Source organism: Nipponia nippon, unplaced genomic scaffold, assembly GCF_047370975.1.
Source record: "Nipponia nippon isolate SJK-2023a ecotype South Korea unplaced genomic scaffold, ASM4737097v1 scaffold_2, whole genome shotgun sequence".
In the NCBI taxonomy this organism is placed as follows: domain Eukaryota; kingdom Metazoa; phylum Chordata; class Aves; order Pelecaniformes; family Threskiornithidae; genus Nipponia; species Nipponia nippon.
Genome location: NW_028262336.1, coordinates 31,689,261 through 31,977,618, shown reverse-complemented (window position 1 = coordinate 31,977,618; position 288,358 = coordinate 31,689,261). Strand labels below are relative to the sequence as shown.

At 41.4% G+C, this 288,358-nt stretch overlaps 6 protein-coding genes across 25 annotated transcripts; 2 read left to right on the top strand and 4 right to left on the bottom strand.

Moving 5' to 3' along the window:
* The first annotated feature begins 62,293 nt into the window (after positions 1 to 62,293).
* CLDN14 (claudin 14) lies at positions 62,294 to 63,697 on the top strand. Its single transcript, XM_009473516.2, has one exon. It carries the CDS (start codon positions 62,294 to 62,296, stop codon positions 63,002 to 63,004), a length of 711 nt encoding a protein of 236 aa, XP_009471791.1. The 3' UTR covers positions 63,005 to 63,697.
* Positions 63,698 to 88,171: 24,474 nt separating this feature from the next.
* On the bottom strand, positions 88,172 to 108,416 carry CHAF1B (chromatin assembly factor 1 subunit B). Of its 2 annotated transcripts, none has more exons than XM_087758872.1 (14): positions 108,355 to 108,416; positions 107,377 to 107,507; positions 103,400 to 103,532; positions 102,547 to 102,664; positions 100,891 to 100,994; positions 98,551 to 98,647; positions 96,767 to 96,851; positions 95,662 to 95,755; positions 94,963 to 95,032; positions 94,788 to 94,879; positions 93,185 to 93,347; positions 91,608 to 92,030; positions 90,023 to 90,114; positions 88,172 to 89,513 (listed from the first exon to the last, which is right to left on the bottom strand). In XM_087758872.1, exons 2-14 carry the CDS (start codon positions 107,500 to 107,502, stop codon positions 89,392 to 89,394), a joined length of 1,719 nt encoding a protein of 572 aa, XP_087614998.1. In that variant the 5' UTR covers positions 107,503 to 107,507; positions 108,355 to 108,416; the 3' UTR covers positions 88,172 to 89,391. The 2 variants fall into 2 exon arrangements, with proteins under 2 accessions (XP_087614998.1, XP_087614999.1); XM_087758873.1 differs by lacking the exon at positions 108,355 to 108,416 and adding an exon at positions 108,214 to 108,335.
* A 1,340-nt stretch (positions 108,417 to 109,756) lies between these two features.
* Positions 109,757 to 140,639, bottom strand: MORC3 (MORC family CW-type zinc finger 3). Of its 2 annotated transcripts, XM_087758585.1 has the most exons (18): positions 140,118 to 140,634; positions 136,478 to 136,661; positions 134,939 to 135,011; positions 131,089 to 131,221; positions 129,749 to 129,961; positions 129,326 to 129,475; positions 127,153 to 127,300; positions 125,780 to 125,911; positions 125,397 to 125,516; positions 124,858 to 124,955; positions 120,467 to 120,571; positions 120,234 to 120,356; positions 120,031 to 120,105; positions 119,156 to 119,198; positions 117,647 to 117,837; positions 116,226 to 117,057; positions 115,602 to 115,765; positions 109,757 to 112,415 (listed from the first exon to the last, which is right to left on the bottom strand). In XM_087758585.1, exons 2-18 carry the CDS (start codon positions 136,547 to 136,549, stop codon positions 112,262 to 112,264), a joined length of 2,826 nt encoding a protein of 941 aa, XP_087614711.1. In that variant the 5' UTR covers positions 136,550 to 136,661; positions 140,118 to 140,634; the 3' UTR covers positions 109,757 to 112,261. The 2 variants fall into 2 exon arrangements, with proteins under 2 accessions (XP_087614711.1, XP_087614712.1); XM_087758586.1 differs by lacking the exon at positions 136,478 to 136,661 and having other exon boundaries at positions 140,118 to 140,639.
* A 1,954-nt stretch (positions 140,640 to 142,593) lies between these two features.
* DOP1B (DOP1 leucine zipper like protein B) lies at positions 142,594 to 205,693 on the bottom strand. Of its 13 annotated transcripts, none has more exons than XM_087758573.1 (37): positions 205,570 to 205,693; positions 195,140 to 195,314; positions 185,128 to 185,309; positions 184,850 to 185,020; positions 182,254 to 182,443; positions 181,312 to 181,410; positions 180,491 to 180,614; positions 179,669 to 179,769; positions 179,100 to 179,214; positions 176,381 to 176,501; positions 175,762 to 175,881; positions 175,055 to 175,160; positions 174,379 to 174,570; positions 172,828 to 173,521; positions 171,048 to 171,319; positions 170,030 to 170,182; positions 168,894 to 168,994; positions 168,020 to 168,210; positions 164,645 to 166,259; positions 163,908 to 164,019; positions 163,098 to 163,286; positions 162,302 to 162,427; positions 161,541 to 161,675; positions 159,988 to 160,043; positions 159,042 to 159,146; positions 158,889 to 158,955; positions 157,389 to 157,530; positions 156,900 to 156,982; positions 156,561 to 156,670; positions 150,427 to 150,573; positions 149,946 to 150,007; positions 148,891 to 149,019; positions 148,253 to 148,389; positions 147,855 to 147,910; positions 147,211 to 147,360; positions 146,599 to 146,728; positions 142,594 to 145,913 (listed from the first exon to the last, which is right to left on the bottom strand). In XM_087758573.1, exons 2-37 carry the CDS (start codon positions 195,275 to 195,277, stop codon positions 145,656 to 145,658), a joined length of 6,879 nt encoding a protein of 2,292 aa, XP_087614699.1. In that variant the 5' UTR covers positions 195,278 to 195,314; positions 205,570 to 205,693; the 3' UTR covers positions 142,594 to 145,655. The 13 variants fall into 13 exon arrangements, 12 of the variants coding, with proteins under 12 accessions (XP_087614699.1, XP_087614698.1, XP_087614705.1 ...); XM_087758572.1 differs by lacking the exon at positions 205,570 to 205,693 and adding an exon at positions 198,165 to 199,224; XM_087758579.1 differs by lacking the exon at positions 205,570 to 205,693 and adding an exon at positions 198,165 to 199,224 and having other exon boundaries at positions 164,645 to 166,256.
* Positions 195,203 to 212,680, bottom strand: LOC104020135 (carbonyl reductase [NADPH] 1). Of its 5 annotated transcripts, none has more exons than XM_087758593.1 (5): positions 212,545 to 212,680; positions 211,165 to 211,484; positions 207,673 to 207,780; positions 205,570 to 205,862; positions 195,203 to 195,314 (listed from the first exon to the last, which is right to left on the bottom strand). In XM_087758593.1, the coding sequence occupies exons 2-5, from the start codon at positions 211,448 to 211,450 to the stop codon at positions 195,246 to 195,248; spliced, it is 756 nt and encodes a 251-aa protein (XP_087614719.1). In that variant the 5' UTR covers positions 211,451 to 211,484; positions 212,545 to 212,680; the 3' UTR covers positions 195,203 to 195,245. The 5 variants fall into 5 exon arrangements, with proteins under 5 accessions (XP_087614719.1, XP_009471787.2, XP_087614716.1 ...); XM_009473512.2 differs by lacking the exon at positions 195,203 to 195,314 and adding an exon at positions 200,211 to 200,549 and having other exon boundaries at positions 212,529 to 212,662; XM_087758590.1 differs by lacking the exon at positions 195,203 to 195,314 and adding an exon at positions 200,215 to 200,549.
* Positions 212,656 to 225,171, top strand: SETD4 (SET domain containing 4). Of its 2 annotated transcripts, XM_087758589.1 has the most exons (12): positions 212,656 to 212,766; positions 213,319 to 213,421; positions 213,695 to 213,790; positions 215,650 to 215,687; positions 217,202 to 217,290; positions 217,936 to 218,080; positions 218,183 to 218,365; positions 219,166 to 219,340; positions 220,025 to 220,106; positions 220,466 to 220,546; positions 221,574 to 221,697; positions 222,575 to 225,171. In XM_087758589.1, the coding sequence occupies exons 2-12, from the start codon at positions 213,352 to 213,354 to the stop codon at positions 222,707 to 222,709; spliced, it is 1,218 nt and encodes a 405-aa protein (XP_087614715.1). In that variant the 5' UTR covers positions 212,656 to 212,766; positions 213,319 to 213,351; the 3' UTR covers positions 222,710 to 225,171. The 2 variants fall into 2 exon arrangements, with proteins under 2 accessions (XP_087614715.1, XP_087614714.1); XM_087758588.1 differs by having other exon boundaries at positions 217,936 to 218,365.
* Positions 225,172 to 288,358: the final 63,187 nt, after the last annotated feature.

Genomic DNA, 288,358 nt, shown 5'->3' with positions numbered 1-288,358 from the left:
GGCTGGAGGGGCAGATCCAAGCCCTGCACAGTCCACTTCTAGTCCATGAAAACTGAAAAACTGAACGTCAAGCAGGGCAAAAGTTACTTAGAAAGTTTCTTGTGAGGAACAGCAGTGAGGGATGTGTTACAGTTCAAATAATACAATTATTCCCTTTCTTCTTTCATTCTACTATTTATTAATCTTTTCTTTCTGCAGTCCCACAGGCTGCTTCTCCTCTTGTGTAGGAAATGAGAGTCAGGAAGGGCGCCACTGAATTTAGTGATTCGTCTGGACTCCATGCAGTAAATGCTGTGTTTGATAATTTCCCATTCAATGAATTTCTGTGCAGGAGAAAGTAATAATCTCTTTCGTCTTCTGAAAAAGTACTTGAATTAATCATTCATTTATCTTAATTGTTTTTTTTTTAAATCTTTCCAGAAAAGTGGTTACTTACAAAAATATTTCTTTTGCTTCTTATCTGTGATCATTAGTTACATTTAATGCAACAACTAATCCCACATGCCTGATAATTTACATTCAGTCAAGTTGCCTTTACAGTCACAAGAAAGATTTCTGTTGAGTCCAGTGAGAAAAGGCATTGGGCCTCTAATCTACTGGCAGAGACCCTGGCCAAATTGCTGCACCTTCTGCAAAGGCCAGAAACAAAGTGAAAGAGATGGGACATAAAGACAAAGAGGGAGAGCAAGCAAGCGAGGGAAGGAGGGATGGAAAGAAGTTTCCAGCACCGTTTCCATGGAAGTCAATGGCAACACTTGCACTGGCTCTGTCTGCAGGAACATGCCTTTAAGCAACTGAGCTGAGCCCTGCCTTGGTGTAGGATCAAGCCTCACAGAGCCCCATCCAAATCTCCCATCCTATTCTGCGCTAAGCCTGATCTGACAGCAGGTGAGATCCCAGTGTTAGCAGTCCACTTCCCCTGCCCTTTCTATCTCCATGGTGAATGACTCACAAGTCCTCCCAGCGGTCTTTGCAAGTAGAAGAAATAAATGCACAGGGTTATTTTCTTAAAGGAATAATTTTAAAATAACAGGTACTTAAAACAAATCAAAGGCTACAGCTGTGCATAAAGCTGCTACTTGTAAGCTTTTTCATTCACTGTCTAAGCGAATCTAACTATGCAGAGCTGTTAAAACGTTTTCCTCTTTTGCCTTGTGCAAAGAAGAATATTGGGTGGGATTACAGTTTTAAATCAAACTGGGCTTTTTCACAATTGTGAAATGGGAAGAAGGAAGAAGAGATGTGAGAAAAAGGAAAAAAAAAGCCAGAATCATTGACCTTGTACTAAACTGCTCAAATCACATTCACTCAGAATAATTTCACAGAGTTGCCCGTGGGTGGTCTTGCTTCCAAAGACACAGCGAGATCTCTGTCTGATGCATTTTACTGTATTAAGCTTGGGGAAATGAAATATATCTGGAGGTGGGAAGTTGCTTTGCTTTCTTTGCTTGCAGTCATATCCACTGGGCTTTAGGAGCGCTTGGGACCAGCACTTGGGAGTTTTCAGTCTTAAACTGTGAAGGGAAAGGCCCACCACTAATGCCAGGGGGTTAACTTCATGATTTCACACATTAGGCCAGTCTCCATAAAAGAAAATTCCCTTGCATGGGGGGCTATGTGAGCTTGCATGTTGCGAGTCTTTTACAGGAGGGTTGGGTTGCATATCTTGCACATAATTCAAGAAGAAACAAAATCTAACTGGTGTAGGTATGCAATTTCTGCTGCCTAAGGCCTATTGAAGTGCAAAACTGGAACACGGAAATCCCCAGGGGAACTTGCACACTAATCTATGGTCCCCACTCATATCGTAAGTACTGCTGTTTTCCTTCTCGCCAGCGACCTGTTTCTGAAATGAAAAACAGCATTTTGGAAAGCAAGCGTCACTGTCTCAGGTGTAAAGCTTTGCATATGGTAACCACATATTTCAGGATCAGCTCTTCTACAAACACACATGTAAAATGTTTTGACAGAAAAAAAGGATAGAATCATAGAATCATAAAATCATGAAGGTTGGAAAAGACCCTTAAGATCATCAAGTGCAACCGTTAACCTAACACTGCCAAGTCCACCACTAAACCATGTCCCTAAGCGCCATGTCTACCCGTCTTTTAAATACTTAATATGCTATTCACTTATTAGAAATGTAGATAGCTATGTCTCTAGTACACTTGATTCCAGATATGCAAAACAGTCACTTTCAAAACAACAGGTAGCAGGATGAGCCACAGCCCTGTTGTAATAGATTTATCACAGACTTATGGGTACATCACCTCCCTTTTGCCCGCTTACACTCCCGATCTCCAAGTGCAAGTGCATTAACATTTTAAAACAAGAAAAAACTATGTGAGCTTGTCTGGAGTGATGTCACCCTTCATGAGCCTAATTTCCCAAGAACAAGAAGGGCAAGCGATGGTCAGTTTGGAAAAGCCAATGGATTTTACGTTGAGTGCTGCCTGGGCCAGAAGTCAGTGCTCATTCATCATACCGTAAGTTTCTCTCTTCAACAGGCTGAGGAAACAAACCATAGTGATGTCAAATCAAAAGGATCCGATTTACATTACCAGAAAATTTCTGGCATATTTTGCACAAAAATCTGTGGTGACTTTGGTTCAGTAGCTTTTCACATCTTGCAAGCACTTCAGATACCAAAAATCCTCAGTTAGCAGAGCTCTAAAAAGAAGAGAAAGAGGAAGTTTTCCTCTCTTACATACTTTTGAGCAACTGAACAGGTCAGACTGCAAACCAACACCAATGTGTGTGGGAACAGCTCTGTGCTCTCACAAATCTTTCTCAAAGAAAAGAAGTATTTTTTCTTCCCATGGAAGTTCATTAAAAAGAAAGTCAAAAGCTATTGGTCTCCAGTAAACTACATCTTTGGGTTATGTGTTTACATGAACAGGCTGCCCCTTTTTGCAATACCCTCTTTCTCACTTTCTCCTTTTGTTACCTTGATTTTTCTTGCCCACTGTTTGGTCATCCCTGTTTGCTATAACACCAGTCTCTCACTGCTCCTGGTCTTGGGGCACAGGGCAGCACTATGAGGGTGAGGTGGATGACCTCTGTGCTTTCCAGACCAGCAGCGGTCTGCAAGACGTCCTAATGCACCAGACGCCAGCAGACCCTCTCTCCTGCCGCAGCACAGCCTTCTCACGCTGGCAAGTGAAATAGGGTTGAGACTGAGAAACACTGAAAGAGGTGTCCTTCTGACATCTTTTCCAGCCTTGTGTTTGACCAGCTGGCCAAAATGATAATTCAAAAGCGAGAAGTTACTGCAGTGCTGCCTACAGAGGTTAGGATACACTTCAGTCCATTGTTTCATTTCCCAGTACGGTGAAGCAAATGCGTATATGGTGTCATGGCTCCTACTCTGAAGGAAAGGTGAGGAAGAAGAGAGGCTGTTCCAAACCCAGATGGAGAGGTTTGATGTTAAACTCTCAGCCTGTTCAGATTTTCAGCATTGCACTGCCTCTTCATGGTGAAAAATTTCACATTTAAACCAGGAACCTTTTATCCAGAGAGCTAATTTCTTTTGTTTGAAATGCCCAGGAAGCCTCATGGCCCAGCATTTTCACAGGGTTCCCTCCAAGTTTTCACTTTGGTCTTAAGAAGATTTCACCTATAAGTGCTTTCCCTTACTGATAGATCCAAACAAGGCTCCCCACTTTCTATGAAGATTAATTTAGATTTTCTATTGCAGAGGCATCCACCCCCCGGCCACGTGATTCCCCTCCTTTTGAAAACTATGTAAAGCCTGTAAAGAGGCAGCTGTGTTTCAAGCTCTTTGAACAGTGTCTCTTATAGAAGAGGAGAATAGATAAGCCGTCTTGCAAACACTGTTAGTAGAGACCAGTAATCAGTGTAGAAGAAGTCTGCACTGGGAATGAATGTATCAATTTACCTCAGGCTGTGCACTACAGAGATGGGCTTTGCCCTAGATTGGGTACATTTTAAGCTTGGCCTATAACTAAAATAAAAACCACTTTGTTATGACATGGGTTGGTTTCTAAATTGCAGATTTTCCCCTTTGTATGAAAAGGCACGGCGATGACACTCTAAACCTGCCTCTTTGGAGGTTTGCATCATGAATACACACATTATGAACATGAGCACTCATTGCTTATATATGTGTGTGTGTATAAATCTATCTATCTACCTATCTAGAAATAAATGAAACAAAATGCAATTCAAAACTGCCCTTCTCCCCATGCACATAATCTGGCTATAAAAGAATTGTTAAAAATCACACATCGTACGATACATAGATTTCTTAATTTGCATGTTTCCTATCAGCACTAAGAAAGGGATTCCTGGAAGCTGTAAAGCATCGTTATTTGTATTACACCAATGTTTGCATGTGTTTGTGGGTTTTTTTTTGTTTTTTTTTTACTCCAGTGCTAGTCAGGTTAAACCCTTAACTCTGTTATATATAAAGGTAAAAGCAGAAGATTGAAAAGTGCTCTCTGCTAATCAAACTCTGTGCAGACTGAGGTGAGATGAGCACTCTGAGAAAGTCAGCTGAAAAAATTAAATCCCTGTGATTCCTGCAGAATTAGTGTTTCACCACCGTCTGGGAACAAAGTCAAGTTGCCTGTAGTTGACTTTCAGAAAAAAATATTTCACATGCTGGGAGAAGATAAACACACCCAGTTCTGGGAGTGCGTGGTGAGACACTGAGATGGGGGAAAAACTCCATGTGCTTCTTGTTCCATAAAAGGACGGAAAGCTGAAATACGGCGTAGAAACCTTCAGAAAATAATGGAGATCTTGGCTACTAAAAGATCAGTGTTTCAAAGCAAATAGCCTGAGACTATTCAGTGAAGCCACTTCAGTTGAAGATCTCTGGGACTTCAGTATGGAGGAGGCTTTAAACTTCTTTAAATCAAAGGTATGAAAAAGTGGCCCAAGTCTTTATTCTAGTGAAAGGGAAAATGTTCATAAGGAAGATCTTCAGACCAAATGGATAAATAAAAAACTTGCTTTACAAAATGAGAGTAGATGCAAATGGCTGCAAGGATGGAGAGTAAAGAGCAGGAAAAAAAGCTGAGAACTGTGTTCTAAGTAGGAAAGTGTAGGTATAAAGTGGGAATTTCCAAGAGTCAAGCTGAGGTAAATTTTTTGGGAAAAAAAAGCAAGTAGCAAAAGATTAATCCAGAATATCTGTGAGAGAGACCATGCCAGACATTTTAAACTCTTTGATAACTGATTTTCTAGACAAAGGAAATCTATTGTATCTACTCTGTCTGGCCTTTGTAAGGTATCAAGTATGCTGACACATGGGAAATCTTTAGAGAATAGAAAAGAGGGGGATGAATTCAACTATTGAAAGGAAGTAAAGAACTACCTGCCAGAGAGGCAAAAGGAGATTGCAATGAAAGCAAGTATCAAGGCAGACGGAAAGTACTAGGATAATTCTTCAAAGGTGGATCTAACGTTCATGCAGATAACTATCTCACAGAAAGTATGAACTTCACCAAAAAGTCGGTATGCATTGCCAATACGCAGGAGGGGCAGAATATTCAAGAAGAAAAGGAGCAATAAAGCTGTATTAGTAGTGGAGAGCAAAACATCCTGTATTTTGGGAGTGGTAAGTGCTAAAGGTTCTTTTTATTGAATACTGACAGAAAAAAAAGAAGATACTGCTGCTGAGCAATAGAGAGAGAAAATATTTTATTTTAATATTAACCAAATGGCAGAGTTTTGTAACAAAATTACACTCATGGTATATTGAATATCTAAAGCATCTTCTATGAAATAGGCAAGCTGCTGGGCAAGATTTGACATATTTAGTTTCACAGCACTCCTGAGAGCTAAGGAAAATATCCCCAACTTACACAGCAGGACCTGAGGGATGTTCAGCAAGTTCAGGTTCTACCAGTGCAAACACCCAAGGCCTGTACGTGCTGCCTGTGTGATGTAGACTAGATTGGTGCTTCAGATTTAAGAGCTATTAACAGCCAGGAGAAGAGCACTGTCTCTCATTTAGACATGCAATTGTCCGTGACTGCCACTGTCACTCCTATGGGGAACTGGGATAAGACTGTTCTAGAGGAAAAGAGACTTTTCTTTGATTTCCCCCCTCCCCCCAGGTGTATGCTTTGGAAAGGCAGTATGAAACTACTGAAGGAGATACTCCCCCACTGGAATAGCAAAGCTGAGCAGGTCTCCCATATCATATGAGAAGGAGCCACTGCAGTTGTGGGGTGAAGAGAGACCCAGTGCTCAGGAAGGCCCCCGCCTCCAATAAATCTGTGCTTGCAATTCTGTAACATTTCAGTAGATGTGGACATGGCTTAGTGATTCGAATGGTTTAGCAGATTTAGGATCCTTCTGGATCGAATTAGAACTGGGACCATCTCATCCCCATAACGAGGAACCCAATGAATTCTATAGAAATAAACATAGATAGTTTGAGACAGGCATGGCTGGGGTTATAGAAGATCCTTTCCTATTCCATGTTCCAGGAGAGGAGAAAGATCTCTCATCTAAGCAATCTCTGTTTTTCAGTCATGCAGATGATGTTTTGCTTTCCACCACAAATGCCTCTCTACTTCAGTGATACAGCCTGGTGTGGAATCCTTCAGGAGTGAAAAATACATTCTGTAAATGGTATTTTTAGAGAGTCTGAAGCAGTCTTCGCTCTCAGTACTTGCCACATGCCAGAAAAATAATGAATTGCAACAGAAGAGCAGACCTATGTGCAACTCTGGCAACGGAGTACAGGAAGGATCATCAAGGTCTCTCAGAATCCATCCTTCTCTGCTTCTGTTAAGTTAAAATTAAATTTACCACCGGTTTAAAGAGAAGTATTCAGGCTACTGCTTTTGCTTCTGACAAACGTGACTTTTCCTCTGTGTGTTAGACCTGATTCCAATGTCTTATTCTAGACTGGGAAAGAGTTTCATGGCAGATAGCCTCAATTTCTCGCAGGCTTAGACTATGGAGCCCTACCAATCCATAATAGTGTTCCAGCTATGCTGATTAGTGCATTAATAACATGCCTTGATAGGGACTACTTGGATTCATGCCAGAGTAATTACTCTTATGTATAAACTTCAGTGTGATTAAAAGATTACACATTTATTTTAAATAATCATTTGAGAGCACTCTTTGTAATGGTTATACTCAGCACAAGGATCATTTGTATTTATGTTGCTGAAAACAGTATCTTAAAAGGGCCAGCACTTCATTTAAACACCTCATTACAATAACAGCAATAATGAAGCCTCCAAACTGCTTTCTCACTTTCTCTTTCTCTCTTTCATCATTTCCACCACCAAATAAAATAGAATGGGACAACTAGGAAGATAACTAAGCTGACCTGGCATACAAGTTCTAGCAGAAAATACACAATATACGAGGTTGCAACAGTGGCCCTGAAGAAAACAATGTTATAGCTTTTTCCAGAAATGTCCCCGTGCCATATCCACATTAAGCTCTCAGCTTTCCACACCTGGTCTGGAAAGGTTCAAAAAACATGCAAAAAAGCCATAATTTACTGAAATACAACAAAATTGTAAAAGTGAATGATCCATAGATTTATTGCAAGACAAGAAATACTGAAAACAATTCGCATGCTTGTCAATTCAACTGAAAAGGGAGGTGTTTTTGATAAACCTGATATTTACCCCCTTCACATTGCATCCTTTAAGGCAGAGCTCCAAAACAGCTGAAAACATAGATTTTCTTCCAGGAGTCAAGTAACTTGAAATAAACAAAAATGGAAGGTACTAGCAACCACAAATAATTAAAAAGTGCTTTGGAAATATGCTGATAAGAAATGTTGCTAGTGAAATAAAGGAGGAGTTGAACAAGAATAGAACAGCATAGACATGGATGGCAAATATATTTGCGAATGACATCCCACTGATAAAAGTCTGTGGAGACAGTGGCTGTTTTTGTCCCACCAAAGGATAAACATCTACCACCACAAACTGAGCGTCCTACTTTGGTTACTTGAAATGAATACCACAGCACACCAGAATGGCTCCTGGACATTTTCTAGTTAGTTTTGAAAGTGTGATCTTCCAGCTCAACCTGAAACATCCTTCCTTCTAACATAGGTGATCAGCTGCAGTTATAGGGCCAAAACATTGAAACACACACACACAAAAATCTTACTTTCTTTGTTGCAAATATTTGTTTAAGATTTTTTAAAAAAACAATGAAGAAATCATTGAGGATGCTTTAAGAATTTTTGTTGTCTTCAAAATACCTGGAAGGGCTTTTGAATTGTAGACTAGATACTTTCAAGATCTTCCTTGTATGCTTGTGCTTCAAGTCACCTTTAATATCACATGATGACTATCTACAACTTCAAAATCCAAGGCCTTTGCAAGTTACTTCTATATTTCATTTGCTTAATGTGTTTTTGTCAAGTGTTGTTGCTAAAGAGTAATCAAAAAGTGAAACTAAAGCAATTTTCAGATTATTGCTCATTCCGACCAGAATTGGCTTTATGAGTTAAATCCTTAGGCCTTTGATGTTATTCTGTATGCCTTCTGGAATTGCTAGAGGAGCATAATGTAATTAGGTAGAAGATTGTTTCATTTAGATTGAAAATTTCATTGCTCCAGAAGAGCACTAGTCAAACAATGTACTTTAATACTCAAATAATGAAAAAAATCACCCGTAGCATTACTATTACTTAAGCATGTCAACTAGACTCACTGGAAAAAACAACTCTAAGCTAAAGATATACCAACCTGCTTTTTCTTATTATTGTTGTACACAGTGATACACTAAGAGCTTAAACAGAAAACAGCTTAGCATGGTAGAATTAAATGACACAGTAAATTTATTTCCATAAAAACTATATTTGCTAATCACTTGTGATTCTTAAAATGTTTTTTAAAAAGTGCAGTCACGCATATTATCATGTGTATTTTGAAGCAGCAATTGGAATCAAATAGCAGAGTCTATCACCACAGAGAGTGCAGTGTAAGAGAACTCAGAAGTATGGAGCTTTTGTTCAATAAAAGTTGTACCACAATTTCACGAGAAGCAAGGTTAGGCTCTGTAAAAAACATCCCTTGGATTTGTCCCATGATCCCGCCATTTCTAAATCACTATTTTCTCGAGGTTACACTAGCTACATCACATGGCTTGTTAAAGTCCCCTCCCCTGCACTCTTCCCACTGAATCCAGTTACGATTTTTCAACTTGTCTTCAAAGAGCTTCGTTGTTCAGATCCTTGATACTCCAGATGTGACCCCCTTACTGTTTCTCCCCTCTGCCCAGGGCCCTGCTGTTGACTACCTGCAATGTGCATCTCACAAGAGGTCTACATATATGCTAATGTTACTTCAGAGGCATCTAGTAGCAGTTGGGAACAGCTTTGCAAGATCACTATCCCCCAGCCACTGTGATAAATAAACCTACATGAAATCTGATTAATTGGCAATAAGCTATGTATTAGAAGAGGCAAGGAGCACTTAACTCAAAACAAGCATGCCCGACAAAGACAAAATTTATTTGGGTTGCAAAATGCATTTGTTTGATCACCCCATGACTACTGCTTGCATGTTAAATGCTATCTTCCCCATGCGCCTTTTCTGGCTTTCTCTTTTTCCTAATTGAACTTAAGCTAGGGACACTTTATTCTCCTTTGTTTTGCACTACTGCTAGTAGAATCATAGAATAGTTTGGGTTGGAAGGGACCTTTAAAGATCACCTAGTCCACCCCCCCTGCAATGTGCAGGGACATCTTCAACTAGATCAGGTTGCTCAGAGCCCCATCCAACCTAACCTTGAATGTTTCCAGGGATGGGGCATCTACAACATCTCTGGGCAACCCATTCCAGTGTTTCACTACCCTCATTGTAAAACTTCTATCTTTGAAGAGAAACTCATTGCTACCAACATTGCTGCAGATAAAGGAAAACAGACTACACATAGTCATCTTTTTGCACTGATCAGTCAGGCCACCAAATTCTGGGTGTGAAAAATAATTCCCCATTTTCCTTTCTTTCTCCACCCCCTACCCTTTCAGCACAGTGAATTTGGTCATTTCTGAGTGCAGGAATCCAATGCCACAATAAAAACCAATAAAACAACTGAATCATAAAAGTATGGATATTAGACACATTGACTGGGAAGGAAATTTCATGGAAGCAAATGCAAATAAAATTCTAATTTAATTTCTTAAGGCTAGTTCAGCAACACATATTCGATTGCTGCTCTAGATATACCCAGCAGGAAAGGAAATATGTCCAGCACTCCTTTGAATTGTCTTGAGGGGTTTTGGTCAGAAATGGGAGATAAGTAGCCAAAGCTGCTATCGACTCTGCATCAAAATATTAAACTAAAAGAAAAGAATTAGTGGATATATGCATAAATGGTCAAATGACTTCTTAGGAAAGAGTCAACACGGGTTTTATAGTGAGAAGTCATGTCCTTGCAGATTTCTTAGAACTACCTGAGACAACAAATGTGGACAAAGGAGATACAGTTGCTATAGACTGCCTGGATTTTCAAAAGGTTTTCAACAAGATTTTTCCCCAGGTATTCTTAGGGCAAATCAAATTGCCATGGGACTGGAGGAGAGGTCGTGATGTTTACATTACTGATGTAAAGGCAAGGAACACAGGAAAAAAAAAATAATCTTTTTTTTCGGAGGAGGAAAGTCAAGCATGGAGTTCCTCTGATTTCTGAGATAGGGCCTGTGTTCTTCACAAATCAGCTGAAAGAGGGGATGAAGAGTAAGGTGACAAAGTTGGCATCAAAGCTAAATTATTCAGGATATTAACAACCTAAGCCAATTACAGAGCTTCAGAAGGACCTCACTATGTTGAGTAACTGGGCAATAAAACAGCAGATTAAATTTGATGCAGAGAAATGTAAAGTAATACTCTTAGGAAAAAAAGCCATGCAAGTTTTGCATACAAAATGATAGTTTTCAGACTATCTACTACTATGCAGGGAGAAGATTTCCGAGCTCTGATAGACAGTCAGCTCAGTGCTCAGTAGTGGTTAAAAAGCAAGTAATATAGGAAAGGAATATCATGACAGAATACCATGTCTCTAGATACACCCACAATGCACCTGCATCTTAATTACAGGGGTAGTGTTGATTTCTAGTCTCTATTTCTAGGCAGATATTTCAGAACTAGAGATGGCTTGGAGAAGGTCAAGATGATATGGGAGAGTCTCCACATGAGGAGTGACCATAATCTGGTTTCAATGAGCGAGGAGTGGAGAGTAGGGGCGAAAATAAAAGAGTTAACTTTACACAAACCATATATAAAATTCCAGGTGATGTGGAGATAGTGAATATGGAACATTATTGACTACCACTGTAATACAAGAAAAAAGGGTAAAACCAGTCAGGGTTATAATCACATGACCTGCAGACAAGCTGTGAAACATGCTGCCATGTGGCTTTGCGGGAGCTCGCAAAATAACATGGTTTCAGAGATCTATTAGACAAATTCCTAGGAAGGGAAGTTCATCAAACACAACACTGGTGCTACCTCTGACTCAAAAAGTCTCTGAGCTGGAGACTTCCTCAGGCTGTGAGAATGGCCCAGGTACACGTCCCTCTGGGATTACCCTCCTGCGCTACACCTTCTGGCCATTGACAGAGGATGGAAATCAGGCTAGACAGATCTCCGGCCTGCAGTGGCTCTTATGTGCACATAGACAGGTTTCCTTGTAAGAAGGTACATATATTTGATAAACAAACATGAGTCCTCCAGGTTGCAAAGACACTTGGTCAAATCTGTAAGAGAAGATTCTGATTTCTGGAAGGGAATTGTTTTTCTCTTCAGCTCAGGCTTCATCTATAGGAATGTTTTTCACATTGCTTATAAATTTGTTAACTAAATGGACAGCCATTTACACCGTGCAACTTCAGATAACAGGAATTTATCCATTATACTGAATATTAGAATGATGATCTAGTTAAAGTTAAAAATTAAGGCTTAAGTCAGACATGGTAGGAAGAAAAAAAAGGTATTAAATTTTCATGGAAATGTAACTCAGTAAATAATGTCACATTATTTCAAATTGACATACAGAATACGTGCAGATGTGTGTATATGCACTATGTATTTATAAAGTTAACAAATTTACATGTGTGAATGACAAGAAAATAATTTAAAGCAAAACAAATAAGAATGGATTAAAACTTGCCTCTAACTTCGTTATGATCTGGGAGTTACCATTAGATAAGGGAGAAATACCTGAAAATACGTGAATTGCCATCCTTGTATTTTGAAGCAACATTTTTTTTTAAATATCCATTGACCTGACACTGGTGGTTCTCAAAAGAGGTACAGGGTGCCATGAGGCATTCTATATCTCATCAAAACTGTTTTTCTAGGGGAATTATTGTTAAAAGATGATTTAGGAGAAGAAAGCTTCTCCCTTTCCTTCAGAACGAAGATTATAAATTCTGTTGCAATATAGATGTGTCTGAATGCAATTCAAAATAGTTGTAATACATGCTTACTACAGAAGCAGAGCCAGCCCCTTGGTTTAGTGGAGAGCAACTACTTCAGGCTGCCTCCCCTGCTCCCCCGTCCTTTTCTATGAGTGCGTTGAAGATGAGGTATTACATTTGATGAAATCCAGGACTGCAGATCAATACACCATGGAATCAAGATATGCTCTGGAAAATGTAGTTCCTGCATCTTTAATATTCTCCATTTCCTTTTATCCTAACCTTCACACTCCCAGGAGCTTAATAGCTCTTAGTCAGCTTGGTGGTTCCAGTGCCCCTCTTCTTCCTGCTGGCAGACACATGCCTTCCGGCTCGAAATGCCGATGCACGTCAGACAATCTAATTTATAATCTTAAATCTTCTGGAAAGGGCTGCAGAGGCCAGGCCATACAGGGCTTTCCAAATTAATTCTGAAAGTAAAACAGTATATATAACAGGCGGGTAACTTTATCTAGATTTCAGAGATTTAGTTACATGAAAGTGAGAATATAAAAACGCTTTCGCATGTAGCAGAATACTGTTGAACACATTTGGAAAGGATCAAGTCAAGACTACCTAAATCATTCAATAAAATCTGCTACATAAAACATCTAATAAATTGTAATGGCAAGGACTTGTGCAGAGAGGCTGAAATTCCAGCTATGCGCTGAAAATAAAAGTTTGGTCACATAGTCACTCTCTTTTCTTTTCTTTGCTGACTTTACTAGCCATTGGGCTGGAAGTGTCCGGTTTCACTGGAACACCACAGAAAATGTTTGGCACTGGTCTCAAAGGAGAAATGATTTGGTATGCTGTGATTTGCTTTATGATTTTGGGGATACTTTATTAATCCCTGAAGTTTCAAATCTCTTAAGACCATGATTAAATAAAAAAAAAGTCCCTTGGTGCAAAGGCAACTCCTATCATTAAAAAAACCCGATCATAAAACTCCTGTGACAAAGCAATAAGGATTTCATAGTAAATTAGAGTTATATAATGATAGTATCTCACATGAAAATAAAACTTACTGATTCAGTTAAGCACTCTGTAAGTAAAACTGGAATGCTGCTAATACAGTAAGATTTTTGTAATCATGTTAGTAAGAATGATAGCCTTATGTTCTGTATCCTGTTCCTTAAATTCAGTACCTATAGGATACAGTGCAAGAAAAAAAACCCACAGAATACATACAAGGAATCTGGAAGCATCTGTTTCTGTTACTCTTTGTTCTACCCAATAGGTACATTGATTAAATTGGATTTATCTGCATTTTTGCTGCTGAACTGCCTTAAAGACATAACAACCGAGACCAGGAAGCTATTCAACATAGGCAATAGCATGTATTATGTATTGTCTAAACCAAGCTCTCTTAGAGACAGGATATAAAATACTTGTTATTGGTTTCTAGTTGCCATGATCCAGGAATTAAGTTCAGTTTGGGTGTTTTTTAGAAATTGGACATGTTTTCTCTTAGTAATCCTTTTTTTTTTTTTAAAGTAACATTGCCCAATATGTTCTCCTCATTTTAAATGTAACTTGTGATGGGCCCATAATTTTAGCTACTAATTTAAAGTAGTTTCAATGAGCACTGCAGAAGTTAGCATGGAGGGACCTGGAGAAATCGTTGATATATCAGCATAGCCTAAGCAGGAGGAAAGGTTTCCTCAGAAACAGCTTCCTCTTCATTACCTTCTAGACTCTTTTTGTCTATGCTTTTTAATTTTAATGTAGATGATGGCCTTGTGCTGCATTTGAACCTGTTAATTTTTTGCTTATTAATGGCTAATGAACTTAGTGAGGCAACAAGTCTGCATGGTCCATGCAAAAGGTGGCGCACAAGTTGAGTTCACATGGTACGAGCTGTGTGGCTGCAGTGCTAACCATTTCTTTTCTCTGCAGCTTCCCTCCCTCGAGGCCAGGCCAGTGACCTAATTTGAAAATAGGCATCAGATTGTGGCTGTGCAGTGGGAGAAACTATACAGTGTAAAAGGACTACGTGCCAGGTCTCCAGCTTGCTCTTTGCACTAGCTCTTCCAAATAAGATGAGAATGGTATGAAGGTATGACCACAATTCAGTGAAGTTTCAAGTAAAACCAGCTGCCCAATATGGAGGGGAATACAAAACACACATTTAAAAAAAACCCAAACCAAAACAGGTGGCATCACTACTGCAGCACAAAAGCTAAGGAGCTGAAAGCTACAAACCTGTTCTTTTTGGGTTGTTTTTGCAGTAAGACTGTGACTTCCATGAGCCAATATTTGACATAGTTTTCAGCTCACTAATGTCTGCTTCTCTTTTGATAGGGGCTCAATTCCAAGCACTCTGATATTACTGAAAATACTTAGATCGACTGTAATGGGGATTTGATTGGAACCAGAGGTAACAGATAACAAGTAGGGGATCAGGAGAGCGCTTTAATGTAGTAGGAGTACCTGAGCAGAGGGGAACAAAACAAAAAACACCAAGTGATAATAAATTATCACAGGGTCAGAATACCAATCTAATGACATCTGGTTAATATAGTCTAACTAAAGAGGACAGTAATAGACAAAGTCTTCCCTTGAGTTGTAAAAAATGCATGTGATGAAGAGAATTGTACCAAAAAAATGTGCATCACGGGTAACAAAAGTTGAGTCATAATTACCCGGAGGCAACTGCACATGCAAATCCCACATATTTCCAATACACAGATGATCTTATGCTTATTACTTGAAATATTCTTTACAACTCTAATTGTGAAGTATTTCCCAAGCCTGATCCCACCCTCTTGGACTAGAAACAGCAGCATAATTTACTAACAGCACAGGATAGGAAGGGTGCAACCTAAAAAGTATCAGCAATTTAAAACTTTCTCCACTGAAGCAGAACAGACAGAAAACAGCAACATCCCAGATCCCAGTGTCCAAGAAATGCTGCAGTGAGACATACACATGGCTATCGTCCAGGGAGGTCAGCTTTCTCCTTCCAACACTGGTGGCCATGCAGCAGGACACAACCGACCATCAGGAAGGAAAAAGTGCTTATGGTACAAAGTCTGGATGGGAGTCTGACATTCTTGAAAGAGCAATAGTGAGGAGAAGGAAGGAGAAAGAAGGTGTAATAGAGTGGGGAAAGGGATGAGTGACATCCAATGTGTGGGGTAGCAAACCTTTTTAAGAAGCCAAGACATACCAGACATGAGTCGCAAAAAGGAGAGAGGAGGAAGAAAAATGTGCTTGACTCAAAGACCACCATTTGTGGAGACTCTTGCAATAAACCCTGACCGACTATTCTCTCTCCTAGGACAAGCCTTCAGGTTCTGGCACCTCATTCTCATGACAAATATTCCAGCAAGAGCAGGAAAAGACACAACCTGAGTATGGTTTAACAGCAACTGGTAGGCAATAAAATAGGAAATAGTACATACATGAGATATTTTTTTTATGGTCTTAGTTTTCGTAACTTTGCAGTCTTCCTTGAATGTCTTATTACTGGTCAAAGCCTATTCCCATACCTTTGTCCTATTATTATTATTATTATTATTATTATTATTATTATTATTATTATTATTATTATTTATTACAAAAAAACAACAACAAGAAGAAAGGTTTTTCTTCAGTACATGTTTCAGAAGTACCTTCTAGTTTTCCTACATTTGGCACAATACAGCATGTTGCTTACAAGAAACCTCACGACTCCCAGCCAAGTTTTGAAATATATAATCAGTTGCAAATGTTTTGGGGTGGTTGACTGATGAATGCAGTAACTTTACCATTTATCCCATTTTTTACCATTAGCAAATCTTAGATATTTTCAGGACAGCAGCACCTTCCCTTTTTTAGGATTAAAAAAACCCAAAAACTTTTGAAAATTATCAAAACAGCTGTTTAACACATTGATTGGTCTGCTCCTTGTAATAATAAATACAGTAGTAGTATTACAGTGATGAACTTTCGTAAGAAGTGACGTAATAGGATAATTTTTACTGTAATAAAACACAGTGTCAAAATAAAGTTACCTGCCATTCTTTATACTTTATAAAAATCACTTTCTTTCCTGTATTCTCGTTTCAGCTTCTTCCCCTCACAATGATACACTTCATCGTTTCAGGAAAAAATCAGCGACTCGCAGAACAGTCCCTATGCTGCCCTGGGCCAGAAAGCTTTTCATTCATTCACCTTCTTTTCAGTTCCAAACTTGTTTATCGTTTAGAGTTGCTCATTTTTTTTTCCATTCAGGATGTCACCTGTGATTTACATGAATAATAAAAACATTCAGAGGCGCATTAGTGGGACTTGCACATTTTGGAAGGTATATAAAGCCTTGTATTTCAGGACATAAGCCAAGGTCTAAGTAATAAGGAGCTGTTATTGCATCAACAGCTTGAGCTAGGATATTTTGCAGCTCCTTCATACTGTTGGCCCCTGACCACTCTCAGAATGAGTATGGACAAAGAGGACCACTTGAACCGACCAACACAGAAATTCCACAAGAGGTTATTCACACAGTTACAATTTATTTAGGGGGGGGGGTGTGTGGTGTGCGCGCGCGCGTGCAGGGGTGTGTGTGTGTGTGTGTGTGTGTGTGTTCAAGAATTTCTTCCTAGGCTTGCCAGTGAGGAGTGAAAACCAAAATGGCTCTGAAGAACAAATACATATTGTCGCATCAATGTCTCTGGAGAGTGTGTTGTGAGACCGCTTCCATGTCGGGGAAAAAAACCCTGGCAGAACACCTGCAGGAATCATTTATTGGGGACCTACTCCTCCAGTTAGTAAAATTATCTCACCTTACTTTGAGGACTGGAAGTCAGAGATTTTTCTCCTCCCTTCCTATTTCAACACCAAATACATCTTTCTCATCTTGCAACATTTAAAATACAATTGAACCACTTCAGGTTCTGAACATGTTCACAATGTATTAACCTGTATTTTCAGAATTATTAAACACTGCAGTAATAAAGCAAAACCAAAACCATCCCTCAGGCAAATAATTTCAATTTTCTGTTCCCTCATGTCCCCAGATAACAATGTGAGTGATCTAAAATACAACTACCTAAGCATTTTTTCATTTGTATCCCAATCGACTTTGAAACTGGCATTGGCAGTACACAGCCTTAGTCCACAGCATGACACGTCAGTGCGCCAGCAGTCTGAAGACTGGGTTCCACTTTTGGCGTTGATGCTGACCTGCTGAAAAAATGGGGAGAAATCACTGTGCCTCACTATGTTTCTGTACCTTGTCCCATCCTTTGTCTTATATTTAGACTGAAGACTCTTTGAGGCAAAGGCTGTCTCTTTGAGAAATTACAGACACAGGGTAGGAACAGCGACCTTGGTCTGTTTGGGTTTTCGGGTACTGCCACAAGTCAAAAATAGAAAGTATCTATTTCTGAGCCCAGATGAATTTTGCAACAAGTTGCTGTAAACAGATTCCATCATCCTCCTGACTTCTGCTCTTTAGCATTCCCAAATTTTATACCTCAAAATAGGAGCTCAAACCCAGCTAATACGGGCTGTCAAAACTTCATTTATTTCACTGGCACCATGACAGTTCACACCAGCTGAACATCTGCTTTGCACATTCGAGCTTCCACCCTGTAGATGGTGTTCCGTAACTTGTATAGCCAAGATAGGATTTTCAAAGTCATGCATCTCAACCAGGACAAGGAAAACCCCAGAAACAATGTGATTACACTTACCACACTCTCTTTCCCTGCAAATGTGCTGAAACTCGATGCTTTTAGCCAACAAATCTTACAGTGACTTTTGTAACTAGCTCTGAAAGGTGTAGAAGGAAATGGCTTGTGCTTTTAATTTTTAAATACAGATTAGTACACACCTATCTAGGTTTTTTGCTACTCTTAAGAAAAAGAAAAAAAAAGTATTTCTTTAGTTGGGAAATAAAAACCTTCAGAGGCTTCAAATTCTTCATTTCCTACCCAGAATTGAAAAAGCTGCACTTGCTTACTGATGTAACAGAGAACACACATTAATATAAGTGCTAGGTCTCAACTGTTATACAGATTTCAAATTTTGAATATGAAGTACTGAAAGTGTATAGCAAACTCTTCAAGAAATCCCATGACTGCAAGCAACACTAAAATATTTGTTGAGTAAATTAGAACAAGTAAGTGTTAAATAATTGCAAATTGCTAATAGGCATTCAGGAACTAGGAAAACTAATAAACTGAATAAATTTTTAATCGAGTTTTATTTGGTTGTTTCTAATAAAGAACTAAGAAATCAGTACTCCTGTTGAGTACAGCACTGCATGACCTGTAGCATTCAAAATCTTTTACCACCCACACTGCATTGCAAATGTTTAGGGAAAAAACGGGTTTCAGTAGTTTGGTTGCCTAAATAAATGCAGTTTGGGGGAAGTGGTTGTGGGGGAAGAGCTGATGAAAAGCCCATCCCAGGGAGCCCCCTGCAAGAAAACGGCAAATTGGCACACCATCCAAGTCTATACCAAGACTCTGTGTGCATTATAAAGGCTGTAGAAAAAATATTTACTGCTATGCTTTGAGGATATATTATAATAATGATCTCTCTCCCCACAGACTGAAATATATGTGGACAGCATTAGCGATAAAGGCTACAGTAATAAGGCAAATATGAGTACACTTTTTTGGGTGAGTGCCACTACTGCAGGATGTCACTGGCATCCCAGAGAGTATCTGTTGGTCTGTGTGGTCTCGTCTCCGCTCTTTCAGATACTCTTCCTGCTGCTGCATGATTTTACAGATACTCCCTTTTCCCCTTCCTCCAGCCTTTGCCTGTCTGCCTCAGGCACATCCAATGACTCTTCCTTCCAGCTGTATCTCTGGAGCCTCCCCATTTCCAACACCATGCACTGTGCTCAGTAGCTGCTTCTGGAGCCTTGCCTTCACTCCTTCATGTACGGCTCAGATCTCCACGGGAGAGCAGTTAAAATGACCATCCATTACTGCAAAATCCCTGGACACCATCTGGGAAACCAAACTTTCCATCTGCTCTCTCACATGGAGAAGATGCTTTGTAGTGGAGATGGTTGAATTTTCTTCAACTGACAAAAACCAAAAGCCAAGTCCTAAACATTTTTATTAAAACCAGAAGCATGTTCAGGTCCTGGTATTTCACGACTACACAAAACATATTTCCACAGGAAATTAATTTTTTTCAAAGTTTCCAGCACCCCTCTCCCTTAAATCAGCCCTGAACTTCTTTAGCAGCCACACGAACTCTCTGATAACTTCACTGTGCCGTCACTGTGGAAAAGGCAGATGGAAAAAAATTCTGACCAACACAAAGAGGAAAGGATGCCTCTCTACCAGGGGTGTCCAGCAGTGGTTGTCTGCTTAATCCCCTTCTGTGCCTCTGGAAACCTTCCCCCTGCTCACCGCAGAGCCAAATAGAGGCTCTACAGCCATCCTGCTTTGCTTGGAGCTACAGCAAAGAGTGGGTAAAGACAGCCAAGACTCTGTGCCTCTCCAAATGATGGCTATCAAGCCCTTGCAATTTTCTCAAGTCAAAATAATTTTTTACCAACCCTTCTCAGTGGGTGCAATGGGATCTTTACTGAAGCTTTTACGAGCATGGCAAAGCTGGGCTTGCAAAGGAACTAGCAGTCAGGAGTGTTATGTGTAGCAGTGGTTCTCCACCTCTTTTTACAGCCTAAAACTCACTTGAAAGAGTTGGAAACACTCTGAGCCTCACCGAGCTCAACTTTTTTCCATTCTCTGCCATCTCTCTCGGTTTCCATTGCCCTGCTTTGCCTTCCACTTCTTCAGCAAAAGCTGGTTTTCATGCAGGGATAACTCACAGGACCAGCACGGATCCAGGCTCCAACTCTCACCTACAGTTTATCCTGTCTTACCCATTTGAAATTACAGTTGCTTTAAAAAAGGCTTTTTTTTTTTTTTTCCCCCATGGCTTAGATCATTATAACTAATGTTTGTAACTTCTATTTGGAAAGTTAGGTCCAGGCTTTGATCTTCTTTAAGCATATAACTTAGACAAAGTTGTTCTATTGAACTGAAAGAGACTTACATTCCTGAAGTCAAGCATACGCACAAGCGTTTTAAGAATTATGGCTTCAACCTAAGTCAATCCTAAACCTTACATGAATTTTGGATATTAAAAAGAAAAATGTTTTTAAACCCAAGTCTCTAAGGAAAGAAATAAATACTTATATATGTCCACTATATTATGAAAACTACTGTACTTGAATAAGACAGTCATGAATGTTTTTTAGATTTAAGAAAATAATTTTGAAATAAAATATATCCATACATACATGATTAATGTGGCTTCTCTGTTCTCTTCTGCTCAAATTATTTATATTCCTAGTGAGAGGGGAAAAATTCTTTCCAGCTAAAGAAGCAGCCTCTTTTATGAATAAAAATGAGCTTTCTTTTTTTTTTTTTTAACAGAAAAGTGGAAAAAGGGTCTCCTTTCAGTTTGATTTTCTGACATCAGAATAATATGGTGCAATTCTGAATATGATCTTCTCTTCTCTTTATCATGTCAAATTTTCATAACAGGCTTCAGCAACACTTAGATACTTCAACGAGGCATTTGGTAAAGTACACACAATAAGTAGGCAGTCATGGCCCAAAGAGCCTGTAAGGAGAAGACAGGGAAGGAGATAACACAGACGGAAACAATAAACTAGCACAATTCAAATAGTAAACAGCAGTCATCCCACACCCATTTTTTGCCATCATAACAGAATGATTTCCTAGCATACACATTTATCACAAAGACTCCTACAGATAGCTGTGTTCAGCAAGATCCCAAAGATTCAAATCAAGAAAACTCTAAGAGGCCAGACACTTAATGAGCAAAGAAAGAATACTGGATAGAAGTGTAATCCACATGTCAAGTAGCCACATTGCAAAGCAGACATTAGCCAGGAAAGAAATGTTGGAACAAAAGGTTTCTGTAGGATCAGGTTACTGAAAAGTGGAGAGCTCTTGAGACAACCCAGCAATTTGGGCAAGTTCCAGAAAGTGAGGAAGGCTTCCTCCTGTATGGTTCCCTTCCTCACCAGCTCGATACAGGGTCCACTCCTTCAGATTATGGAAGCTTTTCCACTTAAAGCAGTGTCTGAAGCCATTGGTGATGTCCTCATTCTTTTCTTAGGACAGACTATAATATCTGAAGCTGGTATGGGTCTCTTGTATTTACTTATGAAGTTTGCTAAAGGGTCCTGAGGAGGATTTTGGGGCTTGCAGTATTTTTTTTGGGGGGGTCTCCAGGCAAAGTTTCTATTTCGTGCTTGTAGCTGTAAAAGATTGGGCTCTGTGATCCCAGGGGTCCAGTCCAGGTGCCTTTCCACTAGCCAGTCCTCAGAGCTGTTACCAACAGATCAAAGGCTACTGATTGCTGCAATTACATCTTTCTTCACTTTGCCAAAGGATGGAGGTCAAATAGGAAAGACCAGAGTTTGCAAAACTAGACTAGTATAGAACAAACATGGGTGTAGGAGCCTTCAACCAATGTGAACAGCCCAGAGCTGAGACAACATGGTCAAACTGGAAATTGTATAGAGGCAGAAAAGGAAGAAGATAGAGGAGTGTAGATTCAAAGGTGAATAACAAGGACAGCAGGAAGAGAAAACAGTCTTTTTCCTACAGATGCAGCTCCTGGTGTGCAACTTCTGACAGCACACAGGCAGGATTATGTTTTGAAACAGCAGTTTTCTGAATGTCTCCCCAAAGTGGGCTTTTCCCGCTGCCTCCTCCATGCTGAAGATGTTTGGTGACAAATAAAATACCGACAGGTTATCAGACACAAGGACACTGCGTATCTAAAAGGTCCATTTGTAAAAGCAGCATAATGAAACTCTCCAGTAAAAATAAACTATTAAAAAAGCCCTGCTTAAATACTGCCCAGTGGAGACAAAGATAAGTTTGGATTATGTGTTGCTCTCACCTCCCCCCTGCCCAAAATGCACCAAAGGTGAGACGACCTCTGTTCCCCACTGTCTCCCAGCAGCTGAGGAGACAGGGAGCGGTGGTGCCTCCCTGCTGGGGGCAATGCCCCGAGGCGGCTCTTGGTTTCCAGGAGGCTGCCTTGCAGGGGCTGAAACAACATGGACATGGTCAGAGAAGCCAAAGGATAGGGGAGAGACGTGCCTTGACGTTTAGGAATTGAACAAATAGTATATTTTTCAGAAATGAAGGTCAGCTATTCATGGCCTTGCAGCTAACTATGACTCCTTCTTCTCCCACCCCCACCTGCAGAGCCAGAGGTTTAAAAGCAGTTTCAAATCATAACAGATTCTTCAGGAATTTTTTAAAAATCACTCTCGGGGTAGCTATCCAAGTGTCTTATTTGCCAAATCATCTCAGGAAAAGCCCAATAAAGCCCAGTTTGTTTCCCAGGATTTGTTCTTAAATCATAAAAAAGAGTGCAAATTATTTGCTTCAGTATTGTAGATGTCAGTACTGATCCCATTCAAGGTAACAGGAAACTCTCTTTCAATTTAACCTCGCTGAGCCACTTGGCCACGATTCTTTACTACAGGTACACAAGTGAGTCAGTCATAAGTTACGGTGAACAGCGAATCAAATTGTATCATTTTCCATTGGTGAGTAATAGACGGGAAATGTGAAATGTCATTACAGGGCTGGTTAACCATCTGGTAAAAGCTCCTGTATGAACAGTGCAGATGAACTACATTGAAATATTAAGGAAACATCAACTGAAGCTATTTAGCCCCTCCAGAGACCTATAGCTCACGCATGGTGGGCAGGTAATAATGTCCAATTATTCTGGAAACAACTAAACAAGTCACTGTAAAATTATCTCATTTGCACTAGATCCAACATTAAGTATTTTTTAAAATATTCATCATTCATTCCAGGTAACAAAACAAAACAACTAATCAATCTCTGAGGAACTACCCATAAATCAAAAAGCCATACTGAGAAGCTGGCAATTTTTCATTATTCGAGAAGTAATATTTTAAAGCTGACAAGCTGACAGGGTGGTCCAGGTCGGTGACGTTATCACATCTGTGATGAACAACCAAACTTTACACAATTACAGTAGTAATTGTTAGAGTTACTTTAACAACTTATCACAGAACTTCTGGAAAAACAAAAGATTTTTTTTTTTTAAATCTACACTGTCTTTACTTAGCAGACAAGTTATTAAAATCAAGTCTTGGCCAAATTAAAGGCATTTTGTTATTACCAGACAGAGAAAAAGATTTGGTTTTGCAGCCCCTTGTGGCAATTAACCACAGCCTTTCACAAAAGACTCATCTTCTGAGCAGAAGTGTATATTCAGCCTCTATTTATTTCAGCACAAGTTGACGTGAAAAGGTTAGAAATACTTCAGTGAATGGCAAATCAGGTAGTAAATTTGAGGCTATCGTGCTCACAAGTGGTGCACATTGATTGATCACCTGATGGTGGTGATAGCACATAAAAATAAAGTTGTCCATCGCTTTACATCCCTGTCTGCTGAGGATGTAGTTCAAGACTCTGTCAATGTCACCTAACTGCCTACTGAAACAGGTAAAACCAGGGTCAGTAGAGCTTCTAGTGAGTCACGTTGGTTGCTCATCTTACCTCTTAAGCCACTCCTAACTGCTGCCATAACTTAAGGTATGAGCGAGAAAATCCTGAAAGTCCTTTAAACACATGGCCCAATTCTGCACAGTCTGTGGGTGATTGGTTACATATGCATGAGCAAGATTTGGAAGAGAGCAGGCAGGGCAAAGAGCACAGAGCCTAAAAGCCTGGTTTAGCAGAGCAATGGTATTCAAACATATGAGTCTTCTGGTAGACATGCAATTTATCGCCTTTTTTTTTTTTTTCAAACTCAGAGCAATACCAGTTGCATATACAGATGGTTTGGGAATGGCTTCTGTTTTGGATAGTTCCGTTTAGGAGAAAACTTCATCCAGGCTTGTGCTGCAGCATAGTTTGCTGTTTAGGGACTCACGCACAGCAGAGCAAGGAATTGCAGAAAGGAGACTTTGAACGTGGACCCTGAGGACATACAGCATCATACATATGCAGGAGCATTCCACAAGACAAGCTGGGAGCGGGCATGAGGTATCTCCATAGAGCACATATTATCCAGGGTATAGTAATAATGTGTTTACGAAACACCCTTTGCACTTTCTTGGCAAATGGCTTGACTACAGTTAAGCATGGGATGGGGAGGCCACAGAAGTTTTGGGTGATATGAAGTGAAGGACTGAATGTCTGAACTACCTGCTGTTTTACCCAGTTTGCTTAGTTCATAAACCAAGGAATTTCACATGTATAAGAGCTCAAGATGATGTCTAGTCACACTGGCAGAAAGACTTGACTGACTGATTTGTCCAAAATCTTCTGTACCCAGTGCCATTCTTAGATTTGACTCTTAACTAGCTCAAATATTTGCTAACAAAAATTGGGGACAGGGCAAGGAGTGTTACTTCTGTTTACATTCAGACGCAGAAAAAAACGCAGCAAAATGCTGCTTTTGCTTCTGGTCTTTTTTTTTTTTGCCCCAGTTCTTTTCACTTTAGCAAGTTTACCATAAGATACAAGTGCCTACTTCCCTCATTTTTGTCCACTTTCTTCCCCTGCTTCTCTCCCCCATCATCTTTTCTCATCCATTAAAATACAAAGGATTCATATATTTTTACAGGTTATCTCTTTCTTTTAAAATTTTGGTGATACAAGAACACCAGAGGTTTTAGAAATCAACTTGCTATGTATTCAGATGTGGCCACTTGGTCAACACAGCCTCTAGTTTTGGATGTTTTTCCTCTCTATCCAAGCCTTTAAGCTTTGTTTACATGCTGAAATCCTGTTGTGCTTCTCAGGTACCAGTGGCAAAGCAGAAGTCATTAGGCGCTAATACATTATCAATTGTCAAAAGAGACAACTTGCAAACTCACACACTCAAACTTCAGTTCTGGTTCCTTCAATCGTCAGCAAATTCTAAGAACACAGCACAACTCTATATGTACTTTAGAGACAGCTTTTAAATTGCAAAATGCTGCGAAGGCACACAGCTCCATAACCAAGAGCTTTGTACTGCTGAATCTGAGGACCTCTCAGAAATATTCTCCAAATGATTTTTGTTAAACTCTCAAACTGCAAATCTAAGGGTACATCTACATTACCAAGCATGTGGCCTGATAAGAGTGGATTTATAGAGTGAAAAAATGGTGTTGAGTATCAGATGTGCAGATGATACATGTTTCAAGGGAATTTACTTCAGGCTAGTTTCAGTCTGGGCCTGTGGACTGAATATGTAGAAATAATTGGAGAGCATTAAGAGCAACACTGGAACACATTGTCTGGTTTCATTTAATCCAAAAGGAAACCAGTTTGTGTACTCAGAGACTGCTCTGTGCTGTGAGCCAAAGGGTGGTAAGTGGCAATGATCAGGATATCACTAATGTAGCTGCACCTTAATTGTCAGTCTGATCTACCAGGAAGGTTCAAATTCACATTTCCTAAGACAATTGTCGTGGTTTAACCCCAGCTGGCAACTAAGCACCACCCAGCCACTCGGTCACTGCCCCCCGGTGGGATGGGGGAGAGAATCGGAAGAGTAAAAGCAAGAAAACTCGTGGGCTGAGATAAAGACAGTTTAATAGGCAAAGCAAAAGCCGTGCATGCAAGAAAAGCAAAGCAAAGCAAGGAATTCATTCACTACTTCCCATCGGCAGGCAGGTGTTCAGCCATCCCCAGGAAAGCAGGGCTCCATCACACGTAACTGTTACTTGGGAAGACAAACGCCATCACTCTGAATGTCCCCCCCTTCCTTCTTCTTCCCCCAGCTTATATATTGAGCATGATGTCATATGGTATGGAATAGCCCTTTGGCCAGTCTGGGTCAGCTGTCCTGGCTGTGCCCCCTCCCAGCTTCTTGTGCACTGGGCAGAGCATGGGAAGCTGAAAAGTTCTTGACTGGTGTAAGCACTGCTCAGCAATAACCAAAACATCAGTGTGTTATCAACATTATTCTCATACTAAATCCAAACCACAGCACTATACCAGCTACTAAGAAGAAAATAGCTCTATCCCAGCTGAAACCAGGACACAATTATTAGCAAATTTAATTGGAATAGTTACATTTATGGTCCTAAAGAAATCTCAGTGATAACAGAACTTGTCTCTGAATTGCCAAACCTTTCCTGTCCCATTCTATGAATACTTTGATCAAAAATAAACTGGAAATTCCAGTGTGTCCTTGGAAAATTCCTGTATATATCAAACCTAATGACTGAGGACTAGGGAGAGAATTTGAGCCAAGTCATGGTTCATAACTTGATTTTGAGCCTGTTCCCGTAACACCACCCTGCCTCACGCCAGTTTGATTTAGAGATAGGCTTTGTGCCCAGCATCTAATTTTGTATATAATTATGGATTTAATGTTTGTAACATGGTCTTTATAAAAGGAGGAACCCTCTGAGGAACCTTCAGACTACGTCAACAGTTTGAATAGCTGCTTAGGTTGAGACTCAAGCGCTTAAAAAAGGACGGAAAAAGTGAAGATAATAGATTAATACAGCTCAAGCACGCTCACGCACCTTATCTGCTGCAGTACTGGCCCTTGATCGGTGCAGGAGGCTGTCCTCTATGCAGACGTGTGCACAATGTTTAGATGTGGAAGTGGCGGACTGAGATTAGGATCACAATAAAACAGGCTTGATTTCAGCCTGTAACGTGAGGATTATTTGCTATACCTCAGAGATGTGTTTTCTTTTTGTGACTCCTCCTCCATTGGCATATGGATTGCTGAAAAGCAGGAATTAGACCCTGCTAGTCAGCGGGACTGATTCTGCAGCTACTTTTGCACCCTTGCTTCCTTCATCCTCAGGGATCTTTAGCCATGCTGTGTAGGCTTGTCCTCATTAACAAACCGATAGGACTGGCAAGTTTCTGTACAAGATCCACAGAAAATGAACAAGTAACTATCAATTTTAGACACAGCGATGCAATGATTATAACATTACACCTTCACATGTGCTGGCACTACATTTCAAAATTATTATTCAGAAAGTAAATCAGATACTCTTGGTTTTACTTTTCAAATAACACACAAGGACATAAAATTGTTAAAAAAAATATGTAAAATCTTCACCTACAGATTTCTTCATAGTTTTGATATCCTGAGGCAACTCCTATTGATATAAAAGCTATTTTGCTAATACCTAGTAGTCAGTTTGTCACTTCTTGTGGAAGGGGGAAATCAGTGGCTTAGTTATCACACGAATAAATATGCACCACAGTCTGTAAACCCATGTTGCATCTCAGGACTCATAATTGTTGCTATTAGCAAACTGTTCAGTTTCGCTGCAAATGATATTCCTCCATATGCTTTGAAATGCCATTTTTTAAGAAATTATGTTCTATAGCAAAGCCAGCATTCAGATATTCTCATCCAAGCCAACTTTTAAGATGGATGCTCTGTTCCTATTAGGAAAAGAAAATGGATTTTTCTTTAAAATGAAACATTTTTGGTAAAGTCCTTCACTTCAGGCTGTTGCTATGACAAAAAAAATGGACCTCTTTCACACGAGGTCTTTTAGAGAAAATTGTTGGTGCACTGTACAAGCACAGGGAAACAGGCCATGCACCTGAGAACAGATTTTGAACTGAGCCACGTAAGCTGCTTCTCAGCTGCAGGACTTGGGATTGCTCCTAACTTCTGAGTCCAGGGAGCTCCTTGGCTAGGCTTTTACACCACCCAGAATCAGGTGAGACCAAGGTATACGTCAGCCTGCCCCACACCCCACTTCTAGGAGAAGAAAACCTGGCTATGTAAGCCAAAGGAGAGTCGTGGTGCAGTGCAGCCAGGTCACTGGATTAAGTAGGGTGTCAGGCACTCCGTGATGGCACACAGTCTAAATACAATAAGAAAACCATTTTAGGAGTTGTACCTAATAGGAACGTGAAAACTGGATGGGGAGATGTCCATGTACAGCTCTAACTTTTCCCTGAGGAAAAAGAGGCTATGGAGAAGAAGTGCAGGAAGGTAAAACGAGAATATCAAACAATATTTACCTCCCAGAGCAGGAAATGCTTGAAGCGTACAAGATTGAGCACAAGGGCTCACGTTGGGCAAATTAAGTCAGTGAGATGCTCGGTGCCAGTAGTCTTCTGAATGAAAAGCCACTGCCTTGTGCTGCTCGCCTGGTTTCTGATCATCCTCCTGACAACTGCACACTCTCCCAGATGCGGTGCAGCTACCGTCCATGTTCCCCAGCAGCTGCCTCGCAGGAGCCTCTGCAGGACTGAGTGTTGCTGAAGCCCAGCAGCTGCCTTGCCCCACTCCCTTCTGATGCTGTTTCCAGCCCCCAAACCACAAGGAACCACTTTACACAAACTGCAAGAAAGGAGAAGACAGTACTGCAAAGACAGCGCTCCTTATGCTGCATGGGTAAGGGCAGAAGAAGAGATTGCAGAATCAGAGCAACTTTGGCACTTCGTAGGTGGAAAAGGACCTCTACCACTCACTCCCTTTGTGAAAATGCTAATTGAAGAGTTTTGCTTTCACAAGATTTCGTGTTCTCCTTATTCATCTCTGTTACTAATAAATAAATAAATGTCATGGGGAAACGTAGGTGAGGTTTTCTTCTTCTTACTTTGAAACCTAGAGGAGCCCAACCTTTTTCCTTTTAAAAGTTTATTCAAAGCATCTGACCAGCTCAACTACTTGACTGCTGTCACCCATATGACTGTGACAATGCAGCATGGCCAAGGACAGATGTGGTCACAGGCCACTAACGGCATGTTATAAAAATCCATTTTTGCAACAAAATATGTCTGGTAGCAGAATGTTCAGAGCTTATTACATATATGTGGAATATAAGGGCTTAAGCAATGCCCCAAAGGAGTTCTATGAAAGATTAAGTACTGTTTGGTGAGGAAGACGAGGAAGTCTGCAAGAAACCAGGTGTGTGAAAGGACATACAAAGATCACACATTAGCTGGTATGATAGAAAAATGGTTTCATTCACCCAGCTAGCAGAATGACATTTTTTCCTTTTGTTTTCCCTGTCACAAGACCCTTTTCTTTTGCCTAAAAGTAGCTGTGTATTAATAACTTGATCAAACGCAGGTCAGAGGTGACATTAAGAACTTATTTGCAAGTAATGCTTGGAGCTAGTAGAAAAACCAAAAGGATTTGGAAGGAGTCAATCAACAGACATCTGTGAAGATTATTTGGCTATTTTAAAGCGAGAGACATGTCTCAGAGTGAATGCAGCTCTTTCCATTCCTCGTTAACTGAAGATTCAAATGTACGTGCTACAAACCTCACTGAGCTTGCCTGCTTTATAACTGGATGCAGCATTTAAAAAACCCAAACAAAACACACACATCCCTCCCATTTTTGTGTATGCACGTGTGAGAGATCAGCGTTCTTCACCTGGGATTCCTGTAAACAAATATTTTTCAAATCTTCTTGAACTAACTGAAGTGGTGGTTGACAAGAGCAGATTAAAACAGGGTGCTGCACAAGGCTTGTCAAACATGTCCTTTCTAAGATAGTGCAATATGGTAGTTTCAAGAAGCATTTCAGGGGGAGCATAGGAGGAGATTAGCCATGATGCATCAGCTGTCCATTTTAAAGTAAATGACTCCAAATTAGAGGGTAGAAAAGCCTGGGGGAAATAAAAATCTCTTAGCTCCTTACAGGGAGTTAGATCCTGGATGGACATCTGAAAACATGAGTAGAGAGCTCATGGGTAAGATCTGCTCCATTTCTCACTTGTTCCCTGCTGATGGCATTCAAAATGTTGTATGTCTCTCCCATAAACAGTTACTTCAGAGATTTTTAAGAGCAGCTGTTTCCATGTGCACGTGCCTTCTCCCTTCCCAAATTCCACAGGTGCAGACAGCACAATGGTGCAGACAGCACTCAACTGGAGCTCCTTGGCTAAGGTACAAACCTACCAGGTGAGGAGGAATAGCTCTCTCCCAGCCATTGTCCTCAGGCAACATATCCCACTGCAAACCACTTGGCTTCAGCTGATTTCCACTTTCCTGGGCTACCATTAAGATTCAAAACTAATAAACTGAATGTATGATGGGAGAGTACTGCTTTCACGCAATGTCCAAGCTCCTCCAGGAGAACACTTCCTCTAGCAAGTCCTCCAGTCAAAGATGCAGGCTGAAAAGTTTCAAATAAAGTTTCTTCAAACCCAGAATCCACATATTTATGCTTCAGCCATTAGAATCATAGAATCGTTTAGGTTGGAAAAGACCCTTAAGATCATCGAGTCCAACCGTTAACCTAGCACCACCAAGTCCACCACTAAACCATGTCCCTAAGTGCTACATCTACCCGTCTTTAAAATATCTCCAGGGATGGAGACTCAACCACTTCCCTGGACAGCCTGTTCCAGTGCCTGACTACCCTTTCGGTGAAGAAGTTTTTCCTAATATCCAACCTAAACTTCCCCTGGCACAGCTTCAGGCCGTTTCCTCTCGTCCTATCCCTTGTTACTTGAGAGAAGAGACCGACCCCCACCTTGCTACAACCTCCTTTCAGGAGGTTCCTCCTTCAGAGAGCCTCCTCTTCTCCAGCTCCCTTAGCTGCTCCTCATAAGACTTGTGCTCTAGACCCTTCACCAGCTTTGTTGCCCTTCTTTGGACATGCTCCAGCACTCAATGTCTTTCTTGTAGTGAGGGGCCCAAAACTGAACACAGATGCAGCCTCACCCATGCTGAGCACAGGGCAACGATCACTTCCCTAGTCCTGCTGGCCACACTATTTCTGATACAAGCCAGGATGCTACTGGCCGCCTTGGCCACCTGGGCACACTGCTGGCTCATATTCAGCTGGCTGTCAACCAACACTCCCAGGTCCTTTTCTGCCAGGCAGTTCTCCAGCCACTTCTCCCCAAGCCTGCAGCGTTGCATGGGGTTGTTGTGACCCAAGTGCAGGACCCGGCACTCAGCTTTGTTGAACCTCATACAGTTGGCCTCAGCCCATCGATCCAGGCTGTCCAGGTCCCTCTGTAGAGCCTTCCTACCATCCAGCAGATCAACACTCCCAGCCAGCTTGGTGTCATCTGCAAACTTACTGGGGGTGCACTTGATCCTCTCATCCAGATCATTGATAAAGATACTAAACAGGACTGGACCCAGTACTGAGCCCTGGGGAGCACCACTCATGACCGGCTGCCAACTGGATTTAACTCTGTTCACCACAACTCTTTGGGCCCAGCCATCCAGCCAGTTTTTTACCCAGCAAAGAGTATACTCGTCCAAGCCATGAGCAGCCAGTTTCTCCAGGAGAATGCTGTGGGAAACAGTGTCAAAGGCTTTACTAAGGTCCAGGTAGACAACATCCACAGCCTTTCCCTCATCCGCTAAGTGGATCACCTTTGTCATAGAAGGAGATCAGGTTAGTCAAGCAGGACCTCCCTTTCATAAACCCATGCTGACTGGGCCTAATCCCCTGGTTGTCCTGTACATGCTGTGTGATGGCACTCAGGATGATCTGCTCCATAACCTTCCCCAGCACCGAGGTGATCCTCTGCCCTCCAGTAGTTTTCCTGAGCAGCCCCATCACAGGCTAACTTGGCACTCCATAGGGCTGTGAAATTCCTCTGTTCTCCATTTTAACCTCCATTTTTGGCAATAGCTGGAATTGCTTTTCAGAAGCACAAAATTTCATTTTGGCAGCAATCCAAGGGCAATTAATGAGAAGTCAGCTGAGCTTGGGTCTCAATGCTATCACCCCTTACCAGGGTTTAGTGAGTCTGAGCAGATAATTTGCCTTGGGTCACAAAAGCATTAGTCCTTTCACACAGTGAAAAATACTATTATGCTTTCTCCTGCTTGACTTTGTCCATTCTTGACCTTACTAACAATTATGATTTATTGCTATAATTATTCATAACTATTCCAATATCTGCTGTTTCACAGACACTGTAAGTCAACATCTGTAGCTTATATATCTCATAGGATTCCCCTACATGAAAATCCCCCCAAAGGAAAATCATGTCACAGAAACACTAGGAACAAGAAATAGTATTGTATTAATTGTACAGCCATATGACTGTGCATTTCTGTGGCTAGTAACACACATGTACAAAGGGTATCAGAGTTCAAAAAATGAACACATATCAGTCTTATGATGGGCAGAAGAAGGTTTCTATGCCTCTTGGAAGGAAAAAGTTTTAATGAGATATGTTACGGAATTATTCTTTCCTAATGTCCTATATGTTTCAGAGTACAGCAAATTGTATATTTCTAGAAATAGTTGGTCATATGCCTCTGCTGTTTACTGAAACAGAAAGCTTTTCAATCCAAATTTAGAGACATAAAAAAAAAAAAAAAAGACTGTTACATCATCTGGTCCATCCTCTGCCAACCCAAAACTGTTCCCCAAGTTTGCTAGTGGTTTGTCCGCTGCACTGCTCAGTGAGTCAGGCAGTGGGACCTAGTGCATCACCTTGGGGAGACTCTTGCACAGTTCAGTAAGACTAGTCAGCTAAGAAATTTTTCCTAATATTGTTTTATGTAATGATGAGATCAATAGGGCAGATATCTGGCTTGCCCTAGTAAGAGCTGTTGCTGGGTTCCCTGCTGCATTTCAGTTTTAATTTATGTCCTCTAATCCGCTTTACATTAAACAGCGCTGTGCTTCCCTTAAAAAAAGTCATGCTAGCGCTGTACGTCCATCACAGAATAAATAAAATAGACAAATACTCAAATACCTGACCTACTTGTTCAGGCTTTGTGAAGGCTCTGCCAAACTTACAGTTTAAATGTATATCAAACATCTGAAGGAGGCATTCTCTCTTGCCTCATCACCTACAATGGTTTGTTCCAGATTTTTTTCTTAAATACTAAACCTCAGGAATATTAATATTCTTTGCAAGAGACAGTCCCTTGAAATAGTATAACAAGGAGATTTTTATAGATCTGCCAAGACTTGATGATATAGTGGCAGTGGGATTTTTTTATTTTTTAAAAATAAATCAAGAGTGAAATGTCTGCGATTGAGATAGGCCCAGAACATGGGATCAGGAAAGCTCCAACAGCTGTGAGCACGGACAGAGAGGCTGGGTGACTCTGAACCCACATCTGGATTCAATGTTGGGCTGGTTCCTCTCTTTGGAATGATTTGCACCAAACGCATCAGGCTGAAACATCCATGACCTTTCCAGGGAGGCAAGGATAGGGAGCTTAATGGCTAATGCAAAGATCTGCCTTTTGCAGACTTGGCACTTCCTAAAGGCTCTTCACTGGTGACAGCATTCACAAAACAGAGTGAAAATTGATAGCCTCGTATTCAAGAAGAATATCGGATAAGTCATTTAATAAATGCTTCATGGTGATGCAGCCTGGTGGTAAACAAACAAGTTTCCCATTCAGATACTGATGTCTGCAGCGTCCCCAAGACAATTTAACGTTTCAACGCCATTTTCTTTAGGAAGGGGGTGTGCAACTATGAGACTCAACCAGCCAAAGGCATCACCAAGTCTTTACGCATCCATCTGACAGCCCCGACTGCTTATTCCGAAAGGCGCAAATGCAACAGCTGCCCAAGATTTTTCCTTGAAAACCGGAGGAGCTTGGTGGCAGGAGAGCTCAGCTCTGGGGCATCGCCCAGCCGCCCGGGAGGGCTGCGCCCTCCCAGCCCAGCCCCGGCGCCGGCCCCGGTCCCGGCTCCGGCCCCGGCCCCGGGGCACCCGGGGGCGCTCCGGGGCGTGGGCAGGGACCCGGGCGGCCGGCGGCCTCTGCGGCAGGAGCTGGGGTACCTGAACCGGCAGAGCACACTGACATCTAGTGGGTACTTGGGAAAGTACTTGGTTGTCTTCTGTGCTTGCAACAATTAAAAAAAAAAGAAAAAAAAGTACAAGGAAGCGTTTTACAGGCCACTCATTTTCAGCCATGAGGCAGATGTCTGAAAAGGGCTCTTGAAGATACTTGGCTTTACTGCTCCCACTCCGCAATGCATTGCTGTCTGACAAGAGAGCATCCATCCCCAACTTCACATGGTTTTGAGGCCAGATGAAATTCTCATTGTGTTTCCCTCCTTGACGGTTTGCTTTTCAAGCCCCAACAAGCAGAAGTTGCAAGGTATTCCATATGGGAAGGGAAAGTGTAATTTTCATTTTTTTTTAGGAGATAAAGTGTTTTCCAAGATGGGAAATATTAACCATGTCTACAAGGAACCATAGCTCCTACGAGCCTTCTATCACTTTTTGGGTTGGGAGCTGTTATGTTCACTAAAGTCCAATCCTACAACACAGGCCATTTTGTCTTCTCCCATTGAATTAGGGGTTAGAAGATAGGAAAACCTTTATTCCTCAAGGACATTCATCACTACGCCCATGGTGTTTCATAAGTGCTGATGTGGGATTGATCTTCATCACAGCTTTCCGAAGAAGCAGCTCCCAAAGAGAGGAAGATTGCCCTACACCACCAAAATATTTTGCAGCCTTTCTTCTCCTCCCACTTCATCCCCATCACGTCCAGCTCGCAGAATGCCAAGACAAATGGAGGGTCTGGAGAAGAATATTTATACTTGCCCAAGGTATACTGTTTCTGAAACAGCTCTGGTACTAGCAGACCCTCTTCCTTGCTCCAGCTCTATTTCGGCCACAGTTCCCACCTACTTTCCAGGTGCAGTCGACAAGTCCCCTTTTGGGTCTGAGAGGGAAAAGACAACTCCAAAGGCTATAGCCAACCCAACATACCTTCCTGCAAAGCGAAGTAGCTGCCTGCAGAGGAATGTAGCAAAAGAAAGGGGAAAGGAAAAACAGAGGTAAAATACTTTCAGTTACATACTCCTAATATGACCTTCTTCCTTAGTTTAGCTATGTCTTTCCAAGTTCATGTTACAAAAAAACAGGGGCTCTGGTGTTGGGTTTGAGGGGGAGTGGGATAGGAAAACAGATTACCCATCCTGGTCTGACACTGAAGGCTGAACTCTCATGCTGTAAAGCATACTGCTGTAGGTAAAAAAGGGAGTTAATGATGTATAGTAGACTGAAGGGACCCCATATTAGCCAGTCATGCCCAGCTGCACTGTTGTCTCCATCTCAGTGACCACCACGACAAACCTCACAGGCTCCTTGTCTCTAGGAGACTGTAAATAGTCAGCTGAACTTGATGCTCCCATTCCAGCTTTGCATCCTCCACCAAATGGTTAGGCACGCTCTGTTTTCTGACACCTCTCCTCCCATGACAAATTTAGACAGCTTGGGTCATGTACTACCAGCTGGTTACTGACACAAGACTCCTCCTAAGCAAAAGATCTGTCTACAGAATTTATAAATGGGAAGATGTGTTTCTAATTTCTGCTTTCAAGGTCTCCTTGAACACTGTCGTCTGGTAGTTATTGGGCTTGTCCTCCGCAGCATCTCCCAGTGATCCATGTCAGACGATATGAGAGAGTCCTGTAGGAAACCAGCTGATGCAGAGAGCGGCTCAGCTCTTCACTTAGCACACAGAAGGACAGCCCTACTGGGGGAGCATGTCACTCACTGCCTGTGGCTTCCCAGCAGCGGGTATACCGTTTCCCTTCGCGACACAGTACGTCTCAGCTCTAATCAAGTGTGTGATGGTATTATCCTTTAGCACTTGTGGCCCACCAGGGATTATCACCACAAGCTCCTGTGCTGATCTTTCTGAAGCGTGTAGGGGCAAGTTGCCGGGATGTCAGAGAGCTGTACAGAGAGCGTAAGTCACTGCGGTGGAAAACAGGCACTTCTTGTCTTTCCTATTAAATGCGCGGATGAGAGAGAATGAGTAAAAAAGCTTGCTTGTCGTGTTTTTCTAAGCAAGGCATATAGAGCTGATTATTTGTAGAATGAAATATGTAAGCTTAACCTATGTATCTGTCAGGATTTTTTAATCTACCAGGGTTTAAAAAAACTTCAGCTCCTGCACCAATTTTGTTTATAAGAGCAGTGTGTTTATTTAGTGCTGTTCCAAATGAACATTTCCCCCACCCCAAGTTATTAACAAATGGAAACAAAGTTGGGGCAACATCGTGTTTTTAGAAGCTATGAGACTTCATGGAGGGAGGAGGGGAGAGTGATTTTAGGATGTTTTATTTTCACCTAAGAAAAAACAGAGTCTATTCTAGCCTGCTGTGAACACAGAGGGCTGTTTTAACTGTTTGGCAATGTTCCTGTTGTTTGTAACTAAATAGCACTAACAGATGAAATCTTTTGATACCTTACTGATGCTTCTGAACAGCTTCCCTTCCATGACTGCAGCAGTTGACATCAAAAGTTTACACAGAATTTTAGGTCCAGCAGTGAAAAGTTCAGACTTTTTAAAGAAGGAAAGAAAAAAAACACACTGTCCTCCACATCAACATGAAAATCAGGCCAAAGATGCACAGATGTGCAAAGTTTCATTTTGCAGTAATTGTCACATAATATTTACATTATTTCTGTACAAGCTTCAGTTTTTGGAGCACATTTTCTTGGTCACTTCACATTGTATGTTGCCAAAAGTCCATGGAGCCTTTCTAGCTTTTGGATGTGTGCACACAGTTCTGACTAGCAGAAACTGTTTGAAAGGAGCCAGAAAACTGATTCACACACTCCTCCTGAATATATATTGAATACATCTTTGCCAAGCACTAACCTAAACAGAGCCAGCCTGTAATAAAACCCAAGAACTTATTAATTCACAGAGAGCAGAAGCAGGTGCTATGAGTCTGCTACTTCTGCAGTTTTGGTTTGTGCTTCTCTTGTGATAGTTTTTCCTACTCTCATTTAACTGTTAGGGTAAAACTTACCTTTCCAATACACAGTGATGAAGTGAGCTGTAATTAGCAAGGGAACTCAAGAACTGAGGATATTAAATTCACACTCTTGAGCCACAAAATACTGCCTACCTTTCTACAGTTATTACAGAAGCCAGCGAAGGGGAATAGGGTCATCTATCTTATTAAGATCCAGTGGCCTAGATTTTTGCTTGAGGGAAGTGCTGATGCAGTAACCTGAACCCCATCCCATTATTTTCCTAGCTCTCTGCCAGTGCCATCTATTCAATATAACATCTTGGTGGTGCATATCGCTCAGCTTACTGCTTGCATTCATGCAGCAATGCACCTCAGAGCAGTGGTGGCACAGCGAGACATGCACGAACCCTTCTCCATTAGGAGAAGTTTCCATTTTTCCTGCCCAGATGAAATTCCACTCGCAGGTGTGAGATGTTTATTTGTGAGAGAGGGCTAGAGGGGAGTAATGTATACTGTATAAAAGGTCAGGCAAAAAGTCTCATATAAGAAGCAAGCAGGATGAGGGAGGATTTAGGTACAGGATGAAAACTGTAAAACTGGCTTTAATATTGCTATTAGCTTCCATGGGAGGGAGAGAATATGTTAACAATTTTATATTAGAGGCAAACACAATAAAAAAGTAAGCCTCTGAGAGATCACCATGTCTCTCCTCTCTACTCAGACTATATTTCTTTTTTAAGTAATAGCTGAACTTCCTTCACGTACAGAAAATCGGTACACAATGGCATCTCAGTTCCTGGGTCGTATAAATAATTACATGATTGAAATAGCAAATGTTATTGATAAGGCTGCATTTGTCTATTACAGTCATTGTCTGTTAGATCATTGTTCAGTATAAACCCGTGACCTGGGTGTTACTTCTCCCATGTAGTAACACAGAGCAATTGGGATCGTGTTTGAAATACACACTGAAGTTTTGTTCCCCTGAGGGTTATGCCATCACTTCACTTATGCACTACTTCCTCTACATTCATTTTGCATTTATCAGCCAACTTCAACCAGAATGGAGAGAGCAGAAGCTTCTGAGATACTAGGTTCCTAAGCATTTTTTGAATATAAGCAGCTAGACAGAGAAAACTTTCCTTATGAATACTTCCAATGTAAGAAAAGCAGCAGCAGAACTGCATTTACAAAACAGCACAGAGACACCACAGGGATGCTCACTGCTCCACAGGAAACAAGTTTTTTGGGCCCACTTCTTACTAAAATACAAGTACTTGCGGCTCACCCTGTTACAGGCCAAGTGTCCTCTGTAACGTGAGGGCTGAGACTGTCCTGTGGGACAGGGGGTCTTGAGACGTGCAGAAATCCAGCTTCACAGGAGCCCACCTAGAGCCGTACAGGATATTCAAAGGGAGATGGGTGCTGAATGTAGGTGCCAACTCATATGCCAGTTACTCAAAAACCCCTCAGCTTCCTAAGAAACAAAAGTACCACAGGTTACTACTTACAAAAAAACCCTGCCAAACAACCCACTAAATTTTCTTGTACTTAACCTGTTTAATTGCCTCAAAAGAGGTCAGCCTTTGGGCACAGCACAAAAAAAATCTTTTCTGTTTCAGATTCTTCTGGGAAGAACAAAAAGCAAGCATTACCCAGCATAAAAGGACCTGAGAACCAATACCATATGCACATGAGCTTTCACTGCAACTACAAAGCAGCTTGGCTATGCTCAGTTAAGGCAGCCACAGCTGGAAGACTGGGGAACTTCAAAACTCCTACTTTGATTGGAGCCCTTACAAGGAGAAGTAGGTAAATGGTATAATTTTTTCACACGGTCTACACTCTCCTTCCACTAACCCTCCTTCCCCCAAATACAGAAAGACTTAAGTCTCAACCTGCTTCTCCCCACTCTCTTCTGCATTTAAATTCCCAGTGAGGCAGAGCTGGAGACTCTCCCTTCTCCATCTTAGCAACCCAAACAGGTGAGGACACCTCTCTTTACCTGCTCGTAGCCTTGACTCTAAACTTTTGAAGGTTGCAAGGTCTGTAACAAAGTTAATAACATTTGAACTTCATTTCTGGTGCCTCCCATGCTGCATCTAATCTTCCTGCAATATTATCATCTATTGAAATTCTTGGTGTGGGCTAAAAACACCTGCTGTAAAACTTGAGGTTTTCTGTTTGGTATCAGATTTTCAAGATTGTGTTAAATTCTGTAGAAACAGAACATTTGTTCATCAGCACACTTACTCAAGCACACACGTAAAATCAATGTATGTGGTAAGAAATGTAAGTGGCTAAAGTTATTTACAAAGATAATGCTAATGAAAGTATTTAACTGGCTATCGTTACATATCTGGATAAAGGGTGCAAGAGGAAAAAGACTTGAACCAGTTAGATCCTGCACAGAAGACTCTAATTCCTCTCCCTGTTAGTCTCAGAAGAAAGTAAGGGGAAATAAAACCAAACCCACTATTTCTGTTCATCCCCCAGAATATAACACATCATGGACTTGACTGAGAGCTATTATTCCCTACCCCTCCTTTTGCAGGCAGTAGGTGCTCTCATAAATCCCTGTGTTTGACTCATGAGGTAAAGACAGCTTTTCAGCCTTCATTCCATATTGCTTGACTTTTACAGCTTTAAAAATTATGTCAATATTGCCTTTGCAGTATAATATTTTTGTAGTTCTCCTTGGGTCTATTCTAAGTTTGCTTAAAGATAAAAGAGACGATAATTAATTTGTGTGAAAGAAAAGGCAGATCCTTAAATCCTTTCCTGTTGGAAAGCAAACTGAAGTGTGTGCTTAGTAGTGGTGGTAGTTAAGGGGTTTCTCATATTCCTCCCTCTCCCAAGAGGAAGAAGGTGATTTGTAAAAGCCCTTATTATATAGGAGGATCCACTTACAGTGTTTGAGGACATGAATTCAATCCCAGGCTGTGAGTTTTAGCATTCTTGTAAAGATTCCCTTATTAGCACTACTTATCAGCACCATGTTGCTAGAATAAGCTGTATATGAAGAACTGGCTCAAAGCCTCCATTTGCAATACTCGACAACCAAGAAAGTATTGCTATTTATTAGTCACACAAAACCCAGAATGATGTTAAATATTATTCAGCTGGAACATTATCCTTTTGCTACCCATTAAGTTAGATAGAGGGGCAGGCCTCACAGCAAATTGCCCAGCGCTCTTTCCCATGGCTTGTTTTTGGATGCCATACAAATGCCAGTCGTTGAGAAGCACAGCTTTCCAAAATTGTTCTGAACAAGCAAATTAGATGCTGAAGACAACAGTACCTTTCCTGTTCAGCAAGAACGGACTACATGAAAAAGCTGCTGCTGGAACCTCACTTGACACAGATGCCTTCTATTACCCACTACTGGTGTGTGTCCAGCAGACTCCAGCTTGTGCTATCGTTCTTAGACATACGCAGTGGTGTGCTGTGCCTATTGCAGCCTGAAGCATGGCATTTTTGTTTTGTTGACAGTGAGGTATTTCTTACAACTGTGATAATATTTTCTGGTCATTGCATTCAAAGTGATGTTCATTATGAAGCAACAGGATTTGCACCTTTTTTCACCAGGTGAGATTCTGCCCATCCTTGCAGTGAGTAGCATTTTTATGGGAGAATTCACCATATGCTGCTGTTTCACTTAGTTTGTAAGTGAACTTTGGTTTAGCGTACCAGCTCTGCACTGTCTTTAAAGAAAAGCTCTGCAGTTGTTAGCTTTGTGATGTAGTTGTCCTTTGGGGGAGCTCTTTCAAAAAGCAAGGGGTCATGTCTTCTGCTTCAGTCTCTTGAGGTAAACGTTGGGCAGATCTGCACAGACCTAACTTGGTATTTGGGCTGAATTTCCTACAACAGAATTGCTCGTAACCTATCTGTAACCATTTCTAGTCACAAAATGAAGTTTACAGCTTATATGAAACAAGCTGTAGAAAGAAAATACTCAGGTTCTGTGCCACCGGCTGCCCTCCTTGTTCCCCTTCCACAATCATCTCATCCCCCCGAGAAAGTTAAACAGGTCACAGAGTCACTACAAGAAAGATACTATGATTTTCCACCAGCCAGGAACTGAATGTGGGTCAACTGCTTGTAAGGCAGCTCTGCTCACCTCTGTAATATCAATGTACACTCCCTGATGGGAAACCAACTGAGAATGTCCCAGCTTTTGCTACGTTACCTTACTAGTTTCAGTTTGCTATTTGTATAGTGAAGTATTGGTCAGTAACGATAAATATGGTAGAAGAAATTTTGTCTGCTCCTCGTTGAATTAAAATGAGTTTTTCGAATGGACTGCAAAAGATGGGTTTAGGACAAATGTGGAACATAACAACATGCAGTGTATGAAACGTAGGCCAGTTCAATCAGTCACAGGGCTTACATTAAAAAGTAAAACTCTGCTTTCTTGGGTGGGTGCCTTTGACTATTCACATGAGTAAGACAAGATGATTCGACTCTCAAAACAAATGAACACTTTTTAGAAGATTCTTGAAAGGTTTTTTGAACAAGTTGTTAAGAAAGGTACAGTGTAAAATCAGAAGACAACAGTTACACAGCAGGAGAAATACGCTGGGTTTGATCTTTTCTACCACACCAGCCTTATCTAAGAGAGATTAGCACTTACTATTTCTTCCTTGACATTTTGCAGGATGGTAAAACCCTATTTTTTCAGGTTCATACAAGTGCCTAATCAGAACGCCTTTCTGATAGAACCCCAGAAACGTATCCTGTTGATTTTGAAGTCTGTACTCTACATTTCTCTCTACTCAGTTGAGCCATGGCAATAGTGATACTTTTGTCTCTGTTGGTTTTCAAGACGTTTCAAATTCAGCATGTTATATGAGGAAAAGACCCTGGGAGAGAGGCAAAGAGAGATGTGGGAGTCATGGGGAACAACTACAAAAAGGAACTGGGGGAGAGAGAGAACATCTTTGCAGGCCAAATGTGTTTCACACATCTTGAGCTCTTGCCTTCCATCCCCTGTGTCGCTGCACATCTCCCTTCCCCACCTCTCTGCTTCAGGAACTTCATCCTCTTTCCTTGTGGGAAGGGTTCTGTATGTCCTATCACATTCCCTTTTCACTCCCATACAGTAGCTTTCATTATTCCTTATCCCAGCACTGTTTGCTTCATATCTGAGTTCTACAATCCTCACCTACAAGGAGCTTTATTTTCTTTTCATCACTTCTTCTCAATACGAGGAGTTGTGTGCCTCTATGTGTTCATCCACAACTCCTTCAGTCGAATCTCCAGATAATTGAAAAGGAAAAAAGAGCTTGTATTTAAGGAAAACAAGACTAGAATTTGCTGTGTGTACTGGAGTTTTTATGGAGTATTTTCTGCTTAAATATACAGTGAGAGGCACACTGTGAATATTTCTGCTGAATCCTGTGGTACAGACTATTATGGAAAGGATGTAGCTCCTACAGTACTTAACTGTTTTGGAAAAAGTTATCCCCTGTCTTCTGGGATACTTTCACACACAACGGACTTTTTGTTTTGTTTTGTTTTGTTTTTTTCTCAGCATGAAGCAGAGAAGCCAAGTAAACTACTGAACCCTCCACAGTGGGGCTGTGAGTCAGCTCCAGGGAGAATCTAATCAACAACCTGTCATCTTGCCTGAGCTTTAGGAGGATGGGGGAGGTTTCAATTACTTTATCTCTTCTCAGAGAAAGTGCCTGTCACCTGGTTTCTGATACCAAGTACATCATGGGGAGATGGGATACTAAGTTCTTCCTTTTAATTAAACCACATTCCTTTTTGAAGTTGAGCCCAGCAATTAGGAACACCTCTTCCCTACACATAAGATCTGTGCACTTTAGACTCTCAGAGTCCTTGTGTGTATAAAATTTTCAGAAATGTACGAGAGGTGTAAGAGCTCAAGCAACAGCAAAGTAAAAAGATAAAGGCTCCTAAATCTCTTCTGGCGCTTTGGAAAACACTAACTGCTGTTCCTACTGATCATAGTGAGAGGAAGAAGGAAGAAAGATGGACTGTGAGCCATGCCTGGGCCATTTCAAGATTTTACAGCTGAAAGACAAGATCCTTGAAGCCGGTTGTTTAACTGGACCGGGAGTCCAGAGGGAGCGCAGAGCACTGGTGTGAAGTGCTTTCTTTGGCATGTCTGACTCAGGAGACAAGTCTCATGAACTAGTTACAGGTTCTGAATGCCTTTTTGTGGTTAACTCCAGCTTGAGAACGTATTGCTTGCAATAGTCTAACTTGAAGGTGATGAAAGCATAGCTTGCTCAGCCAAGTTCCACATCCAAATGTGAGGGGCACAATTTCCTGGCTAGTTTCAGATGAAATTAGGTGTTCCTGTTGTTATTTTGGTTTCCTGAAACAGAAAGAGCAATGGGAATCTTAGGTCCACATCCATCTTAGCTGCAGGAGGGCCAGTCCTTCCAACAGAGATGAAATCACAGTTCCTGCAGACCTGTTGGTTTCTTGCTTTTTGCTACACCCAATTGCTTTCTCCCAGTAGTTCTCCAGAAGAGACGTCCTTGTATCTGTTTTTCAACTTTCTTCAGACTGCAGACAGCTAGGAAAAGTGTTGCCAGGGCATGGGAAAGAGGGGGGATTAAGGCTGCTGGGATAGTGGTGGCCCATAACTCATGGGGTCTTGTTCTCCTGGCTCATGGTTTGACACAGCCAACAAACAGGAGGAGGGTGATGAGACTTCGAAGAATTTCACAGCTAAAGGTCTGAGAGAAAATCAGGAGGCATGGAAACTACTTTGCCTGAGTTTATTTATTGTGAGACCTCTGAGATGGCATATATGGTCAGCCCCTGGTGTCAGATTGCCCCATTCTGGAAAAGGCACCTGTTTCTCTGGGCCAGGTCACTCCCACCAGCTGGCTTTCTTCTAGTGCCAGTGTAGACCTCTTGCTTGCTGCTGAGGTCCTGCCAGGTCCTATAGGCTGCATGTCATGGATCCTTGATAATTCAGCACATTTCAGCAGCTTTTCAAATTGTTGATTGCAGATTTTTATTGGCCGTTTTTCTCTGAAATGGTTTTCGACACTTATGGAAACAGTCATCACTCAGACAATTGACAGTCACTGCAAGGCACTACTGATGGATTTGAAATCTGGCCTATTTCTGGCATTTCAGAGTACTTTGTGAGGCCTTTTGCTCAGACCATACTAAATATGGAATATCTTATCATCAACACACTGATATCCTACAGCTGAGCTCTTGTGGTAGAGATTCAAATGATATCCCTCTCTAGGTTCAGAAGACCTCCCATGTTGAAAAGACAGGTAATGTAGAGTAAATGTAAATGAGTAGGGTGATTAGTATGTGTTTGCATTGTGTGTATTAGAAGAGAATGCAATTTGAAAGTGTTAGTTCTAGTATTATTAACTTGGTTATTTTTGATTCTGAGCTCTTGCTGGAAAGACGTGTATTGGATGTGTCATGAGAGTAGTTTGTTTTTTTTTTTTTTTTTAATGTCTGTAAAATTTGCAAATGCTGCATGCACCCTTATTTACTTTGCAATTATCCTGAAAGAGCAGTTCCTGCTCTCTTGGCCCATTTTCCAATTACTGTAATTCTCTTTTGGTAGGCTTCCCAGATAGCGAAAGATGCAGCCGCACAGTCTCAAAATGCAATGGGTAGCCACTGTCACAGCACAAAGCCTTGCTTTCCTCATATTCACTCGCTTTGCTGATATTTGAGACCACATCATGGAGCCTGTCCTGAAGACTTGCTACTAGGGTGTGACTACGGAGATTTGGGCTTAAATTCATGCCCTCAGGAGGGATCTCAGCTCTGTCTGGAGAAGTTTCCTTCGCAGGAAACGGGAAATGTGGGAACTGCTCCAAAGCACTCCTCCCGATCTGCTGTGTGACCAAAATCCCCATACCCCCATTTTGTATGACATGGGTCATACTATCTACCTTCTGTAAGTCTCTTTGAGAATGGGGATCAGCTGTAGGCAGGTAGTGAGTAAATATTATTGTGTTCACTGAGGTGAACACAGAAAGACTCCCTTACAGCATATGTGCCTCAGTTCTCCTTGGGCTGGGGGTGCAGGTACGTACCCCTGTGTTCACACACCCCATGTGCCCAGCCTGACTTATACAGCCTTTCCTTTTCACCGCAGAGCTGGGAGCCTCCCAGACACGTTATCTAGCATCCATTTAGTATGCTGTATTCCACACGGCGGCTGTCGAAATCTATTTCTGCTCACCTGACAATATAATTTTAAAAATGAATAAGACGATTGAAGATTTTATATTCCCAAACAAACAATGGTAAAAGCTTTTACAGACCTATTGCCACTTGCCCGAGGACCTGGAAGTGAGCTACAAATTGCATGTCACTCAGTGAGCCATTAGAGATCCTGCGTGCACCCTCCTGTGGGCGAGAGCTCTCCCGTGCTGACGAGGGATTTGCAACCGGCTCGCCCTAGCCGGGGGTCCCAGCTAGGAGGCAAAACTGAGTCTTGGCCGACCCCGGGTTTGCTGAGCTGTTTGCTCTTGGAGAGTCAGTGGAAATTTTTCTTATCTGCTCATAGAGGGAAAGAAAGAAAGGCCCTAGTGTAGTGGCCTCTCCTGTAGTACCCAGAAAGTGCCTGATGCCCCCGACTCCCATCGATTTCAGCAGGCACTCAACAAATTACAGGTGATGTGGTGCTTGCTACGTTGCAAGCCTTGCTTATATTTTGGTCTCTTCATCCTCAAGTGCATATTCATTTTGTTTAGCTGGTTAAAAAATAGTGCTATTTTGTTGATCTATTCTGATTTATACCAGCAGTAAGTATAACACTTTCTGTGTATGAGTCTCTTTGGGTTTGCGTCATGAAGGCAGCCAGTGGTAAGGAGAAGTTTGTTTTACTCTCTCACAGATGTGCCTCTTTCTGCAGTTCCTCCCTGAGAAGGAGCTCCATGGTAATGAAAATCTACTCAAGCAACATCCTTCTTGAGTTTTTGCTTTTAAAAATATTTTCAGTATATTTTTTTCCCAAAAAGTGATTTCAGCATCTGGTACTCCCAGGACCAAAGTGGATTGCTCTACAGCTGAAATAGAGCAGTATAATAACAGAGGTTTGAAGTTCAGATTGCTTTTATGGTGTGCCCAGAAGCAAGCCTTGCAACTGTAATTATTGTCAGATAATTTTTCATTTTATTGATTTAACTTTTTCCCCATATCACTGATTGTCAATAAGGACCTTTTTTCCCCGGGACCATTGAGTGTAAGGCAAAATAACTTACAGTCTAGTAAAACAGTAATAATTGAATGGTGATATACACAGATGTGGCTGGTGAGGTTTCAGGGTTATTTTCTCAGTGGAAGTTACACAATTCCAGAAGTCTGAATTTGTCATTTACTTTTTGTTTCAGGAGTTGCACTATTCAGTCTAAGAATATGTAGTTTTTACAAACAGAATCTAATAGAAATAACATACGTCTTTTTTTAAAACAATGTTTGGTAATAAACCCAGACCTCCAGTATTTTAAAGATATATGTAAAGCCTTGGTGCCAGCTACTCAAAAATCATTTAGAGACCAGCAACACAGGATCAGATTCTGCTGCTGTTCCTCAGCACAAGTTGTTTTTTGCTTCAACTCAAGTCTTTTGAGGCTAATTTGCAATCAGATAAAACTCAGTGTGAGAAAGAGCAGCAGAGCTGGACCCTGAGTCACCTGGCGCTGAGCAAAAATTGAAAAATACCAGAGGCACCTGAAATTTTCACTGAAGACTGGTGGTCACCAGCAAATAATTATTATTATTATAGTGGTAACAGTGAGTCTTGGCTTCAGTGGCCTTTTACTACTTTGAGTAAACAGTTACTTGCCAGGTTATTATTATCTTGGCACTTGATACAAAAAACCCTGTAGTTTTCCATGTTTCTTAAAGCTGAGTATACATTTATTGAATGAAAGCATTTATTAAACATATGGGGACAGATTCTCAACAGGCATTAAATAACTTACCTCCATTTGCCAAGAGCTCTTTCTTGGTATGTTTTATTATGCTGAGAACTGCAGGTTGCATAGGTGGAAAATGGTGGAAAATGGAAATAGGTGGAAATGCAGCTTCACTATGAGAGGCCAAACCATTTTGTATCTCCTGATATCATGTAGATCTAAACTTGGTGGTTTTGGATTGTCCTCACAGTTGCATCCATATTACAAGGTCATGAGCAGCACAGAGATGTTAAATAGGGAATGACTATCCTAGTATAGGAAGGAAGTGGCATACAATGAAACTAGGCTATAACAGGTTCAAAGCATTAAGAAAAAAAAGACTGCTTTACCCTCTGCCACAGGACACTTGATATTAAACGCTTGCATGGGTTCAGAAAGTAATTGGACAAAATAATGAAAGCAAAAGGCATTAAGGTGAAACACTAAGATAACATTTCAGGGTCAAGAAACCTGTGATCGTCAGCTTGCACGGACAGTATTCTGGAAAAGCAATGCTATATGCTTTTCCTATTTTCACTCTCTTTCCTAAACCTCAGCTATTGGCACTGTTGGGACAGACTACAGGAGTGGATGGATCTTTGATCTAGCTCAATACAATTTTTTATATTCCTATGTAAAACACATTTTTTCAGCCAAAGAATGAGAAAAACTTGCACAAAGAGACTGCTGTATATTGAGATACACACTTAAGCTATAAACAGAATCTAAACCATAACCTAAATCTCCCAAATTAGACGTCTTCAGACATAGGATTTGGTGTGATCCCATCACCAGACATATTGATGGCACACAGAACTAATAGGTGTAGGGATATCCTGACTTCAGAATTCAGGCTGCTTAAAATTAGATGGGATGTTTGCAGTATCTGGTAAAACTTTGTCCGTTCCACAGATAATCTCTTTTGATCTTCAGGAGAATGGGGCAAAACCTGAAGCCATCCTCAGCTTTCCTTACCCTGGCTCAACTTCCACCAAGTAGGACTTTTGCTGACATAAAAGCATTTAGACTTTTTCCAGCAATGATAAATACCAGTAGACAGACCATCCTCCTGGCTGAATATAGGGTGCTATTAAGGGTCAAAACTAAGATGTTGCAATGAAAGAGTCCTAACTGTGTGGCAGGGGTTCAGAGGCATGAGTTAACATGCACTGCTGGTTGCTGGCATACCTTCCTCAGCCCAGGTAGACATCACCAAACAAAAAGGGCTGAAGACTGATGGTACTTAACGCTACCTTGTATTAAAATAATCTGCTAGCCCAAATTATGTCTTTCGTTTGTTCCTTTCTGAGTCTTTCATCAGCTGAGGTCAGCTGGCATTCATCCTACCGATCATGTCCTCCGAAAGCTTATTGTTGTCAACAGTGATGACAGAATAATTTGACACCACCCAGAATTAAAATCTTGGCCCAGGACTCATTCAAGTGAATGGTAACTTCAGAGGGTGCTGAATTCAGGACTGACAGTTTTCTACCTTTGTTTATTTGTCCCATTTGTGTAGTGAAAGAAACGCAGGTAGGTAAGTCAGAAAACATCTAGGGACAGATTCAGATGTTAGTCACAGCAAGGTCATGCAGATGTCACCAAGAGGGCCTGTAAGCTTTTATTACCTCCTTTCTCTTTTGCAATAACTACTTTTTAAAATGATTCACCAGCTGTACAGCCCACCGCACTGCACTGCTTTATCTATCAGCATCCAATGAACTACTGCTACTGGGCAATCCTGGAGGATGATTATTCCATAGCATATATTAAGCCCCAGGAAAAGGAAGGTAACTTTGTGTGTGTGGAAACAGGCTTATATCCGTATCCTTAATAAAGCTTTAAAGCAGTTGTGGAGAGCCAGAGAGTTCTCATGGAGAATCTAATACGTAATGTAAAGAAAACTTGACCCTTTTACCGTACCTTGCACCCTGGGACCGAGCAGCTGCTGTGATCTTCACAGGATGCATGATATTCCAGCGATACGTGGTAGAATGGAGGACAAATAAAACAGAAAGGGTAGGGATTAGATAGTTTATGTCTAAAAAGCATTAAACAGCCCTTGATAACTCCTGGGAACTATTTATTGATTCCTTCTACGCACTGCACATTCCCATTAAGTGATTTAATTTCCTTATTTCTCCTAATCACATCACTTGGTCTAGAAGTCTTTTGCTCTCTAAAACCTCGGGGTACACAGATAAGTTCACTTTCTCATGTGGCTATACTTTTTATTACATGTGAAAAGTTGATACAGTAAAAGTAACTCCTTGGAGCCAGCAGGTCTGGAGCTTTCATCATTACAAATTGCTGCATGAAGGAAGCACCGGAGGGTTAATTGTTGTGTTAGTCTCAGTCAGACTAACATGTGTCTTTTTCCATCTCTGTAATGGGCACTGATAAAGTCCTCAGAAGATGTGGCTGCCTCTGAAAAGTGTATTGCCACCTCGGAAATAGTAGTAAGAGACCAGTAATAATAATACTAATAACGACAGTGATGCTGTAATGGTCAAATCCTTGAGTCACTGTAATAGCTGACACTGCAAATAACCTCTACCATAGAAAAACATGCTCCACACTGGGGCACGCTGCTCAGAAACAATGCCTTCATTTTGTGGGGTGGGGAGAGACTGGAGAAAGAGAGAAGGGTTACTGCTTTGGGTTTTTTTTTCCTTTAAAAATAAAGGAAGAAGTGGAAGGTCTTAAAATCTTCTAGTTTGGCAAAAAGGAAAAAAAAGCATGCCTTACTTTAGCTGACTCTCACTTGTCATCCCAGGGCCATGCAGTGCTTTTATTGCCCTTGCCTTAAGGAGCTGCCAATGCCCCTGGCTTCTCACTAGCCAGCCTGGTGGCACCTGGAGCACGGGGATGTTTCTCTTCCTTCCCTGGGAGCGGGTGGAGAGTCACCTCCGCTGCCTACCGAAGCACAGAGAGCTGCACAGGAGAGCGGGGAGGGCACTGCTGCTCCCAGGGACAGGAGGATCCCGGCCCCCGCACGCTCCCCTTGCAGACCTTCCAGCCCGCTCGAGGCAGGGCTTGCTGTGGGCTGCAGCTCACCCAGACCAGCTGCTGGCACTGCTCACCTCTGAGCCGCGGAAAAAATCTGCAGCTACACTGGAACAAGAAAGAAATGAAAACAGATATAGAACATCAGGTCTATTTCTGTTGGCTCTAGCTGCTGGGCACAGTATATCAGCAGCCTCTACTTCCCGAAAGGTCCCTCCTTTGCAGATATTTACAGAGGCATCTGTAGCAGTCAACCGGACGGCACCTAAACGAATGAAAAATAAACCTACAAAATGGTATTTCCCATTCTTTGGAACACAGTAAAAGTGTCTCCTGTTTCTTTCAGCACCTAAACTAGATACATTCATCAGTTCAGGAAAAGACTCTGGCACATGGTTTAGGGAGACATGTATTCAAAGGAAACAAATGTGCATCACGCAGTACTTTCCAAATTAAATACCCCCATCACTGTACATATTTTTGAAAACCAGGCTACCAGCAGCGTGAATCATCTTCTCCTGGATGATGCTGAGGAAGACCTTTGCTTCCACAAGGTTTTGTGCTCTTTGTAGCACAAATGATTTGCCCTTGTTTAAAAAGATATTGGTTTTCCACTGCAACTCTTAGTCATATTTGTATAGGTGACTTCCTTTCTGGGGTTAACAGATCTGCTCTAAGTGTAGAGCCATGTGTCATTTAAGGTTAGTAATAAAACAGTTCATCACAGACAGGCGTAGTGTGTCCAGTCCCTTCTTGCTGCAAAGGGAAGAGGACGATGTACTATGTGAGAAGCAGGTGCCTACTGGCACTGCACCGCACCGCGCTGTGGTTCATCCGCGTTGGACTGAGGGATGCTGCCCTTCCTTCACTTTCAGATTTCACATTCAGCTGATGAGGGGTAAAAAGCCATCTGAGTGTGGAGAGCCAGCATTAACCTTCAGACACCGCTTAATTCTGTTTAAGGGGGTTTAAACATTGTATGGGTCTGCTAAGCACCCTCACAAGGGGAGAATTTTCCTCACAAGGGGAGAAAGACCAGCTGATAAAAGAGCTCCCACCATCTGCTCACCCCCAGAAAACCAGCCAGCAGTGGGCACAGAAACAAATTCTTAACGTGAGATGCAAAACAATCTGGATACAAACCGAGAATGACCTGTGTTTTGTTTTAAATGAACACAGTTTCTCTTACATATTATGCTACTTTATGATTCCGTATAGACAGAAAGGATTAATTTCCCACTCATGTTCAGGGCATATGCACGCTAGCAGCCATTAGATGTAATTCATCACCTGTTTAAATCCCACATGCATCGATAGGAAAATTAAATTCAATTTCCTTTCAAGTTTAAATATCTCTAAAGATATTCCCCAATCCAGGAAAGCACTTAAGCAAGTGCTTCACCTTAGGCATGTGAGTGGTTCTAGTGATGTCAAGTGCTTTCCTGGACAGGGCTGTGATCCATAGCAGATGTACACCTGCACCGTAGAACGAACACCCAGCAAATGCAGAAAAGTTAAGGCACCAGGGTACTAGAAACACACTTGATTATTTTTGAGGTCCTGTGATTTTGCTCCTGTCTGCGAGATTTTCAGTTGGAAAAAAAAAAACAACCAACAAAACCAGGGAAATTAGCTACAGAAAGGCAACGTTTCAAAAGCACGTAGTTCTCTTAGTCTCTTGGGGAAAATTTTACACAATCCTAGTTTCAAAATAATGTTAAGGTTGCAAAATTGAGCAATCATAAAAGTCAGGAAATTTAAAAAGTTAGTACGTGTCTTTCAATGTTAGCTCAGCAATGGCAAATATATGTAGTGGGAGAAGTTTATACTTGTAATTTCTGTGTTAAATATAACCTTTAAAGTATTCTTGTTGACCATTAATAAGCAACATAAACGATTTTGGGTATTTAATGTCTGTAAGAGGCATCTTAATCTTAAGAATTTCCTGGCCTTGGAATTCAGAGGGCTTGGTTTTGAAATATAAAATGTCACTGTTGTGTTGTTATTTTGGCTCTTTTCTCACTTATGGGTGAAAGTCATCATTGAGAAAGAAAGGGAATTTCACCTGTATTGTGACGCAATCTATTGTGACTATTCTGACGACATCAGAATAGTTTTGTGATATTTATGAAAGGCTATGATTTATATAGTTAGGGAACTGACTTAATTTTGGTTGTTTTTTTTGAGAAGTAAGAACTTCTGTGGTAAAGAGACTGCAGTGCTTCCCCCTTGCTGGCAAGAGCACTAAACCTCCCATAACAAATGTGCTCTACCTGAATTAATAATACGGAGCTGTTCCGCAAAATGTTTAAAATACAGAATGATCTTTCCAGGCCAGATGTATGACTTTCTCAAATCTATGTGTCGTGGTTTAACTTACCGTGAAAGCCTAAATGCAGTGTGATGGTAGTGTTTAGATAAGACAGATGTAGAGCGCAGCACAGGCTTGGTATTGCAGAAACGCTGATCCTTATAAATGAGCTGTATTGCTCTCTGGGATTTTCCTGGCTGAGTCTTTCAAAACCCAGGCTAGATTAAATCATCACAGCTGGGGAGAAAATATCAAGAGTTAAATAACTACTTTATGTGAGCTGTAAGAGTGTGAAAGTTTTAAGAAGTTAAATAATTACAGCACTCTCTAAGAGCTACAGGAAAGACAAATGAGTTTGTGGCTGATGGTCTTATTTATTCTGATATCGTCCTGAAAGTCAAATGAAAGTGTCGAAGATGCAGGGATAATTTCACACATGACCAAAGGCATAGCTAACAAAGTAAATACAGGTCACAGTGTGGCGGTGAGGAGTCCACACACGCTCAGCTCAAAGGAAAGATGACACTTTGAACTCAGTGCTTCCACTGTTTTTTATGTTACATTTAGTGCCCCAGGTATCGTGCAGTAAGTCACAAGCATCTTGAGCTCTCTGTTACTCAGCTGTCAGCTTGTTCATTAATGGAACTAAGCCAACCTGGGAATAAAATATGTCCCCTATGAAGGTATGCAAGTGTGAGGACCTAAATCTCCACGAGTGCGTCACAATGCCAAACGCAAACACCTAAGAGGGAAGAAGATCTTGGTATCGGGTTTGATTCCAGTGTATCGTCCCCTCATGGGATGAACTCTGGGGGAGCTGCTCTCTATTTACACCAACATGAGCGAGTTCAAACCTGTTCTCAGCTATGTCTTCAGTGCACCCAAATGTTGTGTAAGCAAGGATGGGGACATTTGGATGTTGATCTGGGGCTGCTGAATGTCTGTCCAGAAGTGCACTTGCAGCAGCATTGCCAGCCACAGCCTTAGGGTCTGCCAAACCTGGGCAAGGGGCACCATGTGCATGTGAATGCCCTAGGCAGCACAGGTGCCACCGGTCCCTTGTGCTGGCCATCTATTCAGGCTAGCTGCAGTTTGTGCAACATACACATATAGCGCATATAGGATGCGCTGCTCAGAGATTGCCCGTACTTCTATCTGGGAGTCTTCCCAGCAGAAAGAAACATGGGAACCAAAAAAGGCAAACGAATAAGAAATGTGAGTGGACTGCAAATGCCCATGCGGCTGTGGGCAGTTGGGATGAAAGCTTACTGGGCCAAGATGGGAGCAGAAGGGAGAGGCGAAGTCCTCCTGAGTCCGTGTGCATGGAAATCATGGGGAGACGTCCCGCTGACTCCAGGCAGATTAGCTCAGATCCAGCAAATGGCCTTCCCCTTCCCCCTTCTCCTTTCACTTTGTGGCTGCTGACTGAAGTATGGCAGCCCAGATCTTATTTCAGGTTTTGCGATGGTGCATATTTTCTTCCTTAGATCTTTCAATGAGAGAGCACCGGCCTCTCCGTGTGGGACTGCTAACGCCCCCGGGACTGAGCCTGGAGGTGGGGGGTCAGGAGGGAAGGGTTGGCTGTGCTGCCAGCCATCACCTCTGGAAAGCCATCGGCACTCCTGGGAATGAGAGGAAGATACAGACACCTAGCAGGTTACGCTACTGGCAACCTGGTAAATTTGTTTTCAGTCTTTAACAAAGTAATAGTTCAACTATTCGGAAGGAGTTTCTGAAACCACCTGCATCATAGGATAACACTGACCAAGAGCAATAAACACAAAGATTTTATGAGACGGTCAGTACCAGTCTGAGTAGCACTATCCCTTTCTGAGATCACTCTGTGTAATGGCTGAAGGGGCAAAGACAGCATAAAGTGCAATATATCACAGAGCCTTGCAACGAAGATGAAATTAAATTGGGCTGAAAACTATTTTAAGCACTATTAAGTAATGTAAATAGCACGAAAGCGGGGGGCAGAAGGGGAAGAGGGAGAGAGCCCAGGTGGGACATGGATAATAAAACAGGTATGATAACTCTCAATAGGTATTTGTAGGGCATACACACTAACGAGGTAATTTGTTTAGGCTCATTCAAGGAAATATGGCTGAGAGAAAGAGTTAGAGAATTTAGTTTGGCTCTCTCTAGTTTCTGAACTGCAAAGTGTAGCAGACTGTAGAGCAGTCTGCCACAGGAAATGTTAGAAACTGCTAGGCTTGAGTCATTTAAAAACTGACTGGGCAAAATCACCCAAGAACAATCTGGAGGGAAATGCTTGTGCAACTGGCAGGCTGTGCAAACACAATGGTCTCAGGTCATAGATTATAATAACTCAGATACAACAGGTAGCCAGCAAGCTGCACTCATGCAAATGGGGGGACAGAGCTCAAACCCTCTGTCTCCCAAGCTCTCAGAAGCCAAGTACTGTGTCGGTGTAAATTGGTGTAGCTCCATTCCCTTCACTGAGAGACGGTGCATGGATTTATGCTAGCTGAGAGCTGGGCCCAAAGGCTTCTGACCTTCAGTCTAAAATAGCTCCATCATCTCATGGTATTCCCGGGTAATAAATACTCTGATTTAGTTGTTAGGCTTTCGTAATCTGACTGGGCAGCGATTAATTTACCAGCTCGCACTTGCGGACAGGAATCCTCCAGGGCACAGAGCCCCCCGTAAGTTCTGCGTCATTCTGGCTGCAACCCTTTCTGCAGATGTGGTGGCCTTTTAATCTGAGGGCCCGATAAAAGGCCAGCCTACGCACAGACTTCCCCTGGTTCCAGCAGATCGTGTTCCAAAAATGGATATGGTTGTTTCCAACACAAGGCTACGGGGAGACTTTCTGATGTTGATTTGGCTACTTTTATTCTGGAAGAAAAGGGTCCACAAAGACACCAGGACACAGAGTTTCGGTTCCCACGTCTCCTTATTTTGCATAAATTTGTTTGCATACCAATACCACGCATAAATACTGAGATAAACTCTTATCTTGCCTTTTAACTTACATTAAAATGGTATACTAAGTGTAGATCAATGGCTTTGTGGTCTCACTGTAAAACATCAGTGTTTCAAACACTGATGAATTTACCCTCAGTTGAAATGATTTCCATTTTGCATGTGGAAAAGAAAAGCCAAAATGGTTAGAAATGTCACCCAGTGTTTAATGTTTGGCAAGTAGAACCAGGGACCTGATTTTCATAGTACTGAGTATTTCATACCACATTACCTTGTCCCGTCTCCCACTGAATTTCTTAATTGTTATGCTTGTCATGTTCGGTAACCCCTGGAAACGAAACCTGGCACCTGTGATTTGGCTGACGCTCCTCAGGAGCTTTGGGAATAATGTGGATAAAACATCCCCGCCAGCAGCCTTGGTCATCTCACTTCCCTGAATACAACCCATTCCTCCAGCCCGAACGAGGGATGGCCTCTAAAGCAAAAAGGGCTGTTTTATCATGTACATATACAGTACTTCATAATGTTTGTGTGTTTGCGGACAGATCCAAATTAAGTTTACCCAGACAGGTACTAATAACTCCAGCAGAGTTTCTTCCAAAGCCACAGTCAACATGTAAGAAAAGAGCCCATTATTTCTAGCATGTTAAGCTGACTCATCTAGCAGTGTCCCACAGGCAAACAAACACCTCCTAGATTCAGTAAACCAATTTCAGTGAAAGGATTGACTTTCTGAAAAGAAATGAAGGTTTATAGTGTATATTTGCTACAATGCTCTTTTAAGACATTAATACTATAAATAAAGGGCAGAATTAAGTAGCCACATTGCATGTAGAGTACACTTTATAAATGTGCCATTCATCATATCCTCCTCTATGTTATACTATACAGAGGAGCCCCTACCACATCGTGGATGTTTATTATCATTCAAAACTAATAACCTTGGCTACATTCAGTAAAAAATGAGATCATGTGAGCTGCAAGTGGTCTAAGCACAAGAGCTTTTGTTCACGTGCCAGCCAAATAGTTATATGCATATATCCCTCTGTCTGAACACATCAATCATTTTAATATAATCACAGTTTAACTCTCGGATAATTTTGTGCTTTCATTCTTTTTTCCGTACCACGGATTTTATGGGTCAACATTGAGATCCAGTTATAGATGTGACAAATGATTTTAAGTTTTCCACTTCTTAGAGCTTAAATCTGACTACCATAGAGTAGAGTTGAGCATTTGAGGGTTTCTCAAAATAAGCATCCAAAACTCAAGCTGCTTGAAATCACAGGACTCTTTTGAAAGGTGTAGTCCAGATGAACACTTTCAGAAATATCTACATGTATGAGTTTGGAAATACATACATATACATATGCATGTACATATATACCATTTCTGGTTAGTGTCGCTTCATCCCTTAACCCTGTTGCCTGTTCACGCCATGCAAACTGCTTCGTGTTGCAGTCCTTGCCCCTGAGGCCTGGGATCAGGCACTGCCTGGAGCACCTTGACGAGGAGACCTGCTCCTCCCAGCTGCCCCTATTGACCCCAAAAAGCAGGTAGCAGCCCTTGAGAGTGATTCATCCCAGTGATGATCTAAACCTCTCTCTGAAGGTACCTACCTCAGCCACTGGCTATCTGGAGGACTGAGGTGACAAGACTCCAAAATTTGGGGAGTAAAATTATGTGGGATCAAAATGTGGACCTGATCCTTTTTTCTTTGTGGGCTTTCTAGTCTTTCCAGGTCTATTGACTTCTACATAATTTCAGGGTAAAGATGAATCTTTTGATTTGTATCTCTAGAAAAAACCCAAATAACAGACCTCCCAAAGTTAAATACTTCTGTGATAGAAAAAAATGTGGGGTCCGTTCAAGAGTCTTTCAGAGTGAGATAATTTTAATGTAGAGATAATGTATGACTGGTCTCAGGCAGGAACAAGCCATGAAATGAATGGCAGTACTGCTGGCGGCTGACAGCACCCATAGCCAAGAGAGACACCCAAAAGCTGTGCAGGCAGATCGCCCTGGTGCTCGTGAGAAGGATCTCATCCATGCAGAAGGAAACAATGAGGCAGCACAAGGCCAGTTACAACCCAGTAGTGCCACACAGGCAAAGTCCTGGAGGCTTTGTGGATCTGAGGAGGGGTTAAGGCTCCTCCTGCACATCTGGCGGAGCAGCAGCTGCGCGGCAGTGATCAATGTCAGAGTTTGCCGCAAAGACTTGTTTCACAGAGAGGGGGTGGGAGTAGGTGTAGGATCAGGGTTGGTTACAATGTGCCTTTCAAACTTTTATTGATTTCCTAATCTCTTCTTAAAAAAAAAAAAATAAGAGCGGGGGGCAGGGGGGGGAGAAGAAGAATTTTGCTGTGAGCCTGGCGGGCCTTATTTCCCTTCAGATCTACCCACGCACACCCAAATACAAGCAGGCATCTCCTCTTACTGAGTGCAAAGTGCCTGCCAATTTTTTTTCCCTAAAAACATTTCAGCAGGACTTAGCAATGAAAGGGCCTGGGGAGGGGAAATGGTCGAACTCACAGTGTCAGAGCGGGTAACCTCACTTGCCACCCAGCAAACATACTACCTGAGCATGCCTTAAAGCTCTGATCCAGCTGGCACTTAAACATGGACCCAACCTTAATCATTCAGGCTGTGTGAGGTTAAGCAAGCATGTAAAATGAGTGTATACTTAAGAGCCTGGCTCAGCTGAGGTCCACGACAGGGAGTACTTCAGGCCTGACTCTCCACTGGTCTGCAGCTGGTAAGGATATTGGTAGACATTACCACATCGCGCCACTTTGTGCTGCCCATGCAGAGGCTGAAAAGGCCAGATTTTTGGTGTTTTTCAGAGAATTGGTGCAAAATTTGAGGGGCTGAAGTGAAAACATAAGTTGGTAAGGGTGCACAGAGAAATACTGAAATTACTGAATCAAAATTCAGTGGTAGAACTGTCTTACAGACCAGGAGACAACAGACACCACAGCCATAGTCTGCACGAGAAGAAGCAATTCACAGGTCTGGAGAAAGTGCTTGGAAAGAGCAGAAACAAAGGGATAAGATCGATACGGGTAGGGAAATAGTAAAATGAGAAAGAATGAAAGAGACAGCAGTAAAACATGCATCTGTCATTTAATCCTGGGTAAATACCTAGATTAGTGTCATCAGTTTCTGCTGTTTATTTGGAGCTTACTTTGGAGCCACATCTCCCAAGTCTAATGCAGCTGTGATACAGCCCAGCGGAAAGCACAACCAAGGATTCATCCCAGCTATGGCCATTCCTGTACAACAGAGGTATTAAACAAAACTAAAGTTTGTATGGAAAAGTTGTCTTCCCAATCCTTGTGCTCATAAAAATAAAGCTGGCATGAGCAAAGAAATTCAGAACTTTCACAGTTTCTCTTCACAAATTTTCACATAATTTTACAATCACTTGGTGCTTAGATGGGCTTTGAAGGTCATGAAGGCTAAGCATGCACGCTGTGCTGCTCCTTTCTTGGTCCAGCTATGGGGCCTTGACATTGGGACCCATCAATCTGTGTATGCCAGCAAAGTAACAGCACTCATCAAGCCAGGTCTGCTGCACAGGTTCAGTTCAGCCGGCTCAAAGTTTCTTGCCAGTACAGGCCAAACTGCACCAAGAGGTTGAAGACAAAATGATTTATCTGAGATGATGGACTTGGACAAGAGCCTGGGAGGTTGCTGGAGCTGCTGCTGGAGGGGGTGCAAACAGGCACCACCGCAGCTAAAAGGGGCTTCCCCTGAAAGAAGCACCTTGCATCTCACGTACTGTGCAGCAGCCGAGATGTGGGTGTCTGGCTGAGCAAGCCAAAGGCAGAGACGAGCCATTTCAGCAGCATGCTGGGTTTGAGAAAGCCGTCTCTCCCTTCTCTGGCAGCTGTGCACTGGGCAGTAATGCTACTGGCTCCCCTTAGAAGTAAGCAGCCATTTTACCAACCTTCATCATTTTTTACCCCGGACAGCTGCTGTCTTTGCTGCCCCACAACGGCTGGCTCTGGATTCCTTACTTTCTAAAAAAATATTAACAAACACAGTCCATGCAGAAAAAATGGCTTGCTTTCATTCTTGTGTTTAACTAGGTCAGTCCATGAGAAACATCTAGCCAGCAGCTCACCTGATCTCGCTGTGGTGGTCATGTTCCTCACCTAGCCCGTTAGGAACAAAGCTGTAAGGTGAGACATTTTAACAAGGCCGTTGATGTTCTTGGAGATAAATGTGTTAAGTTACTGCTGGTTTCGCCACTTGCAAGCAGAGAGGGAAAGGCTGGTCCACAGTGGTTGAAGTGTTACTGAGCACCAGGGGCAGCTGGCATCTGCTGAGAAGGGCACATGGAAAACATGACGCCAAGCAAGCGGGGCTAATTAACACTGGTTTCTTAAATTAGAAGGCTCTTAATGGCTAATGTTTAAAAACAAGACCTTAATGACATCTAAAAATAGCTGCTGCCAAACTCCGGAGTATTCTGACCTCCATTAAATTGGGAGTCCATTTCCCGTGACTGGTGGTGTAAATCACATTTCCCTTTTATATCCTGTTCTCCCTGGGATTAGCTGCAAAGCCTGATGCCTGACCTTGAAAGCCTATTTGCAAACATACAAGAGTAATGTAGAGCACTCTTCTGAATGGTGTGCAATATATGGATATAATGTGTGGGCTGAGTAATTGGATAGAGTATAATCTCAAGTTCCACTTATCTGCACAGGGAAAAATACCAAGGGAATGGGGGACTATCAGACCAGGCAGAAAGCAGGGATGTGAAAGGTGGTGCTGGGTTTAGGGCTTGGGAGACCTGAGCTCCATTTCCAGTTGGGTCGCAGATTTCCTGCGCGACCTGGGTAGGTCCCTCATCCTCCTGCTCTGCCCCAACGCCATGTCTAGATCTCCCCGATCCTGGATATTACCAGGATAATTTCTCTAACGTGCGTGGCATGCTTAGATACAACAACGATATGCCTCACAGGCAACAAACAGTAATGTAAAAAGGGAAAATACTGTTTAATTTTCCTTATGCTTAATATATGAGCCAAACTCAAATAATCTGGAAGGCAAACACATTGAGGACTTCTAGAGCTCTTACCCAGCATGTGGTGGGAATAGAACTCAAATGTTCAGTACTGCTGGAGATGATAGATAACTATCTGCCTACTTTTGCTGTGCTCCTCTGTGCTGTGCTTGGCCCTAACCTGTGTCCTGTCACATCACAATACTCTGTGATAGCTGGTACAAAGAGAGAAACCTTGATCTTCCCCAGCAGAATGGAGAGAGAACCCATGCCACCTGCCTAGAACAATGATTTCTGATATAAACCCCTCTGCATTTGTCTTACAATTTGCAAATTAGGCAAATTACTTCAACAACCCCATAAACCCAGTTACCTTCATTTAAACATTATGTACAGAGTATCTGAAAGGCCAGAAAGCCCTAATATTAGGAAAATGCCTTCCTACAACTAGCCACACTAAAGCAAAGCCAGTCTTTGGTTTTTCTCTTCCCTTCCAGTCAGAGGGCTGGGAACTTCTCTGCAGATCCTGTCCAACATCGCATTCCTCCCCATCCTATGTCTGTGCACAGCGGACACACTCCAAAAAAAAGAAAAGGAACATGTGTAAGTACAAGATTCTCAGCCTGCATTGTTGCCCTGCCTGGCCCATATAATCCCTGTACTTTTCAATTTTTTCCTTTCTTTTGGCACAACGTCTAAGGCAGATTCTGGTTGTTTTGGGCAGAGATGCCCCATCTTGCTGTTATGCAGAGATCGGTGCATGCTGCAATGTGGTCTGGAGACAAATATCAGCACTGATGCACACCTCAAGCACTCCTGCCTCATTAGTGAGATAAGGGGAATGTAAACCAGCTTTCACTTTTCTGCCTCTGCGTTATTTTGTTGTTCTAATGGTCTTCATTAGTTTGGCCAGATGGTTTTCCTTCCTTTGCCTGCTAAGGCCCAGTCCTGCAAACACTTATGCTTTCTTCTACGAACATGCGTTCAGCACATGCATGGGTCTTTGCAGAATTGGAGCCTAAATTTGTTTCTGTTTCTGAATTCCAAGTTGGATTTTGATGCAACAGTTATTTTATATATTAAAATATCAGGTTTCTGCCCACACACAAAATCCATGATGTATAACAGACCTTGCAAGGCAGCCATTGGAAAAGACCACTTACTCTGCGATTTATACAGAAAGAAGAGTTACTATTTCTTGTTTTTCAGCTAGAATTTATACGCAACCAAACTGTGAAGGTGTTGCTCCTCAGAAGCTCCATGATGTACATCTGGTTTCACATGCTGTCATTTTGCCCACAACCTAAAATCATACGCTGAAATTCCACAGAGGCTAATGAAAATTATTCCCCTTTGAGTTGCTTTATTAAAACTCAACCTCAAGAAATACTGGCAAGTCAGGAAAGCGACTTTAATCCAATACTTGTTATCCTCTTCCACAGGTTTTAAATCACTCTCTTTGCTCCCTACTTTGAGCAAATACACCCTTATTGTTTTCCTAGTCCTGCTATGACCTTCTGGCAATGTTTTCATCGTGTAAAGCAACCTGCAGTTCCCTACTTTATAAATCTCATTCATTCCAAGTGTTAACACTAGCTAATTCTCTGCTTTAGAAAGGAAATCATGTTTGTTTTTTTGAATAGTCTGCTGGGAAGAGGAATATTTGCATTTAAAATATTTTTTTCCATTTCATAAATTGTCTTGAGTTTTCTTCCCAGCGGGCAACAGAAGACTGTTTATATAAGTGAAGAGGGAAGCTTACTTTCCCATTACTTCCACAAAAGTACGATTAACAGCGATAACTATGCTAATTATTGCACTAACTTTACTTGGAATGCACCTTACTGGCTGGAGAGGTAATGCATTTGGGTAATAATTAACTCCTTTTTTCCTCAATTACCTTTTATTAGGAGAGCAGAAGGTGTCAAAGTAAAACAGCTGCATATCTTCCAAAAAAAGCTCGTGTTTTCCAAAGGAATTCAAGCGGAGGTGCTTTATTAAGAGAACTAGGCAGGACAAACATTAACATGGCAAGCTCGGCTGTTCAGTTACTTGGCTTCTCTCTAAGCCTGCTTGGCCTAATTGGGACATTAATTGCTACTATTCTGCCACACTGGTGGCGAACGGCACATGTAGGCACCAATATTATAACAGCTGTAGCCTATATGAAAGGGCTTTGGATGGAGTGCGTCTGGCACAGCACCGGCATCTACCAGTGCCAAGTCCACCGCTCCCAGCTGGCGCTGCCCCGTGACCTCCAAGCCGCCCGTGCCATGATGGTGATTTCCTGCGTCCTTTCTGCGCTGGCATGCGTGATTGCTGTCATCGGTATGAAGTGCACACAGTGTGCCAAGGGGACTTCTGCCAAAGCCTCCATCGCAGTCTCCGGGGGGATCGTTTTCATCCTGGCCGGTCTCGTTTGCCTGGTACCTGTTTCTTGGACCACTAACGATGTAGTTACAGATTTCTACAACCCTATGCTTCCCAGCGGGATGAAGTACGAGATAGGTCAAGCTCTTTACCTTGGCTTTGTCTCCGCATCTTTGACGATCCTCGGCGGTGCTCTGCTATGCACATCAAGCCAGTGCTGTGGGAACAAGACACCTTACCAGACGCAGCCCAGCAGCGTAAGAAGGACTGCTCCCTCCTATAGACCACCAACTGTCTACAAGGGAAACCATGCTTCTTCTCTGACATCTGCTTCCCATAGCGGCTACAGATTAAATGACTATGTGTGAGTTCCCTAAGATTTGCCTGCGGGACACAGCTGCTTTATAATTTCTGTGCATGGCATAAAACAAAGCTAAGATGACTTTTAATTTATAAGGGTTACGGTACAAAGTTTACCATTGTTCCTTTCTTCCTTTCCTTTCTTTCTGGAGAAAGAAAGAATGTGATCACAAAACTGCTTGCTGAAAAACCTGGAAAATAAACACAAAGGAGGCTGTGATATTCCAGAGACAGCACATACCTGCCTACTTTCAATTGGAGTTTTGCAGGCAGGCAGCTCAAGGGCAGTTTTCCTAAAAGTAATGGTTTGGTTTGTAGTTTCTGCTCCGTGACGAGCACTAAAGTGGAACTGGCCACAACTTGTTATTTGAACAGTGTTCCAACAAAAGACGCCGTTTTGCCTAAAATGGAGAACTTCATGGTGAGAGACAGTGATTTTCAGCAGTGATTGCCTGCAAAGTTTCTCCTTTCCATAACGCATGAATGTTTCGTTATGACATAGGTATTAGTTTTGCTTTGACTTAACTTTTTGTTTGTTTTTTTTATAGTCCCTTGAAATACGGATTTCAATAGCATTATGACAGATGTATTTGACAGTATGTTATAGCCAATATTTTAAATTATATTACAATGTTTTAACCCTTTAAAAATAAAATTTTAGCACATTTTTGAAACAAAATGATGCATCATAATGGAAACAAACCATTTCAGTGGATCAGAACTGGGTTTTTAGAAATGTCAGTAAGAGAAAAAAACTAGACATTTGAAGTTAAATTTTTATTTAAAAAATTAAAAAGAAAAAATAAGTGACAGAATGGGCATTTAGCTATTTAGCAGATTTAGCCTTCTGTACAATCTATTCATTATATAGATCAGAAAAACAATTTCTATAATTCTATCCCCAAATACCATGTGATGAAAAGTACTCATTTCTGAGGCTCAGTCCTGGTGTTTTTTGCCTGTGGTTAGTAAGAATATTTCCAGCTATATACTCCATGTGGCATTTGGGGAACTTCCATTCTGCCAGGGTTCGGTGCACAAGGCAACCTCCGTGCCAGCAGAAGTTACACTCATGGACTGTAACCATTGCCTGTCAGGAGGAGTATAAAATCAAGACATTTACTTCTAAAAACCTTGCAAAATGCAGTCATTCCGCAGTGTGTTCAAACAATTAAAAAACAAGCTAATGAACAAAGAACCCCAGCTCTCTCCATTTCACGTTACAATGAAGGCCAGTGCAACATGTACTATGGTATAAAGCCATCACAAAAAATAAAAGCACTAGATTCCTGTTAACCCCAGAAAGCTATACGTCTCTCCTGAGCAACATATGGACCAACACACAACATTTAATAGGGATAAAAAAAAATGCTTCCAAACTGTGAGGCAACTTCATTCGCTTTACTTAACTCAGTAAAAAGCCTGTCTCCATTACGTTATCACCTGGTAGCACCTCCAGAGCTGGGACCTTTCAATATTTCCCCTGGTTACACTGCGAACCTTCCTTTCCATGGCTGATCACCTGGACATTTTTTCATTCGATTTGAATTGTGACAGAGTGCTTTTCAGCTCTGATGCAAGTTATCAACATAATTGTTTTTAAAAAGCAAAATGGCATTTCTAAACAATTTTCTGAGACCAACAATAACAAAAAGGATCTGGGATTGGGCTTTAGTGATTGATCAGTAACAACGGATTATAAACTTGTGTTTTATTAACTGTAGCTATTATGTACGATGTGAAAAAAAATTGTATAGAAACTTCATTGATGCTGCAAACATCTTAATAACAGAGTCTGAGATGCAAGGAATGGACAGAAACTGCTTTGACAATGGCTTCTTAGAGAAGATGGAGTCAAACTGTTCATAGCTCATTACAGATTTTCTGGGATGCCTTTTTAGGATGAAAGGTAGCCTAATGAAGGTGGTCAATTAGGTAGGGTTTTCTCTGTGTTTACATTACGATAGATCTAGCCAAGTGATTACAATATCAACTTTGAACAAGGGCTTTGGACAGCCATGAATACTGGAATACAAGTCCAAGTGCAGGAAATGGGCTTGTGTCTCATTAGGTAGTATGTTTGCTATATACTGATAAATTAATTCCCTTGCCAAGACGTTTGTGCGGTGGGAATATTTATGTGTAGTGCTATTCTTACTGCACAAATTCCCAGCCAAGTAGGATACGTGACAGTAGTAAGAACAGTTTATAAAGTCCTGGCAAAAATACCTGGAAGTGCTCTGATGTCAATAAAGAAAGTGAAATGGTTTGTTTTGCAGGGGGCTGTGAACCAGTGGATCTTGTTCCATGCTAAAACTGACATAAATTTCTGCTTCTTTTTTTTTTTTAAAGCTGCCATTTGAAACAAAAAGTCATATCCATTCTAGCAGCGTTAGAGGTCTGGCTGCAACTACCCCAGGCCGATGTACATGATGATAACCCGAGCTTCTCCCCTGCTCCCCTGCTGTCATGCAGATGGGAACCCAGATCTCGCTCTCCGCTTGCGTGGAGCCTGCCCTGGCAGTTGTGCACACCCCATGCAATGAGGCATTGCTCTGAGACCTTAGCCAAGGAGCGAATCCCCACCACTCCTCCTTTGCTGAGTTATCCCTTGGTCATCAGTGGCATCGATAAGTGACAGGGTGTTAAGGAAAGGGGATGAGTTTCCTGGGCCAGCAAGGTGCTGTTGATGGGAACGTGCTCTTCGGGCAGCTATAACCCAGCAGCAGGGGAACAGGGCAGGGCAACGGACTAGGGCTGCCACATGGTTGATTCTGCCCCTGTGCATCAGCTGGGTTTTTGCAGAGTCCTGTGGAGGCAGATTTTTTTATTATTTATTTTTTTAGATAAGCACAGCCTGCTTTTTGTCTCCAGCTCACTAGAGCTGAAATGCCATCCTGCCCTCCTGGTGGAGGCACTGCAGGGGGCTCTGATGAGCAGCACCAATGGATGAGGGGATCCAGGGTAGGCAGAAATTCCTTTTAGCAGTGCAGGCATTGTTCGTGCGTGTATTTGTGGTTAGATCGTGTTTCAATCAACTTTAGTGTGATGTTCCTGGAGGAGCAGGGGTGGGAGGCTTGGTAGGGAGGCGTAGGTGGAGGATGGGATTTGGCAGCAAGAGGATCTTGTGGTTAGCTCTGCAACATCAGGGACAGAGTGGGGACTCCACTGCAGGATCAGGTAAAGGTGGAGGCATCTGAGGGAGGGATGGAGTCTGGCAGCTTCTGAGGCTACAATGAGCTCTTTCAAAGATGCATCTAACCAGGACCATCATGTGGGGATGGGACAAGGTCAAGAATGCTGCTTCCCACCTTGGCATCCTCCCTCAGGGCTGGTGGACTATCCATTCTCTGGTCACTTTGGATTTTGCCATCTAAAATATGGCAGGCCTTGATATTATCTCACAGAATATGCCAAATGTGTAACTCTGACTCAGAGCATCACAACCAACCAAATACAAATCAAAAGAAATGAAGAGAAGAAAACATTTTAATTACCTCTAATACTGCTGCTAGAAAGTGGCTAATAGACCAAAGGAAGAAAATGTGCCATTCTGTTATCACTGAGCCTGTGGGATTAAAATAATTAACTCCCTGGCAAAACAGTATCCCACCAACTTCATCTCCAGGAAAGGAACCTGACCAACTGGATGTGAGAAGAGACTAATCTAATGACACGAAGGCTAGGTTGGAGGTGGGCACAGAGGTAGACCAAGGCCTTCCTCAGGTGCAAGGCAAAAGGGTAGAAAAAGTGATCTGCCTTTTGGCTTGAAGTACAAGAATACATCAATTTTAGGCCCCGAAGAAACTATTATGTTCAAGCCTGCCGTTCTGCACAGCAGAAGTCAAAACACTGTGGTGCTGTAGGAATACATAATCCATCAGTGAGTTTCAATGCAGCTCAGACTGGAAGTCATCAGCTAGATTTAAATTTGGTAGATTACGCGTAGAATACAGCAAGAGTGATCATGTCCCTGCAGACCCGAACCACAGGTTACAACTATGGCTTATGCTGAGCTTCCAGCATGATCCATGAGTTGATGTAGCAATTCACTGCCACTGAAGTGGTCAGATCCCATTTCCCACCCCCCCGCCACTTTGCAGTTTGGTTCTCTCTGGGGAACAGTTTAACTCCTCAAAAAGGCAGAAAACAAATACATCAAAGGATGCGATCATTTTCTGGCACTGAAGTTAGCTAACCTATCTAGTGGAAAGGTGTGAGGACAGCCACAAAAGGGATGCCTGGGAGGGCAGGAGCAGTGGGAAAGGAGGAGTAAGGACTGGAGCAAGTGAGCATGGATTTCCCCTTTTGGCAGCAGGGAGTTGGTCGGTCAGCAGAAGGCCACAGATGCCCTGAAAATCAGCACCCGAAATGCACCATGTTCTTCACTGTCACAAAACCAGACAGAGCCACTGGGCAGACAAGCTCTCTGGGTCATGAACTGGTTGGTATTTTTGTTCTGTTTTTTCCACAATGCCTAGCGCAAGTACTGGAGTGAGGTAACTGATAAGCCACAACAAAACTTAACTCATTTCTTAAAGAAATGTGTCTGAGTTAATTAATGAGATGAGGAAATGAACTAAATTCAGTAATTAGAAGTTCTACTGATCTGAGACAAGAGTTATCAGACCATTCCTACAATTAGCTGGTAATTAAGGTTTTTCACATCAGTGTATTAAGATTAATTGAAATTCTGTGTCCACCTGTAAATATCTACTACTAATTTACTGTTTACTTTGCCGTATATCCCACAAGATGGTTTGTGTATGTAAGAAAGATAGGCAAGGATAAGATGTTTCATGAGCTTAAAGAAGAGCTGAAAGCTTACGTTTATTTTTCTCCCTAGCTGACCTACTAAAATACATTATCTCTTCCTTGCATACCTTGTTTTGCTGTGCAGCATAAAAGAAATATATGTTCTTTTTTTACTTGTTTTCTTAAGAAATTAATATAGCTTAGCCCACATGTTGTAATTATCCACATTTCCTATTCTTACCACTAAATGGGCACCTGGTCATGTTAATTCGTATCCTTTCTTGTTCTTCCGCCCATGACATCAGAAGAGATGTCTGAACCTAGTGAGGCTTGATCCTGACCAAGCACAAATCAGAGAAGCTCAGCTGAAGTCATGTTATCCCTCTTTCTCCTCCTCTCCCTCCCTTCCAGGCAGTAGATCTAGATGAGGTGTCCCCCTTCACTGAGAAACCTGCCAGTTTGTAAAACAATTTTCTGTAAACTCAGACATCTGAATGGGCTTAAAATGCTCCACAGAGAAGAACAGCAAGATATACTGACCTCCCTCTTTTTTTCTTTGAAGAAGGCTTCCTGGGGGAAAAGGTTGCTAATTTTATTTTATGCTTTAACCGTGCGGAAAATCCATTCATTTCATTAGCTCACACCTAAAATATCTTTTGTAAGCAAACTATTAGAAATTAGAGTGAATAAAAAGAGTGAATCAATGTGCAGATTTGATCTCTTAAGAGCATATGTATATACTTCATATATGTGTGTGGATATACAAAATGGTGAAATTCTGGCTCCATTGACTTTAGTGAGGTCAGAATTTCACCCATAAGCTTATTATTATTGTCAATACTTCCAAGTCTATTATAGAGCTTTTAACTGAAAGGCCTCCAGAGCAAAGAGACTCAAAGTCATGGGAGTTTTGCCCCTGTAAGAGAGACAACAAGGGAAGACTTGCAATGGCCATTTCACAAAGTGTTTCATATTGAACAGAGCAGTTGTATCTGGTGGCATGTATGAGTGAGTCCTCCCTTCCACTCCAGTCAAGGACAATCAATTTTATTTTTAAAATGTCATAATCACTGGTATTGATCAACGCTCCCTAATGGGGGTGCTCTCGAATCCATACTGGCTTGGGCTATCACTGCTTCCCTAGCAATTCAGGCTCAATTAGGCTGCCTTGCTAATGCATGTCAGCTTCATTTAATTGCTCTCAGGCCCACAGTGTGAGAAAAGGGCAAGCTGACAGAGTAATCCCACACTTCCACTTTGCAGTGAGCTGCCTATTTGTTTTATTTGTTCACATTTTAAAAGGCTAAGCACTTGTTATATGGAAAACACAGGAGAGCAAAAGTCAAGAAGTATTAATAAGCCTTGGAAAACAGAGTTAGAACTCAATTGCTTGTGCAAAGAATTGCTGATGTTTTCAGTACTTTGAAAAGAAGGTGAATTTTGTAGCTGGTGAGGCTACTGAGTAGCATTTGTCTTGGGGAAACCTCAGTAAAAACTGGGTGGAAGCAAGTGTCTTCTAACAGCTATATCCTAGGAAAACCAGCCTGTTTATTCGTTGGTTAGCTGATGATAAAGTGGCAGAAGCAACCTCTAAAAGGAAGCTGGTAATGAGCTGGGGATCATAAGGTTATGGTTTCTTCCACAATATTTAACATTAATGTTAACAAACATTAATAAATTAGGAGACGGAGGAAGAGAGGGATGGCAGCGAGCCAGCAGAAGGGAAATAGCCATTAAACACCTAAGATCTCCAGTCTGTGGAAGAAGTACGTGTGTAGCTCGCATTTCCCACAGCAGAGAAGTTGTGAGCTGGAACAAAGAAATCACCTGTGAGTATGAAAGTGCCTGGCTGCAGACAGAAGCTCTCAGCCCTTTGCATCTAGATCTGAAACTAAATACCAGAGGAAGAAAAATGCAGGTATGAGAGAAGTGAGGGAAAAGACCTCTGGGGGTGTCCCTAGAGCACAGTGTCCCCTTTATAGTTGGGCTACATGTCCCTGGCCACCTTCCCACCTCCTGGTTAAAGATTAGGTTTGCTGAAGGAGTAAAGATGTTAGGGTAATGCTTGGAAGGTGAACTGGACTCATTGCCGTGGGTCCTGGATTGTCAGCTCCAAAACCCGCTGTATATCTTGGGAATCAGACTCACACCCAACCATAAGAGGCAGGCTAAGGTTGCATTTTATTTTTGTTTCTTTCTAATTTCATTATTGCAAGCAGTGAATGCTGCTGATCAAGTGTCTGCCTGATATTTCGGGGAGGGGAGACAAGGTGCATCCAACAGATTTTGGGCGCCTTAATTCCTTGGAGCCAGTGGCTCTGCCTGACGGCGTAGTCTGTCTGGAGGGACCTGTGCTTCAACAGCGGGCTGGAGTAAACTGCAGGATTCGGCCAAGCTGATGTTGTCTTTCTGCTGCTAGCTAGGGGCTTTGGAGAAAGCATTGTCCTCAACGTCACACCCGTAATCCTGTCTCCTGGAAGAGGTAAGTGGCAGCACCTCATCTCCACAGCTCTGCAGTATCACTGTGTTTACCTGTAGAGCTGTGCCCTGTGTCGTGTCTGACAGGACTATAGTAGGAGAGCATTAAAAAGACAATATGAAAATAAACTCACTCCAGTACCGGGGATGACATGGTTTCTTGTCTCTGTCTTTCTGGTTTCCATTTCCTAGACATGACAGGCCTCTCTCTTGTTCCCTGTTTCCTCTGCTCCAGACTTTCCAGGTTGCTTAGCTTATGAGTTTATTTCCCTTCTAGTTTTAAACTTGCTGAGGGCAGTGCACATGACTCAGTTTATAGCAAAGAAAACTGAAACCACCCAAGACAGGCAGGGAAAAAGAAAGATGTGGGCTTCAGTCTGAGATTTTAGTTTAACTGGGCTGAAAAAATTCCAATACTCCTACAAAGACATACAATTACTGGTGCATGAAGACTATCAGATGGTAAAAGTGCTTGGAGAGGCCACCTAGAAGTGCTCTATGGTTCCTTACTGTTGTCTTTGAATGAAACATTATCTGATCACTACACAAGGTAATAGATTTATCTGATACAGCTAGCTCTCACTTGTATTCCTTTTCTAAAACTTATTTTATTAGAGCTATCTTGTATAGCATTTTTATAGAAGACAAGAACAATTCTGTTTATTTGTTTGTACATTTTAACTGTGATGTTCTTGCTCAGCCAGCCTGGTGATCTGGCAAGCATTTTAAGCCCAATTCTGCAATATTATGGCTGACAGAATTTTGGCCAGAGCCAAACAGAAAATACCAAAACTATTAATTTTTGCTTTTTACGCCCAGTTGTTCTGGTTTTTAATTACCTAACATCTGTTGTTTTCATCTGCTTTTTATTCTTGTTTTAACTGTCAATAACTCAGCATTTTTTGGTATTCTTTTCACATTGAACACTTAACTAAAAAAAGCTCCCACAAATATTCAAAAAATTCTCCAAAGCTGTTTTATGGTTTTACTTAAAGTTCTTTTATATACATATGTATATATTCATTTATTTGTATGTATGTATTTTACCAGCTTTAGTTTTCACATTTGAAATGACTGAAGCCCTATTATGCCTATGGATGCTTTACAAAATTTCCTTAAATTGATCACTGTGTACTCTTATATACCAGTTTATGAAATCTATATGCTATAGGTATGGACTACAAAGTATTTTTGTGTTAGAGGTTACTAAAGATAGGCCTCTTTAGATGTTTAGATGTAGAAAATGCAAACTCAGATGCTGCACCCACCCCACCCCACCCCCGATTGTCTTCACCCATGCTTGTTTTGAGTATTTGAGTTTTAAAAGTTACATTACACAGCTATTTCAATATAACGAAGCAAAAAGAAAGTTCATAACTGCAGTAACATGATCACTGATGTCTACGGGCCACATGCCAGAAACACTAAGGCCAGTAATGCACAATTTAAACTTAACTACAATTGGTTATTAACACAATAAATATACACACATGCACCTGGTGAAATTCTTCACAAATTAGGAGTGGTGCTGAAAATGCCGTCCACTTGTAGAAACACTCTATTTTACACTAAGAACAGCATGGTCTGGAGCAGGGAAGAAGTGTCACACAATTCATTATGCGTGACCAAATTAGCGAACCTTTGAACATCAGCTGTTGGTGGGTACAGAGGGAAATCTGCTCCCGTTCAGAGTCAGAAGACACCTCATCCTGCCTGCAAGGCCCCCGGCTAGAGAGAGCGCTCCCCTCGCACCCCCTCCAGCCGCAGGCGGGTGCCGTACGGCGAGGACAGCCGCCTGAAGCCAGTGGCCCTTTCCTCACGCAGAGCTTCAACAAAGGAGTGATGTGATAAGGACTCCGACTCCAATGCGTGGCCAAACAAGGGATGCTCACATCTTGTAGAAACATCAAGAACTGACTGGGTGAGATGCTCTGAGTATTGGCGAACTTCCACCCTCTGTGAAAGCCAGACGTGGCAAAACGTTGAGAATTAAGCCAGACCTAAGCGTATTGAAAAGCCTTTTCCTAAATGAACACCATCTTCACCACTATGCCTGCAAACTACAGTATGTTCTTGGAGGGTCTCGGCAGCACAAGGGAAAGGTACCGGCTGCTCGCTGCAATGGGACTGGTGCCACACAAGCCAGAGTCATCTCCTCGGTCCTTGCCTCAGTAATGAAACCCCAAAAGACAATGAGCCTGTTCTTTAGGCTTGCTGGGTCTTAAAAGGAATCATTCCAAATGAAAAACAAAAGCTCAGTATGCTTCTGGCAGGGTATGTGTGGTGCTTTCTATTTTTCTTACAGTAATTGTCAGTGATGTGGTGCACTATGTTTTGTAAAGTGCATTCCTGGTTATTTGAATGATTGTTTTTTAATGTGCATTTATAACAGCAGGCTTTCTGGGCACCTGTAAGTTGGGTATTATCTTTTTTTTGCTGTACTTTCTCACAAATCTGTCATGTGTGAAAGGAGATGTAACAAGTCATTTTGTACCATGGCTGTAAAATCTTCAGGATCTTCTTTAGAAACCTTGTCCCTCACTATCACAATCAATGTAAAAGTGATTTGGCACAAAAGCACAGTTATTATTATAATTTATTGCATTCCTGTTGGAAGATCACGGATTTAAGTTTTTTTCTAAATTTTTTAATGTTTGTATAATTCTCAATTATTTACACAAGCATAGCAACTATTTTAAAGTTTTGTTGTTTTTTTTTTTTTTAATAAAGGAAGATCAAGAAGTAAAGTAAGGTGAGGCTTTCCTTACAAGAATGTACAGAGAAAATGTTTGCAAAAGAAAAAACTAGCCAGAAAGAAATCTTTCTTAAAATGAAAATGTTTGCTGCAATCAGATAATGAATATCTGGACTAGTCTTCTGATAAGACTAGCAAGGGCAATCAAATGGATATTAAAATGGAGCATGGTCACTTAATGAAAGGCATAACGGGACATTGCTCCCTTGGACAAAGGGAGCTGGACTCAATAAACCAGAAGAGTCCTTCCCATTTTCTTATCTGACAAAGTTTTAAATACAAAACTTGAGGGAATATAAAAAAATCTTTCCAAATAGGGAAGAAAAGGTCTTAGTCTTTTTTAGGGAATGGATAGTGTCAGGAGTGGTTTGACAGAAGGGCACGGATAGCGAGAAGAATTGATGGCCACGCTAAATGAGCAACAGGGATTAGGACCTGTAGATGGAAATTTGTCTGCCAAAAACCAAAGGTGGGCTGAGCATAGAAGACTAATTTTAGGAAGTACTGGCTAGACTTGTTTCCACACATCACAGTGTGGAGTGAGTTTGCTAGATGTTTCTTCTTATTCTAATTGCAACAAATATGAAAGCTGCTAGTCAGTACACAATTTCTGTTCATCATACACTATGCCTAGTGGAAATTAAAGATAGAGGAAGAGAAAAACAATTAAACTGCTCAAAACTGGGAAAACAAAATAAAAAACCTGAAAGAACTGGTCAGAGACATCATTCTAAATATCCTTTACAAAGATGTAGCATCATGACAACATACAAACCATACAGTCCTCTAGTTCTAATCTGAGTAGAGCAGCTCAGACATTTTCTTGTAACCAGCGCTGACTAGTTGACATCACATTTGCATCTGACTACCGTAAGTAAGCTGAAATGCTTACTTAGCGTAGATAGGACGGGACACAAACACAGCATACATTTGCACAGCAAGAAATTGAACAAAGTAAATTGCACAGGAGTTGAGAGGTATTTGGCAGGTTATTGGTCAAGGACATTACCACAGTTTTGCTGAGGATTTGGTCTGATCTAGTTAATAACAGAAAAATGGGACCACACAAGAACAAAAGTTAAAAGAAATATTCAGACAGGTTATGGAAACTTCCACTTACTTAGCCAGCATGGCTGAAATCGACTACGAAGAACCTGAGTACAGAAAGAAGAGACTAAAAAGTAGTTGTTGGAACATAACCTCAAGTTCCTTTCCTTTTTTTCAGACCTGTGTGATGTAAAATCCACGTTCTTACCCCAAATCTGTGTTTGTGAAAGAAGCATCACCATTCTTTGCCTTGCTGCAGTCAAGGCTATTTCACAAAAAAGACCACTTTATAATCTTCTTTGTATACAGTTAATCTGAACAGTTGACTTTCTCTGAGAAGTTGAAAGAACACTGTCATTACAAGCATGTGTAGAAGGGAAGTACTGTAATGATTTGTGTAAACCTTTAACTGCAGAAATACTTTCTCATTCTCTTTGCAGATTCATTGCTCAAAGGTAATATTACCAACACTGAAGCAATCTCCAAGACAACAAGAGCTCTCACTTGTATTGGCCACTAATCAAGAACATTTGTTTAAGTTGCTTAAATTTATTCAGATTGTTTGAAAGTTTTAACAGTTAAGGTTTATTTTAACACTGTCAGCTTCCTATCATTAATATGTACACAGAACACAGAAAATAACCTTAGTTCAATATTTTGTTTACAGAATCAGTTATACTATAAAGATCAGATAAAGCTATATCAAATTTGGGTTACATCTTGTACGCAAAGTTAGATCATCTTAAATCCCCTCGCTCTGGGAAGGAAGTTGAAGAGGAAGAACATGGAAATCAGGACAGTTTAGTAAAATATGTTCCTTTCACTGAGCACTGTCAGCTCAGTGAGTCAGCTTTACAATTGTTACTGTTTCCTATAGTTTTATGGACTTGGTATTTGCTTCCTCTACAATAAGTGAAAATCATCATTTTGCAGCTATAGTTATTGCCAGCAGCAGAAAAGTAGGAGTGAGGAAAAGGTATTTCCATCCCCAGTCACACCAAAGTGTTAATTTAGTGACTTGAACATGTAACAAACACTGTGCTTCCAGATCCACATTCACACGTAACTCTTGGCGCCGTTACCTGACAGATGCCCCACCAGAAATGCCGTTCACCTTACCTGTGCGGTGAAGCTCTTCGCAGTTCTCAAGCCATCCAGCCTCTGGAGTCTGGGCAGCATCCAGCCACAGGCCCTCATTTGGGATCTCGTGGCACGTTACTGTGATGTGGAGACTGTGTCCAGTAGCACACCCAAAGCGCTGGAGTACGCAGCACAACCACCGGTCTCTGGACTCCAGCGATGACACCTCAGGTTCCTCCCGCAGCTTAAACTCATCCTATCCCAGAATCTCAAAGCAGTCAGGAGTCTTCTGGCTTTTAGTTTGCTACCTCATTGCAGAAGTTACATGGCAGACACAAGCAAGCTGACCCATAAAACCAGAAATGGGCTTTGAACAGAACTTCTGAATGTCTCATTGCTTCAAAGGCCCAAACGGGACAATATTGGTCACACTTCATGGACACAAGATGTTTCACATAAGCCCTTTCTTCCCGTGGAGGTCTTAGGGTCTCTAGGCATATAGCTCAGGCTTTCTCTCAACATGGCCAGTCCTTTAGCAACTTCTGTTGACCCAATCTGCTGCAAGGTCTGCTTCTCTCTCCCCAGTCCTGTCTAAAGTTTCCTCTATTCCTTCTGCAAGACATTCTGAAGATGTGTTTTGGCCACCTGTGTTCTTTTTTTTTCTCCTTAGTGAGCTTCATCATTTCCTGAGAGGAAGGGAAAAAAACTGTTCCATTCAGTCCCAGGCAACATCTCAGCAAACTGTTTGTCAAAGTTCAGTTGCTACAGTTAGTTAACCATTCTCCAACCACCTCTGGTCTGGCGGCTGCATTGTAAGCAAGATGAATATGTGTTGGCTGAGGTTCATGATACAGATATGTTCATAATAAAAAGTATATTATAAATACTGAATACCAGCCTATACGTTGTACAGTTAGATTTCCCAAACCTTTATGCCTAGACTGTGTCTGAAGTAAACCACTCACTCTGCCTAAGTAAGTAACTAAATTTTAACCTTTAGAGTCGCTGGGATATTATAGGGTCATCTGACACACTGTTCAGAGATGAAGAATGGCGCTCATGTTTCTGCATCTTTCAGACACTAACTGATGGTGTCACTACCTACTAAACAGAGAATTAAAAAAGCCCTATTAATTTTACCATGCAAACTTATCACCAGGCAATGCAAGGGAAATGGCAAACATGGTTCACCGAAGACAAGGAGAAGAGAATAGATGTAAAGTCAGTTTTGCAACTGGTTCCCTCCTGACTTCTCTAGCTCCTCTGCACATTTCTTCACTGATTTGGTGGGCTGGATGTAACTGCTCATTGAAAAAAGATCTGTGCTGTTTGTACAGCTTTTTAACATTCTGGCTGCAAACTGATTTCACATACTAACTATTATTATTTTTGATCCATCTTTAGCAATCAGACATCACCAGGGTTAATACTAGTATTTGTTCCTTTATTTCTGGTTGACACCCATATATCAAATTGTCAATGCTGAAAATGTATGACCTAGATGAAATCATGTGGTTGACTCCATGCTTGCAGGAAGTTGCTACTGCATTTTAAAATATTATGGAATAACAGACAATTCTAAGAAAAACATACTACAAAGCTCCACCTTCATTCTGTATCTTGATTCTTCCATTCCCTAGAAAATTTGTCTTCCCATGGAATGGTTCATTATTGTTATCACATCAGTAATTAGATAATAAACTCTTTAAAGACAAAAACTTATGATTTATTGGCTTTTGTGAATTGATATTTTATTCCTCACCAATGAAGCACCCATTCTACATCCACACACAGTAACTTTCCTTTTCCCATCATCAACAGCCAGCAAGCATTTTGCACATACTGACGGTGCTTTTGGGCAGAAAACATTATTCAAAAAGTTCTGGATTAATCAGCACTGCATTTTAACAGAGTGCAAACTAGCATTGACCAGTTGAAGATTTAATTCAGTTGCTGAAGAGTGAATTAGACAGATTTTAGCTTTTCTTTAAGAAAGCCTAAGCAGCTACGACGTTTCTGAAAGAAGCCTGGATAAAAGGTTTCTTACACGCTTTTTACAAATATCCTCTCTTCTGATGGTTCAAGACATCGAAGACGGCCGAGTTAATAATCATAACTTTTTTACACCATGGGTAGCTTTCTCTCTCTCTTTTTTTTTAATAGAGAAAGATCTGCGAAATACAGAACACAGCTTAAAATTCTTGGTAATATGTCTTAACTTTACTGTTACCACAGCCTTATATCTGGATTTGTGTGTGGGCTTTGAAACACTTCTATTTATCAAGGGACCTAAAACTTTACCAAACTTGTTCAGCCCATCTCTCTGACAATTATAACTACTATTATAATGGATAGACAAGGAATTAAAAATCTTGCTGATTGGGTCCGATAGAGTAGAAACAAAGTCATGAGCTCCTGTGATAAGAACTGAAAAGTGATCTTAGACTAGAAAAGCTCCTAAGAAACCCTGTTGAATGGGTTGTCACATCAGCAGCAAATAACTCCAGTGTCCTACTCAACAAGAGGTTTAGCATCTAAGCCCTGATGTCTATTGCATTGTATTAATAAATGCCTAATGGCTGCTACAATTGTACACGTCTGCGCTATCAGCATTTAACTCATTACCCCCAGGAAATCCTACAAGATACTTGGAATATGGAAGTTGTTATCCTGTCCTGTGGTATATACAGGGATATTTATGTGACCCACACCACTGGCAGTTTTACAAGCACTGATGGATTTAGCCTCAGAGCACCCTCAGGAGGGATGCACGGATTGTTGTCCCTGCTTTTTTATGACGTGTCCCAGCTCGATGCCATCTACAGCGAGCCTATCTTCCATGTCCAAAGGAAAGGAATATTTCAGCAGAGGATGAGCTGAATTATCTGCTACATCTGATTTAAACTTCAAGATATTCAATGGCAGCCAACTCCAACGCATGTTTCATCTGAATGCATGTGGAAAAAGCCACCTACAGCTCCCTGTAGGTTAATCGCAGAGTCCCAAAGGATGCAGCCAATAGCTCCTTTCCCATTTAAATGCAGTCTGAATTGGGTATTAACTACCTGCTGTGTTTGGCAGATCTCTTATTCCTAAAATAAATAACTGTATGAAAAGTCATAAACTCTATATTGGACTTTTTCATTAAAAAAAAAAATCAAAGTAATGTCAGGATTTTAGCAGCCTCACTTATTGCAGTAAATCTGGCTTCCACAGCTGTTCATCTTGTACAGTGTGCTTCAGCCAAGTGTAGCTGCAGTCCAACATTTCCTTCTTAAGGTATCCCTTACCCAGAGCAAAGCCAAGTGAATTTTGGACAGGACTAGCATGCTAGAAATTATGAATGTGCTCTTATTAGAGCAGGTTGCATGTTTTACATTAAATATTCATTCAAATAACAATCCAGCAAAATGTTTGTCAAGATGATAGTTACTTTGGCTAAAAGAACACATTTTTTCTCCAGTCTCCACCAAAACTTGCCCATATTTATCACATCAAGAATCTAAGGACATTAATGAAGATCTTGCTTAAACTCGGCTGAGCTCCTTCACTGGTGCCAGATCCTGTTCTCCTGTTTTATAGCTGTACCATTTCAGAAATTGCTTGGTTCTCACTAGGGACAATCCTTTTACAGGCTTCACTGCAGCTCATAAAAGGGAAAAAAGAAAAAAAAAAAAAGAAAAAAAGAGGAAAGTAGCATTTTCTCCTCCTGCCTGTTAAAAACCTGCCTGTGTTGAGCTGAGGCCCACAGAGCACCTCATAAAGCGGTTTGATTTCAGTGTCATGGTTTTCTGGGCAGAACTAAGTTCACCTCCACGCATCCCTGCTGCCATCTCCCCACTGTTACCACTACTGGCTCAGTGTGCCTTTCTCCATCCCCCTTTCTTCAGTAACCAGCCCTTTGTGCTGGTATACTCTCTCGGGCATGCCTCCATGCACGTAAGGACCTCTCTTTCCCAGCCCACATGTGTCTTCTGCTTTTTTTCCCAATCTTCCTCTGAAGCCTCTGCCATAAGCCTTCCTACATTGCCCTCATTCATGCTGGGGACTGTAAAGGCACTTGTGTTTGGCAGTGATTTGGTGGACCATCTGAAGCAGGCCCTGACCCTGCAGTAGGCTACGCGGGGTGGCAGAGGTCTACCCCTGAAGTCAGGGATGTAAACATGGGCCATGTATACAACAGGTATCATGTATATCAAGTCAAATCATGAAAGAAAGGTTTCCTCTAAAAACCAGAGAACTTCAGTATTCTAGTAGAATTACATACCTTATTCTGAATCAAAACCAGAGCTAGTAAATTGGTTAAATTAATAAAGTTAAAGATTAGCAATATTGCCATCATGTGGCTACTTTGAGTAAATGGTCAGGCATGATCCTGAATTTATTAAGCACCAGAAAGCAGACTGCATCTGAATTCTGCTGTTAAAACTAAGAGGCAATATTTAAAGTTGTTTGTTACTGTTATAGACTATAATTATCCCTTTGTTAAAGTAATGATTTATATAGCAAGAATGTATGTACAATAGATAAGGCTGTATTACCCCTTCCACTGTGACCCTTATCCTTATGGATTTATAGCTCATATTTAAAAATTCACTCCAAAATTAATCTTGAGTTATCCAACCAGAAACTATGTAAGTGAAAATCACCTCTTACTGCAGAAAGGAAGAAGGAAGAAAAAAGGACAAGTAGTCTGTTTAGATGCTCTTCATATTTGAAATGGCTTGTAAGTAAAATTTTAGTGTTCAAACCCCTGAATTATTTTATCTTATGACTACTATAATAATTTGTTATTTTCAGTAATTTTATTATATTTTCTCTCTCTTTCCCCACATTCTCTGCAGTATCACAAGTTCTTCTACACTGACTAAAAAATGTAAAAGGAAAGGAACTTCCACAGCCTACGTCAGAAGAGTTGGATTTTGCTTTGTTAGCCAGTTAGAAAAATAAAAGTCTTTATATTACATCTACCAAAAATGAGGTCAAATCCTGTCACATGATAAGATATCTCAGCTCCTGGCAGGAATTAATATAACCAACATGACTTAGATTTGCAAATTTTGTAGAAATTGAAAGCATGAATACACTGGACAATACTCCTAGGTTGTTGCAAGCTTCCAATGCCATTTTGAAAATTGCTTCCCTATTTCTGGGAAACCGGTGACTGAAATAGAAACAAGTGCGTTTACTACCAGCACCTACTCCAGCAACTAATACATACCACTCATTTGCAAGGTACTCCAATTTTCTTGGTTGAAGAATGCTATCTAGGTACAAAGTGCAATTGTTTTATACACATGCTTTCCCACTACAGAGGATTCACCATTCCAAGAGGTATATTGCCATGGCCAATAACTCATCTCTGTTACTGTACTGCCTAAATTACACACGTTGTATCTAGACAAAATATTGCAGCAGAAGACTGTTTTGTGTTATTACTGCATATGCAAGCAAGAAACACTGATTTAGCTTGTTGCTGGCTCCAGACATTGCCTCCTTGTAATAATCGATCATACAGCAGAGATGCAGCGTTTTCATGGGGTGAAAGCTCAAATTTAGAATACTGGAGCACACAGCCAACATATTATCTCTCTTCTACTTGCAGAGTAAACCCATACCTTCTTTCCTGCCCCGCTATTTATTTGTAAGTATATCCAGCTGGTGCAACCCCACTGCTGCCAGGAAAAGGGAAAACAAAAACTTCCACAAGGCTCCTGCAGCTCCCAGTATGCAGGAGGCAGCACTCAGTGATTTAGCTCAAACTACCACTTTAAACTAGTTCAATTAAACAGGCTAAGATCACACAGATAGCCATAGCCATTCCCATTTCAATCTGGCCTATTTCCATTTCCCTTAGCAAACAACATTTAAGAATTCCTTATTTCAGCTTTGCTGAAATCAAAACAAAAATGCCTGCCCAGCTTATTTATTTACTTTTGCTGGCTAAATACACAGGAGAAGTTTATACTGAGACAAAATCTGACATTATTTATTGTCATCATTGTTGTGCCTAAGAATCACATCATGCAAGGGAAGGATCTACAGAAGAATGTCAGAGAAATAAAGCCCTTCAAAATTAAGCTTTCTTGGCTAATGTAACTTATAGCAAGAAAAACATTTTAAATGGAAAATATTAAAGGACACCCATACAGGCAAGAATATGTATGCGTGCATATGTGTACTTGATGCACAGAATGAACCTAACGTCGCTGCAGACAGCCAGTTTTAAATAACTGCATCACAAAGAAACTCCAAACACGAAGACTTTGGGGAGTTATGACAAACACCAATCAGTCCGTACAGAAAAGATACCAACAGCTCCCCTGTTAAAAGACAAAAACAGGTTCTTCTCCTTTCAAGAGCACCAGGATCAGGTTTTCACAGTCCCTGGACAAGCCCCGATTTATGACCAGTTTCCAGACAGAAAGAAATCTGTGAACCTTTTTAATTATTCATGCTCTAAGAGGCAAACCCTCTCGGGTTGCAGGCCAAGAGGCCTCAGGGCCGTGGCTTTCTGGGGTTTTCAGTTGAGGGAATAAGCAGCCGGATTCTCAGCAATATCACTTGGCTGCAAGTGGCTGTCAGGCTCAAGAAAAACAGCAGCGTACGCTGGTTTGGCAGACATGAAAGGGAACCGGCAGGGGAAAAACTTAACTGCTCCCCATTTGCACATTCCAGCTCTTCTGCTGGTGTTTGAGCACCTGCAGCCCCAGCACCGGAGCAGTCAGGCAGCAGGGCAGGCAGGGGCAGGCAGGGGCAGGCAGGGGCAGGCCACGCCAGCAGGAGGCTCAAGGGGTTGCAGAAAGATCCTTAGACGGCATGGAAGACCTTCTCGTGCATGGAAGAGGGATGAAGGAGAGCAGAAAGAGAAGCAGCAGAGAAAAGGCCACTCGGTAAAGGCCTGAGCAGCCAGGTCAGGGCAACCTTAGCACCTACGAGCCGTCTCTCTGCAAGAAGCAGCTCTGCCAGCTCCCCAAACAAACAGCATTGAGAAAATGGCAGTGCCCCAAAAACCCTGCACGTGAGGAAGAACAGACCTGCTGTGTGGGGCTCTGGGCTAGTCAGGGAGAATGATAATTGGTACCAAATGTGGAGATTTTGCTTCAGAGCTTATTGGCCGTGGAAGTGCTGCCAAGGAGGGGCTGAGAGATCTCCTGAGCAGGCTTGTCTGGAACACGGCGGGGAGAAGGCAAAAGTACCTGGTGAATGTAGTACTGTCTTGCACCTTGAATGCTCTTTGCCTGGCAGACTTTTCTCAGTACCAAAATTCCTGTCAGTCTCTCCGTTAAGGCTGCCAGGACCTTTAGCTGGTTGCTCCCACAGACAGAGGTTCTGCTTGATGTGTGTGCAGCCAGTCTTTCATGCTCCTGCAACCTAGGGGTATGTGTCACCTCAACCCAGGACGCTGGCTAATCAAAGGTCAATTGCTTGGAGTCTGCAGTGCCAGCTCCTGCTGGAAAAGCCTTCAGACTTGCCTGATGTGCTGCTGCTAAGTGGAGTAGGAGAGGCTGTGCTCTGTTCCACAGCTGGCAACATGGAGGAGACCTCTTGATTGAAGTCTGCCTGTTGTGTTTTCCTACTGAAAGAACTCTTTCCTGTAGAAGCCTATTCTCAAGATTTCTTCTTCACCCGGTGGAAAGGAACAAAAAATAATCACTTTTTAGGAAAAAAAAAGATATAAAGATGATGATAAATGCCTTTAGATGTAAGTCTGGAGTAGAGGTGAGTTTCTGCTTAGTTTTGGGGAATGCTGTCACCTGCTGGCAGGAGACTGCAAAACTAAATTTTGGGGCAGGAAAAGAACCTTCCCATTCCAGAGGGAAAAAGAAAAAGCAAGAATATGACTATAACCAAACCTGGAAAACTAGGTGCTCTTGGTTAAAAGGATCATCACTGGGCTGAGAGTCCTGCACAGGAACTCCCAACGATACCGAACGTCCTCCCTGCCACCTACCACTAATCAGGCTTTCTGCACTCTCGGCTTCCCATCCAATTTTTCGCAAATGCCCGTTTCTTCTCCTTTAGTTGCCAACCCTCAAATATGTCTCTGCATCCCAGCTCAAAAAACTTTATCCACACCAGTGACTTTTCCTCTCCCAGCCGTCTCCATTTCCTCCTACACCCTTCTTCTTCTTTTCAACAACTGAAGCCCTTTCCCACCTCTCATGAAGCAAAGAGAAAATCAGGAGGTACCACTGGGCAGGAGCACTGTCTCACACCTGCCTGACTGTGATTTCCTTTTTGGACTCAGAGTGCACAGGGAACACTTACAGATTTGGGGCTGCTACATGTCTTTCTGCCTGTTGTTCTAAGAGCTTTGTCCTCATCCCAGGGAAATGGAGAGGGATGAGAGTCCAGCTGGTAGCCTCAGTGCCGTGTGGGTATTTCCACTTTGTCCAAACAGGAGCTTAAACTTTGGAGAAGGTACTTGATGGTGTTCCTCATCTGTCAAACAAGATTTAAAGTAGCACTTCTCCTGTATTTGCCCAGACATATTTGTATGTTCACAAAAATCATTATATGATCAGAAGCAGAAGGGAGATTCTGTTTGTGAGATATTCATTGATCTATGAGGTGAGTTAGAAGTGGACTGGTAAAATAACCACTGTTTCCATATAATTCTTCATATTAAAAAGCTGTACCTTCTGTTTGTAGGAGCTTTTAGATACTGACAAAACAATACTGCTCAACACATCAGTCCACAGCCTCTACTTATCATAGAATTGTTTGGGTTGGGAGGGACCTCTAAAGACCATCTAGTCCAACCCCACCATGAACTCTTAGTGCTTCTGAAAATCTGGCCCTTGTATGCTGTGCTTGGGAATGACCTCTCTCCAGTTTCATATGTGCTTGTAATACTGATTTGTCTACTTAAATTCCACGATGAAATTTGCTATTGCCACGTAGCAATGATCTAGAGCCTTTGAACTGCAACAGAAAAATCATTTATAGTAGCATGAAGAAAAGAGCTGTGTGAAAAGTAGATAGGTTTCATATACCAAATCCTGTTATCATGTAACTCCAGTCTGCCTCTTCTTCATCATCCTGCAACTGCTATAGCAGAAAACACACACACACAATACAGTTACTTGATAAGCCTGTTTTCCTTTATAAGAAATGAAGTTTACGTAAACATAGAGAATGTGCATACACAATACAGAGATTCTGTTTTGAATCCATAGGCAAATATCAACTAAATTCTGACAAAAACACAGTGGTTAAATAATTACAAGGTGTATTAATATAGGTAGTTGGATAGAAGAAAAATTAAATCTAGCATCAATAGCACAGGAGCATGATGTCTAGCTGTCTAAAAATTAGCCACTATTACACACCAGAAAGTCTTTCCAGGAGCAAGACAACCATAAATCCTCCCCCATCTAAAAAGCTGAAAAATCTATTTGAAACCCCTAGTGCAATTAGCTGTGTATCCCTATGAAAGAAGGCCTCACTAGTTCAGTGGCTCACAGAAGTATTTCCTTTTTAAGGTGGTATGTCCACATATGTTTTTGTTGAGGAGCAAGAGATCCTCATGATTTTAACTAGCAATGAACTCATCAATGGAAAAGGCAGCTCCTTGACTGGGCAGCACTAGCCTGACACGCGGTGGAAGCAGCAAGAAGCGTCTTTCCAGGCAGGAATAAAAAATGACAAATAAGTGAGGAGTTGTACATCTTTTTGCTCTTGCACACAGAAGACGTTTCATGTGTGAGGATTGCTTCCATATTGCCCTTGCACTTGTCACCCTCCACGGCCACTCTCTCCCAGGCTTTGCGTGACCTGCCCTCGTCTTTTTAATTTCCTTTTAAGGGGCTGGAAGACAACATGGCAGTGCAAGCTTTTAAAACAGATTAGGACAGATAATATGGTATTGTTATATGGACACACGATTAACTGGTTTGTGACTTACGGGTGGGCCATGCAAACATTTTTCTCTTCTTTTTTGCCAGCTCCCCCCCCCCGAGCGGTACGTGCTCGCACTGGTGGTGGCGGCAGCAGTTCCTGGATGTTGAAATACTTTGCGTACCTGTAGCAATCTGTGTATCACAACCTGGGAACTCATGGCAAGACACTCAAAAGCTGGCTGAAGCTGGAGCTATACCAAGCAGATGGCCCACATACCTTCCAGCTCCCTCCCACTCCCTCTTCAAAGAGCTGTTCAACAGAAATGATGCTTAAGACGTTCTTGGGAAGTTCGGGGCTGCACACGGCGTTTCAGGTTCATCATTTTGCATCTCCCAACAGAGAAAGGCTGTCATGGTATGGACTTACTTTCCTTAGTCAATTACAAAATGTCATTCCTAAGAAGACAAACTCCATCTTCTTAGGAGGAAAATTGTATAAACAATAAAACCAATTTATTTGGTGATAACATACATGTGCTGTATAGATTCACCTACAACTTGTTTTTAAAAAGGAAACTGTGTTTTCTTTCCCCTTCCTGCTGCGGGTCGCATTTTTCCCCATAGCCCTGGAAGGAGGAATGCTGTCAGAAGAGTGACATCCAGCGGTCGCTCTGCACTTGGATTTTACACAGGAGTCTCATGGTTTGCGCTTCTGCAGCCCGGGCTTCTTCAGCCCTCCGCTGAACTTAGGAAAAAAGCCACAGGGTTTAAGGTAACGAACGAACCATTTTTCTGACATGCAAAAATGATTAGACATACATACAGACACGTATATTTAAATAAGAGAGTATGCAGAATTGGGACATAAAGATGACCTCTTAAAAGATCTACTATCAGAGAAGTAAGTACACGTAAGATGCGCACAAAAACCAGTCTGAAAAAGGGGAAGGATCACTTGCCTGTACCTTGAACTCTCTGAGATACATAGTCCACATAGATACTTACACTATCAGACAACGCAGAAGACTTTATCTGTGCAGCAGCCATAACAGATGTGTTCACTCCCCGCCTTTCATTGCGCTTCATGCACCCGTGCAAAATCCATCTGATTCTGAAGATGGGAAGAACCGGCACATGAAGACCACATACCACAGTGCCTGCCCATGACGGGCAAGTAACCTTTCCATCTTCTGTGTTAAATCACTTGCTCATTCAAACCATGCCAAACTGGAAACGGCAGCATTCACAGGATCACAGAATGGGTGAGGGTGGACAGGACCTCTGGAGGTCACCTGGTCCACCCCGCCCCAAGCAAGCAGTCCCCTCTGTCAGCCTGGGGAAATGACTTGGTGCGACTGTGCTCTTTTTTGGGGTTCTCAGGGGACTGGCCTGGGGGACACTGACATACACTGGTACCAAACGTGTTGATGCACCCAGGCTTTGAACGTCGCAAACGAAGTTTCACAGTTCCCTGAGTATAACAGCAACTTATGCCTCTTACAGAAGTTACTTCTACGAGTTCGGCTCCCTCTTCTTACTGCTGTGAGGTCAAAAGATGCAGATAGGGCATTTTTCCATAATGCTATCTCATCAAGATAGTACAAGCAGGATAATAGTCCTTAGAGTGGGCAAGATCCTTATGGAAGGCACTGAGCAAAATGTGACCCAAGAAGATGACACCTACACCATGTTCACAGCTGGAATACGAACTCAGGGTACATTTGAAAGACAAACACTTCAGCTGGCCAGTTAAAAAATAACATTTAAGTCAAACCTGGACTATAGAGCACCCTTGAAAGAATTATGTCTATGCAATACATCACCGTACAAAGCAGTAAAGAAAGAACAGAAATGGCACTGGGCATGTTCTGCCTTGGAGCAGAGTCTAGTGCATGACTGAGAACAAAACATAACCCACTTTCTATAAACAGTGTGAGAATAGTTTTCAATGTCTTACGTATGTTATGTGGGGATGGCCCCTTGGAGCCTGAAACACGGATCACAAAACCCAGGAATCTACAGTTCTGACTGTCACAGTGTTAAAGATAGAAATTTATTATATGAACGATGGCATCCATTTATAGAAAAAGGTTAAAATCCAAGTGCCGTATAAATTTGACAACGAAGTAGTAAGTAACAGAATAAACAGAGAAGTAGGAAATCATAGTGGCAAGAGACAACTAGAACTAAGGGAAAGAAAAAAATCCTATTAGGGAAGACGAAATACCAGGTAGAACACTCTGACAGATATCCCGATGGGGAAATAACCTCCACATGGAAGCAGTCAAAGCCACGCTAAGCTTACAGCTCCGATTAGATTGCAAGGCAGAGCGAAAATAAGCTAAGCAACCATATAAACAAATGTGGATGTCACCTGAACAGTTATGGTATGAAATAAAGATGAATACTCTGGCAATTAATTGCATCTGAAGACTGAAGACCACAGAGACTGGGTATGCCAGTAACCCTAAAATAATATACCTAACCCACTAGTTTTCAACAGAAAGAGTACTTTACATTGAAATACACTGTAAAAAAAGAAACAAACAAAAAACCACAGACTTAAAAATAGCTATCAGGATAGCTTTGCAATTATTATTCAGAAGTGCAAGTTTGAATTCAAAGGATCCTTTGCAGTGCACAAAACGAAACACTGCAGTACTGTACTAAGTGGGTCACTGTCCCAGAGAGATGAAACACCAGTGTTCTCATAACTCAAACTGGACAAAACATAAAATAGCAAGTCCAGCCATGCATGTTAGTTACAGATATCTGCTTTAGCTATCAATTCAGATGGCTCTACAAACTTTAATTGAGATATCTCTATAAACTTTTGGGGGAAAAACAGTTTTAGATGTGGCTTTGCTTGGTAATTAAGTCCTTATATTCCTCACTAGAGGAAAACCCAAGTTTGGGTAAGCCTAATGAAGCTCCGTTCTCATCTCAGTGGTTGAAAGCAAGGATACAGTTAGCTTCCTACAACTCTTTGCTTACTAATTTCTGTTGAAATTGAATTGTAGGCAACGTACTTCACTTGCTTGAAACACTGACATAGGTATTTGTTAATATTTCCTCCTTATGATATTTTTATGAATCACTTCCGAAATATTTGTATTTCTGCTTTTCTGAAGTATTAGTCCACCTTCTTAGAAACTGACAAAAACCAAATACTAAGTAAATTACACACCTCAAAAACAACCAAATCCAGGGAAGAATGAAAGTCAAAGAGCTTTAATTTGAATTGCAGCTTTCCCCTCCGGTGTGTTGTGGAACTTCAAATGACAGACAAAGAGGCTAAATCATAAGAGAAAATTCTGTTTAAAACTTCTACATGCTATTATCAGCTAGAATGACTATTCACATTTTAAGGATTATCTTACTTTTTAAAAACAAGCACATGTTGTTAAAGAAAATGAAGTGGACAAGCTCAGAATACTGTGGCTGAGCATTCTGCTTCTGGAGGCTAAGTCTGCACACCATGGAAAATCGAGTGTAGTGATTTTCAAATATTTTGGTCTCGTTGTTTTCAATCTGCGTGTCTTAGTTCAATTATATAGCAAGTATTAAATGCTAAAAAGAAAGTAACTTTTAGAAGTTTAATATACACTGGATTTATATTATACTTTATTGGCTATGGGATTTAAGATTTGGAAAAATGAAAAGGAGGAAGCTTCTAATGTATACGCTCAAATCCTGCTGCCTCAGGAAAATCTCATGTCTGCATTTTTTTTTAAATACAGAAAGTAAACAATTAAGAACTACTTCTGCTGTTTAATGCTTCTAACAGGTCTTCAGAGGGTTTCTTCCTTTTGCTTTCTTGTTTCTTGCAGTTACAAGTTCTGATTTCTGTTTCAATCATATCAGTCATATTGTATGCTGCTGCATTCAGAGCATGTGAACCTCGGCTTCCATTCCACATCTACTGGAGAATTATTTTGCACATTGCTAAACATATAAGCCAAGATGTTTGAATGAAACTGGTGGTGTGTTTTTTTTTTTTTTTTTTTTTTTGTCTTAAACCACATCAAATCATTATGATTAAGTCCTTAGAAATTCTATTCTTTTGCCAGACAAGTTGCTGAAAGACATAATACTTTATAAACATCAACTTAGGGACTTTGATGGAGACTCTTAGGTTACTGTATGGCTTTTCAATACCCTGATTTCCTTATGTTGTGGCATTTCTTGAAGAATGCTGTCTTCAAGAAGTAGAAATGCACTTAGAATTCATTTCCCAACTATTTCCTCTTCTGCAAAGCTACATTCCTGAAACCTATGTCTTCTACTGCCAGCTTCTTTCTTCACAGCACTACGTTAAATATGCATATGGTACTTGAATCACGAATTGAGGCTTTAACATATGCAAAAAGAAATGCACTCTCAGATATGGCTGCATCGCCTTCAGACTGTGAAGAGTCTACTAAAAGCTTAGCCTTTATTTGTTTGAATTGCAGCTGATTTGATCTTCAGTAGATGTAGAAAGAGACACTTCCTCAGTTCTAGGACGTTTCGATGCTGGGGGATTTTGAAGACTGTCATCAGATGGTAATGGCCTCTCTGAAACATGCAGATAGGAAAATCATTTAAGCTAAGTAAATCCAGATTAAGAAAGTAAATTGGTTTGCTGAATTCACAAACAATTCAGCACTCACAAAAAAAACCAACCCAACCCTAGTTTGAGTGTCCAGCATCTTGAACAATGAGGTGCTGAAAGTACAAGGGTCTTTAAAACTCACCTGTAGGACCTGGAAGACATTACATCCAAGTGAATTTACTCTTCTTGGTTTCACTGTCAGCTACTGTGCCCATTACTATAAAAACTGTAGTGACATATTGTCACATAAGCAGCTGCCCAAGAGCAACTGCAGCAAGAACACATTTCATTTTGTCAAAAGCACCTTTCAAACACACCAAGACAATGAAGAAGCTTTAGAATCTGCAACTAGGTTTAGGTTTGCGCTCGATCGTGCTTGTGTTACAAGCTTATAGCTTATAACAGAAGTCTATCATGGAAAAAACTGACTGGCAAAAGACTTTGCTGGATATTAACGGCCACAAAAGCTTACCATGTTCTTGTTCTGAGGAAGGAGGTATAGGGACTGTATCCGTACATGCAGAGGTTGGCGTATCTGGCTTCAGTGGAATCAAGTTTACTCTCCTTTAAAAGAGCAGAAACAGTTCAATTGCTTTAAAGCCATCATTTCCACAAATACTTTATTTAAAGATTGATTTCAGATAGAATCAGTTAAATTTAAAAGTAGTTTAGAAATATTTTACTACGTGTTTTTTCTTCTTGTTATATATTGAACAGAGCTTTTTAGAAGTACTTCAAATACCACTAGTGATCTTTTCCACTAGAAAGTATTTTTGCATATGTTATATGTGGCACAATGCTTGATATTCACCTTCAGAGCACAGTATCTTGGTCAAATATTTTAAGATTAAGACTGGCTGCAAAGGCAAGGATTTTATTCTGTTTCTTGGTACCTGGTAAGGCTTCCGGTTCCACTGGAAGAGCTTACTATTCCCTAGCCCTGTCCATGTTAACACTTCAGATTCATAAAACTCTAGGGAATTCTTTTGCCCACTGAGGTCCACTAACAATTACTGTAAATCTATTTTCTTCTGCTAAATCTCTTCTGGATGGCACTTAAAAATTAAGCACAAAAGCAGCAAAGGATTGAACCATAAAAAAACCAGTCTTACAAGTAGCACCATGCATGCTACTACAAGATGACACTCATGGCATAATCAGTTAATATGATTAAATATAATTTCTCTCTCTCAAAAATAAAAAGATTAATTAGCTCCATCAGTCACCTCACCCTCCAAGCAAAAGTCACTTTCAACTACCTACAACCCTTTGACTTGTTAGTTCCAGTACAGATGAACACTGGTGTGTAGAAAGCCATCATCTCCAAGATTTTTCTTTGCAGTTGTTGATGAAATCCACTATCCGCTTTCTCATTCACCACTTCCTCCCTAGCCACCTGCTAATGAAAACATTCCCTTGAGAAGTTATAATAATCTCCTTTAACTATAAAATAGCCTTGTTTTGCTGACAAGGTCTAGATCTCTAACTGCATGGCTGTCTCCTTACTGTTGCACACCAGCTCAGGATCTTATATTGCAGGTTATTTGACAATCAATACATGGATTACAGGCAATTTCTAAAAACCTAGATCCTCACCTTAGAAAATAACCTCAATCAATGCATTAAGTCCCACACCCATGACTGTGCACACTGAGGGCCTGTCTAGACTTGCACTCTTTACTTCTTGAAATATTCCTTGTCAGAAGAGTCTTTAAATAGCTCTTGCCAGCTGAAAGCTTCAGGTACCATCTTTGTACAGAAAATGGGACCTGAAGACAGACACCTGTTGCTGCCATTGGACAAGGCGTAACGGTCAGGTTAACTTTGCTACTGCCTCACGTTTCAGACAAATATAAAAGCTGTACATTTAGGATTCAGGAGACATTTTGACCTTTCAGTTGCAGTACAACTGGAACAAAAAGTTCCATGTCAAGACAGCTACCACCAAGACACAGGGCTGGAAATTTATGTCTGAACCTCAACCCTTTAAGTGTAGCACAAGCACAGCTTGTCTTGGCCTTCGTGTTTATGACTGGAAATGGCAATATAAATCTCACCTTGGCGTCTTGCTCCATGCTTGTAAAGTGTTGAGAGTAATCCTCCTGGGCTGGTTTACTTTAGAGCTCTGGCTAGCTGGCTGGCTGATTTTCCTCTCGTCTGAGGATGAGACTGGAACATTTTTTATGCCAACAGGTGTGGAAGGAAAGTCCTTACTGGCAGCTGTGGGTGTTCTAGGTTGGAGGGTGGGAGTGCTGGGATCAGTGGCCCTGCTGTGAGGAGTCCCCTCTGTCAGCCTAGAGCCAGGGGAAATGACTTTGTGCGACTGGCTCTTCTTCACTTTCTTCTCTGTTGCACCAGAAGTCCTGACATTTATCTGTGGCTTCTCCTTCAGTGGTATTCCCAGTTCCTCCTTCTCAAAGGTAACAAATGAACAGTATCCATCCGTGGAAGAAATAGCAAGAAAGGCTCCATCGCTGGACCTATTTGTGATTTTTTTTTTTTCCATTAAGAGGAAAGGTCAGAACTTTTCTTCAACCCACACCCCCCCATCTATAACACACGCTGTACCTGTTTTTTCCTCCTCCCTTCCCCAAGTACATGTATATGTTTAAATAAAACTGGTCAAGTGAAAGACATCCAATCCAAATGAACAAAAGATTTTCAATTCTGGCCTTCGCATCTGATTTAATCTCTCTGGTGTTGTCTGTGATCACCTGCAATATGCTGCTGCCAAGACCTGCATGCACTTGAGCTGGCACAAAGTATGGTTCAATTGCAGGTACCCAAATCTTCAGCCACAGTTCCTGAAACATTGCTGAACTCCCCTCATTGAGACCAGCAGAGCAGTTCAAGCTCTTTGGCTGTGCTCCTTCTGCTAAGTATAGGCAATGTTCAGAATCACCGTGGTGCTCACCTGAACGGGCCCTCCGTGCTCATTTCACCAAGTAATGCCTATCACTGATTAAAACCACTTGATTTTCTACTTTCTTCCACTCCCCTCCTCCTGGCACACAATGGTTTTCACAGTGTCTGACCATCAACTGTAACTTCTGAAAAAGAGGCCTCCATGCGGTCCTCAGCTTAGGTATACTGGCTAGAAAGGCATGAGAGAAGCCTTGTCTGGCAGAGGGGTGTATCCTGATTTCAAGACTTGGGTTCAAGTTGCAGCTCCAGTTCTGACTCCCTACATCAAGTCAGATAAATTACTTCATCCCATACATAAAGAATCACTAAGCAGAATTGCGCAGATAAAGCAGAATTTAGCTAGGATACAACACCTGAACTCAGAGAGATTACTTTCAAAACCTCCGAATAACTTCATTATTAGTAGTTACACTGCCTCTACAGTGAGTACTTTTCATGGGCACCAAGTACATTAGCTTTCATAAAAACTTTCATCTACTTGTCCTCAGGGTGCTTGCACCTTGTTTCCCAATCGATAAAAGAACCATAATTCTCCAGTTTACAGGGAAAAAAAGAGGTGGCTTGCTGTTCAGACACTGCGATGACAGTGACCACATGTGTGTCATAAACAAAACATAAAAATAAAGCAAGACAGAAGACATGCAGAACTTCAACATGTAAAAAGAACATTTCCATCAGAACAAATCTTAACAATATAACAATTACCTACCATGAAATGTCACTCAGGGTGTGATAATGTATGTTAGAAACATAACCAAAGGGGAAGGACTGCTCAGTATCATAAAAAAGAACAGAATCTTCTGAAGCAACAGCAAACACCAATCGATAGGGCAGATTAAATAGAGCAGGAGTTGATTTCTGACTGATTTCATCTAGAATACAAAGAAATGAATATATTGAGAATTCTTTCTTGTATTCATTGCAAGGTAGTAACTGCACTAGCTTAGTCATGAATCTAAATAAAGATTTCATTATTAATCAGGATCAAGATAAAGACAGCAGTTCCATAAAATGTAAAGTTTTATGTCAAGCACTAACATTTCTGTTGCCTGAAGTTTGCCCTCTATTGTCGTAGCTTAAGACAGAGAAACTGGCAGAAGTTTGGTCTATCTGGATTGCTATTATTTTGTTTTGTAAAGTTTGGCATATATTTTCCAGCTGAAATTTTTCAGCACATTTATATGCACTTTAGCATAGAAGTCCAAACAAACACGCCTTAGGATATAGTGCAAATCAAGGTCATGACACATTTATACCACCACACTATATTCTGTATGACTCAGTCAGAACAATGGATTTAGCTCTGTTTGTGTTATCTCAGGTTCAGCTCCTAGCTAGTCTTATCATTGCAACATTAGTTCTTTGTAAGGGCAGATTATTCTAGCTGCTTTCAGAAATTCCTAGTATACAGAACTCCCATTTAGCTCTACAATGATTATGGAAACCATGCGCTGACACAGACAGGCCATTAACATAATGTAAAGTACTCACATCTACAGATTTCTAGACCACCACAGATTTTCACTTTTATGGGTGTATGTTGAAGAAACTAAACCCTCTGTTTAGAGGAGCTGCAGAGACCAACAGCAGATACCCATCTCCTTACTTTGCAACACACCATTACAATGGATCTAAAGATTATGATGAAAATACAGAACACAACAACAGCTGATCTCCAAATCCTGTAAGGAATACTACAAATTGACCCCCTAAAGAAAGGAGCAAAGCTCTGCGTTTTCACCAGAGTAAGACCGGTCTTGTTAAAATAGAAACACTTCTGGACCCACTGGGCTCACAGTAAGGCTGGATTTCAATCTCCAGGTAGGTTCTCATGCAACTTCATACAATCCTCAGAACTCCTGTTCTGGCCAGTAACACCAGCACTGCTTCAGGTTTAGCTTCCTTGAATAAAGAGCAAATGGTTGTTGCAAACTACACCAACTCTCTGGTGCTTCTGTGATGTGGGTAGTTGAGACTAATAGAAAATATTTCACTGGGTCACTTCTTTAGTGCTAAGCCAAGTTATTTACTTTTACTCACACAAAATGGTTAAAAGTTAAAGAAAAATATTAAACAGTGTTTCTGTAGTCTAAGAGGCCAAGTAAGAACATTTAGCGACTATATCAAAAGCTACTCACAAGGTACTTAAGGTGAATTCAGGGTCTTAGAATCAGGAAACAGCTTCTAAGATGTGGTACAACACTATCTTAACAGAATGTTAAAAGGCTAGGGCACAAAAAAAAAGTAAAGAGCCACACTGGCCTTTTCACATATTTGCTGTAAAATCATACTCCCAGAAGGATTTACAGTACCTTTATTAAATGCACGTCTCAACTCAAAGTAGACCGGGCAGCAGCGAACAGCAAGAGTTGCCTTTCCAGGACATGGCAGGTGACCCACGGGCCTTTTATAAAGAATCAGTATTTCAGAAAACAGCTTTTTTTTTTTTTTTTAATAAAAAGATGTTTTGATCTTCTTAAACTCTACCTTTTAAGATTGTTTCTGGAGAAAACATATGTGGTGTTTGTTACATTTTCTCCTGATTCAACACATCCAGCTGCAAAAATAAAGGTTAAAACATTACTCATCAACTCAAAAAGGTACAGAGTACACACTTCATGTCCATAAACATTCTACTTCTCAGGAATTAGGCTTGTCAGTTGGCAAGAGCTGTGCAACCTGAACACAACTTAAAAAGGCATCCCAAATATTTATTTAGTGCTGGTTTTGTTTCCCTTGTATACTTCCCCCTCAAAGCTTCTTTTTGATGTTGCCAGACATCTATAAAAGCAGTGCTTATATGGGCAAACTGATCCCCTCCTTGCAATGTTATTTTTACTATGATTGCACAATGTTCTTAAGAAAGGATACAAACAAAGAGAGACCAGTCAAAAGAAAACACTCATTATTCTTCATTTCTATTTTAACAGAGCTGTATTGTTGCAATTCACATGTTTCTGTTAAGGAAAATGCCACAAATACAATTTTTGTCACAGGATAAAGTTGATGTTCTGGACTGCTAATGGACGAGTACTGTGGAGTCTCTGTTTTCTTCAATAGGAAGAATGAGGAATGGCATAATTAAGATAAACAAGCATCCCCTAGCAGTTTGAAAGCAATCTTGATGCACACTCAAACTAGAGCATAATAGATACAATGTAAGTTATAGCACACGTTCTCACATACCTGGAGTGAGTAAATAGGAGCCATCAGGAGTAAAACTGAGCCTGCGGAAAAATGACTTCATGCTGTCATCATGAAACATCCGATAGCTCCTAGCCTGTAACATTGAAAATATGATTGTGTAAAGTGCCATGAACGTGTCAGCTGGAATTCAAGTGAGAAAAACCATCCAGTTGTACAATCCAACCTGATGAAACTTTTTAAATAAAAGATAAATGTTTTAAAAACCATGGCTCTTTCAAACTCACTTTCTGCTGTGCTATAAATTCTTCACAGCTAAGAAAAATAGTCCTTGATCCCTCTTCAGCTACTAATCAAAACACTCCAAAAGCAGTCACGTTAGACCAGTAATTAAAAAATAGTAATAACCTGGAGAACAACATTATTTAACAGTCAACATAAAAGCCTGTTCCTTAGGCATTTAATTTTAACTCTAGTATTAGAGGTTTAAAGAGAACTTCTATAATGGCAAAACGCCCCCTCTCAGGCCTGTTCTTTAGTCTCTATAAAACTGTTACAAATGTTTTCACAAAAAAAGAAAAGGAAGAGAAGGAATTAAAAAGGTTATAGCCAGCTCGGAGGTGTTATTTTACTATCACTTAGAACTGTTTGGGGGGAAAAAAAGCTCTTTGTTCTCCCTCTTAGGGTTAGAGAGAATTTCCTAAATTTTCACTAATTCATGTTTTTCCTGAAAAGCAGACTACCTTCCTGAAAATTTCAGGCTGCTGACTTTAAGATATTATTGCTATGTATTATCCATTAATAAACTTACAGCTACTGACAGACATGTTTGAAGTTTTTCCTATTAAGAAGTCACTATGCACACTATTTTTTTCCACACTATTTTTAACATTTACAAAGACATTGTGTTACTACTTCAATCAGCTGAACTTGCAAGTGTTCTTTCTTAGTAATTTCTGTAATGTTCAAGGAAACCTGAAGCGGTCTCTATTTATGAAATGCAAAGGTGAGATAGAGACAAAAGTATCTGATATATGGATTACTTGAATGGAAAAATATTTGCCCCTTTGGTTTCATAGAATAGAACAACTCATATAAAATAGCATCCAGTGCATTCTCCAGTACCATTAGAGGCAGAACAATGTACCTCTCCTTCAGCTCCTGATCCAGACGGCATCTTGGTAACATTGAATGCTACACGCTTGGTTTGTGTGTTGTATACCCGCAGGACCCTACACAGCGGAAAGCACAGTTAGCTACGAACAGCTTCCTTTCACCCCATGTTTCACACAGCATTACAGCACCTCACTTCCCGGTCAGGACTACCAAATATAAATGACAATCACACATTAATTATAACTCTGTTCATGAGACACCACTGGGTGGACATGTTTTGATGGCTAAATAACCAATGAATCACTGACAATTATTTGACTCAATTAGGTTTGTGAAGTACCAGCATATGCATTCGTGAAGAAATGAGGGAATTAGTGGACAGTGAACGTCCATGCCATTCCTGCCTGTGCTGCAGTAGCCATTATGTTCCTGCGGTGCAGGAACTCACCTCAAAGACAATTAGCTACATCTCTATGCTTTAGTTTCCTTAGGAATAAATGAAAACTGGAGTATGTCTCTGTACAGAACTTTGGAACTCCCCTGACTTCATCTCACTAAAACAGCAGGTAGCCTAAGCAAACCCAACTGCTCGTCCCACCACCCCCTCCTTTCTGTCAGCTCTGACCCTCACCGAGTTACGTTGGTTTGTTAGGCTGGCAGAAAACCAATGTAACACAAAAACCAGACAGCTTTCTGCTGATTTAATGTGCTGAAACAGCTCCACAAAGAGGCCTGGACAGAGCTAGGAAGAGAAAATAGAAGGCGAGGCTGTGGCAGAAAGCTTGAGAGTTGTGGAGCTACTGGCTCTGGATGTCACACAACTAAGCTGGTCTGCCAAAAGGGGGAAGAGGTCTCCCCACCCTGGGCTGGTGAGTGCCCATTCCTGGCAACTGGTCTGGCTCCTGTTAGACTCCTGTTGAGCCAATGCTATTCACTAACCATGCAGAAAAGTTTCTGAAACCTGAGGGGGTGGGAGGTTTCCCCTCTTCAGATTAGTTCATGCCCTCGCTTGCGACTTCACTCCAAGAAAAATTTGTGCATCATTCTATTACTTGCGTTTCACTGCTGTTCATTTTAATAAAGGCACACAAATCTCATATAACTGATTATCAGAAGGCAGAGGCTCATAATGAACTAGTCACTATTAACTTACCATTTTTCTGAGCCTATTGCAAATCTTAAATCAAAACTACTTTTCCACTATTACAGCAATTTTCTTTGCAGCGGGTGCCAGATGACATGCATTTATTAGCCAGCTGCAAACCCTTCAGAGCAGCACACATGGCCTAAACAGCTTAAGCTCAACTCAAAGTTCTGACAAGGGCCAAGTTTATGAAGTGTGTGTTTTGCTTTCCCAATGACATCACTTACAAAACTGTTGGCAATGGAGGGAGCAAGAGGGCAAAAGAAAGATATCAATGGAAAAACATTTCAAATGATTTCTTAACCTGTTTATATCTTTCTGTAAAATGACAAGGATGAACTTATTAGCTCATTAACAACCAGAGAATGCAGCACTCTCTTAAGATGTATTGGGTATCTCTAATGACCAATAGCATGAAAATTTATTTCCTGAAGAAAAATTTCTACACAAGTTTATGTAAGCTCATTTGCTGCTTAGAGGGGACACTCAGACTTCAGGAATAATTTACCACAGGCAAAAGATTAACTAAGGCATCATTTTAATTTCACATCCACCTTCTTACAGAACAGTCTGAATAAAATTAAAAGTCACATTTATCCCATATGCTTGCTTTTAATTCATCCTCAACTAAGAAAGAACACTAAGGCAAAACACTTAGACCAACAGCTCACCTATCACAACTCAGAGTTGCAATGTACTGGCCTAGAGGATCCCAGGTTATTCCTTGGACATAACTCTTGTGTTCATTTAATATTGAAACCTTCTGTCCTGAAATTACAAACAGTTTCCAGATTCTAAATTCAAATGTGTTTCAAAACATTTCTTCATTTCAGAAATAAAACAAGACAAAACGTTTCAAAATCATTTTTTAAACACACAAACTGTTAACTTGATGGTACCTGATAAGAATATTGGTAATAGCTGCGTTATTTCTAGAATCTTCACAAGTACAGTAAATTGTGACATACCAATTTAAGGCTTGTTCCCTACAAACTAACTCAGATAAGCAGCTTGGCTTAGGCATTAAACATGCAAGATGAGTATATTTCAAAACCAGAAGTATTTAAAAATCTTTGTGATTTAGAAAAAATTTTTTAGGCAAGTCTAGCTGTTCAACAGCTAACTGAATTTGCCTGAATACCGAGCCAGAAATTCCAACTTTCAGCTGGGGCTAGATAGCCAAGGTCTCCTACCTAAGGCTGTACAAACTCACCTACTCTGCTGAGCAGGCAATAAAAAAAAAATATACTACACACATGCTGACTGATGCTTACACGTGGGCAGCTTTCAGAAACAATCCTACAGCAGTGCTAACTCACATTCTTGCACAGCTTACTCTATCATGAAGATATCTTGAAGACATCAGCTCCCTGACCCCACTGATGTTCCACAGTTGAATAATTCAGATCCAAACCATTGTGATGAGGTAAAGTTACAGATAATGTCATTAAATACTTCGTTTTGAATACTAGGGACAGAGGTTTTTCTTCTATTAGTATAGTGTTGCTTTGTTGCAAAGAAATACTGTAACCTGACAAATTTCAAAGACAATAGCTCTTCAAAAAGATGACACAAACAGGGTTGAGGCCATGCTGCCTAATACCAAAAGTCCTTCTGTTGCAGTATTCTGTCTCAGACAGCGACCAAGAACAGATACCGGAGTATAAGAACAGAGGAAACACGTAATGGTATTTCTACAGGATACCCTGTAAGTTGCCAACAGCTTGTACCTCAAGGACTTATTAAGCCAGTGATGTTCTCTTTGTACTAAACAGCCTGATGGATTTTTACTATTAATTTTCTTTTAGCCTTTTTTTTTTTTTTAAAAAAAAACATGCAATCTTTTAACCTGGGTATTACTGGAAGCTATCCTTGAAACTCTTTCCTTCAATGTACCTACAACTTCAATCACAAAGCCTACATTTTCCAGTAATGGCTTCTTACTTCCAACTTACTAGCTGTCTCTCTGCCTAGAAGACACAAAATGCCCTCTGTAGCATTAATTGCATGCTAAAAGAAAACAGTGAGATGGAAGACATTACAGATAAGTAACATATCAGCTTAAGGGGCCATCCAGCTTTTTTTAGTAATAAGTCTAATAGATATGTCCCTTTACAGTTGTTGCAAGCAGTCCAAGATGCAAGAGACATTTGGTCACAATGCCCCTACATTAATGCTCTGAGCACACACACTCTTAATTGAACATTTATGTATTTATGTATTAAAGACTTTTGGAAAGGAGTATATGTGACAGTTCAGATGGGAGAGACATTAAGCACCCAAACCAAGAACACAAAAAATGTCAGCAGCAGAACATTCGTATTTTCATGCATGCACTGAAAAATTAACCTGGATTCTACTTAATTTTTCTTAATTAGACACTAAATACTAGAAATATGAGATAAAAGGTTAACTACAGAGAAAGTTAAGTATTTCCACACTAAATTAAAAGTAATGATTACACTTCTAATAAGAAGACATTAAGACATCGTAAAGCAACCTAACCTAGCTGGTTCCTACCAGAACTTCTATAGATGGGCCTTTCTTGGAAAATACAAGCAATCCCACTGCGGTGGGATGAGCATGAATAGAAGTGTTTTGCTGAATGGAACCTAAAAAAGAAGTCACATCTTGCAAAACAGAGCCTGCATCCTATACCCGCTTCCCATTTTTTACCTAGGTAGTTAGTACCTGATACCAGTCAAGTTTTGTTTGTTGGGGTGCGGGGTGGAGTAAGCAATATACAAGCTGCTTGCGTAGGAGTTTTGGGGGAAAAAACATTGGGTGAAGTCTACTTCCTGAATACTCCAAGGTGAAGAGATTACTTACCCTCAGGCCAGCAAAATTTACACGTATCTTTACATGCTGGGCTATCTGCCTCATAATCCCAGAAGTCTAGCAATTAAGTGGATGGTTCTCTCACAAAAAAAAGATGCTTTCAACTCCTTTGGTAAATACCATGAGACACTTGCATCAGGACTGGAGCCACAAGTGATAAATGTAGCATTTACCTTTATTGACATCCCACATTATAGCTGTGTTATCTACAGAAGCAGATGCCATGTAATTTCCATCTGAGGTCCAACAAATATCATACACATCTTCTAAGTGGCCTCTAGAAGCCAGAAGAGAAGAAACCAATTATTAATTTAAAAATTAACAGCTACATGTGAAAATGAGTTTTGTACATTTTTAGGTTAAAAGAAAAATCAGAGGCAAATAAAGTATCATTGAAGTGAAATGAACGATACAAGTTTCAGCTTTTAAAAATCTTCCATATTCAGAAGGCAGTAGAACATTTTAAAATAGCACATCCTACTTCTACTCAAAGGAAGCCTCCCTTTTCAACAGTTTTTTTCATAGACAATGAAAACACTGCTTTTGAAGTAATTTACTCATTTGTACCTAGAGTTCTGCAAATGAAAGTTTCTAGGATTTGTACAAACAGAAAAGAAAACACTACACCAAAGTAATTAGGAAGTGTCACTATTCAGGAAAACCTTCCTGCATATTTATGGGTTTCATAAAAGCAGTAAACAAACATGCATACTCAGCAGAACCACATGAAAGAGAGAATTAAGGTTGATTTAGATACAGTTGAACAAACATTGCAAGATATTCACAACCACCTAGAAGGGCCATCAAAAACAGTTTGTATTGCTTGTGGTTTGAAGACTTATCATACAGTGTGGTAACTTAAATAATAAATATTTGCAACACCAAGTTTAGGGAAGGGGGATTAGGTTTGTTTGTTTGCTTGCTTTAAGAAATTAAATCTCATGTTCCTAAAGGATCACGCTGATGCTTCATTCAATCCCACTAGCACTTTTGAAACTGTTCTCACATAAACCTCTGCAGTTGCAAGGAATGTATCAGTTACGGATAGCAGAGTTATTTGTTTTTCGTAAAAATGTGTAAATTCTTAATGATTTTATCAGTATAGACAGATAGAGACCAAAACTTTTAACAGATACTACATAGAAAGCAGGGCAGAGTTATACATATTGCTCATCCAAAACGCATTTCAGAGTCCTTAACCACTAATTCCTTTCAGTCTTCAGCTGAGAGTGAGAGCAGAACACTGTTGTAGTCCAACTGCCAGCAGTGGTTTGATCCCTTAGCCACTATCAGCTAATACTTACTTAGTCCTAGCAGGCACAGTGTGTGTATTATATTAACCATTGTACACTTGAAACAAACGCTGTATAATACAGTAGGTTTTCAACTATTAAAATGAACAAGTTGAAAAGGATTGGTTGAGCCTCACAGCTATCATCTGGCAAAATTGCATGAATCATGTAATATACTGATGCTTTTTGCTTTAAAAATGATCAAAATTTCCACTATAAAGCCAGTAAATAAAAGTTCACATTTACTTTATATATTTCTGTGCTAAGCTTTAAGTGACTGCAAATCTCGGGAACCAATTTCAGAGCACATCAGTTATGTCACAAAAATGCCAAATCTTCTGCCTGGACAGAAGTGGTAGGTTGGCACTGTATAAAAAAAATGTTAAAAGACAATAAAAGGATGAATATTAAAGCAAGCAAATTTTAGACAGCATTGAAGTTCAACATACACTGAATAGAAGACTGTACCAGATGATAAAAGCCACTGGGGAAACAGAAACACTGAACAGAAAACACACTCAGAAAATATTAAGCTACCTTAACGTTTTAACAACTGTCCAGTTCTCCTTGTTGAGCTGAGCTTCATCTTCATCCTGAAAAACTAATGGTTCCAATTCTTTGCTATCATTCAGCTTCCACAATAAAATAACAGCATCTGTAGAAGAAATCATATGAAGCTTCTTCCTTTGCCACTCGCTGTTTTGTTAACGCATTACATTTAGTTCAACATTACAATCTTCTCACATAAGACACGTGAAAAACAGTTCTTTTGTGGTGGTGAAGAGTAGGTGCTAGACTGCTTTAGCTTCCAGTGTGAACTACTGATTTTAATCAATAATTTTTTAATTATTAATTATCTAATTAAAAAAGATTAAGACTTCCAGGTATCAGATGAGAGTTAAGTGTTTAGCTTTCAATCTGCTTTTGATTAGAGCTGGCTACGGTTGTACACTTTTGAAAAAATCTTCCACTAAGACAGACAACACTCAGCTCTGTCTCAGAGAGCACACACCTATCTAACGCTGTCCTCACTGTGACTGAAGAAAAACCACGTGGCCCTGCACAGCCAAGCCTAAATTTACAAACTCTGTACTAGCTTCCCAGTATGACACTAGGTAATCCATTCAACCTCTCCATCTTGGAAATGGGGATAGTAATTACTTTGTAGCTGGAAAACAGCCTCTCAGACACACAGCCAGTGAGAGGTTGTTACTTAGGAACTGCATGACATGCATTTACTAATTATAATCGAAGGCCATAACTGAGTCTAAAGTGCTAGAGGGGTACGAACAAGTTCCTGTATCGGGTTTGTTTTTTTTTTTTCCCTTTCACTCACCAGATGTATAAACATAGATTCTTTATATTAGCTTCATTACGCATTATTACTCACCATCTCCTCCAGATGCTAGGATCTCACCACTTGGAGAGAAGCGCACAACATTTACTGCTTTGGTATGGCGGGCGAGGTTGGACAAGAATTCCACAATTGCTTTTCCATCTGGTCCTTTTTCCACTTTCCATATCTAGTTACAAAAGCATTACAGATAGTTTTCAGGAACAAGATGTAAAATATACGCACCACTTCAGCAATCCACAATTTACTCCTTGGGCTGTCATTCTGAACTTCTTATCTGAAGCTATCAGAGCTAACACTGCAGTGGCACCACAAATTTTCCCTCTTCGAGCTACAGCTGTGTACTGGGTTTATGTGGCACGGTTTTGGTAGCTGAGGCAGGGGGGAAGTCTTCAGGGGTGGCTTCTGTGAGAAGATACTAAGAGCTGCCCCCGTGTTGGACACAGCCAGCTCCAGCCAGCTCCGAGACCGTCCCACCGCTGGTGCCTCTGTGATAACATCTTTAAGAAAGGGTAAAAACCACTGCACAGCAGCTGTGAGAGAAGAGTAAGAAAAATGTGAGAAAGCACTGCAGACACCAAGGTCGGTGAAGAAGGAGGGCAGGAGGTGCTGCAGGTGCTGGAGCAGAGATTCCCCTGCAGCCCGTGGTGAAGACCATGGTGAGGCAGGCCATGCCCCTGCAGCCTATGGAGGTTAACAGTGGAGCAGATCTCCACCTGCACCCCGCGGAGGACCCCACACTGGAGCAGGTGGATGTGCCCTGAAGGAAGCTGCAGCCCACAGAGAGCAGTGCTGGAACAGGCTCCTGGAAGGAGCTGTGGCCTGTGAAGAGGAGCCCACGCAGGAGCAGGTTTTCTGGTAGGAACGGTGACCCTGGGGGAGACCCACGCTGGAACACTCCATTCCTGAAGGACTGTACCCCATGGAAAGGGCGCATGCTGGAGCAGTTCGTGACGAACTGCAGCCCGTGGGAAGGACCCATGTTGCAGAAGTTCGTGAAAGACTATCCCATGGGAGAGACCCCACGCTGGAGCAGGGGAAGAGTGTGAGGAGTTCTCCCCCTGAGGAGGAAGGAGCAGCAAAGCTAACGTGTGATGAACTGACTGCAACCCCCATTCCCCCTTCCCCTGTGCCACTGCAGGGGGAGGAGGTAGAGAAATCAGGAGTGAAGCTGAGCCTGGGAAGAAGGGAGTGGTAGGGGGAAGTTGTTTTTAGTTTTGTTCTTACTTCTCACTATCCTACTCTGTTGTTATTTGGCAATAAATTAGATTAATTTCCCTAAATTGAGTCTGTTTTGCCCATGACAGTAATTAGTCCTTGTCCCTGTCCTTATCTCGACCCATGAGCTTTTCCATTGTATTTTCTCCCCCATCCTGTTGAGGAGGGGGAGTGATAAGAGTGGCTTGGCGGGCACCTGGTGGCCAGCCAAGGTAAACCCACCACAAGTTGTAATTATATTGCAGTACTTTCTTAGTCTGATTAAATATAATATATTAATTAAAAAAACCCCAAACAAAACAACCAAACACATGACATCATTCTCTCTTCATTCATTGACAACCTCTAGCTTCAAGGGGATTCGATAAATACAATGATTCAATAGTATGGAATTACAATATCTTGTTAACAAATCCGCCAACCACAAGCACTAACAGTCCGAAAACAAACCCGATTACTACAGGAGAAAAAACCACATTAGCTCTCTTTAGAAGTCTGAGCAAGTTGACGAGTTTTGCAATACACCCTGAAGGACAATGGATTTACCAATTTCAAACACATAATTTGAGCAAGAATTATAATAATTCCAGTTCCCCATTGATTGTAACCACAGCATTAAGACAGTTGCATGATCTGGACGCTTTTCCAGCAAGGCTGGCTTAAGGAATTCCTGATCCCACTTGTTCTCAATTTTGCAGGGCATAGTGATGCCACTCCTACTGCTCTGCTTGTGAGCCAATTCAGCCACGAGAGCAACACTGTTATGTCCCTATACTGTGGGACTACGGCCACAGATACCTAAATCCCATTACATGTTTCAAATAATCTGCTCTTGGATGCAATTCAGCTCAGAAAAAAAACTAAACCAAAAAACTCCAACAACCAGGCCGTAATAGGAATATATCAAACAATGAAGCAGCCTGAATAAAGACCTCTGTAATTTTGCCAGCTTTCCCTCCTCATGCAATAGCCCCCTGAAAGAAGACATAGCAGCAGTATCTTTTATGTCAAAGAACACCGAAAACTGACTTGAATATATATTCAGTAACCTATATATACAGCCAAAAATCCCTGAAATGCATACACTGTCAGGTAAGAATTCAATTTGCCAGTGTCAAAGCGAAAAGTTTTGGCTGCAGTTACTGGAGTAAACCCCTCATTTTTAATGACATTTATCCCATTTATCATCTCCAAAAGAAAGAGGCATTCCAGTCATGCACATATCATAGCAGTTACCATTCATAATAATTTGCTAATAAATACATTAACAAATACTGGCATACTTCACAAAATACTGCATTGAGGATCCTGAGGAACAAATCTGGATCCAGTCCAGGCGTTCCAAATCTTAAGTATAGGTCTGATCTCGATAACTCAAAATCCTCTGCTCAAACAGAGCATTTCCCTATTCAGAAGAAAATGCAGCAGTAATACAAAAGAAAACCTTATTCTTCATCTGTGCCTATTCCACATGTGATGAGACCTTAAGACGATATTTTTTATTTCTTTTTCAAATATATCACATCATGGAAGCCTGACAGAACATGAGCAGTCCCGAAAGGTAATTAAAATGTAAAATTATCATGCAAAGACAGATAAATAGATAAGACAGATACATATACACATAGCAGAAAACCTACATGATTTTTTTGCATTGGAGCTTATTACTAAGGAGCACAGGGAGGGTCCCGGGTTGGAACCCTTCTTTATTGCAGGATGGATCTGAGGAACTGTCTCAAATTGAAAGGTTAGTAATAGATATTTTAGTAAACAAACAAACCCAATTTTTTTACAGGTTATCACCAGGCCCAGATACCAAAGTGACCTACAGGAACTCAAACGCGACATGAACAGCCCAGCAGTGATGGGTAACCTACTCTTTCATTCTCAGCTCCAAAAAACAGGGGATGCAAGTGTGTCAGTTTTTTTATAAGTGCTCTAATGGTGACCCAAAAAACTCTGACCATTATGTCTACCTTCCATAGAGAGAAGCTGTTAAAAGAAAAATAAATAAAAAAATTGAGTCAATATATTTATCTGCAAAGGAAATTGTGCCTCGCTTGTCCACCAACTTTATTTAAAGAGTTGACTAACATGCAGGTAAAAAGAATGTGGTTCACCCAGTGCACTCAGTTTCCCCAGGCTTTCCAACCAGGGCTAAGGCTTTTAGAGAAACCAAGAGATCACTGAATGTTGGGGACATTCCTCATGTGTGTTAAGAATCTGGAAGACAGTAAACAATTGCCTGATTTTGCAAGGCTGAATCTTACAGACACATCTTTTGGGGCTTGTACTACTCAGCATTTTCATAAGTGATTCTCAAAAGGCTGAAAAAACGATTAACAAAGTTTGCTAACACCAACACAAAATTACTTAGGAGAGGTGCATGTGAAGCTGAGCGAACAGGGCTGCAGAAAGATTGCATGCTACTGAGTGACTGTTTATAAAATGGCAGGTAAAATTCAGCTTTGATGAACATAGAGAAATTAAAACCAGTTGTTTCTCATTAACCCACAAGATTGTGCCTTAAATCAGCACTTACAACTCAGGAATATCACCCAGCAGTCACTGCAGGTAATTTTCTAAAAATAACAGTTCACCACTCAGCAGCAGAACTCAAGGACAGTATGCAAGGGGAACAGTCATTCTGGATATTGCTGTACAATCTCACGCTCTTTCCCTAAACCATCCACCACCAGTGTCATGTACCAGCCAATAATCTCGTACCTTGGATAAGAAGCCATTTCAGCCACTGCACGTGCCACAAACCCAAAACAAACAGGTCTGAAACTTACACGAACGGCTGTGTCCACACCTGCTGAGGCCAGTCGATTGATCTTCCCATCAGCTCCATGTTGGAAGTCCAAGCTATAAACAGGCTCCTTATTATGCCACGCTATTTCACAAGTGATGACCTTCATATTTGCTACAAAAAACAGAGCAAATACTGGATAAATTCTTGTTTCTTATGACTAAGGCAACCAAAGTTTGCACAGATTTTGCAAGGACTGCAGACAGATCCCATAACAATTTCACTGCAGACACTGACAGAAGGATGGTTTAAGGAAGAACATTTTTAAGTACTACGATTTATTATGGCTAAAGTTACTGCCTTGGCGCTGCATGAGAAGGGTAATAAAGCCACATCTCTCGGTGGAATTAAATGTTGTGACAGAAGCGCAGGGCAGGGTTACAAGACAATCCCGAGGGCAGGCACCGCAGCTTTTCCCTTTCAGCCCCCGGAGCGTGCCCACATTCCCCTGGCTGCCCTGGCCCTGCCCAACCCCGGCGCCTGACGGGGGTGAGCCCTCGCCGAGCAGCGCCCGACCGGCACGACGCGCATCCAGCCAGCCCTCGGGCTAACAACTACCTCTGCACCAGCAGCGAAGCGCCAAGAAGCCAAAACAAAGGAAAGGCACGAAGGCCCCGCCGGGGGCCGGAGGAAGGCAGCAGCGCCGCGAGGCAGAGCCGCCCCCCCCCGGGCGGCACCGCTAGCAGAGGCCGCTCCCCCAAGCCCCGGAGGCCCCGCAGCCGGGGACTGGCAATGCCCGGCGCCTCGAAGGGATCAGCCACACGAAACCCAGCGCGCTCGCTGGCGGAGGCTCGCTCCCTAACTCCCCGCCACTTCGTACCCCGGCTTCCCGCCCACAGAAAGCCGGGCTCCCGCTGCGGCTCCTCTCCCCGCAGCACGGCGGGGCAGCCGGCGGCCCCAACCGCCACTAACGGCCGGGGGGGGCCCCGCGCGCGGGGTCGGGCGCGCCCCCAGCCCCTACCTGCGGCGCCGCGCGGCCCGGCCGGCCTCCCGCGCGGGCGCGCCTTTCCCGCCCCGGCCCGCCCTCGCCCCGCGCCTGCGCGCGGCCTGCCCGCCGCCGGCTGAGGAGGCGCCCGGCGATGCGGCAGCGCCCCCTGGCGGAGGGGCTCCCCGGGAGCCGCCGCAGGCAGCGCGGCCCCAGCCCAGCTTGCTTCCCTTTAAAAAAACACACACACACAAAAACAACAAACCAAACCAAACCTAAAAAAGCCCAAAGCTCTCCCACTCGCCAAAAGAAAAAAAAAAAAAAAGGCATTGCTGTATTTGAGATGTTTTGACATTTAGACTGGTCAAAGGGCAAACCGACCCCCAAATTTCCCCTTCCTTTCAAACACAGACCTTTCCATTCAAAATAATAATAAAAAAATTACATCCTTTGAAAGTGGCATCTCCTTTTCCTTCTTCCCACACCGCCTATGGCTATGCTGCTTCTCACCTTCTTCCTGCTACCGACAGCGAAAAGAACCACTGGCCGTGCGGTTGAAGCCAAAACCTGTACTCGGAAGACCTCACCAGTCATTACACTGCCTAACACAGCAGGGGAGAAAGCACAAGAGAACAAATGAAGATTTATTGTATACAGATCAGATTTTTTTATTTCTTAAAAAGAAAGAGGACTTCTAACTACAGGGCAACGAGGATTTCCATGCAAGAATGACCAGGCTTAGAAAGCCAGGACAGCGCAAGTCCTTCTGCTTGACTTGAAATTTCACTCGCACAGCAGAAAGCATGGAAGTACACCCACCTGTTAAACCCAGGAACTTCCTCTAAAATCAGTTATCACATACCCTGGATTATAACAGCACTGCTTTTTCCATAGCCAGAACATTTCCATACCGGTGCAACCCCTTCCACGATACCTTGCACACTGTGGTCTCCGTATTCGTTGTCTGTATCGGGCGACCCGGTACTGGTCTGCCTCAGCCACAAAAACATCTGAAAGAACGTGAGCCTCTCATGGTGGGGAACTGATCAGCCAGCCTAAGGGTAAAATTTCACAAGGAGAGCTGAGCTGATCCAAGAGCTTACTGTCACCTGAAGAGGCAGGTGGTCCCACCTCCCTACTCTTACCTTCGCATTCCTGTCACTTCTGCCCCAGTACCACAAAGACGACAACTCCCTAACAAGGCCTTGAAAAACAGTTTTGTCCCAAATTCTACAGTCTTGTAATTGGGCAACAGAATTCCCCGTACAAAACTGACCATCTGAAGAAGCACAGCCAGCCAGCTGGTCTGGGGCTCAGTTAAGGTGCCTGCCTGGTCCGAGGGCATGCTTGGTGTGCCCAAGTCGTCTGCTCAAAACCAGACTGAGCCAGCTTTCTCATAACACTTAATACTTAACATAAGCCAGAAACATTAGCCATTCTGCATAGTATTTATTTATAAACAAAAACATTGCATTTGATCACATACAAGTTTTGATCCTGCAAACTCAGATTTATATAGTACTTTTTATTTTTTACAAAAAAATACATTTTAACAAGTAAATAAAAACCATTTCCATTAGTCCACTGTGTAAATGTACAGTGTAAATTTGCCATTTTTAATATAGACATATGCTATATTTTGCCAGTTGTCTATAAGAAATTCAACTACCGAGTCTGATGAAACATAATAAATAATGATTAAGAAATGGAAAACTACACACCGATAAATGGAAAATATAAACTTTTTAAAAGTCATACAAATAGTTATATTACAGCCACCTCTTCAAAAATTGAACATTCAGTTTATCCATTATAAAGTACAACAGTATTGCATTACCCTTATTGGCATATTAGAACAGGTAGCATCTTAAAATTGAAATACTGTCCATCGAAAGAAACCGACTGAACTACAACTGAAAGGAACATAATCTGATTAAATCAGGGCAGTAGCAGTGCAAAAGCCAAAAATGTTGGCTTTATAAAAAGACACTTCCTAGGAATGAACATATTGCGTGCTATTTCATGATTTAAATTTTTTTTTTCCATTTTTTAAAAGCAAGAACTATTTTTCCTGGTCACTGTTTGGATAAGAAATACCACCACAGAGTAAAAGGTGGATTTGCTGTCTTTGCCACCTTTCTTCTCATTCCTGATGACTTCAAAAGAAAAACATGCAATTGGCTGAGAATACTGTCACCATTGTAACAGCGATTTCTCTTGGTACCATTTCTTCCAGGAAGTTTTTGCATGAGCATTAGAGCATAGAACTAGTGGCTTAAGAGTCACTGTAAAACATTTAAAAAAAAAGGGGGGGGGGAGGGGGGGAAGAGGGACTCCCCTATCTTGCCTATAATAAAAGATGTCTTAACTTTAAGATAGCATAAACAAGTCATAGTTGAACATTTTCAGCTTTAGCTCACTCTGTAGTTGTTAACACCACAGGTAAGGAAACATGCCTCCTTTTCACAGTACTTCCATTCAACTGGTTAATCCAGGATTTAGTAGTCTGAGCCATTTGTACTTCGCATGGTACATTCTGACAGGAAGGTAAATTTCAGGGGCGAATTTCAGCACCCTCACATCTCAGCCTGAAAGACTCCAAGGCAGACTATATGTTTAATACCGCAACAATTTGGTTTTTTGAGATAATACATGTAAGCATTTGTACACATGACAGAACCTCTACGCCAATCCTGTTCAGCACTGGACTTCTCTAAAAAAAGGCCTTCAGGTCTCAAGAAGCGGCATGCGATGCAGAGTAGAGGTCGGTCGGGAATCTTACCCTAGCTTTGGATATGCCACCCCAACTTCTCTCCACTGGTCCACCAGGATGCTTCCCATTCCACCAGCTGCCTTTGACTTGGAAAAAAAGTAGGCAAGAGTTGTGTGTGAAATCTATCCATTGAAGCCGTGCACTGGTACACACCTAGCACTTGTGAACCAGCACTGCTGTGTTCAAATGGGAACTAGAGGGTAGAACTGAAGATCCCTCTGACTGCGCTCAAATACAGACAGGTTCTCAGATGGAGGAAAGAACAAGCAAGTAGCAAGAGAAGGACACGAACAGGCATGTGGTTTCCATCACTGAAAAGGCTGAAATGTCCTAGCCCATGGAGCTGTTTACGCTGCAAAACTATGTACAGATAATGTTCTTTAGTGACATCAAAAAATCCAAAAGGGAGTCAAAGATCATCAGTTTTCAGGATAAAACGCTTAAAGATTTTTTCTTATTTTGGTAGTAAAACACAAGTATTACCCATATGGCCAGAATTTTCATCTACTAGTTAAATTTCTATCTTACATTTCTATCCCAGTAATGCAACATACAACATTGCTGATAGCAATGAAACAATAGTGTAGTATACTAACAAATCTACTAAGGTTTGTTCTGAGAAGGAAATCAAGGAAGGCTTTTTTGCATTTTTAATATATTACACTACTTAGATTTTAGAAGAGAAAATAATTGCAAGCAATGAAACAATAGTGTAGTATACAACAACACTACCAAGGTTTGTTCTGAGAAGGAAATCAAGGAAGGCTCTTTTTTGCATTTTTAATATATTCCATTACTTAGATTTCAGAAGAGGAAATGATTACAAGTATTAATGCTTATATAAGATCAAAAGTCAACAAATAAGCTTTTGTAGAAAAGTATTAAGATCGCTAACCATAAAAATATTTGCAAATTTAATTACAAATACATTTTAAAAGCAAAATCCTTAATTAAGTACATCAGGGTTGGTCAATATCGACAGAGTTCCTTTAAGAGGAAGCAAAGATAACTCCCACTGCATCTGTGGGAACATTTAAACGCGTAGAGTATATACACTTATTGATCAAACTATGTCAAACATATAAAGTGAAGAAGCAGTATATACAATTTTGAACCTACACAAAGGTTATAATGGAAGATCAAGTAAGAGTCTGCTAAAATGTTAAGATATTAAGTACTACTGATTTCATGCATTTGTTCTACAACTTGTCCTAAAATTTCGTCTACTACATCAATATCATAATTTACTTGCTGCAAGTCTAGATCAGGCATGATTGTAGCCAGAAGTTGTCCAACATTCACTCGAAGAGAGCGTAGTTTCAGGCTGTGAAGAAATAATTAGGTACGGTTAGATGCAGATGAAGTTTTATGTTCAAATACACAGTACTATATTTAACAAAGCTAGACTAATACTCCATACTGGAAAGGCTCTATACATGACTCCCATAAACCAACAAAAAAATGAGATGCAGTTAAAGCTGCATTAAGATAATTTCAAAATCTGCCAGTTTGTCAAAGCTAGGACTCTCGAGTTTTAATTTTGAAGGTGTATATTCCCTTAGTTTCAAACAAATACTAAGGGCTAAACTAAATTCTGCCTTTCCCAAAACAGATTGGAAATATTTCTGAATGCTTTTATTTAAGTTAGCAAATAAGCACTGGCACAATCCTTTATCCCACAACACCTTTTTATTTCTCAAAACGATATTAAACCCCAGCATTTTTATACATTTAGAAGCACAAACTACTACCACCTATGGGAACAAAAGAAGAGAAAAAGAAGAGAGAAGGCGGCAAGAAAGCACATATTTTAAAGCCTTTGGACAAAGTAAAGAGGAAATAAGGTAAGAGTTATAGCACAGGGAAAATGCTATGCCTCCTCTTTTTGCTTTCTTTCCTGGATCCCCTTGCTCTGTCCTCTTCCTGATCAAAATGCTTCCAAATCACCCATCCCTTCTCTTGAGCATTTCCTTCTACCATCAGTTCCTTTATCATCTCCAGCAGTCAGTCTTCACAGTGCCATCATATCCCAATAGGACTTGTGGTGGAAGCTACTTACAAGTCCTGCATGTATTTGCTAATTCTTTTAGGAAGCACAAGTCAGATGCTGTAAGAAGAAAATGAAATGCTGGCAGATAAAGGGGAGACTTAACCACAGAAAAAAATTAGATTGAAAGGGGTCTCTGGAAATCATCCAGTCCATTCTCCCCTCCCCTCCCTCCCCCTCCAACGCACATTCACAGCAGGGCTAACTCAGATCAGGTTGCTTAGGACTTTCTTGTGTTTTGAAAATCTCCAAAGATGGAGATTCCACAATCTCCTTGGGTCCCTTTTTCAGGGTTTGACTATCCTCACTGTGAACACTTTTTTCTTTAATATTTAAACAGAATTGCCCTTGTTGCAGCTTGTGTCTATTGCCTCTCATCCTATCACGTTGTGCAGCAGAAGAGAGCAATAGGATTTCAAGGTAATCCATTCTTTGTAAGGCTATTTCCCTCAGCTTCCCCTTCTATATCAGATGCTCCAGGCCCCTAGCCGTCTTGGTGGCCCTTCAGTAGACTTGCTCCAATATGTCAGTGTCATTCATATACCAGGAAGCCCAAAACTGGACACAATACTCCATGTTCGGTCTCACAATGCCCAACGCTAGGGAAGACTCAATTCCCTTAAACTGCTGGCTGAACTCTTGCCAATATAGCCCAGTAGGCACTGGGTGCTCCCACCACAAGAGTGCTTTGCTGACTCACATTCAACTTTTAGTCCACCAGCATGACAGGCCATCTTCTTCCAAGCTGCTTTCCTATGAGTAGTCTCCAGCTTGTTCAACTGCATAGGGTATTTCCAACACAGGTACAGAACTTCGCAGTTGGCTTTGTTGAATTTCCAGGAGGTTTCTTTCAGCCCATTTTTCCAATTTGTCAAGGTCCCTCAGCAGCAGCCCTACCCTCCAGAGTACCAATGGTTCCCTCCAATTTGATGTCATCATGAATTTACTGAGTTAATTTTTTTCCGTCATCTAGGCCGCTAATGAATGCATTAATCATTACCGGCCTTGATACTGATCCATGAGCTCAGCAGTCTGGCCCATTTTATGACCTACCTTCTAGTCTACCTGTCCAAACCGTACCTCACAAACTTCACTATCATGATATTATGGCAGTCCACGTTGAAAGCTTTGCTAAAAATGAAGGTCCGCAGAGCTGGTCTTCTCATTGTAAAAGGCAATGAGGCTGCAAAGGCAAAATTTGCCTTCAGTAAATCCATGCTGGTTGTTCCTAATCACCTTGACTATCATGGGGATGCAGGTGGCTTCCAGGTAGATTTGCTCCATGGTCTTCCCAGGGACTGAGCCTACACTGACCAGCCTGTAGTTCTGCCTGTCCTAAATATGGGCATGACAACTGCCTTCTTCCAGGCATCACGAGTGTCGACTGCCACAATGTTTTGGAGATATCATGGCAAGGCCAACTCTCCGTCAATTGGCCAGCTCCCTCTGATGCATCTCATCTGGTCCCATGGACTTGTATATGTTGAATTTGCTTAAATGGTCCCTTAATTCAGTCACCTTTTATTACAGGTAATGTTTCACTCTCTAAGATCACCACTTGGCTCAGGGACAGCCACAGGGCAGACCTTACCAGTAAAAAACAAGGTAAAGAAGATACTGGGTACCTCAGTACTTTGTGCCTCATGCAGCTCATGTCCTTTGCTACTAAGCACCTGCCCCACTGAGCAGCAGGCCCACATTTTTCTTGGTTCTCCTGTTATTGCTACTGTGCCTACAGAAGCCCTTCTGGTTGCCCTTCACAGGCCCTGCCAGTTTTAACTCCAGCTGAGCTCTGGCTTTCAATTCCATCCTACATGCCCAGGCAGTGTGCCTATGTTCCTGCTGGACCACTCATCCCTGCTTCCATCTGGTATGTGTACTTTTGTGTGTTTGCTATTTCTATCAACCGAGAGCTGCAAGCTCTCTATTTGTTAGTTTCAACCCTCATTTAGTTCAAAGATACACTCTGGCCACAACCTAGTTCCATAGGATTGGTCTGCAGCAAGACGTTCTTACAGAAAAGGTAAGTTTCAAAACCAAACCCAAACTCTTTTCAGTAGAATACTATTGATCCAAGAAAGAAAAACAGAATATAAAATTGAAGTTCATCTACACAGATTAAGTTAATGGTCACCCTCTTTCCTGCCTCCTTTCTCTCTCCTTGTTCTGCAAGTCGTGCCTAGAAATTATACAACATTTTTGATATTTTAAGAAGTGTCAATATGGCATTCTATTGTGCAATGGCCAACCCTGCTCACACAAATACCTAAATCATAAAAAAAATCAATCACTTGATAAAAAAATGTTACTGAGTTAGGAGTCACAAGAGGCAGTAGAAAAGAATTCCAAGCATCACATTTTATTATATGATTATTAGACATGACCTTCATCGAGATGTTTTGGATACAATCAGCCAGCCAAAATCTTGCTTGAACTATAGTCTAGAAAGAGCAAAATTGATACCTTTCTCCATCAGAAAAATTTACAGAGTCTTCTACATTACTGGTAGTAGAATCATTTGCACATGCTACTGCTTGTGGAATTGAAGCTTTTAACTGTGCAATTTCTGCTTTGAGTTCTTCACATTGACAGGCAATTTGATTTTTCTCCACTTCTAGTAGTTCATTCTGGCAAGTAAATAAAAATAATTTTATATATCAAAGAAAATTGTGGTGGATTAAAATAAAGACAACTTATACAAATTTAAATAATTTAACTGTTGACAGCTTTTAATTAACTTTTCAGTAAGATTAAGATATGACAGCCTAGACAAACTGCTTTAAAATAGCCAGCTGTCAGCTGAACCACTGTATGTGTGCTCCCTCTAAGCCTGCTCAGTCTCTCTTGTCTTGCAGTCAGAGCCACTGCAGTCTCTCTGTCTCTCTCAAGTTTGCTTATTTCTATCTATGGAAGCAAAACCCCAGAAGCTCCTAGGCTAATTTAGTATTTCTTCCCTCTTTTAGGTGGCTTGATTAGTTAGTGGACTGAACTATACAACACATTTTGTAATAGAACTGGTACGAAACACCCATTAAAAAAATAATTTAATTGTTAACTTGAAGGATATCACTGTTTTAACAAACATACCTCACTTTTGTATCTGTCTCTCTCAATGCTGCACTTGTCCAGTTGCCTGAAAACATCATCTAGTTGCACAGCAATTTCATCTACCTCGCTCTTATTTTCACCATCAGCACACTTGCTGCATTCAGTTTTTAAGTTCTGCAGGGTACTGCACTGTTCCTTTAGTTTTGCTATTTCTTCTAAGGCCTGTTCATAGAGAATGGTCACTTCTGCCAAACTTCTTTCATGAACGTTTTCTTCTTCAAATGAAGAAATTGTCTCAGTTGACTGATGGCACATTTCTTTTTTTACATATTTATTATTCATTTCTAAAATCCTCTGTTCCAGTGTTTCTACTTGTTTGGTTAATACTTCACATTTGTTTTGGTACATTTCTTTTTCTTTGTGTAATAATTGCAGCTGATTTTTCAGTTCATTTCCAAGATGTACAGATGTCTCAGAAACACCATTAACATTGTGCTGTTTAGTTTCCACCTCTGCCCTGGGAACTTGAATATCGGTGTCATTTTCCACCTCTTCCTTTTTAACAACTAAGCTTGGGTGCTCTGTCTGTGTTGCTGAGGTCAACTGTTCACTTTTTGATTCTGAAGTGGCTGCACTGCAAGGTTCTCCGACATCACAGTTTTCTTTCTGCTTCTCCTCTTGATCCAAATTAATACATTCAGTTTTTACTACAGGAACATCAGAATCTGCTGAAGGCTTCGGAGTACTGCTCTCCTCTAAAATGATGACGTCTTCATCATCATCATCATCATGGTTGTTGAATGTTTTGTCATTTAATCGAGGTGTCTTTAAAGACACAGGTGTCACGCAACTAGGTGTCTTCCGTTTAAGACTGAGAAGCAAAATATTAAAGTGATTATTGTATTGCTCAAATACTGCAAAGTCATTTGTTTCAAACAATGTTTAGTGTTTCCATAAGCACTATTAAAAACCACCACTCAATAATTAGAAAGGGATGTCTCCCTGCATCGTATTTTAAGATGTGTAGCCAGAGTAAATACCTCTCCTGTAAAAACAAGTGGTTGACATCCACACACTAAATTATTACCTTCACACATTATTTTGAAACAGACTCAGTATTTGCAGGAACACCACCCCCTGCACCCGTTCCTTAACCAACAGAGGTTAAAGAAAACATACTGTGGAGTGTGGTTAACACAATACAGTCTTTTCCTAAACAGACAAACCACTAAGCAATTTTCCTTGCCAGTGCACAGTATTTTTTGCTGCGTTCCCTTTTGTACTTCACAAGGTTTCTAGGTACTTTTAATCAACCTGCTGTTTCCTATACTCCCAGAAGCGACATATGAATGTTGGCAGCTATCACCTGAAGATGGGACTACATCTAACACCATCATTTTCATTAATAAGTTATTAATTTTAGAAATAAATAGGAATCTATTTTGTACAGGTTCACCAACCTGTTATCAGAATCAGAATGAGGTGAAGATACTGATCTATTTAAAATAAGCAGAGGTCTTTTGACAGAAGCATTTGATGTTTCTGGTAAAAGTGATCTTGGAACAGCTTCCTTTCCACTCACAGCTGAGAATGTTTTGAAGTCTTTACTTGAGGAAACAGGTGTTGTTTTTAAAAACATTTCATTATTGATCTGTAAGATAGTATTAGTTAAGAATGAAAAGAAACAGACATTAGTAGATTCTTCAGAATGTGTTTAAGCAACTCTCCTATCTGCCAACACCTAAAATTCTGACCGACATTTCTCATGTACGCTCCAAGGATCTCCTTGAACCTGGGCTCAGTATTTTGCAATAAGAAAGGTTAACTAGACTCCACATTGCAAACTCCAGTTTTCTTAACTTAATGATCATACAACCCCTCCCCCCAAACTCTACTGACGCATGTGAAGTGTTTCCTTCATGTTGGTTTAAGACATAAAACATATTAGAAAGCAGCAAGTTCTATATCGTAATTACAGACTTCCGGCAGATTTCTCAGAGGACTTTGAATGCTGTACACCAGCTGCCATGCTCCTCTCTGTGCACAGATTTATTGCTGTCAGAAAGCAGCTTTCTGATCTTACAAGCCTTTCTCTAGATACAGCTATTTTAAAATACCGTGTAGAATCTCAGGCAAGAGCTTTTCCCAAGCTGTATCTGTCTGAAGTCTGACCATCATACACAAAGTATGGGACAGCCATCTCTGTTAAAGCTGCTCATAATTAATTCGGTTTGTCTAAAATGAACAATACTTTACTTTAAGAAATTACTTTTGTACTTGGATAAAAATAATGGCAGAAAAAGTAATACAATGAAGTATACAGGTCAAAATAGCACATGCAAAATCTCTTCTCCAGAAATGGAGTGATCTTAGCTTAACACTTTACTTTGAAAGCAACTTCAGCTAAGTCACACTTCAGAAAGTTGATTCTGAGTTACAACCTATACATGCTCATCATTCAACCATGTTGATTTGCATCTACATTCAATTTGAATTTGAGTGCCTCCTTGCAAAAGTACAGCTACTACAAGTCAGTCCATCCCCACCCCTCCACCCCAGTTTTAAGGGCATCTTTACTTTCATATCCTCATCACATCTCTCTACAACAAATCCACTTTCAATAATTAGATACCATGCCATAAAAACAGGTATGAGTGACCGACATATTTTCTAGTACTATTTTGTGAGAGGGCTTTGTCCCTCTCAAACCCTTTCTTAAGTACTACATAGAAAGCAATGGTGTATTTTCCATTATCGGACAGCAAAGACAGGGGATTTTTGGTTTACTAATAGTGAGCATACCCTGTACAGCCATCAAAACATAACAGAATGTTGAATCAGTCAGTTGGCCACTAGCTAAAGCAAACTCTAACTCAAAGTCTAGCCTATTCAATCAAACTGCATAGTATTGTTGCCAGCAAGAACAACTCTGCTACCAAAGTCAGTTTCCTATCAACTTCAAGAGTTACCTGGTGGCTGTACTCTAGTCGCTTCTTCAGTTTTTCCTTGTCTCTGCACACCAGCAAGGAAAAAGAAAATTAAGAGCTTAGATTCAAAATGTTAATTCATTATAAAACCAAACTAACCTCAAAATCTAAAAGCAAACATAATACTCCTTATCTCAGCTAGACATGATGAAGTTCTAATGAACATATTCTGGTTTATTGAATGAAAATTTTCTGCATGAACTTAGAAACTTAACTTCAAACAAGCTCTCTCTCAGATTCAGATGTATTTTAAAAAATTGAAAAAACCCACAAAACTCACATTTCTAGAATGCTAGCCAGTGTTAGTTAAAATTACCCAAGTAATTTTTTTTCCCCATACACCTTAGCTAAGAATCTTCTTATTGTTAAATAAATGTATTGAAGTATTCAGCTGTTTCAACATGGACCTTGAAAATAATAGTTACCTAGACAACGTCTCCTAACAGCCCAGCAGCTTGCTTCGCTAACATCCTAAACTATCCTCATACTGCTTACTATTATGAAACAATGCCCCTCTGAGACCTCTACTTGAACGCCAATTGCTACATTGCTCTCCTTAGTAGTTCTTACATGAGAGAGGCCCCTTTCATTATGACTTTCCTAATTTTGATTTAGGAAGGCAAACAGGTATTAAGTCAGAGAGAAATTTGAATGTAATGCCAACATGCTAATACCAGAGAACAGTGCTATTCATCTATTCACGGCTACAATCAAGACTTGAATTCAGGGCACAATTTTCTGGCTAGATATATTCCCAGAAGAGTTACAATTATACCACAGGTGAGAGAAAAGGGCATTTAGTTTTCACATTCATTTTCTAGTGTTGAGATACTTGTAAGAAAGTCTCTAGTACTCACTTTTTCTTGTAAGTTTTCTCATATGTAGGGTGTATTAATTCATCATCTTCTGGTTCTTCTGGTACACTACAATTCCTGAGTTAAGGAGGCGGGGAGGGAGGCAGAAAAAAAGTGACAGATAGAGTTTAACATCCATGCTTGTAACAGGTGATAAAATAAGAACTAAAAGCAGTATTTAGATATTCATCAAAATCTAATTTTACCGGAATTGTGGGTCAGGGTTCAGTGTGCAGTACCACTTGTCTGGCAAGTGCTCTATTCCATCTGGCAGCTTCCGCCATTTCAGACATGCATCACATTGTACCCATGTCTGATCAGGCTGTTTTCTGTAATGGAAAAAATATCAGAACTTTTACATGAGAAGTTCATTTTCGTGCCTATGTGTAAACCAGTAATAACAGTATGTAAAATTCTTCTATTTAGAAGTGGTACTCACTGTATCTCCTCAACTGGCAGAGCTAATGGATATTCTTCATTTTTCTTTGTTTTCATTTCATTCCAGTAATCATTAAGCTTTTCTCCTAATGCTGCTATTGTAAGTCTAAAAAGAAAAGTTTTTAAAAGACCATCTTAAATAATCAAATTCTAGCACTGAAAGAGCCTTTATAAGCTATAGTGAAAGAATAAATGCACGAGCCAGTCTAATATTTCTATTAGTACAACAGTAAGCTTTTTGCTTTTAGAAAACTCTAGAAATTAGGAATTGTGTGAAGTCATGTTTGTCTGCAAAAAGACTACTGGAAATGTGAACTGGAGCACAGACAAAGACTGAAATCAAGAGCACTCAATTCAGAAGCGCCGTGAATGTACAGTGCAAACCCTGAAGCCACCTCACCAGTTCAACCTCAATCATAGAAGAAACAAGTACAAAACCACCTCTGTCAATCCAGTACGTAGCTGTGTATTTGGCTGATGTTTCTGTACATCCGCTAACTGCAGGTTCATGACTACTCTAAGTTGACGTACAACAATACTACATGGAGACTGCAGATGTATGATCACTTTAATGTAGAATAAAGTCTACATGCTGTTAAAAGGAGCAGGCCTGTCCTACCCTAGAGGTTAATTTTTAGCTGGATTAGTTTCCTGATCAGGGCTCATCCTGCGGCTCAATGACTGCTAGAGCTGGCACACACAGGAGGGAGTGGTGCGGGAGAAGAACAACAAGCCCCACCGGTGAGGTAGAGGTAAGACTGTCATCTCATCAGCATGCTGAATTTACACCAGAGTAAAGTGGCTGGGTAACCAAAGCCTGAGAGTCAGTCCCTCCCTGCCTGGCTTATTCCAACATCTACACCACCCCGTCCCTTCAACTAACACAAATGTTTGTGCAGTGAACTAGTCTGACCTCGAGATTTTTGATCTAGGTCACCTCTGAACCGCAGTCATTAATTTCTGTGCCAAAAAAAAGGAAGTACCACAAAGGCAGAAATGAGCAGCAATGCATGGATGGGATCACACCTCTCTTCTGGAGAGGGAAGAAGGGCAGGTCAGCTTACACTGATCATGCAATTACAGCATCAGTTTTATGTTTCTGGTTTGGGCTGGAAAGTTACCTTTTGGAAACCTGAAGCACTCTTTGCAGAAAAACCTTCCTAAAAGATCTTTCCAGTGTAGTATCTCTATGCCCATGTTACAAGTGTTTTTTAAAAAAGAAACAAGTAAAAAGCATTCAATGCTCACTGTGCCAGCCTGTGGGAACAGTGCAAACCTTGGTCACCACAAATGACTATCCTATGGCATTCCTAATTCCTCCCCCTCTGCCAAGGGAACTGTTAGTGCCACCGCACAGGAAATGGCTCAGAGAACATCTGTTTTGAAAAAACTAACACAAGAGCTATTTTCCAGTTAGACTGATTCCCTGATCGACTTTACCATGTGTTCTCGTTAATGGCTCTGCTAGCACAATGGTGGTAGAAACACAGGAACTGCTTAAAGCTGGCAGTATCACTGCAAAGAGCAGCACAAACTGTGGGTACCATTTAAAGACACAGACAGATTGAACTGTAGTGGCTGTAGCAGCTATCAGGCTTGCTACTCCTCCTCCAGAGGGCTGCTGTTTCAACAGCAAGAATGACCAGATTTATCTTGCTATAGTCCCTCAACTGCTGCAATTAACAGCTCCGTTTACGACAGCACTCTGGTGTGGTTTCTGGGTTATCTTTATATGCAGAGCTGAGTATAAATCAGCAATTCAGGAAAGGTGTTGTGGACAGTTCAGGTTGCCAGTGAAAGCTGAACCACAACTGGCTGAAGGGCAAAACATACAGCTTGAAAAAGGTAATGACTTCTCCCAAAGTTTACCCCACCTATGTTTGCAAGTCAATACCCTGAATTTCTAAGTACACTTTGAAAGCAAGTGTTAGGGCACATAGAAGGAAAGTGCCTGCTCCTTTAAGGGCATATAGTCAAAGGAGACATAAACAAGAACATACAGAGACAAACCTGACTGACAAGGGAGGTAGTGATAAGAACAAACCTGGCCAGTCACACTAACTGGTAAGGATAGGTGAAGTGTGAGAATGTTTATTTTTTCAGTTGGGAGGATGAGGAAAGGGAAGGAGACAAACACAGAGGCATAGCACCTGACCAATTAGCATTAACAAAGACAACCAGAAACAAACCTGGTCATTCACAATTATTGACAGGCTATCAAGAAACTGCAGGCAAACAGGGATTTTGCAACTGATAAGGATGCAAATCTGAGGGTCCAGGACCTTTGGAGGGGGTCAGCTGAACTACGCCAACTGATGAGGCAACGGGCATGGGGAAGGGGCAACAGGGAGGAACAAGGAGGCGGGTAGATAGAAAAGGGTATAAAAGGAGCTGGTTGCATGTAAACCAGGCTCAGTCAGTACTGTTGTCTGGCTGAGCCCTGTGCCTGATCACTGGAGTCTGTCCTATCTTCTTATTTAATGTTCTCTTAACTCTCTACATAATCTCATTCTCTATCCCATGTGTACGTGTATGGCAAGGACTAAGTGCCAGCTACTGGTGAGAGCTCTTTGTATGTGAGTGGATTTGGTGCCAGCTCCTGGAGTCAAGACCGGGTGTGTGGTGTCAGCTACTGGAGGTCTCAGCTGCCACCCACTGAGAGAGGAACGGTGTGTCCCCCAAAAACCAGCTCCTGGGGTGGACCAGATTGAGTGAGGGGCTCGGCGCTGGCAGCTGGAGCAGGACTGTGGGTCACAGCCCCGCATGCCTGCTGCTGGTGGGGGGACAAGTGTCTGCATCTTCCCCAGTCCCAGTGTCCTGGTGTGCACGGAGTGTACATGTGTATTTGCTAGCAAACCCCAAACCGGACTCAGCAGTGAACAGGAGGCCCCAAGTCTGGGCAGAGGCATCAGGCAGGCAAGGGGTTGTGCTGGTATACCCAGGGGAACTCGTGAATATGGAGTGTCTGTGGTACAAGTGTGAGTGCACGCGTTTGCTAGTGAACATCAAACTGCACTAGCCAGGGCGTAGGGGACCTGTGAAGCAGGCAAGAGGGCCTGGGATCCAGGCAGGGGTACCAGGAGGACAGAGGGGCCATGCCAGTACTCAGAGGATCCACAAATGTGCGTGTGCTTGTGAACCCAGCGTGTCGTGTGTGCCTTCACTTTTGAGCTTCTATCTCTACCACGCGAGGAGCAGGAAGGGGACTTGGCTGTTCATGTTTTATGAGAGTCCTGTATGTAGGTGCATCTTGTCTGTGGCAATCTGTGTAACCAGCCATGCATGTGTAAGTCTGGGACACGTGCTCAGCTTTGCTACTGGTTGAACCTGCAAACAGGAATGTGGCAGTCATGTCCCTCAGCCTGGGCTCCAGTGGCTGGGCAGGAGGGAGTCCTGGGACACAACTGCTGGAGGAGGTGGCCGCTCCTAATACCCCTTAACATGAAGCAGCACAGAAAACAGAAAATAGCCTTGTCAACATGAAAGGAAAGAAAGTAATACAGAGCAGAACAATTCTCAAGGTTTGTATTCAGGAAATTTTCTGTGGACAGTCTTTACACCTCAGCCTGAAAACTGTTTAGGTAACTCATCCTCTCTAGTCCTTCCTCCCCACATGCCTCCTTCCGCAATGCCAGCACAACTGATTCACAGCAGAGCAGTGTAAACAGACTAGGAAATTCACCTGGCTTAAAAACAATTATCATCTCTGAAAATTTTAAGCCAGACTAGATTCCCAATCTGGTTCACAGTTTAAATAGAGGAACTATCACACTAGATACTGACTGATGGGATGGGTGCAGGTATGTGAAAAAGTGGCAACCCCGAGTTAGAAATAAAAACTAAAACAAAGCAATGTCCCAAATCACTGCTGCCTTCAGGATGTCAGGTATTTTAAATGCTCTATCAGGTAGCAGAGGATCTGAGGGCATTCAAGTCCACTCTTAAGAAAGAAATTGAAAAGAATGGCTCAAAAATACCCAACAAAGCTTTTCCAAAAAAAAGACCAAACAAAAATTATGAAAAAAGTTAAATAGTGTGGGATTAATGTATCGCAATTTTAGTCATGTGCCATACAAATATCCACATCTCAGTGAATTATTCTGTGCTTATTTTATAACCAGTGAGGGACAGAATTGCAACCAACCACTCTTAGGGCACTTGCTTTAAAATGATGTGTATGATACTCTAGACTTCACTGACTGCACAACAAATGCAGTATGACCAGTGTAGATGTCAACTTCCCACCCCTACTGTTCAGAACAATCATGCAGTTTAATGATGGAACATAAGCTTTTATTCTTACTACTTAGAAAAGAAGCTGCCTTTATCATCAAGTATTTCACAGTGAACAACACTATTCAATAGAAAGTCTAGATAAAAACATACATTTACCTGTATTCATTTGTGTAGTCAAAATCTTGTTTGTTATGAGTTGGTTTTAGGAAGTTGCATTCGATAATCCCAACCACACCAACACCCATGTTGTTTGCCTGTAAGAAATTAAGATCTATCAGGAAAAACAACATATATTCTATGCTAATATTGCAAGAGTTTGCCAGAGGTAATTGTAAGCTATATATACTAAGTAAAAACAATTTTCTGGCTTACGACTCTTCTGCAAAAAGAAACTCTCAACACAAGCCCCCTATATAAAAAAAAAAAACAACCACCTGTTCCACCCCTCTTTGTGTCCTGAAAGATATGCTCAGGCTTATATTTTGTATATCAAGCTTAGTTTCAAAAACAAACATTAAAACAACTGCATACAATTTAATACAATTTTTAACTGCTGCACAAACTAAAAAAAGGTGGTTTTATAAACGGTACGTCAATATCCTAGTTTCCATCTGTATTTTTTTTTTTTAAATCAGCGTTTGAGTGAAAATGATTTCTAAAGGTGTTAAAATATTTTTTGAGTTTTAATTTCTTACCTTTAACTGACATCCAACTCTTTCATAAGCTTTGATGAGTCTGTTTTTATGGTACATCATTATTCCATAATGATCTTTGTTTCTGCAGTTAAATCCAAAAGTAATTCTTACTGTTTTAGCCTTTTACCAAATATTAAGGAAAAATCTGGTTAATCTCACGTAACACAAAAATACAGTTACTCTGAGCGTTCATTCTAAACTGGGTCCTGGAACTTTCTTTCTTTATATTGAGATAATTCCTTCAGCGTGTCTTCACCAAAAAAACAAACAAACAAACAAAAAATCATATAACTGCAACATACCCAGCAGAATCCAGACAGCTTACATAAAAAGTCACATCATCAAATTCAGCGTGCAATGATGTAAATATTAGCAAAGGATACATTCAAAAATTTTGGCCTATATATATCGTGTTCAATGAAGGCAAGGCTTTTGGAAACCAGCTGTGTTTTCACTTTTTGTCCTCGCAGAATGATCTGCATCGTTGGCTTCAGATACAAAATACTGCAATAAGCCTACAAAACAGATAGCAACTCCTGTTATAAAAAAACCCCAAAACCTCAAGATATTCATATTTTACAATATACATTATGCTTAGGAAGATAAGCTCAAGTTTTAATTAAATTTTATGAAATGTGTTTTTTTCCAACTTGAATCCAGAAAAATGGGAAATGCAAGTGTGCATAATAAGCATACATATATGACAAATTAAATGAATAGCAATTGAAGGACAACTTTTATGAATATGACAAGTTAATCAGGTGTCTGAAGATGCAGTTTTACCACTAAAAGATCTCTCAATTAAACACACAAGCCTCTCTTTTCTTATCCCCTACTGAGAGCTTAAAAATTCTACTACAAACTTTAAAATAACAAACAAAAGCAAGTGTGTTAACTTTGTTCCAAATGACTGCATATTATCATAGCTTGGTAACAGCTATGCAATCTTCTTATAAATATGTCTATCTATGAACTTTAATTTGCATATCATTTATCATAATATTCACAACTTCTAATAATTGAAGTGGATATAGGACTTCAGTGAGTCTTAGAATAATTGAAGGTTTTAGTTCAACTGGAATAATACTTCTGAATATTATCCACAAGAAGTGCCCAAACACCTAGCAATTCCAGATGCACTTTCTTACAAAGAGAAGCTTTCAAAGCTTATGAATCAATAGTGGAGACAACGGCCGTATGAATTAGCCTACAGAAAAGCCTTGTCCCTGTCTGCATGCACGTATTCAAACAATGGAGCTGCTTCCCGATTCCTCTACCTCTTTTTGAAACCTAGAAATGACACTTTGCCAACCGAAACCTATCTGTTTTAAAAGATCCGCATGGGCATAGCATCAGTACTATACGCATGTACACCTGCACTACAATGGAATGTTTACTCTGCTGACAACCACACACACCCCTATTTAATTTCTGAAGCTACTGATTGCATTTCCTTCTTGCTCCTTAGTGAATAATGATGATTACATTTAACAGCAAAAGTTATTTGCCAGACTACATAAACCCAAGTAATTTTCTTCTAAATAAACAGTAAATGTTTACACAAGTTCACAAATACATTCCACCTTCAGTTTTCAAAGTTTATGTTGACATATTGCCCTAACATTTAAATTCTGACATTTGTCCTCCCCCCCATCAACACTTCTGTAGTATAGTACATTATATTAAAACAAAAACATACAACCTCCAGCTTCCAAAAAAACCCAAACAAATGAATTTTTTAAAATGTTATACATACTCGCAGTGAGTAGTCACTTTCTGGAACAATCTGGTCCAGCCTCTCTTGTTTTTTATATCCTCTTTTGCCTGTTTCATCTAAGTCTTCTGGAATTCTGATGTCATATTTATCCTTGTCAAAGTCAAACTCTGTTTTTTCATTTTTATCTCTAAGAAATAAGATTAAAAAAAATATACTAATTATGGGGAAAAAAGGCAACACAAGATAAGATATTGTGGTGCACCCAGCAGGTATCACAAAGATGCAAAAGAAAGGGAATTCCTTTGAGCCACGGTAATTTTCTTCACAGATTTGCTAAAATTCACGTAACCAAAGTTCACCAGTTCCTTTCTGACATCTAAGGAATACAAGAGAAGTGATAGCAAGTGAGCTATTCATGAATTCTAACTTAATTCTAAACAGGTCACACTTCAAAAATAAAAGCAATCAGTATCAGCTTTAAATTCTGGATGGACCAAGACACACATTCCTTCTAAATGCAAGATTTCTGAACACTACAATTGTCTCCCTAAGTTTTTTAATGCTGCAAAAAATGACACTCACTGCAGCTTTCCAACTCAATAATTATCACAATTTCTTATTGCACCACTCACCAGATGCATATGCTATATTTAGTTGCAGATGTATACATGCAGTATACTGGCAGTACCTTTGCACAACATTGAGATATATCACAGCTGGCACAAATATTCCAGAAATAACATCTTTTAATACTGAAACAGCCGTTTGTTTGTTTTTTTTAAGTAGACTTGATTACAACATATTAGAAACAACATTAACCCCGCCCAAGTGTTCCTTCCCACAACTTCCCAAAATTCAGAACGTGAAAGTTATCCTGCCGAGTCAGCTGAGTTCACTGTATTTTCTTTTGCTCAAGCAATAAGTGATGCACACTCCTAAAAATGTTCATACCTAAAAAGAAATGAAAGCCTACCTGAGCAATGCAAATTAGTTTCTGAAGCGTAAAGGAGGTGAAGTTTTTCTTATGAAGCAGGTGCCAAGGGGAAACAACCAGAATTAGTAATACATTTGTTATCTCCAGCTTTCTTGTATTAAAATCTCCTAAGCAAAAAGTGATTCAGGGCTCTAATACTCGCAAGAAATTAATGAAATAAAAACCCCCCAAACTTTTCACCTGCTATAATTGACTGAGATGATCCTTGTCCTGTAACATTTAATCTATACTCATCCAGGTGTGGTTTCCTGCCCCTCTCCCCCCCGCCCCCTTTTTCTGATGGGCAACAATACAGATAAGAAACTGAAAAACAAGCTAGTTTCTTGCCAAATCCACAGGACTGAAACAGTTCAAAATTGCTTCCTATGGATACCTTGTTATTTCAAGTATTTAAAACTACAGTAAGCTAAACACTTAAGAACATAGTATAAGACAACATCTTCCCAACCAACTGGTGCCATCACAGTTAAAGGCATGTTAAAGCTTTTTGGGACAGACCATCAGACAGGTTCCCTGCTAATAAGGCAGCAGCAAAGATGGGAAGGAAAGGGAAAGAAGATGGGAAGTGATGACACCCAGCTGCCACTGCTACAGCAACAGCTGTTTCAAAAAAAAAAAAAAAAAAAAAAAAAGCAAAAAAAAAAAGCATCAAGCAAGTCAAAGCTAGAATAGAAAAGGCTGGAAATCTGTACTGCCATGAACAATCCCAGACAGGCATTAAGATAAATACACACAACTGTATTTATACACTTGGATTTCTATTTATTTTATGATAAACAGTTAAGACGTTTAGAAAGGTCTACATCCCTCTAGAAGGATACTCCTGACTCCAAACTTAAAAAGCCAGTAATACTTGCCTGTACATACAAATATTTTCTGTTTGAATTTTTGCATTCATAATTTCATAGGTCTGAAAGAACAGATTTATAAGTTATCTATTTCAGTTTTCCTTCTGGCAAAAGCAACAGTACCTTATCGAAGGAAAATATTAAGTCCTTTACATTCTCCTTCCTTTTGCTTCGTTACTTGAGATATTAGCAACAGTTCTCATGCAACATTACAGCCCTTGAATCATGCAACTTTGAGTCTACTTGCCCAGTTACAGCTACCTGCACACAGTCTTTTGGAATTATTTACAAGAAAACCCTTGTATGTTTGCATACACTGAAAGATAACATAAACTAAATGAGAGATATAAGAGACTGGACTTCATCTTACCTTCTAAGATTCCAAATGATAATTCTTGTTCCTTTTTTCCCTATTATAGCATCTAGCTCTGCCAGTAATTTCTCCTCAGTAGAAAATAAAGAATGTGTTAAGATGGCCTTCAGGCTGTTTTTGGATTCTGTTGGATCACTTATCTGCCGTAAGCATTATGTTAAGGAGAGTAACTTCGAATGAAGTAAGCTTTCAGAAGATGAGGAAACTTCTGCAACAGTATCCTGTACTCACTTCACAGGTATCTCATTCCACATCTCAGAGCTCCTACAAATTTAAAGCCTTTAACAAATTATAGCCTTCCTTGCATCTTACAATTTACTGAGGGTATCTATAAGAATAGACAAGGAGATTACTGATATTATCATCCAAATTTTGCATGTACCCACAACTTTTCATTCAGAAATTCTTGAAAGGATATGTTGGTTGTTGAACGTCACTATAGGAACCATGACATGTTCTGCTTTTGTGACTTCAAGGAAAGTCTGAGATAACAGGCCCACACTCATGGTATCTCCATTCTTGGTGAAGACTATTGCATCTTTTCCCAGGCGCATGGACCCCGATTTAAACCCATTTCCATACAGTCCCACTGGAACACGACCATTCATTACAGATTTCTCACTGAAGCCGAAGCTGAAACACATGAAAACATTAGAAGAGTGTAAAAAGCCCTATAAAACTTGAAAACCAAAAAGATGAATGCAAGACTTCCCAAATTAGACTCAAACACAAAGAGTTAGTCTCTTGTTTTATAGATCAGGGACTACTGTACAATTAAACAATGTACAGCTAAGCAAATCCTGAAAGTTACCCGTATAACATTGCTAAAACCACACTGCAAGAATTCAGGAAAATTTACTTTCATCTTTAAGTACGGAAAAGAAATAACATCTGTCTGGAATTATGTAATAAACATTCTTACGGGATTCCAATAGTTATCCTGTTGCTTCACAATAAATACTAAGAAAAGCCCCTAAAGCTTTATTTTCCCCCCTCCACTTGCTTGAAAATGTGTGATCTACAAGTTTTCCATTAGTAACTACACATTACATTTAAAATAAAACAGGTAACTGTACGTGGAATTTAGCAAGCAGCTATTAATTATGGTATCTAACAGAAAAAGAAAAATAACAGTTTGAATTCAAGCTTGCTCAAGTTTAAACCCAGAGATTTATCTGCAGGCAGAGCAATATTTCAAGCTAAAAGAGCAACTGAACAGCAACCTCTTTGCTAACCGTCGAAACAAAAGTTGAAGAAAGATGAGTTCAAACCCTACAGAGTATTTAAAGATAAACAGACAAACCACATCAATATAATTACCATTCCCTTAAGTTTTCCACACTACCTTCTATTTTCAGTACTCCAAAGGGTTTGAACCGAATCTCTCTTTTTCTCTTGCTTGCAAATGTAAACTAAAGCAATCTTGAATAAAAAAAGAAAATTAAATTCTCCTTAGCTCCACTAAAGGGCACTACAGAGAGTTCACACAGCACAACCACTGCACGGAAAGTTAAATGGGAAGGTTGACAGAAAGGATAAAAGGAAATTATGAGATAAAAATACACCTACAAAGTTGTGTGAAAGTTTTGCTAGCATCTGTCTATTCTAGAGTCTCACTTGGATAATTGCTCATCTTCAGAAAAGTTAAGTTTATGAACAAAATTAGTCAATTACCTATGAGAAAAAGGAATAAGCTGAGTAATAACAGAACTAGAAGCTGGAATTTTTACAAGAAAAAAATTGCAAAAGAGGTTATCCACCTTAGCATTTTGTGCAGCTTCTCTGAGTTCATACCATTTCCGTTATCAGTGAACGTCAAGCATATATTGTCATTTATCACGGTTTTGTCTATCCATATCTGTTTAGCGCTCACATCTGGATCATAAGCATTATCTGAAGAGAAAGAAAGCAAACAAGGGTGGGATACTAAAAAGCAAAAATTAAACAGTTTAAGTGTGAACATATTTTAAAGTGTTTAATTCCAGTGAAGATGTCAGATAGCAACTCTTCCAAAGTTACTTAAATTCACATGCAGCACGCAACAGAGCTTTATTTAGCAGGAATACATATCTAATCAATCTGCCAAATGTTAGTCTTGCAATACTGCCAAACAGCTATGTGGAATAGCTGTCCCCAACTTTATTACGATGCTACGCTTGCACATATATTTATTTGGTGAATATGGCAGCTTAACGTAGTTCCCTAATGACCCTGAAGAGTCACATGCTAAACTAAGAGCTCTAAAATTGCCATCATTTTTCAGTTCCACAGTTAGGTATGTGATATAGTTGCAGAAAATTTGTGCTGGCACAGATATAAATTTCTCAGCTAAGACACTGAATATTAGTCAACCTTTACACAGAAGCAAGAAGCCATAGTTTTTAATAAAGTAAATGTTATGCTAAAACCTATATCTCCTGAAACACTGTCTTCTTTATAGATGATAACAATAAATCAAAACATTACAATGAAACAGCTGCATCAAAACCTGGCAAACCTTGCCTGAAAACTACACAAAATTTCCCAGCTATTACAGATGACAGTAATATATAGGCAAAAATGTAGGTGAAGATGAGTGGCTCAAACACGAGAATAGAAAATGAAACTAAGACAACTTTCTACTTTTGTTTCCTGCCTCCCAAGCAGCTGTTGCAATATGTACTTTCTTCCAGCCATACAAACACCTCTTGTGACTGGCTCTCAGGAGGCTAGGTTATTGTTCGCAATGCAGACAATAGCGCATCACTAATATAGACATGGCTGCAACATCTTACCTGCTGCGGGCCTGGGAAATCAGATTTCAAATACTATCACAACTTCAGATAATCAAATTTGAGATGCTAAAAAAAGCAAGCAAAAAACCTGAAGCCCAACTCCCCACATCCCAGGTAGTTCTGTGACATCCAGAATTTTGACTCCACAGGTGCAGGAGATTTACATGAAAAAATTATTGCTGCTCTACTACCATATCACTTCCATATTAACAGAGCTGAGTGTCACAAATATGTATTTTGCTAGGGCAAGGCGTTCAAACCTAAGAAGGTATGACTTTCACAAAAGGGAGGTACAAAATGCTTTAGACTAAACTTACTATTTACAGGATTTGAAAGAGCTTGCAGCGTTGCTATCGCAAGTGAAACAGAAACCATCGCTCTGCAAACATTTCTTGGCAGCAAAGCTAGTTTAAATCTCATCTGCCCTAACATCACTTTCTTGCATCTCTTTTCCCGCCCCTTCCCCAGCACTGTGCTGCTCATGGAATTTGTGAGGGGGGAAGCACAGGGAGGAAGAGGGGTGGAATGTGATGGCACAGCAGAAGGCAGTGCCCCTGCCCCACTGCCTGTTTTGCAGGTTCAGCTGAGGGCCATAAATAAACAGCTCAAGCCAACACTGCAACCTATAAAAAGGAATCACAGCTTGGTAACTTGCTTTCTATAGGCATAAAGTACAAATTGCATCCACAGTGAAAAAGTTCATAAAATATATTTCAGCATCAACAAAAGAGGACATTTCAAGTACAACTGAAAGTTTGAAAGTATTCTTCTAAGACCATAATTTGTGTAAGTCTTCTGATTCGCTAGCTCACCAACTCTCTCTAGATGTCCCATTTACCCTCTTCCAAGTATCACCATTAGTTCACCTAAATTTAATCTGACTGGGGACTAATGGGAGAAGCTGGCAATATAACCATCAAAAAGTTGACAGGGGGGACTGGAGCTTAAAAGGCAAATTTTAGCATACAGACCATTAACGTTTTAGGTAAGTTCGCATAAACTAAAATTCAGGCCTCCAGAATATAACCCTATTTATATTATTTGATATTTGGCATATGGTATAGCCTTACATAGCATGCAAAAGACAGATTACAAAACTTATTTAAATCAACATGACTAACTCAAAGCCTTTACAACCAATATGTTGCTGCTATGCTTTTGAAACTTTGTTAAAGCAACACATATGACAAACCAGAGGCAAAGGAAGAAGACAAGTTTGCATGCCTTGCACAGCACATCTACTGTCATTCCAGCCAGGTATGGCATGGGGTGATAAAACAGCTGAAATGACTTAACATACTGTTACCCTCAAAACAGCCAGCCTTTCCCGCAGTCATGTGGTTCTGGTTTCCTCCTTTGTGACAGCTCTGGCCTTATCTAGCTGAAAAATTCCTATTTTCGCTTGTTAGGTTAATTTTCTGGATTAGCAACAGCAAAACTTCTCCACAGGAAGCGAAGGAATGTGTGACCAGAAACCTTGCTCCCTTTGGCAGCAGCAAACTGCTAGATAAACTTGGCAAGTCTTTCCAAACCACACCTTTATTTTGAGGAACCACTTCAAGAAAGTCTGCTAATCATTCCCTAACTTGGGAAACAAGCAACTCTGAAGATACCCGGTTAACAGCTATTCAAAAATCAAAGGCAGACGATCAACAGGAGCTAATAAATTACACAGATATACAAGCCCCAGCTAAGAGCAGATGACAGAGACAATAACAAAGAGCAGAACTTTTAGGATGCTAATGGATGGACCATTAAAAGGAACCACTCAACTATAACCCTGAAGATGTTCAGCCAGAAACTTGATAACCCAAAAGAAGAAAATGAGGGTGTTTGAGGGGTATTGTGACAATGTGCAAAAATTACTATTGGATGTTTTCAGGAAGCATCAAAGAAAGAAAGGTCAAAGTCGATGGGAGAAGAATGGTATAATGGGGGCGGGGAATAACACAGGCTGATTGTGTGCAAGCTGGCTGCTGGTCAGTAGGCTTGTATGGTTGGACCCTGTGCCACTCTGTTGTACATTCTTACTAAACACTATTTCTAACGATTGCCTGTGTGAGTGTGCTCTCTATTCTCAATGTGTCTCTGTACGCATTTGTTCTGCTAGCAAACTTTAAGTTGGACAAGCCAACAAGTTGGAAGAAACCAGAAATTGCTGAGATCCAAGGTCTAAGCCAGAGACTGGTAAAAAGTCCACAGGTACTGAAGGGACTGCCAGGTCTTGGCAAAACACCCAGAAACGTGGGTAAGCACATGTGATAAGTGAGTGAAAGTACACATATGTGCCACTAATGAACTTTAAACCTGGTTAGTCAGGAAGCAGCAATAGGATAAGGCCATTTGTGCTGTTCACGTTTCCAGCATTGCTTGTGTTTATGTGGGTTCTTGCAAAGTTACTGTCCTCCTGTCTGTGCTAATCTGTCTGTGGCCAGCTGTGTCTGTACAGGATGCAAGCGTGCACGGACATCTTCGAAATGTGCACTCAGCCTTACTATTCTTTGGGCCTGGGAACAGCAAAAAGCAGTAGGCTTGCATTTGGTGGACTAGAAGAGAAGGAATTCACTTGGTCCCACGGTCTTCTGTATTTGGCAATCCTTAATAAATTCAGTAAAAAGAAACTGGAAAATCCTACGATGCCTCTGCAACTGATGTGAGGTAGTACGTATGCTGTTACAAAAGAAAAAAGTCAATCTGACTGTACAAAAAAAAGATGTTGTAAGATTCTGAATGGTAACAACAGGATCAACTACTTCCCCTACCTGAAGGCAGAAAGTTTTACAACAAGAAAAAAGTATTACAATCAAGTACTCAGGCAAACTATTGATCCACATACCTATAAGTTCTGCAATTGCACTGAAAGGCCAGGTGTGACTGGTAGAGTTGGTATGCAAGAACTTTGGACAAAGCTGAAATAAACCACAAACAATGGCATTAGTTTGCACTCTTCAATGATACCAAGCCAGAAAACAGTACGTTAAAGTAACACTAAATGAAGCTGTTTTGTACAACACTACAAAAAGGCTGTAATTTAATTTACTTTTAGATATTGGCATACTAACACCTTTTAAAGGGAACATTAATACAGCATTAAGCACAGTATCATACTATATTCTGAGCATGGGTTATATTGTCATCCTATCAAACTCTCTTTATCTTTATAAAAACTATTGCCATATACTGACGCTAGAGGTTACAGAAAACATCAAAGCCTTAGTCCAAATCTAGTAACAGAAGCACGTGATCTCAAATGTTAAAAATGTACATCTTAAACCATGAGTATTAAACTTAATCCGAAAAGTGACTGGCACCTAATATACTCAGTGGCTTACTGTCCGATGTCATTGCTCCTTTTGCCCATATTGATCAAAATCACCTGTCAGATTCTCTCAACTAGTGGCTTGTGCTTTTAGCAGTTTGATCTCATACATTTTATCCTCACTTATGATAAGATGTAACCAGAGGAACGTAGCCACTACTAGGATTAGATGAGAATATACAAATAAAGTACCTATTTATGGGATGTATCTTGTAGATGTCAGTGACAAAAGTATTCTCAAGTAATTTATGAAAGCCTGGGTTCATATATATTCACCTAGATCGAAAGACTAGGAAAACCAGAACTAAATATCCATATGACTTAAGGATTTGTCAATGCAATGTTTGGAGAAATTTAACTGCTGGAACTGATACAGTTGCATTTGCATTACCATTGAGAATATCCGTAATTATACTTTTACAAGGCCTTTAACATAAACCTATTGCACATATATGCTTGAGCCTCACTGGCATAGTTATGCTGATGGCATGAAAAGCAGTATCTAGGAATACAAAACGCTAGAAATAGTCCTTGTACAGTGCAGTTACATCAAAAAACATAATATAATCTACATTATAACATATATAAAATCAGAAAAATATTTAAAAATAGGGTGTACATATCCATACTTCATAAATTGTACAGAACTACTACACTGACAAGCACTTTTATATAGTTAGTAAAGTCTAAATAAAAGCAAGCAACCACTTCAAGTCTCTAAATTCATTTATCAGCAAAAAGGAATAATGCTACAAGCAAGTCCCAGAGACACGAGCCAGGTACCAGAGCAGGATTAAGGCAGCAGCAGCAGCCCTAGTTCAGATCAACATAAATTGCCAAGAAATCTCATCTTGATTCTAAGGTCATAAGAGCACAGGACACACTTTCAGACTACAACTTAATCCCTGCATTTCTCCATCGAGCTAGAGTACAAGTATGAATAGACATCACATTCTTCATTGCCATCTGTGCATTAGAACTCCAGTTTTATAAAATCTTGTAAATTGAGTCAGGCTAAGTCACTGTGTCCCTTTCAAATTTCTAACAGATACTTACAAATAATTCAGAATCCAAGAAGAAAATTACATCAAGCCTATTAATGGAAACCTCACATATTCCATGGCACATGGTTAAAAGAATCTTTTGATTTCTTCCTCTGCTATGCAGTAAGATCTCTGTATCAATCTCTTCAGTTCAGCCTTTCACAGTGCTGGCAGCATTTGTTCCTTTGCTTTCTGAGCTTCATGATCAAAATACACAAGAAACAACTGGTTTTTTTTTCCACCCAAAATCCCTCCTTGTCAAAACATAAACACTAACATCCAAACAACAAAAACCCCACCACACAGATGCACATTCAAGCATTCAGCATCTGCTCAACTCACTGCTAAAATATTTCTCTGCTGCTAGGCAGTGAAAAACTCCAACTATACAACCCAGGTAGACTGGGACCTCTGGAGTTACTACTGGCATTGTAACCGCAGCAATATGGACTTGGCAAAAAGTCCTGACTAGTTTTGATAAAGGCATGAATTCACAGTTGTGAACCTCCCCTGTCACCAGACAGTGCTGATGAAGGAAGGAACCTCAGCATCACCAACACTGACATAATCACAGATAAACGTCCTTTTTTCTGTGAAGGAAAGCGTACATGCGCATGGCAAGAAAATCTCTTCAAGCGTCGCCTGTGTAACGCAATGCTTCTGGATCCCTCATTTCACTGCTGCATACTAGTGATTAACTTTGAAAAGAACAGCCGTTTAAAGAAACAGCATCTTCTACAAAGAAACACAAGAATTATGCTGATCTTCTCTGGATTGCTGTTTCAAGTGGTAAGGTTTTGAGAAAGGCTGGAAGGTGGTACAGCAAACTGGGAACTTGTGAACAGGTACATGAAATGAGAAGATATGGGTTGGGACATGGGAACTGTAAGAAATTGATTCTTGGCTCTGATATCTCCCCCAGCAAAAGGCAAGCAAGTATCCCACAGCGTAGCTCATGGGAAAGTCTACCTCAGGGCAGACAGCACCATTTGCTCATGTAAGGCATTGAAACAAGGGCACGCAACAAAACCAGATTAAAAAAATGGAGAACAGTGGTTTAGGGCCATTACCTTCGCAGTTTGCTTCAGAGCATACTGAGCTGTCAGCAGCAACTCATCATTTCCCAATGAGTTAATCAGGAAATATTTAAGCCCATTTTGTCCCCTAACACTTCACTTCATCAAACCACCACTTTAATTAGCTCATGAATACTTGAAGTTCAATAAATACAGCAAAAACTTTTAGCTATGTTAGCATGACCGTAGCTGAGGCGATGCAGTTGCTTTCTTCGCTGGGCCTAATATATTTTGTTATTTGTGTGGGTTTTGGTTAGTTCCACTTTTTCTTCTGTGATCAAGTGCAGTCAAATCCCTTTTGGAGATACAACTAAACCTCCCCCTTCTTCAAACTGCACATACAGTTCACGTTATAAAAAGACTCAGCTGCACTAAGAGGAGCATCTCCTACTATTATAACCAGCAAATATTTAAGCATAAAGCAGCTTCTCTCTCAAAAATGACAGACAGCTTTGGGAATTTTAACTTCCAAGAAAACTGGAACTCTTCCATCCCTTGCAGAGCATAAGGCATGCACAAATCAAATTACCACTGAACAATCTGTCTTGTCTTATAAAGTATTTTGCAGCTTTTTGGGGAACAACCCCACTGCCATTTTCCCCTTCTTGCTTTTATCCCACCTGACTGCTTGTTTCTTTCCCGATATGTTGTCCTTTCTTCCTCCCTCCCAGTTATGCCAGTCCACTTACACGACTGTGTAATGAACTGCATCAGGGAGCTGATCCAAAGTAAAAACAATTTTTAAATCTTATTTTTAACCTGGATCATTTCCCTGATCTGTCTCATCATGCAACTGAGCAAAAAATTTACCAGAGCAACAGGAGATAAATGCCAGTGTGGGAATGAGTTACCAGGCCTGCTCACACTGCCTGTGTTGTTTATATATGCTTCTGAAACTAATGGAAATATTTTGGTGAAACCCAACATATTTCCAAAGAACAGCTGTTGACAGAAGAGACTGTGACCATCAGCTCTCTATTATTCTCTAGAAAATAGAGCCTTTTACACTGTAGGACACAACCTGTTAAAAAACTGTATCAGCTGCTTCACTTCTTTAGCAAAAACCTACAAAAATCACAGCTTTAACTGGAAATAGACGGAATGTAAACTTTCAGTTATGACTACTGACAAATGAAACCAAACAGCATCCTAAAAATAATTAAGAAAGTTACCAACTGCACCTTTAGCTTAGATTTCTCATCTGTATCTGTAAGAGTTCAGCTTGCCAAAGTGATTTCAACTTGAGAACAGTTTTAAACTCTGCAGTCTGACTAAAAATTTATTAAAAACAAAGGGAGACCTCCCTCCTCTTTTTTTTTTCTTTTTAAAGAAAAACATTGTGTTATCTAAAGAAGAAGGAGAACACTTCTCTAATAAAATGTCAGACAAACTGTGGATTTCAAACACTTACACAAATTGAAGACCTGAAATGAAAGTGTAATTCTTGAACTTCAAGTAGGTGACATTTATAGATAACCTCTACAATCATGGCAATTTATATTAAGGTAATTTAAGCAGTGCTGAGACTATACTAATGTACGTTTTTCACTCAAATGTTTTGACAAGTTACTTACTGTAATGATCCAGCTTCTTTCCACTATTCTATAAGTAAGAGTTACAAACACCTGGTTCATAACCTAAGTGTCACTTATAGGCATAGACAGCTGAACTCAGAAAGGCTTTAAAAAACATCCCGTTTCATCAATGATGTATCAAACAACTGAAAAAGTAGCTTTAACTTAGTTTAATTTATTAGCACAAATAAGGAAATGACCAAGTGGCACGAAAGGACGGCGACGAGCAATGCGGTGACTGAAAAGCCCAATACAGCGGTGGATTTAACTGCGTGCACGTTCATCACCCTTGTTAAAATTTAATTAGGCCTCTTGCAAAAAGTAGTTAAGATGTTAAGTTACAAGCTTCCAATTAGAGGTCACCACGTTCACAACTAACTACATCCCTACAACAGACTGTGAAACTCCCCCCCCCCCCCGATAACCGACCCATCCCACCCGCAGGCTGCCCCCTCCCCTCCCGCCCGGCCCGAGCCGACTTTGCCGCGCCCAGGGGGCTGACAGGGCCCCTCGGCCCACCACCCGCCCCGCCCCGCAGCCGGCGGCCGCGGACCCCCGGGGGCTCCCGCTCTCCCCCAGCGCCGGTTTGCTCGTCAGTAAAGCGACCGAACCGCAGGGCGCCGGGTAAGGACACTGCTGGGGACGGCGTCAGGCGAGAGAGAAGTCCGAGGCGAGGAGGGGGGTGATGGTTTATTTTAGGCGAAGGGCTCCGCAGCCCGCCCTTCCCAGCACTTGGACGGCAACTTTTTACCCCCGGAGAGGCGAGGCGTCGCCCCCAGCCCGGGCAGGCTCCGCGCCCCGCTTTCACTGAGGGGAAGCAACGGCAGCTCCCCCCTCCCCAGAGCGCCCTGCCCCTCAGCCCCGCGGGCCTGGCACAGGCTCCTCCGCTCCCCGCGGCTGCCAGGCAGCGCCGCCCCCCGTAGCGGGGACCACCGAGGGAGGAGGGGGAACCGTCCCCTCGGGAGCCCTCTCCCGCCGCCCCGCGGGGACCGGCGCCACTCACCGCGCTGAGGCGGATGCCGCCCTGTGTTTTCGCCGCCATCTTTTGTGCCGCAGCGAGAGCCGGGGCGGGAAGAGTCGGGGGAGGCGCTGGGGAGCGCCCGGGGCCCCCACTTCCGCCTCGCCCCCTGCTCGCAGGCTTCCGGCGCCAAGCGGGCCCGCTCCCGGGGAGAGGCGGGCCTCGCCGCCCCGGCGGGTCCGGGAGGGCGGAGGCTCCTCCGCGAGGCGATGCTGGGAGCGGCGGGGATGAGCGGCGCGGCCCGGGGGCGGGTAAACGCTGCGGCCGCCCCTCTGGGCAGAGCTGCCGTCGGCAGGGGCCGTGGCCGCCGCTCTGCGCTCCCTCCGCTGGCGGCGGGGGTGGGCTGCCGCCCCGCTGACGGGAGCGCAGCTGCAACGCCGCTTCTCCGGCGGCGACACCGTTTAAATGAGTAATTGACAGGCAGTAACGTGGAAGAGCTCGGTCCCGGGGGCCTGGCCGCCCGCGGCCCCCGCAGCCGGGCCGCGGTCCCACGGCTGCCCCTCTCCGCTGCCCCCGGTCTTCGCCGACGGCGGCGTCGGGTCGGGTTTACAACGGCCGTTTTCACCGCAGCAGTCACACCGCTGGGGGCGGGAGAAGGAGCCCACCCGGTACAAGTAACGGGCGTCGCGACGGGAAGGTTTAGCACTACCTGTATTCCATAGAGCTGCAGACAAGCGACGCCGCCTTCTTCTGCAAGAGGGGTAGAGGCCAGAATTCGTGTTTCAGACGCTGTTTACTCGCAGAACTGAATTCCTCAGGTGTTTCATTACAATCACTGTGGTCCAGCTATTGACATGTGTTTTGAGCTGTGCATGGTTACTTACCTTAAGTCCGGATTATCAGTTTTCTTCCTGGAGGACTTTAAAAACCCAGCTGCTTTACTCGCATTTATAGCTGGAAAGCTCCCTGGTCTTGTTGTCTGTCCAATTTTTCATTCCGTAATCTCAAATTTCTACAGCTGGAGGGGAGCTGTGATTTTGGCGGTGGATGGAAAATAATCCAAAACACCCAGAGATGTAGGCACACATTGCAAGAGAAACTAAAAGCCTGAGATAATTCATGGTGACTGAAACCTTAGAGGCCACTTACCCTTCAGTTGAGGAGCAGCCTTCAAAAGACCTTGAGGGAAATGCTTTCCCCTGCTATCTTCAACAAAAGCCTTTTTTTTTTTTTTTTTTTTTTTCCCCTTTTTCCTCTTCTAGGTGGGGCCTCACAACCCTGCCCACCACCATCAGTGAGACTAATGACAGTATTGGGGCTGCAAGGAATGCATTGTGCCTGCATGGATGCCTCTGCTCAGGGAATTATCACAGAAAACATACCTCAGCCTCTATCTGGAAGCGTCATCAGTTTTGATCAATCATTTTTCTCCATCTGCCTGCTCCCTCCATTCCTTTGATCTGTTTGCAGAAATGGGATCTAACAACCCGATCTGCTGAGCAATCGCTGCTACCCTTAGCCTCACTTGAAGCTCTGGGGACTGATCACCAGGAGACAACGAGTATTTAAGTAGGGGAGCTGCATTGGCACAGTAATTGCAAAAAATGGAGGCTTGCTGTTACTGCAAAACCTAAATGGCCAGCTCTGCTGTTCTCGAAGCAGACACTCGAGGGACATTCAGTGCCTTAATATTACTAGCTGCTATGCTACGGTATTTCCCAGCATACATACTGCATGTATTGGTGATTTTCACCATATGCAGTGTAATCAAACATCAATCTAAATGATTCTATGATTAGCAGCTTCTGAGGTGCAAGGTAGATCACACATTATAAAAGATGTACAGATTACAGAGAAAGGATGAAATCTGAAAAGCAGCTTTCACAAAGTCATTGAAACCATACTTCTCTGGCCTTAGATTTTCAAGCTCAGTTGCATGGAAGAGTTTTCTTCCTTCCAAATGAAAAGGCAGTACTTTCAGGGCATTTGTTTTGAACATGTAAAAGCGTACAGACTGAAGTTTGGAAAGCTGTGGCGCACGGAGAAAGCATTTTACAACAGCAGTCACTAATTTCCTGGGGACAGGCGCTCCCTCCGTGCCGGGGGTCAGTGCCTGTTGGTCAGTCAATGATCCCCTGATGCTGCAGCAGCAGCTTCCTCCATCTGCTCCACGCAGTTCTTCCAAACACACAAATCCAGAAAACTTGTCCCAAGACTGCAGGACTGGGATCCCAGGGTGGCAAGTTCAGGAATGGAAAAGATAGGGACGTACGAGCTGGAGCAGCAGGGGCTTGTGATGAGGGGATTAGGGAGGCAGTGGTGCAGTCTTTCCCTAGGCAAGTGTAGGGGCTAGCACATAGCCACTGCTGCTGGGATCCAAAAACTGAAGTCTAGAGAGTTCTGTACAGAGCTCTCGTCCATTGAAATTGAATTTGAGAGCTTTTACAGAATCAGATAAAAATTAAAGTTGGTGAGTCAGCAGTAGTCTGAAAAATGAGAACTGCATTTGAAAAGGTATTTCAAATTAACATTTAATATTATTAGAAGAATTACATTCAAATACAGTATCGAATACACTTAACCATTACTTAATGCTCTGTATTTCAAGTTCTGCTGTTCTTTGGCCATTACCTTGATTGCACCTACTATTTTTTTCCTTCATGAAACTGTTTTGAATATTTAAATACTTCTCCCTCCGTGTATCATGCACTGTGGCTATGTTGTCTCAAAGCTGACGTATTCAAAAGAGAAAGCCAAGCTTAGTTATTCTGAAAACAAGCAAAGAACTACACAGCAAAGCAAAAACATTTTCTCTTCTGTTCTAGGATAAAGTTTTTCAGATTCATCTACAGTTAAGTTATACTGCTTTGGCAGTACTAGTGTTAGAGCAGTACAACCCTCCTCCTTCACGTGGATTTAACAGCAGTAGTGTAAGAATTAAAATGGCTACAGTTAGCCCCATATAGAAAAGGAATAAAGTTACACTGGTAGAGATACCTTTAGGCCAATGTAACTGTTTGCCTCCACCACCCAAGTAGGACTTTTTTACTTAGAGCTGTTTCCTCTTTATTCACACCCTATTTATAATGATGTAAGATCTACATAAGATACTAGGATACTAGATTTTAAAGACCTTTTTCTTCTTAGGAATTAGATTCTGCAAGTCACAAATATCTGAGGCCATTTAAAGCAGCCATCTGCTTTACAAAGGTAAACATATGTACGAAGGCAGGAGTTAGAAGCAAGTGGTATTTTTGTAGAAGGTAAGATCATCTTAGAAGTTAGAGAGTTATACAGACCTAAGTCACAGATTCTGTTTTTAAAGTTCACCACCACAGCTGGGGGGGGAAGTGAGTGATGTCCGATCCCCTGCACATCTGAAGTACAGGCAGACAGAACAGGACATTCCCTTTCAAGGGGAAGGATGACAAACCCCTCAATCTAAGTAACTGGTTCACCACCTTCAGTTAGAGAAGAAAGTACATGAAGACACAGGTTTATAGCTTATGGGAGACTGTAAAACAAAAGGTTTGGTGGCAAAAAGCTGTCTTAGATTTTAATAGCCCATTTGACAGCATCTCATCAGGATTTTAAGGGAAATACCCAAGTATGGAATGCAACAACCAGAAAGCTGAAAGTGAAACTACCAAATCATCCTGAGTATTAACAATATTCTCTTTAAAAACCATTGAAGATATGTAAGTAATGAACACAAACATTTAAAAAATATCCTGCTCCAATTTTCAAGTAATGCTTTAAAAGGATAACTTTTCACTTGTGCTCATTCCAATAGCATTAGAGATCATTAATAAATTATATTAATACAAATAATTCACATTCTTAGTGACAACACAATATTACACTTCAGTCTATCACTTTCCTTAACTGTAAAAATGCACATAAGCTATTTAAGTTTAGCATAAGCCTATTACAGTATTATCTTCATAGACTATTACAGTATTATCATAGTAAAGCATGTTGTTCAGTGTTTCATTATTTTAGTTTATAATCCAAAGATGAAAACTTCATATATCTGTAGGTAAAAAACACTGCAGAATAGCCTTCCATGTTTCTTGTGTGAGTTTTGAGAAAAATAAATCCCTGACCTCACAACCTAGTGACATGAAACCATACATTTTCTATGTCCTTTTTTAATTAGCAAAACCAAGAATGAAGTCCAATACCCAGCACATTTACCTCAGTTGTTCCAAGTAACACAAGTAGCACGTACCAGTCTGCAGGTATATCTTACAAAACCGATTTCCAACACTTTTGCCTCCAGAGAAAAAAAAAAGAGCAGACAAAGTTTTTCACAATGAAAAATATGACAAACTTCCCCTCCAAAACAAATCAGCATTGCAAATTCTGTCAGATAATCCACTAAATATGAAAATCCAATGGAGTCCACCTCCTCATTTAAAAAAACATTCTACTAAGCCTTTTGTTGTACATGTTGCTGCGATGGTGCTTATCTGCTGGCCGTCAGAAGCATCCTTCAGGCATGCAGCTGCGCTTTTGGTGGTAGAACTAATCCCTCTCTCCCAGGTCCAGGTCAGTGGTAGAACTGCAGTTCCAAAATAAGCTGCACCTTGAACGTTACTGTAGTCGTGGCATTGTGATGATCTCCCTACCTCTTTTAACACCTAGGATCAGCCAAATACATTCTTTTGTATAAAAAGTGTTCTTTAAAAAAAGGATTTTCTTTTCATGTTAATTAGGCTGTTGGTGTACAGCAATTTATATTTTTACAGAATTATCTTCATTTAGTTGCATTTCAGAAGTTTCAAAGTGACCTTAGTCACCGAAAGAACAAAGTTTGTTAATTTAAAAAATTGAATTAGATTATTTTTAGTCCATTAATTAAAATAAAAACCCCTCAGGTAATGTAAATTACAAAATGTTACTGCATAGGTTTGTCTTTTATGCATGTGTTTGTCTTTTATTTAGGAATCACTAATCCTGAAGAATGCTATTATAGCACAGAGTTGAAATTACAAACATGGTCAGTCTGCAGTTATTTGCATAATGCTAAGACTTATAAAATACATCTGTTTGAAATTTAGGTGATTTGTTTAGAAGTTGGTAAGTTTTAGGACAAGTTAAAGAAAGGAGAAGTAGAAGCAGGCTTTAACCTCAGGAAATGGCTTATCTGCAAACTGATTGTACACTGACATGCAATATTAGCTTTTTCTTAAATTTATTTGCCGAACACAGTTCCAAAAGCAGTTTAAAATACTTACTGGAGAAGTTACTGGATAAATGGTACAGTTGCTACTTTTACCAAGTCAAAAGTATTCTTCCTTGATTTACAAAGTCTCTTTAATCCTTCACATTGAAAACAAGAATACAGTAACTATGGTAAATTACCACTAAACTGTACTTTTTTTTCCCCCACAGGAACTGAAGAATCCTGGTTTTTAACACCAACTCAGAAGCCTGGATTATTGAAGAGCACTCCACAGCAGAAGGAAGAAAACCCAAAATGTAGTTTCAAAACTGGGGAAAAAAGAAGATAAGAATTACAGTAAAGTTTTCCCTTTTTTCGCTATTTATTCACCATGAGCCAAGTGTCCGACGTGCGGCTTAACTTTCCATGTTTTCAAGGAAGTCACATTCAACACTCTCTTCAAGCTGTTGCAAGATCTTTATGCCATTACTGCCAGCATAGCCCACAGAGAGAGATGCAGAAGCATGTGAATCCTGGGACTCACTCCCACTTGTTGTAAATGCGCAACACAGAGTCTTGAAGAAGGGCATAAGCTGGGTGATGCTAGATATAGAGCGGAAGTTCAAAAGAGGAAATTTGTGCTTCTTGGAAATTCCCTCAGTGTTGTTTGTTTCCTGTAAGCAAACAAACCGAGATTTACTAAAGGTTTTGCATTAAGACACAATGTTGTTATGGCTTGTCTGAACCCTGTACTATACACTTTTTTCATACCAAGAGATCCCCAGCCTACAACTGTATCACAGTATAAATTGTATAGATGGTATACCGACTTACTTCTATATTTAGGTTTGAGGTTCCGTTAAATGAAAGCCTCACAAGTTCAGAAGATGCAAATTTGGACTAGCCTTCCAAATCAGATATCAACCAACAACAGAATACAGAGATATCTTTGAGAAATACTAATGCCCCTACTTCCTTTTCTGGAAGAATTAATGTGAAACCTTAATAGTAATTTAAAAGGCTATTATGGTAGACTTTTTTGACAAAGTACAGCATACTCTTTTTTGTAAGTACTGGTCCCATCTGAGACAAATTGTTTCCACTGGGTGGTTGTGGGCAGATTTAAGGGAACAATAGGAAAACTGCCTGTTGTTTGCTCACACTCGAAAGCAATCTGACATCTTCAAGATACATATATGGAAGCAGGCAGATCATTTTTAAAAGCCTCATGAATTTTATTAGAATATCTAAAAACCTCTTGCCTAACTTAAAATCTTGTCACTTGTTTAGAAAAGTAAGTTAATGGATAAAGAAAAAAGAAGAAACGAAAAAGCGTCAAGTGAATCATTCTTTCTTTACCCCATATTTAATCTTCAGCAGGTCCATGATTCTAACAATGTGTGGTCTGCATTCTTGATGATTTTCTACCAGATAAGAGGTCACAGTAGATGACTCTGTGTCCACCTCTGGGACAAATGCCCATTTGTACCTGAAACAAATGGATTACTTGATAAGAAGACAGGCAGGAAAAATTCCTTGTTTGGATCATAGATAGTTCACTAGAGCACTGGTTTGTTTGCAGAAAGAGCTGTCATAACTATAATTTTATGCTATTACCAGAGCCAAACTTAATGACCAAGGATGTTACTATCATGTCAGTATTTAAATGCAACTGGCTCCAAAAAATTCCCAAGTGTGTGCAAAGGGAAAACAAAGAACAGCCTCCGTCTTTCCCTTCTTCCAATTTTTCCAAGTTAGAGAACCTCCTAATGAGCATGGTGAAATCCTCCTACAAGACCGAATTGTTTTTCCAAATACCCCAAATTACATTTGTCAGAGTATCAACATCTGCACTTGTAAAAAGAACTGATAGCAAACTTAAGTCTAGAAGAAAATAGATCTGGAATTACTTTAAAGGATAAGAATGGTAACAACCTGGAGAACAGGTAAGTAATTAGAGGACTGACTTACATTTGAAATAACTGCATCCTGTCAGGTGGAAATGAAAGTGCTGTGTCCAAAAACTTACAAGCTGATAAGTACAAGGACAGCTCATTCTGCTGTATGTCAGATCCACTGCCGTCACCTGAGACTTTCTGTTTGCTTATTTTGCTGTTGCTCCTGTGTTAGTTACAATTAAGAAATGTACCATTAAAACAGAAGTCCACTAAATGTTTTTCATTCAGCAAAAGAGAAATGTACACATTTACACAAATGAGCACTTGCACCTGTGCACAACAAAAACTATTTTTATCCTGTGTGAGCACTGTGATTAATACAAAAGGCTGTTGAAAGAAAAAGTAATCTAAGATATTCAGAAAAAATGTCAACATGTTAAAATATTCAAATGCTGACTTAGCATCTCTTCTATTTTTGTATGCAACTAATAAGTGGTACTTATGTTTTTTGAACATATCACTATTTTAGCTGCTGAAAAAAAATCCTAAACAATGACTCATCAGTACCAGAAATCCACAAGTGCAATAACAAAAAATCCTGTTGTCTCCTCCCTATCCCAGATAATGAAATAAATAAGTAAAAATTTGCAGATACAGAACAAGCACAATCATTACCAGCTTTCACGAGTTCTCTATGAGACAAATGGTAATTCTTACTTTGATGGTTCATCTTCCTCAGTTAAATCTTCTTCCAGCTGTAGAAATGTCTGAATCTTTAAAGAAATAAATTATTTATGGGGATGCTGAAACGTTCATACAACTCAATCACAAAAAAGATACGCTTCACATAGTATAAGGAACCACAGACTCTTAGTTTACTCTTAGGACTTGCAACAAATTAACAAATCATGCAAGAGATTACATTAGCAACAACAACAAAATTAATCAAAAAGGTATTTCCTAATGACAATGTTAATTTTTTTTCCAAATTGTCAGACTAATGTAAAACTATGAAAACATTTCCTTTTTCAAATGGAATGTATTTGGGAGGAAGAAAAAGGTGAAATGGGAAAAAACAGACACCAATTAGTTTCAAATAACTACTTATTCCTTACCAATTCAGTTACCATAATTGGCCACAAAGAGGTTAGATGCTGAGGCGAAATCCTTAACAAAAGAACTCTGAAGAAGAGAAACATCTGTGCAGCAACTATAGAAGTCTGCCCAACTCGGAGGTTTTCAGTCAGTCGTTCTGAAATAAATATTTAAAAAAACAAAACAACAACAACAAAAAAAAGAGTGGTGTGTTGTTTTGGGAAATAAAAAAGTAGAAGGTGGCAAAACAAAATTTGTGCTTTATCATCAGTTTTGGCTTGAGTCCCTTGCACTCTATTAACAAAACTGTGATTCAGAAAGAGTCTGAAGACATGGTGGTTTTATATCGGACAAAATTTAGTCAAAACTTGATGTTTAAGGAGAACAACAGCAGCCCAAGAGTGGCTGGAAGATTGCCACAAAATAATCATGTTTCCAGTTATATTTCCAGACGAAAGGCTTCGGAACCCAGATTCTTGTCTCCCACTTAATGAGATTATTTATTTGTTACAATTCAGAGATTCACAGCATCATAGGTTTTGTTAAAAACTTTTAAAAAATGGAAGTACGTGTTGGAAAACAGGTGACATTCCTTTCTTACACAATTTATGTACATGTTACAGCTGAAAAAAAAGGCAGGTGCAATAACAAATCTTACCTTGTATTAAGGGAAGATACAGATGATACTGATCAATCTCTCCACTAAAGACAGCGAAAGCTTGCCGCTTTAACAACATTGCTTTTTGCTCAAAACTTGGGTACAGTTTTAAGGCGCTGCTCTGCATATCTATAACAGAGGTAAGAATTATCTACCATATAAAGACTTCTTGTGTTTTGAGCTGAAAATAATTCCTATGTCCTGAAATCTTTTAAAAAGAAAAACTCTCTTTAGGTCTACTAATTGGAATAATAAATTGGTGTTGATCCAGCTCTGCTCACGCTAGCAGGAAAATTACACGAAACAAGCACTGCAGCTCCAATGAGGCTGTCCAGTATTTTAAATCCCTGTTTCTGCCCTTATGTGCCTGAATCTTCCCCTCTTTTCAGTCTCCTAAATCCATAGATGAGTAATCTCAGAGCTTTAAGACTTACTGAGGAAAAAGCAGAATAGTTTAAAAATATATATTATTTTAAAAAAGTGCACTATGAATAGTCTCTCACTGTAACCCTTCAAATATTCTTTTAAAAGATCTGAAAAAGAGACTAAAGCTGCTTTTTCTTTTGAAGCTCCATGCAAATTTAAGGGGTTCTATCCCACCCTTTCCCCCACTTTCTTCTACACTCTCCTCAAGCCTGAATTAGAGGTCAAAGCACGTTGCTCAAAGGTTTGCCGTACTGGTGCCCCACATTCCTACAGCTCGATGCCAGTATACAGACACCTGCAAAGTTAGCCAAAGTCTCCTTGCTTTCTAACAGGGAACAGCTGCAAAAGGTCACAATTCAGCAGCTTAAAATGATGGCAAAATGTGAATGCAGGGTCCAACATTAGCATTTCTAGAACAAAAATAATTATGGGGTGTTTTAGACATTACCAAAATACAGAATTAACAGCACAGCTTTTAGATGTGAATAAATTTGGCAACATACTCAATTATGCAGATGCATTGTCTGCATTTTATTGATACATTAGTATATTAAAAATGTACCCAATAGCTCAAATGCAAATAGATTTCAAATTAATGTAGAAATAAGTTATCAGTAGCTGATACTTACTCATCAAATCTTTAAACATAGTTTTCTCGTGTGTTAGAAGATGATCAATAATGGATCTCCAGCTGAGTAAGATATAGAAGGAATTAGATAACCAGAGACAGCTTTGGTATGGATTCATCTCAGAAAAGATTTTCGTCAAACATTTCATACAAGGAAACAGTTTCCAAATGATATTCAACCTGCAGATTCCTATCTGGTTTAACACATACTGCATTCTAGGTCCTCCAGCTCTACTGGATGCAGTTCCCTAATCACTAAGGGGTGTATCAGCATGAGACAAGTTTATTCTTCTGCAGTATGATGAAAACTTCAGTGCTTATAATGCATTTAGTAGAATTAGTTGTTAAGACCCATTTTTAACATTACATTCTGTAAGAAAGTACTAAACAGAATTTTCTTTCCAATATTAGCCATTCTCCTTTAAAGCCTTTCTTTGCAAATTCAGAATAAAATCTGGGAGCGCTACAATCTCACGTCTTACTGAGTGCATGAAGTGTCCATCTGGAAAAAAGCTGGATCCATATACAACTCGACAACTTCTTTTTTCCAGGCTCTCTTGGTATAGGCGTATCCACTCAATGAACTGAGCAACTGAGCACCAGCACGAAAACTAGGAATGTTGTAGGCACTGGGGGAAGAGAACAATAATGATAAATATATCTATGTTTTGAAGTTAAGTTTATGTAACCAGAAAATAAACTCCAGGACTCCCCAGAACTTCTAACCAAATACTCTCAGTAATAGGCTATGTCTACATTAGCTCGTAACTCAGAGCAGCAGGAGATCAGTACATCAAACCAGTTTGTGCAGAAGCTCCTCACATTTCTAGTGTACTGGGTTTGGGGAGATATTTTCAGATTAGACGTATTGCAGCACAGTACAGCCTGTCTCCACTACAAGTGTGGGTCAAAACTTCCCCGAAAAAAAGTTCGCAATAAGCTTTGCATCCTTGTCAGCAGACCCCTTTAGAAGGTACCACAGTAGGCTTCATCTGTCACCCAGATAACACCTATGTGTCAGTTCTCATGTCAACATCACCTGTATAAAAATCTCACATGTAAGCCTTTTTCTCCTTGTGCTGTCCTATGCACCATCCCACTCCAAATTTGGACACCATGCTCTGCAAGGCACAGTAGGGAAGGAGTGTGGGGCTCAAGTCGAAGCTGGTAGGAGCAAGGTGGTGGGACCCTGCATGAACTGATGCTTGTCCTCTGGCACCTCAGTTTCACTGAGGACACAGATGCTGAACAGTGTCCTGCTACGAATCCTTGCTACAGTCACTGCTTTGCCTATGGCTGAACAAAGGTTTCAGGTTGGGGAGGTGGTGCTTGGACTGACAGGAACACGACTTTTGGTTGAGAAGGGATGCTGTCAAGGTCTTCTGTTGTGAGCTTGCACCACACCTTCACAGAAAGCTTCGGCAGCCCCTGTGTTTTCAAGGTAGGGGTGGGGAGGCTACTGCCTTTTTATGGAGCCCTGTAACCAAACTCCTGCCAATCTGGGGAGGACAGAGGCATGAAGACAGTCTTGGAGGTTACAGTCCAGCTGCTGAGCAGCATATATTGGTGACATGAAAATCATACAGCCCATCTATGGGCCTGATGGGGGCTCCACATTCTTACCCAGTGACCATCTCGTTATGGTTATGGCTACACAGATCTCAAGGACTGCTGGCCTTGCCAGGCCGACACTGGAGAACCATCAAGGGACATCTCTAGGCATCTCAGCAACAGGACTCTGATGCCCATGTCTTTTGAACCATCAGTCTCGGACCAAAGGGCATGGTAGTATCTTCTTTGCAAGAAAAAAAAGCTGGCTGACTCCTGGTGTTTAGATCTCCATTCACATTGCAGAAGTCATCATTTATCTCCTGCACCAGTTCGCAAGGACATCCTGACAGCAGTGGTATCCATGCCAATTTTGACTGTGCCATTTCCACACATGGGACAGAGGTTGAACGAGTATTTGGCTTGCAGCCACTGGCTCGCAGCAGGCCAAGCACGGCAGCATGATGCCAGCATTCCCAGGAACAGTTTCAGTGGTGGCTATATGCAGGGTTTTCCATATCTGCTGCAAATGGTGAGAGCACTGGGTGCATGTGCACGATGGTATATGCCCCGGTCAACAAGAGTGACATATACTCCATACATCAAGAATCTGACTGACTTGGTTAGGGGTGAAGTAGGCAGAAAAGATTGTAATAGATACAATGGAAAAAGCACAAATATAATGAATAGAAAAGAACAGCTTCCCAAAATTTCTCTGCACCATTTTTAATCCATCCCCCTTGAGAGGGAGCATGGAAATGTCTTCAAACCCTGCTGCACCCTGAGGCTTGCTGGCTTTAATGCTCACTTCCCAGTGACACTCAACGCATCACCCCTTTTAGGCCTGCCTGGGTATATCTTCCCTGACCCTCTATACCCTTTTTTGCTCTTTACTGTATACTGGCTAGTGGTTTTCACTGTGACCTAAATAACACTCAAGACAATCCCCACTCCCTTCCTCGACCCGCGAGCTGTGGCTGATGCTCTCCCACACCTCAGTATAGATTGGTCTGCTCAGAAAAACGTACTAGGTGAAAGGTAGCAGTCAGGAGGAGGGGAAGCTTGATACCCGCTACAGCAGGAGCAGCTGCAACTCAGAAAAATGGAACTGGGGGCAAGCAGAGAAGGGAAGGAGAGGGTTGCTTCCTGCCACTTAGCAGAGAACTGCTAGAAAAAGGAGGAATTGCTTTCTAAGAGATCTGTGAATAGCACTGGGAGAAAGAGGGGGAGAGATGCATTAGGAAGGCTGAGGAAGCAGGACCAGCTGATAAAGCCCTGGAAGATAGAAGAAAATCCATACAGCAAGGAAACATTCTCCTCTCCCTCCTCCTGTCCCTGTGGGAAAAGGGTTATACTGTTCAGCTGACAGAGGATATCATCCATCTCTCCCACACCTATGCTTTTGGCTGAAAAACTAGGCAGAGTATAGGGAGATATTGCACTCTTTCTACTTCATGATGCGTCCTGTGACCTGCCCAGTGCTCTGCTGCCCTATCCCGCAGCCTCTTTCCATTACCTAACATACACAGAAAGGGGAGCTTTAAGTAAAGGCCAAAAACCCAGATGGGAGGAACACCTACAGCTAAACAGAAACAGCTGTCACAAAGCTCAAGCAACAAAAGGTTTCAGTTCCTGGGGAAATACAGCTTGTACCTTATTAGAATGGAAACAGAGGAGAGGACAAACACAACCATGTATGTTCCCTGTGGGCCAACAGGGTTTATACAGAGACAAAATTAACAGAATTTAGCCAAGAAGGCCTAACTAGCACAATGCTGGTGGGAACAGAGAGGACAAGAGAGGGCCTTATAGTCTCCATGCCTCTTACCACACCTCACCCTTCTAACCTGACTTGCATACATGGATGGGGGCTCTGCTGTCCTCCTGGGCATCAGCCATGAGAGGGTCGGCAGCAGGCAGACCTGCTTCTTCCAGCAAGTGGCCAGCAACCACCACTGCCAGGGAAGATAGTTCACTGGTCCTCCTGTTGGCGCTGTCCTTCTCCCACCTCTTCAGAGCCTCCTGCTCCCAGGCTTTTACCAGTTTGCTATCACGTCAGCTGTGTCAGTCATGCTCAGCATCCTGCAGATGCCTTTCCACTTCAGCCTCTGTCATCGTCCTCCCTCTGCAGCGCTGTCTTGGCCTCTGGGTGCTTAAAGATAACCCCATGGGGTGCATACTGCCTCCTGCCTACAGCAGCATGGAAACAAGGTGGAGGGACATCTGCCACAACTCCCTCCTTGGAGGACTCTGTGGAGGAGAGAAGAGCAAACCCATCAGTCACCGAGTGCCTGAGAAGATACATGATTGTTTCTTGCATTCCTCCTCCTAGCCTCCGGTTTTCTTCAAACAGCCAAGGTTAAGGCTTTTGAGCACAGAGAGGGCTTCCTGTCAGTGTGTGCTCTCAATGTGCTCCATGCCACGCTCCTGCCTGCCCAGACTGAGGAATGACGTAGGCCTGTTTGCTTGAGCGTCACACATAACAGTATGGGCTGTCCCTCCACCTGCAATCAATACTCAGAATGCCCCAACAGAAGTTTGCTGGATAAGGTTAGGACATGCTATGGGTTCAGAGCTCTGTAAGCAGCAGCAACACGTAAGTAGATGTGACAGTGTCCCTTTTACCCCTACAACCATGGGAGAGGCATGGCCCCAGCTGAGTGCCTGCAGCAGGCTGTCTGCCACAACCAGGACAGGGGCAGTACTATGCCTTGTGCCCTATGGAGTCAAAGCCTCGCAGGTGAGACTGCACTACTGCTGCCCACTGCCAGTCCCTGGGCGAGGGTGGGACAGCCAGTGATATTTTTTGCTTATTCGTATGCAAAGCAAATTGAATATCACCACAAAACTCCATGGCTCCTCAGTTAGAGACTGCTTCATGCTCTGAATGAATGCTGCCAGCACCAGGCCATCAGCCTGCAGCTGCCTGGTGGGGGAAGGAAAGGCACTGGCACTGCTTTCTTATTGCAGAAGCCCAGAGGGGGCTGAGTTACCCCCAGGTGCTGTGCACACAGCTGACTCCCTGCCTGGCCCGAGGCAGGCCCATGGGCAGAACCCACAGATTCTGACACAGGTGACTGATACCTGGAAGATTTATCTCACATCTCATGGTCCCAGGGCAACTTCTTCTAAAGACAAAGTAACCCTTGCAGTCAGAGCAATGATTTATACAGCTACACTGCTGCTCTGAACCAAATACCTTAATTTCCACCAAAAATGAAGGCATTAATTAATTCACTCACAAAGTCACCATTAAAATGAGCATGGAAAATCTGTACACATACCTGGGTTTTAACCAACAGCTCTCCTGAAGCCAGCTGTGGTATGGAAAGGAGTCTGCAGATGAAAAGGGTCCATGGATGTGCTCCTGCCAGATCGTCCTGTAGGGTTCAGGGACAGCATGCATCTGTCTAGATACTGCTGCGTGGTGACCCTCAGACTTGAGCTGAAACGGGCTGCAGGCTTGGCGGTGAGCAAGTACTTGAAGATTTCTTCTAGCTTTCTGCAGTGGGCACATGTCTGCTGTGCTGTTCCTTATCTCCAATTGCTGTCCTGGTCTTCATCCAGACTACCAACAAACTTTTGACCGCTTCACAGGAAAGACTCAGCAGTGACATTTTTCCCTTTTTGCCTTTCTTCCCCCCCAGGCAGAAAAGGTAGGTGTCAGATTGGCAGAAATTGAAAAGCAATGATAGTAAAGGACAATAAAAGCAATAATGTTCAGCAATGCAGAAAAGCAACAGGGCAGATAAAGTAGGAAGGGGTGACATGTCAGAAGGAACACAGAAGGGTAAGGAAGAAGCAGCAGAAAGACAGGTATCAGTTGCAGTGAAGAGCTGAGGGCCCACAGTGGACAGCATGTAGTAGTGCAGGATAACTTGGCTCACAAGAACAGCTTCAGGATGTCCCAAGTTTGACAGCCTCCTACTGGCACATCTGGTATGTATGTGCGAGATCTCCTCATGACAGTGCAGTCCGGAATTAGCGAGCCCTGTTGGGTTACTTTTGTACAGGAGCTTCTATTAGTTTCCTCCAAAAGGAATTTAGTTCATGCACTGAAACTGCTTGGAGTACTGAATCAGCTTTTCATGAATGGAGGCAAATCAAGACATTCACTTCAAAACTACACTACTGCTCTAATCAAATCGCTAATGTAAACATAGCCACCAAGTATTATCCTGAATTATGATCATCCATTACAGGAAAAAGAATGGTCTGGAAGAACACTCTAAAAGCACAAAACCACAATTTAATGCAAAACATGGCAATGTCCCTAATGCTGCAAATATTTGGTACAGCAGGGTTGACAGACTACTCTTAGATGTCTATGCTGAGAAGGGATGTAGCATTATTAACATAAACTTACTGGGTATGTAAGATAATCCTCCCAAAAGGGAAGTTTTATATTACCCTACTATGGAGGATGGCTCATCATTCAAGCTGTAAGATCACCAGAAAACTAAGGCACAGAGAACTTAGAACAGTTGACAGGCTCAGTGACTCTACAGCTGAGTACCTCTGCAAAATAATTGTTACAAAAACTTACTGGCCCAAATACCTATTAGTTATGCTCATTACCTCTTCCAGTTGGGAGGCGTGTGTGTGTGAACAGCAGGAAGAGTGTGGTGAAAAGTATTTCCAGAGGTTTATTTTAACTAACTGTGCCTCACTCCCTAGGTCTTCCACAGTGAATGGAGAGAGCAGCTCTTTTGGGGTGTGATTCAGGACAGCGGTGTCTGAGCACAGGAGCTTTACAGGGCTAAGGCTCATAAAGAAAGTTGCCCCTTCCTTGGGGAAAATTTCACTTGTTAATGAGAATAATGAGACTTCTTTCTAGAGCAAAAGATCAACTGTATGGTACGGAAAGGGGAGAACATACTTCTCTGTCATATACAGTTGGCGACTAAATCAGAGAATTATTTATATGAGATTTTGTATCTCAGGTCTCCAACTCTTACAATTCCCCTGGACTATTAAGCACTCCTGAGAAGAAGGAAAAGCAAAAGTCGTACAGTGTGGTCAAAAAATCAGATGTAAGAAAAATCACATGTGCAGAGAGAGAAGTCACCTGTGGTTGCGTAGGTAAGGAAATACATAATAAAGCAAACGTGAAATCAATGGCACAGCTTTCTCCTTCTCGTCGCTCCGGTAAACCATGTCCAAAAGAGAAGCAAGAACCTTAAAAATGAGAAGAATGTCTCTTTAAACCTTTAGCTGGTATTTCTGACAAAAAGGGAAAGCATGCCATATTTCGGGCTAGAATGTGTATGCACATGGGATGGCTCAGTAAAGATTTAAGCTCCCATTTAATCTACCAGGAAAACCTAATGTATTCCTCTGCTCAATAATATCAATAAACCACCACCCCACAGATGAAAGCAGCAACTACAAAACTGTTCCTACTTACTTCTGCAAGGAGAGAAAGAGCTTGGACACTGTATATCGAAGGAGCAGAGGCAGAAACCATTGAAGACGGTGCCACTGATGTATCTAAAAGAGGCAAAATAATTTAGTTTTCCCTTCAGACAAGACATGTTTAAATTTTGCTGTTTGCTAATTTTCTTCCCAAACAGAACTGTTATTTGCATATTGGTATTACAGTGAAATGCTTCTGGGTGTGTTGCCACAATGACATACCCCATGCCCCATGCTGTTCTGTCGCATGTATTGCATGCACCTGCAATAAGTTTTCCTCTGTATTATACACAATCTGCAGATGTTTACTAAACCCGCTTAGGTTGACATTGTTATTGGAGGGTAATGCATGTTTTTGGTTTTACTTTTTGTCTGTCTTACACCCTTCTCATGCGAACTACACATAATCAACCACCTTGTACTCTTCACTAACTTAAGCAGAAGAGAAAAAGCAGTGGAAAGTCAGACAAAACCACATTACCGTTCACATCTTCAATGTTGAAGTCATCTGGTAAAATCTGAGGCTGAGCTTTCACTTCTAAGTTCCGGCTCAGCCAGCTAGTCTGTTCCAGAGAAGAACCAGCAACAGTCCCTACAGCCTCCAAGATTTTTTGGGTTACCTCCTATAACATAACCAGACAATGTGGCATCAGATGAAAGCTATCATCACTTGGCCAATCCAGGAAAGTCCTCTTTATATGGAACATGTCAGGAAGATCAGAAGTAGGCACTTTTATCTCTTAGAAACATACATACTTCTCTGATTTAACTATCTGTGCTCTCAAGATAACTAACTATTGCTCACTTCAAATAAGAACAGGCAAGAAAACGAGAAGCAGCAAAAACTTTAAGTTAGCTTATCATGGAGGTTTTAGTCATGATTTTCCATGCAAGCCATTACCATTAACATGCTATCAATTTGGCATCAGTCCTGCCATACTTTGCACATTAACTGTCATCTGTCAAAGACATGATCTGAATTGTTCATCCCCTCAGAAATGGCATACCAATGCCTTTATTTTTTTGAACACTGTTCCTTTTTAGTCCTTTTAAATTTGGAGAGCATTAAGTGAGGCAGAGCATTAAGTGAGGCAGGGTTTTATTTTATGGCAATCCATCTGTTCATATTTCAGTCTTTCTATTAGAGGTAAGCAAGACATAGCATCAAGCTATGTGCATAGTCACACTTCAGCATATTTAATTCCCAGTGAAATGAAAAGCTGGTCACTCTAAGGAACCCAAATCCCAAGTATCCAAAGCAAAGCAGAGGTCACTTGTGAACAGGCTATAAGAGGCTATAAGATGGTAAGATGGCAAAACTGTCTTTTTATCATCGTTGTCATTTTGCTGGCCAGTCTCTGAAGCAGAAGTGGAGACTTAATTTCTCTGTTGGCGCACTAAAGTAACCCTAACACTGTCTCATCTCATAGGTAGCATTATGTTGGCTCAGAGCCAAAACCACTCATGTGGGTAGTGCTTAAACTATTCTTGTGAAATCACAATCTGTATAGGAAGAGAATCCTGCTCTAGTCCACCCCTTCTTTACATAAAGGGTGAGCTGACAGTCATTTACATTGCCAAACACAGCTATGAGCCTCAAGGATAATTACGCTACTAATTTTCCTAGATAGTGTTGAGATTTTAATAGTTACGCATATGGTATGAACTCATGACATCACACTTGTGTTATGATTTAAATTCTAAGAAAAATCATAAAATTACCCAAGGAAAACAGCTTTGAAAAGTCCATTGTTACCACTGCGATTTCATGCATTTTTGACAAAATTTTGTTAGAGACATTCTATGCATCATGTATCTCATATTTGAGTCTCCCATCTTTACCAGACCTAAACCACAATGTGTGGATGCACATTCACACATTCTAAAAGCATAGGTGAATTCAGATCTGACCATCTCCACTTTTACTTAGATGTACAGTGCCAGATTTATGAACTAAAAGGTATATATGTATACACTGTACCTGCAAGTCTTTTTGGTCTTTTTTGTTTTCTAGAGTAGGTGTCCTAGTCACAAAGTCATTCAGAGTACTGTGGGAAAATCAATTCACTCTGAGTTAGTAATTGGACAGGTCTACTCAATGCATCTATAAGCCGCCTTCTCTCTTACACAGTACCTGAGAAGAAGAAAGTGTCCAGGAGGAGCCAAGTTCAACTGCACAGACTCTTTGAGAAGTCCTAATAAGGACTGGAAGTTCTCCTGCAAGGCTGAGACAGGCAGTCTGCCAAAAAAAACAATACCAAAACACACCCAAGTCCGAAGTTAGAGATCAGGAAAAAACAAAAAACAACATACATGGGTAACTTGGTGGCCTAAAAGCTTCCATCAAGATCAGTCCTTTATATCCTGCCCCTTCCTAACTGATCCAACAACACAGTTTAAATATCCAGCAGCACAGGCAATATGTATACAGCAGTAAATCCTAGCAGCACGTGCAGTATGCCAGCCAGCACTGTAAGAGGACTGGGTCTTCAAGGGGAAGAAAAGGAATAAAGTTTAGCTAACCACTCCACTGCATGCCAGCTTACTTTATATCCATCGCTTATTGCATAGAGTATATTGTACAGTCTGATATATCCCAAGACTTCCATATAAGAAAAGCCAAGTATGTGACGAAGAGTTTTGATGAAAGGAATATTTCCAATCAACTGCCTGACCCACTACAGGTCCAGCACAGACTGCAGCCATAGCAGTTTTATTGAATTTTGTTGAATATTAATGAAGTTCTCTCTCCATTCATCTGGCAACACAGAACAGATAAGGAGAAAGACAATAAGAAATTATTTAAGTATCTTGCTAATGAGATGCGTGAAGTATGTTGCTCTGTTAGTATGAAATGAGGCTTTCAGACTGGCATTATCAACAGAACAATGGAACATAATGTCATAGCCCAGTTATTTTGTGTCTGTTACTTAACAATAAAGTGGCAATAACCATTTCCTACATAAAGGTGTTCTGTGACATTGTGACACGAAGATCAAAGTAAAGCAAAAGATAGTGATGCTGGCTGTTATCCTAACTAGAGTCAAACAGAAAATTCTCTTTTATAACGGCTGAATTACCTTTGAATGAAAGCATAACTGAACTGTAGCACTGGAATATCTACAAGAGAAGATTTCTGAAAAATAAAAGCAAAACTGCAGTTATTTGCCATCAGAAAAAGAAGAAGGTGCAAGCTGTTGAATACTTGTGTTCAATGGTAGACACACCCTTCTTAGAAGCCACTTGTACTCCAACAGTTGACCAACTATGATAAAACTATCTATATAGCAGTACGAGGGAAATCAGAGCTTTAATAGAGGACCCTAGTTCAGAAGCAGTCCCATTACTTTGGAATATCTGCTACAGTTTATTCAGAGCTGTAGAAGCTCCTACAATGGTGTGCATGGTAGCAAAACTGGTTTCCTTAAAAGCCTATTGGAAGATAGCAGACTCAATGTGAAGTATTTTTAACTGTTCAGATAATGGTAGAAAGCTAGAAATGCATCACTGAGTTGTATATCTGCAGCAGCTTTACAAAAATTGTCATCATCTTCAGTACTGGAGGACTCCACACCTTTCCATTACCAGCATCTCTAGCAAAATATTCTGAAGAACTTGCGTTCATAGAATAGTATCATAGAATGCTTTGGGATGGAAGGGACCTTTAAAGGTCATCTAGTCCAACCCCCCTGCAATGGGCAGGGATATCTTCAACTAGACCAGGTTGCTCAGAGCCCCATCCAGCCTGTCCTTGAATGTTTCCAAGGATGGGGCATCTACCACCTCGCTGGGCAACCTGTTTCAGTGTTTCACCACCCACGTCGTGAAAAACTTTTTCCTTGTTTTCATTCTAAATCTACCCTCCTTTGGTTTAAAACCATTACCCCTTGCCCTGTCGCAGCAGGCCTTGCTAAAAAGACTATCCCCATCTTTCTTGTAAGTCTCCTTTAAGTATTGAAAGGCTGCAATAAGGTCTCCCCAGAGTCTTTTCTTCTCCAGGCTTAACAGCCCCAGCCCTTTCAGCCTTTCCTCATAGCAGAGGTGTTCCATCCCTCTGATCATTTTTGTGGCCCTCCTCTGGACCCACTCCAACAGGTCCATGTCTTTCCTGTGCTGAGGGCTCCAGAGCAGGAGGCAGCACAGGAAGGGTCTCACCAGAGCAGAGTAGAGGGGCAGAATCACCTCCCTCCACCTGCTGGCCACGCTTCTTTTGATGCAGCCCAGGATACGGTTGGCTTTCTGGGCTGCGAGAGCACGCTGCTGGCTCATGTCCAGCTTTTCATCTACCAGTACCCCCAAGTCCTTCCTGGCAGGGCTGCTCTCAATCCCTTCATCCCCCAGCCTGTATTGATACTGGGGATTGCCCCGACCCATGTGCAGGACCTTGCACGTGGCCTTGTTGAACCTCATGAGGTTCCAACATCGATGGATCAAAACACAGAAATTCACATTCTAAAAACATAACTTATTCAGGAGCAAGAGAGAATCACACATTTAAAAAAAAAAAACAAAACCCCCCCCAAAAAACCCCAAAAAACCCCAACAAACTTTCCTTCTAACAATATTTAGAAGACACATTGGAATAGATCCATAATAGAACATATTAAGAAAATGGAATTATCTTCACGGTTACCTCTTCGCCCTTGATTTGTGATGGTTTCTTGACTACCTCTTTGATTAGATGTAATATAGTGTCAATTTTCAACGTGTTAAGTGCACATATTAAGTCCACAAGAATAAGCTGAGATGCACTAGCCACTGGAAGAATCTGAAAAAAACAAACCAAAACAGAAGACACACCCCTCAGATCACTGTACTAGGCAAAACATGCAGTTGAAAAAACAGCTTTTTGTGCAATTATTCAAATATCAATACTTACACAAAACATAAATTAGACAAGTTAAACCAAGCATGCAACAATTTGTCATATACAGATCTTCTCCCAACACCTTCATGAAAACAGCTTCATTATGCTCAAATGAAAGCAGAAAAGAAAGAGGTGTTCTACTCAGAATAAATGCTTAGTTCCAGAGAATACTACAACTCTAACCTTTCTCTGGAAATGGAGCTGATCCAAGGTCTTTAAAATTTAATTGGCAAGTTGCAATCCTAAGATTACAATCCAGTATTGAATAAAAAATGGCTATTACTATCAGACTTAAACTGCCACACTGTCCTTTTCATTTGATTACTCATTTAGGTTTAACTGTAGTCCTGATGCTTTGTGGAATTACTTATAAATAAGAGCATTTCAGATTTTTCAGTGGCTTGACATTGTCAAATATAAAAAAAACCCAAAGAATCTATAAACAAGCCCAGACTTTAGAAATGATCATATAAATGTAACATTTGCCTTTACACTGAGAAACTAAGGGTGTCTTTATTTAGTTTCACCTTGATTTTACTTTGATTCCTATGAGGTTTCTTGCTATTCCATACTGCTGCAATTGCTGCCATCAACTGGATTCCAAGTTGTGCTGTCAATGGATTCAAGAAGTCCAGTATTTTAGTTCTTAATGTCTATAGAGGGGGAAAAAAAAAAAAGTCTGCTAAACTTTGCAAGGCAAAGGCTATCTCATAGTCTGTAAAACATTCTTCCTTTTCCCAAGATGTTCAGAAAATACATAACAACAAAAGAATCTCTTTATATACTTGGCAGTCAGACTAGTTTTGATTATTTATTTATGAGTTAGTGTATCCTTCTTACAGATGGAAGGCACATTTGTTGGAAAACAGATTGCAAAATAGAAAAAATAACTTCTTGTGTTATATTCTCTCTTCTCCTACAGATATTTTCCACTGCTATGATTAACCAATATCCACAGAAGAAGGGAAAAGTCTAGTATTTTTACTCCTTCGGGTACATGTTCTACTGTCTGCGGAAGGTGCAGACAATTCAGAGGCAGTTGGCTCTACAGCAGCTATTAACAGGAGCTCACAGAAAAAGCAAAACATTAAACAGATTAGGTAAGGGTGCCGATGGGCAAAAAGAACAGGGAAAAAAAAATCTACTTTTGTAGGTAGGTACTGTGCAAGTCTGAAGCTCATGAAAGTTCTTCAGAAATTCTTTGTGGCCCAGTATCATTCTGGGAATGACAAAACTGTTCCTATGAACTCTATGTAAAATACACTGTTGAGGGAGGGGATGACAAGGATGATGAGATACACAGCAGTTTAAAAGAGCTCCTACTTTGGTTGCTTTAAAGTAGACTGAAGAAGAGCCTTTAGTTGTTCCAAAGAAGTCAGTTGGTCTTTTTTGAGAGTCTTCCCTCTTTATAATGCTCCAAAGAAGGGACATGGTATTAATAATGCGAGGCAATTCTTCCAAAATGGCATTCCTAGCATTTCTCAGGTTTGCAGGTTCAGCTAAACATGATGACTAGAAAAAAACAAAAATATTAATATTAAAATACATTATATTATGCACCACAGAGTGACTGCTCTTATTCTGTAATTAGAAGAATTATAGTCAACTTTTGTAATGACAACTTTAAAAATAATTCAACCATTCTATTTCTGAAATACACTGCTGCTATTAGAGTCTACTGAATTTGCTGTTCATTATTGTGGCACAGAGAGAATTGATTTGCCTAGGAAATTGTTAGGATAATATCCTCTTCTGACAAATGTTATAGGAATAAAAATTATAGAGAACACATCAGCATGTTATCAACTCAAAAGAAAATAGAAAACTTTGTTAATGACAGAGCAACTGTAGACAAGCTACACAGGACTAATATTTGCGTGACGAAGATCATCATGAAGATCTTCTGCTTAAAATTAACTTTCCTGTTTTCAAATAAAAAAATAAAGTTCAGTCCCCCTCCCTTGTACTTTTACTTAGTTCACTTCTTTTGGTGTGCTATGAGGCTTCTCTAAGGTTATCTTCTCATATGAGTGCCGCTTTACTACTTATATTCACCTCTGAATGAAAAGGGGATGCATACTTTGACGAACTGGTGTTGAGGTGTCAAGTGAGTGGTAGGCATTAAGCACTTACCTTTTTAGTTTGGTAAGGGTGATCCAGAAGGCAGAAGTGACCAATGGTTGTCAGACCTTCCAAAAGGGTTAGTGGGTAATCAGGTGTAACATTTTCTCTTTTAGAAGTTAAGCTTTGTAGGGCAAAAAAAAAAAAAGAAAAAAAAAAGTTAACAGGCCAAGTGGTATTCCCTTGATTAAAAATTCCAGTAGAAATCTGTTTCTGTTCAATGGTTAAAAGAATACTGGAATGACCAGACAGGACTATCAAATCAAAACATTCACAGACTATGCTTGGACAACCCTGTTTCCTTGTCTAGATCTTTTAGAATATTATTCCCCACCTGACCATAAATCTTTCACATCTAATTATTTTTCCCTAGTCCTTTCACTTACTGCCTGTTCTGAACAGTGTCACTGTATTTTTCTTCTCCAGGGTGTCTCTCCCCACTTAGTCCCCCAAAATCTTTAGTTTTTTTCAAAACTGGGAACTTCTTGTTACTCGGATGGCAGGGAGAAGGGCACAGGAAGTATCACAGCTGCTGGTCATTCTTGCAACAAGGCTTACTGCAGTTGCAACAATACTACCTCCACCACACCTGGGCTCAAGGGACAGATGCCTGCATGTGCAGCAGGGTTTGAGGATCAAACTCTGGGAGCCACAATGCTAAACCAGTAAATTACTATGCACTACACTCTAGTATGAGTAACTTAAAAAAGATTCAGCACAACAAATCCCACACTGCAGACTCTTCTTACCTTGCAGATGTTTTTGCAGATGTCTTCACAGCTTCATTTTCATACTGTTTGACAAGCTCATCCAGGTTTTTACATATCTGTACAACAAATGGTGCCACAGTCCAGCCTAAAGACTTCCCAAAATAAGGCAGGGAACATGTGACTAAGCCTACCCAAGTGGGATGCATCCCATAGCCATACTCTGGTTGCAAACCTCTAACCACAGCAGAGACGAATAATCCTTGTGAAGTTATTGGGTGTGGATAGACATATTGCATTGCACCAATAGCCTGCTGGAAATTAAGAGCCTGCTGCCATTCCTTAGAGAGGTCTGGCTGATTCTCCTGCTCCTCATGAGTCTGTCCAAGATGGTGCTCCAAGACAATCAATACCTGCAAGAGCTTCAGCAACTCAATCTGGAGTGGGTGTTCGCTCCAGATTTGATCATGCCCAAAATTGATTAGGCTCTCTTCAAAGAGTTCTTCTTCAGGAACCTTATTAACTCCACCTGCCATAAGCAGTTCATACCGTTTCTGACTTGTATACATAGATGCAGACAGAGAAAGAAGAACAAACTCCTGAATTTTGCATCTCCCTAGCAAATTGCGTATGAACTCTATGTTCTTATTCTCTGGTGCCTTTGCCATGGTAGCTAGCTGGGTCATCATTCTAATCAGGACTTCCACACTTTTTACCTGAACATCTCTGTTGCCAAGCACATCTCTGTGTGTGACCTTCAAGTAGCATGGATAATACGAGCGCAGGAAACTGAGACAGAGGTAAGTAAGCAATTCTATTAGAAGAGAATGGGGACACATGGTTGGGGACTGCGTCTGAAGCTTGCCATAAAAACTCTGCCCTACAAGAGCTTCCTGATGGCGAGCTAAGAGATTGTAAATAAGATTTAAATGTGCTGTGGAGCTGGTATCCATGCTTGTACTAGCTACAGCTTCAATAAATTCTTTAGGGTTTGTTTTAAGCACTGCCTCCAGAACAGAAAAAGCATACAATACCCTCTTAGAATCATAAGGCTGCAAATATAGCAGCATGTGTTTGAACAGAGCCTCAATCATCTCCTGTTTTTCCTTCTGCTGCTTGAGCAACCTAGAATGGGTAATTTCCTGGAGCTCCAAGTCCACCTCTTCATCACTTGACAGAGACTCTGATGCTTGAGTCCTCTCAGAGTCAGCACGCACAAGGTTTAGCGCTACACTCGATTTGGAGCTTTCAGGAAGGAACTCATTGAGAGAACTCACATGGTTTGTGGTCTCTTTGCCATCGGTTGCAGCACTGTCATTGTCCTCATTGCTCACTTCTTGCAGCTCCAGAGAAGGAGAAAAAGAGGATGTATTTTCACTGTCATGGCCTGTGCTGGTGTCTGCTGATTCTGTGTGCTCACTATTATCTTGGTCACCATCTGCTTCATGTGAAGTTACTGGATTACAAGAGCCATCGTTTTCAGACTGTTCAGTTTTTAACTCTGGCTTCTCTGGATCTTTTTCCACTTCTGCCCAAATTGCTTCTCTATCCACAGTAGTAAACTGGCTCAATGGAAGGTTTTCCTCGGAATTGCTCTCAGAGATGCCAGACTCTTTCAAAGAGGCCTTTTTCTTGTAAAACCAATCACGTATATCTTCTGAAAAAAAAATTATTTTTTTTTTAAAAGAGCATATAATAGTTTATTTCACACAACATGCTTTACATTGACTAAATCGTTGTTAAAAAAAGGGTTAAAAAGCTACTCTGCTCTAGTCTACTATTAATTGTAACAAGTGAAGCTAAAAAAAATGGGTTAAGGCAAGAATGATCTTTTTTTTTTTAAAGTGGTAGAGCAGTCCTAACCTATTGTAAGCGCAAGAGAATAGGATCAAAACATAAAGCACATACTGTTTCTTTTACACTATGACTCCGTAGATGTGACAATTTTTTTTCATGCTTCCTGAGCATAAAATGTTTGTTGAGATCAGGACAGAAATGAGGAGGATAGTAACAGAGGAGGTTGGTTTTGTTTTTTGTTTTTTTTTTTTTTTTAAGAGCTAATGTTTTCCTTGATTACATGCTGTGGAACAAGGAAGAAATACATTAGCTCTGTGTTTGTATAGCATCTAATAAACAGGTCCCTTTGGATGCTATAAATGTCTGTCATCTAACTATTTGCCAATCAAGACAGAAAAACAATTATGCAAGCCGACAGCTAGGCTAACAGTAATGAGACAGACATATGACACGGAAGTTTCTTTACACAAAACTACTGGACTCCACTGTCTTCCTGCTCTGCTCCAGGGAACAACCTTGGCTGCTTGGTGCAGAACAACCTTGGCCAAATGGTGCAGAGCGCCTCATATCTATACCACTCCCAGCAATCCCAAACCTGAACAGACTGCTAGCCTTTGCAGGACTCCACACTTGGAGTGAACCCTGGCTCCATACCTGTCTCAGTCTTCCTCAGCTGCTCCCCACAGGTCTCTGTCACACTTGTCTGTTCCACATTTGACACACAGATCATATGTGGTTCACAATGGTTCTCATTACAGGTCTTAAAATGGACATCCTCCAGCTGTCAAATTTAGCCTGTCAAGGTAAAGACACCCTGCTACATTCCTAAATTTGGGCGGCTGGAGGTCATCTTCAATTCCAAACATGTTTCTCTGCTTCTACATCTTAGCTTTGGGATACCTCAAGACATATGCCAAAAGGGCTCAGCTCCCCTCTTGAATCAAGATGGATCTTCTTTGCACAAAGACATCTTAATTTTTAGAAGCTAGCAGAATTATTTGTGTGTGTGTGTGTGTGTGTGGTGTGCCCTAAACAGCAAGATATTCCTCACAACCTGTCTGATTATTTCAACATGATGCTGAGGGAATCATTAACAAAAAATATTCTGAATAAAGAAACCTGGTATGAGGGTGCATGGTGTGCTGGGGCAAGACTGGGCGGAGAGAGTGAGATTTGCCTGTCCATCCTGCCTACTGGAACAGTTCCTGGACTGACACAGTCACCAAACTGCTCCTGGATTTCATTTGGTTGCAGACCTAGTTTTGCTCGAGAAGGGATCCTTTGAACAGTGAACACACATGCAGTGTGGATCATCTGGGAATGGCAATGAGAAGTGTGGGACAAGATCCCAGAGCAAAGCAGGGAGCAATCCAAACCAACAGTGTAGGTGCAGCCACTGTAATAGAAATGATCATTAGGCCTTCAACTAGCATGACTTACTCCTGAACTCTGTTTTAGGCATCACTAGAGGTACTCGGATGCGGAGGAATCTATGGAACTGATACAAGACAGCTCAGGGTAATAGGATGCCATTGCACTTCAGAGACTAGCTTCAGTAGGTGTTCAGGAGTATGCAATGCTATGTTAGCACTTACAGTTTCAGTCCAAGAACAGTTTTACCTGCTGAATTTTTCTGTTTGATGTAGTGGATGGACGTGCGCTGTGTCTTTGGATGAAGCAGCAGCAGCAGGACTGGTTCAAGAATCCGTGCAACATCATTAAGTGAAAGAGCACGGATCAGCCAGCCCTGTGCTGCAGCACCAATTGCGCCATCTGAACAATTGAGACTGTCCAGTACCACAAACAGAGACCTGAGTGGAGAAATCAGAACGAAGAAGTACAATTGAAATCCCTAAAAAAGTTAACGCAAACAACAAAATAGTGGCAGGGAACAGACACAGTGCATGTTCAAGTTAGCACCAGCCAATGGCTCGTGTCTGCTAACAATAGCTTGATCATGCACATTTTCCTGAGTTGAGGTCAGGAAAACACATGCGTTTGTAGAAGCAAGGCCATACATATACTCACACTCTAGAAGAGCAGCATATTTTAAAGTTCTTTCACATATTTATTTAGAAAGACTCTTAATGCTTTTGTCTCATTTTATACAAAGGTTATGATCTCATAAATAAGAAGTAGAACTAAAATAAGATAATTTTTTTTTTGCACAAGTAGCTGGTTCTATTTTCTTTGGGAAAAAATCTAACCCACTCCAAGATAAAAAAATGTCTGCTATGCAAAAACTTGTCTGCAAGCTACTTTTAATATATGAAGCTCTTTCTATTTTTACAGAAACTTCCTTCACACAAGAAAGTGCACCATGCACAGAGTGCTTTGCAAAGGTAATAGTGCACAAAAGTTGAAGATCTTCCTTTTGCTCATTTTTTGTTCTCTCTACAGAGAACTTTTTCCCACCTCAGAAAAAAGAACAGAACAAAGCATGATATAGTTAAACATATAAATGTAAGTCTAAGCCAGTGGAAATAGAAAATACCTATCAAAGGACCGATTGTGAGAAGTCACTCTGCTGCCTTGGATCTCTCTGGTCAGATGCCACATGACAGAGAATCTGAACAGTGCTTCCAGCCTTGTCCCCTTTGCAAGGAAACAAGACAGATAGATACATATTTTTTGCAGCAAGTATCTCCGAGTAAAGTTTTAGTTTTTAAACCTCTAGAACAACAGTTATTGTGTAGATGACTGCTAATCCTTCTCAGGTAGTTTGAGAGCACTTTTCTATTTTGCAACAGACTAAACCAAAATGCCATGTGTCCATGAATTCACAACCAAAACTTAACAGCCACAGTGTTTGTAGGAGAAAAAAAAAGACATGCCAATACACCAAAAACGTATTTCAGGACTCTCGTGTATAAACATTTTAGTCTTGGTTTGGTGTTAGGGAGGTTTAAAAGCTGGATGACAAATGGCAAGACATTGGTATATTAGATAGGGTTTATTATTGGTAATTTTGTTTGAAAGCTTTTAAAAGATTTCCAAACTTTTAAGTTTCAAAATTGCAAGAGCAAAGATATGAAAAGAATACCAAAGACTGAAGGTGGCTGTTTTAAGTTTTATTGTGCAATGCACTTCTCACAAATGTACTGTAAGCTATTAAAGGACTGTTCTGTCATTAAACTGGGCAAGTAAAATAATTAATAACTGGCTCACTTAAAATACAGCTTACTTATTATGAGAACTAAATTCTAAGGTGGACACAAGGTCAACATTATGTTGACATACACTTACAAGGTAATAAAGTCTTTTGTTGGAATATGAAGCTTACAAAATCAACACAAAATAAAATTATTCTAGAGTTTTTGGTGGAGCTGGGTCAGTTTGGAAATACTGAGAAAAACTGCAAGTTTTTAGATACTACATGATTTGGGCTGAAACTGAAAAAGCTCTAGCATTGACTGATAAGAGTTCGCATCCAGGGATTAAGTTTAGCAGTAGTCCCATGATGAATAAATCCCAGGGAACTGTAAAGGTGTGGACAGAGTCTGTCGGAATCCTGGAAGACAGAGGGTCCATGAGAGTGAAGACGTGGGGTGGAAGGGCACTAGGGGCAGTCTGGGAAGCACTGGAACAACTCTACAGTGATGAAGAGGCTTCAGTCAATACAGGACTTACTTTATCACGATCCAAAAGTGCGTGGCAGATAATGTCTTCACAGATATTTGCTGATGGTGCCAAGCAGTGCAGCCTGTAGAACAGTTCCACACAGGCAATATGATGCTCCCGTGTCTCTTTGTTCAGCTGATTCCAGAGCACACAGGCTACTCTCTAGGCAAAAATAACAACAATTTAATAATAATAATAATAATAATAATAATAATAATAATAATAATAATAAGCCATTTCTTCCCTGACTTAACAGCTTTCCATTGCATAAATGCCTTCTACTACCAAAAAGGATTTCCAAATCGTCTTAGTTTAGCAAAGAGCAAGAATTCAGGTCATATACTCAGACCTAAAGGAATGCAACTTTCCTACCCTAGTAGGACAGGTAAATCAAATGTACGTGCACCAGAAGTTAAGAAAAGCATTTCAGCTTCTATTTTCTGGTTCAAAACTTAACAGACTATATATGTGTCAGGCACAGCAATTGGAAACACAGTAATTAAAAAAAAGATCTTGGAACCAGCCCTCATACTAACACTAATATCAATAAATGGTCAGGAGAAGGAAAGCATTTCTGAAATATATCTATCTATCTATCTATCTATCTATCTATCTATATATCTCCTCAAAACAAGAAGGATGGAATGTTTTCATTATTATTCACCCACCAACATTTTCTCTTATCTGAAAACTTAGAGTGGTATCAAAGTTCTCTAAAGTGTAGCTTTCAAACTAATGAAATCAAACCCTTCAAGTCAGAAATCAATCATACCTACCACCCAGGAATTTGGGCACAAAAACAACTAGCAATTTGAAAATAACCTGCCACTTTTGAACATCCTGTTGGGAAGCACATGAAGAAGAATGCAATTGCTTTCAAATGCTTGTGGAGGCAAAAAACGGCAGCATGTCATTGTAACACAAACATGCTGCCCCCAAACATCCATGCAAATAACATTTGCTTTCCCACCCCGTCCTTAGAGGTTCAGTGTAGTTGGGCAGTAAAAAAGAAAAAGAAAATTGACACCTGGTAGAAATCTGTTTTCTCTGAGATGATCTTTAGAACTCCAGGAGCAATGGGAGGAAGGGTGACCATCTGTAGCTTTCCAAAGAAGGGGTTGTGGCCAGACACTTTGTACCGCTTCATTCTGTCTTCTATCACAAGTGCCAGTGACTGGGAATGGTTGATCACCTCCAGCAGTGTGAAGATGGACACGTTCTGAACATAGCAGTCATTCACACAACAGCATATTGTCATTAAGGACTTCAGCCACAGAGGGAAGCTGGCATCACTACCTCCTCAGAAGTGAGAAAAAAGTTTTTGAATAATCTCAAGGTTATGATCATATTTTCAAGAATTCTTCAATCTAGCTCACAGGACCAAGAGACAAAAATGACTGCCCAAATCCAACTGTCATGCTATCATCAAGTCCCTTACTTCAGAAGGGACTTGCTTCCAAGCAAGTTAGGTTCTTTTCCCTATTTCTCCCAGCAGAAAGCTCTTGCAGGACCTCAGTAACCCAGTAACTAGTGGATTTCTGCTTTCCAGTTTATGTTTATTCACATCTAGTTTTCACAGTTGCTGTTTTCCAGCTGTCATTGCCAAAAACAACAACAGAGGTCTGCTGATCCAAGGATGCTCTTTCGGGTAGCATTGAGGCGTATAATTGGAGCACACAAGGAACTGATATAGCTAACATCAAGTCAAGCCATGTTTGCCTCTCCTTAGTGAATAATCAGATAAAGTTTTATTAAGGCTTGACTGGAGACAGTCTGAAGTATGAGTTCACACCTCTGGCTTCAAAACCAAATGTTTAAACTGCTTTACTACCACGACAAAATGACCACTCTTCCTTCTCCACATCAGACAACTTATGTATCACATTCAACCCAGACCTTCACTATCAAAGGTTCTCTCCCTTTGGCTTTAAACCTTACTGTATTCTCCAGGGTGTGCAGTTGAAAAGAATTTTGAAAATAAACTTCTATAATCCTAGGACGATATTCCAAAGAAGCACAATTATGAAAGCAAGGCTTCTAAGTTCAGCTACATTGCTGACCACATGGAAGGCACTGCAAATATGCAAAAGCGTCCATGTCAAGCAGAGAGCTCACCCATGTAGATGATGGGCTTTGCTAAGGAAGACAGCAGAAATTTGTAGTGAGGTGAGGAAGAGAACCCAATTTTCCAGTTTCCCACCTCTCCATTCACTATAAAACCTATCTTGTCAACTAGCCTTCAGGCCAATAACTGCTTGTGCAAAAGCTAATGAACTTGAAATCCCAGAACAAACAGGCCCTCCAATTATACAAGATTATTCTTATATGTTAGCTTACATCAGACTCCTTTGAATTCTGAGGGCTAGGGAAAGAGCTGTTTTTGCTTCTGTTACTGTTTAGAGCTCCAGTTTTCCATCTACACTTTCTACATTTCCATCTTTTTTTTTTTTTTTTTTGGGAGACGCACACACACACGCATCGGGGAGGATGGATTTCCTGAAAATCCCGAACCATGCCACAAGGCTCTACAGGCCAGAAGGTCTTTACATCCCTTCAGCTACAAGTTTTGTAGTGAAAGTTTTCAAAAGAATGTGAATTTAAAAAGCTTGGTAAAAATTGTCCCTTAGCTGCAAGACACAAACCACACGCTGATGCGGGTAAGTCTTTAATTCACATGCAACTTGCCTTCAGCCCTGTCAAAAGGCATTACTACTGGCCCTGGTCACATGTCTTTTAAATAGCCAAGTTCACACTGCTATTTGCATCCTCAAACACTCAAGTTGCCCAGTAAAGGAATCTTTTCTTACCAGGAACCTGAAACAGAGAGAGATACAACTGTTCTGTCTCCTCCTCTGAAAGATAGACTGGGAATGTGGTACAATCCAACAAAAGGTGACAAGCTGCAGCAAAAGCTTCCTTGCAGTCACCTCTAAGGGGTCCCAAGACAAGCATCACTTGTTCTAAGTCCCACTCTTCTTCCTCCTTTTCCTTTTTATTACCAGAGGTGTGGTCAGAAGGAAGAGGATTAGAACTCTTGTTCTTGAATGGTGACCCTCGAACTGAGAACAAGTCTGAAAGCATTTGTTTAAACTGAGGTACAGTGATTTGTTTTGCATCCCATGGGCTCTTTTTCTTGCTAGTACTTTCAGGTAATCTGTAGCCATTCTCTTTTTTCTCTTTTCTACTCATATTCATTGCTGAGATGCTTTCATTACTTGTTTCTTGAAATTGCACCCCAAAAATGTATTTACTGGAAAACTTGCCAACCAGCTCTTGAATGCAATACAAAGTCTTCTGAATGCTCCCCCCTTTCTTCCAGACACCATCTCTCTCAAGGGTCACAGTTGGCACCCCCAAGTGCTGAGAGAGCTCTGGGGAGGAGGTGCTTAGACCAATGCCACTGTCTTCTGACTTCAGAGGAGGGAACGGAGTCTCATCCTCATCCTGCAGCACAGACTTAGTCTCCAAGGTTATGTCCACATTTTCCTTTTTCACTGGGCTCTGAAACAGAAATGTTAATGTGGTTAATGTGCCACCACGTAGATCATTTTAAACTATGCAGAACTGTGGCAGGCCCTGGGGAACAGCAATGACAGAAAAAAACCTAGTATTTGCAATTTTCAGGTACAGATTACTTTTAAAAGATCATGAGACACACTTATTTGTAAGCAGTTCAATCCAATTGCATTTAAACCTTAACAAATGTTTGTATAATCCTGACACCTTGACTCATATCAAACACCAACAGATCCATAGCTACAGATACTTAGCAAATGGAAATGTTTCCTTAAAATCAATTCACCCCTAGAATGGTATTACTTACGTTGGATTACTTCTAGTCAAATGTATATATTTGTTCTACTGCAAAACTCTGGCAGGCTGTGCTTGTGTGACTGCTTTATGCCAGCTATTTCTCATTCCCTATCATGGTCTCTTGCACACAAATAATACCACATTGTGTTAAACTAAAATATTAATTGAAAGCCTTGCAGGCCTAACCAGCTGTGAAGCTGGGCTTGATTTGGCAACTTGAATCTTTAGCAACTGCATGATCCTGAGTGCCTTTTCAAAACCATTAAGATCACACTCTTCTCAAGAGGTACGATTATAGCCCCAGTTTCAGACAAGACTATACTCCTTCACTGTCACAAATAATTCAAACAAGTCAGAACTGACTACCCAGTAAGAATAAAAAGGCATCAGGTAGCTCTGGAAGGGGGCAAAGAAGGTAAGTTTCAAAAATCTTTCTTGCTGCAGTTCTTATCTAGGTTTAAGTTAGGAGAATTAGCATTTTAAAATTTAAAATTTTAAAATCACCAACAATTTTCAACAACTATAAGTAGTTGAAAAACACCTACCCCATTTCCACTTCCTGTCTCAATGTCCAAATAGGAAGGGGGCATTTGCACTTTGCTAAGCACCTTAAAACAGGTCTTTAAGGCATGAGTGAGTTCTGGTAAGCCTAATACTTCCATATTTTCCAGGAGAGACTGCACCATATAACTGAGCATCTGTGGAAGATACTGAGTCTGCACTTCAGAGTAGAGTTCCTAAAATAAATAAGAATTGTTTACAATAGTTTTATTATTATTCAACTGTCCAGAACACTGATCAATGATTGATAAAGTCAGTTCATGAATGGTTAAGCTGTACAAATTTGCTTCAGTGCTATTCCTTCTTTCTTTGTTCTACATTATGAACACTGAATCATACCCTAAAAATCTTACTACAGTCAGCCAGCTACTAAGAGATCAAGAAGTCCCAGGAAATTATTTACCCAAGAAGCAAAAGGTACACTTTTCCATTCCTTTGATAGAATTGCCATATTTTAAAATGCAAATGATTTTTATTTTGCTAGGCAATAGCATGGGTACCCATATATAAGTCAGCACATAAAACTATGCTTTGCAGGACATAACATGCATATGCACACGTATGTCAATTTGCCTATCTTCATTTTAGGTAACCACAATATGAATTATTTGATTTTAAGTTTCTTAAGACTTTGAAGCAGTTTACTTCAGGTTGCCTTACCAAAGGAATCACGTCAAGAAGAAACACCAATAGTGTGCAGAGCTCTGAAATTGTAGGAGGAGTGCTAATATTTTCCAGAGGATATCTCATCTGTGTGGATTTGTTTCTGGATTGAGAGAAACATTATTGTGTAAGCTTTTTTCCTGCCAAAATTCTTGTTACAATAAAAAAGCATTGTCAAAACCAGCACAAAATACTGAACAGCTGGGCTTTCTGAAGCAAAGTAAAATGGGACTTCTAATACAGCAGGAAAAAACATTCTGTCAAAACCACCTAAACTGTAGCATGCGGGATGCTTAAGTGCTTCTAATTTTCAGACTGAATTTCTGTACATGATCTTACTACTTGAAGTATAATCTTCTCTCTTATATTTAGAAAGAGATAAAAAGATAGAGATCTTTATTTTTATTCAAAACCAACTTGTTCGTCCAAGGAAGACCTCTCCACCTCCCCTCCCAAACCTCTGCCTCCTTCAGCTGTCATTTTGAAAGTAATTTCTTTTGTTCTCAGGTTGCTAGTTTCTATCTAATTGTTTACCTGTTTGCATTCTTGAAATATTTTAGGATGCAACTTACATATCTGTCTGATTCTAACATGTATTATGTCCCTTCCAGAATTTAAATGCTTCACTAAACTTTATTATCTTACACAGGTAGCTCTTAAGCGGTATTTTTAAGAGGAGCACTATTGTTTGACAACATAAACACCTGAAACAATCTTCAAAACATTTGGTCATGTAATCCCAAAGAAAATCCGTGCTTAAGGATGTAATCAACAAATTAACTGTTTTGACAATTTCCGAAGCATTTTTGTTCTCTTTGATTGCACTGTGTGAAAGGGAAAAAAAGGAAAAAAAAAAGAAACATGTCAGTGAAGATTCTAAGCGCATGCACATCACAGTATTAGCTAATGCATTCTAAAATCTTTTTCTCCCTTTCTCTACAAGCTAAAAGACATTGATTGTTTTAAATCAAGGACTGAGTCATTCTGGAATAGCTAGAGTTTGAGTATCTTTCTCCGAGATGAAAGAAATCGAGCCTTCAACTTTGAAAATCAGAAGGCTAAGAGTTCTGTCGCCAGACTGATTCTTGGCCAATATAACTGGATTTAATCAATACCAATCATATGCAATGTACTTTATTTTCTTCTTTGCTAATCAAAGAGAAATCAAGCGTGTGGGGAAAAAGGGAAGTCACAGAGAAATCTCTTCTACACAGAAGGTCACTTTGTTAAAAACCTAACCTTCCTTAAATTGTTTGATTTTAGTAAGTTAGCTTAATAGAAATGATACAGTTTCAGTTCATAGTTGAAAACTTGTAGTTATACCTTGCAAGCACGTTGCCACTTTGATTGTAGCTAAGTTTGAGATCAGAACCAAGTGCATCTTTGCAGTAGGAATAAAAGGCTCTAATAACTTCAAGGAACAGATCCCCAACAACCTGCGGCCCTACAAATGAAGAAAAAAAGGGTCCAGTAGTTGCACCAAAGTGATTGCTAGGCAGCTCAGTTACAAACTTGTACAAACTTAAATTAGGGGTAGCTAGACTAAAAAAACATGATCACCCAAGTAGGAAGAAAATGCTGATGTGGCTTTTTAAAATGTTAAATTTTCCAGTTAAAATAAAATGAAATATGTAGTTAAATATTTGGGGTTTTTTTACATTCTAGTTAAATACCACCTGTTGTTCATTTTAGGAACTTTTTAAAGTAATACTTGGAAAGCCATAGCACTGGTTCTACATTACACTTAACTCACTTCCGTAAGGCACCAACACTGCAAGCATTTATAAGTGGGCATAATCATAACCATAAACTTGCAGTTCAAGTGCCAAAAATAACCACCATGTCTGTATCCATAAGGAAAACAAGCAGATTTCTCAATACACTTTTAACATAGTAGCCTTGATTAAATTTTGAGGGACAAAAGCTGGAAAAATCAGCAAATTGAAAAGTTCAAATGCCTAAATATATATATATATATATATATATATAAAAGCATATTTGTAAACAGTTTTAAGAAGAAAGTATAAGTTAGGTGCGTGCTGACAACTGCACCCAGTTTTCAAGGGTCAGCACTTTTTTGTTTTAACTGAAATTGTCTACAGAGGAGGTGAACAAATAATAAGTACAATACCCTAAATGTGGAACCATTAAAAAAAAGTAGTGTCTAAAGCATTCCAATGAGTGCTTCTAAAAAGGAAAAAAAAGTTCAAGTGACTAAGAGTAGAAGAAAAGGTCAAAGATTCTTGTTATGTTTTAGTTTGCCACCTTTAAAAAAAAGAAGTTGCATTGCTAAATCCATTTTAAAAGGAAGTGAAAGTCATATTGGCTTAAGGCTCAAGAAGTTATATTTTGTGTGCTGACTGGAGCAGAAAGATTAAACTGAAGAATGCAGTTCAGCTAAATAACCCTTATTGTAGTTCAGATTAACACTGATTGTCAGCCAAATAAAACATACAATAGGGTAGTATGGGTCATCTACTTTCTAAATTAGATTAATCAAGAAATTTATAATCTAACAACCTTAGTCAACTGTCCCTTCTTCAGCATTTTTGTCAGGAAATAAAAATATATGTTTTATATAAGAGGTTTTATATATAATATATATAATATGCTTTATAATATAATATGCTGTATAATATAATATGCTTAATGTAAGAGGTTTTAATTATGATAGATTTTTTAAGAAACAGCTAAAACCAGTGGAAGGAAACATTAGCACCACTGTTTATAAAGAGACTAACAACTGCTTCTACTAAGGTAGCGTTCATTTGTTAAGATAAGCAATACAGAATCCTCATTTTTCCTGGCAGTGCTTTGATAATTCTTTAACAGGAAATATGCTTAAAGGGACTTTCCTGACCCATGAAAGAGGATAAGCTTACCAGAATACAGGAGCCTGCAAAACCAATTGCCACTCGAGTGTTTAGTCTCAGTACATGAGTTTTATTCTAAGTCTACGGGCTTGGTCAATGGTAACATCACTCCCCCACCCAGGATAATACGTAGAACAACACTTTGGGATACAGTCAGTCATTAAGACTCTATTAGCTGCTAACAAATACCTGTTAACCAGTTCATAGGCTTCTCATACCTGTCAGATTAACACAATATAATTTTAAAGATTTTGCTGTACATGGTTCTTATAGAATACTATTAAATCCTAAAAATCTGTCAAGTTACTTTGGTTTATTTTTTTGATGCAGAAAGGAGAACTTGCCCTTTAAAATAAGGGCTGGCAGAGCCTCACCCTTCTGATGCTGGCAACTTCATGCACACAACAGAATAGACATGTGATAGGGAACAGGAGGAAATTCTTCACAGCTCAGTCACGAAGTCTCAAACTATAGCTCCCACAGCAGCGTCAGGCCAGCACAAGCTGGCAGTGCCACTGACAGAGGCACCCCTACCTCCCCACACCCATAACAGGTTATTTCCAGCTGGAGCACCTGCAGGTGAGTGGTACTGCACACTTTGGCAGCAGTACCACCATAGGCTAGCTGCCTGTGGGACTAGTGTCTGGAAAAGAAACACGGTCATAAGAGTCTTGTGCAAGTGTATAGGAAGGCCTGCAAGCATAGCCAAGCACTGGGAACAAACTCAGGCAAGAGTAGTACTGGTGGTTTTCCAGATAGAAGCTGTTTTATAAGACAGAACAAAAAGAGGCCTGACAGTATTTTAGAGTATAAGCTCCAAGGAACAAATTGAGCAGAATCCTAAGACTAGGGCAGAAGCGGTTCTTTTTAACTGGCCCCTCAGATCGCAGTTCTAGGCACAGAAGAGCGTTATCCTCACTAGGATACATCCGTGCTACACAGTGGAGCACTCTGCAGAAAAGCCAGAGAGGTTACTGGCTCCAGAGCACCATTCCGAACCAGGTCCCAGGCAAGGAACGCAGCCCCCTGCACACTAATACACAATGCACACATATTCAGAATTAGGAAGAATTGTGCAGGGTGTTGTCTTCAGTCCTACTGTCAAAGGCAATGAACACCAAGTTGTAAGAGTTGTTAGCAGTCTCAACAGAAGTGACAAGCAACATTACCTATTTCAGGTTTGTCAAGGAGACTGATTAGGATGCGGAAGGGTTTCAAATAAGCTTGATGCTGTTCCTCTGTATCAGACTCTGGGAATTTCTGATGTAAAATTTCAATCAAACTCTAGTGAAAAGAAAGCATCAAAATGTTATACGTAGAAGAGAGATTGCCATCTTATTAAGACCTAAAGTGTTTCTAAATTTGGTTTTGTTTGGTATCGACTACAATTGAACTTCAATTTCCCATACAGGGTAGACAAATCAATGACATCTTCTCATCATCTGTACTCAAGAGCTGATCTTATTCAGAGAAGCATTTTTAAATAATTCAGGTAGTTCATCAATGATGCCATCCTTTGGTTTCATTAGATTCCATTTGTATGGTAAGCACATACAATATTGGGGTAAATACAGCATAGCAGGCATTCAGATAGATGAAAATACAACCACCAAAAGGATGCTATCTTTAGGGACAGGAAGTGAAGGACAAACCAAGGGGCACAGTGAACAATTCTAGATGCAGCTTGTGCTAACATTTAAAAGGACCATAAATACATCTGTATACAATGAACACCAACCTCAACCAAAAGATCTTTAGAGTATTTTCCAAAGAAATAAATAGCATGGTCTTCAGAAATTGTTGAGTCTGGAGCAAAAGTACCACCTTTAATATCAGAGCCTACAAGGTAAACAGAGACATCAGGAGTACAGAGAAACACTACAGTAGGGAGCACTACACACACACGTCATTTATACAAATATTGAAATTACACTGCATTTTTAACCTTTGTCATTTCAACCCTTTGCTTGAAACTAGCTCATGTACTGCCCAAGGACAGCCCACATATCACAGTTTGAGGCACCCAGATGCACTGTACTGAACATAAATCAAAACCAAGGCCAGATCCAGACATGGGGTCAGCAAGAGCAGCCTTCACACAACTACATGGCTGCAGCTCTTGCCCTGTCACTTTTAGCCTTCTCTTACACTGTTAAAAGAAAGCAGATGGGGAGAAGCTATAGCTCTCTTATAGGTCCTCCTTGACAATTAAGCCCACATGGGAATTAATAGACTAATTACTTCCAGAAGAGCAAGGTTAAAATAGCACCCCATTCCTTCCAGTCCACTGAACCACTTCAGAATGGACTGTGGATGGGACCAGAAATAACTCATTAGATACCCTGTGATTCAGGACAGTGAAATGAATTCACCTCTGAACAGAAGACCTGCTTGCCAAATGAATGCTTCATTTTATTAAACAGGTACTTAATAAATGGCAACTAAGCAACACTTTATCACCATTCATTAACTGCTGAAAACGTGTATTACATTTTTAAGAACTGATTTTTTTTCTCTTGGGCATTCAGAATATTGAATATCACCATATGTTGTACAGTACCTAGCAACCATGCATATAATCTTCTATTGAGTGACATGTCTCTCCTCAACAACGTCTGTGTAGCTGCTGACAGAATATAGACTAAGTCAGACCTGCGCAATAGAATAGTGCTTTCATTGCAGTCCTAGGATGAAAAACAAAGATACTTTAGCTGTTTATGAACACTGAAACAAGTCAAATTGATAATGAGTTTTTTTTTAACTGGTAATATTAATGTTTTGAAAAAGAAGGCAACAAACCATCAACAACAAAATATTTTGTATACTAAAAATCTCAAGAAAGGGAATCTGACACAGTTGTGATCACTTTCATAGCTAAGGTACAGAGCTACAGTTAAGCTAAAAATACTAAATACTTCATTTTGTTATGCCTTAAGACTTAAAATTACTTGTTACTTTAAAAATACTGACTATACTACTAGGTAAGTTAGGAAATGATGTTTCAAGTAATATTTTCTTTCCTAGTCTTTAACAGAAATATCTTAGTTTAGCACAGACAATTCCAAATGCTGAAATCCTACTTGAAAAAGGAGCTCGATATTTTTTCTATACTGAATACTTCAGGCACATTCCAAATATCACACAATATTCACGGTAAAAGCACATCTTCATTTGAAGCTGTAAGGAGTCTGAGAAGCAGCAGAGTCTCCTCTACTGTTAAAATCGATGAGGGAACAAGAAACTGCAAAATCTGTTCGTTGATTTTTGAAGGTTCAAAATTCAGACATTTGGCAATAACAGAGGTAGGAGCTGGATCGGTTTCACAGAAGACACCTTCCCGCACAAAGTGTGCATGCGACAATACCAAAATAGTCCTCTTACCAAAGCTGTATAAAATGGGAAGAAGAAGAGAATCACTTCTAGAGTGTTTCTTTGCACAAGGACATTTGAATCCAATACTGATACACACAAAGACTTTATCTGTAAAAGGAAAAGAAAGCACAACGGTCTTTTCCTTCATGATAACATTTAAACTACAATCACTGTTTATAATCTCAAGAAGGAAAGAAAGCAAACTTGGTTACATGTCAACAATATTTTTCTAAATAAGAGGATAATTACTTAGCCATTTAACTCCTGCCCCCAAAATGAGTTAAAAAAAAGTTTTGTGGAATACTGTTAAAAGAATCATTAATACTTACGAAATACTTGGTTTTGTAACAATACAGAATGTCACAGTGTGACATCACCAGCTATCAGAATGTGAAGCCTCACAAAATGCAGATATTAAAGGACTCTAACTAGCATTACAGTTATTCCATCACTCCAGTTTAACATAAATTACTACCTACTGAAGATTTCCATTCTACTGGAAAAAAATAAAAAGATACTAAATTTCAGAATTGTTTCCCAGGACTGCAAGCACTTTGAGAAATCTGCATTAAACATTGTATATACTGTATCATAGAAAAGCTATTAACACAAATTCAGAAAAAGTAGAGAAAAGATGTCAGGTTTATCTTCTGATTTGAAACAGAATCAGTCTTTTAAGGCTGTATGCAGTACCGGTAACAAAGCAGAAGCTTCAGAAGACTTGCATTCTGCAGGCTAACCAAAATCGGTATGGGAGCTTCTCTGCTGTATTTCAGGTAAGATGCTCCCATGAAGTAACTGTATGAAGCAATTCCATCAGCCTCTCTTTCTCTTGCTCCAAAATATTTTTAAGAGCATGTCATTCTAATTGAATACAGAGAAGGCACGATCTGCTAGTATGCAGGTATTATGGTAGATAAGAGCATTCTATAAGGAGTGTAATGAACTTACTGTGAGCTTATAATCGGTGCCGAGCATGTACTTCTGCTGTTTTCCAGACACCTCCCTGTTGATATGACTGACAACAAAAAGAGAAGCAGGCAGCCTGATGGATGGGCTGACCAGGACACTGCCCCAGAGTGCTCCATAGAACATTTCTTGGCCCATCAATAAGGAGAGCTTCACAAGCAGACCATCTGTTCTGTAGCGAAATATATTTGACATGAGAAACTAGATTTTTGTTTTATACCATAAAAGGCAACTATACACAGAATTAGTACTGCAATCGACATTATTTATTTAATTTCCTCATCTTTGTATTATCAGTATTGCCCTTTTCCCGTGAAGATGGCCAGCATCTGATGGTATGAAAACAATCAAAAAACACTCAGTCCTTTGTTTCTGTGCATGTTTTGGAAACTTCTCAAGTAATTATCTGCAAACATTAAGCTCTGACCAAATTACCGCAGTAGCCCTGATTGCAAAATACTTATGGTCAGAGGTGTGCAATGCTGAGTTGGAAATAATTTAAGCTGATGCTAGACTCTGAAAGCCAATTTTATCAGTCTGGGAACTGGAAGATATCCTACATATTTGTACTTACAAATCAATTACCTCAATTTATAAGTTGCTGAATGAAAAAAAAACATGAGATAAAATGACACACTGTCAATTATTGCACACAGGACTGGTACGCTGAAATTAGTTTAAAGGCAATCACATTGGAGGTCCTACGACTAAAGACACATTCTCTGCTTTGGCAACTCTGTCAGTACTCCAGTATTTAACTATAATGTAGGAATTAAAACCTCACGTGAGAATTAAAACCTCAAGTGAGAAAAGAGGAAGAAGTCCAGCATAGAAGAGGGACACCGCCCTCCCAATCTGATGTTCTTTTCCATTTCTTGATAAAGTAGCCCTCAAGCCATTTTTAATTTTCCATTTTATGTGTGTGTGGGCAAACTCACGCATATGCATGTGTTTAAGAAGGAAATAATTTCTAGGGTGAAGCATGACCTGAGCTAATACTTCTGCCACTTTCAGGAACAGCAGGGGATGTATTAGTGTTAGTCCTTAATGCTGAAGATTCTGAAAACATTCAGTGGAGAGTCTCTCATGAAGCTGAATTTAAAATTAATCTAACACATCTTCCGACAAGATATCTTGGTCTATCTTTCTTGCCGCAGAATCATTACGATGAGTAAACTAAAGACGGACTTTCTCATGTAATTTTTATATTTCACAAAATAACATTAAATTAATTTTAGCATAAATCTTTCACAGTGAAATATACAGTCAGTTCCTGTCCGTGATCCTGTTTGTTCAAGGCAAAGAGAAAAACAATGCCATCAAGACATGGACAAAAGGTGTAAAACCAGAAGTCAAATCTTGGAAGTTAATCTACAGTTCCCATTAATTCACTACTTCAAATTTAGTCAGTTTCAAAATAAGTTCAGTCTCCCTTAAAAGGCAGGAGATTTAATTTCAAGGGATCCCCTTTCTCCCTCAAGTCCTGAGCAACTAGTGCTGTAGGAAAGAGAAAACTATACGCCATCACTTATAAGCCTGCCTGACAAAAAACACATACTGAAATTCATGTTTCTACAGCAAATGTATGAGCTGTATACTTGTCCATAGATCTGATGTTCTGGAATTGGCAACTGAATGCTACTCACCAAGTTGGGAACACACGCAATCTACTCTTAGCCACTCCAGCAGTTGATATGAACCTTCAATTTAATACTTGTTTTTAAAAAGAGGCATTAGATGTAGAAGTATTTTGCTTATCAACTGTAATCTATGCAGCCTAGCATATCTCACTCTCTTCTTTTTTCTTAAGTGTACACACAGCTATTTAAGATTCAAAAAGGGCAGAGAGAACAGCCAACACATCCAGACTGGTAATACAGAAGGAAGTACATTACGAATGCAACATTTAGTGACCCCTTAAGCAAAGAAACATTTGGGTGAAACCTACAGTGGCTGAGTTCTTATAAGATCTTACAAAACAGTTCTGGTAACTGAAGTAAAACCACTACACAAACGGGTGCTGAGCTGCTCTTCTCAGCACACTTCCTGATCCTGACTTTATCGTACTGAATGCCATTGTCATTACTGCCAGGGGCACCCAAGAGTGAGAGAGATACCTTTTTTCCACAATAGATTTTGTAAGAGTTGTCTCTTGCTCGTGTTTTCAGAACCAGAAGGTTAAGTATCTGGTACAGAAAGACTGGAAAGAATTCAGCTGCTCTCTTGCGTTACAGTATTTAAATAGAATTTATTGACAGAGCAGTGGTTTGGGGAGTCAGGTTAATTATTTAGGAGTTCAGAGGAGCTTTAAGCAATATTTTTTATTCCTTTTTCTCAGCACATCTATTTTTAACCCTGCTTTTCCTCTTCTCTCCTCTTCTCCTGAGATGAAAATAGAAGGGGAAAGGGTTTTTCTACTTTAGCACTATACATTGGAACTTTCAGGGACTCACCATTCTTCCACCCTTAGAAGCTCTTTTATCAAGCCTTCTATATAGAGAGTTAACAGAAATTTCCTGAGAATTCCCTAGGAAAGCAAAATACTGTATATTGCTTTTAAATTAATATTAGTTCTTACCTGTCATAAATTTCTGATCCTTCTTCCAATCCAGGCAGCAGTCCGATTACAAAGGCTTGAAGACCAGGCAGGAGGGACTTTTGGAGAGGAAGAAAGTATTTCTCATACAAACCAAGGAGAACAGGCCTCACCGACATTGCTGCATTTGCCAGCAGAGGAAACAAACCAGAGCTTTTTTTTTAAAAAAAAAAAAAGAAAAAAGAAAAAAAAAGGTAAGGAAAAAAAATAGTTAACTAAATTAGACTGTAAAAGGCATATGCTTTTAAAGAAAAGTTTACCTGTACAAGAATAAATCCTTGGCAAGCCATTTTGTCCCAATAATTTTAAAGATTATTTCATAGGTTTCTAGTGCCTTTAAATGCACTCCACTAGGTAGTGCTGGATGCAAACACTGAGATAATCTTTTACTGATGATCAGCCGTCTTGGTAACAGAGAATACTTCAGGTTACTCTGAAGAGCCTGTGGAAGAAAGGAGATGAGAATAAACAGCTATAATGTAAAAGATGATGTATATGATGACTGCATGTCAAAGGCTTCCTACTAGCACATTGAGAACAACTAAATGCGTTCAAGAGTTTTCCCTCATAAATGCATTTTGTTACACTGAAACAGCAGAATTCTGCAATTTAGTTTTCATATGGAATCAGTCAAGAACAGTCTAGAAAAGTCTGGTCTTACTTTGCTTAGAGGCTGGAAAAGGAAGTCAAAGGACAGGACAGGGACAGTGTACTCTTATCCTATCTCCGGGGGAGGTAAGGAAGTAACAAGAAGAGTATGTCAGCTTTTAAGGACAGGGAATAAAGTAAGAAAGAATTAAATAACGATCTTTCCTTGTAAATTTTCATTTCACGTATAGCCAAAATATAAACAAAAACCTTCCGACAAAAGCAGGCATGATTAAATGGGACAATAACATCTTAGAAGTTATTTGTAATTCTGTGTGGCTATGTTCAGTAAGCTTTATTAACTATACCCACTGTATTGACGCGGACAGGAAATAGTTAACTAAGTATTGCAGACAGGTCAGGTCTCTGGAAAAAACAAACTGTAGCACCTTACTTTGGAAAGATTACTCTTTTCCTTGAACCACACATTCCTTTCAGCAGGTATGAAAGTAGTATTGAAGTATGTCTCTCCAATTCAGAGACAATTAAAAAAAGAAGTTGCAAGTAAACGGCACTTTAGCCTTTGATCACTGTCTGCTAATGCAAACAGATGTTCCACTGCAGATTGACATTTGGGATGTTTTCAGGATTAGGAGAATTCTTGACTCTCCCAAAGGTTAAGTCGTGGTCTTACCCTGCATAATTGTTTTAAACTTGAGGTTCTTCTATCCTGCCTGAAAAAAGGTTTTGAGAAAGCAGCAGATGAGTGAACTAACCCTTGCTCATTTCCAAGAAAAAAACCAAAACAGTTCAGCAATGATCACAGCATTCACTTGAATGCTGAATACTCTCATCAGCAGTAAGAGGAAGAGATAAAACCCATCATCTTTCAAAGGTGCATGTAACTTTATCGTTTAAGACTTTGCAGTCAGTGGGCATGAGAAGCTAGAATCTGTGAGACTACTATTGCGTTATTTTTCCCATTTGCTGTCCTGCCTGAACTGAGAGACCAGCTGTTAGTAAAGAGCTTCTAGTAAATAAAATTTACTCAAGAAGAAAAAGGCTGAGAGTTTGTAACAACAGTAAATAGAAATGTCACACCATTCTGAAATACATACAGTACAGATGCCATTCAGAGCCAATTAATTTCCTTCCTTCCCTCCCCGACTATGAGCACGAGATCTGCATTTTAACAGGTCCTAAAAACTAACATCCAAGAATACAGCAATATGTCACACATGAAACTAAACCAGGTTATATTTGTGGAGTTATCTTTTATAACTTTTTATATCTTTTATATTTGAGAGATTTACTCATATATTACATGAGTAATATTATTTCAATATTAAAGATTGAAATCCTTAATACTTGTAACAACGTTGAAGACTGCTTGAAAGCTGGACTTTGAAACATTCTGTTTATATTGGTTGGTATGTATTTGCCCACACCCTCTGTATATATAAAAGAAGGTAATTAAAAAAAAAATATGCTAATTGTAAATATTTTTCCTCTCAATCTTAAGATTGAACAAATACCATCTTAATATTCTATCAGTTAAAATTTAAATATCAACTAGGTAGAAAATGAAAATACTCACTGTTTATTACACAGAGAATCTGATCCATTACAGAAATAATGCCATCTCATAAAAAATGTCTTGTTTGGCTTATTTAATTTTGTAAGGATGTGAAGTAAATCTCCACCAGCAAATAAGAACTCTCCTTCCCCAAACATCAAAACATTTCGTCAGAAGAGGAAAAAATACTCTAGGTATATTAGGAGTTGAATAGTGGATATTCAGGGATAACTCAGCGTTAAGTATTTCTCCTGGGTAACTCTGAAACCTTCCTATATCCAAATTCCAGCAGGTGAGACTAACTTAGAACAAGACTACATTCGTGTACATGTGCCAACTACACTGCTTCTCCTAAAGAATCAGAAGACATCTCTGTACAGGATGCAAGATTTGAAGACATTTATTATGATCGTCATACGTAAGCTGAAGAGTTTCTCTCCATCGCATCAGAATGATTCCGAGATGAAACTCCCTTCTCAAAAGTACATAATCTTTTTTCCTGACTTGGGTTGAAGAAATACACAGTTGGATACAAACCACAATTCTTCTTGAGTGGGTGTTAACAGTTGCCTCTGATCTTCCAGCAGGTGCAAGGGATTTTAAACCACACTGCAATGTATTACAAGACTGAGGTTGCACCAAGAGCAGAGAGCTGGGTTGGCTGCTACTTTGCTGAAAGGTTCAGATTCTTTACAGCTTCCTTAGAATTGCAGGGCTCAAAGAATTTTAAAAGGGCTGAAAGACATTAATTAGTGGATGGATCTAAAACTGTTCATTGAAATAAGAGTGACATGATAATATACATATTTCCAGATGCCAATTAGTTTCTGTAAGCCGACAGGCAAAGCTAAGAAGCTTGATTTTTAAATATCCTGAGCTCCCACAACTGAAAAAAAGAATCAGTTGTCTGTGAGATCTAGGACTGCTGAAATGCCATTATAATTTCAGTTGTTACAGGTAGTTAAATGTTGTAGTAGCAAGCCTGGTATCATTAGCACTGTATGCAGATGAAGATCCCATCCCAAACCATTGCTTCCACATTCAGAATCCAACACTAATGACCGCAGACGGACAACTCTGCTCACAGGTTTCCACATCTATTATTCACCTATTCTTTTGATTTTTGTGAGCTTAATTTGACTGTCTATTTACATATGAGCTGAAGCCCACCCATGATCTACTTTTCCTCCTTGTCTCCAGCTGCTTTCCACATGAGCAGTTATGGTGGCAGAAGTGTTAAATGTCACCGGAACTGCTAGTAAGGGTTGGCCTGAGAAGCCTGAACTGCCAGCAAGTGCTCCACGCTTAATATATCAACCCAGGGGCTGATTTTCACAGATCAATGAGAAATCAACAATCCCAGAAAACCAGGATGTATTTGACCTACCACTGGCTTTTAAAATAAAGACTTTAATGAGTAAGTCAGGAAAAAATGAGCCATGCAAAGTAATGACTTGTGTCCATGTGCATGTCCAGTTTTCAACTTTTTACAGGTTCTTTTTCTTTATGACTGACTAGAGAATACATTATACATGCTAAACATTTTCTAATGCATAAACATGCTAGGAGTTTCTTTGAATGTGGGCTATAAAGGGTAGAAAGGGAAGACTACCTATTCTTTGTGTATATGTGTGCCTTAAAACAAAACAAACACAGACACACGCACAGAGGAATATATTGCATTTCCACAGTTACTGGTTTAAGTCATTCTGCATAGCTTTATAGCACCACTAGAGACCAGTTACAGCAATTTGCCTAGACATAAAAAAACCCAAGCAAATCAAGTAAATATTTTTATTTACATAACTAGAATTCCAGAAAAAGGCAGCATGTACATCAATTTATAAGATTATCTTCAACTAGGAGATACTATAATTCTTGTTCTAGACAACAGTGGTTGGGAGGAGAGGGGGAGGAGGAGAGGCTGTGATTCCATATTCCACTGATTCGTTGTCCAAGTAAGCAAAAAAAATTGTAAACAAAGCTCCAGCTTCCCTAAAAACAACAGCATGAAGTTCAAAGATGGTTGTGAGGAAACCATAAACTAGGAGCTGGAGTTATATTAAAAAAGGGGAAAAAAAAAAGACGTATAAAATATCCCTAGTCCTGCACATTGCATTTGTGCATCGGGTGTGGTGAAGTTCCATAAAGCAATTAGGAGGCAAAGCTTCCCTTCTCAAAGATATACGGCTTGCCTTCAACAGAAGGCAAGTGGTGCTTGTGTTTGTAATTCGGCCAACAGTTATTATAAAGCCATGGCAGTCAGAGTTCTCATATGAAGCAGCTGGTGTAATTAATGGCTGTGCTCATTAAATCCATATTTCAGAAGAATCCTTCTCTTCTCTCCACTCAAGAACAGACATATTGTAACATTAAGTGTTACTACTGAAAGAAACAACAGTTGTGCAGCTGCAATGATTTTTGTGCTCTTTCCCCTTCCCCTCCAAACAGATCAAGTGTTTGGTTGAGATCATATTCACCTTGAAGTTTTTGAAGCAAGAAAAGCCCACAGGAACAAAAAGTAACATACTTGTTTTCTATTGAAAGTCAAATTAAAAAGAAAATTGCTGTGAAATTGCAGACTAAAGACTAAAAATTAGTATTGTAAGAATTTATAATCTGTGCATTCACACACTTGTGTTATGTCCAAGGATAAAAACCAGTTTGAAAGTGCTCTTTTAGAGCAAATATTGCTATCATTACTGAACAAGTCAACCATGCTGTAAGCATAAAATAAATCCCTCTAGAGCAACTGATTGTTCAAATGTTATAATATTTTGTTTTCATGGTGAACAATAACTATAAATGAACATCTTGCTTAGAAAAGGGACACGGGCCTGCCAGCCAGGCTCAGTGGCAATGGTCACTAGTGAAGGTTATGTGCAAGTTCCATAACACTGGTATCCAAAAAATGTTGACAAATTGTCAAACTAGGTATTTCTGCCAATATGCATGGCAAAATCCTGTCCATTATTCTTGTCAAACAGATGCAGGTTGGGTTTTTTTGGTAGGTTGGTTGGCTTTTTTGTTTGGTTTTTCTTTTGTTGTTATATATATATATATATATATAAACAAACGCGGGAGTTCAAACATTCACTTGCCAAAAACCCTGTGAGATTTTGTGCTCTTCTGTGAATCGGTAAATTTCAGAGACTTTTTTGAAAACGTCCTATCATAGTTTCCTTACAAAAGCGGGCTGTGGAATCCAATATTTACTACTGCTCAGTTTTTCATTTTGCAAACTGTGTCACTTATCTACTGTTTGCCTGCACCCAGAGTTAAAATTTCTGGAAAATATATGCCTATAACCTGGATTAAAAACCCTAATGCAAACTATGCACTTGGATTTTCCTAACTTCATAATACTTTTAGCCTCTTAATTGCCTGAAGTTCCCCCTACATGAATACCTTTATATGCATTTTATATAATATACATATCTGTTTATACACTGAATAGACAGTGACAAGCATTTTGGATATGAAAACAATGATAAAAGCACCCATTTCACTCATGAACCCACATATGCTGAACCACCACCTATTTCTAGGTTTAAAAAAGACAACACCCCTCCCCCTCAGCATTTTTTGCTATCAAAGGATCAAAGTGATTTCTCAGAGTTGTATCCTTTTACAACATCGGAACAAGCTGGCAAAATCTGCAATAGCGCAATCACGTTTTAGTATTAAGACAATTGAGAAGGATTACTGCATTCTGGATGCAGCAATCTGTACTGAACATCTGAAAACCTTAGTTACAAAACAGTGCTTTCCAAACAGTGAACATATGCAGATCTGCAAAAACAATAAAAGCATGTTTCAAAGCTGTATCCAAGAACAGTACTGAGAGAATAACCTACTTCTTGAAGCATGGAGCAGCCCAGGCTGCAACTACTAAATGACTGGTTTATAGTAACTAGAGCTTGAACAGAAGCAAAGCACAGAGAGAGGGAGATATTTACAAGTGGAATATGTAAGTTTAAGGGCAAAGCTGAAGACCATCCATATTTACTACCTAATTCACCTGTTTGCATCTGTCCATTTATATTCTTCTGTAAGTATTTACAAACATTACTTTCCACTGTTTCTCCTTCACCATGATGATGATGCATAACACCCACACTATTCAAATTAAAACCTCAAAAATCTTTCCCTTGCAAACTTGGGGTGTAGTATAAGTTAGCAAATTCTGCCAGCTCTCCATCCTTCGCTCACGTTCACACTTGGTACGGGCAGTTCTGTTCCGAACACTGCAGGGGCGATTCATCTTACCTAACCTCATAAGCCTAGGTCAGCTAAAAAACATGGCAGAACTGCAGTAACTCACCTCAGGCCCTCTATAAAACCAGTGAAGGACACATGCAATTTTAGGACAGCGTTCATCTGACCTACTTTAAATAGCAAGACATGAGTCACAAAACAATTAAAAACAAAACAACCCCTTATTCCTCAAATGTGGTTCAAGGTGAAGCTGTCCACGCTGAAGTCATGTAAAGTTAGATAAGGCTAATCTCCCTTAAGTGACAAAAAATAATATTTCTAGATCTATAAACTGACCCATTTGGCTGACCATTCAGGTTAAAGTCAACTGGTTTCTCTGTTCCTTCCTTGGTTCTACAAGTCACTGTGAAACATCAGTGAGAACCATAGAAGCAACAGAGAAACTGTGAAAAACAACCTTCAGTTTAACCTTGGTAGCTAAGTACTAATAGAAGAAGTAGCAAAGTTGTCTCTTTTCACCAGGAGTAACAGCAGCAAGAGCTCCAAGATCACTTGTTTCAGCCAAGGCCAAAGGGATCTGGATCAGCTCTCTCCATTCTTTTTCCCCCATCTTGAAGTAGCAAGAGCCTGTGCTGCTTTCTCCAGACCTTGTATTGAAAGGGTAATGCCACTGAGCTTCCACAGAAATAAGACAGTATGTGTGCAAAGTATTGTTGAAGCCTGCCTATGGGAGAAAGAGCCTCAGAAAATATTACACCTACATAAGCAAAAACACCCACAATTAAAGTCAACAATACAAAGATCCTTAAGAAACATGTGCTTGAGAGAGATCTTCCATGCTACTCTAGAAGCATGAAAAGTACTTCCAAAACTCCTCGACTTACTCATCCTCTTTTGTCTCTCCCTTTCTTAGCATTTTCACATTTGCTTAGTAATAGGCATCACTGCACACCAGTTACTGACACCCAAGTTCCTGAGTATGACCACGTGCAGTGTTTAAAAACATTTTTATCATTGAGATACTGTTGATTTCCTCCCTCCTACCCATTCTCTCTGTGCTCATTCATTCACCCTCAGAACTGACTGTAGAAGAAATCAGGCTCTTATGTTATAAACAGCTCCACCTCCCCCCAGTGCTAACAGAACTCAACAACAATATTTATGTTTTAGTATGTCAAAGACCAAGTAATCATAGGAGTTAAGAGAATAGCTATTGACATCTTATTTCACAATCTCCCTTTTGGCAGCACATTCCCCTGACATATTATCCTTATTTTCAGATAACAGACAGAAGCAGCTGAACACTGAGGATGATTTGCTCTACCAATTCTTAAGCTCCTAAAATGATTAAGTCCATAAAATACCACAGCAGATGGACTGATTTAACAGTTAAAAGCTTTTTTCCTTGGTTTCTACTATGCTGCTACATATTTTGGCAATTCTGTACCTGAATAAGAGTTTCAGATAATGAGTTAATCAGTTCAGGTGTTCATCTAGGTCAAGATAAAAGATCAAAGCCTACCTCTTGCCACAGGTAAGAAATCTCTCACTCTAATTATTTCTTATTTTCCCTTTTGAGAGAAGCATTCTGAAGGCCTCTAGCTTTCCTTATTGACTCAACAGGAATCATGATGAAACAGCGAAGGCAGAAATGTGTAACTCCTATTGCCAGAGGAATATTCAGCGTCTTTCCTCTGAGGAGGAAAGAACATGGCTGCCCTTAAAAAACTTCAATTTGGCAAATGTTGTCCCAGTTTTCAAGAAGGGTAAGAAGGAAGACCCTGGTAATTACAGGTCTTTCAGTCTCACTTCAGCACCTGGTAAAATTATGGAGAAGGATAGTCTGGGAGCTATTGAAAAACAGTTGAAAGGCAACACAGTCATTGGTCATAGCCAGCACAGGCTCACAAGGGGAAAGTCCTGCTTAACCAACTTAATTTCCTTTTATGACAAGGTCACCCATCTAGTTGACCAAGGGAAGCCAGTAGATGTGGGTTTTTTGGATTTTAGCAAAGCTTTTGATACTGTCTGTCACAGTATCCTTCTGGATAAACTGTCCAGCACACAGCTAGACAAGTCCATAACACGTTGGCTGAACAACTGGCTGATGGGTCGGACTCAAAGAGTTACAGTAAATGGGTTACATCAGGCTGGTGGCCAGTCACCAGTGGGATTCCCCAGGGCTCAATTTTAGGGCCAGTGCTCTTTAATGTTTTTGTAAATGATCTGGATGTAGGAATCGAGTCTACATTAAGTAAGCTTGCCGATGATACTAAACTAGAAGGAGCTGTGGACTCCCTCAAGGGTAGAGAGGCCTTACAGAGAGATCTGGATAGACTAGAGAGCTGGGCAATCACCAACTGTATGACACTTAACAAGACCAAATGCCAGATTCTCCACCTGGGATGGAGTAACCCTGGTTATACGTACAAATTGGGGGATGAGAGGCTGGAGAGCAGCCCTGTGGAAAGAGATCTGGGGGTTTGGGTTGATGGCAAGTTGAATATGAGTCAACAGTGTGTCCTGGCAGCTAGAAAGGCCAACCGTGTCCTGGGGTGCAACAAGCACAGCACTGCTAGCCAATCGAGGGAGGTGATTGGCCCACTCTACACTGCACTGGTGCGGCCTCATCTTGAGTACAGTGTGCAGTTTTGGGCACCTCAATATAAGAAGGACAACAAACTATTAGTGTGTCCAGAGGAGGGTGACCAAGATGGTGAAAGGTCTTGAGGGCAAGGCTTACAAGGAGCGGGTGAGGTCACTTGGTTTGTTCAGCTTGGAGAAGAGAAGGCTGAGGGGTGACCTCATCACAGTCTACATCTTCCTCAAGTGAGGAAGCAGAGGGGGAGGTGCTGATCTCCTCTCTTTGGTGACCAGTGATAGGACATGAGGAAATGGAATGAAGCTGCATCAGGGGAAGTTCAGACTGGACATTAGGAAAAAGTTCTTCATTGAGAGGGTGGTTGGTCACTGCAACAGGCTCCCCAGGCAAGTGGTCACAGCGTCAAGCCCGTCAGAGTTCAAGTAGCATCCAGATGATGCTCTTAGGCATATGGTTTGGTCTTGGGTAGTCCTGCGAGGAGCAGGACTTGATGATTCTTATGGGTCCCTTGCAACTTGAGATATTCTATGATTCTATAATTCTATGGATTCTCCTCCCCTTTGAAGGCTTAGCAACAACAGCAGAGGCATGTAAGGCATATATCGGGTAACAACAGATGTTTCCTTATGAATTCCGCAGGAGTTGCCTCCTCTCACATCTATTTCCTTAATGATTGTAACTACTCTTGCCCCACGTACACTTAGGAAGAGCTTTATGTTAAAAGAGACCACATGGGACACAAACAACACACACCTTATTTCTTGGGCAGGAGGAGAGGACACACTTCCTAGGTGTTTTCCCATAAGTCTTTTTCTTTCTGCATATATTCAGCCTTATTTTCCATGGTCATACAAAAGACACCAGCAGCAGCAAATCAATTATTTCCCCAAATACAAGGGAAGGGCACAGTCAAGTAAAGGTGGTCTTTAAATATAAACTTTGACTCAGAATATATACTAAAACTTGTGACTTCCTGTTCTATCTAAAGACTTTTTTAGCTGCTCTAGAGCAAGTAACCAGCATCCTGAGGGTTTCTTCGATGCAAAAACTAAACTAACTTAGCTGTATAAAGGAAACAAATACCACTTGAAGGAAACCTCTGTTGGTTTTACCAGAATTTCTCACATTTATATAAAAGATACTGACTTAGCTGCTTCCATTACCCTTCCTTTATGAACTATTTTTTTTGAGTGAATTTTCAATTTTGCCAAGTACTGTAAGTTACAGAAAAGTTAATAGCAATACAAAGATAATAAACAAATGAAAAAATTTTCCTGTGACACTGTACCTTATTGAGTTTGCCGAGGGAAGATATAAGATCCGCCCATTCACTTGATGATTCAAAGTTTCTCAAAGCTTTCTCAATCGCTGAAGAATAATTTCTGTATCGGTAGTCACAAAGTAACTCCTGCTCTTCTGGATCCATCTTCAGTTCTCATAGCAGGGTGAAATTTCCTGGTAAACTAAAACATGCACACAGTTACAAAAAGATAACCTGCATTTAAGTTCTGAAGTACCTGAAGTACTGTAAGATAACAATAAATATGTAGAAGCACTGATGGATCACAATAAACAGGTCATCTGATCAAGTTTCAACACAAAGTTAAAAATAATTTAAGAGGCATGACTCCAACTCCCCACTGCCTGTTTTAGAAGTTTTACAGTCACATTTTCCAATTTATGAGACATGTTTTTTCCTTCCATGCACATGGATCTCTCACACAATGACAAAAGAAAGGAATATGAAGTCTCACTATAAACGGTCAAAGCGCTGACAAGGAATTAGGGAGAAGTAAATAGTTTTCATAACTTATCATCCGTGCAGTGTTTTGAAAGGTTACCTGTAGCAGTGGAATGTGAAACATTTAATATTGAAATGCAGCTTTCCAGAGGAATCCCCTTAAAGGGCCTCTCAGCCCACGGCAGAAGGAGCTCTCAGAGCTCTGCATCTCAAGTTGTCAGCAGCAGATGCTGAAGTACAAGACTAAGGTGTTGTGCCAAAGCATCAAAGCATACATCCTAATCTTCCTTTATTTCACCAAAAAGTATCCGTATATTTTTACGGAGGAAAAATAAGTTATCCAGACCTGATTTTCTCATATTCTGCAATGTATTTAGATTAAAAAAAACCAAAACACACCTGTTTTAGAACAATGGGAAACAAGCATGGTTGGATTTTACAGACTGAAAAATCATACCTTCACTCCTATGCCAGCTATGACACTAGTTCTCCTGTTAGCTAATATAAAAATATTCTTCTGGAGAGATGCTTAGGTTTAGGAACGCCAGGTTTAGGTCAATCTGTGCTACATCACTGATACAGAAAAGAAAGCATGGTCCTGTAACAAAACATTTTATAATGTTTCTGAAAGGCATCTGCATTCAGTTTCCTACTGTTAGGACACAAAAATAAACCCAAGTAGTCCTCTATACTCTTTTAAAGCAGGTCATCTCTCACAGCATTAAAAAAAAATATCAACAATTGTGTATCATCTGTTAACTTTAATAAACAACAACAACAACTAGATCAATATAAGATTTTTGGTAGCAAACTCTCAGAAGAAAAATGCTGGATGGACCCAAAAAAGAGAAAGGATTTTAAAGGCAGGTTTAAGCCACCTTTGCACTCCTCTGATAGTAGGATTCAGCCATTGCCAATACAACCACTCTATGTCATCCAACCTACATCCACCTCTATGAAAAGAAAAAAAAAAAAATTATCACACAATGTCATCAGGGTCATGTTTGGTTGATTGGTTGGTTTTGTTTGGTTGGTTTTTTTGCTACAGTAAAGGTTTAATTTTCTGTTTTCACCAGAATGTATGGAGTGCTTCTCACAGCAGAAAGAGTAAAAAAAATCTCACTGCCTTGCAGGGTATAACATTCATCTAGGATACAGTTATCTTTGCTCCAACAAGGATTTAAAAAAAATGTCAACCCTCCCATAAAACCTAACAAAGTGGCAAACTTGCAATATACTGTCAGCAAAAATTAGGAGGAATCTGGTATAGACACTGCCCCTGCCACTCACAGGGCAAGAAATTGAACCCTGTTTCCCTCATCTCATGTAAATACCTTAATCATTGGACTACTGGATTGTATTCACACTCCTTAGAACAAAGCATGAGCTAGGAAGTATCCTAGCAGCTCTCTGCCAAGTCAAGAGTGCTGCCACTTTCATAAACAGGAGATTTGTCTGGATCATTTAGAATCGGGCAGCTGTTTTGCTGACAGAACACATCAAATTTCTTTATTTGTAAGTGCAATATACCTGCATGAATCCACTTAGAGAACAGGAATCAATCAAATTACCAACAGCACTTAGAGAGGTTCTAAATATTCTGTGAAAATCATGTCCTAAAGCATTCTCATAGCATTAAAATCTGGTCTGTTTAAGTAAAATCTAGTTAGATGCTGGGAGTAAAATAGAACATACCTACTCAAGAAAAAAAAAAAACTAATAAAACTTCAACTGGGGGGAAAATTGTCTTGTTCAGGTCTTAAGACACTTTCTTTGGACTCTGCTGTGCAAAGACAGGTGAATGGTGTATTCCCACCCAGAAAAGCAGTGATGGACTTAATGATTTAGTGTGCATTGATGTTCACGTACCTTTGCTGCTAGATGTCAGCAAGGTTTGAAAAAATCCAATAATCTAAATATGGCCAATAGATCATATTTGTGCTTATACACAAAGGCAGGAAGATTGGAGAAAAAAAAAAAAAAAGCTAAACCAAAACAAAAGCACTTGCCAGTGACCTTCAGGCACATCTTCCAAACCCCGGGTCACAAACTTACTTGGTAAATGGAGACGTTAACAGTTACTCATCAACTTTCAGCATTGTCTTAAGACAGGTTAACGAGGCGGGCGCTCTGCCTCCGATCCCGAGGGACGAGGCGCTGCCCCCCGGGGCTGCGGGGCCTCTGCGGGCAACCCGCGCCCCGCCGCCGGCTGCTGACGGCTCCGGAGCCCGCCTGAGCCCCGCGCCAGGCCCGGCCGCAGCGGGAGCGGGGCCCCTCTCAGGGCCCGCCCTGCGGGGACGGGCCGGGGACCCCCCAGGACACCCTCCCCCGGAAGGCGAGGCGAGGCTTGGCGAGGCTCCGCCGCCGCTTCCCTCCAGCCTCACCTGTCAGGCGGGGACCGCCGAGGCTGCGGCGGTGGCGATGACAGGGCGGCCTCCCCGGCCGGGCCGCCAACGGCCCCCCCGGCGGGTCACTCCCCGATGCCGGCGAGTTCCCCACCCGCCCCGCCCCTCCCCTCCCCAAGCAGACCCTCCCGGCCGCGGCGGCGCTCCCGTCCCCGCCGCCCCCGTACCTGGGAAGGGCCCCGCAGACCTCCCGGGCCGCCGGCGGCTGCGGCGGCGGCTGCGGCGGCGGCGACGTGTCCCAGCCCGGCGCGGGACGGGGGGGCGGCACCCCGCAGTCGCTATGGCAACAGGAGGGAGAGGAAAAAAAAAAAAAAACAAACCCTCCCGCTCCGCGAGGGCCGCGCCGCAGCCGGCAGCTGGGGCGATACCACCGAAAACGGCGCGGGAGAGGGCGAAGCTCCTAGAGCGGTGCAGGACGGCTCCGGGTGTCCCCGTCCAGCGGCGGCCGCTCTCGTCTTAACCCGCTGCCGAGCCGCGACGGGAGGCTGCCGATGTCGGTGAGCGCTACAGCTCGGAGCGGGTCGTCCGCGTCCCCCCCGCGGGGAAATGGTACAGCCCGGCGGTCGGGCCCGGGCGCCGAGCGCCCCCTGGCGGCGCGGCGCGGGGCCAGGGCCGGGCGGCTCCGCGCTGCCCCCGCCGCCGTTCCCCGCCGGGCCGCAGCGGAACCGTGGGGCCGGCGCCCCGCCGGCGGGTCGTGCCCGGCCCGCTCCCTTTGCTTGGTGCGTCAGCCTCGGCTGGTCGGGAAACAAGGCGGCGGCTGCGCGGAGCCGCGACCTCGCGTGTCCCCCCCGCGCCGCCGCCCGTCCCTGCGGCGGGGGCCGCTACCTGCTCCTCCAGGCAAAGTAGGGGTCAGCGCCTCCGTTACACTGCAGCCGGTAAAGGCACGTTTAACAGTTTTGCTTCTCTTCCAGCGGGCTTTAGACGTGAAGCACTTTTGACAAATTTTGTAGACACAGCTGTCAGCGGCATTCAGGTGTTACATTTATAAAAGGCTCAAGTCCAATATAAGAAGCCCTCTGGTCTTTACAAAAGGCTTCAAAGAAAATCAATGTGCTGGATTTTTAGTACTCTTATGGCAAAAAAAGAAACTAGCAGAATACCCATGGACAGTAAACTGCATGATCTTGCCGGACAGGGATTTATATACTGTGAAAACATATTATTTAACCTCAGCCTTTTTTTTTTTTTTCTTTTTTTTTTTAACATGCCAGCAGAACATAATCCTGGTAGTTCAAAGTAGCCGAAAAAGTCAAGGAAAAAAACCTGTTCCGTTATTCAAGATGAGAGAATAGAAACTGTGGCTTTTAAGATTATGATGGATACTGTTTCAGCAATGATCTCCAGTAAGTTTTACATTCATACACTCCTTTATTTTCTTGAGACCACCTGCCTTTCCCCTTCCTACCCAGATTTTAGTCATATAATTTGGCATGTTGTTCTTCTAGCAAATAACAGCTATGGTTACTGGCAGCTAATGAGACTGACTGCTTTATGCATGCGCTGGAAGGATGCTGGGAAGGCAGGAAGGCTTCCAGATGTGCTTTCACTCCCCAGTTATGTACACCTCCAAAAGCCGGACCGGGTACCAAAACGCACTGCTGGCCCCGCTTCAGCGTGTGCTACCTCACCGTAACATTTTAGCAGCTGTTGACAAGCTTTCGTACAAGCCCACGCGGCTCTTGCGCCTGCCATCCGTTTGGGAAGTCAGCATCCGCCCGCAGCGCTGAGGGCAGCGTGGGGGCCTGAAAGGCTGGGTCGCCTCAGAGACACGCGTAACACGTGTGGGAAATTTGTGTGACAAAATATTAAAACGTTTTGCAATGATTTACAGCTTTATTACGGATCTGTCACCATTTTAAAAGACGGATCTTCAGAAGCGGGGCAGTACTAGAGCACAGAGTCAATCAGGTGCTAAATTCAGGCGGGGCTTCCTCCCAATGCAATGAACTGACTTGATCATTTGAATATACCATTTGTCCTGAGGTATACATGGCAGGAGATGTATTCAGTACCATGGGCATCCATACGGCTTATCTTTTTAAACTGCAATGCCATCAATTTAAGTTTCAATTTTGAAATTTTAGGTTTTTGTAACTTTCAAGGTAACGTAGCTTAGTTCTTGGAAATGAAGGTCAGCGCTTCTGATAACATGCCCGACTGAGCAAAGAACTTGTATTTTTGATGATGTCCTTAACACATGACATTTATGTCCTAAAATAGAGCATGTTACTGAGGATATTTTAAAATTAGTTTCTGAGGGTTTGCTGCCTCTTTAGAAGTTCTTTTTCTCGCAAATTTGTGTTCTTTCACTGCACCAGTTGTATGTGGGTGCCTGACTACGTTCATTTCATCCTGATTTCCACCTAACTTTTGAACCCTTTTGCCATTTCTACCACAAGAGAGAGGTCTTCTACAATTTCAGAGAACCAGGCAGTCAGGTGGAGGAGAGATGCTCCCAGGCTGCTGCTGAGGAAAGGGCTGCGGGGTCGGGTCAGCTGCCGGCGGGCACCAGAGCGTCTCCTGATGGAGAAGCCACCAAAGTCCTCAGCCTGCTGGGAAGCTTTGATCAGAACATGCACCAAAACCGACCAACCTCCAGACCAATCCACTGCCTCTGCTCTTGTGCTTACAAATCTGCTGGTTGGTCAACCATTTGAAAAGTAACTCCGAATGCTGTTTTTTGTATCAGAGGTTATGCTAATTCAAAGCATGCCTACCATACTAACTATTCGAGACTTCTTTTCAGGAAAAGGCTATAGATCAGTTTGTTATATGCACCATGGCAGCACTGCCCATGCTAAATCCTGGCCCTTGGGATGGAATCAAGGAATAGATTTACTGATGTAACCACTTCCGGAGACACCCAGACTGCATTTCAATCTAATGAACTTTCACGTTAACTTCCACGTGACATTGACATAAATCCGTTTGGTTCGTACTGGAAAAGTCTACTCCAATCGTATATCACTTGTCAGTTATTTATTTATTTTTAGAAATATCCCTCGCAATTTAAAATATGAAATTTCTACCACAAAACTACATAGCATTTCTATTATTTAGCAAGGGAAGTTGAACAAGTGCTTGCTTTCAGTATTTCACCTCCCTAGCAGAATCTAAAACAATACATTCACAAATAAAACACCAACAGAGCCACTACTGCCATATGTCCTCTAAATACTGTATAACTCCAACCAAACAAAACAGACAATGCCCATCAGATCACGGTGTCTGAGTATGTGGGGATGTACCCGAAGAGAGACAGGGTAGGTTTTTAAGAGTGCTGAGTAACTGCAACCCTAGATCAGTGAGCAGGGTCCAAAGACAAGACAACAATCCAAACTGGGAAGCGTGAAATTGGGTGTTGTTCATTCAGATGTAAGTCCTATGAATAGCTAACCTTGCGAAGAGGTCTATAGATGATGAAAACTGGCCCCCAAGACCAGAACTTTGTCCAGTACCAAAATGAAGTCTTTGCAGAACAAAAATGAAAACTGAAGAATTTCCATTGTAAAACATCATTATGGTTCCTTCTCTTTCTTCATTATTTGAGATTAAAAAGCTAAAAGCATTCCTATACTAACATGAGACCGGAGTTTGAATTATAATTCTGCATTTAAGTGTTTTAAGTAATACTGGGCAGCATATAAAATCTACATTTTCTTGACACATTTTTAGGCTGAGAGGAACGCCACAGCATTCAAAGTCAGGACACTGCCTACAGGTTGGGTTATACTACTGTAAGAGATGGGTTCAATTAAAATTATTTACGGACATAAATGAATTCTCAAGAGTTCTTGTCATCTTCATTATTTATATAGGAAAACACTTAAATGGAAAATTTAGGGAAACAACATGTTAAGCTAGGTATATTTGCTTCATGTTTTTAGGTAAACTGACCTCAAACTTTCTAAGCATATCTGCGCTGCAGTTTTGAAAACAAAAGCACTGGAGAAAACAGCATTGGAACCACAACGGATACAAAAGTCTGGCCCACACTATAGTTACCAGCACTGCAGGGGATCCAGGTAGAAATGACCTGATTGTAATCCCCTTTAGATTCAAAGAGGTTTAGAGCAAACCAGTCTCCTTACTGATTGCCCCCATACCTTCAGATCACTGGCTTTCCAAAGCAAAGCTCTGCCCAACAGCCGGCCTACTACAGCCTTTGAAAATGATGGCTGCATTGTCAACCAGCACACTGGGATGTCTGTAGCTTCTCCTTCAGAAAGTCCCAGAGGCCTCACACACTGTTTATATCCAGCTGATGTGGCAGCAGGCACAGCTTCCACGCCCAAAGCTTTGCCACTGCTGCCTGACTGCATCCTGCACAATTCCTTTATTGTCCCATGCCACCACAGCTACCGCCCTGCCAGGCATTTTCTTTGGCTAATAAATTCCAAAGTAAAAATAGTAGTGACATGTTGTAAAAAGAAAAACAGTAAATCACATGTAAAAGTTTCATACAGTACAACAAGTCATTATTACTTCATCCCTTTCCTAACCCTTAAACTTTACACAATAACCGCTCAGCAAGTACACCAGAATCTGAAAGTAACAAAATACTTCAGACACAACGGACATGGGAGAGAAGCAGAGAGGCAGCTTAAAAAAAAAAAAAAGAAATTTTGGTTAAAACAATGCAAGCCCTGTCCAAAGATCAGCCTGCCACACATGCTGTACAGCCTGTCCTCTGATCCTGCTCGCAGCAAACAGCCCTCCCCTGGCAGTCTGCCCCGCGCGGTCCCAGCTCCGTCCCAGGACACCGTCCTCCTGCAGTGTCACCAGAGGATGCGCTTCTCCTGCATAAGCTCCTTCCTGACTCCAACTGGTCCTGCAAACAGCCAATATTTTCTGCCTCTTGTTTCCACCTCCTACAGCTGAGGTTGTATCCACACAGCTGATTTTCCTTCCTCGAATACCACACCACAGCTGCGAAGGTTGTGAAAAGATCTGTCCTCTGTTCTTTCTGTTCATACCAGAAGAAACTGTCTGTATTACAATCAATTTCACCATGAGAAATGACATTTCTGAAGATGACTATTTAGCCATCATCCTCCACTTTGCTTCCTTACCTTGAAACAGGGTAAGTAGGTTTAACAAAGAACAAGCACTGTGAAAGGGCTTAATGTAAGAATTAGAAATACATCTTTTGTAAAACTTTCAAACATCATTTGTTTGGCTTGAAAGTAAAAAAAAAAACGCAGATCCTGAGTTAGACTTAAGAAGGAGCTTTATAGAGCATAGGGGATACTTAGAAATTAGTTTGTATTTAACAATGGATACTATCCAGTTACGGTAAATGGACCTAGGACTCTTACAGTCTGGTCTTTGCACAAACCCTAAGAAAGCTGGGTCAAGGTTTGTTTGAAAAGTTTGTACAAGCCAACCAGAAGGGCACGCAACTTTTGAAACTTAATGACTCAAGCAGCATTTCAAGTATGAAGAACTAAGTATGATTCTCCACTGTTGGATTACATCTCTTAATGTTTTGCACAAAATTATTACTGAATCAGAACAGCCATGTTTTAGTTTGCTGAGATACCATTAACATGACTAGAAGAGCATACACAAACAGTGGTTCTTTCTGTTGCACATCAGAATCATAGTCAAGTTACTGTATTAAGCGGATGGCTTTTAGAGCTATCGTACTGTAGCCAGTCTGTTGGTAGTACATAAAATGCATTAAAAACTTTATACAGGGGTTTTGTAACTGATCTGTTGCCCTGAAACTACAGGCCTCAGATTTTTTTCTTCATTGAGAATAGATTAATATGATAAGTTTTGGGGCAGCACTCATCCTGCTCTTCAATGAGCTCTGGGGCATGACTCATTTGGCAATTCTTCCATCTTCATAAAAACAATAGCTACTCTATCCTTAAAAGACCAACTAATAATCACACCTTTGTTCTGTGCTGATAAGTGATTACCAAAACCACACATATTATTTATGTCCAACGCCTTTTGATCCAAGGCTTCCCTGAACACAAACTGTACCAGGGGAAGCCAATGTAAAACCCAGTTGGCTAAGCCACTTTAGCATTGTCTTGCTGACTGCTGATTAAGAATTAACATGTGCCTTGCTGATTTGTCATTACTAACGACAGGTTTATAGGCAATTGTTTCCAGCTCCTTCAGCTTCTCACAGCACGAGGAAGAGGGCAGCAGCCTCCCCCTAGAGAGCACATGGCTGTGCTCACCTTGCCCTGCAGGGAAGACGGGGCAGGGCCCCTGACCAAACCCCACCTCGCTCCAGCCCCCTGCCGCCAGCTGCCCTGCCCTACCCCTAGGCTGCCTCTGCCACCACATGGCTCCAGCTCCACAGCTTGAAGTGCCACAGCAACCTTTCAAGATGAAGCCCTTGAAATGCAATAACCAACATTTAAAATGAGAAAACAAATTTGGTGCTCTCCATGTCAGTGCTTCCTCTACTTGTGATTTTGCTTGGATAACTTGTTGGGTTACCATGATAACTATGTATTTCAGTCCTATCCTGTAATAGTATTGTAACATTTACAGTTCATTTTCTCTACTACACGGAGAGCACTTAATTCAGGTTTTTAATAAGGAAACTCCTGGCTGTGCAATAAATGAACTGGAAGTACCGAGGAATAGTTTCCTGTATCAGTTCTGTAGTTTATTTTCTCTTTACATAGTCCAAACATCACACATTCCAGCTACAAACTTAGCTGCAGAAAATGAAAGTGTATTTTCAAACATAAATTTTTAGTATCAGAATAAGCCAGTTGGATGAATACCAATCAGTAAGTAATCATTTATTGACATACATATTAATAAAGCCAACTGATTAAGTTCTGTTAATGGTATGTCACTGCTATTTTTATTTTCACCCAATTCCACTTTGTACTGATAATAAGGAATCTCTATACAGCAGTGATTCTCTTCTGGTCTTATTAGCCTCCCCTCAAACTGGTCAGACCTTAGATCTCAGAACAACCCCCTCCCCCTTTAAGAAACCCTGCACAACCTCAAGAAGCAACTATGGTCCCTAGGAAGATCTATTGTGCTGGGAAAGCATAAGGCATCTGCTTCCTCATCCCAACTCCATGTCCAAGATCTGTCTTGGGGGAGTGGGAGAAGGGCTGGCAATGATTTAATTAAGAGTAAATTCAGGTAAACAAGGTCAGGCACCTCTACATTAGGGCAACACCAAATTAGCCTGTATCATCTAGGCTGGAACACCCACAAATCAGATTTTGGGCTACACAGTCAATGCTGTGAGGAGGCTAATGGAGACTGTTGGGAAGTGTGCCCTAGTGTAGACTTAATCCCAGAGGACTACCTTAACTGTAACCCTCATTGTAATGATAAAGGACCCTGCTGCTGCTGTGGACAGGATGAGACTGCTCTGGGTAAATGCCCTACCAGGGCACTGGCTAATCCACAGTCATATTACCACATACATAAAGCTCACCAGGTTCGAACAGTTTTGTTACTCAGAAACTGGCCATGAGGACCATCAGCATCAGAAGGCAAAAGGGCCAAATAAACTGGGGTCTCAGCCCCTTCATCTGGCGATTTAGTGGCTTTAGGACCTGCCATGTCTGTTCTTACCCATCCAGGACAGCAGGCATTGAGAAGGATGTGGTCACCTTTTCTCTTCTCATTTAACATCCGGGCTTGAATCCTGGACAAGACTGTGACACCAATTTTGGATACCCCATAGGCAGTATTTGGCCAACCCTCTTTCTCATGCACACTTTTCTTGGTATCTTCCACAAATTTGGTCATGAGTTCCACTAACTCATCCTCAGTGATTGTGTCACTGCGAAACTTTTCCTGTAGTTCTCGGCTGCAGCCTCCCAGAGCTGAGCTACTTACCATACTAGAGACATTCACCACTCTACCTGGTAAAAGAGAATAAAGACTCATTACTTTTACATACATTAAACAAGCCCAGACATGGAAGTGGACTTGCTCTACAGTTATATATTCACTACTTAGGTGAACACCTGTAAAATATTTTGTGTGGGCTATTTTGCAGAGCTTCTGGAAGATCGAAGTTAACTCAATGTCAAGCATTTCTAGGGAATTCCATTACAGAGGGTAATTCAAGGTGTGAACCTGCAAAAGCTCTCTATCAAACTTCAGGTATCCTTCCAGCAAATAGCCTGTTACAATCTGTAGGCACATTCATAGTAGCAAGAAGCCTTCTCAGTAATGGTAGCCAGACTTTACTCTCCAAATTCTGGCTGAAAATGTTCTTACTTCTGCAACAGCTTGAGTAATGTGCCATGAGAATGTACCTCAAAAGCCAGAATAATACAGAATTCAACAACAGCAATCTAGTTCTTAATGCAGCAAGGCCATCTGCTGTTTACAGAATACCCGAAGATTTACAAATCCCAGCGTGCAAAACTGCAGTGAGCTATTTATCTCCCAGCACTTCAGTACAGAGGAGCAAGTCAGCTGAATCAGTAAGTCACTCATCTTCCCCAAAATTATGTTACGCTGTTTCCCTCTTTCTTGCTAGTTCACAGCCATTCCGGTGATGAACTAGGGAATGAATATGAGGATTCAGATCTTAAAAGCTACAGAAATTAATCCTATCTGTTAATGACTCTGTTAACACATTTGACCTTCACCCTTAGTACAAGAGGAATAAATTGCAATTTTGGCACTGTTTACTCTCTCCCCTACCAGCCCTCCAAATTCATTTACTCTATCCTTTCCTTCCTCCCTAGAGACTAACAGTTCCCAAGTTCTTTCTCATCTACTCGACTTCTTTTTCTCTTAAAAACCTAGATGTATTTAAATATTGGTATAGACAACATTTCATTCATAGCAGCAAGCACTTATCCAAATGCCCGTGAAAATATCTAGTGGTCACAAGTCTTGAAAAGAATTGTATTTAAAAAAAAACCTTAGGTTTTGTGTGGGTATTGGATCCAAATACCCTCCTTTCATATCATCTGTGATATGTCAGTAGCATTCTAGGGCACTTCCAGTGCTCCCAGGTTTCAAGAACAGGAGCATTCTGTGCAGGACAGTCATCCAATGAGTACAGATTATTTGCATGTTACTAACACCTCTATATTATCGATGCATCTATCTTCTTTGACACTGGTCCATTCTATTTACCATTTTTGGTAAAGCATTTTCTTCCAGTCCCTCCTAACATCACCAAATCACAGTAACTTAATGTACATCTTCAAGTGCCATTTATGACTATGTCACTAGACACTTGGAAATACAGCAAAGGCTGGGATCTAGATAGAGACAGACCAACAGCCTGTTGAGAAGGTTTCTTCAGCAGTAGCAAGAACAGGCATGCCACATCAAACTCAGCTGAAACACTGTTTTTAGGTACTTCCTTATCCTAGTTGTATCATCAAAAGGTCCTTTCTGAAGCATTTACGTAGGCAGATATTATGGACAGAATATGGATAAGTTCTTCATGTTTTCTTGAGGGCACCATGAGAATTCCACCTCAGTCCATAACAGAAGAATGCGACCGGCTTGAAAGTAGATGTAAACATACACAGCAGAGACATTTTGGGTGTCGTGAAAGGCCATCTGTTCTCTTGCCTATGGTACATCAAGGTGCACTCCTCTTGCTATGGGGCAGTGTGCTTCTGAGACAGGACAGGATTGTCCCATTTAATGAGGACCAAAATTCATATAAAACTATTTCTCTACTTGTTATGTTACACTTACCATAAGGCTTCACAAGAGGCAACAATTCTGTGCAAACGTTCCTGGTTCCAAAAAAGTTTGTCTTCAGTGTAACCTCTGCTTGGACCGCAAATGGAGTTGTGTCACGAACTTATTTCATAAGAGGTGGTAGCAAGGGAGGGGAAAAAAAAAAAAAAATATATATATATAAAAAAAAAAATCAGAATTGTACTACTGTTTGAAAGGAAGTTACCAAACTACCAAGACCCAAAAGTTTATCTTAGTTCCTTCTTTTTTTTTGATAATTAGGAAACAGGCATATGATCAATTAAAATACATGGGGGGGGGGGGGGGGGAAAGCAACATCACTAACACTCACATTCTTATTAATGAAAAGATCCAGTTCTGCAATATTATATTAATAATGAGCTTATTACGTTTCCACCTCTTCTTAGATTTGTCCCAGGAGAGTCAGTTGTATCACTCTGCAGAGTCATTTGCCAGCCCACAGGCCATTTGTCTTTCCGCCTTTCCATGGAAGAGACAAGGAAAGACTGCTCTCACAGGGTGTGCTGCCCAACCTCCCTGTACTTACTTACACCCAGTACTCGGTCTGGGCTGCCACCACCACAAGCAAGTAAACTTTGAGGTGCCCTCTCCTCTTAAATGCATAGCGCAGCACTTTGCTACCATCCTGACATACCAAGGGAGGGGAGGGGACAGAGGGGAAATCAGAGGGGAAGATCCACTGAAGATACAAAAGTTAGACTACCACCCTGGTACTAACATCCAACAACATGGCAGATGACCGCTTCTATATCCTGCCTCTTATGTTGTCATGTCTTGGGTTCTTAGCTGGGACTTGAAGTTAGAGCAGTGCCAAATGGCAACAAACAGCGTAAAAGCTTCTATAAAGACTGCAGGGGTAAGACTTGGTGCAGTCTGCAAAAACAAACAAACAAGAAAAACCCAACTAACCCCCAAACTGATAAATATTTGTGTCATAAATCACCCCCAGAACTGACAGGTCTGTGCTAACACAAGCAAAAGAGTGGGAATTAGCAGCTAGGACAGGGAGCTGATTTAGGTAAGCATAAGCAGACCATGGAAACTGCACTGTAAGGGTATGACTTCATCAGACGTAATTAACAGCTTGCCACCATCAAAAGTGGGGTAGGATGTGCCATCAGCTGACAATGTGGCTCAGTAATAAGCCATATGCTGTGCATCCTCCACTTTGAGGGGGAAGTAAGAGTTAAAGGAACAGAATTCCTCCTCTTCTGCTACAGACTCCATCTCTGCAGTGATGAAGGCCACCTACATAGATTAGGCAGGTCTTCACTTGTCTCCATAGCCGAGACCTATGTAAACTCAGAAGCAGTAATAGGTCATTTAGTATTTAATGTAGTTGTGTTTTTATTTCAAAACACAGTTTTAATGGCTGACTTATTTATATTCTCAAGCAATAGGCACCAATGGCATCAAGTTTCACAAATCACTCACTTGCATTTAAATGCAAGACGCGAAGCCAAACCATGACCTATTGCAAGAGTTAACCTATTGCAAGAGTTATGACAGCAGAAGAAGCTAAAAACCTACACAACTCCAAACTCCTGCTTCCATACCCACCTCGCAAGAGAGAAGCTTCCCTACACTCCAAAACCTGCTTACTTGTCTAGCAAGATGTATTACTTGTAACATCTGATACATACACACTCTCTTGATTTAACAAGCATTACTAGAATGACTGTTCTCACAGCAGCTCATCTAGAAGGCAAGCCACAGGTACATAATCATTTCACACATGAACAGTTTTTGCTGGACTAAGGACTTTGCTGGACTACCTTTAGTGCAGCACAAAAACTGAACAATAAATAAAATTTAATGGTAAATCTAATCTTTGACAGACAGCACAGTACTACAATAAAGAAAGGAAAGCATAAATTCTGGGATGGTAGCAGAAACCTGGCGAGGCAAGAAGCAAGCTTGGGTAGAAATGCCAATCTCAGCAGCAAGAATTAAAGCCAAAATATGAGATAAGCACCACAGCAAGTTCTTACAGGTGTTAAACCTTCCAACCTCTGTGCTAGATACAGTTACAACTGGCTAATCTATCACATTTCTTAATTGTATGACCTACTGCTGACTCATAGTAAGTTGTCAGCTTGAAGAAAATCTAGGCTAAACATCCGGAAGTAACTTCTGAATAATAATAATAAAAAAAAAAATCTATGATGTAGCAAAGGAAATAACAGGAACTCCACTGGTCATGCTATTTTACTTATTTATCTGTTCAGTGGCTCTGCCCAGTCTTGCTCAAACTCACTGTCACTAACAGGTCAAGCTAAGGCCCTGATTATGAATTGAAGAAACATTGGTCTGAGCACCTGCAGGCTTTATAAATGATAAGCATGGACAGAGATACAGTCTTTAACTGTTGCTGCAAGGTTTTAACACCTCTCTATTTTGAGCTCATCCTGAAGCTCAGACAATTGTATTGAGTTGCCTGCTATTAAGCTGATCTTGAACACAAGCAATCTTCCTGCAAAGTACCATGCAAAATATACAGTAACTGGACTTCAGAACACCATTGCTGCACTCGACTACATGAGAAGCTCCACCTTCAGCAGCAAGTGAAGTTTGATCCATACTACCTGACAGGCCTCCTTAACTCATGCTGTGAGCAGATGAGTCAGCACAACACTGTACTTGAAGGGTTACATGTTCTAACTGGAGATCAGGCAGAGAGATTAAAACAAACAAACAGAAAATATGGAAAGAACAAGTCTGTACAGCAGGGAAATGACCACAAGTCATGCCTGTGATTTGCTCTATCTGGAGCTAACATGATTCTCAACTTGTTTTTATAAACACCTATGAGGAGAATACACTCTTCTACCTTACAACTGCTGTGTCTTCCTCACTTTCCCTGCCTTCCTGTCCGCTAGAAAATGAAAGGGTTAAATTCTTGCTTAGCACTGCAAGATTTAGGTTAACTGTTCTATAAGTAACTGAAAGGCCTGAGAAAGTTAAAGATAAGTAAAGATGACAAAATTACCCAGCGCCAAAGGTTCTTTTTTACCGACTGGAATCCTTGAGCAGGTAATGCACAGAACAAAGTATGAGGCTTGCAGACAAGAGAAAACTCAGATCCCCGGGGAACACGGCTGATATTCACACAGATGACGGGCTCCCATCGGCCTGGTGAAACTCATGGGCACTGAGGCAATAAACCAACTCTGCTCACGTGCACTGTGTGCCTAAAGTATTTTCATGCTCTGTATGTGATGCAAATACAATACTCCAGGGAAGCATCTTTACATGTGCAGTTAGCCCACCAGATGCTAGAGGAAGAGCCATTTCACATTGCCCTCTCATCATGCTTAAAAATGTAGGCAGCTTGCCCAGCCAAAAAAGCAGCATGCCATTGGCACAGAAGTCCCATATAAGTAGCTTTGTAAAATCCTTTATGCATCTACTATCATTCGCCACATAGCTTTGTGGCACATAGGACTGTCCCAGTCTGCTTCCTACCTTTAAAAGCGATCCCTGCATTGTTAACCAGCACATTCAGCCCTCCATATTTCTCCTTCAGGAAGTCACGGAGAGCTCTGATGCTCTGCAGATCATCAATATCCAGCTGATGGAAGAGTGGATGAAGCCCTTCCTCCTGGAGCTTTGCCACTGCCTCCTGGCCACGGCCGAGGTCTCGGGCTGTCAGGTAGACGTCCCCCGGGAACTGCTTGCATAGAGCCCGCACAATTGCAAATCCGATCCCTTTGTTGGACCCAGTCACCACAGCCACTGGCACGTTGGACATTGTCCTCTCTGAATGTATGCCAAAGTGACAGTAACTGCAAACAGCAAAGAAGAAAATATCACACTCAGGTGGATAAAGATGGCTATCTGAAAATGGATTAAAGTGTTTTTTCTTTAAAATCCTATTTAGAATTCCACTTTGAATTATGTGAAACTACATTAGAGTGCACACTAACTGTAACTTAATAAAGTAGCATGAGGTACGCACAGAGAAATACATGTTTGGTGTTAGTGTTTTGAAGAAAGCCCAACCAGTGACTGCATTAAAAAAAAGAAAAAAAAAAGAAACCAAGTTAATGACTGATCTTTAGTACTAAATTAACTTTTGATGGGAGTAAGCTCTTCTGCACATACTCCCTTCAGGAATAACATTTCCTTCTTCTGAGGATATTCAACTGGTTCAGTTCAAGCACTGATGGCAGTCAACGCTGAAAAACTCAGGCTCAAAAAGAGGGGAGGAGTGGCTCGATCTTCAAGTGTCAGGCAGGAGAGCCAATTCTAGCATTTTTAGAGGGAAACAGCGGACCACAGATTGACTACAGACAATGTTTCTTCTGTTTAACACACCAGTCGGCTCTAGGCACACAGCCGGCTTGCTGTTTTTTTTGCAGACGTAGCACGTTTAAAGATGTATTTCCCCCATAAAAGCGAGTTTAAGCGGCTGGTTTTGTTCACTTTCGACTTAATTGCCATTTCTCTTCCAAATTAGCTTGTAACTAACCACGAGCAGACACCTAGCGAGGATGAAGTCTTAACCAGCTCCTAAAAGCCTGCCCAGCTACTGACTGCTTCACCAGGGCCAGGAGCCACCCTCCCGGTTCACCATCGGGGTCCCACCACACTGCAAACGGGCACATTTCACCCGCTGCCACCTCCTCGGGACCGGTTTTTCTTCCTGACGGGAACGCAAAGCAAACCCGCGAGCCACGACGAAGCCCGGCTCCTCAGGGGACTCCCGGCTCCCCGCGGGACGATGCCGGCCGCTGACGGGCGGCCGTTACCCGCCCCCGCCGCGCCCCGCAAAGGGGCTGAACGCAGCGAGGCGGGCCCGGAGGGGCGGCCGGCACTCCCTCACCCACCTCCAGCACCGCGTACCTTCCCCCTCGCTCCTCAGCTCTGCGCGGCGATGAGGAGAGGACGACCCGACCGCAGGCCACAGACACCCACACACCGCGGGGGGAAGGCGGACGCACCTAAGATGGCGGCGGGGGGGCTCCGCCTCCCGCGGCGGGCCGGGGCGGGGCGGGCGGGTAGCGGCCGGCGGCGGCGGGCAGCGGGCAGCGGCGGGAGTGGCGGTCCTTGCGTCCTCTCCGGCAGGTGGGCCGGCGGCGGGTGGGCGGCTGTGAGGCAGCGGAGGGCACCGGGCGGCACCGGGCAGCGTCCCCAGCTCTGCTCGCTCCCCCGCCGCGATTTCAGCCGGGGAGGGAATCGGGAGCCGGCGCCGCTGTTGGGCCGCCGAGGGGAGACGGGATTTCTCGTTACACTCTTCGGTCTCCGCTGCCTTAAAACGCGAGGGGGCACAGGCGATCCCAGCCGGGCTTGGCTTCGCTTGTGCGATTGGAGGTTTTGTCCGTCAGACAAGGAAGGGGAGGAGAGGCCTGGCCGTGCGGCGGGGCAGCGCCAGGGCTCGAGCGGGTTACGGCCGTGCCGTGGCCATGGCGGCGTTTGGAGACGAAGGCTTCCCGTCCCCCCGCACCCCGATCACCCGCCCTCGTTTAGGGGTTTGCTTGTACTACGTTTTCTAAACTTTAAAGAGGCAGCTTATTAAACAGGCAGTGCTCTGATTTCTCTTATTGAGATACAAGAAACATGCAGTATTTGAAAGGGACTTTAAATATTTTTAAGTAACTTTTTTTTTTTTTAATTCAGATTTTCTAAATAAGGCAAAATCTATTTCTTAATATGAAGAAAAGCAGAGGCCGGACAGGTCGAAAGAGAAGAAGAAAACACTTGCAGAGTTTTATGGCTGGAGGTACTATCCCTGGAAGTACTGCTAAATAATAAAATAACTGGCTTAATTTCCTTGACCCTTGACTATGCCGAATAACTCCGACAGTTCTGAGAGCTCCCAGTGCCCAGAGACCCAGAACTTATTAAGCTAGTTCGAGGGGAGCCTTTCTTGTTATTCTATTATGCTATACTAAAACATCCAGTTTTTCTGACCATACAGTAAAATTTTTCAATTTCCTTTATTTTCCTATAGAGTGCTATTTTATAGCATTAACCCGCTCTTTTTTACTTTTAGTCAACTGTAGTCACAAGCTGGAATACGTTAAACTTAAGAAGTGGCTGAAAGACAGAGGATTTGAAGACAGTAATTTAAGGCCAGCACAGTTCTGGGGTAATGTTTTAATTATTTATTGGTGGTAAATATTTGATTCTCCTAAGAATGTTAGATTCCTGCTTTCATTTCTTTCGGTCATGTTCAACATCTCCATTGATGATCTGGATGAGGGGATTGAGTGCACCCTCAGTAAATTTGCAGGCGACACCAAGGTGGGTGGAAGTGTCGATCTGCTGGAGGGTAGGAAGGCCCTACAGAGGGATCTGGACAGGCTGGATCATTGGGCTGAGGCCAACTGCATGCGGTTCAACAAGGCTCAGTGCCGGGTCCTGCACTTGGGTCACAACCACCCCATGCAACGCTGCAGGCTTGGGGAGGAGTGGCTGGAGAGCTGCCTAGCGGAAAAGGACCTGGGGGTGTTGGTTGACAGCTGGATGAATATGAGCCGGCAGTGTGCTCAGTTGGCCAAGAGGGCCAATGGCATCCTGGCTTGTATCAGAAATAGTGTGGCCAGCAGGACCACGGAGGTGATAGTGCCCCTGTACTCAGCACTGGTGAGGCCGCACCTCGAGTACTGTGTTGAGTTTTGGGCCCCTCACTACAAGAAGGACATTGAGGTGCTGGAGCGTGTCCATAGAAGGGCAACGAAGCTGGTGAAGGGTCTGGAGCACAAGTCATATGAGGAGCGGCTGAGGGAGCTGGGGTTGTTTAGTCTGGAGAAGAGGAGGCTGAGGGGGGACCTTATCGCTCTCTACAACTACCTGAAAGGAGGTTGTAGTGAGGTGGGGGTCGGTCTCTTCTCCCAAGTAACAAGGGATAGGACAAGAGGAAACAGCCTCAAGCTGCGCCGGGGGAAGTTTAGGTTGGATATTAGGAAAAACTTCTTCACCGAAAGGGCAGTGAGGCACTGGAACAGGCTGCCCAGGGAACTGATTGAGTCTCCATCCCTGGAGGTATTTAAAAGACGGGTAGATGTGGTGCTTGAGGACATGGTTTAGTGGTGGACTTGGCAGTGATAGGTTAACAGTTGGACTTGATGATCTTAAGGGTCTTTTCCAACCTCAACGATTCTATGATTCTATGATTTTGAATCACACACCTGCCTGGCATCAGAAAAAAACCCAGTTACCATTAGTCCTTTAAGGACTTCTGGAATATGCATGTGAATGTCATTTAACATAAACAAGTAGGTATGGAGGGCTGAAGTACTGTAAACTGTTTCTTATATAAAGATGCTCTCGTGTAACACTCTAGTATGATAATACTCTGGTATGCTACAAAATGTGCACATCTATGTTGAATTCCTTGCAGAAATCAAGATTTTAAGTGTTACTAGCACAGTTTTAAAGAAGAAAGTAATATCTCTTAAGTGTTTCCAGTATCAGAACCTAACCTTGTTATACAGAAAAGTAAATAATTTTAGAGCTGGGATTCACTTAGTATGGTTTACAGGAAAGGTATATAGTTGTATTTTTTCTCTTTAAGTAGATTATGTTTCAAAAACTTTTGCAATATTAAAGAGAGAGTAGAGAGAATAATGTGAATCAGAGAAAAAATACTGTAAATAGAAATGGTAAAGTTTAGTTAAAACTCTGAAACCAAGAACAGCAGCCAGAGATGAAAGATGTGTTTAAAGAAAAAATTGGGGAAAAGAAGTTGAGTAATTCCTAGGACTGGACAGCAAGTGTTGCAGGGGATGCAGGGGAAGGGCTTTCACAGGGTCCTGAAAAGTAAAAAGAGAATCGGAGAACAAAGAAATGACGCATATATCTGGAACAATCTGTAATTGGCTTTTATGATTTGTAAGAGATAACGTGTGTTCTTTTAGAGCTTTTCCTTGCTGGCCTGTTAATTTATTGCAGCTTATCATAGTCTCCTGTATTTTACTATAAGCGTCCTCTTTGTTTCTGCTTCAGGTACAGGGAGAGGACTGATGACAACAAAAGCCCTTCAGGTTAGTATTGTTGATTCTAATACAAGAACTTGTTCTCAGGTTCTTTGAGATGTAATGACTTTTGCGACAAGCAAAGCTCAAAATTCCACACAAGGTTGTCACGGTCCCTGTTGTGAATGTAATTTCTAGCCTAATACCAGAATTTGCAGTGTTGGCATATCTGTAAGACGATATCATATGTACCCTGACGACTTGTAGGATGAAGGCATTCTTGTACCTCATTTACAGAGATTTAGTATGTAGTCTTGTGTTTCAGTTTAAGGCAATCAGTGGCTAACTGAAACCAGAAGGAGCAGGCCCCTTCCCTCCTGTATGCCTTCTCCCTCAGCCACTGGCTCCCATGGCTTCTTTTGCACTGGCTGTAGCAGTCTTCCCGACTCGTGTGGTAAGTTGCATCGGGAAGCTAAACTAATAGAAAACTCTCTCTTCGAAAAAATTATTAGCTTTGGTAGCTTTGCTACTTGAAATCTCCCAAATCTTGGTCCGACCAGTGCTGGTACAAAGGGAGGAATGGCTTATCAGGAAGGGGGACAGAGGAAAGGGATGGGGCTTTAAGCAGCATTTGGCTTTAGATTATCTTAGCCATAATGTGAAACCATAGCTTTAACCTCACTTTGATGGCCCTCTTCTTTGTTAGTAGACCAGCTAATAGAATCATAATTTCTATGATTCCCAGCAGAAGGAGGAATGGTAGAAAAAATACCTTGCCATTCAGACATTGGCACAGAAAGACTGAGCTCTGACTGAAAAGCGCTTCCTGGAAAATAGGCTTGTTGGAGATGTTTCCTAACTGGTATGAGAACAGTATATCAGGTAATGGGGAATCAGGCCCAGAGCCTTTTGCAAAATAGAGAGTATAGCAAGAGGTAGGAAGGAGATGCAGTGGAGAAATCATGTGTGGAGAACAGTTCATGCAGTTGAAGCCAGAGGCTCAGGTTATCCACAACGCTGGGAGTCTGCAGTGAGTGAAATGAGAGCTAGACTCAACTGGGCTTGAGTGAGATAGGGAAACTCAGGAGAGGAATGGGAAGGGGACAGTATTGACTTGATTCACGTCCTCTCCCTACAGGCATGGACATGTATGGCTCAAGCCAGGCATGAAAGCTCATTTACACACACAGCAGCTTGGCAAACAAGGTCAGGATAGACATGACCTAAAATATCCCTACCACATACTGCTATGTTGATAGAAGTTCAGGTGTTTGTGAGATCTAATCTAAAATATATCTCAGTACAGAGAAAGTGAGTAGCCAGGCACCAAACTTTCTGTGAACAATTAACTTTCTGCAGGTGACAGTTCCTACTGACTACAATTATCCTCCTTCCCTGGACTTTGACTGTCTTAAAACCATGTCAGTTTCCATCAAGTTCGGCATCACAGCTGTTTGCTTCCTGACATTAGTGTTCTCTGGGGAATATATCTCTGTTCAGAACTCGTTTAGTAGAGGAGTCGCTGACACTTGACCTTTATTTATTCTTCGTGTGTGTTGTGTTTTTTTTTTTCTCCCTCAAAGGCAGGGGATCTGATTATTTCATTGCCTGAGAAATGCTTACTCACCACAAGCACTGTCCTTAGTAGCTGCTTGGGAGAATACATTATGAAGTAAGTGAAAAGTGACACTTTATGGGCAAGCTGGCCTTTCCTGTGGGTTGCTCATTAGTAGATTAATCATCTTAAGTGGTGGTAGGGCTTTAAACTGCATACTGTAACTTGTGTGAGTATTTCTTGTGGACTTTCATGCATGTGGAATGTTCAGATAAGTACGGTTTGGACACAGAGCATACCCTTTTAGCTAGGCAGAGCTGGAGGGATAGTACAGGCTTGAACTTGACCTGCCTCTAGAGCTAGCTTGGACCTAAAGGCCAATTATGAATGGTTTCTTGGGAGTTTGTGAATATGCTTCAGTAGGAGAAGGGGAATAAAATGGGGTTGCAAAGCAGTCACATGAACATGGCCTTTTAGAGGATTCAGAGCAAAGACCTATGCTGGACACTGAGTACTTGTTATGTTTCCTAAAAAAACCCCACCCACCGCCCCCAGAAAAAAACAACACAAGAGGTGAGCCAGCTTTTATAGCCCCTTTGAAATGATCAAAAGGACTTGGAGATGAACTACAAAGAAGTTTAAAATAGAAGCTATTTATAACATTTAAAAGAACTAGAAGAGAGATAAAATACTGCTGCATTCACTTCCTATCTCACCTCTGTGTTTCAGCTATACCGGTATTTTTGTTTTATTTTCTAATAGATGGAGGCCTCCTGTATCTCCTTTGATAGCACTGTGCACATTTTTAATAGCAGAGAAGCATGCTGGTGAGAAGTCCCTGTGGAAGCCATATCTTGATGTTTTACCCAAGACATACACTTGCCCTGTTTGTTTGGAGCATGATGTAGTAAGCCTTCTTCCTGAACCTTTAAGAAAGAAGGCTCAGGAGCAGAGAATGATGGTCCGTGAGTTGTACATGTCTTCCAAGGCTTTTTTCTCTTCCCTGCAGCCTTTGTTTGCTGAGAACACAGGAACTATTTTTAACTACAGTGCTCTGGAGTGGGCTTGGTGCACTATTAATACCAGGACAATATACATGAAACATTCACAGAGGGAATGTTTTTCTCTTGAGCCAGATGTTTATGCATTGGCACCATATTTAGATTTGCTAAACCACAGACCAACGGTTCAGGTAAGAAACTAAAAATAGATCACTTAATTTCTTTATTTGTAAGTGCACTATCTCAATACAGTAAGCATTTATGTGATGGATTAGGAGTGTCTGGAGGTCAGTGAGAGATCTCATAGTAGGAAAATTGTCTATTGAGGACATGCGCAGGCTGAATACTCACGGCTGGTACATAGCCTGGAGGTTGTTATTCAGCCCAAGGTGGTTGAATAAAGACGATTGAAATGTTTCAGTTTATGTAGCAAAGCAAAGGTACAGGGAGAGCCCACAATGAATGAGGTTTGTGTCCGGGGTAGCTATTGGGAAGAGCCACTTGTAAATATAACCCTACTCTGCTCTCCTGAAAGGCTCAGCTGTGGAGACAAATCTTGAGTTACACCGTGCCTGTGTTACTTCACCTCTGGCTGAAGCTTCTGAGCAGCCTTAGGAAAGCGTATAGAGCAGTTCCACCTTATGTCAGGGACTGTGTGCCAACATAGAGCTGGGACAGCACAGGAGTGGCCAACTCTATGTGAAGCCATCTTTATTTGCAGATTTGGGGCCTTTGTAATAAGTCTACACAGTGGGTGGCACATCCTGCAGACTAAGGTTTCGATGCTTGTTGTTCTTCATACTAGTATTTATAGGGTAATCCTGGTGTGGAATCGTCCAAACGGTTTGTCTTTTCAGACATCTGTAACACTGTTTTGTTCCAGAGTTAGCGAAGTGTTCAGTACTCTTGGGTTTTAATATTTAAGGTCCGATTACTTTTTTACCCTGTCTTCCTGTCAAGAGTAAAACATTTTATTTTTAACTTCTCAAAGGTAAAGGCTGCATTTAATGAGCAGACAAGAAGCTATGAAATTTGGACAAATTCACAGTGCAAAAAATACGAAGAAGTATTTATCTGCTATGGGCCTCATGATAATCAGCGACTGCTACTAGAATATGGATTTATTGCCGTTGATAACCCTCACAGCAGTGTTTATGTCTCATCAGGTTGGATTTATAGATTGTCTTGACATTGAAAAGTACAATAGTAGACAGCAGAGCATCTGAGCATATTTATGCTGTCTGTCTTCAACGGGAGATGTGGGTGAAAATGGATAATTGAAGGGTAGTGAAGAAGTTCACATGCTTGCATGTATATATATGCATGGTGCACAATATGCACAATGTTTATTAAGGCATTATGATTTTTTTTAATGCCATCAAAATATTTGTGTGTATTTTCAAGAAGTGGAACAGAGTTTGATACCACTTTGAACTGCATAGAATTTAAGGATTGGAGTTTTAAAATTGAAAGTGTTCTTTGGTAACTTTTTCTTTTGTAAAATTGCAGTTCTTACCAGCGTGTACGTAGAGCTTCCAATTGGATGTCTTAGATTGTACTATTGACTTCAGGATTTAAATCCTGATTCCCACAAAGTGAAGTTGCTGAGTGGTTCATAACCTCAGTTCGAGTCAGGATTTCCACTGTAAGGATACAGTCCTGTAGATTGCTAATAGCTTTTGAGAAGTAGATACATTTTTGATTATGTTAAAGTTCACCAAAATGTAGCAGGTTTTGGTCTTTGTCCTTAGCTACTTGAAAAATATGGTTGAAATGTCATTTCAGAATCGAGGATTGTGGTTTCTTCTACATACCATTTATTTAAATATCTAAAATTTGTTTTTATGCAGATACTCTCCTCAGATATTTTCCACCACTGGACAAGCAGAGAAATGCAAAACTTTCCATTCTAAAAGATCATGATTTCTTAGAGTAAGTATTGGGAGTTTTTTGTTTCCCTGTGAGCTTTCTTTTCAGTTTTTCTCGGAGTCAAATTTTGCTTCTAGTATCAAAATCATGCATAAAATAATTATTTGGTTTTTTTTAACAAACTGATTTGCTTGCTGTTTGTGAGAGAATGTAGAAGTGCTAAACACCAATATCGAAGCTTGAGATAGGTTTCAAGGTCCAGGCTGTCTCCTAGCTGTGGATAGCAGCAGAGTAAAGGGAGTCAAGGAGTCCTCTGGTTCCAAAGAGCCCATCTTCCCTTGTTGACGCTTGTCAGGAAGAAAGCTATCGTGCTGTAAAAGATTACCTGTACTTTCTGCATCTCATAATTTCTGACTTTTTAGAAACCTGACCTTTGGATGGGATGGACCATCTTGGAGACTCCTCACAGCCCTCAAGCTGTTAAGTCTCGGAGCAGATGAATTGTAAGTTTTAGTACTTTTTGAATATTTAGACAATGTGCATGTGACATTTTCCTTTATTTGCTCTTTGCTGTCTGTGTGTGAGATACTGGGACAATAGTCTTGGATCTCCTGTGTCTATCTCATCGACTCCAGGTGTGAAATAAAAGAGGAAAGGCAGAGAACACTATATAATGTAAAGTCATTGCATATTTGTTGCTTTGGTCTTTTGATTTCTTGTGTTAAACAGTAGACACACCCCGTTGTTTTCCCTTTCCATTTTGAGAACCAGGTATTACTTTAAGGTTCAAACACCAGACCGTTTTCCTGTTGGCTTGATGAGACTTTTAAATGCTATTGACCTTGCTTGATTTCTTTAAAGCATGTGTTCCACAGGCTGCTTCTGAAATTCTAGGGCCAAATAAGTCACTGAAATTCATCTCCAGTGACTGTCAGCACAGTTTTGATTATTTGTTCCGAATGGCAAATTTGCCTCAAACAGCATTAATAGAAAATGGTTACCTGAGCTTTGCTTGTAATAGTAAATAAAAAAAAAAGTTTTCTCTTGTTCAAAGCTGTTTATGCTTTGAAGATTCATTGCTGAGTGGAATAAGTTGATTATAAGAACTAAAAATAAATTGCTGTGGTACTGGTTTCGAGGCCATGGAATGTGTCAGTATGTGAGGTGAAGTTTAGCAGATGCCATGCCAATAAGTTCTGAGTGAATAGCTTTTACTCCTCACCGGTGCTGCTGAAGTTGGTGGCAGCATGGCAGAGCAGTAAAGACCAGAAGCATCGGTCAAAGTGCAGACTGTGGCTTTGGCTGAAAGGGTAGGGGTGGAGGACTGGAACTGCTGCTCCAGACCATGAAATCTCTCTTCTCTTTTGCTTGCCTTATCAGTCTCTCGTCTGAATGCTGTGTGCCTTTCTCATGTATGCTGACCCTACTTGCCTTATGCCAGTGATGTTATTCTTAGCATAACCATATGTTTATCATTCAGTTGGGGAATACAGCAAATGATTGTGTGTTGTTCAAACATTTTTGTTTTAGTACTTGCTGGAGGAGAACGCTGCTTGGTGATGTAATTTCAGCCAGAAACGAACAGCAGACTTTGAATATAACAGCAAAAATATGCCATTTTTTAATAGAGGAGACACAGCGCATCCTTCTTCAGGTAATTTGACAGGAAGAACAAGGTAGCCCAGATTCCTTTCTCTCCTAGTGTAAACATACAGCAGTGTAATTTTCTGGGGTGAGAACAGAGTAATGGAGGGAATTGACTACACTGGGGTGGTGTGGGATTTGTTTCCAGGGTGACTGACAGCACTAAATTACTCAGCAGAATTTGTGGCTGCAGCAAAGAAAGGAACCGTGTTACAAAGCTTATATGAAGCCCCGTAAACAAGTAAAAAGTGTTTAACCTACAGTATCAATGTGTTTGTTGAGGTTACCTCTTAAAAGAAAATGCAGGCTTGTATGAGGTAGGCACATAAGATGTTGCAGCCCTGCTGCCAGTGCCTTGTTGCAGAAAGTGAAGGCTGTGTTCATTAAAGCTAGTCAAGCCAAACGAGCTACCCATGTCAGCCAGTCTCCTGTGAGGGAGGTCTGTACTCTTAGAAAAACAATCTCTCCTTCCTTTCTGAATTTTGGCAAACAACGTGTACTTTATGTCAAGTTGGATAGCTATGATGGAAAAGGGTTATGAAACCCACACTTTTGCAAAGGAAACATGTATATGCACAGAGTGTGAGGTGAATCTGGTCTTGAGCAACATCTGGAGGATAGTATGGACTTAGGAGCCTGATATCAGGTAAACCTTTCCCTTCCCTTCTTCTACTTGTTTTCGATCTGCTTTCTATCCACGTGATTTTTTTTCCCTTTTTTTCTTTTACTATTACAGTTTCTCTTGTGGAAGATTAGAAAAAAATACTGTATTCTGACATAGTTCATAGAATCCCTACCACAGATGAGCTTGTCACAATTTTATGTTCATGTCCTATATTAAATAATCTGAATTTTTAGTAATTGCATCCTATTTGTATAAACTTCAGATTTCCCGGTTGAAAAGGAGCAAAGAGAACCTCAAAAAACAGCTGGTTTTGGTAGAAGCACTACGCTTGGAAGATCTGAAGATACTACAAAAATCAGCCGAGATTCTTTGCAACTTGAATATGGCAACAGCTTGACCCATCTGGAGCTGTGATAGCTGTGGCTGATTGGATCTCATTTGCCATGGATGTGCCTTGCTCAACTGTTATAATGGACCTGAGCAGCAAATAATGTAAAAAGTCATCAGAATATGACTAGTTTTGTTCACAGGGTCACACAGGACCCAGAGTCTTATTTTGTTCTTTGCTGACCTCCTCCAGTAATACAGAAGGTTAGCCCAAATGCTAGGGGGGAGTACAGGTGGTGTTCATCACATCTCATTCAAATCATGCTGCTGTGAGCAAAACGGTTTCTGGGGTAATATGAGCAGCCCCAGGATTGTGAGCTCCAGCAGTCCTAGACTTTACAGCTGCCTCTGTGGCTAAAGCATGGATCATAGGGTCAAGCAGATACTCCTCAGTGTGTATTTGAGCTCTGACACTTGACGGAGAGGAAGAAGACAGAGCCACTTATATTTGCCCTGTACTGATCCTTTTTCCCTGAGGTCTGTACGTGTCCCCAGGACGTGGCAGTTCATGTAGTGCCTGTTCATTGCTGGGGTACTAGGTGTGGGCTAGAGCACAGATCAGCCCTATTGTGACCGACTCCAAGTCATTCCCTTCACAGTTTCAGCCCAAGTGTTTCTTGAACGTAAGGAAGTGTGAATTTCCCTCCTTTACTCTCAAAGCTCCCTCCAGACTCACTAGTTCATGTTTTGACTCCTGCTGGGAATGAGAACTGAAAGGATGTATCACTTTGAACTCTCTTGTTTGGAAGACCACCCAGGCAATTCGTTCTGTTTCCATTCGGTTCTGGTGATCGTACTGAGAAATGTTCCTATCCTGTCTACAAGGGGATAGTTTCATGAGCTGCCTTTCAGTATTAGTTCTACTTAAGTAGGGAGCTTGAGCTCCCTATATCGTTTAGAGAAGAGAGACTTATTCAAAGGGCGTTTCAGGGCAGGACCCTTATTTAAGCTGTATAAACTTCATTTATAATTGTGATGTGTTGTGATTATTTTCCATTTTGTGGGGAATCACATTTCATAGAATTTTTTGTTACTATTTTTAGCATTTTTAAGAACTGTGTTTTTAAAGAGTGGTTTTTTTGTAAATATATTGCTTCATTTTCTACAAGACTTCTCTATTTTTGAAATGAAATTGTATACAGCAGTAAAGGCAATCTAGGTAATGATATAATTTAAGGAAAAAAATGCAACAAGTGAAAACTGTTTAAGTAGTCAAGCTGAAATGCACTTTCAGACTTTGTTTGGTAGCTTGTGAACAAGAATGTTATTGTGTGAACTTGCTTAGATTTGAGGATTCCAGGGGTTTTCCCTGCTTTTTTTTTTCTGCGTCAGTCTATTTGGGACAGGAAATGTCTTGATACCTGGAGGTCTGAGAAGGGCCTTTCCTTACCTAGAAGGATATGTTGGTTTAGGTTCAAAAGACTAGGGGAACTGAGAAGTGTAGTAACTGTTTGCTGTTACTCAGTTTCCAAACCCAAAAGTTCTTGGTTTTGAGGTGTCATCTTCATAATCTCTTCCTAGGATTAGGAAATTCTGAAAATAAGCTATTTTTTGCCTTGTTTACCCTAATTCACTGAGACTTTTTGTACTCCCAGGCTTTCCGTATTGTTCATATGGAGGTGCTGACAGTGTGTGGTTACTTTACATTTCAGAGCAGAGGGCAGGGTGAGTGGGCTGGGAGAGGAACTGAAGTGCTTTCTGGAGCTAGAAGCACGTTTATTACATCCTTTGGGCCAGCTTACTTTCATATTTGCCTAAACTGTGGTTTTAACCCCTGCAAGTCACTTGGCACCATATTTTATACTCTAGTCAGTCCCATTCTGAATTACCTCCTGGGATGAGATGACTCTGGATTTGGGAATGCAATCTCTACTAATCTCACGAGGGGGCACTTCTCATCAGCTCGCATAAGGTCCTTCTGTACCACTGGACCTGGCCACAGCAGAGATAGCGGGGCTGAGACCGCGATCCTGTGACTGTTGCCCATTTGTTTTGATCAGGTCTGCAGAAAGTTCTACAGAAGTCGTGGATGACATGAAGAGGGTGGATGGTGACTGAGCATTCAGAGTATAAGTAAGGGCTTTCAAAGGAAGCTCGAAGAAGTCAGGTTCAAAACTTAACAATGTGGTAACAAATCTGCTGAGGTTAATAAGGAATACGGATACAAAAGTTGACATGGGTGCAGAGCACATATACAAGGAAGACAGAGCTGTTGGCAGTTACCAGCCAGACAAACAACTTTGGTCTGACATAGTCCCCTGATCTCAAAATAGCTGAAGGCTGGGAGGGTATTGGTGGTAAGTGTTGTATACGCTCAACCTGTGCTTGCCCTTTTAAGGTGGTGGTGGACACTGTGGGAAAGAGGGTACTGGGCTAGAGGGACCCTTGGTTTGAACATGTCCTGCAGTTTTGATGATTACCGTTGAACTGTTTGACCTCTTACTTTCTTTTAATAAAAAATTTTTCATTCTCTAAGAACAGATGTGTTTCTCATTTTATAATTTTATATTGAGATGGTACCAGAGTTAAAGAAGATAAGGATGTTTGGTTTTTTTTTCTTTTCTTTTTTTTTCTTTTTTTCTGGAGATGGCTATTTTAAGAACAACTTCTGTACGATGTGTTTTGCAAGATGGATACTAGTTTGCCAGAAGTTTATTTGCTTCAGTATTGTGCTATAGACTGCACATTTATACCAGGTGGTTTGAATATGGGCTCTGCTTCTGTAACTCCCACGCGCCCCCCAGGGAGGGTTGGAAGGGGATCTGGCACCATCCAGGAGAGTCAGCAGTACGAATTGCTTGTCTGTCTCTTGCATGTAAGCACAGCAGTAAGCCCCCAGCTTTACCTTAAGCACTGTAGCAAGTGTTCTGAATAGAGCCATGTGTGTTTAATGTCAAAGGCAAAATCCTGCCTGAATAAACCATGGAATTGGAACTAATGCTTTGGTAACACACATCAATAGCAACGGATTTTTAACAGGAATAAACCAGCGTAACTCAGGTCATGATTCAGCATTTATGTGTATGCATGCCTAGTCAGCAAAAGCTTAAATTCTTTTTTGAAAAAAACTTCAACTATGTGCAAGACAGGGCATCCTAAGCTGGGCTAAGAGCTACTGAGGAAGTAACTGCCCTGGGAGTGCTCTCCAGCTGTCTTACAGAACACTAAATCAAGTTTTCAAAGAGTGAAGATGCTTACTCTCAGCCTCTACTTTAACTAGAGCCCCTTTGAGCTGCAAACGTCTTAATGGCTTAGCTTTAGTGAGGTACTGTTAACGTTTGGCTCTGGCTCTCTGTTAGTCTAAGAAGGGATTTAGCTGTGATCTTAGTGTGGAAAGGCATACTTTATTTCCCTCTTTGTACAAATTTCCTTTCAGATTTTATCTGCAAATCTCAGCAATAGTAGGAATAAAACCCAGCTTTTCACCATTAGCAGTACAAACCTGGTATAGACCATGGCGGTGAGCTAGATTCCCTTCCAGCTTGTGCAGTGTTACTCAAAGAGAGCTAAGGGAGGAATGCGTTCTGTGACTGCAGCGAAAATGCTGGGTTTGGGTAGGTGTAATGAGAGCAGCTTTATTTGTTGTGCTAAGAGTGTGAGACAGAAATAGCACAGCTTGATTTTTTTTTTTTTCTTTTTGAGGGGGGAGGTGGTTTAGTGCAGTCTGAAGTCACTGAAAAATGATAAACATGAAACCTCATGACAATATCTTTCCTGTGTCAATTTATGTAAATACGGCATGGATTTTCTTTGATCTTCTACAGAGAGTGGCTTCTAGTTTACAGTTTTCTTCAGCTGTAATGTGTGGAGATCATCCATCATTGCTAAGAGCCTTTAGACCTGTCTGTTTCAGGACAAGATAAGGGAGTATCAACTCTCATACCCTGATAATTAAAGCTTTCAGGTACATTATGAAAACATTTCAAAGATGACATTCCCAAAGAAAGAGCTTTTAAAAATGATGTCTCCCACGGTATGTAGCCCCTCCCCACCCAGAAGGTAAAGAATACCCCTTTAAAAGTGCCACACTTCGGCATAATTTGAAGTGTTTGTTTGCACTCAGTTCATTTATGACTACAGTGATGAAGATAATGAACTCCAGGACAGAGGGAAATTGTCCCAACAGAACTCTATGGGTTTCTTTGCACAATAAATATGAACTAAAGTTGTTTTACAAATTTTCCCTCAGTTTGGACAAGCAGTTGGATCTGAACCGTGTGAAATTCATGATTTTTATAATTTCAGTACAAAAGCAGGGAAATTACAGCTCAGTGGCTGAATTCAACTAGAACAACTTGGTTTTATCCCTATCTAACAAAGCTTAGGTGGCATCAGTCTGCTGCAGGTTGGAGTGGAAAGAAAAACATACATTTCCAGTTCATTCCACTGAATGTTTTAGTGGATATCTATAATTCCAGAATTAAGTTTTAGAAAGCACTGCAATGAGCTATATTCAGTGGAAAAGCAAAGATACTCAATGAACCCCAAACTGAATTGTGTAAAACTGCTGCAATCTCCGTGTTGTCCACTAGATGATGCAACTGTACTACAGAGAAATATGACATTACAGTATATCCACATGCAATTATAACCCTATTTACAGTATTATATTTTTAGTAGTAAGAAATGTTGTCTTCAACGATACACCATGGTTAGTATTAGATAAATAGTTGAAAATGTAGTTTTCTTTCTGCTGGTTTCAAGTGAAACTTGAAGCTTTGTAATATTTTATCTTTTCTCAGTTGTATTGTATTTTAACTTTGTTGGAGTTGCTCCTCTCTCAAGTTGAATCATGTCGTTCTTCCCTGAAACTATCACCCAAGCCAAAACGAATGGTTCAAATCATTTTTGTTACATTAACTTGACCCTAACGGTTTAGCTAGTGGGGTTGCAATAGACAACTGTCTGCTCTTGTGTTTTTTCTTCAGAGATTAGGGGCCAGATTCATCTTCTGCACAGATCTCTTTCAATAATGTCCTTTGATGTAGCTGATTGAACTCTAATTGAAACATTTCCTCTGTGTAGGGCGGTTTTGTGGACTCTCCTTTGTGTTGGTTCTCCAGTGTTGAATAGCAATAAGCTGATGTTTGCCCCTATCCTTTGCTGGAGATTTCTTCACTGCCCGTTTTCATGAATTGTGTCTGCTTATTACTTTTGATGCATGTTTGTTGCCTTGATCAGTTTGCCAGGGGCTTCTGAAACAGCCAGCGTGTGTCTACTCTGCATGTCCTTAGAGCCTCTTCAGATTGTCCCAGTTGCCCTACAGCTAAAAAGAGGAGGTGTGGAGGGATTTGCTGCTTGCAAAGCTACTGCTTTCTCCTGAAGGCCTCTCTCCGGTGCCTTACCTCTTTCCCCCTGCCTCCAGTGCTGGACCATACTGTGACATGCCGATCTTGAGAGCACTGAAGTGGATTGGGGTCCACCCTGTCCATGGCAGGAGGCAGTATTTGCAGTGCACTCCTAATGTAAGAATATTTTTCCTTTTTACATACGCCTGTACTTGTTCCAAGTCTGGCAGGGCCAGCTGTGTCCAGTGCTTTACCTCTTCACTCAGATGCCAGAGTTGGGCTGGAGAAATTGTTAGATGAGCACTGTATCCCTTGCAGACACATCCACCAGTCACTGGATGTGCTATTTTAGTAGCTCCCTCCTGATGGGGCTGCTCTGGAAGGAGCTGGCAGTGGCAGTTTGGCTCTTTTGACCCTTGGCAGGCAATGATGACTATGGAGAGGACAGAGGGACATTCTCAGCATGAGGCTGGTGCCATGCCTGTCTGTACCACCCTGCCTGGGCCAGTATCCAGAGCCTGTATCTCTATCCATCAGAAGCCAGCCCTCTTTGCAGCAAGAAAGTGCCAGTGAATTTGTGTATCCTTCCCACGAGATGAACTTTGCATCAACAGAGATGCTTTGGTGTGGGTGGGCTGGCCTGCAGAGGATGTTGGCGAGAGATCAGAAGGGACCATGCCATCCCAAGATGACTCATGCTGCTCTGAACTGTTTCTGATGAATACTTAGATGCTGGGCTAGCCAGTCCCTGGCTTAGGAGTGGGAAAACACTGTGCAGGTCATGGGAGACTCCTAAAGGCCTGCTAGGAGTGCTGTGTCGGCTGGGCTGTGGAGGTGGAAGAGGAAGGGTGGGCTAGGACAGGAGGGGCAGAGTTGTCCCACTGGAGAGGGGATGTTTTGTACACTAATAAAAAACACACATTCCTGTTTGGCTTTTCTCTGCCTCGAAGTTCATGTAGATAACTGGACAGTCCTGCTGCTCTGTCAGAAATGGTGTGGTGACCAGGGTGGCCTGTGTCTTTTTGGGAAGGGGTGGGAAGGTGAGAGGGGTAAACATAGAGTCTGGACAGTAACCCTTAGAAAATCATATAGTGTCAGGCAAGTATGTACGTGTGTGTCTGTGTGCACCATGCTGTGGCTAGCCAGTGCTATCCTAGCTTCATGGGAGCAGGGCTATTTGGTTTACTTGGCTGCGTCACCCCGTTTTGGCATTTTTTCTGCAGTATTGGAGCAGGGGCCTTAGGCTGAAGGACAGGGGAGAAAGAACGCTGTTTGTGCCAGAGATGCAGTGATAGAGGGAGCCTTTTGGTTGTGCTGGTCCATCCAGGTGTCTTGCTGCTCCCTGCTGTCATGCACAGATGGAAATGGGCATGGATCCCTCAGTGTTGCCAGGTGGGAAATCTCTTATGTCAGGCTTCTGCTACGGCAGTGTAGTCAGCCTCTCTGTCATGGAGAGACATGTAATGCCTCCCACCGTCGCTCACTGATGGGGTTGCCCTGCTGAATGGAATAGGAGTTGGAGGATGTGAGCTGCTCTGGCTGGGATGCTCTTGGGTGTGGAGCTGTCTAGTGAGGTAGGGAATGTGTGCTGGAGGAAACAGAAAGCAATGAGCAGTCCCCAGATTTCTTCTGACATTTCAAATGGGGTGCTCTCCTGATCACCTCTTTGAATATTGACTGTGTGGATGGTCAGAGAGCTGGGCTTTGAGCATACAGCCAACAGCATTCACAAAGACAGCTTGGGTGTGGTGCTTGAGACTGCTCTTTTATGTCAGATTTGATAGAAATTGCCTAATGTGTTCAGAAAATACGTGAGAACGGAAGGGGAGAGTAGCATATTGAGATATAGAGAGACTTGTTTTCTCATGCATCCAGGCTAAAGTCACAACAGAAAGTCAGAAATTTTGAACCCAACCTTGATCATAATTATGTTGGAGACAATAGCAATGATGGGTGCTTGTATTCCTCCTCCGAAGTCCCTGCCTATGGGAATGGCCATTCCCTTTCTAGATACAGGTAGAGAACCATGTGTGCTTGGCACAGACCCTGAGGAGCACAGCAGATCGGTCTGGTCTGAACCTCAAGAGACTTAACATTGTCTCTGTCCCTGGCTGCTTCCAGCAAAAACTGTGAAAAATCAGTTCATCTCATGTCTGTTTTATGCTGATTTAATTCCACTTGGCTCGAGCACAGTTACACCTTGCCTTTGATACCTGGCCTCAGGGCTTCATTAGGCACAGTTGTAGTCCAAAGCTTGCTGACAGAAATTGGTTTACGTGGGTTCAAGCTTTATTTTTTTTTTTTTTTTCCAAGAAAAGAACAAAACACATTGCAATTACAGGGGAGTTACTACAGCCTGGTAGGAGGATCAGAGAGCATGACTCCTCTTCCAGCCTACTCATTGCACTGGAAGCACTAGGGTGTAGGCTGAACTCTTCCACTTGGGGAAAGCTGAGTGTGTGTGTGTGAGAGAGAGAGAGAGAGAGAGCGAGAGCTCAGATTCCCCTCTGTGCAGTGTGGCTGGACAGGGAAAGAGGTGGCCAGGTATGGTACTGCTCAGTCTGTCCGCAGACATATACCCCGGCCTTGGCTCTCTTGAAGTGCATTACACTTCAGTTGTGACTGGGAGAACATCCTGCAGTGAGGGTGGACATTTCACGGTCACAGGGTCTGCACCGCTTCAATCTACTCACTGTTGAGGTAGCTCTTAATCTCCTCCAGTGCAAGCACAGAGGCAAAGCCGTAGAGGAATAGCACTTTGCACAGCTGAAGTGCCATGGTTAGGCTGCCGTATGCCTGACATTTTACCGAAATGTACTGAAAGTTGTTCAGGTGGAAAAAGCAGAATTCAGTTCTTACCCTGCGACTTCCAGAAGGCAGAGAGCTCCTTTGGTGCAGCAGTGACTGGAGTGTGCCTGACCAGCCACATCTATGCAGTCGAGCAGTGCAGCAAGGGCTTTTCATGTCCAGTGAGACCTGCACATGCTGGTCTTAATGTATGTATGCCAGGCAATCGATCTGCACCTGTACATGCCACCTGTACATGCTCTGGCCACCTGGGCCCTGTAAATAAAGCCACACGTGCACAATAAAGCCACCACGTTCATGCCTGTGGGATTTGCTGGCAAGTGAGTCGTTGGTTTGTGCCTCCCTGAGAATAATCAGGGAGCCTGAGGCAGGAGTCCTTTCCAGAAGTCTGAAGGGATATCCCTGCTGGAGTTTTGAGCTGTAACATCAAAAGTAGGTGGAAACTCGTATCACAGCATTGACTATTTTTATTAACTTATTTTTCAAAATTTTTGGGACAATCACCCGATGAATATAAACACCCCCCCTCACCTTAAAAAGAAAGAGAAGCAGCACTGGAAAAACAATGGGTTAAGCATTCGGAATTTCAAAATAAAATGTTTTTGTTAAAGAAACCGTGCAGAGAATTGTTAAGCAAAGAAACCCCAGACCATTGCAAAATGAAACAACATGAAAAATGTTCTTAATGTACCCACATTCTCTGGCGTTTCCCCCCTGCCTTCCCCACTGGTTCAAGATGAAAGTAAGATTTAAATCTAAGTCAATAACAAGATGCAACTGTTGAATGTCAAGTAGGGGGGAAAATGTGAGCATTACTTGAATAATTCAGAAAACAGCTGCTGCAGCTACTCAGCATTGTCTAGTTAGAAAAAGATGCTATTCCCCTTGGGAGGAAGAGGCAAATTTCTGGTAACTTGGTGTCCTAGGGGCAACAGGCAACATGGTTGTGAAGTTCTGTGAGCCGAGGTCAGGCAGAGATTGAGGTGGGGACAACTCTGAGGGTTTGGGCTTTGGGGTCTCTGTGTCGTGCTTCCTTCCTCCTAGACACCTGCCTGCCTCTGGTGGGGTGTAGAGTTAGAGACAGTGAGGTGACTAGATAACATGATATAAGGACCTGAGACAAATACTCTTGACAGTCTTAGGTAGTAAATGTAGAGCTAAATGGACCACAATCTTGTGTTTAAAAGGAGAAAAGGTCAAAAGAGGACTAATAGTCGGTTATTTAAATCATTCTTTAAACACCTCTTCTAGTCATATAGTGTGAGCTATTTTTACCTCTCTTGAAGCTCTCCATGACTGATAAATATTTGAAAAACTATGGTATACGCTGGTTGTTACTGGTTGCAGGTTGCAGCTTGTATGTAAATCAAGTGCCGCTGACAGAAAGCTCCGCTGTACGCCCTCTTTGCACTCTGACCACTTCAGTATTAGAGAATCATTCTCTCCATTAGTGCACTTATATTATGAAGAATGATGTGGAACAGAGGTACTAGCAACTCCTCCTTTGTTTATAGCTAGAAAATATCTGACTGCTTAAAAGAACATGAAAACGAGTTTTGTCTTCCTTTCCTATTACTGTCAAACAAACTTCACCTCCGCGCTCAACATCACATGGAATTTGTCACTGGCAGGAAGCGTAAACTCTACCTTGTGAATATATAACTTACAGTCACTTCAGAGGGAGAAAAAAAATCCTTTCATCATGTTCAGTTTTCTTCACTGTTTTATTTCACTTAAAACATCACTCACTACCAAATGGTATTTGTCAGTAGTAATTGGCAAATGCTGGAGGCGGTTTTCAAGGCTGTCTGAATGGAAAATCTCAAAGCAGTTGTCTGCACTAAAAGAAAATATTACATTTGATCTTTTTATGATTCTTGCAGACATGATGTATGTCTGCATTCCTTAGCTTGAAGAATTCTTGGTGTTTGGGTTTCTTTTCCTTTAAATGACAGGAAGTAACACTTCGCTCTTATTTTGCAGTATTGTCTGAGAATTAACCACAACATAATGGTAATGTACATTTTTTTATGCTTTACAGAGATTCGTTTTTATTAGCCATTTATTGTGGTTTTGCATGTTGGCAAGGTTCAGATCCTCTGAATGATAACTGTGGCTATTGCATTTCATCTGTGTTTGCATTTAGACGTGTATTTCTTCTGATGTCTTCTTTCTAAATAATGTCTCCCTCCAAGATTGCCTTGCAATAAATCAGCTTTCCCCTAATGCAATTGTACAAATGTATTATTGCTTTTGTCACCTCTGCCCCTGTGCTTTTTGGTCATCAAGACAAAGGATAGACGGCATGTTACATTAACACTGTGGTTCAAGTCTGCAGAGCTGGGATGTTGCTGGTGCCAAGTAAAGCCCAGTACCGGGGAGTGGAGGACAAAATAGCAGGTGAATAGTAACTCTCAGAGCCCCTGACAGCCTCAAACACTGCTTAAAAATGTCACTGCTGGGCTCCTCAGCATTGTGAAACCTGATGGCATGTAAAGTGTAACTGATTCCCATCTGTTAACAATTTTAACTTTGTTTTTATATATAACAAAATGCCCAATGAGGGGTTCTTTTACCTCCAGTGTTGGTGATGGCTAATTCTGCAGCATGCTAACAGCCTGGTAGCACAGATCAGGTGTGCAAAATGTCCCTCTGCCCCAGAGGTGAGCATGTTGTTACTGGCCTTGCATCTGGAAAAGTCGCTAATGCCCCATCCCAGTGATTCCCAAGCATCTGAAATCCCAACGTGATGCCTGAGCTCCCTCAGCACTAGTGCAAAGCCCTGAGGGCAGTAGTTCTCTGCAGTAAACAAGTCCTTTTCCAGCCACCTGAAGCACAGCAATGACTTGGTCGTACCACGGTGTTCTCAACAAAAAAGAAAAAAAGAGAAGTGAGCCTGTGGCTTCCATGGGATGCTGCTCCAGTGGAGGATGGCTGCCTGGCTCCTTTCTGCTGCTTGCGGCCCAGTGAGGGAAACCCCTCCCTGCCCTGGCACCCCGCGGCAATGACTTCTCCCTTCTGCCTGCGATGAGGCACCGCTGGGCTGGCCTCTGCCATCAAGATCTGGGTGACAGGCAAGGCTCTTCTGCCATCTTCTGCTGCCTGCTGGACCAGAGAAAATTAGCACCGCTTGGAGGTCTTTCTAGAAAAGGCGAAATTGCTGAAAACTTCTTCAGAGAGCACCTTTATCATCACCTAAGGGCCTGACATCTGCCTCTCCCTGCCATCATAAGCCTGGCCTGAAAATGCCAAGATTACATGAAAAAAAATCTGTGCTGATTTTTGGTAGTGTTTTACTTGCCTTCTGGTTTCCAGCTGTACTAAATTCAAATTTTCTTTACAACAATCAGAAGAAGCAAAGAATAATTTTTCCATGCAAGCTAGAAGCGTGATTCCACAGAAGCTTTGAGCTCTGCAACAAGCAGAGGCTGTGGGCAGCTCTGAGGTGTAGCATCTTGGTTATATCACCAAAACAAATGAAATACTAAAATCCTGACTATATCTCCTGCAAGAAAGCTGTGCTATGTGGCTTGGTTTGCTACAGTTAAACAAAATGCTGTCATTCATATAGATGATGCTCTGAGAAACAGTGGTCATAGTGAGATGGGGGTGTGCGTACAATATATACACAAACACACATGCATATACATACGATTTCCTTTCAAATGTCAATGCACCCTTCAAAATATAGTGTAATCCCATGGGAAAGAAATGATAGCTTATTTTCAAACAAGGCTGTGTTTGTTTTAATTTGTACCAGAAATGAATTAAGTTATTTTCCTTCCATGAAGGATTGCGGGTTTTGCACTGAGTCATTGTGGGACTGTTGACCGGGGAGGTGAGATAAGGTTTGTGTGGTTGCAACCGGAGACCTGATCAGCTCAATTAGGTGTTTGGAGGCCTATAGGGGCCTCTGTTGGGGTGCCTGTGGGGTATTCAGGGGGCTGCAAGTGGGCAGAGTCAGCTCACAGGCTGGGAAAGGGGAGCGAAGGCGCTAACCGAGGTCGTGGCTGCTCCCCAAAGCATTAGGAAGGCTGCTGGGGGCTCGGGGGGTGTGGGGTAGCCACCTTCCAGCCACGCTGCCGCCACCTGCTCCCTGGGGTGCTGCTGCCCCGCTCCCGCCGTGCCGCAGTGCAAAGCCCAGTGCACAGAGAGCCGGGATGCTTCAAATCCCGCCAGGCCATTCCCCCTGCGCGGGGGCACCGGCTGCTGGGAATGGCGGATGCAGACCCATAGGAAATGGAGGTTGGTTAATTTTGCTGCTTATGGAGTAACTTGGTTTCAGTGCAGTGTATTACTTAGTGTTTTCTCTCTCTCATTCGGCCGTGATGAGAGCTCACTCTCTCCTGTGTGTAGGGATGGGCTCCTGCTCTCGTTGGGCAGAATTCAATAAAAAATACCAATTTTTTTGCAGCCTGTGACTTGAGCTATTCAGCCACATCTGCTGTGGCTCTGATGATTGTTACTTTTCCACAGTTCCCAAATTAATGCCGCATCAGAGATTCCTAAGCCAATAGCACAATTAGTTAACAAAACTATGCAAGATCATGAGCAAAATTAAAGACAAGCTGCGACAGTCTTCTATCCCCAGAAGTTTTGTGGGCCTTGTGTAATTATTATCCGCAGGCAGTTACTGTTGTCTTCTTGTAAATCTTGTGTAAGAGTATTCAGGAATGTTTTCCTTTATTTTTGTCACCAATCAGCAGAACAATAAATGCACAAAGAACCTTTGTTTTTCTCTCCTCTGTTGACACATGGAGCCAAGAACTCGGGGATGTGCGTGAGGAATGATCAGTCTTTTACAAAAAAGTGCCAGTCAAACATTTTGACCAGAAGGCGGCAGTCATTAGAAGTGTTTTTTTCTTTAAGTCATTTCCTCGAATTTGTACATAATGTTTTAGACCTTAGAAATTCTACAAATGCATATTTTTACCTGCTTTAGTAATTCATAATACGGTTTAATAGCTAAAATATAATTTTTTATCATTAAGTATGTGTAATTTTAAGATTATTTTAGGGTCTGCTTCCAAATGTTCGTCTCCCTATCACAATGCATACATCTCAGCTCAGATTGAAATGTTTTATTGATTGAATTAATTGTCTTAGTGCCCATCCCAGACAGTATATGTCCATGTTCTGCAGTATAATTTCTGTGTGAGCCATGCAGATTTGCAGAAAGCCATCAAGAACAAAAGAAGTAGAGGTAGGGAGTGCTTCTTCCCTTCCTAAAACTGTTTATGGTCAGAATAAGCAAAAAGCATTTGTATCTGCCAAATGTGCACTGTTTCTGACTTTTTAAGGTTAAATAAATGGATCAGAGTCTTTCTTGCTGAATTCATGCCAACTAGAACTGGCTGGCAGTTCAAACTATTTGGGGTTAAATTCAGCTCTATGCAAAATAGCCGTTCTTCCACCTACTTTCTAACATGACATATTTGAATAGGAGCTAAGACATGCACAGACCATATTTCAGCCCTTTCTTCAGGAATAGATTCACTCCATTGCACATTTGTTCTTTGATTGAGACACTTTGAAGTCAATGGGATATTTAAATTGGGGATTTGACTGCCTTCAGGATACTGGTGTCACCTCGTGACTGTTGGGTAGTGGTATATGAAAATACTGGTTCAGTGCTCAGCAGCAGTCAAAAAGGCAAATAGGCTATTAGAGATTACTGGGAAAGGGACAGGGAACAAACAGAGCATTTCTTGGCCTCTGTATAACTCATCAGTATACCTCCTTTTAGACAGGAATAATATAGCGTAGTACAGTATAATATAATGTGATATAATATAAATAATATAATACATGCTTCTTTGGTTATTGCTTCTTGAATACAGCAAAACTAGCAACGATAAAGAGAACAGAGACTGAAGTGATCCTTGCAGAACGTAAGTTGAACGTACCAGTTTTCATAAGTTTGGGAAAACAGACAAATCGGGTAGGAAAGGGTTATGATAGGAGACTATAAAATCCTGAATAGTATGGGGAAGGCAGACAGGGAAAAATTAAATATTCTTTCTCAAAACACAAGCAGTAGGGGGTTCCTAGTGGGATTATAAAGCAAAAAACAAAAGGGAAAAGTTTTTCACAGTAGTGCGTAATTGGTTTATTCAGCTTATTGCCGCAAGATGTCCTGGAGGCCAAAAGGAGAAATGGTTTCCAAAAGGGTCAAGACAAGGACAGAGCCAATGGTCTGGATGTAAACCGGAACAAGACCACCGTGCTTATTCTGTGTTTTGCACTTTTCCCTTGAGCATCTGCCCTGGCTGCTGTCAGAGACTGGACATTGGGACGAGTTATCTTAGTTCTTGTACAGAATTGGCGTTTCCTTCTATGTTTTTATATTCAGAAGCTGCCAGATGGTAACCTTGCCAATGTATGTTTTGCTGCTCACTCTCTTCCAGCTCTGTAACCACAAAAGGTGCGTTATATGCCCATAAGCTGCAAAGTGGGCACGGGAGGTGATTTCTACTTCCTGAATGGATAATTTGTGTGCTAAACTCTTAGCCAAAGCAGTTGAAAATGTAAGCATGCCATTATATTTTTCAGTAACGCAGCTCACAATAGAGCTCGTTCATCACAGCTGATTTCTGAAAGATGTCCGTGGGGTTGGACTAGTATAGTGCTTGAGGAGCACGCTGATCGAGAGCAGTAAAATAGCTTGTTTCTGATTTTGCAAAGGATTAACTTTAGAGAGAACTCTGAGTAACAAACATAATTATTCATGGCAGAATGAAAGGGAATGATAATACAGCTTCCCAGAATGACGAGCTAGTGCTGTGGTGCTGCAATAAATTTGAGCAAGTTAAAACAAAAGGAGGAATTGGCACAGGTCTGCAGTTCTTTCCAAAGGACCAAAATACTGTGGAGAGTCCACATGTTAGCAGGTGATAGGGTAGCAGTTTGGAAACTCGTGGTGTCTACCCTTTTATCTAGAGAGTTGTACTTATTAAAATGTACAAGTCTCCTGTGTCTGCTTAAGCTGTCCAACTTTGTGACTTAAGAACAGACTTAAGAATTGCTCAACATTTTTATTATTTAAATCTTAAAGAGCCTTTCTTTGGCAAATCCTTTCTGGGTTACAAATTTCATTTAGTCAGGATAAGCTTTTAAGGGAAAAGCACTGGCACTGTAACAGTGTCCTCCTTCTTAAACTGCACATAATTTAAAATCCTATAATATTTAAAAGAGAAATATGACCCGTTTAGTGGATTTCAGTGGCGTTTCAGGACCTTAGGATCCTGAAAGTCCATCTCAAAACAAAATGGTGTTTTATTTCTGCCGTATAGTTCTCCTCCTCTAGTTTTGAGACCTAAATGCAAGTTTTTAAAAGTCATATGAGTAACCTTGGCTCAGTGTGTCTCTTACTCAAATTTTCATCTCTTAATTTAAAATTCTTTAGAATAGAAAATACTAACTGATAGTTGGTTTAAGATTTTTTGTGTGTATGGCTTGGATTTGGTGTTTTATTGCTTAGCTGCAGACAATCGTATTTTTAAGAAGCTCTTGTAAGACTTACAGGAAATATATATGAGATTTAAATGTCAGGTCTCAAGGGAGCTGAGAACTATGCGCAATTGTTTTTAGCTTTTGACTTGTGTGATTCTACTAATGACGTGAATGATGGTTTTTGCCTTTTTCTGCTCTTTCCAGGATGCCTTTGCAATGAGATGCTTCGCTGAAATAAGATTCTCCTGTTTGCGTAGTCCATGCATTATTTTAAGAAACCAGATGAACAATTATGGAAATGTAACTCTGGGATGCTAGTGACAAGGAAGACAGGATGCCCTTGTGAATCAGGGAACAGGAATCAGAAAAGCTGAATTCTCCTAGGTCTACCACCATGTAACCTTTACCTGTCTTTTGTCTGGTTACCTGCCTGTGAGAATTGGAGCAAAACCAGTACAGGATCCTCTGGACACTATTTTGGCTGTAGGAAGGGAGAGCAGAGGCTCCCTCTCTGCCCCCAGCAATCTCTGCAGGTGATTCCCTCACTGTCGTTCATATTTGTTTTTCATTTTGGGGAGGAATAAAAGCACTTGCAACACCTGTTCTAGTGAAGTGATTACTCCGTTGAGTATTCAGCTGTGAGGTATGAATCACAACATTACACAGTGCTGTTTGCTTTCATAAAATATACATGATGCAAGAGGGGTCACATCAGATATTTGCTTATCTTTCGGCTTGTTTGAAGACCAAACCACAGCCATGTTGGGATAAAACAACTGAGGTTAGATAGTGCTAGTAGCATGCTGTTAACTCCTCTCCCAGCTTACCACGAAAACCTCAGTGCTGATACACTTTTGCAGTGTGTACAGACCAGCAGAGTAATTAAAAAAAGTAGCTTACCGTAACGTCGCAGTTGGCTCTCACTGAGTGGTGCAAGGGAACTGCAAGCCTGCACGGGTAGACAGCGAGAGGTGTAATGCCAGTGCCTTTCCTAGCACGGTCACATGCCTAGGGGGACACATCTGCTCAGAAAAGCACAACAGCTGGGGTTTTCAAAGGCATGCCCAAAGAAAATCAACGTGTGTCGAGTGCCTGATTGCCTTAGGCGCCTTTGAGAGTCCGAAGCAAAGGTGATATCACGGCTTATTCTTCCAACATACATACAGAGCCAAAGAAATGTCTCAAAGACAAGAATTTTACAGCATTTTTGCTGTAATAATATTTTTTTTATTGCACTTCTGACTGATTTATAGCACACTGTATCAAGGAAACAAGACATGGGATATGTGTTATGACAGCTCCTGCAAACATACCTGAGCTGGTGCAGTGCTGGCTCCAGTGCTGACAGGAGTGCAGGGAAGCAGCCTGCAGCACTGGTTTGAGATGCTGGTCAGTTTTCAGATCATTAGAGATGTTAATGATCTCATTGATTCACAGATTATTAGAGCTCTGTCCTGCTTAGCTATCCAGTTAATCAGAACCAGATTTAGCTACCTGACAGTTATCTTGGTTATGCCTACAACAAGGCATAGATGCAACTTGTGACTAGTATCAATGTACTTAGCATAAGTTGTACTGACACAAGCTGCTGCATTTTGGTCAGCACTGCCTTGGGTCTCCTAATGCCTTGTGCAACCTGTGCAGGGTTAAAATGTACCAGATGAGGATGGCTGCATTTCATTCCTTTGTTGCACACACCTAGAGGTCTACATGAATCGCAAAACAACCACATCAATGTCTCTTGCATTGCCAGGTCATCTTCACTCTATGATGTGTTTTAATGTGAATTCTGCAGAATTTGGGCACTCTCTAGGTTCATCTGGCAGCTGAGCACTGCTCAGTCCACAGTGCTTGTCCACAGTGCAGTTGTATATTTCAGTTCCATGCTAACACAGCAAATTTCTGGATGAAACTCAATGAAACAAATGCCATTTTACTTTGTCCTGACGTTGTGCCGCTAAATGGAGAGAGACAGACCCCTATCCAGTAATAGAGGGTATACTGCAGTTTCATTTGTCTTAGCTCTGCTTACATGCAGGATATTTTGGACCTGCTAGTCTCCTGAGCCAACTGCCTCTTATGCCACATACACAATGCAACAGTTATGGGATAGATACATGCAACGGGCCCTTAGATGTGTATGGTGTGGATCTTAACCAGATTTCTTTGCATCTGCAGGGCTCTGTTGCCATTTTCTGCAGAGCCCGTTCTTTCCGTGAATAGAAGATGCTGTGCTTTTCAGGGTGTCATTGAGAGTAGCACTGACCTTGGGACCTTAAAATCAGAACTTCTTCAGCCTGAGCTAAAAAAAAATAATCCTAGCTCTTGAAGCGGTAGCAGCCAGTGATGTGGCCCACCCACTGTTCAATGCCGCCAGAGCACCATGCTGAACGTGTGCGTCTGGATGAGAAAAAGCCACTCTGGCAAGTGCGCCTCTTCCCGTGGTGGGGTTTCCATCTGTTTTCACTCGTTCTGAAGGGATGTGGGCAACACGCCTCTTGAATATTTGAAGATAACTGCACACTTCCGCTCTGAAGAGCAAACAGCTCCTTGATGATAAGATCTTTGACGACATACCGTGGTTTTCTGCAATGAAGGATTGCTCCTGTCCTGTGCTATCAGGCGCTGCACATGGAAGAGCTGCTGCCCTGGCTGATAATGTGCTCACTGGATATGACATGCCAATATCCTCCTCCTTCCCAATGCAGCGTTAGAGAGCTGTACATCCCAGTGCCAAGGAAAATGGCAGCAGGTGGCAGGGAAGATGATCAGGACCAAGGGTGAGTTCATATGCTGAGACATTAGCTGTATTTTGGCAACAGTGCTATTCACTTAAAAAGGCAGTGCGCTTTTTTTTTTTTTTTTTTTGGTATCGTAATGTTCAATGTGGAATTTACCACAGCACTTTCCAAAACAAACACACCCTCCCTTTTGCGTCATATGAATCGTCTGTACCTGCTGCAATATAAAACATGATAAAAAATTAGCTCAAACAGATCATGGGACAAATAAGTGGCAAGGTTAAGAAAGATAGCTGCTGCTGTTCTGCTGAAGTTTTCTTTGAGCTGGATGTACCTCTATAAGGCAGATTTTTATAATTTTACTCACTATGAATATTAGACTCTTACCCCACAAATAATTCTCCTGGAGTCTGTGAAATAATCTTCTACATCTTCTCCCAGGATAATATTACTTGCAAACACAACATTAATCTTTGTACTGATGAGTCAGAGGTACACCTCTTTAATCCAGGTCATCACCTTCTGTCCAAACAAAAATCTTGGCTGCCCCTTGACAATCTCCTTATGGGTGTCTAGCTGTCAGCTCAATAACAGCATCACTGTGAGCGTACAATAGCATCATTTTTCCTGTCATTCAGTTTATAATCTGCATATTGATATGGGGCCAATTTCTTATCTGATTCAAAAAGCAGTAAAATCCACCTCCCCCAATAACAACCAAAAAGCCCCAGAGGTATTCAGGAACAACTTCAGTACTTTACCCTGGCTTTAACAGCTCTTCATCTGTTAACTGCAAGCTAGATTACACACTGGACGAGATGCCTATATCTGCCAAGCCACCTTGTTATCACTCCTTTGCCTTGCTGCTTACAAGTAATTGCACTTGTTTCCTTGTGTTTCTTGCCTGCATGTCTCTTGGTTTGTACTTCAGCTGTAAACATTTTGGATCATGGGAAGAATTTGTGTGCTAAGGCTGTTCAGTACCGAGTACATTTAGGTCCTAGTCCAAGAGAAAGGCTTGAGAACACTTAAAAAACAAAATCCACATAAAGTCCATAAAGAGCACTGTGGAGTAAAGGGTCAGAGGTACAGGGTCAGAGCCCTGTCATTTTTAACTTGCTGATCTTTTGCAATTATGTAAAAAAAAAAATGGCCTTGTGTCCTTAATTCAGTTCTCATTTCTGCAGAAAATTGCTACTTAGATTGAAGGACTGGGTCTTCTGTGCGGACACACTGCTGCTATGAAGCACTCTGAGGTTTCTTGGCATTGCAGGCACCCAGTGACAAAGGCTGTGTCTGAAAATGTTTAAAACTGCTTCAGTCTGCAGTGCTTAATATGTCTTTGAAATTTATCTGGAAAACCATTTTAAAAAATAATCTTTCAGGTTGGTTTTCAACCTAGGGCATTTTTCCTCTGTTCAAAGGCACAACTGCAGGAAAAGGGCCACTTAATGCTTTTGCTGATGCTTGTAGTTTACAAGAGATTAACTTTGCAAAATATAACTACCATTTTGTTATTCAGAAGGCAGACAGCAAAGGCAATCTTATACTTCTTTACAATGCAGATGACCATGTCAACAAATGTATGTATACCATCACAACGCAGGCCTCAGCCCACACTCTGAACAGCCAAAACTGTTGTGATAGGCACCAACCTTTGAATCCTATATGATTTATAGAAACTGGGCTTGGATATTGACTGGTCAATATGTGCCCTTACTCTGGGCCATCGCTGAGCTCCTTCATGTGCCTGGTACCTTTCCTGGACAGCATGACTATTATCTAGCTACTGAGCTGCTGGAGCATATAGTTTAGGCTTTCCAAACATCTGTTATTAAGATGCTTTCTGCATCTCAGGCAGGTCAGATATTCCATTTGTATCCTCCTGGGTTCAACTGACAATAACATAAGGAATAGCTGGCCTTATTAAAAAACTTCTTGACACATTCACTGTTGAAAAGCAGAAGAGACAGAGGCCCAAGGAAATAATGAACCCCTGAATGCAATTTTGCAAATTCTCCTCTGATCACTTCTACGATGGTTTAATCTGAGTCTCTTTTTGTATGGCTGCCTTGATCTCTCCCTTATCCTCTCTTAGCAGTGAACAGTCCTGTTTCCTATCAGCCGTGGCTGCTGTCTCCATCCATATGCTTGGCACAATTTCCAGGCTTCTTTTCTCCTTCATTCTTATGCTTGTATTAAAAGTTGTTTCAAGTCACTGTGGGTTAAAAACTTGGCTCCTCTGCTGGACTGAAGCCTCCAGCATTGCTGGCCCGTGACTCCTCTGCCACCCTTTCCTGGACTTCGGTTAGGTATTACCTCCCTGTTATGAAATGTATGCTGTAAAGTCACACTGAAGGTGACTTTTAAAAAGAGGCTGTCATGGCTTTCTGTAATAAGTGACATGCATAATCCGTCGCAATCATTTCCTTAATTCTTCATGTGTGGGAATAGCATAACCATGTTAGCTTATCAGAGAGCCAGCTTCAAGGCCACAGCAAGATACGGTCAGAAAAAACTTACTGGAGGTTTGATATTGCTGTTTTGCTCATGTTCATTCGACATGTAGGAAAACATCCCCTAGACCATGATCTGCTGCTGTGGATTTCAAAAGGCAGCTTCTGCCTGGGCACAGAAAAGAGTTAAAAGGAAGGGAGTCCCTTCGTGTGGTTCGGGTACACGATCTCTTTCTGGAAGCCCTGAGGTTCAGGCAGAGGAAGAAACCAGTCAGGTTTTTTTTCACTGTTGGGAATGAGTTGTGGTAGCGCAGCAACAAAAGCTGGAAACAGAAAAGATAGGGCTGCTGCCCGCCCACTTTGTAAACTCAGTGCAGGTGGCTGAAAATAATAGCTGAGCAAATATCACCAGTCACTTCTGAAACTTTCATTGTATGAACATTTGCTCTAGGTGGTTCACACATCTATTGGTGTTTGCTTGGCAAACAACCTGCTTTGGAACAAAAGAAAAAGGCTTCCAAGGAACAATTATGCATTAATTAACCTTACAGATAATGTTATCAGTGTTACTTTTTCTGCCATTATGAACTGTAATGCTGTTCTCCATGTTAATCTTAACATTGACACTGCTTGAGAAACTTCAGTGTTTAAAGGTGCTGAATTTTTTGGCCTGCATGTTTTGGAGACCCCTTAATAGCTTCCCTTTGTCCCCTTGCCCCCTTGTTCCCAAGACTACATTTTGCAAGGAAGGAAGAGTCCAGTTGATCAGGTAGCAAACTGTGCAGTGTCTGTTCAGCTCCCTGATTCTCTTCCATGGATGTGGGCAACCTTTTAATATTTGTGGGTCTCAGTTTTCCCTGTAAAATTGGAAAACCCCATTGCCCTAGCCTCTGAGGACTGTAGAATTACCCATAGAAAGATATATATGTATTATGGATGCATATTTCTTCTGTAGGTAGGTTTTATTCAAATAGGGAATTCACATTTTTGCAAGCTCCATTTTAAATAAAAATTCATTAATATTAAGTGAAGTGGTCTACAAGGTGGGCTGGGGAAAGCTTTCCATAACTGAAAAATCTGGCCTTCAGACTCACCATTGATGGGGGGGGGTCTTTGGAGAAGGAATTATCAATTGCATTTTTTCATAAAGAAAGGGGTCACAGCCTATTTTTTAGATAGTTGTGTCTTTCCCTGTTCAAGTTCAGCCTTGAGTAACCAGGTCTGGAGTTTTGGTGCAGGCCTGTCTAATGTATTAATCAGCTCAATGTTTAATTAAGATCTTCAGGAAGAAAATTGTTTGCAGGTTGATTTTGAGAAGCCCATCAGAAATTTCTTTTAGCCCTCATAGTTCAGCACAAAATAGTCTTGACCCCTGAATAAGACTGTGGATACTTTAGGACAAATAAAGAATAGGAAGATAATTTGAAATATGCTATTTAATTATTTTTGGTAAAGATATGGCAGACACTTCAGAATATTTTAAAATTATACACATTTCCTTGTACTGCCCTTTGAGATATTGCATTTTTGGGCCTGCCTGAAGTGACAAAGATTCCTGCAGGAACAAACCTGCAAGTCCCCCTCCTTCCTTGCCTCCTACATCAGAGTGGAGGTGCCATCCATGGTTTGGGTGCCTACAGCTGTACCCAGGGTCTGAAGAGGAAGGTGTCTTCCTTCTCCTGTGCCCACCGCTGCAGCCCTCCAGCCCCCTGTCACACCAGGGCTGTATCTGCCCCTCACTCGACGACTGCAGCCAGCGAGTTCAGGAGAGGATAGAGCCAAGGCTCCTCGGTGCCCAGATCATAAGTAATGAAAAGGCAAACCTTTCCCTCCTGCTCTGACTAGTCCCGCAGAGTGATATTCCCACAAGATGATGTTCTGCCTTTAAAATAACTTTGTTATGCGTCTGCCAAATAGCCAGCGCTTCATGCTCACAGATGTGAAAAGCAAGGATTTTTTAATAGGAGAAATACAGCTCCTCTGGGGATAATTTCTTCTCCGTCAGCTGAAGCATTGCCCGCGCCAGTGTTTAGAGATACTCTCGCTCCCTTTTTTAGATGAAGAAAAACTAGCTCCTCAGGCTCCTTCCCCCAAGGCTGAAAGCACTTGGGATCGCAGGGCTCTTCTCTAACTGATAAATATTTTAAGATTTGAGCTTCCTTTCAAAAACACATTTGGAGAAGCAAAGGTTGAGCTCCCAACACAGTGGATCTTATTTCTGAGGCAAGCTCCCTGCTTTGCTCCGATGTTTGGTGCTCCAGGATGAGTGTGAGCCCAAAATGGTGGGCATGGCCTGTGACACTGGCCGGGGGCTCCAGCCTGTGGAGAGTCCCATATCCTTGGTATGGCGCATGTCAGCACAGTGGGGAACATGGGTTCTCCAATGCATCGGGTCTGTACTCGCACAGGTACAATGCTCGCAGCAACAACAGCCCCGAGAACTTCAGTAGCTCCACGGGGTTCTAGGAAGGTGTTGATTACCATTACACTTGTTGGTGAAAAAAAACCCAAAACCATAGCAAGAAGCAGTTCTAGCTCCACAGAGTTGTGATTTTTTTTAAATTTCACCGTTAGAAATATACTGGATAGCTTTCCTTTATTAGTTAGAGGTTGGATGTTTGTACTTGGCATTTATATTTGCCTTGGTTGGTAAAGCCCTAGAACATCATAGTTTATCTTTCTCTTCTAGTGTATGCCTCTGTGACTACTGGAAATGCTCACCCTGGTAAACCTCCTCTGTAAAAGAAACCTTCTAGGAGCAGTGTGATTTTTGAGCCTGTTGCTAGTAGATGGGCTCTTTTCTTTGAAGGCCAAATGTGTATGGACTTTGCTGCTTCATCAACTTTTCCTAGAAAATCACATCCTAATAGTTGTGATGAAGTAAATTTTTCAGTGGAAATCATTACCTGATCTCACTGTTACGTTTTTCTGATGCTTTTGCTCTTGTTGGCTGAACCGCAGAAGCTACCTGTGCAAAGAGGGCTGTGTTTGCCACAGCAATCCTGAAGACATCACACAAACCTGGTCCCAGGGTCATGCATTGCTTCAGCAGTGGAAATTGGACCTCAGCTCTGCAGACCCCGCGTGCCCTTCCTTCCCGAACCCCTCCCTCCAAAGCTGGCTTCCTTTGGCTGTAGGTGGGGTTTGTGCCGCTGCATTGTTCCCAAAGTCCCGAGCCCTATTTACCCAGCTGGTGTCAGTTCAGAGCGCTGTTTGGATTGCTCTGTAGAAAGATTTGCCTGAAAGGTTTGCATATTCCAAGAAACCACAATGATTAAGTACACATGAAAGAAAGCATTATGATGAATAATCAGGACATAATCAATGATACCCTTTTTGCATTATAAATGATGACGCTTGTACTCAACAGCTTTTAGGCAGAGCGTGGGTGTGACAGTTTGAAAAACAGCGTGTAGCATGACATGAGACCTGTCAGCTCTTAAATGAAGTAATTAATGACCTGCTAAGCATGCAGATTTTAAATGTCAGTTATTTTTTTTAAATATCTCAAGAGTAAAAAATTATTTGCAATTTATCATTCTTATTAGTAAAAAACTCAGAATAAGAATACATAAGTGCAATGAGAAATAACAGTAACTGTTATGACAAAAATGCCTTATGCTGTTACCACTAAAAAAATAAAATCAAACCTCCCTCTGAGATTCCTCTCACTCAACATCCTCTTTCGTGTGTCCCTTTAGAGGTAGACAGCTTTATTTTTGTATACACGGACTGGCTATATTTTAGGACATTGTCCTCAAGGCCAGAAGCAGCTGCTTAAAACTGAGGCTCGAAAGAAAACCATGGATTAATTTATTCTGCCAAAAGTCTGATCCTAATCCTTCAGTATCTGAATTTGTGTAACCCTTCTTCCAGGACTTGACTGGTATCAAAAAAAGGACAGGTTTCAATTTTAAAGGAAATTTATAAAGCATCGGTTTTCAGGTGTTTGTCAAGTCTTGTAGGGAAACAAGACATAGATCTACCAATGTCTCCTTGCTCTGCTCCTGGCTGCACCTTGTTCTGCGAGCTGTGGCTCACTAACCATTGCAGCTCTGTTTTTTTTAAATCATTTTTTTTTTGCAATAATGCATACAAGATGTAAAATGGACAAATTTCTTCTCCACAGAAGACCTTTAAATAACTTCTTCTACTTCATGAATGAAACAGCGTTTTTAGCAAAACTCCACATTATGGGCTATGGTGCTTGTACCCAGTGCTGGAAGATGATGGTGTGGGAACTGCTCACCCCAGACATGCTCAGGGGCAGTTTGTCAACTCAAACTTCCATCTGCTGATACAATCCACTTTCTGGTGTGTGTCCCCTTTTAACAGAAATCCTTCTGAGCATAAACCTAATGTCTCTAAAGCTTGTCTCTTGGTCCTCTGTCTCCACCAGATGTTAACAAAGTCTTACTCCTTTTCAAACATTGTTCCCTTTTGCCATGCTTTGGAGATTGCTATGGGGGATGTTGGGTAGATGGTAGGGAGTTGTGGGTGTCACCTCAGCCTCTACACTTACATTTGGCGTAAAACGACCACATAAACCACTTTCCAGAATTTATTAGCATTAGCTGTCTTAAGTCTGGCTGTTTATGCCTTATTCTTATGAGACAGTTCTCTGCAAACCTTGGGGCAACTCCCGGTATTAATACGGTCTAGGGGATGAAGGGGTTGAGAGCAGCCCTGTGGAGAAGGACTTGAGGGTACTGGTAGATGGAAAGCTGGACATGAGCTGGCAATGTGCTCTCACAGCCCAGAAGGCCAGCCATATCCTGGGCCGCATCAAAAGAAGCATGGCCAGCAGGTTGAGGGAGGTGATTCTGCCCCTCTACTCTGCTCTGGTGAGACCCCACCTGCAGTACTGCGTCCAGCTCTGGGGTCCTCAGCACAGGAAGGACATGGACCTGTTGGAGCGGGTCCAGAGGAGGGCCACAAAAATGATCAGAGGGACGGAACACCTCTGCTATGAGGAAAGGCTGAGAGAGTTGGGCTTGTTCAGCCTGGAGAAGAGAAGGCTGCAGGGAAGGCTTGCAGCCTTTCAATACTTAAAGGGGGCTTATAAGAAAGATGGGGACAAACTTTTTAGCAGGGCCTGTCATGATAGGAAAAGGGGTAGTGGTTTTAAACTAAAAGAGGGTAGATTTAGACTAGATATAAGGAAAAAATTTTTTACAATAAGAGTGGTGAAACACTGGAACAGGTTGTCCAGCAAGGCAGTAGATGCCCCATCCTTGGAAACATTCAAGGTCAGGTTGGACGGGGCGCTGAGCAACCTGATCTAGCTGAAGATGTCCCTGGTCATTGCAAGGAGCGTTGTACTAGATGACCTTTAAAGGTCCCTTCCAACCCAAACTATTGTATGATTCTATGATTTTTTTTGAGTCTTCGTTCAGGTGGCTGTTCTAGTTGTATAACTTGATAATAATGGATGCTGCATCTAGTGTATGCGTGTCCTTTTCCTGGGAAGCCTGTACAATACGGAGATCTCAGAGACTCATCATTGCATAAGCAGTGTGTGGCATTGCCTGAGTAGGTGTGATATAAAGTCCTCATCCAATGCTGATTGACTCTGCTTGGGGATATGACTATCGACCTTGAATGAATTCTTCCATTCCCTAAAATAGCTGCTCCTTAGACCTTGTTTCACTGAGCATTGTTGTCCTCCATTCTCCCTCTAATTTTTTTGTTCATATACTCTCCTTCATATCTTTCAGCTTTATTTATTTAATCTTCTCTTGCCTTTCTCTGATCTTCCATAATATTTGGGTCCTCATTATTCAGTTTATCCTTATCCATGGATTCTCAATGCTTTCTTTGCTCTTTTTCCCTTTCCGTATGCCAGTTTTCCCTCTATTCTTTAAGCTCCTTCGCAGTTTTCCCTCACATCTCATGGTAGCATGGACTTTGGCATCTTCAGGGTCCTTCTGCTTTGGTAGCCAGATCTCTTGCTGCTGTACATCGCCCTGCAGAGAGTACCCGGACCATGCGTCTCTGCTGGCATGTGGACACGCACAGTGCCTGCCTTGCCAACACCATTAGAAAGGGAACAGGGGGGTTGCTTCAGGTTTGCAGCACCTGTGAAGGGAGTGAGGATGTGGGGGGACCCGGGGAGTCTGAAACGACCCATGAGAGCACATGGGGGGACCAAGTGCAGCTCCCAAATGGAAGGGCAGTGCCAGTGCATCAAGGGAAATGAATATCATGCTGATAATACCAAATGCACCAGGGAAGCTGGGTGGTTTCCTTGTACCGGGGAACACCCACAAACTCTTCCAGGGTCTGTGTACAGCTGTTTTCTCTTAGTGGTAGCCCAGAAAAATGCACGCTGAGCGATGTGCATGCCCCATGCTTGAAGGCCAGCAGTGTCCCACTGTGTCTGCAGGGCACTGTCTCCTGCCAGGTGGTTTGAAGGGAGGCTGTGAGGCTGAGGTGTCTGAGAGCAGGCACAGGGATATCTGATCTCCCCATGAACTCATGGAGCCATCTTTACCTGGTGGCACGGGCTGCCCGCAGGGAGGGCTGGGGCTCCAGAGAGGGTCCCCTTGGTCTGGGCCAACGTCAGAGCAAAGGGTGTGGGAGGTCCTCCAGAAGAGGAGATACAGGTGGTGTCCTGAAGTACGAGGGCCAGGCTGGGATCAGATCATCTCTCCATCATGATGTCGAAGCACTGCTTTTTGTTTCTGTACTGCTCACGTCAGTGACTATAGCCAGTATCTTCTGTGTTTGAATGTTCAGCTAAACTCTGATCTTGCACCCCCCCAAAAAAAAGAAAGAAAAAAGCTAGATAACAAGTGAACTGTAACTGTTCTTGTAAATTAAGAAGGCTTCTGATGGCTGAAATAAACATGTGGGATACTTCCAAACTGGGGTTAATGTATCAGTGGCAGCATATACGGAGACTTCCATTGTCTCCCTCAAACAACATTATGCATTTGTGTTTTGGTACAGTAGATCTTACCTTTTATATGCTTTTGAATGCTGAATGTTTAAAATAAACAAGGCACAGAAAAGGTACACTTTAATCTCTCTAATGACAGCTGGAATATAGAGTGAAGCTCAAGAGATTATAATTTAACAAAGAGCATTTCCTAAGTGCTATTTTAAGATTGTGTTTACCCTATGCATGCATGATGAAATTTCATTTGGATGCTTTAATAAATGAAAAGAAAGAAAAAACATGCTGATATGGTGTTTGGAGAACTTTGTGCCAGGAATCATAATCACTGAAAACTAATTTTAATCCTGGTTTAAAAATCAAAATGTCCAATTTTGTTTAGATGTCTGTCTTGTAATGTCCATGCGACCAATAATAGCAGCTTTGCCAACCCATTGCAATAAGATTTCCATGAAGATTAACACCCACATCTTGCAAGGCTAGATATTTTCTTCTCAGGGAAGAAGAAACGATGCAGGTGTGCCTCTTTAGTCTTCTTCCATAAGTACTGTCTGGGGGGCAGACCTGCCCTGATTCATCAGGACAGCAGGCTAACGGGGTACCTCTGACTCTGAGCTTTTATACCAGCATGGCAGTTTAGTTTATTAGTTTAGAATTGTTAAGGTTGGAAAGGACCTCTGAGATCATCGAGCCCAATCTGTTAACCTAACTGCCTGGTCCACCTCTAAAATGAAAAATATGAAAGCAGTGGTGTCATAGGAAAGATAGATACAATTTGATAAATATATCTCAGGGGGTTGGTGTTGGCTGTTCATTGTGGAAATATATGAATCTTCAACTATGCCAATGCGTAATATTAATGAAGTCTAAATACCTGTCAGCTAAAGACTAATCCAAAGCTCCAGAGATGAATAAGAGCCTTCCTACAAATTTCAGCAGGCCTTGTATCAGAATCCATATATCTGCACACAAATAGGCGGGTGTGCGCCTTAGCAGAGAGCAAAACTAATTTCTTCAGGTGTTGGAAGACAGGTTATATCATATAGTGTGTGAGCCAGAAGGCTGTCAGCTCCAGCTAGTGTATTATGACCAGCTCCTCAAGTTCATAACTCTGTATGTTAGTAAGTGTTGTCTTTTATCTAGTTACTATGTGTGCTGGAGATCCTTATCAGGCTAATAAAATAATCTTTTTTTTCTTTAAGGTAAATTAATTTCCATTGTTAACCTCCAAGAATCCCCATTCCTGTGTCAGTAGTATGTGGTAAGCTGGTGGATACATCTAACACAAAACTTTCTTTTATTTATTCCTTCTTTTGTTACTTCACCTTACACTTTAGCTTCCGTTTATATATCTTCTTGCAATTGCAATTTGAAAAATAATCCTCCAAAGGAGCATAGTATATACTTTAAAATAAGAACAATTTTCTCCTATAATGCCAGTGGAGTAATTTTACTTTGAAATAGTCTACAAATGCTTTTCATTGCACTGCATATTCAGATAAACTCACCCTATGTGGCATAACCTGCACCTCTTAAGTTAGATCCAAGCTTCCCGCTGATTTCAGCCATGTACAGTCATGAAAGACCAAATCGGTTGTTGATACATAGCCTTATTGCTTTGAGTGGGCTTTCAAAGCCCAGAGTCACTCTTCTGTCCCCCTTTTCAGATGTACGACCAGTTTTCCAGTGTTTTTTAAATAATGCAGTTTATCTACTATGATGCAAGATAGAATGAACTTCAGGCCTTCCTTTTGATAACTATGATAGCACTGATTAATTAATGCCTGGGAAAGTCAGGGTACTTCTTTCCAAAGCCTCTAAGTTTCTGGCATCATTGTGTGCAGGTATAGGCATGAGTGTCTGCATTGATATTAATATCACATTGCCCTCATCAAGATGCAGTGCCTGAGACTTCATTTTATGTAGTACTTTCCAAAATCACACACTTGAGCTTTTGGTTGAACACAGTTATGTTGTGTTTCTTTGCCCACTGTTCAACATAAATATCTATGGCTTTTCTCAACCATTGAGGTTCACATTTGTTTTCTTATGTTAAACCATAGACAAGTCAACAGTAAAGTCTTCTTCATGATCCTGGTTCTCTCCAAAGCTGACAGGGGCATGCTCATTGGGATATATACTTCATATTTCCTCAGAATGTGTAGGGGCCAAGCATCGAGACCTGAATGAAAATCCCAGGTACTTGCTTGAAAGATTACTTTAAGTTCAATGGAGCTTCATTATTTTTCTGTTGCTCAACATTTGCAAATTAAAAAACAACAGCAAACCTTTCTGGCAATGTGTCCTGGCAATGTGTCCTAGCAATTGGAGAATTCGGTGGGAATTCTGTATTGTGCTATGCTGTGCTAGCCTGGCCTAGCTTGATACTACCCCACATATTTTTCCATTTAATTGCAGAGCTATGCTGTTTTGACTCGTTCTGGTCTCTTTTGCAGGGTGCTGCTCTGTGGCAATGATTAGGCTCTGTACTGACCAAAGAATCCCGTACTCGTTTCTTTGTCCAGCCTGCTCTCTAAGCAACAGGTTGGGCTGCAAGCTCCCAAGGTCCTTCCGACCTGAGTTATTCAAGGAAGTTCTCTTTTTTTCCCCCAGGAGTATTGCTGCAGAACATAGTTAACAGCATAATTAGCTGTAAAATGTGGCAACATTAACAAGCAAATCTTTATCCTGTTGTAAGCTAAAAGGACTTAGCAGTAGTCTAGGCAGGCTGATCAATTGTTCCAAAAATGGCTAAACTTTGAGGAAGAACCAGTGATTTTTGCACAATGGATTCCCCTTGTTCTTTGGTGAGGAAAGAATGAAATACATCTTTCATTGCAAACCTTGTCAATGACATGTCAAACTGTAACCACAGTGGTATAATAACTGGATCATTATGGGCTGAGTCTCTGCTGAGCTCATTTAGAGCCTATTTAAAGCCTGTCAGTCCCCAATGACAGTACCAAGAGGATCCAAGCAGGACAAGCTTTCTAACTTTGTCACCTAGCTGAGGTCTGCCTCTGCTACAATGCCCAGGGCAATGTTTTCTGAAAAATAATGTTCTGGAGCAGCTGCCAAATGTTGGTGAGAATATCCTGTTATCCCCTTTTTGGACTCAAGCATTTGGGAAGTAGTCTGGGCCCCACCAGGTGTTTTCCATTAGAAACTGAGGCTTGAATCAATGTCTTATGTCTTTGGACCAAGCAAGAGTAGCATCTTTGCAACAGATTCAAGACTCTTCTGACAGTGCTTCCCTTAAAAACTCACTCTCTCAACTTTTTCTCTGCATAGTGCTGCCTCAGCTCCTGTGTTTGGTGCTTCCTTGTTACCTTCTTTGCTAGCTTTTCAGATTTTTTCCACTATTGCTTCCTTGAAATTCCTAGTAAAAGAGCAAAAGAAAAGCCAGCTCCATTGATCAGTAGCCTAACCTCTCCTTTTTCTGTATCAAAACCAAATGCCTTTAAGCCAGGTGGTTTCTCCTCAGGACTAGCTCTATACCAATGCTTTGACCAACAGTGGGTGCCCTGACTCTTTTAGTTGCCTGGTTCCATAAACAAGCTTCCTATCTTCTTTATGTACCTCTGCATCAAACCTGGGCCTTAATTACATTTATGACTGATATAATCTATAACACCATTTTTTGGCGTGCCATGGATTTAAACCAGTACATTTTCTCTTGCACTAATTGCTGTTTCTAACGTACAAATTGTTGTTGAGCCATTTCATATCAATATTTCATACGCACCAAACCCTGAGCCTGTTTTTGCAGACTTACCAGGGTTGTGGTTGCCTGTGCTCCTGTCAGTGTAAAAATTGTGTAAAAGTGCACCTTTTGCACCACCAACACTATCTGGAGAACACTGTGCAATACATGTCTGCTGTGCAAATGGAAATACAGTCATCTGAGCAGCTTTGGCAGACAGTTAGTACTCCAGAAAAAAGCATACTGCTATGTCCTTGCATGGTTTTGTTGTCCTAGGAGGGAGTAAATGTTCTCCAGAGGGCTGCTGAGGTGATGTGACTGCACGCTGGCTAGCATGGTGGCGGGGTGGGAGCTCTGTCCAGAGCAATGGAGCGACTATTCACGCAAGTTGGTTTTGATTTCCAGACTGGACGTGAATTGGTTTTGATGCCCAGGCTGGTGATGCCGTGGGCTGCATTTTGGTGTTTCACTTCAAAGTGTGTTGGTGGTAACAATTTTTTTTTCTGTTGTCCAGATGAACTACAAATTAGATGTGTGATGAGCACTGGATAAAAAAAAGAGACTATCACAATGACATTACAGCAGTGGATTTTCTAGAACGACTCAATTTGCCGAAATGATTCTGTTTTACATCTGCTGTAAGCAGCAGTAACCCTAGTGTGGAAAACAATGCAACACCCTTGAAAATCAAATGAGGCCTCTTTCTTCTGAAGATGACATTTGAGCCTATTTTTTTATGATGTCTTTTAAGGCTGTTAAACTGTTGTCTAATCCTTACCTCAGGGCTAAAAGCCTTTCAAGAGAACAAACACATGTAATATCAAAAAGGAAAGGTCTGTGCTGCACACTCTCCAAAGCAGCTTGTGTGCAGATAACTCCTCAGAGGTTGCATTGAGATGAGCAAATGTGACAGAAGTGCATTCAGTAATAACAATATCCTCAATCAAAGGCATCAGCTGCACTCATATGCACTAAGCCTGACTTCTGAAGTCTTTGAAAGAACGAAAATTGGCACATGTGGATATGGCACAACATTTGCAAGGAGGTTTGTGAATATCCTCACATTATCAGAAAAGCATCTGTCTGGGAGAATTTGAGATGTTTCACCTTCCTGCCCCACAGAATTACAATAATTAACTCGGTTTTTTCTTTTCTACATGGTTGGATTATATAATTTTGTGGCAGATATATTATTTAATAGGTAGATTAACAGAGAGATTTTATCTCATATACATGGTAACACTTAGATTTCATAGATCTCAGATACGTCTTTTACCTGAATTTTTCATTTCATTATATTTTTTTTGAGCCTGTTTTTTAGAGTGAACTACCCAGGGGAATTTTCCTGCTCTCCAAAACTGGAGTTTCAGCTGTTCTGGCAGACTAGTCAGCCTTTGGTTTTGAGTAATCTCTGGGCAAAATCATAACAGAAATGCCTCAGAATAACTTCATTCACATATTTAGAAATTTCTGGAGGCTGGAGGAACTTGGATTCCTCATCAGATGTACAAAGATGTGCAGAAGGAACCTCTAGGTCTCTCTTTCAAGGCTGGACATCAAGGCTGTGGTATCAACTGGGATATCCAAGCAGAGAGTGCACATGAAAGGACTTGTACAGCTGTGAGAAGGCACTTGGAAATGATGGGGAGAGCCTCTGGAGCAGATCAGCGTGCTGTCAAAGCCCTGTGGTCCCACAGCGATCACTCCTCCAGATCTCCATCGAGGGCTCTCCACCCATAGCTGTGGAGGATGGCCCTGCGTAGGGTTGGTGGACACTACTGCAAGTGTTTTGAGTCAATCAGAGGCTCAGCCGCTGTCAAAAGGGCAGCAGTCCTGCACAGCCCGTGCCACAGGCAACTCCTTGTGAAGCAGGTGGAGGTCCATGATGATCTGTGAGATGGGACTCCTGCTGTGGTGTAAGGGGCTGTGTGTGCAAAAGGTGACCTGGTCCCTTGGTCAGGGGTCGCAGGCAGAAATGCAAGTTGTCCCTCCAGGACCAGACTCCAGACCTGAAGCTGTACCTGCTTTGACCAAGTACGGTGTGTAGTTGGAGTCCTGCATCCCCTGACTGCCTCTTAGTGATGGGTTCCTGGTGCAGGATCTCTTGACTGGGGATGCAAATTTGCTTTCTGATATATCCCACAGCTTTCACTGGAGTGTTGCTGTCTTGGTGACCATTTTTGCCAGTAAAATTATTTATGAGAACATGTATTCCAAAGGTGATAGTCAAATGAATTTTCATGGGAACTTTCTATTTCATTCACCCACAATTAAAAAGATCAATAATTATTTAATGAGTTGCTTCATGTGACTGGGAAGGAAAACTCCCCATGACATAGGTGATAATCAGACTATGCATTCACCTTTAGAAATACACATAGCACAGATCATTTAGGAAAATCAGCACATTACCCACAGTGGATGGAGGGTAATGCGAGTCTTTGGAATAGACCCTAAATACTTTTTCTGTCTTGCCAAGACAAAGCCTGAGTTTAAGGACATCCAGTGCTCTGACATAAGATGTCTTTGACCCCAACTCATCCGCACAACACTGACAATCTGAGCTCAGACCGCTTCCCAAGATTTCGTTTTTCTCCCAGGCTGTCATTTTTTTACACCTAGATAAAGAAAGAGATTATGAGAATGAACAGAATATATTTCTAACAACAAAGCTGTGGAGGAGCTCAGGGAGCAGAAGCTATTTTGGGTAGTAATGTACAGGTTGCTTAGTTCTTGAGGGGGGATCTTCCCTGTGGCTGAGCAGGCTGTTTTGGATGGTTTTGGAAGCTCAGGGCTGGACTGTGGGTGACTGATGGAGGGGAGGAAGGCTAGACAGAAACGTTTCTCCTGTACCCCACCGGGGTAGCCATCGTGTGATATCAGGCATGTAACTGTCAAGTGTTTTTGTTTTACTTTCTGCAGAGCAATAAAGAATACCATGGTCAAAACGTTTTGGACTCCTTTTACTATCTTTCTGCAGCTACACCATTTGAGTGTCCTATATTCAAGCTTTTCCTGAAGTGGGGCCAGAAAATTTCTTTTAAAAAGGCCCTTTCCTTTCTCACCTTTGTCTTGCTTTGCTTTTCAGGTAAGAGTGTGAAGGGACTTGTATGCTGGCCTGTCCTCTGCCACCTTGTCCGCTTCCCCTGCCACCGGTAGGGTGCTGGGTTTTGGTGGGTGCAGACCCGCATGGTTTGTGGCATGAAATGTTCGTTCTTGTCTGATGATATTGGGGCCACCTGAGCTTTTAGTGCTGTTAGTGCTACCCCTACACAACTCCTGTGTGTATTTGCCACACAGACAGGCGGGTCCCACATGAGCGATGGACACAAAGGAGGCTCTTCTCCTTCTGGCTGACAATGTGAGAGTCATTTGTATCATTTCTCTCCTAAATAGACATAAAAGTCTTCCAAAGTAGGCTCCTACCAGGAGCCTTGCCATGATTATACTGTGGAGAAATGAGCTTGTCTTTTAGTGTCTTCGCACAGAAACATGACTGAGAAATGACTTACCATGCAGGGAAGAAGCAGAAACTCACTGAAGGCCAGTGAAAGAAAGCAACATGAGCAGAGCATTAGCCACGCTAAGAAACTGCTTTGCTCAGCATGTTTGAATTGAATGCTCTCTTCTAATTTTTTTCATACAAAAAAGCCAAGAAAACCGCCGAGATCCTCACTGTGTACCTGTGCCTGTCCCTCCTTTTGAGTCGCTCAACTCTGTATGTTCTTCCTGCCCAGCATTTTGGGATTGATTTGGCAAAAAAAAAGGGCAATGGAAAAGCCAGCAGACAAGCTGTGCTCACTTAGTTGCAGTTTCTAAGCACAGGTAAGCAGCAGTTGTCCCTGGGGATGTTTGCACCTGACATGGAGGCTTGGAAAGAGGCTTAGAAATTTGTATCACCCAGAGGAAGCTTTGGCTTCATGGGGTGAAGTAGTGTAAGGGGCCTTTTATTTATCTCGGGGGCTGAACCATGTTTGTGGCCAGACCTCCAACATCCAGGAATGCAATGGGGCAACCAAGCTGGGAGAAGATATTCCCACTCTGGCTCCCTGTGGCTTCCTCCTGGGATTTTTATAGTTCAGTCTGCCCCAGAGGACTCGCTGCCTGTGTTCAGGTTCCTTCTGGGAAAGCCATCCTTGAAAGGTTATTGTCATTTGAAAACTGCTAATTCATTGAGAACGAGACATTGTTATTCTGAGGTAAGAGTTGTATATGTGGGGTGGTATTCAAGAAGGGCTATTTTGCTTTAAATTTGCATCCTGTCGTAGTGGGGATTAATTTTCAAAAGTTGACAAGGTCTTAGGTTTCTGGGTGTGTAACAAATTCAGAATTAGGCCCCATAGATTTATATCTGAAATTGCTGACGTACACAGTCACAAATTTGCCACTTTTCTCTTTTTGCCATTAATTTGTTTACCCAAGGAATAGCACGTTTTTCCCCATGGGTCTTCGATAAAGTTAATATGGGAAACAGCTGGTCAGTGGAAGTGGTTAAAAAAAGCAGAAGAAAGTTTTCTGCCTTCATTTACATTTTCCATCAAATAAAAGCAATATTTAAAAAGTAAAAAAAAAAGAAAAAAAAAAGAGTTCTGCTGCTTACATATGATTCCAGCACCCATACACACTGTCAGGGTAGCCACCATCTGTTAAACATATTGCTTAAAACATCTTATTGCCTGTGTTTTAATAGATTATATATTAAATTCTGAACTCCTAAATAAAGATAGAGCATAGTTCTCAGCCCATATCATGGAGATCTCAATGGTTCTACACCATCACTGCTGCTTAAAAACAGGGTATGATATGCAGATTTTTTTATTAATGTAGCAATAGTTTCCAATAATTTCACATTCCTTTTTTGACCCATTCAGTTGTGTGGGATTTGGGAAACTTTTTTTTTTAAGGAGAGAATTTTCTCTCAAAATCTGAATGTTGATTAAAGAAAATGGCTACTTTAAACCTAGTGCATTTTATGCAGGAATGGAATGATTTTTAGCTAGAACAAAACCTTGATGAAACAAGAGAATAAAATCAGGGTTTTAGATTCAGTCTCAGAATTAAGTGTGTTTGTGCAGAAGCTCATTCCTAATATTTTCCTGCATTAGCCTGATCTGGTCACTAGATGTTGCTAGGTATCTATGTTAGCAGTCATTTTGGCTCATTTAACTATACAGCTTTATAGGTATAAGAAGAGAACATTACTATCCATAAGAACTTAAAAGAATTATTTCACTCAGTTTATAAATGTTATCAATAAAAAAGCCCCCACTTTCCTCATTTCATGATAAAGCTGTGTCCTTCCATATTAATGAACTCTACTGAGCAAGGCAGATTACCCAATTGCCCTAAACTTGAATTTAATTTTTAACACTTTGGATGTTTTGGGAAACATTATTTTCTCTGTGGAAACGGGGATTTAGGCAAACAGCCCTTGCTGCTTAGGACCTGGGCATGGCCCATGAGGAACAGCAGGCACGACCTTACTGTGGCTCTCCAATGCGGCCAGGGGACCTCTCGCCTTCCCCCAGGCTGCTGGAAAGTCAGCTGTTCCTCCTGAGACCTTGCTCCTCAGTGGCTTCCCAAGTAAAACATGTTTAATATTCCCAGTATGTGACTGCTTCCCAGTACTGCTGGATAAAGGCAGTTATACTTAAATATATATAAACTAGATGTACCGAACAGTCTCTTTAATTGCTGATTGCTACAGTTTTAGAAAAGGGATTTTACAAGAATATTGCACTTGATTGGGTATCGGGAGATTTTTTTTTTAACTGCTGAGACTTGCCCTTTTCTTGAAATATTTCCCATATCAACAGATTGTATACAAGTGACACATCTTGAGATCAGTGGAGTACGTCAGTGAATAATAATTAATCAACAGAGATGTGCGAATGTAAATTTTATTTAACCCTAAATGTTGAATTCTTAACTTTAGACTTAATTTCAGATTTGAGATGAAGACATACAATTTCAGGAAAAATTACAGAAAAATTAAAAAAAATTACGAAGTGTGGAGTAGAACATTTATGTAAGTAATTTTGGATTACATACAGAAACAAACACTTAGCAGTTAAAATGCCCTTATGTTTTGCTTAAATGTACTTGAATGCTTTGTGTCAAAAACAGTGATATTTTTCATAATGTGTGTATTCACTGTGGGTGGAAATCCGCCAGCCAAACTTTGGCTGCCTCAAGTTTCAGGGCTTAATTGAAGCCAGCGGTTCAGCCTCCCCGGCTCTAGCAAATGTGATTCATCCCATCCTAGGAGAGGTGACTAAGATTGGGAGGATGAACTCACCTGGGCACATGCCTGTCTCTCTTGACTACAGAGGAAGCCCAAATGGCTGGCTCACTAAATGTCTAACTTCTGGAAGGCTGAAATTAGTTGAAGTGAGACTGAGTCTTTCTATAAAAAAATGCCAAGGCATGGCAGTTAGTGCTTTTCTTTCATTCTTACGTGTTCTCATGTTGAAAGTATTGAAAGAAAATGTTTTGCTCTGTTTTGATGTGTATATTTCCTAAAACAAGAAATACCTGAATGGCCATTTGCTCTCAGGGGTCAGGGAAAGAAGAGAAGAAAAAGAATAAATGTGTCTGAGCAGGGCAAGTCATGATAGGCAGCAGGGAACTTGGAAAAAATGGAAAAGAGAAGGACTCAGAGGAAACCTTGAGAAGAAGCAGAAAATACCCAGAATAAATCTGAAAACTTTGAATGAAACACACTTTTTCAATTAAATTCTATCTGTCTGACGAAAAACAGGTTCTCTGTTTTCCTGAAACCAGCTGTTGTCAGAAAGAGCTTGCTGAATTGGGCTATCTGAATCTTTTAATTTATCACTGTTCTTTATCTTAGAAATATCATTTGTCTCTTCTTTCCTGCACTAGAAAGATAGTTTATTTGAATCAGTCTGAAAGGCAAGAAAAATCTGAAACCACGTTCTAATTTTTATTTTTTTTTTGAAGTCCATGGTGTACAGAAGTGCTAAAGACCAGGAAACTAGGAAAAAGTATGTATTATAGGGCTGGTCATCACAGCATCCATGGCACTGGTAATACCAGCATTTGAACACCAGTATGATTTCCTTCACAGGATTTGATAATGCACACTCACATTACTCTCCTTTTCTAAGGAGACTGTACGTAAATGAGCTTTGCATCCCTCCTAGGAATCTCAGTCTCTCTCTTGTAATGGGGGTCTGAGACCATTTTCAGCAAAAGATCCCCTAAAAAATAACCATTTTGCTCCAGGATTTAATCTGAGGGCAACTGTTTCTTTTCCATTGCTGAGAGAAAGGGAAACAATATTGACTGGCATTTGTTTTTAGCCTGTAATCTGTAGGCATCTGTGGACTTCTGGTCTTTATTTAAGAGGTCTGCTAAAGGTAACAGAATTTATCGAACACAAACAACTGAAAAACATTTGCTTATGAAGTTTGTATACTAGTGAGTAAAGTAAGGAAACATTTTCTCTCTTATGTCATTTTTCCCCAAGCCAATAAAAAGCCTATAAAGGTGGGGTTTATCATGTATTTTTTATGGTTTTTACATACATTAGTCATCAGTAGGGTGTGTGATGCTTTACAAAGATGATGTTGCTCTTTTTCTTTTACAGGTGAAGTGACTGAAGCACAGAGGCATACTGTCATTTACCAAACGCTGCAAAAGTCATTCTGCATCTCACATATGCATAATTGCCTCTGTTTAAGGATAGTTTTGGTTCAAGACAGGCAAAACTGACTAACCTGAGCTCCCCCTCTGGGTTTTGGTGCCCAGATTGCCTTGGTGAGGACCAACTGGGGAGGCAGCATAAGCACAGGGGTTAGTCCCTGTTGGGGACATGGATACCTGCCGGCAGCCTGGCCCAGGGTCACACCGGTTGCTGAACCACGGGGTGCTGTGGAGGGGGCACCCCCACGAGCCATCCCTCTCCTTCCCGCTGCAACAACAGCAGGTTTCTAGTTTCTCCTCTGCCCAGGCTCCCCAAGAGCCCATTCACTCCTCCTGGTGCTCCCTCTCTGGCTCTGCCTGACCCTTTCCAAGAAGGACATGAGGATGGGGGATTTAAGGGAACACCCCAGGGAAATATCAAAATTTTCCACTTTGTTCCCTCTGCCTGTCCTAATCCTTCGCTGCCCAGTCAGTCCCCTGCCCGCATTTCCAGACCTCACGTTTCCCTGCCTCTGAGCATGGGGTGGAAGAGCTCAGCAGGTTGGGTAGATGGTGCTGCTGGGAGGCCTGTGCAATCACTGGTGCCTGCTTGTAGAGGCTCACCGTTGCCTAGAGTACAGCTGACAGGCTGTCTGCCCTTCCCTTCAAGCGTATGCTTCCCAAAATTGCTGACCATAACGTTTTTCCTTGGCCTCCTGACTCTTTGATGCACTCACCTTTGCAAAGCTGCTTTTCTGCAACAAGTATGCTGTGTGTAGCTGTGCTCACATGATATTTGTACTGCTCTTTTTAAAAAAAATATTCAATGAAGGAGAAGAAAAAAAGAAAACTTCCATTTGTAACTAAATTTTGCCTGTATGGAGAGAAGTCTACAGATTCAAATGTGTTAAGTATCCACACAGTTAACAACGTGTCACTTCGTGAGACAATTTTCATAATTAATGAACTGGTTCAATTTGCTCTGCTGCTTGACTTTGATTAATACATTTTTGAGTGTTCCCACTGGGACTCTGTCCAGTTTGTTTAGTAAGCTCTTATGTCTATATCCAGTTCATGTGTATGGATCAAAGTGTTGGCACCAAATACTGGCAATATTAGGCTATGGTACAGCCATTCTGACTCCACTTAAAAAGAAGATAGCAATATATCTTAAATTAAGTTCTTTGTGACTCATTTAAAAAAAAAATAAAAAAAGAAAGAAATTTCACACTGTATTGTGTGGAAATGCTGTGATTTAAAAGTTCATCTCGCAAGCTTTGCCAATTAAAGAGGGATTTATCAATCCAGACAGTAATTGTGCAGACCCAAACTGACACTTTATTCAATATTAAGCACTGAGCTGCAAAACTTCCATAATTAACAAACCTAATGAACGTTACCCTTCTTTGCTATCGCTGCTGCAATAGCGTTGCACATTTATCTCACAGTTACTCTTTGGAAGTCCCCCAAGGCCCCTGTACAGCACAAGGATATGGACCAGGTTTTAAAAAGGGGTTGAACCCTGGACTGATTCAAGGCACGAGAAGGGTGGGCTCCACGGCATGCCTTGCCCGGGGAATGGCCTGCGGCAGGGGTGCAGGGGGCTGCCCGTGGGGGTGTCCCCGAGGGCATGGTGGAAGGGGGTGGCTGCCCCATCCAGCTGCCCCGTCCAGGGATGTCCCTTCCCTCTGCCGCTGTCCCCTGTCCCCCACTGGGCAGCCTCCAGCCAGCTGGGGCTGAGGGGCTCTCATTTCACATCTGCCTGAACAGGATGGTCTGATAAAGAAGTAACTCATGGCTTTGGGGCATTAATTCACTCCTTGCTTGGCTGGGCTACAAATAACCTGTTTCTGTCAAGAGCAATATTTAGCATTGGTATGATCCCAACAGGGTGCCAAGGGGGCACATGTTGCAGGTACGAAAGTTTCTTTATAGTGAAAGCTCTAGTGTAGCCAGGAAAAAAATCACTTCCTTTGGTTTTCATCTTTAAGGAGATTGCTAAATATCATTTACCTCCCAAATGCCATGGGGCATATATTCTGTGCCTGGGGTAGGTGTATAAATGTCGCCATGCCCGATTAGCATTAATGAGTATGTTGGGGAAAGGGGAGGTTTTGCCACATAGTGCAGAGGGCCATCACCACTCTGTGTGTTAACTCGGGGCTGTCCTAGCCTTATTTTGAAGGCTGACATGTGGTGCTGAAGTACTTCTCTGGCTCTGTTTCCTGGGGTAAATGTCATCCCCAGAGAGCTGGAGGCATGAAGAGGATCAATGACGGTGTCAGAAAGCCCCCAGAGAAACCCTTTGTAGTAAGAAAATATGAGAAGGCTCAAAACAAGTTTTCAGTGAATGCTGTGTATATATATCCACATCGGCTCAGGGCTCCCAGCTCTGTGCCCTTGGCTCACAGCACTGCACTTCCAAATGACGGCAGTTGGAGAAGCATATCTTAAGCCCATAGGGTTTAAATTAATTAGAGAAATTCCCCTGAGCTCAATCTCCGCTTTCCCTGGGGGTGACGGGGACCAGGCAGTTAATCAACAGCAGTAACAAACTGTCATGCCTGCTGCCCTGGTTTTGTTCAGATGTTATAAGGCTGAATGACATTGGATAATGAACAATGGGAGACAAGCTGATGGAAACACAGAACACACTGGCAGATTTAAGTGCACATTGTTTAGCTACTAGTAGGAGAGCAGCCTAAGAAAAAATGTATTCTTTTTAACTTTTCCCATGGGGTTCCTGCTCCCATAATACTCCAGTAGGTTTTACAGCTGTTTGTTCCCGCTCTGCAAGGACGCCAAAGCAGTGTTTGCACCTAGCGGCTCCATTGACAGCATTTGTCTTACAATTTATGTCTTGTCACTTAAGCGCTTGTAAGCAGTCTTTGGTCCAGCAAAAGGAGTGCATGTAACATGCTGCATGTAGTGAATAAACTCTGCAAATAACTTGCATGGATGAATCCTTGTTCCTTCAGTGCTTTTAGTCGTGTGGTTATTTTCATTACATAGGTTACAGGTGACTTACCAGCAAATTATGAGTTGGTTAATGACTGCTTTCCTGTACCATATATTGAAAGAACTGTAAAACCAAACCACTCATTAAACAAAGCACGCTGTCTAGCACTGTATCCACACAGATTTGTCTACCAATATCTCACGCATTTGAGACACTCCCTCTTTTTTAAACCCTTGTCTGTAAGCACTTTCAGTTCTCCTGAAAGAACTGGAGAAACTCTGATAACATAAGAGTGAGATAAAGCTCTGTATTTTCAAAACAGTGTACAATATAAAGTAGCCCATTTCGCCTGTGCTGATTTTTTTAACCTTCTTTTATACGGAGTATAGAGGAGTACTGAAAACAGTGCAGAAAGAGGGCTTTCTCTTTGTCAGTTTATTTGACTTGTGTGTTTGGCAGATGTTTTTCAAGGGTCCATTTTATTCTTTGCACTGACTATTGATCAGCCAGTCAGTTTCTCCTCTTCTATGTCCCACTTTCAGTAGTAATGATATGGAGTGTTTTAAAATGAGAAAAACAAAACTGAGAAAAATATAGTGCTGGCAGGAAGACTCAGAATCTGGTGTGAGAGGTGAACGAAGTAAAAAGCATGACTTCTTTTTAACTAACTGGCTAGATTTCAAATGGATATTCTGCCTTTAGTAAATCCTCACAATAGTGCATAGGCTGCTAAAAACTGGCTACTAATCCAGCAGCAGAGCCAGGGCTGCTAATTTGGGCTGCCATTTCTTGGTTGTTACTTTTCTCCTCCAACTACTGCAGCGTAACATCTCACAACATCATTTGGTCTGGTTGTAGTGGAAACTATACTTCGGGGAGGATGCTACATTTTTTCTGTCTGTTTATCAGTATATCCTCCCCCCAGCGGATTTTTTCAGCATTTTGGCCAATGACAACCTAATTTGGTAGTGGAGAAGTTTCAGGAGGTGGGGGCAGTTTGCTCCTTTCCCTTATGCTTTAGCCCATGAGGAAAACTAAGTAAACCCAGAGACTGCTGTGCTGCCGTTGAGTATGTAGGAACTACTGCTTACTGGGTGACCTTTGGGGTATATGTGTGGCCCTGGAGAGGAACAGGGGCTGTGAGGAGCCCAGTTCAGGGGCTGTACCCTGTGGCCTCCTTGAGATTCATGTTAAGTGCACGAAAATGTGATGGTTCCACATTCCATGTCTTGTCTCACCATAAATCACTTATGGTTGCTTTACTTTGATTCTTCTGAGGCATTTGCCACAAATCCTATCCCCTTTACATCCCCTCAATCCAGGCACACCAAGAGCCCAGCTCTGCTCCCAGCGCGGTCAGTGGCCAGCCCTCTTCTTAATGTGGGTCGATGCTGGATCTGTCCAGGCAGTTGTATATGCTATAATAATCTAGTGTGTGTGTATATATATATAAAAATATATATATAATATATATAAATATATATATAATATAATAATATACTACAATAATATAATAAAATGCTAAAAAAAATTCTGATGTTAGTTTCATTGTTATTGTCACCTTTACGTAGGCTCTTCCTCCAACCGAAAACGTGAGGGGTCAGAGAAGACAGGATTTTAAAAGGGGAAAATATAAAGATACTTAAGAGAAGAGGAAAATTGGCATCCATGACTGGAAAAGCCAATGAAGTCCTGGAAAGAAAATTAACAAGGCTGCTGCCTCTTCTGATACAAGAAGCAGGGAGTGAGGAGGGGAGCACAAATTAACCTAGCAGATGGAAGATCTACAGTCAACAAAAACATCCCAGCACAGTGGTGTGGGGTGAAGTGGTGGGGCTCGATGTCACAGAGCAGTGGTGACAGTAGGAATTTGCTGTGTTCAAAGAGACAAACGGGATGCACAGGAACCACCTCCATCCCAGCCCCCAAACAAGATCCCTCTTCCTCATAGGAAGAAGCACTTGCTGGGTGAGTCAAAAAGGGGATCTTCCCTGTCTCAGACAGGAGCAGTTAAAATTCTTCTTTGTGCATCTCTGAATTTGGGCTCCACTTGTGAAACATCCTAACTAATTTAGATGCTTGATCCTTTTTTGTAATTAATTCAAGTCTTCATGTAGTGGCATTGCTTACATAATAATATGATATTACTGTAATGCTTAAGCACCTTTGTTATGCGCCCCAATGGATTTGGCAGTATGAAAACAGAAGAAAAAAGATAGTCCTTACCCCCAGAAGCACAGTTTCTGGTTCAATCTAGTAAGAGTCTTACTACTTCAGGCAAAGCAGTGTGTTAACTTAGAAAATGCTGTGCTAATTTTTCTGGTCGCAGAAGCATGCGTGGAAAAAGTAGTGCTTGATCAAAACAGGATCTGTCACTGTCATCTGCTAATGAAACACTGCAATTGTCATTTTGTATTTCCAAGAATAAAGGAGAAGGACTGGTTCTATTTCCCTGCTTCTTACAGAACACAAACGTCAGTGACATGCAGAAAATGGCATTTCATTAACTAGACATTTGTATTATAAACATTATTCCCAGAAAAGCAGGAAAGTCCCAAAAATCTGAGTCACTGGTGTTTGAATAGACGTTTTGTAAGGCCAAGTGCAGACCTCTATAAATAAAGCATTGATGAAATAAACAGTCACTTTGTATAAAAAAGGGAAAGTTTTCTATATACACATGCAGTTTTCATAAAACAGTGCCATGATTTAGAAGCTTTTTTAAAAAAGTGTGTAATCCTATCAGGAGATTTATTCTGTCTAACCTGCATCTTAACTGGTTGCTACTCTAAAATGTGTATTTCTTACTGAGCATATATCTGCCTCAGCTCATACTTGTGCCTAATTTATAACTTCTTAATTTTCCTTCCTCTTTATCTTAGTTATGATCATGACCCTTAAACGATAATTTTGAGCTACTGCGATGATTCAAGATGTGTCCACTATATGAGAAGAAAGGTAGATGAATCTCAGGTCTTTAAAACCTGAAGCCAGCTTTTGTTGCTTGGAAAGTCACACCACCCTGTGCCCTCTGACCCCAGGCAAGTTATTTCCCATTGAAAGGCTTGCCTGAAGGCACTTTTTACTGAACACTAGGATAACATTACTCAAAAGCTAAGCAGGTGCAAACAGGGGACTCTCAGATGTGTGTCCTGCCCCAGGAGGGTAAGTAGGGTGCAAGCCTGGGAGGGCAGATCCGGCTGCTGTTGCACCCTGCTCAGCTGCTGGCCTGCTGAGGTACGTTAGGTTGGGCTCCTTCAGCAGCTCTGCTCGGCTTCCTGCTCCTTCACCTCTCTTGCTCTTGCTGTGAATGCAAGCAGAACCTCTGCCCATGCATTCGCACAGCATCTGGTGCCTTCTTGCCGAAGGTGTCCCTGAGTGAGGCTTAGTCCAAAGAATAAAAAGCAAAAAAGGACTGGAAAAGCTTCTGTTGCCTCCTTTTTTACAGTGTCTTCATTTTTTCTTGTACCTATGCCCTGATGAAATCAGCCTGATTCTCTGCTGCCTTGCACAGTACTCTCCTTGTGGTTATGGAAAAGGAGCACCAAGAGAGCTTTGATGTCAACAGGATTTTGCTGTGGACAGATGTTCTGTAGCAGTAGTAGGGATTTCTATCCTCTTTTGCAAGATGTATTGGCAAGAATTTCCTATTATTTCCCTGAGAGCAGGAGAACGCTTCTCCCCTTGAAATTACTCAGACCCTGAACTCATGAGTCCAATCCTGCTCTTATTTGAGACTGAGGAAAGGATCAGAGGGAAGAGCAGCAGTGTTGGGAATGAAAGCTCTTTGCAACTGTAAAACAGCTGACAGCAGCAGATGAAAAATGTGTGAAGAGGCAGATTAACATTAGGTTACGAAAGCTGGATTTAATGTTGGAGGGCTTAAAGTAAACTGCATTTCACCATTATTTTATATTTCTTTCCTTTCATTCATGTATCCCAGGAGAGCAGATGACAGAGGTACTGCAAGAACGATTCGTTTCCCTGTACATAAAATAGGAAGAGTAATTCCTGCAGGGAAACCAAGAGTAGTATGTGCACATATGATTCCTGTATTGGGACTTTAAGTGTCAGGGTTTTGCCTACCCACCTGCCAGGGCAGCGTCAGGAGGTTTGGGGGGAGCATCCTGAGAACAAGCAAGATGTTCTGTTTTCTCTATCACAGGAGAATGTCTCTTCTTTCCTGTTGGTTGGTTTCTTTAATTAATCTTTAATGATAGCAGATGTTTCGCTTTTGTATATAAAGCTAAAGCATGTAAAAAGTTATTGGAGTCATGAGGAGATATAAGCAGATACTTGCCTGTCAATCTACCTATCTTTCTTTCTTACATGTTTATACTATTTAGGAACAAAACAAATAACACCAGGCCCACAAGTGGCTGCTAAAAAGACATTTTCCCAACACTGCTGATGGGAAAGTGTGCTATGGGATGTGGTAACAACCCAAATAATACCAAAACAAGAATAGCCTATTTGCATGGATTTCATTTGCTTGCCTTTTGCCTGATTGGACAATTTGGGGCTGAGATTTTAGGCATGACTTCAAACGGCTAAGAATAAAAATAAAAACTCCTATCCAGAGGGCATGAGCAATTAAAGACAACTGTGGGAAACATCATTTGCAGAAGAACATTTCCTTTCTTTATAAAGTGTGCTGGAGACATGAAAGGGCACCGTGTGAGAAGACAAGAGTCAGATGACTAGAGACTCGGTGTATGTGCTTCCTCCTCCAGGTGAATAGCCTCTGTGGGCTCCCCAGGGCTCCCTCCTGTTTTCCTTGGTACTCTCAGGTGCTGGCCCTCATCATGACATGGTTTGGCTGTGTTGGCAGGTAATGAGAAGCAAAGGGGCTGGTGAAGACAGTCTTCAGCTACCTTCGCAGCTTTCTAGCTTGCAGGAGCTTGAGCACTGCAATGATCTGCACTTCAGGACATGTCCTCCCATATCACAAGGCGATTTTGACAAGATGATGTCCTTCCCATCTGCCTTTCTTCCAGAGAGGAGAGGGCATTGGTAATGTCACATCCTTCCCTCCCTAAGTGGGGGGACCTGTCCTTGCACTGGGGACATGGCACCTGCTGCTGGGCTCTGTGTCAGCTCCTCTTGCAGGAGGCTGCCTCCTTTCCTGAAGGTAGGAGACATGGATGTGGCCTGGGGGCATATCAGCTACTCCTTGTGCCTCTCCTGAGCCCTTGGGAGCCTTCACTCCCCTCTGTTTTTACCAGGGCAGGTGGTCTCTCACTGTCCTGAGACCTGTCCTCATGCATACTGCATGTCAGGGAAACGATTCAGTTTATTCTGAAGTGCAGAGAGATGAAGGAGCTTTGCAAAACACTGTGGTCAGAAGGGGAACAAAGCCAAAGCTACGTCCAGAGAGAGACAGCCTGGGGAGGGAAGAACAGGAATGTGGAAATCCTGCCTGCAACTCCCTGAAGCAGCAACTGGCTGAAGGGAAGAGCTGATGCAAGGGGTTAGACAAATGTACTCTCATTCAGAGAAGGAGGCAAAAAGTGGATATCAGAAAGCTGTGCAGCCCATGAGCCTGATGGCCCATTGTGGAGAGTGGTGTTTGGCACATGAGCATGCTGCAGTTTTGCAGTGATGTGGTGTCTCCAGGATGCAGCTCTCTTCATTATGGTGATTGGCAGGTTTCTGTGCTGTTTTGATAGAACTGGCAAAATAGTGCCTCCTCTGCTGATCTCACTAGGCATGCACAGTGCCCACAGTGCCTCGCTGCCCACAGGTGAGTTATTGCACATCTCTTTTCTCAGCTTAAAGCCTGAGAGTGCTGCATTTCATCCCTTATCTTGCAACATTTGCACACCACATGAATGGACTAACATATTATTTTAAGGAGTTACATTTATTTCAGAGTGGCCTGATGCTGTGTTTTAAAGACTTTTGATGGATCTAAGCAGGTGAGCTTTCATAATATGTACAGAAAGAAAGAAGCTGAGTTAAATAGCACAGTGTGAAAAGGCATCAACGGCGGCAACCTTGTGATCACCCACAAGAGTGTAGATAAACTGTGAATCGCTATGGAGTGAGGAACTCCCTCCATCCCGTGTGAAATGAACCTCTGCGTTCCTTGATGCAAAGACCATAAACACCTCCTACCCATGCTTGCCACTAGCTGTTCAGCTTGACTGCATTGCCATGAGCATGCACAACACACGTGCTTGGTACATGCTTTGCTGGCATCAGTCTCAGCCCTGCAGGAGGGGATGGGATGGTGCCCAAACCTTCTCTTGCCCCTCGTGTCTGCTCATGTCTTGCCCCGGGAATGTTTACTGGGATTTCCACTTTCTAAAATGAGCACTGGGCAACAATCCCCCCGTTATTTATGCACCCTTTGTGCTTTCTGGTGCTTAGGCTAAAGGTGGGATGGAGTTTTTGGAGCTACTGCTGTGATGTGAGATGGTACCCACAATTCTGGCAGATTGTATAGTAAGAAGGAGGTGGCTAAAGCTGGACCCTCTTAGCTCTGCTGTGTAGATTGCTCAGCACAGGGGCCGTTTCAGGCAGCAGGAACCCACTTTGTCATAGAGTGAAAGTAGTGGCTCACTTGTACTCTACTGCAAATCGTTTTAGAGGAAAGGCTGGGCTGTCTGGAGAAGACTAGCTTTGTATGAAGTCCCAGGCTAAATGCAGATCTTCCATTAAAGTCAGATCACTTCACTGTTGTGATGCTATGAGTGAAGTTGTCCTGGGGATAAAAATTACCCCTTAAGTATACATAAGGAAACATGGTTTAGGATCCTTCTTACAATACTTAAGTAAAAAGCATTGCTTTGCTATTGAGAGTATTGTTTCAGGAGAAAGAGAACAATGTCTCCTTGAGTAAAGAATATGTCCTCCAGGTAGGTCTGTCTCATTGTTAGATTAGCTGGTTTGAATGGCACTTCTTTCTGAGCTTGGATTCCTCCTAGTGTTTCAGGGGAGAAGTTATAGTCCTCTGTGAGGGAAAATTAGTTCTTGCCATCACAAGAGTTTTTCTTCATTTGGTGAAGGAGGTCTTTGGAAAGGTCTAAGGCATGATATGGGCTGAAACTGTGTGCTTAGTATGGAGAAACTGGTTTGTACAAAGTAAAGCCATTGTATGTTCCTCTATAAACTTCATAACTTCAGACTAAGCCTAAACTTGTTTTGAATCCTTCTGCAACTTTGTCTTCCATTTTCTTACATCTCTGGGTCCTGCCTATGAGCGGAAATGTATGCCATGCTGGAGGAAAGGGAGCTGTCGCAGCATCTCTGGAACCATCTTCAAGGAAAAGTCTTGCAGGAGAAAGGGCATCTATGAGATCTTCAGCCTTCCTTTCATTCACATAAGAAAGTAAGGCAGATGCAGTGAAAGTTTTGAGCTTTTCCCATGTTATTATTTCCCCTTTTAAAAAAAGAATAGCTGAAGAATAACTCTTTGAGCTGAACCCAGGCAGCATGGAGGTTGTGCTGGTGGTGCCTTCCTGGCAGAGGAAATGAGCTGATGAACAGTTTGCAGTTTTCTTTGGTGAAAATGACTTACCTCTGTTAGCGTAGGAGTGTTCTTGATTTCCTCATTCATTGCTTCTACCCATGAGTTAGAAACCTTGTAGGAGGTTTCAAAGAGGAACACTAAGTCAAATATCATGCTTTGGTCTTTATCTTCAGGGCAGTCACTGACCTGGACACAGATTTCCTAAATGTTCAGTTAAACCTCTGGGAGGCAGAGAGCTATGAAGCTTTTTATGAAGACGGAGACTTTTGCCATAAATTTTGATTTATGTTTTTTCGGGGGCTGGTCTGAGAATTCAGGACAAACCCCTGCAAGAACTGAGGATGATCCTGGGCTTCACTATCTTTAATTCCAATTATCTCTAATGTGCTTTCTCTAACTTAAATCTCAGGTTTGCTGATATTAAGAACAATTTAACCCCAATAAAACATTGCAACAGGTGTGCAACTTTTCTGTGTAGAGCTGATAAGAGCAACAACAAGCTACATGTGTCAGATGTTAGACATGACACAAAATGCTCTACCTTGGTTACAAAGTTTGATACAAACACGTATGGAGAATAAAGCCAAATATGCACACTACAGGATCAAAGCTACTGGACTTCAGGCAAGCATTTGCAATTAAATGAAAGTGTTAAAATGATAACAAATATGAATTTTCAAAGTTAGTGTTTAGAAACATGGGAAAAGATTAAGATGTTCTGCATTTAATATTAACTTGAGGCTGCAAAAGGTATCCTGATTTGATTAGCTAAACTTATAAAGCCTGTGTAATGAAGAATTGTTGCTTTTGTTCTGTTTTCTGTCTTGCTTTCTCAAGGACAGCTCCTGGAACCATGCTGCCTGTCTGCCCATACTGGTTTTGATTAAACCACACACTGCCTTAAAACTGGATGAATTTCACCTAAATTCATGGAGGAAGTTAACATCGCAAATAGATGATGCTCTGTAGGTATTTGTGAAAACTTAAGGTTGGATGGAGGAGAGAGATCTGCATTAATACCCCACGGAGAGGAGGACCACAGCACAAACTTCATGGTTACATGCTTTGTTTGGATTGCCAGCCACCCACTCAGCACAGTTTAGGCTACGACCCCTGCCATGTTGTTGTCAGTCAGTAATTACATCCTAGGGAGAGCAGATGAATCTAAGGGTTACTGGTATGGAGGGAAGTTACAGATGTGGCAGAAGGAGGGAAGTCAAGGAAGAGAGTGAACGCAGTGAGAAACTGGGCTACTGTAGCCTAGTGGGAAGCTCTAGGGATGGAGGGTACACATCTATAAGAAACCATGCTTTATTAGTTCCTCTGCTCAAAGCAAAATTAAATGGTAAGACTCTAAACCTTGCACCTGAGGTGTTCAAAGGGCCGTAAAGGAACTGAGTATCATAAACTCATTGAAATTCATTGAGTCTGTAAACTTCTCAGGATCTTGTATGAATCCCAGTCAACAAAAGTGCCGTTGGGCTAGCAATGAAGGAACTTGCTGAAGACATTACTACAGATAATTTTTTGGGTAGCATTTTAGTAGATGACTTCTTCTCAAGCTTAGTGAGGTCAACAAAATCAGAAGGTGAAAACTCTGTGGGATTAAATATGATTAAGTATGCCGTGATTCAGCCTCCATTAAGGCAACAGAAAGACTCCCAGTATTTCCCTAGAAGATGGCTAGACTGGGCAGGCAAAAGAAATTATAGCAGCTCTTCTGCAATTTTTTTCCAACATTGATAATTCTAGTCACGTGTGAGCTTTACTGATCATTATGAAGCACTTTGAAAAGGAGAAGAGAGGAATCCCTGCTACTTTCCTAAGGACTGTGGTGGATCATGGCCACTTCCACTTGCATGCATGACAGCAACACACTCAGGAGCTGGATTTGCACTGTTACTCTGGCTGTCCCAGTCTGCTTTTTCTACAGCTTTAGTTGTGAGACTGGAAGGGGGACAACTGTTTTTTTAATTTTCTTATTCCTCCAATTGCTTGTAAATGAGCAAGTATGAAAAGAAAGTGGAATGCAATGGTGATATTTTACGATGATCAGTAAAAGCAAGATAATAGAGAATCAGACCTCACAATATCCTGATATGAATAGTTATGAAAAAAAAAAAAAAAAGTTAGTGATCCAGGATTTCAGGATGTGTAAATCGTGAAAGCTTTATTGTAGTCAACAGATCATTCTTTTCACCTCCTTTCAAGTGATTTATATAGCAGAAAAGCAGACACAGCAGCATGTAGAACTTTCTGTCCTATCTCTGGAATATTTAGTTTGCCCTAGAGTTGTCTGAAGCCAGAGATACCACAAGCTGCCAAGTCTGGAATTTGGACTATGGTAAGTCCTGTATTGTTCCCCTTGCACAGTGGTGTGATTGCTACATGCTCCTTTTCCGTTTAAACACCAACAAACTCTAAATCAACCTTCACAGGAACGGTAAGTTTAGCTGTAGCCCTGAATTGGAAAAAACCCGTGTGTCTTTGCCTCCATCCATGCCTCCAGTCTGGTTTACCATGCCTCCCCTTGCGTCTGCTGGACTGCCAGCACCAAGTGGTGTGACAGCACCACCATTTCCCTCTCTGCTCCTTCTGCCTGGCCATCATCTATGAGGTTTTCCATAAAACTCCCGTATGTTCCTATAGCTCCTTACATTCTCCATGTTCAAATCTATCCCAGATGTCTATTACTGCTCCCGTTAGTGATTCATTGCTCATTTTTTTCCTCATGTTTTTCTGGTTGTTTTGATGCTTGTGTGGAAATCTACATTGGGGAAAGGGTCACTGGAAAAACATAGAAATCATACATCTACTTCTTAAGGGCAGAGCACAAAGTGAAACACCGGAGATGAAAAATAATTTAGAAAAATACATTCTGAAAAATGAAGTTCAGATTCTCAAGCTGAGTTTGTGTTGATGTTTCTCCAGAGAGAACTGTTGTTAGAAACTTGGCCTGTTTGCATGTAATTTTAGAGTACGGTCTACTGATGTTTATCATCTGCTAAAATGATACTGTAATTCTGACACTTATTTTAACACTTAGGATTTATTAACCACTACTCAATGTTAGTCGTTTAGTTAAGGTAAGGAGAAGTCAGGATCCTGTTAAGTGAGAGTTAGTATGATTTGACAGAAAGACCCCTAATGTCCCGGATGCATGGATTTCCTACTCAGATATGACATGAAAAAAAGAGGGCTGTTAGTAAAACGGGTCAGCAGTATTACTTACGCATTGCAACGCTGGTGTTAACATATCTCACAGGCTTTGTTTCTGAATTTCCTTGAGGTAATGTCAGTAGGAAATCTCTGTTAAAAAACCAGAAGCTTCTCTGTATTTATCAAGATGTTATTTAGTCCAAGTTGTTAGTCCAACTTTTCAAAGACATCAGAAAGACCTGGATTTCTTTTCCTTTCTTCATTAGGCATTGAAATTCATTAGGTTTCAGTGACCAGCACAGACAGAAGTAATCTTTTGCCACAAAACATTATTTATTAATTCAATAGATACTTTAATGTGTCTCAAAAATCTCATAATTCATATGTCATGCTATGATAGTTTTTATTCTCTTTTAAAACAAATACAAAGATTGCAAAACATTTTAAAGTTGTTATGCTCGTCTTGTTTTTCCTGGAAAATAAAATATTTTGAAGAAAGTCTAATTTAACAGCATTGGGGATGGTCATTTTTCTCTATAACAGAAAAGATACATTTTCTAGCACTACTAACTCCTTGTATCCCTATCTTAACAGGCATTTGATGTGTATTATAGGTTAAAGACTGTAATTAGATGGCCTTGGCCCCAGCCGTGTGATATAAGTATAGAAAATGTTGAGTATTCATACTTTCAGTAAAATCCTGAATGGTAGTCTGAAAACTGTGTGTTTTTATGTCACCAGGTATTGTTATACATTGATTGAACTGAGATTTCATTCTGAAAAATAATTGTTGTTACTACTCATAACATTCCTGGGTTTATGCAAGCAGCAATTACATGCTGAAGGGGATCAGCAAAAGTGTTTTCATGATATTTCTTGGGGTGTAGAATGATTTTCTTAAAGCAAATACGTAAAGACAGAGAAACGTTCGTACCGTATCTATCCCTGGGGGCCAATGTTCTAAAAAGAGAGAGAGAGAGAGAGAGAGAAAGAGAGAGATTCCATGGTAAAGTTACTGTGTGAATTCCCACTCCCATACACTTTAAGCTTTTCAGTCATTTGTGCAAAATGTGGAAGCCTGAGATACAAAGCCCATGAAAAAACTTAGCATGTGTAGTATTTAGAGCTGTCTTAACAAAAAGCTTTATTTTTGACAGTGGCAGTGTTGCAGGCATGGGGGTTAAAGGGAGGAAGAAAGTGGTCTTCCAGTATTTTCACCTATCAGTGTTTTTGCTCCAAAATTGTTGGCATGTGTAGGAGAATAAAGGTAGAGAAAGATTTGTATCCTGAAAAAATAGGTGCACACATTAGTGACGTGATCCATGACATCTTAAGACTTGCTTTCAGCCATAAGTAACCTTTAAAAATGAAATCTAGCTATTGATTTAGATCAATGCTTTTCATTGCTTGACAAGTGTTTGAGTAGATACCCTCTTGTTCCTGCAAATTCAGGGTTTCCAGCCCAGTTTGGGTCAGAACAGCCATCTACCATTTTAGTATTAAATTAATTCTTAGCTAAGATACTGATAAAATGGCTAACTGCCTGTCCAGCAAACTAAAAGTTCTACATCATCAGATTTGGAATAAGGCTGATTAAGCTGGTAGAGAGAAATTATTTACATTAGTAAAAAGGTGGAAAATTATGGAATATCATGTGAAAATATGGGCAAAATAGGAGTTTGGGTTGAAATAATTTACCCCAAAAGGGAATAAACATATGGAATAACTTACCAGAAAAAATAATTTCACAAGTGTAAATCAGTTTAAGGGGTTGCCTCGATTTGTTTCTGAAAAAAATAAAGGTTAAAAAGCGTAGCAATAGACTAAGGAAGCTGAATTAAGATATTCAGAGCATAGTATCTCTGGAGGGCATTTTTTGTGCCAGCCTGGACACAATGGCTTTGTGTTTTTAACCATATATATGCAGTACACATTCACCTTATGCAAAATAATGAATCTTTACAGAATGCTACTGGCTTAATTATTCCATGAACAAACGTTATCTAAATTGTGTGGCTGGTTAGCTAAGCTAGGTCATATCATTCTAAGGCTGTGAAGTCAATGGTCCAGCTTTCAGAAATTAATTCTCCTGCTACTTGAAATGAATTATATTTTGAGAAATGAGCCTCAACTTATTGTTACATACATCTGAAAGATGCTTTCTGTAAACTTTCAGGTGAACAAAGTGGAAAGTTCATGAAAATCAAACAGGTATTGCCTGTATTTATATCAATTTGAATGTGCAAATAATGTTAAAAAATATTTTTTCCTCTTAAAATCTTGAACCAAAACATTTTGATATGCTTGATTTTCTGTCCAAATCAACAGGCATGTTTCCATTGCCTTCAAGAAGCTTTGGGTAGGGCCTTGCATGTTCAGCTTTTGTTTCCTGGCTTGCCTGAAGGTGTTTTGTGTAACATGCTCCTTGTCCCTTCCTGGGTTGTAGTAGTGCTGATGGTCCAACAGCGAAGCCTTCCCTGATATTGTTCATCCTACCTCCTTCCTGTGACCCTTCCGTACAGGAGCGTTGCAGAGGGAGCACTCATGGATGATGTACTACTACTTCAACAAAAATCATGTAAAGGACAGGGCACCCTTAACTTAGCTAAATGTGGCCAGTGTGCAGGCAAGACATGCTGAGTTGCCAAATTGAAGTCACTGCCTCCTTTTGGTCCTTAAGTTGAGCTGCTAATTTTAGTGGTCAGAACTAAATTTGTTGTGCAAATTAGGGAAGTTTCTCCTAACCAGCAAACTTTTTTTTCTATGTTAAATTGTAGTTAAGTAAGAATTTTATACACCATATCATGTAAAGATTCCTAGTAAAATATTTCATACTGTAATGATCTGTGTACTGTGAGTTGTAGATAAATAGATAGATGTGGACATATGTGTGATATATGTTAAACCCAGAGCTTGTTTTTGGAAGAATTTCTGAAAAGCTAAATTGCACAGAGCAAACTTACAGTGGTGCTTCTTGTCACCCTTTTCACATACAGTAAAGGAGCGTATACCCTTTGCCAGGTGGGTTGCTACTTTTTCACTTTTGCATTACTGAAAAAAAGACTCGCTGAACTTTGTTGACTTTAAAATTGTCTTTAAGAGTTAAACTGATGCATTACAGATGATTGGCACTTCAGGTGGTAGGCTATTCGACTTATTCTGAGGTTTGCTGTGTGATCTTACTAAGATTTACTCAATGGGAAGAACTTTGGCAAATCTCTTGATATTAAATCTCTTGGAACTGTTACATTCATGCCTGAAAGCAGCAGTGAGAGCCTGAAACTGCACTTCTTACTATCTGGGGAAGAGCAAGAAATGCCAGGGCCCCAGTGGGTGGCAAAGGTTATTGGCAGAGTTTATTTTGTCAGACCTGAGTTCATCGTCGACAATGCCCTGTTCTAGGGTATTAGATGCTGAATAAACATCTAAGCAGGATATAAAAAGGACAGCCCTTTCCCTGTGGGAGTTGATGCAATCCCCAGAAGTAGAACAAAAGTCAAAGCAATGAAGATATTTATAAATAGGAAAATGCCAGCTTCCCAAATGGTCTATCACCAAATTTAAGCATCTTTGAAAAGGAACCATGTCTTTCGGTTTAAGACCACTGAATAACACTTTGTCTTTGGCACAGCTTTGCTTCTTTGAAAGATACTTTATCTCCCAACCATCTGTTGCTGGAGTGTAGGACAGGATGATTCCGTTCTGAAGATTATTGTGATAAATTGCCTGGAATCCTTCAGGCTTTCCAATGTTTTCACTTTCCCTCCCCAAGAAAAAATTATTTTTCTCTTTCTTTTCTTTTTCTGCCAGTCATAATGCAGCCCCCTATGTTCTTCTCTTGCATGCAAACAACCAAAATCTCAGTGTTTCTATTATTGCAGTACCATTAGTTTGCTGTCTTTAGGGCTCAAGCAGTGTGCTCTATGCTACACAAAATGCAAAGAAGGCTGTGACTCTCTATAAAACTGTTTGTTACGTAGACCTCACAGTCCTGTGAGATTTTTGAAAGAATTCAGCTTCCATTCAAGCATACAAATCAGGTTCAGGTTTGCGGAACTGCTCTGAACCCAACAGCACTTAAGAAAACATTCAGTTGAAAGTTTTCTTCTCCCAAAACAGTTTCTCACACAATACGTTAATATTACTCATCACTAGAGTCCTGGCCTCTTATTTTATTACCTAAGTGAAAGCTGAACGTTATTGTAATCTGGCTCATACTCTACCTAGTGAGAGCTGCTTTCCTCCACTCAGATGGTTTTGGATATCACTTTTTGTAAGACCTTTTCCCACAACTTTCTGTCAGAGAGAGACATTCTCCTAGGCCACCCGTGTGTAGAAGGAGGTGGATCATGTTGCACAGAGGAGGTTTTTTCAGGCTTTATTCCCAGCCACTTGCCACAAGCATTTGTACATGTCACTTCTGGGCTGCCTGGATATTGATGGGGAGGACTGAAAGGCTCAGAAGCAGGGATACTCCATTTAGCCACTTACAGCTTTGGAAGAGGGTACGTGAGGGTACATTAAGTCCGCTGCTAGCTGTTCTCCACAGAATTGGCTTTTCCCTTGGTCACTTGTCACACGCACCTTGCCTGCATGGTAAAGCAGGAACCACTTGGCTCTGAATGTCTTGTGTGTGGCACCTTTATCCACACGAGCGTTTGTCAGACTTGTAATTCCTTCTAACTTCCCTCTTCCAGACTTGCAGATTTCAAATAAATTTTTGAAGGCCTGAAATGGAAAGAGAGACTCAGCAAAGATAATGGGAACATCTTTTGGTTTCAGCGAGTCCGGGATTTTTGCCCAACATCAAAACCAGGAGGCTGTTAAAAAAGAGGTCTTGTGTGAACAGGAAAAATACGGGGGTAAGTGTGAAGCTGTAAGTTCCAGTTGTAAGTTGTGCTTGAATTTTGAAGACGATGAATGAACTTTCAATGTTTAATTTAAGAATATTAATTACTGTTCTTCTAGGAGGTACATTCTAAACCATTCAACGTTGTTCTCTGGCCACAGCTTTTCATTTCTTTACTTTCACAATGCAAACGCATCTTGAAATTGGTAAGAACAGCTATGACAGATTGCTTGATCCCATTGCTTGACTAAGGCAGAGCTCAGGCAGAGCCTGCTCCCGGCCATCAGGGCAGACGTGAGGGCAAGGAGATATATGGTGTGTGTCAGAAATGTAGCCTGAATACTCCACACTGTGGCTTTCCTCTGTTTTCCATGGCTCAGGGAAGAAGATAAGTTATTAGACCTGAAAGCTGCAGTGGAAGTGCCCGCAAGTCAGCTATCGGCATGGACCAGCCCTTCGTGTCACCCGAGCGGAGCCCGGGGCTGAGTCAGATGTGACTCAGGGATGTTATTCCCACAGGTGAACAGCTTAACTGGGTCACAAATGTCAGGGCATGGAGTCACCAGCCAAGTCATTCCCATCCTGGGTGCACTGGTGCCAACAACTACAAGGCATCACCTGACAGTTTATGTTCTTACATTTCTCCTCAGGCCAGCTTGTTTTGCAAACACTGTTGCTTCTATTTCTTTGTATATTGATAAGATGTACTTAAAAAAGGGAACATGGTATGCTAATTAATTTTGATGGTGTATACAACCAGTTGGTTGGGATGAGGTAGCTGGACAGCCTTTTTAAAAATTTTCTTGATGATATAGACCATTTCATGCTCAGAAAATAATGCTGTATTTCCTCAGTCTGACACAGTTCCTGTTGGCTGGACGCTCCTCGGCTGCGATACAACATTCCACACGCAACACGGCTTTTACTCCTTTCACTTAAGTGTGAAGGATAGTACCTGACGAATATTAATACAAAGCAGAGAACATATGAATGCCTGCCTTTATCTCTCTCTGCTTGTCTGCACTTCCTTGCTGCTCATAGTAATACATTTTGCTCACCATGATACTGATGTACTGGTAACTCATGGGACACCACCACAGGCATCACGTTGCTTCCTATTTGGGTTGGTAAGAGGATATGGAATACTTTTTTTCCTTTATTTTTAAGGCAAGTGGGGAAGCAATTCCAGTTTATAAATATATAAAAAGCTTATTAATATATATCCCCTCTACTTTAGAATGCCTATTGCAAATAGCTGGCATTGTGTTGCTGAACTGAAACACTGACATAGTTGCACTATTTTCAGTGCGGTTGTAACAGGGAAGTATACAAATAGCACTCATACTACGAGCCTTATTCACTGAATTCTCTCTTAGGCTCCTCATCTATGAAAATCAGAAATATCTCCATCTTAGTTTGTGGAGTTACTCTTGTGAAACACAGGTGGTTCACCTGAGTAAAAAAAAAAAACAAAAAACCTAAGAATCAGACCCTAGTTCCTGAGTTTACAATCTGTTTTTATGTGCACAGCAGGAAATATTTTTTAAAAAATCCTGGGTATTTCCAAACATCTGACTTCTCAGAGGAGTAAAAATGCAATCAAAGTATTTCCTTTCAAAGCTGCATCACTTTATGATTAGTCAAGAGTTTTTTGTAACATGAATTTCCTTTTCAGAAATGTTTTCTCTTACATCTGTTTATTATTTTTTTAGCAACCCAATTAAATTCCTCTTTCATCAGGATGGAAAAGTTAGTGCTGCTCATTTAAAAAAAAATATATATCTCTCATGGTATGCATGACTACTACAGCAAACGTTTAAATATTTCCTGGGCTAGATTTAGCTCTGTCTGTGCTAAAATAGATCAGGATTTGACCTGAGCAATTACGACTATCCTTTTCTGAATGTCCTTTGGTTCCCTTTCCTTCAAATATAATAGCTTTGGTATGATACATACAGTGTCACAAATTTTATTAGCCTAAAAGATCCCTGGCACATCTGGATGCACAATTTGGATCTTCTTGTGATTTAAGGTCCTTGCCATTTTCCCTCATCTTATGCATTTTACTGTATCTGCATGTGCTGGTACACTCTCTCGAATACATTTTAAATACAGACCTTTTAAATAAAAATTTTTGCCCCAATCGCACAATTCAGAAACACTCCAGTGTTTATGGAGTGGTTTTGTCCAGATTAAAGGACAGAGATTTACTTTCTTTTACTTTAATTGATTATGGTTACTTTAACATTTAGAATCTCGCAATCTTCCTGTTTCTTTTTCCAATCACTCCTGACAATCAGTTCAAATCATACTGTAATATGAATATTCTGGGCCAAACCAAGGACTGGCACCCCCAGCAGACATGTTCTGCTCTTTGCTCTTTCCAGACACCGTGAAGGACTGTCTCTCCGTGGCACAGCCTCCTGCAGCTGCTGCTCCTTTGCCACTCCACGTGCCCTGTGTGGGAGTTTTGTGCTGAGGCTCATTTTTAGCATCACTCATCCACTGCCCTCCCTCAAGACTGCTGTGCTTGGGCAGGGATGGCTGCACAGGAACATGCCCCGAAGTGCAGTTTTGTTCCCAGTAGGACAGAACAGTTGCTAAGGGGGTCTTTTTTGGGTGGGAGGTGGAGGCTGGTGGATATACCATCCACAACATTGGTGACTGAGGCATATTGTCTATCCAGATGGCGAATGAAGCAATGATACCAATACATAATGAGTCTGGGTTTGCTTCACAGTAGGTTATTGCACAGGCAGGCAGTATCTGACCTTTCTTTCAAGACACACTGGCAAAAGAGCAGGTTTTTTTCCCTAGTTTGGTATTATAAAGAGAGGCCAGGCAGCCATGGGTCTGTGGCTTATCATGTACAGTAAATGAAAAATATTAATGGGAAATGAGGAGAAATCCTTGAAAGCAGAAGTGCTGAATATTTTTGCCCTTGGCTAGGAGCAAAGTGTCAGTATGGATCCCAAAACAAGTATTCAACCTATTGAAGCTCCTTTGGGAAGCTCCTAGTTGCAGAACAAAAGAGCTAGAGGCCATATACTGGGCCCTTGCAACACATTGTGAGCTGGCACAGAGAAATCAAGTTTCTAAAGACATCCACTTCTGGGGACACTGGCGGGACTAGAGATGTGCAGCCCTGCACTGCCCTGGTGGGGCTGATGGTGCAAAGCTACGGAGAGCCATGGCCACCACAGGTGCCTGGCAGCAGCACAGGGGACCCTGGGTGCCTGCATGGACCTTTCAGGCTCCTGCTCCTGCAGCAGGACGCTGCACCACCACTCCGTGGCATGTCCACTGGTCTCCGCACTTCTCCTGGCATTGGCATGCTGACTTTGGCATTTTGCATTCCTGTTTGAAAGGAAAGGCTCACCCACTAGCTGGCTCCCCAAAAATGTTTTTGCATGGCGCATCACTCACCACTGCTTCCCATGTGGCTTTGATCCCTCCCAGCAGGCACGCTCGTGGCAGGGCTGTGACTGCCAAGGAGGGCTGAGTGCATATCTTTGGCTGAGGGGCTGGGAAGCCTGACGCGCAGATGGTCCCAGATTTATTTGAACTGGCTCTAGCTCCTCGTGTCACTGGGCGAGACCACTGAGGGCTGGCAGCAGTGCTGAGGAGCACCGAGCGGGTTGCGGCCCTGCCAAAGGAGGAGCTGGTGCTACTGGGAACGGCAGCTGCTCTGGGACAGAAAAGAAAATTGCAGGCGGTGGAGGAGGACTGTCAGGGCTCTCTCGGAAATTCAGGACACTTGAGGGAAGGAAAAAAAAAAAGATTCAGTAAACCTTTCCTCTTGCAAACGTGTTGTTACTGTTGGCAAAACATATGGGTTGCAACACTTTGGTTGCTTCTGCTAAGACATAAGCTCTGTGCACTCTTCTGAGAACACCTTAAAATAAAGGCTGACTTTGGCAATAACAACATGCTTGTAAATAAAGAGGTTTACTTTTGAGAAATGTTATCCCTAACTGGAAGCATTTGAGCAGAGCCCGGAGGCTATTTTCCTTTCCGCTATATACAGAATAAAGACTCACATGCAGGTCAAGATGCTTTTTGCTTTTTGAATTAGAGTGTTTCTTATTAACTGGGTGTAGCTGAAATCACTGTCCTGCAATCCAGTGCCACTTCCCAGCAGGGATCTTTGACACGATGTGTATATATTGCAAAAGTGCACACTGAGCAACAGGGACGTGCTTCAGAGCTGGCTTAAATGACAGAGTAAATTAGGTACAGAAGACAGCATAAGTAGGCATGTGTACAAGATGCAATTAGTCTGCTGTATTGGTTGGAGTGCTGTAGCAAGAAAAGAGGTGGTAGAGATTTGCTATCTCCTTGGATGGTTTGATTTGAGAAGCAGTGGCTGCCTTTATATTTTAATACGTGTTTTGTCTCCTAACAGCACTGCTGAACACTGAAACCCTAAGCTGTGAACCTCAGCCTATTGGCAAAATGTCATGGCTAGTGCTGGACGGTGTTCTCATGTCTTACACAAAGTCATGGGAAAGAAGATGAAAAAAACCACTTTCTAGGCTAGGTTGCCAGCAGGCCCAAAGACAAAAGCCAGATTTAATTCTAGGCCAAAAGCTTGGGAGCAACTATCTGAAACTTCGTGAGATAGACACCACTGGTTTAGAGTCTTTAAGCTGCACATCCCAAGTAAACCACAACAAAAGCTTAAAGAGGAAAGGTCAGACCTGTGAAGTGCTATTTGTTTTCACTGCAACTTCATCTCCCACTTATCTCCAGTCTAACCAGAAGCAGAATCAATTACCACTTGTCAGGCTGAAACCTGACCCCAGAAATGAAAGAAGGACATGACCTCCGGGGGGAAAAGAAACCACGAATGAACCACTTTCTCCTGCAGCGAAGGGTTAACAGGCCTGATCCTCCGCTTTCCCCCTTTAAGAAAAGATCAATACCACTGTTCTCTACATTTACTCTTCCTTTCATCGGGGAGGGCCAGTAGGACAGTGAGGTTATTGAGATTAGGTTTCATAAATTACTCCATTTAATAATTGAAGACAAAGAGGTTCCATACATTTTAATAGCGTTTAGCGTAACCGTTCAAATTTGTAGGATTCATAATAGATCAATTTCAGCTGCCATTACCACTTGAGGTAATGGTGCTTTCACTTACCAAACTTCTGTTAAGTATAGGATCAGCTTGTCAAAAGTGGTCAGGTTTAAGGCAATATCACCCACGCTCCCATTTCATACAAGCCTAGAAGGGCATTCCCTAAGGGGTGTCTACAACACATTGGGAACGTTTCTGTCAGTTTAGCTCACCTGCAGTGTCTGTGGCAGCTCAGAAGTGTTCATTTCAGTGTATAAAATGATGTAAGAGCATTACTTCTGACACCCGGGACCAACCTGGTCTATTCCTTACTTAGGGCGTCAGAAGTGAGTCTGGGAAGGATAGGAAGAGTACATTCTAATTTTCCATTTCCAAATGTGAGAAAATACAAACCATACACGGAGCTGAAAAAAAAAAAAGCTCTCTTGGGAAGGGGTCCCTTTGAGCAGCAGGAGTTAAGGTAGCTTGTGGTCAACTACAACTGGTCTCACAGGATTAAACACTGGTCTCACAGGATTAAACACTGGTCTCACAGGATTAACACTGGTCTCACAGGATTAAAGACATGACTATTTTTAAAGCATACCCATCAAAACTACTTTCTCCGAGCAATCCACCATTTAGATTTTGTTAGCACCCACACTGCCTACAAAATGATCTAATTTAAACTATATTCCTGTGTCTTGAGTTTGCAGATACCCTCCTGGGAGATATCTATGGACAACTTAGCTTTGCATTTGTTGCGTATTGGTGTTGGTCTTGATTTTTATCTGTCTGTACACTTAGCTACATTATATTTTCCTTTAGTTATGCTATTTTTGTCACAGAGGATTCACATTGTCGTGTGGTCGGCTTTATCCCCACAGCCTTGGCTCATTCAAAAGGTGCTCAAGATCTCTCATCGTGCTCTCTGCTAATTTTCCCCGGGAAAGAGTTACCTACACAGACATTAGTGACCTCTCTACAGTAGATAAGAGGCAGATATTGCACTTGTGGTATGTGTTGGGTGCTGAACACAGCCCACAGAGCAGTCTGAAGGAAGAGGGTCTCCCAAAGGGGGTGTTGAATGCACACAAACATGTGCTGTATTTTTTAAGGGCTGTTGCCAGGACCCTGCTGACACATCAAGCATAGAGAACTGCTTGGCACCAGCCATTTCTCAAGCAATTTCTCCTCCTGTGTGTTATAGAAAATGTTCTCCATTTGCATATTTATTTTTATGCTTCTATATGTAAACAAAGGGAACTTCATTTTTCCTGTACTTTGGTGTTTCATTATCTCTTTTTTCCCTATAATTGCTGGCCAGGAAAAGCACTTTTTCGAATTTTCTTGCCCTGCATTTCCCCAAATAAAGCAGTTTTCCTTGCTCAGGAAAGAAGAAATTTCTTAAGGACATTAATCGTGGAAACATCATCAAATCAAACCAAGTAAATAGAAACTAATTCCCTTTTCCCATTCCCACTCCCTGCCCCCATTCACTGAAAAGCAAACAAACCAGGCTGTATTCTGAAGGAGGCAGGAAATGAAGGCATGGAGGGACAATTCAGAAAATAAAAGACATTTTATTGAGCTTCTCAGAAAAAAGTCTTCTTTGGTCCTGATTTTGCAATCTGGTGCTCTGCTGGTGATAAGACGATTTAGAAAAGCATTTGTGCATAGTGTTATGGAGGGGAACCTCTCTGGTTCCTTATTAAATCAGCAGACTGTGCCAAACATGAACAAGTAAATGCGACGAGGTGGCCCACGGGGTCTCTGCACTCTGGCTGAAGAATACGTGAGATGTGATCTGGCGCAGATCAAGTCAGGAAGGAGAAAACTCATGAAGTGTGTGAAACCGGAGTTGTGAGCATCTTACCTTCTTGTGGCCTTCACCTCTCTAGCCTGCATTTGTGAGAGAGGCCGTGTGTTTCAGCAGCCTTAACCCTGGCTATGATTTCTCGAAGAGAATGGATTAACCTCCCAACCTGGAATTTCTTATGGAGTCACAGAGAAGTGCTACATACAAAGTAATTAATCAAGCACAGCAAAAAAGGATTGCTTTCCACCTGAACCTGGCACAGCTTCTAATTAAAATCATGAGCGCAAAGTCACTTTGGAGGGATTGAAACACTTAACATTTGTCAGCTACACCCTGCTGAATATATTAATTTACAAAATATGTCCACAAATGGACCTGTGAGAGGAGAGTCTATGAACTGTAAAAATAAAGCTTTTTGGGGAAATACTTTAGAACTTTTGGACTTTAAAAAACAGCAACTGTTTTTCAGAGGAAATGTCTGAAAATTCTACAAAAACATGTTTGTCTAAATAGCTGAGATTTTTGGCATAAGAAGATAAAGACACAAAAGTCTCAGACTTAATACCTACTTGGCTGGACAGTCCATTTTGTGATGGATGGGTCCTTCAGCAGGGATCTCTAGGCCCCGAGTTTTCCTTCTCCAAGACTCCTGATGTATCCAGGGTTGGATGTACTCCTCTCTTTTTAAGGTCTCCAGGGTCTCAGTTCTACTTCCTTTTGCTCTTTGCTCAACTTTCAGGGCTAAGCCCCTTCTGGGCCTCTGTGAACCCTTTTTTCCCTGTCAAAAGGTCAAGTCCCTCGGCTGGCACAGGGAGTCCACCTCTCCCTTGCCCACTGGTTTGGGTGGAGAAGGCTGTGGAGTGGCCATATCCTGGGCGCTCTGCACTTTTCCCTGCTCCCACATCAGCTTTGTCCCCATGGACGGCTCTGGCTAGATCTGGGATGTTGGCAATGGGGTGCTGATGTGGCCTCGCCTGGAGGCTGACCAGGAGCCTGTCCTCAGCATGCCCTCCCTGGGGTACTTCAGATAGAGAAAAAAAAATCATGAGGAAGTTACTGCCACTCACACAGCCATTCCTTTTGCATGGATGCTATCACCACTTCTCAGCAGCACCAAGAGGCAGACCATCACTTTCCATTTTCTATCCAGCTCTCATGTTGATTTTCAGCAATACCTCTTCCCTGGCTTTTCCCCTGCACATTCCAGATACCAGACTTTATCGTCTATCCAAAGTTGTTGCTTTGGTTTATGAAATACCTGCAAACTGATCAAGATTTTTCTTAAACCTATCCATCGTTTTCAGATTTTTTGCCCAATAATTTTTTCTTAGCTTGTAGGTTGCTCAA

Bases quoted from the DNA above. Each gene is read 5' to 3' on its own strand.
- CLDN14 (XM_009473516.2), top strand. From the start codon at position 62,294: ATGGCAAGCTCGGCTGTTCAGTTACTTGGCTTCTCTCTAAGCCTGCTT.
- CHAF1B (XM_087758872.1), bottom strand. From the start codon at position 107,502: ATGAAGGTCATCACTTGTGAAATAGCGTGGCATAATAAGGAGCCTGTT. The intron at 96,852-98,550 runs GTGAGCTGTTGG...TCCGCTGTGTAG, and splicing joins GCAACTCTGAGTTGTGATAG to GGTCCTGCGGGTATACAACA. The intron at 92,031-93,184 runs GTAGGTAATTGT...AATCACAAATAG, and splicing joins ACCCTGAGTGACATTTCATG to GTCCAGCGATGGAGCCTTTC.
- MORC3 (XM_087758585.1), bottom strand. From the start codon at position 136,549: ATGTGCCATGGAATATGTGAGGTTTCCATTAATAGGCTTGATGTAATT. The intron at 125,912-127,152 runs GTATGTATAACA...TCTGTTTTGTAG, and splicing joins AAAGTGACTACTCACTGCGA to GCTTATTGCAGTATTTTGTA. The intron at 112,416-115,601 runs GTATCAATTTTG...ATTTCTTCACAG, and splicing joins AATTTTTCTGATGGAGAAAG to CCTGAAACTACGCTCTCTTC.
- DOP1B (XM_087758573.1), bottom strand. From the start codon at position 195,277: ATGGATCCAGAAGAGCAGGAGTTACTTTGTGACTACCGATACAGAAAT. The intron at 179,770-180,490 runs GTACTGTACAAC...TTTACCTTGTAG, and splicing joins ATTATATGCATGGTTGCTAG to GCTCTGATATTAAAGGTGGT. The intron at 147,911-148,252 runs GTAAGGAATAAG...ATTTCTTTAAAG, and splicing joins CAATTATGGTAACTGAATTG to ATTCAGACATTTCTACAGCT.
- LOC104020135 (XM_087758590.1), bottom strand. From the start codon at position 211,450: ATGTCCAACGTGCCAGTGGCTGTGGTGACTGGGTCCAACAAAGGGATC. The intron at 207,781-211,164 runs GTAGGAAGCAGA...TTATGAAATAAG, and splicing joins TGCAGGGATCGCTTTTAAAG to TTCGTGACACAACTCCATTT. The intron at 205,863-207,672 runs GTAAGTGTAACA...CTCTTTTACCAG, and splicing joins GCCTCTTGTGAAGCCTTATG to GTAGAGTGGTGAATGTCTCT.
- SETD4 (XM_087758588.1), top strand. From the start codon at position 213,352: ATGAAGAAAAGCAGAGGCCGGACAGGTCGAAAGAGAAGAAGAAAACAC. The intron at 218,366-219,165 runs GTAAGAAACTAA...AACTTCTCAAAG, and splicing joins ACCACAGACCAACGGTTCAG to GTAAAGGCTGCATTTAATGA. The intron at 220,547-221,573 runs GTAAGTTTTAGT...TTTTTGTTTTAG, and splicing joins AGTCTCGGAGCAGATGAATT to TACTTGCTGGAGGAGAACGC.